Source organism: Taudactylus pleione, unplaced genomic scaffold (genome assembly GCF_031769625.1).
Source record: "Taudactylus pleione unplaced genomic scaffold, aTauple2 ptg000129l, whole genome shotgun sequence".
In the NCBI taxonomy this organism is placed as follows: Eukaryota; Metazoa; Chordata; class Amphibia; order Anura; family Myobatrachidae; genus Taudactylus; species Taudactylus pleione.
This window is the reverse complement of record NW_028284531.1, coordinates 16,472,332-16,740,000: the sequence shown is the minus strand read 5'-3', so window position 1 is coordinate 16,740,000 and position 267,669 is coordinate 16,472,332. Positions and strand designations below refer to the sequence as shown.

Genomic DNA, 267,669 nt, shown 5'->3' with positions numbered 1-267,669 from the left:
ACAGGCATGTTTGACCAACTGCATAACAAGAAGTGTAGAGCCGCCTTCCAAAATATCTGGCAAGTACAGATCAATTACCTAATTCAGTTGGCTCCTTGCAAAAACATGCAGCAATCTTGAGATAGCCAAGTGTCAGGTATGATATATCTGTAGATAATTATGCATCAGTGCACTATATTAATACAGGAGCTTTATTATAGACACTTTTCCTGTAGAAAAGGTATACTTACTACTACAGGAGCTGTACACAGACACATTGTATGATGCATATTTACATATGTATATAAACATATATCCATACATTAGAATACTGCAGCTTAGGGGCTCATATCCATGCTGCAATGTACTAAGTTTATACAGTTTATAATGACTCATGAGCTACAATGCTAACCACTGCGCCCACTGATCAGGCTATGTAGTAGCAGAGAAACAACGTTGACACTACCTTAGCAGCAGGCTTGAAAGTGAGGGACAAATCAGCATTTGCATGGAACTGCAGTGGCTCGCAAGAAGGAGCAGAAACCACCAATCCCCCAGGGCATACAGTGAGCTGTCTTCTAAAGAGCTCCCAAACAGGGAGCCGGCCGGCAAAAATGCGGGAGTTGGCGTGCCTCCGCAAGCCCCGCCGCCCGCATGGTAACCACTGAGCGGCGCCCATTGTAGTACAGTGAGGGCATGTACAGCCCCCCTTTCCCTGCTTTAACGGGAGGCACCGCTGCCACCGTGTAAAAGTGGCACTGAATAAGCGAAGCCCCGACTCAGTAGAGAGAGGGAATAGGCACATTAGGGGATGCAGTCAGGAAGCCGACAGTCGAAATGCCAACCGCCGGCTTCCCGACTGTCTAATCCTGGCAGGGTAATACTGGGCTTGGGATGCGCTTAGGGGTGGTGGTGGTGGTGTTGTGGGATATGGGGGGTTGCATGATGGAGGGGGGGAAGGTGTGAGGACAGAAAAAGGAGGGAGGGGGTGAGAGAGAGGTGGGTCCAGGTGTGGATGGTGTTGCACCGTACAGTAGGGGTACCTGATCCTACTATTGGATAGATATGGTAAGATTGGAGGGTACGTGCGCTCCTTGGTTGTGTGTGTGTGTGTGTGTGTATTGGTGGGGAGAGGGAGGAGGGAAAAAAATGGGGGGAGGTTGGGGGGTGCAGATGGCTGTGTGTTGTGGTGGATGTGTTGTGGTAGAACAGAAATACTGGAGGCTGGATGGATGGTGGAAGAAACAAATATGTTTATTTGTATCTGTGTGTGCACATAGAGGGTGGTAGTTGCTCAGTAGGAGGCACAGTGCTCCTGGAAGATAAATGTCTCTTAGATGGTTAGTGGCAGCACACACTGCCCAGTTGTTGGTGATTTGGGGTGATAGGGCGTATCCACAATGTGGGGAGTAGGGTCAACCCTTTCAGGGGGCTCCTTGACATGCGGTCCTGACTACTGCATGCTTCCCTGCTGGACCTATGGTCGACAGACTTCTGAACTAGGATGCCCTGTTGGAGGTGATCAGGGGTGCTCCCACTTTGCAGCGTCCCACACTGGTGAGGAGAATGGGTGCTGACCTACCTACTGGTAGGTGCCCAGGTCTGTTGGTGTGGGATCAGTTCTTCTCAAAGTCCAGTATGATGCTGCGGTGGGGGACGTGCACTGTTTCAGTGGCTCACGTCCGTGGATGCAGTGCAGGTGAAACCTGTGCTGCGTGCGGTGGTGTGATGAGCGCATGCAGCGCTGTCGTTTGGCAGAGACTGGGGCTGGTGTGAGTGGGGACCAACGTCCGGTTAAGCGCCGCTGCTGCTGTTCAGGTGCCCGGATTGGGGCGGATGTAGATGCAGGTGGGGTCAAGTGACTCAAGAGGCCAATGGTGTGTTTGAGAGGTAATGCAGTGCAGGTGTGTGCAGGGATTTGCTGAATGGTGATGCAGTGCAGGTGTGTGCAAGGACTAGCTGGAGTGATAAGTGTAATCAGATTAGGCCTGTGGTGTGTTTGAATGGTAATGCGGTGAAGGTGTGTGCAGGGACTTGCTGAATGGTGATGACGTGCAGGTGTGTGCAGGGGCTGGTTGGAGTAATGAGTGTAATCAGATTAAACCAATGGTGTGTTTGAACGGTAATGTGGTACAGGTGTGTGCAGGGACTTGCTGAATGGTGATGAGGTGCAGGGGTGTGCAGGGACTGGCTGGAGTGATGAGTGTTTTTTTTTTTTGCGGTGCAGGTGTGTGCAGGGATTTGTTGAATGGTGATGAGGTGCAGGTGTGTGCAGGGGCTGATTGCGTGGTGGTTACTAATGTACAGGTTGGGGTTGGGTGTGTCTTGTGTGTGTGTTTGGTATGGGTTATAGTTGTGTGTTGTGAAGTATGATGGTTTTTGGTGTATGGTATCATCCTATGGAGTTGCAGTGGAGCAATAATTCAGTCTTATATTGGGGTGGTGGTTGGTTCGGGTGTGCGTTATTTGGAGATGATTGACATTCTCATTGTGAGAAAGTGTCCAGAGTGAATATCCATTTTAATTCTTCTTTATTGAGTCTTTTGGTTATGTCACCCCCTCTCCAGTTGTGAGTGATGGTCTTGATACCTAGGAATTCAATGTCCTTGGGGTTACTTTGGTGTTTCTCCAGGAAATGTAGGGGAATGTTCTGGTTTTCTGATTTGGTTCTGATGATTCTGAGGTGCTCTGCTAATCTTGTTTTAAGTGGCCTCACAGTTCTGCCTACATACTGTAGGTTGCATGTGCATCTTAATAGGTAAACTGTTTTGGCGGAGGTGAAAGTGGTAGTAGGTTTTGTGCTTCTGTAATCTAGAGTGCGGCAATTGCTGCATGTGCCGCGATGATAGAAGCCATTGTGGACGGGCTGCTTGGTAAGGGTAATTTGTTTGAGGATAGGTGGTGGGATGTGGTTTGAGACTAATTTGCTTTTGATGTCTGGAGCTTTTCTGTATATTATCATGGGGCGTCGTGGGAGTGTGTCTGTGAGTGATTTGTCTTTTAGGAGCAGATTCCAGTGTTTCTGAATGATGTGTTTAATCAGTCCTGCACTTTCGTTGTATTGTGTGATGAATGGGATGGTATCTTCCATGTGTTTTTCTTTGTTCTTGTTGTAAGTGAGAAGTGGTCCTCTTTCTTCATTAGCTATCTTCTGTAATGTATGTTGTAGTGAGTCGGTGTTGTATTTTTTCTATGTGAATTGTTGTTTGAGTTTATCTCCTTGTTCATAGTAATCGGTGATGTTTGTACGGTTCCGTCTTATGCGTTTAAATTGGCCCACTGGGATGTTCAGGAGCCAATTGGGGTGGTGACCACTGTCCGACAGAATGTAGCTGTTTACGTCAACTTGTTTGTGATAGGTTTTGGTGTGGATCTTGTGTTCTTTGATGAAGATGTGTAAGTCGAGGAAATTGACGTCAGATTGGCTGTATTGGGATGTGAAGTGGAGATTCCTGTCGTTGTTGATGTGTGTAAGAAAATCTTTGAGGGTGTCTAGGGGTCCTTTCCAAATGCAGAATACGTCGTCTATGTACCTTGACCAGAGGACTAGATTTGCTCCCCAGTTATGCCCCGACCAGATGTTGGATTCCTCCCAACTGCTCATAAAAAGGTTGGCATAATTGGGCGCAAATCGAGTCGGCATGGCATTCCCTGTCTTCTGTCTGTGATAGTCGCCGTCAAACCAGAAATAGTTGTGTGTTAGTATATAGTTGATGATATCCAAGATGAAATGTGTCTGTCGGGGGTCTAGTGTTGGGTCTTTGTCTAGGAAATGACAGGTTTGCAGTCATGGAATTGATTCCAGAAATGATGGGTCTACCTGGGGGGTTTGTGATGTCTTTATGTATTTTTGGGAGGTAGTAGAAGACGGGGATGACGGGGTGTGGGTTGTGTATGAAATCGTGTTCATGTTTTGTGAGGATGCCGTCTTTGAGTCCTGTTCTGAGTATGTTCTTTAGTTCGTTGTGGAATGCCTGGGTTGGGTCTTTGTTTAATGTCTCATATGTATGTTTATCTTGTAGAAGTCTCTGTGATTCCCTGATGTAGTCTGTTTTGTTGAGTAGCACTATGCCTCCACCCTTGTCTGCTGGCTTGATTATAAGGTTGTGGTTTTGTTGTAGTCTTTTGAGGGCTTTCTGTTCATTTATGGTTAGGTTTTTCTTTGGTGTTGGTATTTTATTGGTATCGTCCATGACTAGTTTTTCGAATGTGTGTATAAGATGTCCTTTTAAGTGGCTGGGGTAGAACTTGGATGGTGGCTTCAATGTGGTGTGTTTGTAGTTGTCCGTTTCGGGTGGTGGTTTGGTGGCGGGGTGTGTCATGAAGTATTTTTTCAGTGTTAGGCGTCGTACGAATCTGTGAACATCTAGGTAAATTTCGAATTTGTTGAATGCCTTGTGTGGGGCAAATTTCAGTCCTTTGTTGAGTAGTGATGTTCCTCTTTGGAAAGTTGATGTTCGCTGAGGTTGAAAATCCCTGTAGTGGGTGTCATTTTGGGTGTTTGGGGCGTGTGGTGTAATTTTCCTCTTTGTCCTCCTCTACATCTTCGTCTAATTGGTTTAGTTTTCTTTTTTGGCTCATTGGTGTTTGTGTCGGGTGTTGTGTTGTTGGTGGGCAGGTACGACTTCCTGCCTCCGAGGATTGCAGCATCAACAGTGAGTGGAAACACACCAGTTACACAAACGTACCAATACAATTCCCCTGCCGACCCCCGCTGTGGAACGCTGGCCTCTGAAGTGACCGGAGGCTAAAGAAGCCTCCAATCGCTTCAGAGGCAAGAGTTCCCAGTGATGCACTGCGCGGGTGACGTCAGGAGCCTACCCGCGCACCTGCTGGATCTAGTTAGATCTAGTCAGTGCAAGGCAACGAGAGTGGGAGCAAGTAAAGGTAAATTCTGGGCTGGGACCGGGGCTGGGACTAGTCTGGGGGCACTGCCTAAGGGGCACTATTTAAGCCTGGGGGCACTGCATAAGGGACACTATTTAAACTTGGGGGCACCGCATAAGGGGCCAGCCTGGGGGCACTGCATAAGGGACACTATTTAAACCTGGGGGGCACTGCATAAGGGACACTCTTAAAACCTGGGGGCACTGCATAAGGGACCAGTCTGGGGGCACTACGTCAGCTTGGGGGCACTGCATAAGGGCAAAGCTAAACTATAGGGGGCATTGCATAAAGGGGAAAATTACAGGGGGCACTGTATAAAGGGCACAAATATACGTGGGGCACTGCATAATGGGCACTTTTGACTGAGAGCCAGTGGGGGAGCAGCCTGAGACCTGTCGGGCTGGATTGGTAAGGGAGATACCCCTTTTCCCGGCGCGCGCATAATTGTGAAGGCCCCCACCCGGCTACTTTTTGATGCCACCCAGCTGGAAAACATTTCTGGGGAGAACACTGGGCTGAGCTTAGCCCAAAGTGACCAGCTCCCTTCGGGCACAATTCTAAAACTGAGGTTTCTGGGGGATAGAAGGGGAGGAGTCACTCACACTTCTAAATTTAAAGTGCCAGCTCCTCTCATCCACCAATCTACACCCCAGTGTCTTGATCTCCAGTGTCCCTTGGTGGATGAAGGAGAAAATAAAATTACTTATCCCACTTCGCACCCACAGTACATAGTGAGCAAGTCGCCCTTATTACTCCATTCATGAACTGTTTGTGATGAAAAATTAAATCTTAACATTACCCTGGAAGTTCAGGTGTGAAATTTTAGGGATGATTTTCTTTTGCATGTAAACATTTGCTATGTATATATGCACCTGTACACTTTCCACATTGGTATTTGGAGTTACACACATTAAAAAGGTATCATATAGGAGTATAGCCAATTGCGAGTGGGATATTTTAAAATTATTTTTATTTCACTACTTTCCTAACGTTTATCGTTCGCAATATCGTGCAGTGGATATGCTCCCACTGGTCGTTGTCGGCATCTGTCATCGCCTAAACCTACTGTCCAACCTGACGATATCGTTAGGTTGTGCAGATTCGGGGATGAGGGAGGGTGCCGGCACAGACCGACATATCGTTCAGTGTGGGCACAATATCCACTGCACAGTATAATGAACGATAACGATGTCGTTCATTAATTGTGTAGTGCAGTGGTTCCCAAACTGTGTGCCGCAGCACCCTGGGGTGCCTCAGGACACTTGCAGGGGTGCCTCAGGTTGGTGGTCCAGCACCAAATCAAATTATTTATGGTCAATGTAATATAAATATGTGGATAAACAGAAGCGCAATCCTGTCCACCACCACATAACTGAGCCTAAGGATGACAGGTCAGCACAATTTGTCACTATATTTTTTTCAGAATTTCTCAATAACAAACTTTTGGCTTAGGGGTGCCATGAAAACATTGCTAATGCACTAGGGTGCCTTGCTTTATAAAAGTTTGGGAACCACTGGTGTAGTGGATATGCCCCTTTACTGTGATTCACAGCAGATGCTTGAAGTATGTTAGATACGATATCTCAGCTAATTACTGTTTAGGAACAGCTACATTGCTTAATTACTGGAAATATTATTAGTTTTCTGTTTCTCTTCAACAGTCTGATACCCAGCAGCAGTATGCTCTATAGCAGGATTGAGACGTTTGCTAATTATTATTGTTAAACTACATCAATGAGTACCTGCTGGTCTTCTCTTCAGCTATTGACCAGAGAAATGCAAACAACTTATTTAAAATACATACTCCTTTTCTTGAAAGTATAATAAGATTGAAAAACTTCTCTATAATCTACAATATATTCTTGAATGCATTATATGAAACTATCTGGGATACCCGGCCTTGCCTGGGTTGAAGAATGGACCTTGAAGTCCATCTGAAACCTTAATCTTTTACATTCCCCTCACCTATAACCCAATTTAATTGACCCTGAAAATGACCCCACTGTTTGCTAATATGGTTTTAGCCATGTAAAGGTCCTATCTAGCCATTTATATAGCGTTTTTAGACACTGTTACCTCAATACTGAGGAGGCAACTGCAATCTGCTTTTGGCTACAAACTTTGGCCAAGATTACATTTAGGAGGCACCTAGAAAAACAAGACCTCCAGTTTTCCACACACTAATACCCCTTTTACACCAGAGCAAAAACCTGGGTTTTTGCTGGGTCTACCCGGGTCGCAGCTCAGTGTAAAAGGGTCCCTGAAAAATAACCTGGGTCAAGTGACCCTGCAATCCAACCCAGGTAGCTACCAGGGTTGGACCCAGGATGGACCCAGGTAATGGTGCAGTGTAAACTGTGCAACCCGGGTTATCCGACCTTGGTCATGCCTAAAATGAGCTGATTGGTGGTTGTGGAGCATTCACCTCCCACTTTTTATGACCTCACAGGTTTAGCAGGGCAGACCTGAGTTCAGTGTGAACAGGGCTGACCTGGGAGTAACCCAGATCAAAGGTGCAGTGTAATACCTCTTTTCCACCAAAAACCCAGGTCCGACCTGGGTTTTTGGACATGGTTCCAACCCTTGTCAGACCCATTTACACTGCACCTTTGATCTGGGTTACTCCCAGGTCAGCCCTGTTCACACTGAACTCAGGTCTGCCCTGCTAAACCTGTGATGTCATAAAAAGTGGGAGGTGAATGCTCCACAACCACCAATCCTCTCATTTTAGGCATGATCCAGATCAGATAACCTGGGTTGCACCGTTTACACTGCACCATTACCTGGGTCCATCCTGGGTCCAACCCTGGTAGCTACCTGGGTTGGATTGCAGGGTCACTTGACCCAGGTTATTTTTCAGAGACCCTTTTACACTGAGCTGCGACCCGGGTAGACCCAGCAAAAACCCAGGTTTTTGCTCTGGTGTAAAAGGGGTATAAATGGGTCTGACCAGGGTTGGAACCATGTCCAAAAACCCAGGTCGGACCTGGGTTTTTGGTGGAAAAGAGGTATTAGTGACCAGACAATGCAAAGCCAGATGGTGCCAATGAACGATGTATAGGGTAGTCTGTACACACTGCATGATCAGGTGAATGACCGCCCGATAATAGAATTTTTTGGTCAACTTACTGTTGAATCCATGTCTCTTAAGCAGGCTGGGGAACACTGGACAATGGGATTGTAGGTTGGGGCTGGCACTTAATGAAACTGTAGCTTTAAATCCTAAGCTCCTCCCCCCTGCAATCCCCCAATTCAAGTACTTCTTTAAGAGAGTCCAGAAAGGTGTAGCAAGAACCCAGTGAAACTGTTTAGAACCACCGAACAAACCAGTAGGCAAAGGGCAGTCAAGAACCACAAACCTTGCACGACTGAGCATGAGTGAGGGATCACAGTGTTCCCAGCCTGTTTAAGAAAAAGGATTCAACAGTGTTGACCAAAAATCCTATTTTCTTTTGCAGCGAGGCTGGGGACCACTAGACAATGGGACATTCAAAAGTCACCCCCAGAGGAGGGAACGCTCAGGCTGCCTGGCTGTAGAACTGTACGCCCAAAAGTGGGTGCCGCAGGAGACAAAAACCCTGGAGCATAAAAATGAGCAAACGTGCGGACAGGGGACCAGATGACCACATGGTGGACCAGTGCTGCTGAAGTCCCGCGTTGTGCTGCCTATAAGATCGCCACCGCCATAGCGGAAGGCGCTGACACCTGGTCTGGTGGCGGTCACCCCGCACCAGAATATGCATGAGTAATGTCCGAGCAGATCCAACACCCAAGGGTCTGCTGAGTAGACGGCCAGCCATGTTCCTACCCGTCATAAAGAACCTGCAGAGAACAGTGCGGTGTACCAAAGAAGACATGTCCAAGGAAATCTGCGGAGCTCAGCCCAACTAGCAGAGCCAGATCATCCCAGTCCTGGGAATTCGTCAAAGGAGGAAGAACCGGATGGACAAAATCCAAAACCAGTGTCGGCTGGAATCGTAAAACCTGTACGAAAAACCGCACAATCTTCATGGAAGACTAGCAAACCCTAAATACAGAACTATGTAGAGGGAAGGCAATAACCATAAGCAAGACCAACTTCCAAGCAACTAACTGAAGATCTATTGAACGCAACAACTCCAATGGAGCTGGCGTATGAGCCGATAAGACCATATTAAGATTCCACTGCTCCAACTGCGGATGAAATGGTGGTTAAATACGCAGCACACCTTGTAAAAACAGCTTGGACCCTTCAAAGAAGAGCCAAGCACCGCTGGAAGAAAAAATGACAGGGCCAAAGCCTGTCACGTCACAAAACAAAGTCGACAACTGGCCTCCAAACCCTCCAGAAGGAAGGCCAAGAAATGTGAGAGGTACAGTTTCTAAACCCGGAGGTAAACGCGAGATGGAAACTGTTTCCGGGCTTGCAGCCTAGTACGGACCCTGATAGAGAAAGACCTGCAGCTTTCTCACTCTCAGGCACAGAAGGCCCGGCCTGAAAACCAACAAAGGAAGTGCCCTGGTAGAAATGAGCCTAGATGCAGCACGTCTGGACCAACTGGAAGACGCCACCCCGGGCCTACCAACCTCGGGAGAACATCCCCGTACCATGACCAGCGTAGCCAGCCTGGAGCCACTAGGATTACCCTCACTCGGGAAGCCTTAATGCCGCTGGAGACCTGAGGGAACAGTGAAAACACATGCCCTGGATAAAAAAATTCCACGGAACAGGCAAGGCAGCCACTTGTGGAAGCCAGCGGATACCCGGATCCCATACAAAACTGTGGTGCTTCGCAAACGTGCCGAAAGGCCATGAGATCCCCACGCGGAAAGCCTCACTTCCGAACGGCAGGAAGACCACTGCCCTGGGAGAAACTGCTGAGGAAGTCCATTGTCCAATGTCCCACTACCAGTATGGCCGCCACTGAGAGAGACGGAACAAAGGTCTCCACCCCGGAAAGACTTTGGCCTTGCCTCAGCGCACTTTTGCCTGCCGGAAGACATACCTATGCCATCACTGGGTCGTTGTCAGACTGGCCAGCGAGGGAGGACAGACCCCCCAATAGAGCCAGAATGATGGCTTGGAGTTCAAACCCATCGAACAGCCGAGCCATTGTGGACGGTGACCCAAGGCCCCAGAACCGAAATGATATTTTACGGCACCTCAGCCCAGGAGACTCACGGCTGTGACCGTAATGAGCCAATCCGGAAGGACCACGGAGTGAACCTGGAGAACGGAAATCCTTCTCCAATGGACAGTGACAGGTGCTGTCAGACAGAATGTGTACTGAGACGATTGAGATGTCGAGCAACCATGTCAAGTTTGGAGAGAGTTACCCCCTAAGACTCCTGTGAGTCCACTGAATGGTCTCTAAGTGGAGACCAACTTGCCAAACAACCAAATGTTCCACAAGGTCGATGGACGTGGCATCAACCAAACCTTTGACCAAGATTGGTAAGGTCCGTTCGCTGTCCTCCCCAAGAAAAACACAGCTGGAGAGAGGTGTCGGAGGACACCCCCAGAACTGAAGGCGCAGACAAGGGACCTTGCAAAAGTCGGGAAACAGCACTCATACAGAAGTAGTTGCAACAAGCGATGTAGGAAGGTCCGTAACGATGAAGCCGAGGTATCCTTTACAAGCAGAACTTCCAAAGAGGGCAGAATTGTGATATATTCTTTGCGCACTATGAGCGGCAGCACCGACCGTATTGTGTTGCTAACACACAGAGCCAGGGCTCCAGAGAATAGTAGGGCCTGGAATAGACAGGGGGCTGAGTCGATTACCAACTGAAGAGGTATAACAACCTGCCCAAAACAGAAGACATGCGTTCCAGACGTCTAGCGAGGAGGTGTTGGCCTCCGCGTTGTGGATACCTGATCAGAGGAAGTTCCTGGGAACTGAACTACCCACCCCCTGGTGCTGAAGGCACGTAGAAACAAGAGTGGCCAGAATGAGCAGTGCAGCCTTTGACCTAGGAAGGAGATAGAACCCCAGTTTCCTTACCTGCAGTGAAACTGGGGCAAGAACATGCCAGCTGAGAGGAGTGGCATGATAGCACGGCCCAATGTCACCGACCCTTCCTGGGGAAGAGTGATGTGAAAAATCAATAAACATTGACTAGGTGGTAGACCTCCTACTACTTGCAAGCGAACTGGGCAGAGAGAGAGACGCACAGTTAGGCCCTAGGCTGCCTTGGAGCCGTGTCCCCAGAGGGGGTTACTAAAAATTGCCACAGGAAATCGAACCCTTTTTGGAGAAGAATCGGCTTGTGTGAGAATGACCTTCTTAGGACACCCCACCGCAAAGGGGGAGCGAAAACATGGAAACGCTGAAGCCGCCGGCAGAGAAGTGCTTACCCAGCCAGTGGGGATTATCCAATTTTGGCTAAGAAAACGCTCTTACCAAACAGAAGATAGAGTAAGGAACACTCAGGTAATGAATGCGCATGAGAAGAGCAGAGCCAAAGGGCCCTTGAAGCCGAACCATCCGTAGCTGAAACCCGGAAGCTGCCCTCTGCCCCAGCTTGCATGGCCTCCCACCCAGAGCCTGCCTCGAATGTCCAGCCAATTCAGCAGGGAATCCCTGGGCGAATCACTGTGAAGCCCCTCAACTAACACATCAGCAGAAGTGACCATAGCTCGTGCCACCCATGTTGAGGTTCACCAATGCTGGATAACGACCCTAGAAGCCATCAAAACAGACTGGAGACAACCCTCCAAGGTCTAGCTAGCGGATCCCTATCGGACGTTGAGCGTGTGGTGATCTAAACCGTGGGAGGTGCTTCCACTTGGATACTTAGGGACAATTCAATTAGCCACGAAAAGCATATCTGCGAAAAGTGAGATGTTTTCGCCTCATTTGCGTGTTTTGGCAAAGTTTTCACCTGCTTACTCAATGCGCGCACCCGCTTTTCACCCTATTCAATTGTAAAACAGGCGAAAATGCATATGGGCGAATGCAGCGAATAGCGGAACCAGCGAAAGGTGTTTTTTTTGGGGGGGAAATCAGTCTGTACCCCCCAATAAAGCCTAACTCACCGCAGTAATCAATATAGAAGTGTATTATTAGCCATAATATAACTAGGGATCTTATTTTGAGTCAAAGGGCTGTTTTATACATATTTGCATAAGTGTGGAAAATTATATTAAGTAATGTCTTTTATGAAAATAATTGCTGTAGTTAAATTGGGGGTACATGTAAATGGATACTAGTATATTTTGGAGTTTGTAAAGTGCAGAATAAATAAATCTTAAAAATACACCTGCTGCAACCTCCTGCAATGCTAAAAACACCTGTCCCATCCTTACAGGACCCCAAAATATCTGTCCCAGTACTTGAGCCCCATTTTCCAACACTTTTTACATTTTTGCCCCAAAAATGACATGTCTTTTTGGGGTGAAATAAGTTAATTTTAATTTTTTTACCTAGTCATTCTGGGGGGGGTGTCCAAAGGGTTCTGAACCAAGTTTCCCCCCCCCCCCCCATTTTTACCCCAAAATATGGATTTTGTACTTTTCCTGCCTTTTGTTGGAGAAACTTTTCTGCCCGTTTTTGCCTATGGAGTATTCGCCTAGGCGAAAACGTCCTGGTATTGAATAGGGCGATACTTCAGAAACAGGCGAAAATCATGCATCGGCGAAAACTTGGGTTTGCAAGGGGGAGAAGTTTAGGATTTAAAACCTACAATCCCATTGTCCAGTGTACCCCCAGCCTTGCTGCAAGAGAAATATCGTTCACCGGCACCATTGACCTTGCTGCCGTCGGCAGCCGGGTCGCTCCATGGAACAACCCAGATGAACGACCCAAGGAAACACGCATAGTGGGTACACACTAGATGATATGCCCGATCCACGGGATCGGATGACATATCATCTGATTTGTACCCATCTTAGTTCTGGTTTATGCTACAGATGGATCTGCCACCACCCTGGATCATTTCCTGTAACAAATCTCTGAATCATTACAGCTTGTTTCATGTAACATGTCTTTACTAAGACTGGGGGAGTAGACATACTAAGCCTTGGAGAGAAAGTACCAACCAATCAGCTCCTAACTCATTTTTGAAGCACAGCCTGTAAAGTGACAGGAGCTGATTGGTTGGTACTTTCTCTCTCTCCAAGGTTTAGTACATCTCCCCCTGGAAGTGTTACTTCTGTCAGGAGTTGGAGGCACTAGCCAACCATCTGTTGAATTTTTTCTTTTAAGCAGGTGAGAGCTTGATTGAACATTGCATCAGTGTACTGTAACCAAAGCTCAGGATTGGCTCGTCTTGCTTCAGAATGAATGTCTTACCATTATATTTTCTCTAAAAAGTCAAGCCCGGGTTGACTAATGCTGGGTACATACTGGCCGATACATCTGCCGTTCGCTTGAATGGACAATATATCATAGGCGCGTCAGTGAGTGTGTACCAGTGATATATCTGAGAACATCGTCGTTCACAGGCATACCGCGTCAGCTGTGCAGCACAGCCGATGGCCAATATATATCGGCACATTGTGCTGTGTGTACGGCCGATCAGCCGACCGCCCGTACACTGGCTGCAGAGGCCGCCGGTGACTGACAACACAACCGCTGGCACATGTAAATGCCTGCCCAGTTGTGGTGTTAGGCACGACACATCAGGCCGGCAATTGGTAAGTGCATCCAAATGTCAGATAGGACGGCATATCGGCTGGATGGCCGATCCGTCGTCCTAGTGTGAGCTTTAGTAACTGTCGGTGCAGTGTGACAGATGATCCTCCGACTAACTGCTCTTCCGTTGGAGCTCTGCCTGTCCCCTACAGGTACATAGCCTGTTACTTCAGATTAGTGCAGTTTTAGGCACTGGAAGACATCCTGAGCGAACTTGCTTAAACCTAGAAACTACATGCAGCATTTTTAGTGCATATTTATTTCATACACATTTAGGTGTGAATAGACAATGGCGGTTTTTATAAGGATCAGTCATTCCTGCAACACGCCTGACTTATACAGGTGCTTCATAAGAATGGTATTGCTAGCAACAATGATGAAAGCAAACAGGCCAGTTACAATAAGGCAATCTTAGTGCTACAAGTTACTACAAATGGATAATGGCATGGAAATTGATCACTTTATGCTGTAGGCAGTTCAAACTCACAAAATACAATTAAATACACTATATGTGCAATTTATTTAATTTTTTTTAAGAAGTCATGTTGGCTCCATTTTCAATACATAGTAATGTAGAAAAGTCAGTTTAAAAGATATTGCTGAACAAGTAGAGGTCACCAATTCCTTTTATTTTGGCATTATTAAAATGTATCTTTCTTACTTCTGTTTGAACAACATTTGATTACACACAAGTCTTTTTTACATTTACTTTTGTTCAAAATATATTATGACAGCATACGAGTGAAAAAAAAACATCATCATGTCCCAGTGTCACTTACATATGTCCATTTGTTGAACCAAACTGAATGTGTTATAAACCATTATGATCTAAGGCAACCGTAGGTGCAGCTGCTGCTGTGGGACTACAAGTCTAAGCATGTCCTCCCAGGGAATGATGGGACTTTTATTTCCACAATAGCTAGATAGAAAGCCACATTGCCCACCTCTGTATAATGAACAGGCCCCTTGATTGATGGTTCTGACTGTTGCTCCAATTATCGCTGTAGGTCTCTTAAGGAAGATAATAAACCTGATGCTCAATTAGTAAGAGCGATGAGAGCTGCCACTACATTTCCCATATGTTCTCGCAAACTGCGTTCTGCTGCTGAGCGCGGGATTTCCATTTCATTCATCTGCATTGGAAAGAAAATAAAAATAAAAAAAACTCAGATAGGAGCACAAAACCTGTTGCTACCAGAAACCCACATCACCCAAACTATCATAGGACACATGATGCTTGATACTCACAGATCATTATATTATTAGGAGATAAATGTTATAACAGTTGTAAACGTAATTCTTTATATATATATATATATTTTTTTTTTAAAGTATGAAAATAAAAAGGCATTGACAGATTGGTTACAAGTAGCTATAGCTACTTGTAACCAAACAATAGCTAGTATTAGGGCAAAATAACTCCAAAAGAAACTAAGAATACCATGAAACACATAAGAAAATTAAATTAATAAAATATAAATGGGGTATTTTCAGACCTTAAAAATCATATGTTGCCTCCTAGTGCTACACTCATTGGGCGGAAGCTGTGTTGTGGGCCCCAATATAGCTGCCCGAATGCAGCATATGAGCTTGTTCTTTAGGCTCTCTCATTGACCTAGGGCCAGATTCAGAGATGGTTGGTAATGCAGCCGCACTTGCAGCAGTTTTCTCAATAGCTAATCTCAGCCTTCCCTGTCTGCTATACATGCAATGGAGTGTACAGGCATTTAGACACCCACTTTCAGGCTTCATGGTTTGTGCATTTGCGATAGAGATTGTAAACACTCTACATTTGCGGTAGCCTAGGGTCTACTCAAGTCCAACTAAACATGGATTAGTTATTGGGAATGCAGCAGCACTCCCAGACACACCCATGACACTGCCATAACACGCCCATGCAATGGACCATTTTCGCGATCACTTTAGGTTAACTCAAGTCTCCACCCGGGTACACCCAGGGATCGCAAACCCCTTCACAAGTGTCATCGATGTCGTAAGCAATTGCAAGCGCCATATTATTATAATTTATTTATATGGTGCCACAAGTGTTCCGCAGCGCCTTACAAAGTACATAAACAAATAGGTGACCAGTGACTTACAGTACAATACAATACACTGCAGGACAAGGACATGGCTAATATACATTGCTACATTAGCGGCCATAACACCCAGATAAGCAGCAGAGCATAAGCAACCAAGTGTTAGGTGCCCTAGTGGGGAGTAAGAAGTAGATGAAAGTAAAGGGAAGCACAAGAGGGTAGAGGGCCCTGCTCATGAGAGCTTACATTCTAAAGAGGAGGGGCAGACAAACAGGTGTGACACAGATGGGGCAGACAGGGAGGAAGGAGCACGTAGCAGCAAGTTAGTATGAGACTTGGCACTTGGGTTCGCTTTTGCACAGCAATGTATTCCTGGACTTTTCGCGAATGCGCAGTACCAAAATATCTCTCAACTATGTAAACATTGGCACTGAATCCATCTCTGAATCGAACCCTTAGTGTGTTTATCCAAATTCACTACTCCTTCAGGCAACATGCAAATAACACTAAAGGGTTGATTCAATTAGGGGCGATGCAGGCAATTTAGTGTTCTTCTCTGCGGTACATTCAGAAGCCCCTAAATTGGGTATTTGAGGGGCATATGTATCAAAGCTTGATGTGAGATAAAAATGTGAAATATGTATCACTAACCAATCAGCTCCAAACTATCATTTCTCAAACACAGCCTGCAAAATGTAAGTTAGAAGTCGATTGAGAGATACATCACCAACCAATTAATTTGATCTCACATCAAGCTATGATACATACGGGGATGCAAACGTAAATGCATAATTTAGGCCAAATTCAGCTCTATTTAGAGTGCTGTTGCTGGAGTTCCAAAGGAGTTGGAAGAATCCGCCGCTAACTGAACTGACCCCTAAGACAGCGAACATGGAAGGAAATAGGAGAAAATGAAAATAATCCTACAAATATTTACAGAGTAAAAAAACAACATTGTTTTGGGTGGTGTTTGCCAAAATATGATGACATTAAATAAAAATTAAATAAAAAGCCAGAAAAACATTGATTGCATGAATTGAGAACAGTGATCAAAAGCACCACGGTGCGTTTCACATAGACCTCGCACAGATAAGCGCAATTCTGTATTTAATAATAACTTACCAAACACCACCTAATTTTCATTTTCTATTTTCATGGTGAAATGTACTATTTCATTATATTGAAGAATTTAGATACATTTAGATTGTAAACTCTCACAAGCAGGGCCCTCTTCGCTCATGTGCTTTCCCTTCCCCCACTTATTCCATCATCTCCTCCCCACTGCCAACAACAGCATCAAACCTTTGGGTTTTGGCTGTCCCGCTGCTCACTTGGATATTATGGCTGCTGCAATGTGTATAAACCTTGTACGTGTCCTGCAATGTTCTGTATTGTAAGTCAATTTTTCTTGTTTTGTTCATATGGTTTCTGGTTTTGTACTCTGTAAGATGCTGCGGACCCCTGTGGGGGGTGTAGTCTGGAAGCCGACGGTCTAAATGTCGACCACCGGATTCCAGACTCTCTAATCCCGGCGTGGTACTAATGACAGGCGTCAAAAAACGGAGGGTAAGGTTTAGGGCTCTCGGGGGGACTTAGGGTTAGGCACCACCGAACCCCCCTTCCCCCCCTCCCGGGGGGTTAGGCTAGGAGAAGGGGGGGGGTTAGACACCCCTCCAGGGGACTTACGTTTAGGCAGGGGAAGGGGGGGGGGATTAGGTTTAGGCACTTGGGGGGAAGGTTAGGGTTAGGCACCCCTAAGGGAAGGTTAGGGGGTAGAATTAGGTTAGCGATACTTACCTTAGGGATCTTCACCCTTGCCGGGCTGCCGCTGCCGGGATTTGAACCGCCGGCCATTACTGCTTAAGATTTTTAAAATCCCATTAAATGATGCCAATTACTAAAAACAAATACACACTCACAATAAGCTCCACGTCTTCCTTCTTGATGGTAACTTTTGCAAGTTCCTTTTCTCTGAAATAGTAAGAATGTCACTTATTAAATATATTACATTAGGCTTTGGCAACCTGAGGCACTCTGGTGGGACTTGTAGTTATAGAGCGGAATCCACAGGTTGTCTGCCTCTTGAAAAGATATTTATATAAAACAGGTTATATTATATAGATTAATTTCTTATCTAATCTGTTTAAGGGGCCATCCCATGTGACGGAATGGGACAAATGGATAAATTTAAAATAAAGTCCCATTACATGAATAAGGGTGAAAAATGAATCTAGAACTTTCTTTCTTTTATCATAAATTATTTAAAGCTTAACGTTGATTCTAGTAAAATAAGAGTACAAAAAAGAAAAAGTTAGTGATAGTTGCAGAAAAGAATTATAATGTACTTATGACAAAATGGGACTCAGACAAAATGCTAAATCCTTCTGCGGTAACAGAACATTAAACGTCTGTGAAATTAAACCGGGGTGGGTGTGCAGGGTAAGCAGACCCAATGGTTTAATAATATATTAATTAAATATTTGTGCATTTGTTCTTTGTACAAAAACAATTGTTTTGGTGATGGAGTGGGACATCCAGTGTGACAGAAAGGGACAGGTGCATTTTCATTGTCTAATGTAGCATGTCAGAGAGATAGGACTTTATCTTCCTGAAACATCAGATTCTATATGTAGCCATAAAAATAATAAAGGCTTTTTGTTTGACTTGCAGCTGCCAGTGTTTATCATTCTTCATAGTTGTCAGCAGAATAAAACCAATTCAAAGTTACTTTGTATCAGTGTGCATTTGTATTTTTATTATGAATAATTAAAGCTTTGATGTTTAAAATCAAATATTGAACATAGACAGCAACTCATTGCTGCTATCCAACAACAATATCATTATGAAAAATTGTATACTTGTTTAGCATTACCAGCAAAAGGCAAATTTGCCAACACAACGGAGTCAGATTTTCTAAAATAACTGTGCCAAACATGGTGATTTCAAAAAGATAACTTCTAAGTGACCCAGAACCCTCAGATTTGATAAAGGATCTTTTTTTTCTATAAGAAGAAATGTAGGTGTCAAAATAAGTGATGAAACTCACCTTTCTTGTTTAGCTTTCTGTTCTCTTGACCGTCTGTCACCAATAACGGACATAGCCTAACGGGTGAAAAAAAAAACAGACCAAAAAAAGAAACAACTTAATTAGAGAGTGTGAGCTTATCAGTAATGTGTTGTACTTATGATAAAGCTATAAACCTAGAATCAATGATAAATTATTAACAGAATTGTGGTCCTGACACAGTATACTGTACTGCCACACCAGGTTGTCCATTTCGGACATCAATTCTGCTCCTAAAATCCTCCTCAATTGACAGCTGTGAGCCGGCGCTGAGTGTGGGGATCTGTTTGCAGGGACCCCTTATACATTCATATACATTATGAAATTGCAGGTACATGTGTGCGCCGTGGACGTTAGTTCTAACATGCACATAAACGTGATGGCATAATGAAAATCAGGGTCCAATATATATATATATATATATATATATATTTTTTTTTTTTTTTTTTTTTTTTTTTTATTACACACACACATATATTTAGTACATACATACACACATCATATTTAGACCGGCCCACAGGAAAGTCTACTCTCCTCTGAGGCCACCCTAGCCCTACATCTTACCTAGCACAGTGACCATGCTCCCTGGCACCAGCTGTTCATGATACCGGGACATATAGTGTCAGTCACCCATTACTCCCTCCAGCCACCCCCCCGGCTCATTCCCAGGCTCCTCTTACCGTCTCCAGGTTAGAGCTCTGGATCTCCTTCTCCTCCGCATAGTCCGTCACCCTCTCCAGATCCGCCGCCCCGCTGTCATGTTTCCGGGGCTTATCTGCCGGCCGCTCGCTGCAGTTCTCCTCCGTCTCCAGCTCCAGCTCCACATCCCCTTCCGCGGCCATGTTTCCTATCTGTACCGACTCTAGCTGCATGGATACTTACATCCGGCAGCCAGCGCTGCCTTGTGTCATCATGGGGAAGTAACACAGCGGCCATTTTGGAGTCTGGCAATATGGTGCTTCTTCTATGAGTTAAAAAATAAATACAAAATCTCTTAGAGATTGTATTTTACAGATGCCGAACACCATGTGATAAATGCCTCCTTCTGCTCAACATTTATTTTACATTTGCAGCCATCAGATCTGAATTATTAATTGATGCTAAAGGCATTTTAAAGAGCATTTAAAGGCAATACTTGACAAGTAAATATGGCTGCATATAACCATGACTCCCAACATGACCCATTCCAGGAGGGACGAAAGGGTCAAGGCGGAAACCAATAATCAACATTCTTGATCTTTTCCATAGGGATGGAGTGGGTGTATGGGAGCAAAAACCATTTGAAGATGGCGAATGTTCCCGCAGTCAAGCTTCGAAAACATTGTATTTTCGGAGCTTGATGAATTTCTGTCCCCATACTAGTGTATGGAGACAGCGGGAACATCGTAAGTGAAAGGTAAGCAGGAGATGTTCCCGATCCGATGGAAGTACTTTTTCCAGTTAATTGTGGTTATTTAATAGTTGCCAACCTTTGGATGCAGCTTTCTGATGCCTGGCTGCTCTTTTTCAGCTGTGGACACCTGGAAGTGACTCAGCTAGTGTGCGCATACGTGAAGCCCTCACTACTTTTATCAGGGGCAGATTGGCCCTAGACTTCACCGGGACATTCCCCGGTGGGCCGGACCATGTTGGGGCCACTGAAATCTTTATTTTTTCTGTTTTTTTTTTAGACTGTGTCCCGGCCAGCGCTGATTGGGAGGCGGGCAAGCTTCAGCTCATATTCACTGAGCTGGAGAGAGGCCTAGCCTCCAATCAGTTCAGCAGCCTCTGTTCAGATGGCTGCCTGGAGACTGATGGCTCGGCACAGAGCCGTAACTAGACTTTTTGGTGCCCTGTGCCAGAAAGAGCATTGGCGCCCCCCTCATTTTTCAAAGAGACATAATGCACCCAAAAAAGGTGAATGGCCTCATGGGGAAGGGCCAGGGAAGAGATAGGGGAGGACAGGAGATGCTGGGGATGAAATAATAGGAAGCTACAAGCAAGAATGATAATAAACAGAAATTTGACAAGCCCAAACAGCGCCCCCTGGCCTGTGGTGCCCTGTGCGATGGCACCGGCCGCACTACCCTAGCTACGTCCCTGGCCCGGCAGTCCCACCCCACAGGGCCGCCCCGCACTGCCACTCAACTGTCAATCCGGCTCCTGGACCTCAACTCCTGCCTCCCAGATCCCATCGGCAGCCGGAGCTGAGGTGCTGCTGTTGGCGGTTATGGACTCTATTCCAGGGAGTGTGCTTGGGCCAGCCTTGCTTGGTATGGAACATCAACAACCACAGGTAAGTGCTCCCATCCCTGTGTCTCCCCCCTTCTTCAGCCCAGTGTCCCTCAAACCCCCACCATTTCACTGACCTACTTACATTTTTCCCTGCCATAAACTTCTGTTACTATGTGTTATCTGGTTGAACCACTATTGCATGATGATGACGTTGGCTTTATTCCTAGGCAATCAGGCGACTTCAGGACCGTGTGATCTCCTGCATAGTGAATAGTGACTACCGACACTGCCTGTCCAGGAAGGATCAATTTCTTCAGAGGTTCCCCCATTGCAGAGAAACTACAATATAGGTAAAGTATAGTTTTATTTAGTACACACAAAAAATAGTATAGATTTTATTTTATCTTTTTCTTAGACATTTCCCCCCCCCGGGTCTAGGCCCGTCCCTGCAAGTAGTGACACACTTGCATAATAGGCAGCATACTGACGTCTGTCATAGCAAGCAGAGTGGCCCGCGGAGGATCTCTTCACATCGCAAGATGAGACCATTCTTGTCTTGTGAGACAGAGCTCCCCTTGCGGTGTGGAGGAGGTTGGGAAGCCCCCTCTCACCCACTGAATAGCTACTGTGCACAAGCGCAGGGTGTCTATTCACTGGAGAGAGAGAGAGACTGAGCGCTCCTAGAGCGCTGGGCATGCCCCAAGTGTGATGAAAACAAGGGGAGTGGCTTGCTGCCACTGTATTTCACATGACATGCCCCTTCTCATATGGACACGCCCCTTCTTTGGGGGGGCGCGCAACAATCCCAGGATTGCTCTCTCAGTTAGGCGATGTGGGCCACTTTCTCAAAAAATTTTCTGGATCACTTTGGTTTCCCAGTCCGCCCCTGACTTCTACATTATATTATGAATGGGAGGCTTGTGATGCGGTTGTAATCTGATTTAATTAATAATAATACATTAATTAATTATGAATTAAATCAAATCACGAGTGCCCCTTCCTTCAAGTAATACTGATTATTGGCTCCGGATTAGACTGGAGAACTAGTGCATTGAGGATGAGGAGGCACATATGAAAGGATCCCATCATTTTTCAATGAAATACTGGTCACCAATTTGATCTGAAGTTTCTAGCAAGTAAAGTCACTTCGGTCTTCCCTTTGGGTCCAAACTTAAAAAGATTCCTGTAACTATGGGTCTGATTCAGAGGTGGATGTAGTGTTATTGTTTGCACAGTTGAGCGATTATTTTCTACTGCGCATGTCAGTAGAGAAACCCCTTTGACGCATGCGTACCACCAACTGTACGCAGAGACCCCTGTCGCTTGCAATAGAGCTGGTGGCGGACAGCCATGGCATTTCCTGGGAGGTGGCTTGAAGTGAAAGCAAATAAAGCCCGTCTTGTGGGCGTGTTATGGGAGACGTGTTAGTGACCGCGGCTGAGTTCTCTAACGCAGAGCCGCAACCACAGAGGTCATGATTAGAGACAGTTCAGAAGGAGACACTGCTCCAGTAAGAGGGCATCATAAGTGTCGATGGTGCGCTGATGGTGGCGTGTCTGAGTAGATTTCCACTTTTCACAGGCATTTAAAGTGGGCATCTCAGAGCTTGCCTGGTCAAGCCAAACAGGTGCCCGATTCAATACACATTGTCCCTACTGTTAGCTTTAGTGCTTATGGGAAAAAGTCCCTCAGCACTGAAGTCTTAGCCCAGGAAAATTGAGGTTGTTAGGAAATAATTGTAAAAAACTACATGCCGCCAGACGCTATATGTCCCAGTGATGTTGGGTGACTTGCACTTTAATGGAGATGGATTTGTAGTTTGTCAGTGTTCTTACATCCAGTGATCCTTATGTCACTTCATGGCTGATGGCTGTATTCTTAGCCTGGCTAAATTAAGCCTTAATAAGCTTATCTACATCTCTAACACTGCTCTGTACACGCTCAGCACCTTTCAGTGCAGGAAATCAGTTTGAATCAATCAAATACACAGATTAACCATATTGGTATAATTTTTCTTTCATCTGCATCTTGGTTTTCCTGATGTTTATGACTGTAAACCAGGCAGGGTACTTACTTTAATGCATACTTGCCTACTTTTGAAAAAAAACATGGAAGATTGTGAAAGCACCACCTATGAGCATGGCGGTAAAGTGGGCCTGTACTGCTACATCTGAGGGGCGTGTCATAACAATACCTTACATCCAAAAGTAAATGAGCCCCAAAGCAGTTAGTAAAATCCATTTGTTCATGAAAACACACTGATACTTGTACTTGTACTGACAAGTAGCCATAGGGATCATTGGCCCTCATTCAGAGCCGTTCGCTATTTGCGTTCGTTCGTTCAAAAACAAGGGGTGGCTATGCAAATGATCCGTTCGCACATTGCAGTCTGTTCACACCTCTAAGTCTGAACGAGCGAGCAAAACATACGCTCTTTTATTTCTTAAAAACGCCCCCTGGCCGCTCGCACCATACGTCATGTCCGCTATTTATTAGATTAATCGAGTACATCGAACAGGATATGAACTGCTCGCTATTCTTGTGGTTGGTTTTTTCAACCGCTATTTTGCGAGCAGTTCTGAGTTAAAAAAAACCAAGTGACGTGGTCAATGACGCTGCTATATTAATTATGCACACCCTTAAAACGCCCGTTTTGACCTTTAAGCACGCCTGCGATCGGATCTCCACTCCCCGTTTTCAAGCACCTTCCCCTGTTACCACCCACATACGCTTCATTCTGTCACTCAAAATAGCAGGCACTCGCTATATTGCGTACAAATGATTTTCGGCCGCACTGACTGGTTCGCGCATGCGTACTAAAAACCGTACGCATGCGCAGATGTGCGAACATCGCTCGGAACGAGCGTACTGCCGATAGCGAGTGGCTCTGAATGAGGGCCTTTGTGCCTTATAACCACTGTAGGGAAATTATACTAATGATCCCATTTGAATGTATATATTTCTGGGTTTTTATATATATATATATATATATATATATATATATATATATACATATATATATATATATATATATATATATATAAAACAGCTTCATTATGGGGGTAAGGTGTAATCAGGGAGATTGCTAGACTCTTCAGGGAGACAGGGAGATTGCTGCTATTTCAGGGAGTCTCCCTGACAATGAGGGAGAGTTGGCAAGTATGCTTTAATTACTTTACTAATATATACAAATTAAGAATGTCATTGTTATACATATCATGAATAGATACTTGGGAACTACAAATAATACTAAAATATAAATAATAATTTATTAGTCCGTAGCACACAAACACACAAAGTAGTGCTACCCTAAAGACAAACAAGGAAACCCCCCTAAATGAGATGATCACTTATGTTTTGGGTTCAGACCAATAGGCTAAGAAGCTATCTCTGGCATCTAGAAGAATTTGCCTATCAAAACAAATGAATAAATTGCTTCTGTCAACTACCCATAAGCTGGCCTGGCAGTGACTAATTTACTATCTTTCTATGCTTTTGTATATTAACTATAACTTTGCTAGGATTGCATCTCATGCCGTCTCCATGTTGTTATTGACAGTGTACAGTCAAATGCTATATGTATCGTCTTATTGAAATGTAACTAACTGGCTTTGAACAAATCCTATTTAATGTACTGAGCCTTCCGTAGCCCTCCCCCTCCTGTGCAGATGGTAAGAAGGAGACTGTCAATCAGACGCTAATCTCAGTGTTTTATAGAAGTGCGTATAGGCTGATACATCTACAGCATGGCTTCTTAAAACTGTACAAATCTTTATGCAACTGAGACGCTGGCACGAATGTAAATGTTGGAGGAGATAGTGATGGCTACTTTGACTTTTGTCCTCATCTGTATAATTGACATTCTAGAAAATGGGTGGTCTTCGTAGCGGCATCTGCAGTAAGAACAAGCGACATGATGGAATAAGTAGGCCAGCAGGAGTCTACTTTCAGGACATCCTCAGTCATCACACTCTGTATGTAGGCTGAAGGCTGAAAATCACTGATGACCCATGAGATGACCCATGAGACTTGACTTTTCTTGTTGCACTATAGAGGTCATTAGAGACTGATAACAGCTCATTTTTGGGTTAGTGATGTTCTATCGCTACAACCAAAGTACTGATCAGTACCTGGAAGATGTTTTCACCTGATCTGTAGATCTTCGGATTGTCGAGTCCCAGCCATAGCTCATTGCCAGCTATGGGGCTAATGGATGATATGACTGTCCGGAAAGCCCTGAGGAGAAACAAGCTATGTAATGATATGCTAAAGTCTCTCTCTTACCAGGTGAGTGACCCCCTGGAGCCTAAAGGTGCGTACACACCAGACAATATTTTACACGATTCGCCGATTTCGATGCATCGGAACAGCGAATCGTGTAAAATATGTCCAAATCGTGAGTGTCCACTCACGATCACAATGCCGATGGCTTCGGGGTTGATGCATAGGTGAATGCAAGTTGGACGTAATTACACCAGCATTTTATGCACGGAGATAAATGCGGTTATTCGCCCATATGCCCAGTTGCTTTCATCTATGCGATCGCGCTGCCTCTGTCCATACTCAGTGCACGATTGCACCAGACCTATGTTTGGTGCAAGAGATCCACCTGTACCAGGCTGAATAACAATTTTTATTTGATTGTACAGTATATATAAAATACATAACTATTGTACTTTGGTCTGTTGTAATAATGTTTAAAGTTGAGCTGTAATTTAAAAAAACAGCTGGTACTCAATGGTACAGTTCCAGAAATGCTGAATCTCTTACCTTCTCAGCAAACATTTACTGCCTGTATTTTTATATGGCATTGGATTGTTACAGTTCATTTGGGATTCTAAAATACAAGGGAATATTTACTAATATAGTACTCATTGCAAAAATGTGTTGGGATTGATTGACCAACCAACCAATCAATCATAACTTAACTTCCAAACTAGAGCAAGTTAGGCAAATGAAAACACATTTCTGATTGGTTGTTACATATACTTATGCTATTTGTGTTGTATGATCGAATCGTTTATTATTTAAATAATTATTACTAATGTCATAGACAGTCTTTCCTGGTTTGAAGTTATAAGGGAAAAAATTAAGTTGGTTAAAAAAACAGGTTGGTTATCTTAATGAATATAAAGCCTTACATTGACTAGGCCTGAATTTTACTGCACTAATCTCATCCTTAGGTATATTGCTGCTGTGGTCCCTCCCCATGCTCCCTGTGCTGGTCATGTTGCCCCAGCATTAAGGTGTCCACTGGTACCAGGCTGCTCTACACCTTCTACCACATTCTGGCCTCCACTGTCTGCTGTCTGATGCTTTCCAGAAAGGTGTCTGAAATCGTCAAGGAACATGTAAGTAGCAGATTACGGAATGAGGACACTAAGTGGCATTTAAGGTGTGGACAGATTTTGGTGAAATCTCCACTATCAGAGGCTTTTTTATGGGTTTGCAGTGCCAGCAGAGACGTAAATAGCGACTCTAGTAATAGAAAGCCATCGGACTGCCATGAGGCCTAGCAGTACATGTGCAGTCTGGTTACATTCTGATTTATCTAGACAGCCAGTGAAGAATAGGGGAATGTAGATATAGGTTCGATACTTGTCTAAAGCTGAGTACACATTAGATGATTGTTTTGAACACCTTGACTGATTCCGACAGATCGGAATGACAAATCATTCAAAACATCAAGTGTGTGCGCTTCTGTGGTGTCGTCCATCGCATCTTCAGGTCATCTCTACATGCAGCTCAATCTAACAATTTCGTTAACGATATCCCGCAAATCATGCAGTGTGTACGCACTACTGGACAATCAGGCGGTATGTTAACATTATATAGTTAACGCTCTAGCCACCAAACGATGCAAGATATATTGTTCGATCGTTTGGAAGATTGCACAGTGTGTATGCACTATATCGTTTGTCAGGGAGTTCAAGGGAAATCTGGACGACCATCGCATGGTTTGCTGATCATCTAATGTGTACCCAGCTTACTTGTAAACTATTTCGTTGATGCAGAGTTGGTTGGAAAATAGTGTATTACCACCCATTTGCTGAGCCATTGGAAGCCTATGCTCCCTGTTTACGCCAGGCATATGTCCCACACACTTATGCCCATGTTTTAACCAATTGTTTTGATTGCAAAATGCGCATTCACTATTAGCCATCAATAAAACCTTTCTAATACATCTTAAACAACTCTCCATATGCATTAACAGTAGAGTACTTATATAAAAAAATGTTGTATTGAGACTTTATTCAGTGTGGGTTTGCACTTACTCCTTTATTTAGTATATATTTATGGATCTGTGAAAGAACCATACACATAGAAGCACAAGTAAGTTGTCTGCTTATACTTTAATGACCAGACTATTCTCTCCCCAGTCCCACCTCTATGGGTTCAAGTGCCACTCAAGTCTGCACAGGGGCAGATATATGCATCTGTTTCCTAGGCATGCGCAGAGCGATTTCACCAATATATACTATGCAAACCTACTCTGCATCACCAATATATACTATGCAAACCTACTCTGCATCACCGAGATATACTATGCAAGCCTACTCTGCATCACCAATATACTGTATACTATGCAAACCTACTCTGCATCACCAATATATACTATGCAAACCTACTCTGCATCACTGAGATATACTATGCAAACCTACTATGCATCACCGAGATATACTATGCAAGCCTACTCTGCATCACCAATATATACTATGCAACCTACTCTGCATCACTAGTATATGCTATGCAAACCTACTATGCATCTCTGATATATACTATGCAAGCCTACTCTGCATCACCAATATATACTATGCAAGCCTACTCTGCATCACCGATATATACTATGCAAGCATACTCTGCATCACCAATATATACTATGCAAGCCTACTCTGCATCACCGAGATATACTATGCAAGCCTACTCTGCATCACCGAGATATACTATGCAAACCTACTCTGCATCACCAATATATACTATGTCAAACTACTCTGAATCACCGAGATATACTATGCAAGCCTACTCTGCATCACTGAGATATACTTTGCAAACCTACTCTGCATCACCGAGATATACTATGCAAGCCTACTCTGCATCACCAATATATACTATGCAACCTACTCTGCATCACCGAGATATACTATGCAACCTACTCTGCATCACCGAGATATATTATGCAAACCTACTCTGCATCATACTATGCAAGCCTACTCTGCATCACCGAGATATACTATGCAAACCTACTCTGCATCACCAATATATACTATGCAAACCTACTCTGCATCACTGAGATATACTATGCAAACCTACTATGCATCACCGAGATATACTATGCAAGCCTACTCTGCATCACCAATATATACTATGCAACCTACTCTGCATCACTAGTATATACTATGCAAACCTACTATGCATCTCTGATATATACTATGCAAGCCTACTCTGCATCACCAATATATACTATGCAAGCCTACTCTGCATCACCGATATATACTATGCAAGCCTACTCTGCATCACCGAGATATACTATGCAAACCTACTCTGCATCACCAATATATAGTATATACTATGTCAAACTACTCTGAATCACCGAGATATACTATGCAAGCCTACTCTGCATCACTGAGATATACTTTGCAAACCTACTCTGCATCACCGAGATATACTATGCAAGCCTACTCTGCATCACCAATATATACTATGCAACCTACTCTGCATCACCGAGATATACTATGCAACCTACTCTGCATCACCGAGATATATTATGCAAACCTACTCTGCATCATACTATGCAAGCCTACTCTGCATCACCGAGATATACTATGCAAACCTACTCTGCATCACCAATATATACCATGCAAACCTACTCTGCATCACCAATATATACCATGCAAACCTACTCTGCATCACCAATATATACTATGCAAACCTACTCTACATCACCAAGATATACTATGCAAACCTACTGTGCATCACCAACATATACTATGCAAGCCTACTCTGCATCACCAAGATATACTATGCAAACCTACTCTGCATCACCGAGATATACTATGCAAGCCTACTCTCCATCACCAATATATACTATCCAAGCCTACTCTGCATCACCGAGATATACTATGCAAGCCAGGGGCAGAATTATGGGAGACAATGGAGGCGCCTGCCGCCGGGCTCCAGCTCTGAAGGGGCACCTCCTCCATTGTCCACAGCATATTCACCCCACTTAGGGCTGTAACTATGTACCCGGAGAGTACTGTCACGGCCGCCCAATACATGGCACCCCTTCCCGGCACCTGAGAAACCACCATACACTGGTGGAGAGCTCCATGTCAGACCATCAGCTGCTGCCTTCGTCTGTCTGTAGCCTGTCTGCATGCAAATTGCTACATTACAGTGTCAGCGATTGTGCCAGGTGGGGCACCAAATTATAACTTGCCTACGGGCGTCTGAGATGAACTTACGCCACTGATGCAAGCCTACTCTGCATCACGAATATATACTATGCAAACCTACTCTGCATCACGAATATATACTATGCAAACCTACTCTGCATCACCAATATATACTATGCAAACCTACTCTGCATCACCAATATATACTATGCAAGCCCTACTCTGCATCACCAAGATATACTATGCAAACCTACTCTGTATCAACAATATATACTATGCAAGCCTACTCTGCATCACCAAGATATACTATGCAAACCTACTCTGCATCACCAATATACACTATGCAAACCTACTCTGCATCACCAAGATATATTATGCAAACCTACTCTGCATCACCGAGATTTACTATGCAAGCCTACTCTGCATCACCAATATATACTATGCAAGCCTACTCTGCATCACCAAGATATACTATGCAAGCCTACTCTGCATCACCAATCTATACTATGCAAACCTACTCTGCATCACCAATATATACAATGCATACCTACTCTGCATCACCAATATATACTATGCAAGCCAACTCTGCATCACCAAGATATACTATGCAAACCTACTCTGCATCAACAATATATACTATGCAAGCCTACTCTTCATCACCGAGATATACTATGCAAACCTACTCTACATCACCAATATACACTATGCAAACCTACTCTGCATCACCAATATATACTATGCAAACCTACTCTGCATCACCGAGCTATACTATGCAAACCTACTCTGCATCACCGAGATATACTATGCAAACCTACTCTGCATCACCAATATATACTATGCAAACCTACTCTGCATCACCGAGTTATACTATGCAAACCTACTCTGCATCTCCGAGATATACTATGCAAACCTACTCTACATCACCAATATATATTATGCAAGCCTACTCTGCATCACCAATATATACTATGCAAGCCTACTCTGCATCACCAAGATATACTATGCAAGCCTACTCTGCACCACCAAGATATACTATGCAAACCTACTTTGCATCACCAATATATACTATGCAAGCCTACTCTGCATCACCAAGATATACTATGCAAACCTACTCTGCATCACCGAGATATACTATGCAAGCCTACTCTGCATCACCAATATATACTATCCAAGCCTACTCTGCATCACCGAGATATACTATGCAAGCCTACTCTGCATCACGAATATATACTATGCAAACCTACTCTGCATCACGAATATATACTATGCAAACCTACTCTGCATCACCAATATATACTATGCAAACCTACTCTGCATCACCAATATACACTATGCAAACCTACTCTGCATCACCAATATATATTATGCAAACCTACTCTGCATCACCGAGATATACTATGCAAGCCTACTCTGCATCACCAATATATACTATGCAAGCCTTGTCTGCATCACCGATATATACTATGCAAGCCTACTCTGCATCACCGAGATATACTATGCAAACCTACTCTGCATCACCAATATATACTATGCAACCCTACTCTGCATCACCGAGATATACTATGCAAGCCTACTCTGCATCACCGAGATATACTATGCAAGCCTACTCTACATCACCAATATATACTATGCAACCTACTCTGCACCAGTATATACTATGGAAACCTACTCTGCATCACCGAGATATACTATGCAAGCCTACTTTGCATCACCGAGATATACTATGCAAACCTACTCTGCATCACCAATATATAGTATGCAAACCTACTCTGCATCACCAATATATACTATGCTAACATACTCTGCATCACCAATATATACTATGCAAACCTACTCTACATCACCGAGATATACTATGCAAACCTACTGTGCATCACCAATATATACTATGCAAGCCTACTCTGCATCACCAAGATATACTATGCAAACCTACTCTGCATCACCAATATATACTATGCAAACCTACTCTGCATCACCAATATATACTATGCAAGCCTACTCTGCATCACCAAGATATACTGTGCAAACCTACTCTGCATCAACAATATATACTATGCAAACCTACTCTGCATCACCAATATATACTATGCAAACCTACTCTGCATCTCCGAGATATACTATGCAAACCTACTCTACATCACCAATATATACTATGCAAGCCTACTCTGCATCACAAATATATACTATACAAGCCTACTCTGCATCACCAAGATATACTATGCAAGCCTACTCTGCACCACCAAGATATACTATGCAAACCTACTTTGCATCACCAATATATACTATGCAAGCCTACTCTGCATCAATAATATATACTATGCAAACCTACTCTGCATCACCGAGATATACTATGCAAACCTACTCTACATCACCAATATATACTATGCAAGCCTACTCTGCATCACCAATATATACTATACAAGCCTACTTTGCATCACCAATATATACTATGCAAACTTATTCTGCATCACCAATATATACTATGCAATCTACTCTGCATCACTAGTATATACTATGCAAGCCTACTCTGCATCACCAATATATACTATGCAAACCTACTCTGCATCACCAATATATACTATGCAAGCCTACTCTGCATCACCAATATATACTATGCAAACCTACTCTGCATCACCAATATATACTATGCAAACCTACTCTGCATCACCGAGATATACTATGCAAACCTACTCTGCATCACCAATATATACTAAGCAAACCTACTCTGCATCACCGAGATATACTATGCAAGCCTACTCTGCATCACCGAGATATACTATGCAAGCCTACTCTGCATCACTGAGATATACTTTGCAAACCTACTCTGCATCACCAGTATATTCTATGCAAACCTACTCTGCATCACCAATATATACTATGCAAGCCTACTCTGCATCACCGAGATATACTATGCAAACCTACTCTGCATCACCAATATATACTATGCAAATCTACTCTGCATCACCAATATATACTTTGCAAACCTACTGTGCATCACCAATATATACTATGCAAGCCTACTCTGCATCACCAAGATATACAATGCAAACCTACTCTGCATCACCGAGATATACTATGCAAGCCTACTCTGCATCACCAATATATACTATGCAAGCCTACTCTGCAGCACCGAGATATACTATGCAAGCCTACTCTGCATCACCAATATATACTATGCAAGCCTACTCTGCATCACCGAGATATACTATGCAAGCCTACTCTGTATCACCAATATATACTATGCAAACCGACTCTGCATCACCAATATATACTATGCAAACCTACTCTGCATCACCAATATATACTTTGCAAGCCAACTCTGCATCAACAATATATACTATGCAAGCCTACTCTGCATCACCGAGATATACTATGCAAACCTATTCTGCATCACCAATATACACTATGCAAACCTACTCTGCATCACCAAGATATATAATGCAAACCTTCTCTGCATCACCGAGATATACTATGCAAGCCTACTCTGCATCACCAATATATACTATGCAAGCCTACTCTGCATCACCGAGATATACTATGCAAGCCTACTCTGCATCACCAATATATACTATGCAAACCTACTCTGCATCACCAATATATACTATGCAAACCTACTCTGCATCACCAATATATACTATGCAAGCCTACTCTGCATCACCAAGATATACTATGCAAACCTACTCTGCATCAACAATATATACTATGCAAGCCTACTCTTCATCACCGAGATATACTATGCAAACCTACTCTGCATCACCAATATACACTATGCAAACCTACTCTGCATCACCAATATATACTATGCAATCCTACTCTGCATCACTGAGATGTACTATGCAAACCTACTCTGAATCACCGAGATATACTATGCAAGCCTACTCTACATCACCAATATATACTATGCAACCTACTCTGCATCAGTAGTATATACTATGCAAACCTACTCTGCATCACTGATATATACTATGCAAGCCTACCCTGCATCACCAATATATACTATGCAACCCTTCTCTGCATCACCAATATATACTATTCAAACCTACTCTGCATCAACAATATATACTATGCAAGCCTACTCTGCGTCACCGAGATATACTATGCAAACCTATTCTGCATCACCAATATACACTATGCAAACCTACTCTGCATCACCAAGATATATTATGCAAACCTACTCTGCATCACCGAGATATACTATGCAAGCCTACTCTGCATCACCAATATATACTATGCAAGCCTCCTCTGCATCACCGAGATATACTATGCAAGCCTACTCTGCATCACCAATATATACTATGCAAGCCTCCTCTGCAACACCGAGATATACTATGCAAGCCTACTCTGCATCACCAATATATACTATGCAAAGCTACTCTGCATCACCAATATATACTATGCAAACCTACTCTGCATCACCAATATCTACTATGCAAGCCTACTCTGCATCACCAAGATATACTATGCAAACCTACTCTGCATCAACAATATATACTATGCAAGCCTACTCTTCATCACCGAGATATACTATGCAAACCTACTCTGCATCACCGAGATATACTATGCAAGCCTACTCTGCATCACCAAGATATTCTATGCAAACCTACTCTGCATCACCAAGATATACTATGAAAACGTACTCTACATCACCAAGATATACTATGCAAGCCTACTTTGAATCACCAATATATACTATGCAAGCCTACTCTGCATCACCTATATTTTCTATGCAAACCTACTTTGAATCACCAATATATACTATGCAAGTCTACTCTGCATCACCTATATATACTATGCAAGCCTACTCTGCATCACCAAGATATACTATGCAAACCTACTCTGCATCACCGATATATACTATGCAAGCCTACTCTGCATCACCAATATATACTATGCAAGCCTACTCTGCATCACCAATATATACTATGCAATTTACTCTGCATCACCAATATATACTATGCAAACCTACTCTGCATCACCAATATATACTATGCAAACCTACTGTACATCACCAATATATACTATGCAAGCCTACTCTGCATCACCAAGATATACTATGCAAACCTAATCTGCATCACTGAGATATGCTATGCAAGCCAACTCTGCATCACCAATATATACTATGAAAGCCTACTCTGCATCACCAATATATACTATGCAAACCTACTCTGCATCACCAATATATACTATGCAAGCCTTCTCTGCATCACCAAGATATACTATGCAAACCTACTCTGCATCAACAATTAAGTCAGGTGCATAAATATTGGGACATTGACAGAATTTTCATATTTTGGCCTCTATTCACCACCACAATGGCTTTGAAATGAAACAAACAAGATGTGGTTTAACTGCAGACTTTCAGACTTAATTTGAGGGTAATTACATCCAAATCAGGTGAACGGTGTAGGAATTACAACGGTTTCTATATGTGCCTCCCACTTTTTAAGGGGCCAAAAGTAATGGGACAAACTAAACAATCCTAAATCTATCTTTCACTTTTTAATACTTTGTTGCAAATCCTTTGCTGACAATTACAGCCTGAAGTCTGGAACGCATAGACATCACCAGATGTTGGGTTTCATCCCTGGTGATGCTCTGCCAGGCCTCTACTGCAAATGACTTCAGTTCCTGCTTGTTCTTGGGGCATTTCCCTTCAGTTTTGTCTTCATCAAGTGAAATGCATGCTCAATCGGATTCAGGTCAGGGGATTGACTTGGCCATTGCATAACATTCCACTTTTTAGCCTTAAAAAACTCTTTGGTTGCTTTTGCAGTTTGCTTCGGGTCATTGTCCATCTGCACTGTGAAGCGCCGTCCAATGAGTTCTGAAGCATTTGACTGAGTATGAGCATATAATATTGCCCGAAACACTTCAGAATTCATTCTGCTGCTTTTGTCAGCAGTCACATCATCAATAAATACAAGGGAACCAGTTCCATTGGTAGCCATATATGCCCACGCCATGACACTACCACCACCATGCTTCACTGATGAAGTGGTATGTTTTGGATCATGAGCAGCTCCTTTCCTTCTCCATACTCTTCTCTTCCCATCACTCTGGTACAAGTTGATCTTTGTCTCATCTGTCCATAGGATGTTGTTCCAGAACTGTAATGACTTTTTTAGATGTTGTTTGGCAAACTCTAATCTGGTCTTCCTGTTTTTGAGGCTCACCAATGGTTTACATCTTGTGGAGAACCCTCTATATTCACTCTTGTGAAGTCTTCTCTTGATTGTTGACTTTTACACATATACACCTACCTCCTGGAGAGTGTTCTTGATTTGGCCAACTGTTGTGAAGGGGTTTTTCTTCACCAGGGAAATAATTCTTCTGTCATCCACCACAGTTGTTTTCCGTGGTCTTCCGGGTCTTTTGGTGTTGCTGAGCTCTCCTGTGCGTTCCTTCTTTTTAAGAATGTTCCAACCAGTTGATTTGGCCACACCTAATGTTTTTGCTATCTCTCTGATGGGTTTGTTTTGATTTTTCAGCCTAATGATGGCTTGCTTCCCTGATAGTGACAGCTCTTTGGATCTCACATTGAGAGTCGACAGCAACTAATTCCAAATGAAAATGTCACACCTAGAATCAACTCCAGACCTTTTACCTGCTTAATTGAGAATGAAATAACAAGGGAATAGCCCACACCTGTCCCTGAAATAGCTTAAACTACCTATCGGCAGATAATGTGTGCAACCATAAACATGTTATAACAACTTAACTATAAAATAAAGAGACAGACAAAGTATATGCGATAAAAACATATGGTCAGCTTTATTTATTTTTACAACATAGTATGGTGGAATAAGAAAGAACGGCAAGTCATCTGACGCCCCACTTGACTTAAGCAAGGATGTGATGCACTCACTGAAAAGGGCCACTATCCCAATTCAAGTATCAGAGTGATATAACAACTTGCAAGGGCCGATATCCCTCTCTGGCAAGTTGGACGGTATCCAGCCCCCATCCCAATGCACTATTATTAGCCCACTCCGACGAGAGGTGCCGCTGACCCCAGTAGGGTAAAATCAGCCTAACCAGTGCATTGAAGGGGGGCGCACCGCCAATTACTGCAGCAAGGTGGACGCTTTATATAGACTGCCGTTCATTCCCGCCACACATGCTCCCAATGGAACATGTACGCCACCATACCACCTAACAAACTAAACCTCCTAACACTAAACCTATACCTTCAAGAAATAAAAATAGCCTCTCCTCCGTGAGGTGAACCCCATCCCTACGAAAAAGATGGGCATCGCGTACCCTAATTAGAGGGTGACGCACCACCAAACCTCCCATTTGCAAAACTCTCTCGGACACCCATCTATTCACTCTCTTTCTGGCTTTTTCCACTCCCACCAAACTGTACCTACACCTCCAGGAGAGCCTGGCAATAATTTCGGACCACACAATCACACAATCAGGCCACAGACTGAGGAACACACCCAAATCTCGTATAATAGCGTGCTGCAACTCGAGAGACGTCTGCTGGCACAAATCATTCCCGCCCAGGTGAATCACCAAGACTAAAGGAGAACCGAAATTCTCTGCTGCCGTCTGTAGACAGGGCAATAACGATCCCCAACGCATACCTCTGCGGCCTAACCACCTCACTCTATCCCAACGAGGGAAAACAGAAGCATCTGTTGCAAAGCGGGACTGCCCCGCCCAAAAGATATAGGAATGACCTACAAACCAAATGGGCTTACAATCCTGGATGCCACCTGCAATACACAGAAAAATACATGAGATACTGTGACTAACAATATTGCAGAGGGAGATGGTGGGTGGGGTGGGAAGAGGGGGAAGGAAGGCTTGACCCGAGGTAAAAACCTACAAAAAACCTGCTGGATCTTTTCATTTTATGACTATCATCTTCATCATTTTTATTATGTAGATAACCAATCATTGTCCAAAGCAGGGCAAAAAACAGGGCAAAATCCCCCGAGACCCCCACCTAAAAGGTGACGAGTTGGCCGAAGCACTCAAGCCTGAAACAAAGTACATCAAGACTCCACACGGACATATCTTCTGAAAGCGTCGGACTTCCACCGTCCCAGGGCCTGGATCTCCCGTGGAGAAGAACCTGAAGAAGCTGCAAAAGTCGCTGCGCCAATCCAAAAGGAATGAGTACCGAACTCCGATGTGGAAAGCCCGATGTGCCGTATGCAACGATAAAAAAACCGACCGAAACTGAAATTTAGTTAGAGGGGAACCATCTAAATGCATGAGCCAAGCCCCTTCAAGCGCGGGGCGGTGAATCATATATCGGGACGCCAGGTGTAACGGACAAATACCCTCCATCGGAGAGGATTGCAGGGACACCCATCGACCCCTACCCAGCTGATCAGTTTTAGACCGTCGAATACGGCAAAGCATGGAGCCACGAAGGACAACGTGAGATCGCAGCAGCGGGGGAGGGGCGGAACGAGACTGTGCAACCAACTCGCTAATGCGAAAAGCCCCGTGGAAGGCCATCGCAAAAGTGAGTTGGAAAAGCGACGCTTCAAAAGGGGATGAACATATGACTGGCAAACACTCAATTAATCGTAATAATAGGTCCGGACCAATGGGGCGCCGACGATCATCCTATGCCGGGCGTGCGCGCGACCAACCTCTAAGAGCCTTTTGTATCAAAAAACCCTTAGTGATCATCCCTCTTTCCTGCCAGTTGCAAGAAGAAGGAAATGCCGGCCAGCCTCTGGACTACATATGCCCGCGGCCTGCCTTCACCAAACAGACTCCACACAAATTCTATCATGAGTGCACGCTTGGAAATACCTGCTGATCTCCGACTCTGCAAGAAGCATTCCCATTGGTGCCACGAGGCCTGATACGCAGTCAAGGTCCGAGGGGCCACGGACCGACGTGCGAGATCTTCCATGCCGGCTTGATAATCTGCCAACAATGAGATGGACATGATTCACCTCTTAAAGCTGCTGTGGGAGCCAAAGCCCTGAACCTCACCCAATCTTGCCTAAACAGCGCATCAGCAATAGCGTTGTCAACCCCAGGGACGTGCCTAGCGGTAAAGCTAATATTCAGTTGCAACGCGCGCAGCACCATATAAGCTAGCAGTCGCAGCACAGGGAGGCACGAGGATCTTTGGTTGTTGATGGCCTGTACAACCCCCAAATTATCGCACCAGAACACCACTGACTGGTCGCGCAAGCGCCAACCCCAGAGTTCAAGTGATACAATGATGGGAAAGAGTTCCAGGAGAAGTAGGTTTGAGGTCAGTCCCAACCTTACCCACTCCTCTGGCCATGTGGCGAAGCACCAAGATCCATCCAAGAAGGCCCCAAAACCCGAGGAACCCGCAGCGTCTGTGAAGAGCTGCAGGCTACTGTTTGTTTGCAGAACCGACGGCCAAATACGCACCCCATTGAACCCTGACAGGAAAACGTCCCAAACTGCGAGATCAAGTTTGTGCTCTGCGGACAAACGCAGGAAATGATGAGGTAAACGCAAAGTTCCTAAAGCATGCTGTAGCTTGCGACAGAAGACCCTCCCCATAGGGATAACCTTGCAAGCAAAGTTCAACAAACCAAGCAAAGATTGACCCTGTCTGAGAGTGACCTTCCCTGATGCTAGCGCAAGCAGTATGGCGTCCTGCAAACGACAAATTTTGTCCTGAGGCAGGCGACAACACCCAGCAATCGTATCGATCTCAATACCTAAGAAGATTAAACAAGTGGAAGGACCTTCTGTCTTGTCATGTGCTATTGGGACTCCAAATTCCGTGAAGAGAGCTTGCAGCGAAAAAAGGAGGCGATCGCAACGATCAGAATTGGAAGGCCCCACACATAAAAAATCATCTAAGTAGTGAGCCAGGCCCACCTCACCAGAGCCCGTGGTTACGCACCAATGGAAGAAGGAACTAAACCGCTCAAAGAAAGCACATGACGCTGAGCAACCCATCGGGAGACATTTGTCCAAATAATACCCGTCCGCCAACCTAAAACCCATGAAACGGAAAGAATCCGGATGCAAGGGTAACAGCCTGAATGCGGATTCGATATCCACTTTGGCTAAAAGCGAGCCCGTGCCAGAGGCGCAAACCAGCCCGAAAGCCGCGTCAAACGATTGATAATGCACGGAACATTCGACATCGGCAATGGCATAGTTGACCGACGTTCCCGGGGGGTGGGACAGATGTTGTATAAGCCGATAACTACCTGGGGCTTTCTTGGGAACCACTCCCACAGGGGAAAGAATCAGGCCCGTGACCGGAGGTAAGTCAAAGGGCCCAATCATGCGGCCTAGACTGACCTCCTTCATCACCTTGGCTCTGACTATTTGTGGCAAATCGTAGGCAGAACGGAGATTCCTGGGACATCTTGAACTTACTGCTCCTGAAACTGGAAGGCGGAACCCCTCTGAAAACCCTGAACGCAAAAATTCTGCATCATCGCGTAATGGATACCAATTAAGCCACCTGGTCATGGCATCCAACCGAATCGGGGACATAGCTTTACTTAGAGGATCCCGAGGTAACCTGCTTAGGTGCGGGCACAGAGCCAGCTGCTGAGGGACCCCCGCCGCTTCTGGGGCAATCTTTGCTGGGGTGGCCTGCGTTGCAACGGATGCAGAGGTGTCGAAAACGACACCGACCCCCCATCGTGCAGTTGCCGTGGTTAAAGGCGAAACACTTTCCTTTCGCCTGATTATTACCAGTAGTCCTAGAGGGCAACGTGGTAGCGGATTGCACCTGACGACCCTGGGACGATTCAGGCGTACCCCCCGCAGACTGAGAAATCTCCATCCAAACTTCTACATCTTTACAACCCAGCTCGAGATTAACTACCCTGTCCTGTCTCCTGCGAAATTCCTCGTCATAGTGACGCCATGCCGCACCCCGAGACGACCGGAACAGACTGTGAATCAAGTGCAGGTATCGAATAACATTAAGGTATTCTGACGGTCTAGTTTTTAAATAGCATGCAGAAAAGACACAAAAGCCCGACAACTAGTTAGTATAGGACTTATAAGCCTCCACCCCTATGCCTCCTTTCTTTTTTGCTGCGGCGGACGCTTTTTTAGCTTTAGCCGTGAGGGTGAACATGTCCACATAGTGTCCCAGACGAATGCGCTTCCTAACACGCGTCCGCAAACCCCTTGTGACTTCTGTATTTGCGCAGTGTACTACGTCGGCTGGACCGGCCCCACCCTCTACGCTAGTGCTACTGCCTGATGATCTGTCACTGGAATGACGACGTCTCCGTGAACGATGGCGTCGTGATCGCTTGTAACGCCTGCGCCTAGCCCTGCGGGAACTATCATCTGAAGAAGACGTAGAACTGGAAGAGGAGCTAATATCAGATGAACTATCGCACTCACCAGCATGTACATCGACCACATTCCGGGAACCAGGATCCGCGATGACACCAACCCCGGGGGAACCCGAGGTGGCTGGGTTGAGTGTGCGCACCGTAGGTGCAGCCAAGGGAGCGTCCGCCCCGCTGTCAGCTGTAACAGAAGATACAGATGTGGAATCATCTGAAACATCACCCGCATCGGCTACTGGGGCAAATGAAACCGCGGAAACAGGTGATGCCGCGAGGGGGAGGCCGCACAAATTACCTAACTGCTGTATGATTGGACCTAACTGAGCCCGCACATTGTCCGACGCAGACCCTGAGGCCACAGACGTTCCTGCAGCCCCATGCTGCTGAGACAGCAGGGGCGTGAGAGCGCCCACCACTGCCGCCAGCAGCCCAGCAATGGCAGTGTTATCCATTGCTGCGCCTGCCTGACCAGCCTGGCTGGCTGGTCTTATGTCATTGTTGACCAAAGGGGGTACAGGGGCTGCCATGGGGGATCCCAAGGCAGCAAGCAGACCATGCTGTCCCTGATTCACACCCCCACTATAAGATGGCTGCTGACCCTGGCCTTGATGAGATGGTCGCTGGCTCCGCCCCCCCGCCGGTATGGAGTGAGCCGGAGCCCTGGCAGGCTCCCGACTCACTCCCTTATGTCTTAGTTTGGTCCCCCGGCTGGCAGGCGTCCCGGAGTGAGACGCCGCCGGGGTGACCATAACTTCACTAGCTAAGTGCGCGGGTCGCGCGCGCCCGCGAGGCCCGGCGTCCTCCGTCCCCCGGCTGATTGAATCCCCAGAGCGGGACTCAGCCGGGGTGGCCGGCGGTATCACGGAGTGGACGCCGCGCACGCCCGTGAGAGCGGCGCACGGGTCTGAGCGGCACCACCCGCACCTTCCCCGTTGGCACCTCCAGCTCTGCAGGAGGACCGGCGGGGGTAACTAATGACGGGGGCCGGCGATTGCATCAGCGGGATGAGCCCTAGCCGGCAGCATCAGCCAGCCGGGCGGGGACAGATCGGGCACGCTGGGGGCGAGACATATTAGATAAGACAGGGAAAGAAATAAATAGGAGGTTAGATAGGAAGAAGAAGGAAGAAGTATAGATGTGAGAATAGAGAGGGAAAGAATTAGAAGAATCAGTACACCAAAAGCTCTCAAACACAGAACCATACGACCTGCGACCGAACAGCACGCAGATCAAGTTCAAAAGAGGCAGATTAACTCTACAGACCTACCCATACTCCCAGTAACCACACCCCTTAAATCAGCACTCACCAATCCGTAAACAGAGACAACTTGTCAATCATTAAGCTAACCTTCCTACCTAATTTATTAACTACACGTATCCCTGCCTAGGTGTTTATATGCCCTCAGATCTATCCGAACTTCGGTTATTTTTTGAGTTGATAGTCCCATTACTTTTGGCCCCTTAAAAAGTGGGAGGCACATATAGAAACCATTGTAATTCCTACACCGTTCACCTGATTTGGATGTAGTTACCCTCAAATTAAATCTGAAAGTCTGCCGTTAAAGCACCTCTTGTTTGTTTCATTTCAAAGCCATTGTGGTGGTGAATAGAGGCCAAAATATGAAAATTCTGTCATTGTCCCAATATTTATGCACCTGACTGTATATACTATGCAAACCTACTCTGCATCACCAATATATACTATGCAATTTACTCTGCATCACCAATATATACTATGCAAACCTACTCTGCATCACCAATATATATTATGCAATTTACTCTGCATCACCAATATATACTATGCAAACCTACTCTGCATCACCAATATATACTATGCAAACCTACTCTGCATCACCGAGATATACTATGCAAACCTACTCTGCATCACCAAGATATACTATGTAAACCTACTCTACATCACCAAGATATACTATGCAAACCTACTCTACATCACCAAGATATACTATGCAAACCTACTCTACATCACCAAGATATACTATGCAAACGTACTCTACATCACCAATATATACTATGCAAGCCTACTTTGAATCACCAATATATACTATGCAAGCCTACTCTGCATCACCTATATATTCTATGCAAACCTACTTTGAATCACCAATATATACTATGCAAGCCTACTCTGCATCACCTATATATACTATGCAAACCTACTCTGCATCACCGATATATACTATGCAAACCTACTCTGCATCACCGATATATACTATGCAAGCCTACTCTGCATCACCAATATATACTATGCAAGCCTACTCTGCATCACCAATATATACTATGCAAACCTACTCTGCATCACCAATATATACTATGCAAGCCTACTCTGCATCACCAAGATTTACTATGCAAACCTACTCTGCATCACCAATATATACTATGCAAGCCTACTCTGCATCACCAATATATACTATGCAAACCTACTCTGCATCACCAATATATACTATGCAAACCTACTCTGCATCACCAATATATACTATGCATGCCTACTCTGCATCAGTAAGGAAACGGAGTGGAGGAAGGCTCTGCGCTCACCAGTTGGGTAAATCCCTTTGCAGCAGGTCTAGGTGTGAGACTAGCCTATTTCTTACTAGTTAAAATATAGAATGTGTGGATCTGTGCTCAAGGGGATAGTCAGGACCGGCTCTAGGGGTGTTCGACCAGTGCGGTCGCATAGGGGCGCTACCCGTAGATGGCGCACCCCCACCGACGAAGCTGTGCGGTGGCGCCGGACCCCCGGGGTGTTAATGGATGCAGCGTGCATGCGCGCGGCATCCATTCACTGACGGGAGAGGGCTGGGGGAAGCCCAGCCAGTGACGGAGGGCTGGGCTTTACCCCCAGCCTGACGTTATTTGGAGGTGTGCCATGCGGGCATGCCTCCAAATAACGTCACATAGGGGGCGTGACCTATGGTAATTAGGCCACACCCCCAATTTGGGTCGCGCTCGATTTAAGGGCACCTTGTTCTGGGCCGGCACAGGATGCTCCGACCCCTGGAGCCGCCCTGGGGATAGTATCTATAATCCTTTATTGAGTCACAGTGCTCAAAATGTTATATGTATCATAGGTCACATTAACATGTAAAGTGATAGTATAAAAATTCTCTATTTATATAGAAAGTATAAAGGAATCGTATCTAACAAATCAAGCATAATAAGTATAACATCAGGCAAAACCCTATCCACTCAGACCTTCGCGATCCCACAAGAATTAGAGAGCCAAACATTAAGCTAACATAACTCAACCTTGTTAGATTTCCCTGATCAGTTCACCTTTGCATCTAATACTCTCCCAATATTACTGAATATAAATGAATATCAATCAAAGGTTGTTCACACAACACCTTTAAAGACACATGACACTGACAGTTAATATTCAGCAATATTTCCTGTAACACTCACGTCAAATTTAATTATTTTACTGTGAGTCATATAAATACGACTACCGTATAATCTATCAATCATACAAATCACAACATATATAGACCTAGACTATCCCCTTGAGTGCAGATCCACACATTCTCTACTCTGCATCAGACCTTATGTCAGTGTTTATAGCTATTGTTTTGAATGGAGCAAATGTCGGTGGGGTGACAGACTTTAATTTACTACAGTACTTGAAGAACGGAACAGACCCATTCAACATTTTTCTTTGAACCCTGTCTTTTTGAATACCACTGGGTTCAAGTTGTTTTTGTTAAGTTCGGTCATTTAAACCAGTTTTCCGTACTTCCCAGAGGCTTTTACACAATGGAATGTTCATCTAACCTGCCCTATTATCAGTTGCAAGAAATGTATATATTTATATTCAGTGCTTTTTTTCTATACAAAAAAGGTAGAAATACTATGAGATAAGGTACTGGTACTCACCTAAACTCACCACCAGCTTAAAGAAGATGCTGTGGCCAGGAAAGTGTCTCCCCAGTCTATTAAGTAGCTGAAAGAAAGGAGTCTGGTGATACAAGTTCCAGACAGGAGTGTTAATATATACCAGTGATGGCAGTAGAAGAACTGAGGAGCTCATTCAGACCCTCTTGCAATGATCCGAACACTCGTAGCTGACCGATAGTTGCTATCTGCGCATGCATATGCATCGCGCATGCGCGAACCACAGCAAGAGATCGTGAAGAGTATTCTCGCCCAGCATAGACAGCCCAGCTGAATGAGTGAAAAGAGAGGCCGTTTGTGGGTGGTGACAGGGGCAGGCCACTAGAAACGGGGGAGTGGAGGTGCGAACGTAGGCGTGCCTGAGTGTCCCAACGCCGTTACAGAGGCGTGCATAAATTACAGGCAATATCATTGTACACGACACCTGGTCGAAATACTCACTGAAGTGATCGCAGTGCTAGCGGCAGGGTATGGTCAACCTTAAGCGCTGCGATCGCATCCGATGGTGCTTGATGTACCAATGGTTTCAAGCACTTCCAGGAGATGACATGCGCAAGTGGGCATCTTAAGAATGACTGGTGGGTGTCTGCATACACATAGTGATCGCATGCCAAGACATAGTGGGCGTGCTAATGCCTTGCCGTGTGATCGCCTGCCTTGCTGGACGTGCGCTGGATTTGCATACACATCGAGCGAGCGTTCGCATCTAGCGAGAGGGTCTGAATGAGCTCCTGAGTACCATCAGAAAAAAAACACTTGAAGTACATTGTGCAAAATAAATATTGGTAGTTGATAAGCAGGCATCATTTCCTTGATGCACCTAAATCTATTTGCGTCTCTTTTTATCACAGGTGCCTTGGTTTTCTCTCCTGTGCAGCCATCTGCCTGGCAGTACAGACTGTGACATTCTTGTGGGATATACAGCTGTATACAGGGTCTGTTTTGGCACTGCATCGTTCTACTTCATCCAGGCTGTATTCCTTGTCAATGTGAAGTCTACACAGGAGTTCAGGGCAACGGTCCACAATGGGTAAGGTGCAATGCTGTACTGTTTATTGCATTATTCTAGTACCACAGATTGTCTCTATATGTCTGGGAGCATTGGGTACGGGATCCCGGCGGTCGAGATGTGGGTGCTCAGAATCCCGACAGTCAGAATCCCGACAGAAGTATGTAAGTATACTAAACCTAGCCCCTAGTCGTCCCCCTAACCCAGCTTTCCCGCAGCCTAACCCTAACCCTCCACTCCCGCTGCCTAACCCCCCCCTCCGTGCCCTAACCCCCCCGCAGCCTAACCCTCCACTCCCGCAGCCTGATCCTAACCCTCCCCCCTCCACACCCTAACCCTCCCCTCCCGCAGCCTAGGCAGCCTAACCCTCTCCCTAGTGCCTAACTCTAACCCTAACCTTCTCCCTAACCTTAATAGTTGCCATCGGGATGCCGGCGATCTGGATTTTGGAGCTGGTATTCGGACTGCTGTCGGGATTCTGGCACCGGTATTCTGAGCAACATCCCGTCTGAGAGACCTGAACTAATTCCTAATGAAAGATGTTTAGTGTTATTATAATACACAAGTGATGTTAATACATTAATAAACAGCGCGTTAAACATTTACATACAGTACCTCCCAACCATCCCAGTTTTGGTAGGATAGTCTTGTAATTCGGGCACTGTCTCAACATATTATTGGAATAAATACAGTACAGCATGCCGGCGTTTGGGATGCTGGCGTTTGGGATCCCGGCGGTCAGAATCCTGACGTCGGCATCCCGACAAGGTTAGAATACTGACACTTTGTTGCCGGTATCGTAACCCTCTCCCTGTGTCTATCCCTAACCCTCCCTCCCCGGTGTTTGAACCTAACCTCCCCACCTAGTGCCCAAACCTAACCTCCCCCTCCCCACACCCTAAACCTAACCCCCCCTAGTGTCTAACCTAATCCCTAACCCTCCCCCTAACCCTAGTACTTATTTTCTGAATCCCGGCTGTCAGGATATTGATTGCATCCCATATTATTAGCAGGTCGCAGTGTCCAGCAAAGGGGAGGAGTGGCAGGAATGGGGTGAGGTTGGGAGGGTACTCTCTAACTGCTGTTTGATGGGAGCATGATGCCTGGCCACCTTTGTCCCTCCTCCCCCCTTCAAAATATTGGGAGTTATGCATTTAGAATTGTTGAGGTCTAATGTCATTGCTTCAGTGTTTGTTAGGGAATGTGATCATTGTTAGAAATAAATATCACTTTCCTGTACATTGTTATGAATATAAAAAGTCATGTTTGATTCCTGTGACCTTGGGCTTTGGCTTACAACTTTCACTACTGTGTTTAATTGCTTAAAAGACTATTGGGGAGATTTATCAAACCTGAAAAAGGACACACGGAGGTGTTAAACATAGCTACCAATCAGATTATAGCTATCATTTGTCTAGTACATTCTATAACATGATAGCTACAATCTGATTGGTTGCTATTGGTTGCTATGGACAACACCTCCAGTTGTCCTCTTTAGAAGGTTTGATAAATCTACCTCTAAATTGTGACATGCTTTGTATTACAGTGATATCTGAACAATGATTATTTATGTAATGTACATCGGTCTTGTGGCGCTGACCTATATGATGTAACTAATCCATCAGGGGCAAACAAGGTATTACGTATCACATGCTGAATTACAATCGTAATACAGGTTGAGTCTCCCATATGCAAAATGCTTGGGACCAGGGGTGTTTTGGATAATGGAATATTTTGTATTTTGGAATAATTGCATACCATAATGAAATATCTTGGGAGCGGGACCCCAATATACACACAGAATACATTTATGTGTTATATACAGCCTGCAGGTAATTTTATACAATATTTTCAATAATTTTGTGGGTCAAGCAAAGTGTGTGAACAGAAATTAAATTAATTTATGTTTCATATACACCTTATACACAAAGCCTGGAGGTAATTTTATACAATATTTTTTATAATTTGTGCCTTAGACAAAGTTTGTGTACATTGAACCATCAAAGTCAAATGTTTCATTAACTCAGTCATGCCAAAATTATTCCGTATTTCGGAATATTCCGTATTTCGGAATATTTGGATATGGGAGACTCAACCTATAGTAACTGTAGTGTGGATACTGATTTTGTTTGTATTATGGTTTGTAGGTTTTGGTGTCTGAAGCTCCTGATTTTATTTGGAATGTGTGTTGCAGCATTCTTTATCCCCAGTGAGTCTTTTATACGCGGTAAGAAAAGACAGAAATTATATTGTATATTGCATTATTTTTATTATTTATTTTCATGTATGTTTGTGACAAGAGGGTGCAGTTATATAGAACATAAATAAGGATGAATCATAATAGTGTATTAGAGTCTAGCTGTGTCTTTAGTAATTGAATGGACCACTAGAGGTTATTATTAGAGATGAGCAGTACGTATTCCTTGAAATTCGATCCTGCCGAACATTAGGAATCCGAGTCAATCCGAGAGACAGCTCAGGTCCTCCGTCTGACTTAGATTCCACTTCGAGGCAAAACATCATCCTTACGGCGTCAGATTCTCACTGTTTTGGATTGTATATAAGGCGCCGTGGACGGCTCTCGGCTGTCATTTCCTTGTCAGGCATGCTGCTCTTAACTCTGCTGTATAGGCTGTGCTGTGTCCATACTCACAAGTGGCTGTGTTGCTTAGTGAAGTATACTTCTGTATGCTGTGCTATACTCTGCTGTATAGGCTGTGTCCAGAATCACAAGTCACAAGTCGCTGCGTTTCTTAGTCAATGTGTATAGGGGTGCATGCTGCTGTATGCTGTGCTGTACTCTGCTGTATAGGTTGTGTCCAGAATCACAAGTCACAAGTAGATTTGCTTCTTAGTCAATGTGTATAGGGGTGCATGCTTCTGTATGCTGTGCTGTACTCTGCTGTATAGAATGTGTTCAGAATCACAAGTCACAAGTGGCTGTGCTTCTTAGTCAATGTGTATAGGGGGTGCACACAGCTGTATGCTGTGCTGTATTCTGCTGTATAGATTGTGTTCAGACTCACAAGTCACCAGTGGCTGTGCTGCTTAGTTGATGTGTATAGGGGGTGCATACTTCTGTATGCTGTGCTGTACTCTGCTGTGTAGGCTGTGTCCAGACTCACAAGTCGCAAGTGGCTGTACATCATAGTCAATGTGTATAGGGGGGTGCAAGCTGCTGTATGCTGTGCTGTATTCTGCTGTTTAGGGTCTGTCCAAATCCACAAGTCACAATTGACTGTGCAGCTTAGTCAATGTGTTTATCGGGTGCACGCTTCTATATGCTGTGCTATACTCAAATGTATAGGCTGTGTCCAGATCCACAAGTCACAAGTGGCTGTGCGGCTTAGTCAATGTGTATAGGGAGTGCAGGCTTCTGTATGCTGTGCTGTACTCTGCTGTATAGGCTGTGTCCAGACTCACAAGTCACAAGTGGCTATGCTTCTTTGTCAATGTGTATAAGGGGTGCACGCTGCTGTATGCTGTGCTATACTCTGCTGTATTGGTTGTGCTGTGTCCATCAGTAAGACATTTACGTGCATATATAAGCCCTGTGACTCCACACAGTTTGAATAGAGCTGCACCTGCGCCATCAAAAAAGAAATTAAATAATTGTATTGTTTGTACTGTTTGGTATGCTTTGTTCACATGCATATATAAGCCTATATTTGCATATATATGCATATATGTGGCTCCAGTCCACGCAGGAACAGAGCTGTGCCATCAAATAAATAAATAATTGTATTGTTTCTACTGTTGCGTGCGCTTTACCCTAGTGTTCATATGCATATATATGCCCTATGACTCCATGCAGTGACCTGCAAGTTGAAAAATGGATAACAATCAGTTTAGAGAAGAGCAACCAAATACTGTCTCCATCTCTCTCATGCCTCTTGATTAATGAAAACATTTGTTTCCTGATGTGCCATGTTGCAAGTTGAACTACCACGTGTTTGTGCCGCCCACTGCTGTCACTTAGCTTAGTCAGCAGTTAGCTCAGTGCAACATTTTGGCCTAAACTGGATGAAAACAATATTGTGAGCTGTGAGGTGGTCAAAATTGACTGGAAATGAGTGGAAATTAATGTTGAGGTTAATAGTACTCTTTGGACAAAAAAAAGATCAAATGATGTGATTTTAGACTTTTTTGGCCAGTTTCTGAAAAAAATCAAAACCAAAACCAGTCCATGGTGGTTCTGGCAAAACAGCCCGACGAATTAGAACCAAAACCAGCAAAAATGGTCTGGTGCACATCTCTAGTTATTATTAATGACCTGATTCACTATGGATCGCAACTGCGATCGCACCTGCGATTACGCACGCAGTCTGACTGCGATGATATGCTAATCCATTGAGATCGCTATGCCGTTGCAGCACTACATAAGGACGCCCACTTTACCTTACACACATCCGTATTGCTTAGCAAGACTGCGAAACCATCGGTAACATTGAGTACAATCGGAGCACACTTGCACAAGGTCAGCCCCTTCTCAGAAATTGCTAACTTCATTGCACGCACTGTGGGCCTGATTCAGAGGCCGCTCGCAAAAAATGAGCGCTCGTTCTGAATCAGGGCGGCCGCTTTTTTTTTTTTTTAACCGGCCTCCTGGCCGCTCGCATAGCTGTGGGTGACCACCCACAGCTTTTGCGAGCGACCAGGGTGATGGTCACGACCATCACGCTTGCGACAAGACCCTTGTGGTAGGGTCTCGTTCCCGCAAGCCCCAGTGAGCTTTCGGCTCTAATAGAGCTGGAAGCTCACCACTGACATCACTCGTGATATCAGTGGGGCCGCCCCCAAACGGCAGGCATTCCTTCAGGAACGCCTCCATTTGGCCAGTCAACCCCCCTGCCCGCCTCCAAAATGGGGCGAGCTGTCGATCAACATCAACAGCCGCCCCTTTTGGATGCGATATTTCTCGCTCGCTCCGGGGTTCGCGCATGAGCAGTGCACACGCCGCGCGTGCGAACTGCCTGGCCATTGACCCGCTTGCGAGCGCATAGCGCTTGCAAGCGGGTCTGAATCAGGCCCTCTGTACTCGTGCTGCCTATGGCATCGCAGTGGATAATTCATGCACGCTCCCGCAACGGCGTTCGAAACGCACTGGCATGTCTGCGTTTCGTCGACCACTCTCCATCACCACCCACAAATGACACTTCCTGTCAATCACTCTGCGATGGGTCTGCATAGTTTCTGCAATCGCAGTCCCAATTGCGTACGCACAATGCAATACATACGCATGCACAAAATGCAACAATCGGGCCGATTGCGTGCGTAATCACAGTTGCAATCCTTGCTGAATCAGGCCCAATATAAAACAAGTCGAACATTGGGGAAATAGAGAATAAATAATACAGGGACATAGAAGGTAGACAAATTACACAAGTAGGCAAACAGATGTGATGACAGCTTACAACCTGGGGAACTTATGAAGCAGTGATTTGTTAAATGCGATGGTTTTTGTATTTTTTCCAGCCTTATCAAAGTCAAAACCAAATTGCCAAATTGCCATCCTGATTTTTTACATGTCCAGAATACAAATCATCATATTTTTTTAAGCTGTGTCCAAGAACCAATCTGCCACAAAAAGTAGCAAAACAAAAGAGACAAGTGAGATGACTCACACCAAGTCATTGAGGGGCCTATTCATCATCGAAGGCCGTATGGCCTCCAATGATGAAGTATTGAATTTGCTGCAAGGGATACTTAAGTATCCAACTCGCAGTGGGGGAAACGTGACACTGGAGCAATTCATCATTGCTCCGGGGAGGGGACAACTGCTCCGAAAAGCAGTTGTCCCCATGGTTAGTATTATCGCAGCTACTTCTGTAGCTGCGTTACTTACCTGATCCCCGTTGGCCCAGCTATGCATGCGTGACCTCGGGGAAAATTGGGGGAGCACACACCGCTGCTCTGCAGGCAGAGTCTCCAGGGGGTAACCCAGCATTTCCAGGAGTGCTGAGCACGCCCCCAGAATGATGAAATAGGAGTGCACACAAGGCCACACCCTTTTGTGACAAGCCATGCCCCTCAACAGTAGGTCACCACTCCTTTTCGAGCGTGCACACCTTTGGCGGGCGAGTTTTTACTTTTCAGCATTATAGAATGTTGGGAGGTATGCTTTAGTCAGGGCCGGTTCTATAATTACGCATGGTACGCGGCCACGTAGGGCGCCACATAGTGAAGGGCGCCACGGGCGGGACCATGCTGCTTTATAACTTAATTAAATACAGCCAGCAGCTGAAGCAGACCGCGGGCAGACTGTGTCACTGTGACACAGCTGCACCGCGGTTGTAATGGGCGGCCGTCCAATTGCTTGTATTGGTGCGACGTTACGTGACGTCATCACGTCGAAGGAACGCAGGTAGATCGTGGTAACAGGGCTAGGGCGGGAGCCATGGCCCGCAGCCCACGTTTGGTTAGGCGAGTGTGTCAGAGAAGATGTGTGCGCAGCTGCCTGACGGCTGGTGCTGGGCGTGCGGAGGATATCCAGCTGAAGCTTGGACAAGCTGAGCACGCTATAATGGGGACTATACACCTCCCCGGTGAAGAGGCTGCTGCTGAGTCCACCTGAGGTAAGGGCGTTTTGTGAATGGGAGCGGGCGGCAGGGGCGGATTGGCAATTGTTAGCGGGCATATTCCCGGCTGGCCGACATACTGTAGGGCCGACTAGACTGTTGGCCAGTGGATTTTTTTTGGGCCCCGCCCCCAATGCATGACAGGCAGCTTGCCTGCACTTGGTAGAGCGGCCCGCAGAGGAGCTCTTAGCATATGGTGAGGCTTTCAGTGAGTCACCTGCTCCAGAGAGTGGAAGAGGCAAAGGAATGGATTGGCTGCTGACACTCTTCTCTGCACGCACGGAGCAGCGTTTGCAGGACAGCCCTCACACCCAGCTAGAACCAGATAACCGGTTTAGGGGTTCATGGGCACTGTACCCAGGGGTACTACTTCTACAAATGACAAGTCTCTCCACCCTTTCCTGTGCATGACATCCTTTGCCCCCACCCTCCACCTGTGTGTGAGAGCCTAGTCCTTCCCTTTCTGCAAGTGACAGCCTGCCCCCCGCTCTCGCGTTAGCCAGCCTCCGACTCCCCTTTTCATAATACAGTGATAGCCTGTCTCCCTCCCCTGCATGTGATGACCTGCTGCCTGTCTCCCTCTCAGTTGTAAGTAACAGCCTCCTCCTGGCCCCCTCCATTCCCTGTATACAGTACAGCAGCCTTTGCCTTCAATACTCACCCTGTGTAGCCTCTTACTTTTATACTCTTCCCTGCATTTGATATATTTTGTCTCCCTCCCCCCCCCCCGTGTGTGACACAGCCTGTCTCCCACCCCCCGAGTGTGACACAGCCTGTCTCCCACCCCCCCTGTGTGTGACACAGCCTGTCTCCCTCCCCCCCTGTGTGTGACACAGCCTCTCCCTCCCCCCCTGTGTGTGACACAGCCTGTCTCCCACCCCCCCTGTGTGTGACACAGCCTGTCTCTCACCCCCCCTGTGTGTGACACAGCCTGTCTCCCTCCCCCCCTGTGTGTGACACAGCCTGTCTCCCTCCCCCCCTGTGTGTGACACAGCCTGTCTCCCACCCCCCCTGTGTGTGACACAGCCTGTCTCCCACCCCCCCTGTGTGTGACACAGCCTGTCTCCCTCCCCCCCTGTGTGTGACACAGCCTGTCTCCCTCCCCCCCTGTGTGTGACACAGCCTGTCTCCCTCCCCCTCTGTGTGTGACACAGCCTGTCTCCCTCCCCCCCTGTGTGTGACACAGCCTGTCTCCCTCCCCCCTGTGTGTGACACAGCCTGTCTCCCTCCCCCCCCTGTGTGTGACACAGCCTGTCTCCTCTCCCTGTCACATTTTGTGTATGTAAGGGAAGGGGGTGCTGTCACATTTTGGGTATGTAAGGGAAGGGGGTGCTGTCACATTTTGTGTATAGGGGATGGGGGTATGCATTACTTGTATATGACGGGCTTTTTCAATCTTAATTTATGTAACTTTAAACAAAAATTGCACATTTCCAAATTGTTATGAGTGTCCATGACATGTTTTTTTTAAATATAAAACTGGTCTTTTGATCTAAAGATTCACCTTGTGTATTGTCACATTATTATCCAGAACCTGGGGCATAACTGGGACCTTTATCCACTACTCACATCATTTGTAGTTATGTGTTACAGAACTGGAGGTAGTGCCAGACCTACATCATTTATCCTCCCCTCTTTGCTTATTTACATGAAGTAAAATTTTCGCAGCTTTACCTGTCTGCCACCCATAATGGCTAATGGTGGGTACACACTGGGCGATATTACTGAGCGACTGCACGATTACGACATCGTAATCGTGCAGTCGCTCAGTAATCGTGCACAAATCGTGCACTGTTATGTCGGAAACGACCAGCGATGCGCACTCCCGCTGGTCGTTTCCGACATTGTCCATCGCCTGAACATGCAGCACAACCTGACGACCTCGTCAGGTTGCTGCATGTTGGGGAATGGGGGAGAGAGCCCAGCGCTGAACGATATCGTTAATGATATCGTTCAGCGGCTGTGCTCAATGTCATGAACGACATTGAGCACAGCCTGCCGGGGACACACTACACGATATCGCTTAGGGAGCATATCGTGTAGTGTGTACGCACCATTAGGCTACATCTGGCCTTATTGGGAATCTTCTAAAAATTAAACCCATAAATCTATTTCTATTCCATATAGAACTAGATTATCACAAACTATACAATTATTATCAAGTGTGCCTGGAGTCCGAGACCAATAATACATCTATATTTAAATCACACAATTATCATACATATAAGGGGCGCCAAAATCTATATTCGCTTACTAAAAAATTTAGGCTTGGGCCCGTCCTGGCTTTAGTATAGGGTTTATTAACAAATGGTGGGCTGGGGGCCGCTGACAGGTTAGCTAAAGATGTGCTGCAGGTGAAAGCAGTTAATGAGAGGTGTGCTGGGGGCACAGGAAAGTTAATGATAGGTGTGCTGGGGGGGTACATGAAGGTTAGTGAGTGGTGTGCTCGGGCAGAGGTAGGCTAGTGAGAGGTGAGCTGGGGACACTGGCAGGAAGGTTAGTGAGAGGTGTGCTGGGGACACTGGCAGGAAGGTTAATGAGAGGTGTGCTGGGGACACTGGCAGGAAGGTTAGTGAGAGATGTGCTGGCGGCTCAGGAAGTTTAGTGAGCAGTGTACTAGTGGCTCAAGAAGAGGGCACCAGCAGGTTAGTGAGAGTTGTGCTGGGGGCACAGGAAGATTAGTGTGCTAGGGCAGAGGTAGGCTAGTGAGAGGTGTGCTGGGGACACCGGCAGGATGGTTAGTGAGAGATGTGCTGGGGGCTGAGGATGATTACTGAGAGGTGTACTGGTGGCTCAAGTAGAGGACACCGGCACGTTAGCGAGAGTTGTGCTGGGAGCACAGAAAGGTTAGTGAGAGGTGTACTCATGGCTGAAGAAGAGGACACCGGCACGTTAGCGAGAGTTGTGCTGGGAGCACAGAAAGGTTAGTGAGAGGTGTGCTGGGGACACTGGCAGGATGGTTAGTGAGAGGAGTGCTGGGGCACAGGAAGGTTAGTGAGAGGTGTGCTGGTGGCTCAAGAAGAGGACACCGACAGGTTAGCTAGAGGCAGTGTCTGAGCTATTAGAGGTGAGGATGAGCTCTTATTGCCTCACCTCTGGTCTCTGCCTGTATTCCAGGGAGTTCTGCAATTTTGGTGAGTTTTGCCTATAAAAACGATCAGAATAATACAAAGAAGATATTTATAAGTTATAAATATGTTCTTTGTATTACTCTAATCATATTTAAAGTCAAAACTCTGCAATCCGACAGGGAGTATGACAGGGAAGCTCTCTGGCAATCAGCAGCACTACCTGCCCACTTCTGATTGGCAGCAATCTAAATATAAATATATATATATTGGCAAGATTAAGCTAGGTGGCGATAGAAAGCCATGGATTCTGTGCGGTGCTAGAGGGACCCACCCACACAGGGTATAAAATGGTAGTGTGACTACACCTAAGGGGTGCCTTGTGTACAGAGCCCAGGTGAGGCTAATAAGGCAAACCAGTCAGGCTGCATGTGGAGTCAGTCTGAGGACTGAGGCAGCTAAAGAGCCCAATGTGCCAAGCCAGTCCAGTGGGAGGCCAGGAGGCCATATCTAGACCTGCGAGGCAGGACCACAAATCTCTGACTATTTATGTGAAGTTGTGTCAGCTAAGCCAGGCCAGGAGGCCGGTGTGCAGACTTGCAAATGCGCAAGAAGGACCACAAGAGACTTTGTGGAACTTTGTGGCAGACCAGACAAGCCAGGCCAGGAGGTCGTATGAGAGACAGGACTAAAGCCTGAGACTGTATTATGTTTGCAGACTGCCCATTATAGAGGGGCCAAGAAGTGAGGCAGTGCCCACATGCTGACAGTAAAGCACCATTTATTTAATTTAACCTGAAATCTGCACGTGGACCCTTATTGTGCACCTAGATACTGCACCACTGACCCATCTACTGAGCTAAATGACCCAGTTTATCACAATATATATATATATATATATATATATATATATGTGTGTGTGTTTGTGTGTATGTTTATATATATATATATATATATATATATAGATATATGTAACACCCCAACAGATTGAGCAAATTGAGTGGTTCTCTTTCTTACTTCAGAGAGGTAAGGGGGGGGGGTACAGGCATCAATAGGCATTAGTTTAGTTTCATGCACATTTCGTAATTTATTGAACAGACAATATCACACAATGGGTAACAACTAGCATATTTCAATTTACAATATCCTTCTAATCCATACACTACAAAATCACGCCGTAACCAAACTGAAGATTTTATTTTGCTGGAACACTTTGACAGCAAGTGGAGAAACTGTGGAATTGTAGTGGGTAGTAAAACAAGCACATACTGTTAAATCAGTATCATAAAACAATATAAGAAAGAATAAAGATATTGCAACAATATATTTAAAAAAATCACAAAATAATTACCTTTTGAATACTCAAAACTCAGTTTTCCCTATCTAACTATATTTACAGTTTACAATAAGGTCTGAGCTCTTTTTCTTGAAGGTGGTGCATGTTAATGGATGGTCTTTTGGCTCATTTAAATCCCACTTTGTGAAGAATATTATATATTTGCTATGGGGAAATATATTGCTAGCTGTTGCCTGGGTTATTTTAGAGGAAGAAACTGTCCGTTCCATTATAGCACTTTTAGAGGCAATCTGAGGCACGGATTTAGTAGCTCATTCAGCCCCGCTCGCAAGTTGCGCCTGCTCGCTGGCAAAAAAGTGCCGGATATGTAAATGAAGTGCTCGCACTGCGTCGCGTAAGGACGCCCATTATGTTTTAGCGAGCTTCAGCTAAGCGCGCTCTCAAGTGTATAAAGACGCCCCCTTGCCACTCGCAACACACGTCATCTCCGGGAAATGTAGGATTAATCGGGACCATCGAGAGCTGCCCTTGAGGTTGCCTTAACCCGCCGCAAGCACAGCAATCAGTGCGGCCTGAAATACATGCAGGCAACGTGTACAATGACGCTACTTTGCTAATTATGCACGCCCTTTAAACAGCGTTTTGGCGGCCTGACACGCCTGCATACACAACTCCACTCCCCCGTTTACAAGCCCCCTGTAGTAAGCCCCAAGTAATGCCCCCTGTAGTAAGCCCAATGTAATGCCCCCTGTAGAAAGCCCCCAGTAATGCCCCCTGTAGTAAGCCCCCGTAATGCCCCCTGTAGTAAGCCCCCTGTAGAAAGCACCCTGTAATGCCCCCTGTAGTGCCCCCTGTAGTGAGCCCCAGTAATGCCCCCTGTAGTGAGCCCCCAGTAATGCCCCCTGTAGTGAGCCACCAATAATGCCCCCTGTAGTGAGCTCCCAGTAATGCCCCCTGTAGTGAGCCCCCCCCCGCGAGCGCACACACATACAAAAAAAAAAAAAAATACTTACCTGAAACCCCGCTCCAGTGTTGCCGCCTTCCGTCCCTGGCGCCTGCTCCTCGGAACTATGGGAGTGACGTCATGACATCACTCCCATAGTGCATTGCGGGACCCGGAAGCGGAGCTCAGGAGTGAGCTCCATTACTCCGGCTACCGCTGGAGGGAAATAAGGAGCCGGGTGACCGCACCCCCCGTATTGACGCCGCTGGAGGTGGAGCGTCAATCAGCGGCGCTCCATCTCTATAGCAGTGCCCGGAACGGCCCGGGGGACAATGGAGCCAGGTTCCCCCTTAAGGGCTGGAGCCCGGCGGCAAATGACTCCATTGTCTCCGGGAGTTCCGCCACTGAGTCTGTGACTGAACTATGCAGGCATACATGGAATAGCCCTGCGTAAAAGGGCTCTATAATGAGAATGACTGACTGAGGCAGGCATCGGGACTGCATGTATCCTGCTCCCTGTCACTTATATCTCTGCTATCTCCTGAGACTGTAACTGGACGTATATGTGGGGGGGACTGTGAGTGGTGCGTAGTGTACAGACCTCACTCTGGACTGCCTGTGGGGTCTATTTACTAAGCAGTGTTAGGAAAAGTGAAGAGTGAAAGGTGATAAGGTGCCAGCCAATCAGCTCCCAACTGTCATTTTTCAAACACAGCCTGTGAGATGGCAGTTAGGAGCTGATTGGCTGGCACCTTATCACCTTTCACTCTTCACTTTTCACTTCTCCTAACACTGCTTAGTAAATAGACCCCTGTATTCACTGAGGGGAATCCAGGGGGGATGATGCTGACATCTCCAGGGTCGCCTCCTTCTCCACCTTCCTCAGCTGCAGTCAGTCAGACTCTTGAGGGGCGGGGAATCTCACAGGAAAGCAGCTCCATTACTGCAGCTGGTTCCTCGGTACTGACAGCAGCCGATCAGCTCCTATTGGCGGTACATGCCTGCAGGACAGGTGTCCCGTTTGGGCTCTATTTACTACTGTAACCCTGGTTAGGGTTACGGAGATAATTCATATATACAATTGAAACAGGTATATATTTTCATTCATCTATCTACAGCAAAATGCCATTTATGAGGTAAATGTTAAATATACTGTAGGGATAGATGTGATGTGATGTAAATATAAGTAAATATGTGGAAATGTATGTACCCTGTGCATGTTAGATATCTATGATGTCAGTGGACTTTGGTGCTTCATGCTGCAGATATACATTTCACAGACATTGGTGATAGTTGCAGAAGGGGGCGGAGTAATATAGATGGGAGTGAATTGGTTCCTGTCAGGAAAAGAGGATCCGGTGAGAGAGAGGACATATAACAGCTGTTAGCAGCAGTTGAGGGGCAGTCTCCTGATCCATCCCTCCAGTGCCTGCCCTCCTGTGACCCGGGCAGCCAGTGAGCAGCTATGAGCTGCCGGGCGCAGGGGGGCAGAGCCGGAGAGGGAGCCCAGCCGGAGCTGGGGAAGAAGGTGAAACAGTGGCACCCACCCTGTCTTGCCGATGATGCCAGAGAGGTGGCGTCGCGGGTAGGTGGACCCGCACCGATCTGGGCGGTCCCCGGTGAGAGGAGGCGGCTGGCTCAGACAGCAGACCAATGGTCGCAGTGGGACTACCGGCGTCATGGAGCAGGCAAATCAGCCTGAATTCAGGCTGACTGCAGAGGCTGAAGCAAGCAGCAGCTCCCACTACAAAGGACAGCCCGGAGGCTGTATCTCTATACCACAGGGGTGTGAGTACAAATACAAGCACCACACTCACAATAATCACCAGCTGCCCTTCTTACATTACTCAAAGGCTTAATTTCTGCCTAATCATATAACAGACTTACTAGCAAGCTGAGGCAGCAAAGAGGAGGGACCAAAAGGGATAGATAACTCAATATCTATAGCAGACTGGGAAAAAAAAGCTATTCCCTCAGGGAATACAGGAAGAATTTGCAGCCTGAGGCAGATGTAAGTCAGGGGGAGTTGGTGTATGCATCTACTATCTAAAATAGTGCCAGTTACACTTATAATCCACAGCACACAGCACCAAACTCTGGTGTTTGCATTGGCAGGACTGCTGTATAAATATAATTATTTTGGAGTATGAATAGTTATGTTCATTGTGACTGTGATGGAATAACCCCACAGGACTATATTTGTTGATATTGCAAGGCTTATATACTTACCAAGGTACCAGCATAAGCACATTATATGGACTTACCTATATTGTGGAGGGGAGTCCAGTTATACTAATCTATGGCATGACAAAGTCTATAATACGACCAAGGAAAAGTGAAGGCTTGCTAGAGGAAAAGCCCCATAAGAATAATTAACAAAGACAATATCTACACTTCAGAAACTGAACCGGGACTATAAACTCTGGATTGGAACTAATTATACATATAGTCTCCTAACTAATGTTATAACATTGTTTAAGTTTAAGGGTTTTGTATATTAAGCAATGTATTGATGTAATACATGGAGTTGTTTATCCTCTGTATATTAACAGCAGTTTATATGCAAAGTACAAGGAAGATCCTTTACTTATATTCCTTATAAAAGTAACTTTAATGTTTTTTAACTACTGTGTGTTTACTTACCTGGAGTGATTACGGTGGGAGATCCATTACTGTGGAAGGAGAAGACATTGGTGGTAAATGTGAAGTGAAATGATACAGTATTGTATGTGATTACACATTATCTATACACCACACTATATATTCTATCACTGGGTTTTCCCAGGTGAGCCCTTTTGACATTCAAAATAATTAACCTGGGTGGAGGCACTGACAATGGGGACGTACACCACCAATACAGGGTAAGGGTGGGTACATTAGGAGTAACAAAGGTGGTAGCAACCTGGTGACCCTTTAGTGGTAAAAGGGGGGTTACACTCCAATCCGCATATTGAATGCGGATTGTAGTGTGATATTACCGAGTGAATTCGCATTGCGAATTCAGGCAATATCACAGGGATTTACTATAAATCCCTTGCAGGGACAGAGCTTGTGATAAAGCTCTGTCCCTGCGGATCCCATCCGCACTCTAGTCGCTGTATTTTTGGAAAACATACCGCGACTAAGAGCCCGCGCATGCGCCGACCCACCGTCGCTGCTACCCCCCACCGATGCTAAGCCCCGCCCCCCACGATCGCGGCCCCCCCTCTCCCCCCCCGCTACCCCCGCCTCCCTTCATTACACTTACCTGCATCCTCCTGGCCTCCGGTGATCTTCTCCGGGCTTCCCGATCAGGTGATCTCCCATACTGCACTGGGACCCGATCACCTGATGACCGGGCCGCAGTGCACTATGGGAGACCAGCTGACCGGAGAGGAGCCATCACCGGAGGCCCAATCACCGGTCCCTGGATTCAGGTAAGTAAAAAAAAAATGTTTCAATTTTTTTTTTCTTTTTTTTACAGCAATCAGCTTGCGGTCTGTTTAGACCACATAGCTGATTACTGGTACCGGCTCCCGCCTCTGCTCTCCCCGTTAGAGCAGAGTGGGAGCCCGGTAACCGGGGGAGACCCTGGATAACGCCACCTCCAGGTGGCGTTATTATCACAGGGCTTCCCCCGGTATTTTTTTACAATTTATTTTTAGTAACTCTGGTCGGATCACATTTCCCATTACAATTATGGGAAATGCGATCTGCTTTACTAAAAATAAGTGATACTAGGGGTTGGAGTAGAATTTTTCTAATTCTACTCCAATTGCCCTGTAATAACTACAGGTGAAACTAAAATAATGTGAAAAGGGTGTGAAAACACCCTTTTTCACTTTATTTTAGTAAAAATAATGTTAATAAATAGAGCCCTTAGCATGCTCCCTCAGGGCTCACTAACTGTCTGTTACCTCAGGAGAGGCCTCTCTGCTACTGTCATAACCGTCCCCCTCAGCCACCTGCAGATGGTTCTAGTATGAGTCATGTGACCTGCTGCTGACTCACCACATACTGGGCCTTATTCAGAGGCGGTCGGAGGATGCAAGCGGTCGCTCAGAAACTGGGCGGCCACTTGCATCCTGACCGCCCGCCTCTGTTGCGGTCGTTAGGCTGTGGGTTAACACCCACAGCTCTAACGACCGCTCGGGTGATGGTCGCGATGGTCAGAGACCATCGCGACCATCGGGGCTTACGACGAGACCCTAGGGTAGGGTCTCACTTGTCGTAAGCCTCGGAGAGCTTCTGGCTCTGTCAGAGCCAGAAGCTCTCCACTGACATCACTAGTGATGTCAGTGGGGCCTCCCCCAAACGGCAGGCGTTCCCATGGGAACGCCTCCGTTTGGGCTGCCACCCCCCCGGCCCGCCTTCCAAACGGGGCGAGCTGTCAATCAACATCGACAGCTCGCCCCCTTTGGAAAGAGACCCGCTACGACCGGCACTGTCGGTTGTAGCGGGTCTCACGCATGCGCACGAGGGACCCGGCTCCCTCGTGCGCATAAGCACTGGCAAAACATCGAGGTGGCCGTGCGGTCGTCGACCGTACGGCCGCCTCTGAATAAGGTCCCCTATCTGCACTAGTACACATATGTTTTTATAGGGGTTTCAAATACATTAGTGATACCCACCATAGGCTTAAACACAGTGTTTTGGTGGGGTATCACAAATATACACATACACACATATATATTGTGCTAGGAACTGCTTTCGGCCTAATACAGGATTGGAATGGAAAACCAGCCCGGGAAATTTTTGGAAGCAGCCCTGCAGGGGGCGGGTCTATTGGGGAGGTAGGGTTTGTTATGGGGGCAGGATCCCTCCTTATAAGGCAGTAGCGGACTTCCTTGCGTCTTTTGCAACAGTTGTGTCTATGACTTTATGCTAATGCCATTACAATGCCCTTCCCTGGTGTACATCCATGCATCCGATTGATGTGCCAGGACTGAGATGCCTTACAGGTGCTGCAATCTTGCTTTGTGTGTCTTTAGAAGCCACCATTGGCCACACCATTGAAACTTGCATAGTCCTATACTAGGTGCAGCAGAAAAAATATTAAAACAAGCCCCACTGCTGCGCACTCCCAAAACCATCAATGTGAAACATAAAAGAAATAATATACAAAGGATAGTCCAATGATACCACATCAGGGTCAGAGTCCTCAATATTGTAGAGATGTTTTCATCTTAATAGGTTCTATCCCAATTCTTCTGTCCAACGTTCTCAGAATCCACATGGACTATCTCTCCAGGGTTTTACAAAGCTATAAACGTCAGCTAGTTCTCCACGTAAAAAGTGAAAGCACCATTACATCTCTCTTGTTTTCAACCAAGTGTATAATATCGGCCACCTCTCTACCTGACTCCTGAGATTGTGCTCTTGTGGATGCAGCTTTACACGGTTGGTGCAGCAACTGAGGTAATGGCCGGAATTTCTGTACTACTGTCTGTGTTAGCAGCAGCAGCAGCAGACACTATTATATCAAGACAATAACACACATTGGTCCCCACAGGAAAAAAAAAACAAAGCACATTGGCCCAGGCAAGAAAAAAAAAAAAAAAAGCAAACCTATTGGCCCCCCGATAGGAATATTAGCCACACACATTGGCTGCCACAGGAAAAAATAGCACACACTGGCCTCCACACGTAAACAAAAACATATTGGCTCCCCCAGAAAGTAAAAAAAACTCTTTGGCCCTGACAGGAAAAAAATAAAACTTGCATTAATTGCCCCAGCCCCCCACAGAAGAAAACCTGAACTGTTGGTAGCAGAAGAGAGGAGCTCCCAGTCCCTTCCACAGCCACGGGTGACACTGCCACCAGCAGCCTCAGTGTCTGCAGGGACAGGTGTGGTGGGGGGCAGGGTGAGAGAGTCTGCAGGGACAGGTGTGGTGGGTATCGATTCCTACCTATCTATACACTCTAAAATGTCGCTATTTAGCATTGTAAGTCGCACAATAAATAATTACTCTTCAGACTTTGATTGTGTTTCCAAAGCACAAAAAGATATTATTCACCAAAAAGCAGATAGTTACACGCTGTGATCTAAATACAATTAGCGCAAACAAATTATACAATCACAAGGTACAGTCGATACATACGCAGGCGCTCTGGATTCAGATTTCTGGCATCAAAGGTGAAGCCTCCGTCAGAAGAAAGAACAAGCAGACTAACTACTGGAAATAGAGTATCCGTATATGTACCCTTACAGAGATAGGCAATACAATAGAACAAGTTGGCATAATCCCATTGGTTCTTCTGTTACAGTACAGTTCATAGGTCAGTTTGTAAGATCACAGTCCAGCCTCCAACAGCTCTTTGTGTCCATTTTTCCGCTGAATAACAAGTCTAAACTGGCTGCATTACAGAGTATATTTTAATGCCTATCTCTCTATGATCCATAATTTGCAGACGCATGTTGCGATTTCTTCACTGATGGAGCCGGAAGTCTGCAAATAAACAGTAGTTTAGAATAACACCAGACACGGCCTGCTAATCATGTACTAAACCTGAGATCTTAAAATACAGTCGCTTTATTACATACTTAGTAATGAATAAAACCTTGAATATAAACCTTAATGCTAGGGAACCTTTTTATGTAAGTGTGCAGTGTGTAAGTGTAAGGATATTAAGAAAAGCCGCTAGTTACCGTTGTGCGTCTACGTGTTTATGAAGTACCCCGTGGTACGTGTTTTACCAGGGTTTTTCATATTATATGTATTAGTAAATGTACAGTCAGGTGCATAAATATTGGGACATTGACAGAATTTGCATATTTTGGCCTCTATTCACCGCAATATGAGATCCAAAGAGCTGTCACTATCAGTGAAGGAAGCCATCATTAGGCTGAAAAATCAAAACAAACCCATCAGAGAGATAGCAAAAACATTAGGTGTAGCCAAATCAACTGTTTGGAACATTCTTAAAAAGAAAGAATGCACCAGAGAGCTCAGCAACACCAAAAGACCCGGAAGACCACAGAAAACAACTGTGGTGGATGACAGAAGAATTATTTCCCTGATGAAGAAAAACCCCTTCACAACAGTTGGCCAAATCAAGAACACTCTCCAGGAGGTAGGTGTATATGTGTCAAAGTCAACAATAAAGAGAAGACTTCACAAGAGTGAATATAGAGGGTTCACCACAAGATGTAAACCATTGGTGAGCCACAAAAACAGGAAGACCAGATTAGAGTTTGCCAATCAACATCTAAAAAAGCCATTACAGTTCTGGAACAACATCCTATGGACAGATGAGACAAAGATCAACTTGTACCAGAGTGATGGGAAGAGAAGAGTATGGAGAAGGAAAGGAACTGCTCATGATCCAAAACATACCACCTCATCAGTGAAGCAAGGTGGTGGTATTGTCATGGCGTGGGCATGTATATCTGCCAATGGAACTGGTTCCCTTGTATTTATTGATGATGTGACTGCTGTCAAAAGCAGCAGAATGAATTATGAAGTGTTTCGGTCAATATTATATGCTCATATTCAGTCAAATGCTTCAGAACTCATTGGACGGCGCTTCACAGTGCAGATGGACCATGACCCGAAGCATACTGCAAAAGCAACCAGAGTTTTTTAAGGCTAAAAAGTGGAATGTTATGCAATGGCCAAGTAAATCCCATGACCTGAATTGGATTGAGCATGCATTTCACTTGATGAAGAAAAAACTGAAGGGATAATGCCCCAAGAACAAGCAGGAACTGAAGACATTTGCAGTAGAGGCCTGGCAGAGCATCGCCAGGGATGAAACCCAGCGTCTGGTGATGTCTATGTGTTCCAGACTTCAGGCTGTTATTGCCTGAAAAGGATTTGCAACAAAGTATTAAAAAGTGAAAGTTAGATTTAGGATTGTTTAGTTTGTCCCATTACTTTTGGCCCCTTAAAAAGTGGGAGGCACATATAGAAACCGTTGTAATTCCTACACCGTTCACCTGATTTGGATGTAATTACCCTCAAATTAAATCTGAAAGTCTGCAGTTAAAGCACATCTTGTTTGTTTCATTTCAAAGCCATTGTGGTGGTGAATAGAGGCCAAAATATGAAAACTCTGTCAATGTCCCAATATTTATGCACCTGACTGTATGTATTTATATAATGAGGACTTTTAACATTGTTCTATTGCGTGGGAATCGCACAACCCTAAATAATAGCATCGCCGTATGTACTTATAATGTGTGAGATTTGCTAAAATGGCACTGATCGGCCATTCGCAAAATGGCGTCTTGCGGCCATTCGCAAAATGGCGTCATGCAGATTTTAATTTTAACAGATTCTGTCTCAACCAATTATCCGGCTTCGACATTGGTGAAAGGGTAAGAGAGTCTGCAGGGACAGGTGTGGTTTGTGACAGGGTAAGAGAGTCTGCAGGGACAGGTGTGGTTTGTGACAGGGTAAGAGAGTCTGCAGAGACAGGTGTGGTGGGTGACAGGGTAAATGTGCGTACACACTAGACATTTTCTTTAACGATATGCCCAATACCGATGGATCGGAACGACAAATCGTTAAAATTGTGCAGTGTGTACCCACTATGTCGTGCGATGCGCTCCCATTGGGCCGTCAGCTGCATCGTCAGGTCGGCCCTACATAGAGGCCAATCTGACTATGCAACTGACGAGCCCATGCAGTGGGATGCAGCAGGGACCAACATATCGAGCTGTTGGGCACCGTATCGTCTAGTGTGTACGGGCTTGTCCTACCACACCTACAGCAACTTTATTGTCCACCTCTCACAGCACTCCTACCCCTCTCCCACTTCAATGTCCACCCGTCACAGCACTCCTACCCCCCTCCCACTTCAATGTCCACCTGTCACAGCACTCCTACCCCCTCCCACTTCAATGCTTAGCACTCCCACCCCTTCAATACACATTCTCCCTCCACCCCTACCGGCAGCACCGTCAGCAATCATACCTTTTTCTTTGGTCTAACTCTGGTGCATTAATTCTTTCAATCTTGAGCCGGCTCCTGCTGTTGTGCTCAGCGCATGCGTACCTGCCGAGACTGGGAGGTAAACAGGGAGGCGGAGCTGTCGGCTGCTCTGATTGTGTTGTATAGCACACAGAGCAGCTGGCCCAGCAAACATCCACTTCTTGTCTCCTCCTGTCTGCCTCCCGCAGCTAGCCATGCACATGCGGCTGCGGACGGCCCTAGATCACCCACACCGCAGATTCCGGAAGCACGGTCGCCTGCCCAGGCTTGCAGGCAGTGGTAGCCGGCCCAGCGGGAACATTCCCGGTGGCCCAATCCGTCCCTGTCCTAATAAATTAACTTCCTGAAACTCTAAGGAAACAAAATGACACCTCACGCAACAGTTCCTCTGCGCCTATCTCGGAGTGGTCCACAGCGTAATTATCTTTTTAATTATATTTTTTACTGTCTTACATGTTACTATGCCACTCACTAACGCATTTGCTTTGCATATGTTTATCTTTGATGTAGGCTATACGTTTATAGTTATAATCGTTAATATTCACTCTACCGCAATTTATTGTATTTGCAATTGTGAAGCCTTATGCCTCATGCCTCTCCAAACCTCCTCTGACTGTGTTATGTTTTCTAGGCTTATATACTCTGTTACTCACTGGGATTTATTATAAATGGTTTATCAAGCTTATCTCTATTGGGTTTCTTAATAACTATAGCATACTATTGATGATAATATTATAACTTTGTTTAGCTTATAGTGAGGTTTCCTGTTATTGCGAATATCCCTCCAATTCCACTATTTTATTGAAAAGATTTTTCATTTCTAATATGTACCTCCCCCTATCACTTGGAGTGTCTATATGACACCTACTCTTTCCGTGATAGACCCGACCCCATTACAGGTAAGGGTCACCACTCTTAACTACCAACCCCATATCCCGTCATAATGTTTATATTTTCGATTACTCCTACCCTATTTTTTCTATCCATCAGTTGGTGCGTGTCTTATAATCTTGTCCCTGTTCTGACACATATTACCCACCATGGAACTGAAGATCCTTTCCCGTAATGTTAACTCCCTTACCAAACGTACCATGGCCATTCAATATTTTTTCAGACGCAACCAGGACATCATTATGCTGCAAGAGACTCATCTCAAAGACCCGCACCCTTCGCTAGCTTGCAAACAATATCCCCACGTCTATTACTCTTCTATGTCAGCTAAATGTCGGGGTACCGCCATTATGCTCCGCCGTGATCTTCCTGTCATTATTCAAGACTCCATTTCTGATGCCCAAGGTCGATTTCTTATTTTAACAGGAACATATAACCAAGTTCTAATTATACTAGCCTCCGTTTATGCCCCACATGTGCAACAGGGCTCCTATACTCCACCTTTTTTAATCTCCTTGCTCAACTCCCCGCTGTCTTTTTATTATTGGAGGTGACTTTAATGTCACTCTGAACCTCGCTTTAGATAGATCTCACACGAACTCATCTCTCCCTGCGCATGCTAAACTTTCCAAATCTCTCCTTTCCCAGCTCTCTCTTTGGGCTCTATTTATTAACATTATTTTTACTAAAATAAAGTGAAAAGGGGTGTTTTCACACTCTTTTCTCATTATTTAAGTATCACCTATATTTACTAAATTCGTAAAATTCTACTCCAACCCCTAATTATCACATATTTTTAGTAAGCAGGTCACATTTCCCATAATTGCTTTGGGAAATGTGATCTGTCCAAAGTTGCTAAAAATAAAATGTTAAAAAATACCAGGGGAAGCCCTATAATAATGCCACCTGGAGATGGCGTTATCCAGGGTCTCCCCCGGTTACCGGACTCCTGCTCCACTCTGACAGGCAGAGCAGAGCCGGGAGCCGGGCTCCAGTGATCAGCTGTGTGGTCTAAACAGACCACAAGCTGATCACTGCTAATAAGAAAAAAAAAACTTACCTGAGTCCGGAGTCAGTGATCGGGGCTCCGGTGATGTCCTCCTGGACTACGGTCAGCTGGTCTCCCATCCTGCACTGTGACCCAGTCAGCTGCTGCATTAAACAGCTGACCGGGTCACAATGCAGGATGGGAGACCAGCTGACCGGAGCCCAGAGGACATGACCGGAGGGCGTGGGGGGGCGGTTGCGGTCGCTGGGGGTGTCAGTGGCGGCTGGTCCGCGCATGCGCAGCAGCTTGTCACTGTATTTTTTCCAAAAAATACAGTGATAAGGCTGCGGAGGGGAACCGCAGGGACAGAGCTTTATCGCAAGCTCTGTCCCTGCAAGGGATTTTTAATAAATCACTGTGATATTGCCTGAATTCGCAATGTGAATTCTGTTGGTAATATCACACTACAACCACATTTTAAATGCGGATTGTAGTAAATAGAGCCCTTTATGATCTATACGATGCTTTGCGAATCACCTATCCCTCTGTCAGGGGGTTTAACCATTACTCTTCACCTCATGTTCTTTACACGCATATAGATTACTTATTTGTTGACAGAGCGACTACACAAAATCTCCTTGGGGCTCAGACCCTTCTTATTTCCTGGTCCGATCATTCCACTATAGAATTAGAGATCGCAGTCCCACGGACTCCGCTTTCGACCCGCAAATGGCAAGTAAATGGTTCTTTATTATTAAAACCGCCCAATGTTCAAGATCTCACCACAAAACTGTCAGATTTTTATTCAATTAATGCAACCTCTGAAGTTACCCCCTCCATCCTCCTGGAAACTCACAAAGCTACCATGCGAGGGCTACTCATTAGCTTATCAGCCACACAGAAAAAAGCTGACGCTACGCGCCTTTTAAATCTTGAATCCGCCCTTGCCTCTTTAACCCAGCTCCATCAACGCAATCCCAAACGACGTACCTACTTAAAAATACTAGCAATTAAAGGCCAATTGTCTCAGATATTGTCAAAAAAAGCTGCGAAAACACTGTTATGGACTCAGCAGAGATTTTATGAGAAATCGAATGAAGCAGATGCATTGTTCTCTCAAAAGTTACGAGCCAAACGTACTCGTAATTGCATACAAGCCCTGAAATGCTTAGACGGCTCCACTACTCACGATCCTCTCGAGATAGCCAAGCAGTTCCGTAGCTTTAATGCAGCTTTATATAATCTACCCTCTATAGCCTTAGATACACTTTCCTCATCGGCTGCTATGAGTGCCAAGTAACTGCTCTTAATTCCTCCATTACTGAAGAGGAAATCTTTAAGGCAATTAAACAGCTTCGGAAGTCCGCTGCCCCAGGACCCGATGGATTCACAGCCCTGTACTATAAAAAAATTTCCATCTCTCTCCTACCTATGCTTCGCTTACTGTTTAATTCCTTGTTTAAGGGTAACTCACTCGATGACTCCACCACCAGGGCTGACATAGTTGTTATCCCTATACCACACAGCAACACACTGTCTGTGGGTAACTATAGACCAATATCCCTTTTAAATGTTGATCTTAAATTATATGCTAAGATTCTTGCTAACCGATTGGCCCCATTGTTGCCATCCCAAATAGACAAGCTGCAGACAATAGAAGATGATTTATTAACCTTATTCATATTGCACAGCAATGGCCTTTGTCGACCTTGGTGGTGGCTGTCGATGCAGAAAAGGCCTTTGACAGGGTCGCCTGGCCTTTCATGCATCACACGCTTCAATATATGGGGTTCACGGGTCCATTCTATTAGGGTATCTAGTGTTCCCTCTAGCTCCGGCGGCAGGCAGGGCGCTGGAGCTAGAGAGGGCAATCTTGTGTGCGCGCCGAAGGCACGCGCGCCCCGAAAAGGGGGTGTGGTTGTGAAAAGGGGGCGTGTCTATAAGACGCGTCCCCTTTTCGTCATACTTGGGGGCGTGCCCGGCGCTTACGGACATGCCGAGCAGCCCCCAAGCGCTGCAGAAAGGGAGAATAGATGACGGGCGCATGCGCCCGGCGTCTATTCTCCGGCGGTGACCGGATCACCGCATGTTTGTCCACTCGCGGGACACTGCGTCCCGCGGGTGAGAACGGCTCCCGCAGGCTGTTAGGGCAGGGCGCTTTTTGCCCTCCTCCTTGAGGGCAGGGTGCTTTTTGCCCTCCAGAAGGAGGGCAGGGCGCCGCGCCCCGCTAAAACAGCCTAGCGGGAACACTAGGTATCACTGTCTTTATACCATAACCCTTTGGCATCTGTGCTTGTTAATGGTTTGTCTTCTGATCCCTTTACCATAGGAACTGGCACTCGCCAGGGTTGCCCTCTTTCCCCTCTCTTATTTGCCTTAGTGATGGAACCATTGGCTGCTAGAATTAGACTCAATCCTACTTTCTACTTCAGGGTCCATAGGGTATCCACAGGATACCTTGGGTATAGGTGTGACGTCAGTCGCAGGGCACCAAAGAGTTAAGCTTTCAGCCTCCCAGGATGCACTAGGTCCCCCTCCTATACCCCGCCCCCGGGCCAAGGCACCTCAGTTTAGTTTGGTGCCCGGCCGGAGTCGGGTGCACCTGTTGGAGTGGGGACTAGAAGAGCCCCTGAAGCTTATTCTTCATGCAGCTGTGGCTGCACATCTGGATGAACAGCATGGACAGTCAGTCCTGACGTCCATGCTGTCTTCCCTACACCCCGCCGGTACCAGAACGCCGGTACTGATCCGGGGATGCTGGTGGGCGTCTGGGGTCACAGCTAGCGGTGACCCCAGATGCTCCGGACCATGGCCGGATTCAAGGGGACAGAGGTAAGCAGCGGGGTCCCGCGGTGGGTCCCCGCTGATCACATGGTCCTAAGTCCCCAGGCAGGGGGCTCCCTGGGGACTGGCTGCAGCGTGGAGCCAGGCGACCAACCTGCGCTTCCACTACCCCCTGGGACAGCGGACCGCAGCAGAGCGGTAGCGCTGCGGCGTCCCAGGGGTTAAATGCATGCCAGGGGAGCGCGCCTTCCCTGTCTCACAGCCGGCGCCTCCCCCGCTGCACACAGCCCTCTCTGCATGCTGCCGACTGGTCCTGTGGCAGCGCTCCTCCCCCAGGCCAGCCTCCTCTCTGCTCCTCGGCGGCCATCTTCTCCAGAACGCATGGTGAACGCTGCTGGAAGCGCTGGACGGAAGCATCGTGGTCTGGGTCCCCCCGCATACCTCTCCTCCGCTGTGGTCAGGTCTGTGTATGCAGCGCTGTGTCCTACCAGGCCCTGTGTCTGTGTAGTTGAGTGATCAGCGCTGTTAGTGCAGGAATTGTTATTTTTCTGCATTGTATGTGACTGTGCTAGCGCTGCTGCCTGTAATCTTTTCTTCTCTAAACTGTCAGCTTTATTACTGTCCCTGTTCTTTCTGCTAAAGCCCTTGCGGTGCGGTGCTGCAGGGTGGTCTCTCGCCTATTTAATACTTAATTGGTGAGAGAGGTCACATACGTGGTGCCATCATGTCTGAAAGTGATTTTCCCCTCCGGCTACAGTGTACCACGTGCAAAGTACCGTTAGCGGAGGGGGAGGGTAGCGCGGAGGGCCTTTGCCGGCAGTGTTTGTCCATGGCGCGGCCTATTACGGTTACAGCACCGGTACAGGAGCCGCCCTGGGCTTGTTTCGCTCAGGCGTTAACAGCTTTAGTGGGCCAGTTAGCTCCGCAGCCCGCGTTTACTCCGATGGGTTTGTCCCAGCAGTCTGTGGTGTCGTCACCCATGCAGGGGTTCCCACGACAATTGGTGGTACCCCACAGTCTCCCTATTTCCCCGCTCCCGGGTTCTCAGGAGCCAGCGTGGGTTAACTCCCTGACAAGTTCTGTACAGCACTTGTCGGATGTGTTGCAAGGGGAGTCTGTGATGCGGTCTCATAAAAGGCCGGTGGCGTCTCTGTCCGCTCCTTATGAGGATGACGAAGGGACGTCTGATGATGGGGAGATTCTAGATCCTTACGATCAGGAACCTCTCCATACTAAGGACGCTGATGCTAAGTCCAAAGTATATATTCCTGGACTTATTCGGGCGGTCCGCACAGCCTTGGTGATTGAGGACGAAGTTCCCCCAGCGGCTAAATCTAAGTATGCCTTTTTCAAAGATGTGAAGGGCGATGCCACAGTCTTTCCTCTTTCGGGTCAGTTGGTGGACCATTTAGAGGAGGCGTGGAAACAACCTGGCAAAAGATACCAGCCGCAGAGACGCCTGGCGGTGGCTTATCCGTTCGCGGATAATTATTTTGCTAAGTGGGAATCCCCTCCACAGGTGGATTCTCACGTGACCCGTCTTGTCCGTAGTGCCACATTGCCGATGCCATCCATGTCCTCCCTTAAGGATGCTACGGACCGCAAGGTAGAAATCTGCCTGAAGTCCGCTTATTCCCTTGCAGGGGGGGCAGCACGGCCGGCTATGGCCATTTGCTGGGTTGCCAGAGCGATGGAGCGCTGGGCGGATTCATTAGAGGCTTCTTTTGAATCCGACTGTCCGGCCGATCAGGCGGAGTTGATTGGCAATCTCCGTGATTCGGCCACCTACATCAACGAGGTGGCTCTAGACATTAGTACTCTGGTGTCTAGAATTTCTTCAGCAGCGGTAGCTGCTCGTCGCACCTTGTGGCTGCGATCCTGGAAGGCGGACGCAGATTCCAAGAAAGGTCTGGAAGCGTTGCCGTTTACCGGAGAAGTTCTCTTCGGTCCGGATCTGGATAAGATTGTGGCCACGCTGGCGGCAGCCAAATCTGCCTGTCTCCCGTCGGCCGCTGCTCCTTCTGGTTCGGGACCATCGTCCTTTCGGTCATCTAGGGCCCAGGGCAGGCCCAAACCACAGTCGTTTCCTCGACAGGCTGGCCCTAAGAAATCGGTCAAGCCCCGGAAGCAGGCATGGAGTACCAGACGTCCGGCCCCCAAGCCAGATGACAAGCCTGCGGCCTGACGGTCCGGGCCTCCCTTTGGGGGATCCCAGGGTGGGAGGCCGCCTGCTACAGTTCGCCCAGTGTTGGTCGACCACTACGACAGACACTTGGGTTCTGGAGGTGGTTTCCCACGGATACGCCCTCTCCTTCCGGCACAGACCCCCGGCTCGCTTCTTCACCACGGGTCTCCCATCAGACCGGAACAAGGCTACGGAGCTGCGGAAGGTATTGCACACTATGCTCCAGGCTGGAGTTATAGTGGCGGTTCCATTCTCCCAGAGGGGCCAGGGTTTCTATTCAAATCTATTTTTGGTACAGAAACCCAATGGGTCATATCGTCCGATACTCAACCTCAAAGCACTCAACAAGTCTTTGCGGGTCCCGAAGTTTCGGATGGAGACCCTACGGTCCATCATTCTGGCGCTGGAACCTGGGGACTACTTGGTGTCATTGGACATACAGGACGCTTACCTGCATGTCCCTATTCTTTGGCGCCATCAACAGTTCCTCAGGTTTGCAATCAGCAGCGACCACTTCCAGTTTCGGGCGTTACCTTTTGGCCTGGCAACAGCACCACGTGTTTTCACCAAGGTGATGGCGGTCATGGCGGCTTCTCTGCGGCTGCAGGGAGTCCGCATGTTGCCGTATTTGGACGACCTGTTATTGGTGGCAGGATCTCCAGAGCTCCTGTTACGCCACTTGGACCTGACCATTGCACTGCTGCAACGGCACGGCTGGCTAATCAACTGGCAGAAGTCCACTCTAATCCCGTCTCGGAGGATTCTGCATCTTGGAGCCTTATTGGACTCGGGACAGCAAAGGATCTTCGTGATGGAGGACAAGATCTCTGCTTTACAGTCAAGGGTGCGCAGTTGTCTGCACAGCCGCCGGGTGTCCTTACACTCGGCGATGAGGTTACTGGGCTCCATGGTGTCGGTGTTCGACATGGTGGAATACGCCCAGTTTCACTCCAGACCTCTGCAGCACCTGATCCTGTCCAAGTGGAACGGGCTGACTCAGTCTCTGAAGTCCCAGACGATTGTGCTCACCCAGGAGGTTCGCCTGTCCCTTACGTGGTGGTTACAGACGACCCACCTCAACAAGGGACGTCCGTTCTGGGTTCCAAATTGGGTCCTGTTGACAACGGACGCCAGTCTTCGGGGCTGGGGAGCAGTTTCGGGTCCACACTTGTTCCAGGGCAGGTGGACGCCGACAGAAGCGGAGCTTCCAATAAATATCTTGGAACTCCGTGCGGTCTTCAATGCTCTCCAGCAGGCACAGCGGTTTCTCCAGGGTCGCCCGGTGCAGGTCCAGTCGGACAACGCTACCACCGTGGCCTACATAAACAGGCAAGGAGGAACTCGCAGTCGGGCGGCTCTCGTAGAGGTCTCTTGGATCCTGGTTTGGGCGGAGCGCAATCTTCCGGCCATATCAGCGGTCTTCATCCCGGGAGTGCTCAATTGGGAGGCGGACTTTCTAAGTCGCCAGGACGTTCATCCGGGGGAATGGTCCCTGCACCCGGACGTTTTTCAACTACTGGTGGACAGGTGGGGTCTTCCAGAAATCGACCTCATGGCGTCCCGGCACAACAACAAGTTGCCGGTGTACGGGTCTCGCACAAGAGACGAAGGGGCGTCTCTGGTGGATGCTCTGTCCGTCCGGTGGACGTTCCGGTTCGCATACCTATTCCCTCCGGTCTCCCTTCTTCCACGGGTAATCCGGAAATTCAAACAGGAAGGAGGGACGCTCCTGTTGATAGCTCCCGCGTGGCCCAGACGGCACTGGTTCTCAGACCTTCAGGGTCTGTCCGTGGACATTCCTCTGCGGTTGCCGCTACGACCGGACCTTCTGTCTCAGGGTCCTTGCCTTCACCCGGACCTGACTCGGCTGTCTTTGACGGCGTGGCTGTTGAGACGGCCATGCTGAGGTCCCGGGGGTTTTCCAGCTCTGTGGTGCGTACCATGTTACGAGCTCGGAAACCGTCTTCCGCGAGGATATACCATCGCGTGTGGCATACGTTCTTCCAGTGGTGTTGACCGAGAGGTTATGCACCGCGGGAGTTTCGTCTGTCTCGGATTCTCGCCTTCCTGCAAGCGGGACTAGATCATGGGCTTCGCCTTGCTTCTTTGAAGGTACAGGTTTCGGCCCTATCTGTCTGGTTTCACCGTAGGATTGCTACAATCCCGGATGTGCGCACCTTTATGCAGGGTGTTCTCCGCATTCAGCCGCCCTTTGTTCCACCTGTGGCGCCTTGGGATTTGGCTGTGGTCCTGAGGGCTCTCCAAGGACCGCCGTTTGAACCACTGGGCTCAGTGGATCTTAAATGGCTAACAGCTAAGACTGTTTTCCTTCTGGCCATTGCTTCGGCCAGACGTGTTTCTGAGTTAGGGGCTCTTTCTTGTAGACCCCCTTTCTTGGTTTTTTATGGGAACAGGGCAGTGCTCCGCACTCGGCCCGAGTTTCTTCCCAAAGTTATTTCCCAGTTTCATATTAACGAGGAAATAGTTGTTCCGGCCTTTAACTCACCGGGTCTTTCCGTGGGTGAGGCCTCTTTGGATGTTGTGCGGGCCTTAAGGACTTATGTTGACCGCACTTCTTCGTTTAGGAAGTCGGACGCTTTGTTTGTCCTCTTTGGCTTCCGTAAAAAGGGTTGGCCTGCTTCAAAGCAAACTTTGGCAGCCTGGATCCGTATGGCTATTTCTGAAGCTTATCTTCATGAAGGCCTACCGGTCCCTCCTTCTCTGAAGGCTCATTCCACTAGGTCTGTGGGTCCTTCGTGGGCAGCTCGACGTGGTGCCTCGGCAGTTCAGATCTGCAAGGCTGCTACGTGGTCTTCTGTCCATACCTTCGTGAGGTATTACAGGTTTGACACCTTCGCCTCTCAGGATGCTTCCTTCGGGCGGCGGATTCTCCTTTCTGCACAGGAGCGTCCCCACCCTTAAAGGATACTGCTTTGGGACATCCCCAAGGTATCCTGTGGATACCCTATGGACCCTGAAGTAGAAAATATGAGATATGGTAAGAACTTACCCTTGTTATCTCTATTTCTACGAAGTCCATAGGGTTCCACAGGACTCCCGCCCTGTCGCACCTGTGCTGCAGATGGGCTTTGCTCTGGTCACCGGTTTTCCGTCTCCCTCTGGTGAGAATGTGATTCTTGTATGTGTCCAGATCTTTGTTCTCTCTCTTCCTTCTCCTCCTCCGGCCTATGGCTTGGTAACTAACTGAGGTGCCTTGGCCCGGGGGCGGGGTATAGGAGGGGGACCTAGTGCATCCTGGGAGGCTGAAAGCTTAACTCTTTGGTGCCCTGCGACTGACGTCACACCTATACCCAAGGTATCCTGTGGAACCCTATGGACTTCGTAGAAATAGAGATAACAAGGGTAAGTTCTTACCATATCTCATATTATCTTGTGCATTACTGTCGGACGCACAGAACATAGAATAGCGCTATATGCAGATGACGTGATACTAACTTTGACTAATCCCCGACAATCTCATCCTAGTTTATTTGAAGAAATAGATGCATATAGTCGGCTTTCTAACTATAAAATCGACACTGATAACTCTGAAATACTAGACCTCAATGTCCCCTCCATAGACCTCACTTTCCTCCAAACATCTTACCCGTTCAAATGGCAACCTCACAAAATTAAATATCCGGGGGTTTATCTTACCAAATATTACACTGATCTCTATGCTGCTCATTTTTCGAAGCTTATAGCTTCTATAAGCTCCGATTTATCAACCTTTAATAGATTACTCATATCTTGGTTCGGTCGCATGGCTGCAGTAAAAATTAATGTTTTACCCTGCTTGCTTTACCTTTGCTTTGCTTTACACTTCCAGTACATATACCCACAAAAATACTAAAACACCTTCAAGGTAAATTATCTGATTTAATTTGGATGGGTAGGAAATCCAGAGTGAAGATGCACTTACTACAGAAACACCATACCTCCGAAGGTTTGGGAACGCCAGATCTCCTCAAGTACTATCGGGCAACACACCTTGCATCATGTATACATTGGCATTCCTCCCCGAAGCAAAGAATCTGGAGACATATAGAAGCCAACGTTTTATCATTTTACTCACCATCTAACCTTCTCTGGTGTTCTCCTGCTACCAGTCCTACCACCACTGTTCGTTTCACACTGACCATTTGGGATTTCTGCACCAGATTATATGACCTTCGGTCCTCCCATCCCTTACTAACTCCTCTCTGGAATAACCTTGCTTTCCCACCATGTATGGACCACAGGGTATTTTATTTTTGGACCCGCCAGAATATTCTTTTTCCCTTAGTCATCGCACTATCACGTTGGGTGGCGGTTTTCTGGAAGCTGAGGCCAGAGGCTGCGGGAGGAAACGGAGGCGAGGGGCCTGAATGTACGGCCTCCGCATCCACAGGTCTTGGTCGTTGGCGAGACCTAGTCAAAGGTGCGGAATCTAACCCACGAGATGGTGTTCGCCAGTGACCCCACCAATCGGGATATGGGCTTTGAACTGCACCTCGTAAGCAGGTCACGGTCCTTTGACTAGGTGACCAAAGCCTGCGGGAAAAAGGAGAAACGAACACTTGTGGCCCAAAGGGTCTGTGCCAGTAAGGGGCACGTAGGGACACTGTACTTGAGGTACAAGGAAGTGTGCACTGCAGACACACTCTACCGGGTTGCCGGTCAGAAAGAGTGCACCACGGTGCAATACTGTAACACCTAGGTAGAGACCACAGAGTCCAGTAACGAGGTGGGTAGTGGTACTGGAGCCAGCCAGAGATTATGACGCTGGAGAGGTGGGTACGTATAACTACACTCAGGCTGTGATGGTAAAGCACTGGTGAAATGGATAGTATACTGCACACAGGCGAGGTGATAACACACTGACAATATAGCTGCACACAGGCTGAGGTGGTAAAGCACTGGTGAGATGAATGATATAGCTGCACACAGGCTGAGGTGGTAAAGCACTGGTGAGATGAATGATATAGCTGCACACAGGCTGAGGTGGTAAAGCACTGGTGAGATGAATGATATAGCTGTACACAGGCTGAGATGGTAAAGCACTGATGAGATGAATGATACAGCTGCTCACAGGCTGAGATGGTAAAGCACTGATGAGATGAATGGTATAGCTGCACACAGGCTGAGATGGTAAAGCACTGATGAGATGAATGGAATAGCTGCACACAGGCTGAGATGGTAAAGCACTGATGAGATGAATGATATAGCTGCACACAGGCTGAGGTGGTAAAGCACTGGTGAGATGGATGATATAGCTGTACACAGGAATAGATCACTGGAAGCAAGGGAACCTGGAACGAGAGACCACTAGTAACAGTAGCAGCGACAATGGTTGTTCAGGCAACTACCTGATACACAGGAGCCGGAAATATACCCCTGGAAGCCCACTGATTGGTCCACAGCGTCAGCTGACCGGCCAGACTGTCAGGGGAGGAAAAGCAGTCAGAGCAGGAAGTGTCATGGCGGCGCCCATGACACAGCATCAGGGAGAATGCTCAGCACCTCCCACGTCGCCGCACGAGTCGCCCGACTGCCCGGGAAGTCAGATGAAGCCGGCGGGACGGTAAGGGACGGCCAATCCCCGGCTGAACTCTGACAGTACCCCCCCTTTTCAGGGTGGACACCGGACACCCACCAGGTTTACCAGGAAATCTATTATGGAAGGCTCGAACCATTTGAGGCGCGTGAACGTCTGTGGCCCTGATCCATGCCCTTTCTTCCGGACCGTACCCTTTCCAGTCAATGAGATATTGGAGTTTGTTAGATTGGGTAAATCGAGAGTCCAAAATCCTCCCTACCTCAAACTCTGTACCTTGAGAAGTTTGCACTTGAGGTAACTTGGGAGCAGAAGTTTGAAAACGATTCAGCACTAGAGGACGCAGTAAAGAAATATGAAAGGTATTGGATATTCTTAGTTGAGGAGGGAGTTCCAACTTATACGCGACTGGGTTGATGACCTTGCGAACACGGTAAGGACCAATGAAGCGCGGAGCTAGCTTCATACTAAGTACTCTCAAACTGATGTTCCTGGAGGATACCCAGACTTTATCTCCAACTCTCAGCAGTGGGACAGTGACACTTCGTCTATCCGCAAATTTTTTGTAGTTCTTAGACGAAGAATGAACCCTCTTCCAAATGGTCGCGAAGGACTCCACCAATTTAGAAACTGCAGGAACCTCTACAGTAGGCAAATTTTGAAAATCTGGGACTCGAGGATGTCTCCCAAACACCGTAAAAAAAGGAGTGGCTTTGGAGGAAGTGTGATATTTGAAGTTAAGCGAAAATTCTGCCCAAGGTAATAGATCCAGCCAGTTATCTTGTGAGGAGGAAACGAAGAGTCTTATGAAAGTCTCCAGCTCTTGGTTAACTCTTTCGGTTTGCCCATTAGTTTGTGGATGATAGGCTGAAGAAAATTTTAACTTGGTTCCACAAGTGCTACATAAGGCTCTCCAAAATTTAGCTACGAATTGAACTCCGCGGTCGGAAATGATCTCTTTAGGAAGTCCATGCAACCTAAATATTTCCTTAATAAAGACTCTTGCCAACTGTGGAGCAGAAGGGAGACCCATTAATGGAATAAAGTGTGCCTTCTTAGAAAAGCGATCCATGACTACCCATATGGTATTGTATCCTTGGGAGCATGGTAGTTCAGAGATGAAATCCATGGATATATGGGTCCAAGGCGTATTAGGAATGGGCAGGGGTCGCAGGAGACCTGCTGCCTTCTTGCGAGGAGTCTTATGCTGAGCGCATTTTACACATGAAAGAATAAATTCTCTAATATCCCCTTTCATTGTGGGCCACCAATAGGAACTGGACAAGAAAGACCGTGAGAGGGCGTCAGCTTTTCTGTTTAGACTGCCAGGACGAAATTTAAGTTTTAAATAAAATCTTGAAAAGAACAAGGACCGACGGGCCTGTCTAGCATTTAGACGGTGAGCCGCTTGGAGGTAGATTAAGTTTTTATGATCCGTTATCACGGTAACTGGAAAGTTGGCTCCTTCCAACAAATGCCGCCATTCGATTAAAGCTAACCGGTATAGCTAGTAGTTCCTGGTCATCAATTCCGTAGTTCTTTTCGGCATGGAAAACTTACGAGAAAAATACCCACAGGGATGGTACTTTCCATCACTTGAGATTTGAGACAGTACTGCCCCTACCCCTACTGAAGAAGCATCTACCTCAACTGTGAATGGTTTGTCCAATTGGGGTTGGCACAGGATAGGTGCAGTGGAGAAGGCTTCTTTTAATTTTTGGAAGGCTTGGATGGCAGTATCTGGCCAGCGAATGGGATTGGCCCCCTTCTTTGTGAGATTTGTGATAGGTGACACCAGTGTAGAGAAATTTGGTATAAACCGCCGGTAATAATTTGAAAAACCCAAAAAGCGTTGAGTAGCCTTCAAGGATTTGGGTAACGGCCAGTCAGAAATGGCTTTTAACTTCTCCTGATCCATCCGGAGGGTCTTTCCAGAAATTATGTGCCCTAGGAAGGGTACCGCGGTTTGTTCGAAAAGGCACTTTGATATTTTTCCATAAAGGTGATGCTTCCGGAGGCGGGACACGACTTCGCAGACATGCTGGCGATGATCCTGCAAAGTCTTGGAAAAAATTAGAATATCATCCAAATAGACTATAACAAAACTGTAGAGAACATCCCAGAAAATCTCGTTCACGTAACCTTGAAATATCGCTGGGGCGTTGCAGAGTCCGAAGGGCATTACGAGATATTCGAAGTGGCCGTCTCTGGTGTTAAAAGCGGTCTTCCACTCATCTCCAGCTTTAATACGAATTAAATTATACGCACCCCGCAGATCAAGTTTGGTGAACAAAGAGGCCCCGCAAACTTTATCAAAAAGCTCCGGAATCAGAGCAGAGGATATCGATTCTTTACAGTAATCTGGTTGAGACCACGGTAGGCAATACAAGGCCGAAGCCCACCGTCTTTCTTGCTAACAAAAAAACCCCCTGCCCCTGCTGGAGAAGTAGAGGGCCGGATAAACCCCTTAGCTAGATTTTCTTTTATATATGCCGCCATAGCGGCTGTTTCAGGAACTGATAATGGGTAGGTTCGACCCCGAGGAGGGTTCTTCCCTGGCAGGAGCTTAATACCACAGTCCCAAGAACGATGAGGTGGAAGTTTATCCACAGCCTGTTCGCAGAATACATCGGCAAAATCTTGATAAGCTGCTGGTAGACCGGGAACAGAAGAACACTTGGGCTTGTCAGACGGGGGGAAGCTTATATTTCCACTGGAGGACACCGTATTAGTGCGGACAGGGAGTACTTGGACGAGACATCCATGGAAACAACTTGGACCCCATGATAAAATCTGCATACTGGACCACTCAAACGTAGGGTTGTGCTTTTGTAGCCAGGGGAGGCCTAAAACTAGTTCATAGGCTGAGTCGGGAAGAACAAAAAATTAAATTGTCTCCTGGTGCAGACATCCAATCTGGAGGAACACTGGCAGGGTTAAGCACAATTTATTTGAAAACGCTGATTCCGTTCGGCGGTACTTAACCGGGATCTGTTAATTTGCATTGGCTCCTTACTGCTAAGGAAGGAAGGAGGGGCATTACCTCCCAAGGATGGGCGATCCCGAGGACGATCTCCACGCCCCCTATTTCCCCACCGCTCTCTATGGCGAAGGTCAATCTTTATACAGAGGGATATAACATCCGAGAAGGCGGGAGGTAAATCCCTAGATGCCAATTCATTTATTTATTTTATTTATTTATTAATTAACAGTTTTTTATATAGCGCAGCATATTCCGTTGCGCTTTACAATTGGAAACATTGATAGAACAAAACAGGGTAATAACAGACAGACATAGAGGTAAGAGGGCCCTGCTTGCAAGCTTACAATCTATAGGGAAATAGGCATTGCTACACAAGGATAGGTGCTATATATTGCAATTTGGTCCGGCCAGAATGCAGAGTTTCTTGGTGGGCTGCATGATCCAGTCACACAGGAATGTCGGCAAAATGTCAGGAGTATGTGAAAGAAAGACAATATGTGAGGTTATGTGTGGACTGTGAGAGGGGATGTAATAAGACATGGAAGCTATGAAGGTTATGTGGTCGGTTCTGGAATCTGATAAGCTTGTCTGAAGAAGTGAGTTTTCAGGGAACGCTTGAAGGATTGAAGAGCAGAGGTAAGTCTTATTGTGTGTGGTAAGGCATTCCATAGAGTGGGTGCAGCCCGAAGAAAGTCCTGTAACCGTAAATGGGAGCAAGTAATGCGCGGGGATGAGAGACGCAGATCTTGTGCTGAGCGGAGAGGTCGGGTTGGGAGATATATTGAGATGAGTGAAGAGATGTATGTTGGTGTAATTCGGTTAATGGCCTTATGTGTAAGTAACAGTATTTTGTATTGAATACGGTAGAAAACCGGCAACCAATGGAGGGACTGACAGAGCGGGGCAGCAGACGATGAACGTTTGGCAAGGAAGATAAGCCTTGCAGCTGCATTCATAATGGATTGTAATGGCGATAGCCTGTTTTTGGGAAGACCAGTAAAGAGACTATTGCAATAGTCAAGGCGGGAAATAATGAGTGCATGAATTAGAGTTTTTGCAGTGTCTTGTGTGAGATATGGTCGAATTTTGTATGTTTTTAAGATGTATGTAACATGATTTTGAGACAGATTGAATGTGGGGAACAAAGGACAGTTCAGAATCAAGGATGACACCAAGGCAGCGAGCTTGTGGGGTGGGGTGGATTGTTGAGTTATCAACAGTGATAAAGAGTTCAGATTGGTAACTGTTATTGGCCGGTAGAAATATAATTAATTCTGTTTTAGAAATATTAAGTTTCAGGTAGCGAGATGACATCCAAGATGAAATGGCAGAAATACATTCAGTGACACGGACCAATACAGATGGTGATAAATCTGGAGAGGATAGGTAGATTTGAGTATCATCCGCATACATATGGTACTGAAATCCAAAAGAGCGGATTAGTTTGCCAAGAGAGGTGGTATAGATTGAGAATAGCAAAGGACCTAAGACAGAGCCTTGCGGTACTCCAACTGATAGAGGTAGCGAAGAGGAGGCAGAATCAGAAAAACGAACAGAAAAAGAGCGATCAGATAGGTAGGAAGAGAACCAAGAAAGGGCTGTGTCCTTAAGACCTAGGGATTGTAATGTTTGTACGAGAAGAGAGTGGTCAACAGTGTCAAAAGCAGCAGAGAGATCTAGAAGAATTAGAAGTGAGTAATGGCCTTTAGCCTTGGCAGTGACCAAATCATTTACTACCTTAGTCAGTGCTGTCTCTGTGGAGTGCTGGGAACGGAAGCCAGACTGAAGTGGGTCCAATAAGTTGTGGGTGTTAAGAAAGTGTGTGAGGCGGGTGTAGACAAGTCTCTCCAGTAGCTTGGAGGGGCATGGGAGCTGGGAAATAGGACGGTAATTAGAGAGAGTGTTAGGGTCAGAATTTTGTTTTTTCAGAATGGGAGTAATCACTGCATGCTTGAACAGTGATGGAAAGATGCCAGTAGAAAGAGAGAGATTACAGATTTTAGTTAGGGTTGGGATGAGCACAGGAGACAGAGTTTTACTAATTTGTGAGGGTATAGGATCTAGAGGAGAGGTAATAGAGTAGGAGGATGAGAAGAGTGTAGATACTTCATCTTCATTTGTGGGGTCAAATGAACAGAATGTGCCAGAGGGTTCAGGTAGGGAATTGAGTAGGTCACTAGCTGAGGAAGAGAATAACATTTCATTTCGGATATTATCAATCTTCTCCTTGAAATAGGAAGCAAGATCTTGTGCACAGATAGTAGCAGGAGGCTTGGGTGAGGGAGGGGTAAGAAGCAGTTTAAATGTATTAAAAAGTCGCTTGGGGTTAGAGGCTTGAGCAGAGATAAGAGATTGGAAATATATTTGCTTGGCAGTGTCCAGAGCAGTACGATAAGAGTTGTAGATAGACTTATATGTGAGGAAGTCACTTGGAGTGCGAGACTTTCGCCACTGACGTTCCACTTTACGTGAGAGTTTTTGTAGATGCCTTGTTAAGTTAGAATGCCACGGTTGACGTCTGAGTCTACGCGGAGTGTGATGGGTAGCTGGAGCTACTTCATCGAGGGCTTTTACTAGAATCTGGTTTAGGTGTGATGCAGCAGTCTCAGGAGAAGTGAGTGCAGAAATTGGTGAGAGTAGTTGTTGTAGAGAGGTAGATAGTTGTTGAAAGTTAATCACATTAATATTTCTGCGGGTTTTAGGAGGTTTGGTTGATTTCACTGACATTGAGCTTGATGTAATGGAGGAAAGTGTGCAAGTGATAAGATTGTGATCTGAGAGAGGGAAAGGAGCATTAGTGAAATCAGAAACTGAGCATAGTCTGGTAAATACAAGATCGAGGCAGTGGCCCTCCTTATGAGTAGAGGAGTCAGTCCATTGGGAGAGGCCAAGAGAGGAGGTTAGAGAGAGTAGTTTGGAGGCATGAGGAGATTGTGGACTGTCAATGGGGATATTGAAATCACCCATAATGATGGTGGAGATGTCTGAGGACAGGAAGTGAGGGAGCCAGGCTGAAAAATGTTCCAGAAATTGTTGCGGTGGCCCAGGTGGGCGATAGATAGCAGCAACTCACAGAGAGAAAGGGGTGAAAGTCCTGATAGAATGTACTTCAAATGATGTAAATGTGAGTGAAGGTACCTGTGGGAGAACTGTGAATGTGAAAGATTGGGAGAGTAATATTCCTACCCCACCTCATTTACAATTGCTAGGCCTGGATGTGTGTGAGAAGTGTAGGTTACCATGTGAAAGTGCAGCAGGGGAGACAGTGTCTGATTGTGTGAGCCATGTTTCTGTTATCCTTCATCCTCTCAGATAAGTCATGTAGGAAGGCTGCCTTCAGTGCTTCCTCGTTCCATTTTAGTTCGGACGCCAGGGTTTGAAATTGTACCACATATTGCCCGACGGACCGGGTACCCTGACGAACGAGGAGCAAATCTGAAGAAGCAGAGACGGATCTCCCGGGTTCATCGAAGATCCTTTTGAAAGCTGCCACGAACTCTTCATATCTAGATACGAGTGGATCTGTTCGTTCCCACAAGGGGGAGACCCAATCCAGAGCTACCCCGGTTAATAACGAAATTACATAGGCCATCTTAGACCGGGAGGTAGGGAAATTCTGGGGTATGCATTCAAACGGGATCTCACACTGGTTTATGAAACCACGACATCGTTGAGGCGTACCATCGAACCTCTCGGGAGAAGCCAAGTGCAAACAGGATTTTTGAGGAACGACCCCCGAAGGTAATACCGGAGAAACCGTAGGAGCGACAGAAGGTGGAGCATGAGACATAGTAGCCAGAGTGTTCTGAATAGACAGGAGCTGACCAGATAATTCCTGTAGGTACTGGGCCACATGTTGCTGTGCCGCCTCTTGGTTATCCATGCGAGCTGTTAGCTCCTGGAGATTCCCAGTACCTGGGGAGCCCGTAGCTTCCATTGGGCCTGAACAAACTGTCACGCTGGGAGGCGGTTTCCTGGAAGCTGAGGCCAGAGGCTGCAGGAGGAAATGGAGGCGAGGGGCCTGAATGTACGACCTCCGCATCCGCGGGTCTTGGTCGTCGGCGAGACCTAGTCAAAGGTGCGGAATCTAACCCACGAGATGGTATTCGCCAGTGACCCCACCAATCGGGATATGGGTTGAGCTGCACCTCGTAAGCAGGTCGCGGTCCTTTGACTAGGTGACCAAAGCCTGCGGGAAAAAGGAGAAACGAACACTCGTGGCCCAAAGGGTCTGTGCCAGTAAGGGGCACGTAGGGACACTGTACTTGAGGTACAAGGAAGTGTGCACTGCAGACACACTCTACCGGGTTGCCGGTCAGAAAGAGTGCACCACGGTGCAATACTGTAACACCTAGGTAGAGACCACAGAGTCCAGTAACGAGGTGGGTAGTGGTACTGGAGCCAGCCAGAGATTATGACGCTGGAGAGGTGGGTACGTATAACTACTCTCAGGCTGTGATGGTAAAGCACTGGTGAAATGGATAGTATACTGCACACAGGCGAGGTGATAACGCACTGACAATATAGCTGCACACAGGCTGAGGTGGTAAAGCACTGGTGAGATGAATGATATAGCTGCGCACAGGCTGAGATGGTAAAGCACTGATGAGATGAATGGTATAGCTGCACACAGGCTGAGATGGTAAAGCACTGATGAGATGAATGGAATAGCTGCACACAGGCTGAGATGGTAAAGCACTGATGAGATGAATGATATAGCTGCACACAGGCTGAGGTGGTAAAGCACTGGTGAGATGGATGATATAGCTGTACACAGGAATAGATCACTGGAAGCAAGGGAACCTGGAACAAGAGACCACTAGTAACAGTAGCAGCGACAATGGTTGTTCAGGCAACTACCTGATACACAGGAGCCGGAAATATACTCCTGGAAGCCCACTGATTGGTCCACAGCGTCAGCTGACCGGCCAGACTGTCAGGGGAGGAAAAGCAGTCAGAGCAGGAAGTGTCATGGCGGCGCCCATGACAGGGACTCCCATCCCCGTGCACCAGGCTGCCCGGGACACAGCATCAGGGAGAATGCTCAGCACCTCCCACGTCGCCGCACGAGCCGCCCGACTGCCCGGGAAGTCAGAGGAAGCCGGCGGGACGGTAAGGGACGGCCGATCCCCGGCTGAACTCTGACACGCGCCTTTACGATCCTTTCCTGATTTTGCTAGTTTACAAACTCGTTATTCTCTCCCACATAAAGTTTTCTATCAACATCTACAAATACGACACTTTTATCAAACACTCCCACGGGGCCCTCTTCCCACCTCTAGTTGCCCCATAGAATCTTTATGAAGAAATTCTCAAAATACTAAAGGGCTTATCTCTACCATATAGCAATTGCTACTCTGCCACAATCAGCCCCAAAAAGAGGCACATGAATTGGCGTGGGAGGGCGACGTGGGTGAGGCTCTGACCCCCGAGGAGTGATCCGAAATCAGACTGGCAGTTGCCAAAAGCTCCATTTCCATTCGCATGAAAGAAAATTCCAATAAAGTCTATTTCCACTGGTATTTAGTACCTACCCGTCTCCGCGCAATGTATCCTACTGCTTCCAACCTCTGCTGGCGACAATGCGGACAGCAGGGAACCCTGTTGCACATCTGGTGGACATGCCCCTACATCCAATCTTGGAAAGAGGTCCATGATTTAATTAAATATATAACTGTGCTGCAAACGCCAGATACCCCTCTCTATTCTTTATTATCTAGACCCATACCATCTTTCCCACGCCAAACACAGAAGTTGATCAAACATATATTAAGTGCAGCCAAATGTCATATTGCGTTGCAATGGAAATCGACCAAATCTTCTATTTCAGCCACAATTAAAGCTGTTTGGTCCTTCTATAGACTGGAAAGAATCACATCGTTCCTACATGATAGCCCTGCTACTTTTTTTAAAATCTGGACCCCTCGGACAAATCATTTTGAGGCCGAACCTCCTCTATCTACAATTTAGTTTTGCTCACTTCTTATGTTTCTGGTTGACACCCGCTGACTGCTTCTCTCCCATGTCTTCCTCTTTTTCTATCTCTCTCCTTTTATCCTCTCCCCAATACTCCTAGTTTTTTAATTTCAATTTTATTTTATTTTGTTTGTTTGTTTGTTTAAAATGCATTTTATTTGTTGCTCTTTTGTCTCTGTCTGCCGACATATTTACATATTTTTGTGCTGTCAAATCTGTATCTTATTTTTATTTTATTTCTATTATCCTATATTGTTAATTCTATTTTGGACTGTTTATCTGTATATTGCATATAATTGAAAAATTCAATAAATAGATTAAATAAAAACAAAAAAATGATCCTCGTGTTCAACCTTGTGGTACGGTACTAGTGTCTAGGATTGCATAAGCCATCTCTATGTTATCCATATGCCATTTTGGGGTCTATGTATAGTCATCTAAAAGGAATCACAGTCGCCTGGGACAAATAGTACTAGATTATATGATTTTTTTTTTAATAATTTTTTTTTTTACCCATGTGTTTTCCTACGTGCATTAAAAGTGCTAATACATCCAACTCTAAATGCGTCCCATAGAATATAACAGAAACAAAACTTGTACTAAATATATATTCCATAGATCCAGCCAGTTCTTTCCACAGAAATGAGGGCCTTTATTATACGGGCTCTATTTATTAACATTATTTTGACTAAACTAAAGTGAAAAAGGGTGTTTTCACACCCTTTTCACATTAATTTAGTATCACCTATAGTTATTACAGGGCAATTGGAGTAGAATTCGTAAAATTCTACTCCAACACCTAAGTATCACTTATTTTTAGTAAAGCAGATCGCATTTCCCATAATTGTAATGGGAAATGTGATCTTACCAGAGGGCCTGATTCAGAGCCGGACGCTATTTGCGCTCGCTCGTTCATGAAAAAGGGGCCGGATATTTAAATTGATCGCTCGCTATTTGCGGTCTGTTGACGCCTCTATGTCTGAGCGAGCGAACGAAACATGCGCTCGCTATTTTGTAAAGACGCCCCCTGGCCGCTCGCATCCTACGTCATCTCCGCTATTTATTTGATTAATCGAGTACATCGACAGGCGTCTGAACTGCTCGCAGTGCTTGTGGTAGGATTTTCCTACCGCAATCATGCGAACAGTTCAGGCTAAGAAACAACCAAGTGACGTGGTCGATGACGCTGCTTTGTTAATTATGCACACCCTTGGCACGCCTGCTTTCGGATCACCACTCCCCGTTTTCAAGCACCTTCCCCTGTTACCACCCACAAACGCCTCATCCTGTCACTCAAATTAGCAGGCACTCGCCATTTTGCGAGCGCTCGATTTCCGACCGCAATGACTGGTTGGCGCATGCGCATTACGACCCATACGCATGCGCAGATGTGCGAACATCGCTCGGAGCGAACGAGCGGCCGCTTACGAGCGGCTCTGAATCAGGCCCAGAGTTACTAAAAATACAATGTGAAAAAATATCGGGGAAAGCCCTGTGATAATAACGCCACCTGGAGGTGGCGTTATCCAGGGTCTCCCCCGGTTACCGGACGCCTGCTCCGCTCTAACGGGGAGAGCAGAGCCGGGAGTCGGTCCCAGTAATCAGCTATGTGGTCTATACAGACCGCAAGCTGATTAGTGTAAAAAAAACAGAAAAAAAAAAATAGTAAAAAAAAAAATTGACTTACCTGACTCCAGGGACCGGTGATCAGGCCTCCAGTGATGACTCCCCTCCGGTTAGCTGGTCTCCCATAGTGCACTGCTGCCCGGTCATCAGGTGATCGGGTCCCAGTGCAGTATGGGAGATCACCTGACCTGAGGCATGGAGAACATCACCGGAGGCCCGGATCATGCAGGCAAGTGTAATTAAGGGAGAGGGGGGTCACGGGGGGGTGAGGGGGTCGCAGGGCCGGGGCTTAGCGCCAGGGGGGTAGCAGCGGCGAAAGGTCGGTGCATGCGCGGGCACTTAGTCATGGTGATAAGGCTCCGAAGGGGATTCGCAGGGACAGAGCTTTATCGCAAGCTCTGTCCCTGCAAGGGATTTGTAGTAAATCCCTGTGATATTGCCTGGTTAATATCACACTACAATCTGCATTCAATATGCAGATTGTAGTAAATAGAGCCCTATGTATTCTTTAAAGTGTGCACATTTAACCCTAGGATGTTGATGATACTAGATCATTATTAAATAGTAACTAAAGATATAATAAGAAATATATTCACATAGGTCCACAATCTCAGACCTAAGGTAAAAACAATGTATGTGTTAGGCTAATGTTGCACTTTAATAGCCTTTGCCATTTGTTTTCTCAGTGTGGCACTATGTCGGTGTGTGTGGCGGATTCTCATTTGTCCTCATCCAGCTGATTCTGATAACAGCATTTGCTCACACCTGGAACAAGAACTGGTGAGATTTCCTTCTGCTTAAAGAATATGACTTTACTTATTCTGGATGATGACTTATTTCAGACCTGTCTGAAAAATGGCAAAAACAATGGGAATAATTAGTTCCATGTATACCCCTACTGTCACCACACGGGGGCAGTACAGACAATGTGCCAGCAATGAAATAACTTTCCTTCTATGCCATCATTAATGTCTTAGTAGAGAACCTCTAGACATATTTGAATGCTACTCCTTTTTGGAGAATAGTATGCAAATCTGCATTTTCACTGCAGTAGCTGTCACTTCACATAATGGCAATTATGTGTATGGTCCAGTCCTGACATCAAACTCAGGTCCTGATTTATAATTCAGCGCTAATGCATTCGTAACTGCGATCTCTTATGGATCACATTTGCTAAACTATGCTAATGTCTTCCAAATCTTAACCGAGCATAGGGACACCCACTGCTGCCTTTTCAGGGGCGTTTTAAGAGAGGAAGGGGCCCGTGTGCATACTCAATGCGGGCCCCCTCCTTTCTGGTGCGTTGCCACGGCAGGTGGTGCAGCAGTAGATTTTGGCTTAGTGCCAGAATCTACTGCAAATGCGCGGTTCTCCGGGAAAATGGCAACCGCTCTATTTTCTCGGGGACAGCAGAACTGCGCATGCACAGAGGGCCTGATTCAGAGCCGGACGCTATGACCAGAGCGCTCGCTCTGAATCAGGGCCCTCCTACCTAAACGTGGAGCGGCCTCCTGGCCGCTCGCATAGCTGTGGGTGACTACCCACAGCATATACAAGCGGCCAAAAAGACCATCGCGACCATCGGGCTTGCGACGAGACCCTGCGGTAGGGTCTCGGTGACCGCAAGCCCTGGAGTGATTTTGGCTCTATCAGAGCTAAAATCACTCCCACTGACATCACTAGTGATGTCAGTGGGGCCGGACCCAGGCGGTAGGCGTTCCCATGGGAACGCCTCCGCCTGGCAGCCACGTGGCAGCCGTCTGGCAGCCACGCCCCCGGCACGCCCACCAAAGGGGGTGTGCTGTCAATCACCATCGACAGCACGCCCCCTTTGGTGCGAGACCCGGAGCGACGGCTTCCCCGTCGCTAGCCGGGTCTCGCGCATGCGCACGACAGAGCAGCCTCCGTCATGCGCATGCGCACTAGGGCACCATCGACCCGCTGAATCAGGCCCAGAGTCCGGAAAATGTCCGACACCATTATCCCAGTGATTTTTGCTGCTCTGCAGCGCTGGACGGCTGGTGACTACAAGGTAAATACGGGTAAGTATTAAACTATATGGCTGCAGGGTGTGCGTTGTGGGCCTCCCTGGACCCAGGGGCCCATATGCACCGCACACCCTGTACCCATTATAGACACTCCCCTGTGCCTCCTTATAACCATCTGATGACATACAACAGCATAAACATCAGTAACATCGACACACATCGGCTAGTCACGCAGCATGTAAGTCATGCCTGACCAGACGCAAACACTGCAGCTCTCCTGACACGCAGAGAGCTCTCATTCTGTACAGCAGATCGCAATGGCTAATTTATGCATGCCCATGAAACAGCGTCTTCTAACTGCCCCCCCGTAACCACCCCCAAACGTTGACTACTCACTTTGCAAGTGATTCCTATGTACAAGAGTAATAGCAATAGCAAACAATCGATCGTTCTGCGGTAAGAAATCGGCATTGTGTAGGACTCTGAATGAGGCCCCCAGGGTACATACAGCTATCTCACTGTGTGGTGGCTCATCACTGAAATATGTTTAAACAGCATTCTCAGTTACCACAGCTCCTGTTATGAAGATGCAGAGATGCTAAACTCGTAAACACCTATGAATGACTGTAATAGGGCTTAACATATATTTCTCCAGAATCAGATACTACATTGTTATTAATGGGAAATTAAGCATAAGGCTATGTGCCAGAGGATGATCTGGGACACTAAACTTACATGCAATAGATAAATATTTTATTGTACAATACACTCACTGCAATGTATACACTGTATTGTTTGTACATGGTCATAAAACACCTGTCTCTCCTCTGTCTCCCAGGCTGACGGGTGCACTGAAAGATAAGCGCTGGTATATTGCTGTTCTCATGACTACATTGCTGTTCTATTTTATTGCCTCCCTGGCCTTCTATTTCCTATACACATACTTCACCCACCCAGCTGGCTGCCTGCTGAACAAAGGACTCATAAGCATTAACATCAGCTTGTGTATAATCATGTCCTTCATTTCCATCACCCCTTGTGTACAGCTCAGTAAGTACGGTATATGTTTGGCTTTCCGGTACTTTATAGATGCTCGCCAGTAAATCACGGAAGGGTGAAAAGCTGTCTTACACAGGGAGAGATTCACTGTAACATGGATTGATAATAATTACAGAGGCTAGCACTGGCCACACATTATTTAACTGGTTATATCCAACAATGGGGTACTATATAACAGATGGCGCCAAACATATATAAAAATGGGAAAAAATAATTTGACTAATAGGGTAAGAGATATGGAATGATACATATACTTATAAATCACTTCCAAACAATCGTACGCCAAACATGTAGAGCAGAATCTTCCTCCTTTCTATTTCTCTGGAATATATGCCTCAGATGAAATGACCGGAAAAACAAAAGATCATATGGAAATTCAAAGTGTAGTATTTCTATAACCAGAATTCTTATAAACCCCGATATTTGGGTTCCTTTGTTTATCACTGAGAAAGAGCGTACCCCAACTCACAATAATGAATAATATGCAGTACATATAAAGGTATCTTTATCTTATCTTCCACACTCTAAGTTAGAAGCCCTCCAGATCTTGAATATAAACGTACCCCACTTACAGGGCTCAATTCCTGTCGAATCCTATAACGGTTTCTTTATAGATCCTGTCTCACCGTTCTCTCCCCTTCACACCAAACTGGGGGAACCTTGGCCACAAAAGGAGATAAAAAGGTCTTGGTACCTCTTTACTTATCCAAATAATTTTTATTGTTAACAACATATAAACAAATAATGTTAAAAACATACGATGAGTCCCATACAGTGGTAAAAAAATACCTGACCTGGATCAAAAAGATGTTAAAATAAGTCCGGACTTCAGGTCGGTAAATGACTCACCACCGTTAAAACTCCAAAACCACCAGGTGGGGGGAGGACCATTTGTGGTTTTGGAGTTTTAACTGTGGCGAGTCATTTACTGACCTTAAGTCCGGACTTATTTTAACATCTTTTTGATCCAGGTCAGGTATTTTTTTACAGTGATGTGTTGAAGGAGTGGTGTACCTTTAGGATACTAGTATAGAGGGCTACCAATTAGCGCACTGGTCGTTTCCAAATTATCTATTCTATTTAACTGGTTAGTTTGCAGCCATTTCTTGAATTTGAAATTGAAAAAAGTGAGCTATGTTTGAGATAGTCAAAAAGGATTCATCCACTTTCCAGCTCATTCTGATACATGATCACTGATTTTAATGGTCAAATCCTGAATGGTGAGATTGGAGCTAAGGGCCTGTTTCAGACGCGTTCGCTAGATGCGGCCGCTCGCTCCCTGCGTATGTAAATTTATCTAAGTGACGTCAAGGCAGGCGCTCGCACAGCAAGACATAAGCATGCCCACTATGTCTTGGCGAGCGATCACTTTGTGTTTCCAGATGCCCACCAGCCTGTCTTTAGCCGCCCACTAGCGTACGTCGTCTCCAGGAAGTATATATAACCATCGGTACATTGGGAACCATCGAATCAGACCGCAGCGCATGCAGTTGACTGTACCCTACCGCAAGCACTGCGAGCAGTTCAGTGTAAAATTCAACCAGGTGACGTGTACTATGACACTGCCTGTTAATTATGCACGCCTCTGAAACGGCGTTGAAACACTCTGGCACGCCTGCGTCTGCAACTCCAATCCCCCGTTACTACTGCCCTGCCCCTGTTACCACCCACAAAAGGCCTTTCCTGTCACTCATTCCACTGGGTTGTCTTGACAGGGTGAGCGAGCACATTGAAATCGCTCTTACTAGTTTGCGCAAGCACACTGCGAACTACAGGCATGCGCACATTAGCGAACATTGTCTGCAATGAGCGGCCGCTTGCTAGCGAGCAGATCTGAATCAGGCCCTAAGAGCGTTGCAGTGTTCAAATTAGAAAAGAAAATTTAAAATATTTTTGTATTATTTCAAAATATTGAAATGGAGTTTAAAAAGGGAAATATATAAAATTGTATTCAATTTGATGCAAACGCCGAATGCGCCTGTGAATGTAAACTGCAAATTTCAAATAGCAAATTTTGAGTCAGGTCCATTAACATTTCTCACAGCAAATGAATGATGAGAGCGAGGAAATATTACATCTGCCTTCCATACGGGGAGCAATTGTGCGTATCTGAAACTTTATATTACATTGCATAGACAAATACTTCCCAAACTCGGTCCTCATGGCACCCTAACAGTCCAGGTTTTCAGGAAATCCATACTTAAGCACAGGTGACTCAATTAGTACCTCAATCAGATAGATTGATTATACCATCTATGCACAAGCATGGATATCCTTAAAACCTGGACTGTTGGTTGCATAGAGTGTGTTTGAAGATGCATTTCTCAACTGATGTGCAATATGGAAGTATGAAAATAGGTTCCATTGAAAGTATGGATTGAGCCCAGACTGCCAGCTCTGAGTTGGTGTAAGAGTTAAACTCTTTTTGAAAGTGAACTAGCTATGTCTCACTCCACATGGTAAGGAACGTCACCCCTTTACTCTATTACAATGACCTTGCTCCACACAATGAGCTCTCATTTCAGCACTTCTTTATAAAACAAGGTGCATCAGGCTCCTACTCCATACTCCTCCAACGTCTTCACTCAACCCAACTCCACCCCTATGTCTCCGCAACCCGCTGCCCCTCCACAAAAGCTGCCCTTTTGCTCCATCACCCCTTGGGATGAAATTGAGTACTGTGATCCACCATGGGTCCAAAGCTGACCTTCACATTTTGCAAATGGCCTTCATTCTAATTAATAATGTTTTGTAAGATTACAATTATATACTGTATGTAAAAGATTCCATACATTGACAGAATGTACAGTACTGGATTTAAATTACTGCCACAGGTGCAGGGATCCATATCACCCAATCAGCAGCTTTGGTTGGTCTAGTAGTACAAAGGTAGACTAGAGTAAGCTGCGGTGGGTTCCTGCACTGTTCACGTTTAAACATTTCTAAGCAAATAACTTTCATTGTTTAATGTGGTTTATACTCCTAGCTATGCGGTTGTGTTACTTTTCTTCAAATCCCTCTGCATTCTTTATATAGAAAATAGGAAAAATGTTCTTGTTATATAAAAACATAAACATATTACACATTGTTTGTCTTCTACTTTGGCACTTTAATTTTAGCTGCTATGCCCCACTGTTTGGGTCTATCTCGGTGTAACTGATTGCCTCCGGACCATCAGAGAAATAAACAACCTACCAGATTTATGTTTAATCTATTCTTCTAAATCACATAAGAGCCTGTAGTACTCCAGCTACCCCTCTAGTAATTCCATTGGCACATATTCATAGAGTGAGGCCATGTGAGGACATGACATTGGCTACTTAGCATGTGAATGCTATTCTCGTATCTTGACATTTGTGCCCATAGAGCCTTTGAGTATCCTCCTGCTTTGATGTTTGTACCCCCAGCAGTTATGAGGCCACCAAAAAATTGGCAGAACCAGAAGCTGTAACATCATCTACTGATCTATAGATTCATAGCTCCGGCCATATCCTTGCCTTTTAGCATGCTGTTAATTGTAATTTACTTTATCTTAATATTTGTAAAATCTTCATTTTCTGTTTTCTAGAGCAGCCTCGTTCTGGATTGCTTCAGTCCTCCATCATCAGCTGCTATGTCACATACCTTACGTTTTCAGCCCTGTCAAGCAGGCCTCCAGAAAGAAGTCAGTGAAAAACGTATATCTATGACTAATAATAGATGTTACTGCCTAGAACAAAACATTTCTGTCACTGTTATTGTGGTTTTATATACTGGCTGTGCCCTTGGTTGAACCATTGTATTCTGGAGTTGTCAGCATTGCTTTATGTGCCAGTGTGAGATCACAATCCAGTTCACACTTTCCTATTGTGTGTAATAACAGAGATTGTGTTCACCATGGGGGATTTATATCAATGTTTTCCAGACAGATCAAACAGGAATTGTCAGCACGTCACAGTGGAGCACAGCTATTCTCTTACATGACCAGCACACAATCAACAAAACAGTTTTTGTCCCTTCCTCTTAGATGTCATAGCTTTTATTTTTTTATTTTTTTTACTATTATTTTACCTTCATTTTTGTTTTGTATTGAAGTATGTGTATGTCTAACATCTAGGGGTATATATACTAAAGTGCAGGTTCTTAAAAGTGTAGATGCTTCCCATAGCAAGTGCAACCAATCAGATTTTAGCTATTATCTTCTAGAGCATACTTGCCTACTTTTGAAAAAGCATTTCAAGGAGATTGTGAAAGCAGCACCTATGAGTGCGGCGGTAAAGTGGGCGTATACTGCTACATCTGAGAGGCGTGTCATAAAATTGATTTACAATGTAAAGGAGACCCAAAACAGTTAAGGTGCCCACAGACATAGCGATGTGCTCACGATCCGACATCGTGTACGATTTCCCCTGTACTCTCCCCGGGAGCTAATTTTATTCACAATCTCACGATCTATCGTGCATCGTGTCTGAAGTCCAAATCGTGAGATCGTGCAAGATAAATCGTGAGCTTACAAAACAACACACGACGATCTTCACGTTTGGTGGAAAATTTAAATAATGGGCGGGGCTAGCTAGGGGGTATTTATTTATTTATTAACAGTTTCTTATATAGCGCAGCATATTCCGTTGCGCTTTACAATTGGAACATTAATAGAACAAAACTGGGTAATAACAGACAGATATATAGGTAGGAAGGCCCTGCTCACAAGCTTACAATCTATAAGGAAATAGGCATTGATACACAAGGATAGGAATAAAATGCAGGCGTCATTTTAACCCTGTGCACATTCTGCTCTGCTACTAGGCTAGGTGTATATCTGCTGAACCCTGTATTGGCTTACCTCTTACACAAAGTGTGTTCTACCTGCAAGTGTGTGCTACCTGCATTCTATCCTGTTCCTGAATTCTGTGCTGATGCATCCCTATTGGTATAGAGTGTTGGTCGCCCAAGCTGGGGTCAAGGTGATCCAGGAGAGGGCCCAGCGAAGGAAGGGGAGAGCATGCTGGAGACCAAGGAGTGGCTGCAGTAAAGGGATACTCGCTCTCATATGTCCCTGCTGATCGAGATCAAGGAGAACAACCCGGACGACTACCGCAACTACCTGCGCATGGATGACGCCACCTTCCAGGAGTTGCTGCATCTGGTGACCCCCCACACCCGGAGGCAAGACACAAGGTGGCGGAGGGCAATCCCTGCTGAAGAGAGGCTGGTGGCTACCCTAAGGTACCTGACCATACACATTTGTTTCTTGTCAAAGAAAAAAAAGTTTTTGTTTTTTTTCTTTGTTTTTTTTTTTTTTTCATGTTACTCTTTATAATAACTGTGACAGCCAATAAGGCAGCATTAACAAGACTGTGGATTGGTGCCGAAGAAGATGATGGTCCTTGTAGAATGGGTGTTGGCACTGTGGTAAAATTACCCACCTCGCTGTCCCCGAGCAAACTTAGGTCCGGCGTGGAGGACATATCAGGCTCTTCGGTGGAAGTCTATATAGAAAAAAAAAGAAAAACAATATTATAGTTTTAACCCATTTTTTACTATTTTTCCAGTTTCCTAACACCGTGGATGAGTGGAAGAGCATCCCAGAAGAGTTTGAACAACGTTGGAATTTCCCTAACTGCAGAGGAGCCATCGATGAAAAACACATCAACACACATGCCAACACTGGATCATATTACTACAAGTACAAAGCATCATTCTCATGGCAGTGGTGAATGCCAACTACGAATGTTTGCTTGTGGATGTCTGCAAGAATGGCTGTGCTTCAGATGGTGGGTCCTTCAAACAGACGGCTTTCTACCAGAGACTCACCAACAAAACCCTCAACTTGCCGTCACTGGATGAGACAAAGCACGGCCTAAATTACGTTTTCGTTGCAGACGAGACTTTTGCATTACATGAACATGTGATGAAGCCATTTGCACAGAGGGGCCTGACCAGAGAGAAGAGGATCTACAAATATCGTCTATCCCAGGCACAGTGCATTGTGGAAAATGCGTTTGGAATACTCAGCAACCGGTTCCGCATTTTCCACACCACCATAAACCTACGTGTGGAGAAGATAGACTGGGTCGTGATGGCGTGCTGTGTGCTGCATAACTTTCTGCAAAGGAAAACTACACAACGAGGACCAGTCCCAGCTACACCAGAAGATGTAGGACCTCCGGACGAGATTGCCCAGTTTACATCAGTGTCTGCACCACCAATTTCTACAACATCGACAGCATGTGCCAAAGAAGTGAGGGAGGAGTATATGGCCTATTTCAACGGACTAGGTGCGGTGCCATGGCAGCAGGACTGTCTGTGAGATAAATGACTATAGTGGACAATTGGTATTCAGCTACAGAAACAATAAAAGGTTTTGGTTTATGAACTGTGTCTACTCACCAAAATTTCCTCAGATGGTCCTCCCATTTCTGCCGCTTCTTCTCCCTCTTGCTCGATCATCAGGACGACAGACTGGCATTGTGGCTCCTGTTCGCTGATGAAGCTTATCAGGTGATAGTACCACAGTGTTGGCTGGTACACGTCGTTGGTGTCTGCTACGGAGCATTTTGAATCGTCCACTCCTTTCTTCTCCTTTATGTAGACGGTACGCAGGTTCTGGATTTTGTAGCGTACTGTTTTAAGGTCAGCATCCGCAATTAACATTTTGGTGTAGTCCAACAACACCCCCAAAGCTGCCAATTTCTGAGGCTTGTTGTGGTATTGTCTACTGGATATCCACCATAGACATTCCTTTGACTGTAAGATCTCAGGAAGGAATCCAGTCACAAACTCGCGTTCACTATCCATAGAAATTGCTAGGAAGAAAAAAAGGAATTTTTTTAAAGCTATAATTGTCAATTGTTTTGTAAATTTTTAATGTTGTTTATTTCTACAGTGTTCAAGATTTTTTTAAATGTTTTTTTTTTTCAGGTATTTAATATGTTTTTGTTTGTATTTTTTTATAATTTTTTTACAGGAATGTAATGTATTTTTAATAGTATTGTAATATGTTTTTTTACAGGAATGTAATGTATTTTTATTGTATTGTAATAATTTTTTTTACAGGAATGTAATGTGTTTTTAATAGTATTGTAATATGTTTTTTTTTCAGGATTTTAATGTATTTTTATTGTATTGTAATATGTCTTTTTACAGGAATGTAATGTGATTTTAATAGTATTGTAATATGTTTTTTTCAGGATTTTAATGTATTTTTATTGTATTGTAATATGTTTTTTTACAGGAATGTAATGTGTTTTTAATAGTATTGTAATATTTTTTGTTATTGTTGCAATGTATTTGTTTCTGTTGTTGACATACAATTGTTTATGGTGGTATATTCAAACATCATAAACAAATGTATCACAAGAACAAAAACAAATTTAATATATGTGTTGATGTTGTTGTAATGTTTTCTTTTTTATTGATGAAATAAATTTATTTATGGCATTTTAATATATTTTGAGTGTTTTATGATTTTTAAGGCATTTATTAGGTGGCCCGTAACATTGGTGGCCAGTGAGTGGGTAGGTGGGTGGCACACATTGGTGGGTAGGTAGGTGGCACACATTGGTGGGCAGTGGGAGGTTAATGCATGACCCAGCCACCACCCACCTCATTCTGGCGGGCGGTGGCTGGGTCATGCATTTATAAGTGGGTGGCACACATTGGTGGGTAGGTGGGTGGCACACATTGGTGGGCAGTGGCAGGTTAATGCATGACCCAGCCACCGCGTGCATCATTCCAGCGGGCGGTGGCTGGGTCATGCATTTATAAGTGGGTGGCACACATTGGTGGGTAGGTGGGTGGCACACATTGGTGGGTGGCACACAGTGGTGGGCAGTGGGAGGTTAATACATGACCCAGCCACAGCCCGCCTCATTCTGGCCAGCGGTGGCTGAGTCATGCCTTTATAAGTGGGTGGCACACATTGGTGGGTAGGTGGGTGGCACACATTGGTGGGCAGTGGGAGGTTAATGCATGACCCAGCCACCGCTCGCCTCATTCTGGTGGGCGGTGGCTGGGTCATGCATTTATAAGTGGGTGGCACACATTGGTGGGTAGGTGGGTGGCACACATTGGTGGGCAGTGGCAGGTTAATGCATGACCCAGCCACCGCGTACCTCATTCCAGCGGGCGGTGGCTGGGTCATGCATTTATAAGTGGGTGGCACACATTGGTGGGTAGTTGGGTGGCACACATTGCTGGGCAGTGGGAGGTTAAAGCATGACGCAGCCACCACCCGCCTCATTCCGGGAGGCGGTGGATCGGTCATGCATTTATAGGTGGGTGGCACACATTGGTGGGTATGTGGGTGGCACACATTGGTGGGCAGTGGGGTTGCATTAAATACAGTACCAATACTCACCAAAGTGCTGCAATCCAGACTTCAGTGTGCAGGGTCCCAATCGCGCTTCCTTCTCCCTCTATTCACGATGCTGCACAAGATGGTGGATGAGCGTGTACAGGGCCCTGTCTGTCAAATTCTGCAACGTACGATGAATCGTGAGATACATCGTGAGTAAAAATCTACTCATGATAGGCACTTACTCGTTTCCCAGATTGGCAAATCTGCCTTACAGCACAGCAGATTTGAAGATGCGATGTACGACTAGCGGGGACGTGCATCGTCATCGTGATTGTGAGTGGAAACTCACGATTTGGTCATATTTTGCACGATTTGTCAGCACGATTCATCAAAATTTTCCAAATCGGATAAAATATCGCTATGTTTGTGGGCAGCTTAAGTAAAATCTATTTGTTGATGAAAACACACTAATACATTTCAGAAAATGCATGTATCCATAGGGATCACTGTGCCTTATAACCAATACAGGGAAATTATACTAATGATCCTATTTGAATGTATATATCTCTGTTTTTTTTTTAAATATAACAGCTTCATAATGGGGTAAGGTGGAATCAGGGAGATTGCTGGACTCTACAGGGAGACAGGGAGATTGCTGCTATTTCAGGGAGTGTCCCTGACAATGAGGAGGAGTTGGCAAGTATGTTCTAGAGTGCTAGATAAATGTTAAGTAGAATCTAGTTGGTTGCTATGGACAACATCTCCACTTCTAAATACCTGCACTTTAATAAATATACACCTAGTATCTGTTTGTATCACTTACTCTCAGTGTGTATGTAAAACAGTTTCACTTTTTCTTTGTAAAATTTATCACTACGCAACATTCTCTCTTACCTATCGTAAAATCTTTTTTATATTATTACTATATTCCAGGCTAAGGCAAATTGTGACTCTTAAGTTGAAATCCCAGGATGCCCTGTATTACTTTTACTGGCAGGGTGTGCTGGAACTTAGGGGTCTACTCATAAACCCAAAATCTTTGTGCAATTCATGGAACAAGGTTATTCCTTCTCCAGCGGCACCCCTGCTCCATGCCTGCATCGCATCACCATACTAATGTCGTCCTCTCCTGCGTACAGATTCGGCATCTGAGGATACGTTATCTGTGCCGCAAGAGAAACAGAGCAGGGAAGTTGCATACTTTCCTACTCTCTGTCCGGCTCCGGCTCTGCCTCCTTTTCCCAGCGTCCTTTGCAGTGGGTCTGATGTGACCTGCTGATCTCAGATGCCGGCATATGCTCATTGAGGAGAAGGTATATCGGGCTCCTGATATATCTATATTCTCACTGCGTACAGGGATCGCGGAGGGGCCGGACAGCGCCCGAAGACGGCAGAGAGGTAAGTATACATGAATGGCTACTAAACATCAATATATATCACATCGATGTGATGTGATATATAGTGATATTTATCGTGAGCCACTTCATGTTCTTTATGAATAGACCCCTTTTAGTTCCGGGACACCTAGAAAGTCACAGGTTGAAAAGATCTGTTATAATCTTATGATTTATATTTATTACTTTTATTACTTTATATTTATTACCCTACTTCTCAATCACTTTTATCGATAATGTTAAGATTTATTTAGCATTTTCCTTATTACTTTGTATCTAGGGCCTGATTCAGACCTGTTCGCTAAGATGCGTTTGCACGCAGCCATCAGCAGCCAAAGTATGCAAATCCTGTGATCGCTAGCAAGACATTAGCATGCCCACTATGTCTTTCCGCGCAATCGCGGTATGTATTTAGACGCCCACCAGCCTGACACAAGACGCCCACTTTCCCTTAGTAACACACGTCATCTCCAGAAAGTGTATTAAACAATCGGTAACATTGAGTAACATCGGACTAATACGCAGCACTTGTGGCTGCCCATACCCTACCGCAAGCACTGCGAGTGCTGCTGTGTGTAATTCAGCCATGTAACGTGTATGCTGACGATGTGTGTAAATTATGTACGCCTCTGAAACGGCGTTCAGACGCAGAGACGCGCCTGCGTTCGCACCACCACACCCCCGTTATCATCGACCACCCCCTGTCACCATCCACACACGGCACGTCTTGTCACTCATGCTTGCAGTGCGTCTGTGTACAGGGTACGATTACTTCGAGATCGCATGGACTGGTTTGCGCACGCGCACTACGTCTTGTACGCATGCGCAGATTGCAAACATCGGCAGGCTACGTTTGAGTGTAGCCTACCGAATGGGTCTGAATCAGGCCCCTAGTTCTAAAGCTAATTTTTTTTTTAAATCATGTGGCCTATTTATCAATAATCGCATTAATGGAATATTAGCGCCCATGATAGCATTGCAGTATGCGATCATACCGTCTGGATGTATTAAAGAGCACCCGCAGGAACATGGGCTACTTGGGAGTGAAGTGACCGCTTCAGTGGTCTTTTCCCTTCTGTGCAGGGGATTCTGTGCATGCGCGGTCTACAGACCACACGTGCGTGGCGGATATTTCCGGGGGACGGTTCCTAGGGAACCCTCTCCCAACTAGTATTGAGATGTGCAGGCTAAAGGCTACAGCGGCTTATGTCATCTTCACATGGTGCAAGCTGCAGGGACCAAGTTCTGACAGCATCACGTCCCCCATAGAAAACTACCAGGGTTGCGGCTGGAAATGGAGGGACCACAGCATATATTGGAGAGATCTGCTGCGATCCCTCCATAATACATTCAGGGGATACTAAATATTTGCGGGTATCCCCCAAAAACGGGTGTTTTCGGGGGAAAAGCTGCAAATATTTAATGATAAATGGGAATATATATCATTACCTCTTCTTTATTACTGTGTATCATTTCATGTTATAGTTTGTGCACTTTGGGCCTGATCCAGCATGGATAGCAATTGCGACCCCAGCTGAGTAATAGCACGCAGTTCTGCTGTGAAATATGCTAATGTTTGTAACCGCTCAGCCAGCATAGAGACGCCCACTACCGCTTTCTCACATACATAATATCTTGCAGTCCTGCGTATACATCGGTAACATCGAGTAACATCATAGTTGCCTACCTTTAATACTCTCTTCCCGGGAGAAGCCCGGGTAAGAGAAGCAGCAGGGGGCCAACGGGGGCGGGGCTTGGCGATCCGCGTCATTAAGCCCCGCCCCCTCGTGGTAAAATTGCCGCTATTGGGTACAATTTACATAGGGGGCGGGGCCAAATGCTGTGATTCATGCAGAATCGCGGCTTAAGCCCCGCCCCCTTCACGGAGACCCGCGATCACCGCAGGTATTCTCCTCATTCTGCCCACTTCACTAGGAAGTGGGCAGAATGCGGGAGAAATGTCTACCCTTCCGGGGGTGCGTGGGGTTACCCGAAAAATCGTGATCCTCCCGCGAAAACCGGGAGGGTAAGCATGTATGAGTAACATCGGCCCCACACGCACAATTACAGCAGGTCTGACCTTACTCAGAAATTGCTAACCTCGTCGCATGCAGTGAGTACACAAGCTGTGTACGCTGTGCTGTGGCTAATTTATGCACATCCAAGAAACGGCGTTCAAACGGACAGACACACCTGCGTTTCTCCGACCACTCCCCCGTCACCACCCCCAAACGCTGATGTCCCGTCACTCACTCTGCATTCGTGATCGTAGTGCGATCGCAATGCTATCCTGCGCATGCACACTGCGGTGCATATGCATGCGCAGTACACACCTTTGGATGATTTGCGTAAGCGGTTGCAAATGAGATCCATGCTGAATCAGGCCCTTTGTCTTCACCATTTAAACTATGCTAATTGTCTCTCTTATTTGGTGGATGTGTTCCTTGCAGTTCAGTACAGGGGGCAGAACATCACAGTGTGTTTCCCCAGCATCAGCAGAGATGGGTTGCAGACAGAAGATACGACTATCGCTATAATCGGAGCAGCCATCATGTATGTGTGTGTCTTGTTTGCATGGTAGGTGCACATGGATTCATCACACTTAAATGGTAAAGAAGATTTATCAAATACATTACATTATTGCACTAGTTACAATTTACAAATACTTTCATGATAACAGAATTTGTTCTTACAAACTAATATATCTTGGCCAAGGTTATGGGCCTATTGGTTGCTATGGGCAACATCTCCACTTCTAAAAAGCCGCACTTTAGTAAATATACCCCTAAGACTATTTGCTAAGAGGTTGTATGCAATGTCATTTTTCCAAATATGTCAAATCATTATTTAGTAGAGATATGGTATGATCTTTACTTACTAATGATTTGTATTTCTCTTGTGGTGGTGCACTATGTTTATAATGAGCACCTCGGTTAACTCTGCAGGAACTTGATTTCCCGTCACCTTATCAATCACTGTATCTGCTAGTTAAGGGGCATAGGACATCCTAACCCCAGGACACCCATGGGTTGACCTATTATTTAGTATTTTACCTGCACAACAATTGACACATTGAAGCCATTACTATACACTTGGACCTTATTTAATAAATTAGTTAGGGTCTAAAATGTTCCAAACATTAGCAGTTGTAACCAGGTTGGGTATGAAATCCCGGCAGCTTAATAGCCGCCGGGTGAAATACCGACAGTGGAAGCCTGACAGCAGGAGAATCCTGACGGCACAGGTAAGTCACATAACCCTCCCCTTCCCCCTCCTAACCCTCCCTTGGGGGTGCCTAACCCTAAATCTCCCGGGGTGCTACCTAACCCTAAGTCCCCACGGGGGCGCCTAAACCTAACCCTCCCTCCCTGCACCCTAAACCTAACCCTCCCTCCCTGCACCCTAAACCTAACCCTCCCTCCCTGCACCCTAAACCTAACCCTCCCAGGGCAGTGCCTAGCCCTAACCCCCCCCCAGTGGCACCTAACCCTAACCCCCCCTTCCCCTAGCCTAACCCTCCCCGGGGGGTGCCTAACCCTAAGTCCCGCAAGGGGTGCCTAAGCCTAACCCCCCCCCCCCGACGGCGGCTAACTGCTTAGGATGCCCGGGCATACCTCATTCGGTCATGGGGCGTCCTTCGGCATTCAGGCATCGGGATTAAGATAGGCATCGAAATACCGATGCCTATCTTGAGTCCCATGTTGGGCTTCCACAGTCGGAATATAGACCAGTGGCATTTAGTCCACCGGTCTATTGACTACAACCCGTTGTAACCTAGTATTCATTAGGGTACATGTGCAGGGAATGAGAGTGGGGCAGCATGTAAAGTGATGCCCATGATTGGTGAAAACTTGAAAATATTTACAGTTATCTTAATATGTATGAATTATGGCAGCTGTTATAAATAATGGGGCTTACTGTACTTAATGAAGCTCTGAGTGGAAATGCAGAAAGGTCATGAACAGAGCAACAAGAGGTCCTTGGGGAGCTGTTGGTTCTCCAGGCATGCAAAATATGTTTTCTAATGAAGCCAATGATATTAGATGTTCAATACACAGGTGCTAGAAGCAGCTGCCCCTGGATATCTGTCCTCCAACGCACGCCTGCTTGTGGACATCTGATAACTTGCTGGTGCTGTGAACATTTCTAATTAAGTTGTACTGTTATGCAGCCAAAACTTTTACTACTCTGCTTAGCAAGTGGGAAGTCAGCAATAAAAAAATGATTGTTCCCTATAAAATAAATGCGAGAAATATCTATCTTCTCTTCCTGTAAATTACAATACAGGTGTGGTCCAGCAAGCAGCAATCCATGGCTAGTCTGTGACACATACATATAGAGCATTGTCTCTGCTGGTACATTGCTGTGTGTACATTAGTCTTTGCATATTTATTTATTTGTTTGTTACCAGTTATTTATATAGTGCACACATATTCTGCAGCACTTTACAGAGAATATTTGGCCATTCACATCAGTCCCTACCCCAGTTGAGCTTACAATCTATATTCCCTACAACATGTACACAGAAACTAACACACTAGGGTTAATTTTTCAATTTTTGTTGGGTGCCAATTAACCTACCAGCATATTTTTGGAGTGTGCAAGCATAGGGAGAATATACAAACTCCACACAGTTAGGGCCGTAGTGAAAATCAAATCCACGACCTCAGTGCTGTGAGGCAGTAATGCTGACCATTACACCGTCTGTGCATGTTGATATTATGATTTCTACTTCAGGGTCCATAGGGGGTCCACAGGGTTGACCTTGGGGTATAGGTTGGGAACCAAATCCGGGCACCACGCAGTTAAAGCTTTTAGCTCCCAGGATGCACTGGGTCCACTCTCCCTATAACCCCACCCCCAAGCCAGAGGCACCTCAGTTTAAGTTGGTGCCCGGCCGGAGTCGGGTCACCGTTAGCGCAGGGGGAGCTGATTAGCAGCCCCTAAGCTTATTTTATTTTTTTAGGGGACAAAGTTTTTTCCATGGACTTTGGACTCTTCAGAGCGGCAGCGTCGGACTGTCCATAGGACGTCTAAGCTGCCGCTCCGTCACCCCGCTGGCGCTGAGACGCCAGTACAGATCTGGGGATCTCAGCGGGACCCCAGAGTCTGTACTAGCCGGACTCTGTGGGCGCCCAGGACTGCTGCCGGATCCACGGGGAGCAGGTAAGGTCGCGGATCACCACTTGCGGTGATCCGCGCATTTCAAATGCAGTCCTGTGCCTCCGGTCTCAGGGGACAGACCGGAGGCGCCGGCAGTGGCGGCGGGCCCCCCATACCCCGTGTGTCCACTAGACCACCAGGGACTTAACGATCGGTGCAGGGAGCCGGCGTCCCGGGGGTTAATAGCCGGCCAGGGGAGGCAGCCTTCCCTGTTACAGCGGCTCCTCCCCTCAGCTCAGCGCGCCTTTCAGTATCCATAGTCTGGCGTCGCTGAGCTGCTTCCTCCGCGGGCCACGCTTCTGAGGTCTCCAGCGGCCATTTTCTCTGTGGTGCAGCAGAAATCTCTGGAGATGGCAGTGAGTCCAGTCCCCCTGCGTACCTCACCATCAGGTCAGTGTACACAGCGCTGTAGCCTTCCCAGACACTGAATCTGGGCAGTTGAATGCAGTGTAATAGTGCAGTATATTATATGACATGTTTATGTATATATGTATATATCTGCATTGTATGTGACTTATGCTAGTGCTGACTGTACTTTATTCTCTCACCTGTCAGTGTATATCTATCCCTTTTCTTTATCTGCCCTAATACAGCTGTACTTAGGGTGGTTCTGAGACCTCACATTTATATACTTGTTAATATTTGTGTGGTTTGTCACATACTGTTGCGTGCTGCACGTTGCCATATTTTAGATGGAACTGTGTGTTGCATACGCTGAAAATGGGTCCCTGCAGCTAATTTTTGGCATCAGTCAGGACCAGTATAGTGCTGCTTAATATTTCCGCCAAGATTGGTCAGATATGTCTGACCAGGAGATAGAGCGTTATACTGCACCCATTTTTACTATCCTGCAAGTCATGTGCTGCAGGTGTTAGTGCGGAGGATTTGACTCATAAAGGGTTCTGTATGTGGCGTCATCTGGTGCTGGCCTCTTTCACGACCCCCTTGGGCGGTTTGTTTTCTCGAGATCCTCTCAATTGCGGATCGCCGGGCGGGCCCCATTGTTGTACCTCACTTGGGGTTACTTCACCATACTGCCCTTTTCATCTCAGGGTATCTCGCAGCTTCTTGCACTCTTCCCCTGTGACACAGACTACCGCTCCCTGCAGGGGTTTTTTCGCAGTATATGAATTCCCCCTGGTGCCACAATAGTCTGTCATTCCCCTTGCAGGGATTACCACAACAGCCACCCTGGGTGGATGTCGTTTTCTACGAAACGCTAATTGGCGTGGTTGACGCCCTGTGGTTACTTCCCAGTTGGCTCTGCCGTGACCTGGGTACTGTTCGGGGCTCTTTCCCTCTTACACGGGGGGAAGCCTATTTCAGGTATTATTATCCCTGCTTTAGGGCTGGTAGCAGGTCCATTCTGGTTAGAGTGAATGTTGACCTGCACCTGTATCATACACCCTCAGTATTGCGTGCCTTCGGGTTCCCTGTTGCTGACTAGCGGGTGGATCGCATAGCGGGACTCTGGCTGTTGCCAGATAGGAGGTGTTACAACAGTGTTTGGCCTCCTGTCCCAAATTCCCTGAGGGTCATCACGAGCCCCTCCTGGGGGGGATGGGCGTGTTACTCGTCTGATTACAGACGTTACTACGCCTCCCATTCCTGCGTGGTCGGATTCTTCGGATCCGTAGGTGGTAACTCTGCCTGAAATCAGTATACTTGCTTTCAGGAGTTGTTACCCATCCTACCATGGCTATAGCATGGTTGGTTAATACTATTGCATATTGGGTTGATGCATTTGTAACGTTTTTTCCCCTCCAACACGTCGGGGGTTCAAATGTATTTGGTCGCTCACGTAATATATGCTGTTGTCACAGGTGGAAATGCCTATATTGGATACCAGTCTCCTAACTTTCAGAGTTCCGGCTGCGACTGTATCCTCCGTAATACCCTATGGCTGCGCTCTGGGAATGCAGAGGTGCAGATACCATCTTTAGGGTTGATATTGTTTGGTCCTGACCTTGACAAGATTGTAGTAACATTGGCAGTATTACTAACGACAAGTTTACCGCTTTCAGCTATGCCCACTACAAGGCCTCAGACTAAGTCTGTTAAGTCTTTTTTGTCCTCTGGGTCAGCCTAAAGGTCTGTTTCTTCGTAGACTGTCGGCATCTACAAGGGCCGACATATCCAGTACCGAGCAGGCCTGGACTGCCAGCCGATCCTGCTTCTGAACCTACGGATATCTCTTCAGCCTGACGGGACAGGCCTACAACTGGGAGATACCGATTTTCTCAGTTCGCCCGGTATTAGTGTCAAGTTGCCGCGGCTACGTGGGTAGGAGGGTACGCCCTCTTTACAAGGGCCTTACAGATCCAGAAAGCTATGCAGTTGTTGCGGTAAGCGGAGCTAATTAGGCCATCCCCACTATCTCAGTGAGGGACTGGTTGTTCTGTTTTCTTTCTGGTGCGGTGGCTGAATGGTCCTCTTTGGCCTATTCTCTGTCTCAATTCCCTGAACCAGTTCCTAAAGCTACCTGGGCTCAGGAGGAAATCACTATGCTCCATCATACGATGTTTGGAACCTGGGGACTTTATGGTATCACTGGATATACAGGACACGTGCCTACGGGTACTTACAGAGACCTTTCCTCAGCATGGGCTGAGGTTTGCTGTATCATAGCAACACTTACAATTTTTCGGGCTCTGCCTGTTGGGACTGTCCTCAGCCCCACAGGGGTTTACCAGCGTTTTGGATTTTCTGACAGTTCTTCTGTTCAGTATATCCCAATGCTCCTGTACCTGGACGGCCTCCTGCTCTTAGCGGGATCACCGGGGTACTTTACGGCCAGGTCAGGATGACTGTGGCTTCTTCAGGGTGCAGACATTTAATCAACGGGGAAAAAGTCCTCCCTGCATCCCTCTCTGGGTATTCTTCATCTAGGATCCCTGCTGGATTCTCAGAATCTGAGAATTCTTCTGGCGTAAGACGGAATCTCCTCTCTTCCATTAGGAGTACATGGTTGTCTGCGCAGTCGACAGATGTCTTTACACTCTGGGATGCATGGTGGAATGGGCTCAGTTCCATTCCAGGCCTTTCCATAATTGGCTCATCTCCAGATGGAACGAGTTTTTTCTGTCGGATAACTGTTCAAACGATGATGCTCTCTCCGGAGGCAAGTCGGTCCCTGTCCGGGTGGCTATGGCCATCTCGTCCAGGGTTTTCTTTGCTATGGACAGTGTCTGGATCGAATCCTTTTCAGTGCAGTTGGACGTCTGTCGATTCCACCCTGTCAATTAACTTACTCTGGCATAACTCTTGTTTCCCGGTGAACCTGAAAAGGTTCAGTCCGACAGGGTCAGGACAGTGGCTTCCTTTTTAGCAACACTGTTCGTTGGGTGGCAATGACAGGTATGTCACATATTCGGACATAGTCCGAGGGTCTCCTCCCGACCATCTCGGCAGCGTTCATTTCAGGAGCTCTCCATTGGGAAGCGGGAGTCCGTCACGACGTGCATCCCGGGGACTAGTCTCTTCCCCAAGAGAGGTTTCATCTCCTGGTGAGCAGGGGGGGCCCCCCTGAGGTGACCCTCATGGCCTTCTGACTTTATCACACTATGGTGTTACAGTCCAGCTCTGGGGATTCTGAAGCAACCTTCAGCGACTCTTTGTCGGTGAAGTGGTCCTTCCACTTTGTGTACCTGTGTTCTCCGGTCTCCCTTCTTCCTCGAGGTCTTTGGAAGTGTTTTCAATCGAGACGGAGATGCTTTCCTGCTGGTGGCTCCTGATTGCCCCAGATGTCAGGGGTACTTGGATCTTTGGAGTCTCTACATCGATACTCCATCCCTGATGCTTCACTGCCCGGACCTGTTGTCTCAGGGTCCTTGGTTTTGCCTTGGACCTGGGTCATTTGTCTTTGACTGTGTCCTTACAGTGGTCTTACGGCTTCCCTGGCTTTGTCATCGTTGGAATGATTAGAGCACATGGATCAGCTTTTGCTGGGACCTACCACAAACTGTGGCAGCCATAAATCTTATGGTATTGTACCTGTCGATACAATCCTCCGGTGTCCAGGATTTCCAGATATTCTGGCATTCCTTCCGGCTGGCTTGGGTTTCACACTTGGCCTGGTCTTCCTGACAGTGCGGATCTCTACACTGTCAGTATGGTTAAGATATGGAATTGCTCCACTCTGGTATCCAGTTCATCCTTTGGAGTGTTTTCTTGATTATGCCTCCATTTGTCCTCCCTAGGGACTCCTTGGGAGTAAGTAGTGGTTCTTCGTTACCTCCGGGGACAGTCAATGGAACCGCTGGTTGTGATAGACATTACATGGTCTATTGCTTAGGCTCTCTCTTTCTCTCAGGGTGTTTATATCAACCAGGAGAGTGTCTGAATTGGGAGCGTTCTCATGTGGCTCCCTCTTCTGGAGGGCATCATGTCAGGGTGGGAGTTGCTCTCGCCCTGTGTTTCTTCTTAGTGGTTTTCAGGTTCCATATTATTCTGGAACTTAGGGTACGGCCATTCTGTCCCCAGTCCTCTCGGCTGGTGTGGCCTCATTGACTGTGGTCTGGCCTCTTTGGATTTATGTGATCCGTTCTGGTTCCTTACGGAAATCGGACTCCTTATTGGTGGTCTGAGATTTCTGGTTTTCACAGGAAAGGATGGCCGGCCTATAACCAAATGTTGGCTGGATGGCCTCGTAGGTCTTCCTCAGGGGCCTACCCATGGGTAGGCCTTCCTGTTGTTGATGCTTGTTTTTTCTCGGGCCATGTGACCCTCGTGTGCGGCTCGCTGTGGCGCCTCGGCTGTTTTGCCTTACTAGGTGGCCACGTGGTCTTCTGTCCACACCTTTTTAAGGTTCTAGGCATTGGTTTCCTTTGCCTCTCAGGATGCTTCCTTTTTGGCGACGGATTCTCCTCTCAGCACAGGAGCGTCCCCACCCTTGGTTGAACTGCTTTAGGACATCCCCAAGGTCAACCCTGTGGACCCCCTATGGACCCTGAAGTAGAAAACAAGAGATATGGTAAGAACTTACCTTTGTTATCTCTGTTTCTACGAAGTCCATAGGGTCCACAGGGCGCCCGCCCTGACGCACCTGGCTTCATATGGGCTGTGTGGCTGGTCACCGGTTTTCCGTCTCCCATTTCGGTGAGTATGGTTATTGACTCATTGAGTGTTCCAGTTTTCTCTCTCTTTTTCTCTCCTCCTCCGGCCTTTGGCTACTTACAAACTGAGGTGCCTCTGGCTTGGGGGTGGGGTTATAGGGAGAGTGGACCCAGTGCATCCTGGGAGCTAAAAGCTTTAACTGCGTGGTGCCCGGATTTGGTTCCCAACCTATACCCCAAGGTCAACCCTGTGGACCCTATGGACTTCGTAGAAACAGAGATAACAAAGGTAAGTTCTTACCATATCTCTTGTTATTGAAGCTGTCCACACATGCACCAGTATTGGCAAATCAGCCTGGTATTTGCACGTGTGACCCCATAACAATATGATCATTATTTTGCATGCCGGAAAACACTGTTAGGGCTGCCATCTGTCGTGCTGCATCTGCAGTCGTCTGTTGACTGCCCTCATGGTATTCATATGCTTTCACCACTTGGCCCAGCCTGTTCCCTCCAGGATATATTTAAAATGTTACCTTTCTGGCTATCTACTAAGCCCTCTATGGTGCTGCGCATACATACATACATACATACATACTAGGGGTGAGCGGGTTCGGATTTCTGAAATCCGAACCCCCCCGAGCCCCCCCGATCCGAGTCCAATCCGAGTCAGGCTCGACTTTTCCCGCCTGACTCGGATCTGAAATCGAGGCAAAACGTCATCATCCCGCCTTCCGAGTCTCGCGGGTTTTGGATCCTATATAAGGTACCCGCGTCGGCGCCATTTTCTCACTCGGCTGTGGACAGTGAAGAGGGAGGGTGGGAGTTAGGGCTGTGTAGTGTAGTGTAGTGTAGTGCTGCTGTTGTCCACTACTTCAAAGTCCATAGGGGCTGGCTGTGTTGTGCTGTGCTGCTGTTGTTAATAGGGGCTGTGTCCACTACTTCAAAGTCCATAGGGGCTGGCTGGACTGTGTTGTGCAGTCAGTTCTCCATAGGGGCTGTGTCCACTCCAAAGTCCTGTGCAGTGTCCCAGTCCTAAAGGGATGCTGTAGTGTTGTCCAGGGGGTGCTCTGTCCATCAGGGGTGCTCCCCCCAAGTGCTAAAAAAATAATATATTTTCTGTGTTTGTGAATTGTGTGCGCAGTAGCCGCACGTGCATCAACAAAGTAGTGCCAAGCGTGCGCCTGTGTCATAAGTAAAGGGCCGGCTGGCTTGACCGTTAAAGGGTGCTGTAACCCCCAAAGTACACTCCAGTCCAAACCAAAAAAAAAATTATTTTCTGTGTTTGTGAATTGTGTGCGCAGTAGCCGCACGTGCATCAACAAAGTAGTGCCAAGCGTGCGCCTGTGTCATAAGTAAAGGGCCGGCTGGCTTGACTGTTAAAGGGTGCTGTAACCCCCGAAAGTACACTCCAGTCCAAACCAAAAAAAAATTATTTTCTGTGTTTGTGAATTGTGTGCGCAGTAGCCGCAAGTGCATCAACAAAGTAGTGCCAAGCGTGCGCCTGTGTCATAAGTAAAGGGCCGGCTGGCTTGACCGTTAAAGGGTGCTGTAACCCCCAAAGTACACTCCAGTCCAAACCAAAAAAAAAATTATTTTCTGTGTTTGTGAATTGTGTGCGCAGTAGCCGCACGTGCATCAACAAAGTAGTGCCAAGCGTGCGCCTGTGTCATAAGTAAAGGGCCGGCTGGCTTGACCGTTAAAGGGTGCTGTAACCCCCGAAAGTACACTCCAATCCAAACCAAAAAATAATTATTTTCTGGGTTTGTGAATTGTGGGCCTGATTCAGACCCACTCGCGAGCGGCTGTCCGCTCGCAAGTGGGTCGATGTTATGCACTGAGCATGCGCACGACGGAGGGAGCTCCGTCGTGCGCATGCGCCAGACGCGACGAGCGAAGGAAAGTCCTTCGCTCGTTGTGTCCGATCAAAGGGGGCGTGCTGTCAATGTTGATTGACAGCACGCCCCCTTTGGTGGGCGTGCCGGGGGCGTGCCTCCCTGACGGGGGCGTTCCCACGGGAACGCCTCCCGTCAGAAGCCGGCCCACTGACATCACTAGTGATGTCAGTGGGAGTGATTTTGGCTCTGATAGAGCCAAAATCACTCCGGAGCTTGCGGTTGAAACCCTCAACCGCAGGCTCCGGCTCGCAATTTCGATGGTCGCGATGGTCTCGACCATCGCGGCCATCAAAAAGCACGCTAGTATAGCCTGTGGGTGGTGACCCACAGCTATACGAGCGTCCAGGAGGACGCTCCATGAATATGGAGCCCGGCCCTCATTCAGAGCGTGCGCTCTGCTCAGAGCGTACGGCTCTGAATGAGGGCCTGTGTGCGCAGTAGCCGCACGTGCATCAACAAAGTAGTGCCAAGCGTGCGCCTGTGTCATAAGTAAAGGGCCGGCTGGCTTGACCGTTAAGGGTGCTGTAACCCCCGAAAGTACACTCCAGTCCAAACCAAAAAAAAAATTATTTTCTGTGTTTGTGAATTGTGTGCGCAGTAGCCGCACGTGCATCAACAAAGTAGTGCCAAGCGTGCGCCTGTGTCATAAGTAAAGGGCTGGCTGGCTTGACCGTTAAAGGGTGCTGTAACCCCCGAAAGTACACTCCAGTCCAAACCAAAAAAAAATTATTTTCTGTGTTTGTGAATTGTGTGCGCAGTAGCCGCACGTGCATCAACAAAGTAGTGCCAAGCGTGCGCCTGTGTCATAAGTAAAGGGCCAGCTGTCTTGACCGTTAAAGGATGCTGTAACCCCCGAAAGTACACTCCAGTCCAAACCAAAAAAAAAATATTTTCTGTGTTTGTGAATTGTGTGCGCAGTAGCCGCACGTGCATCAACAAAGTAGTGCCAAGCGTGCGCCTGTGTCATAAGTAAAGGGCCGGCTGGCTTGACCGTTAAAGGGTGCTGTAACCCCCAAAGTACACTCCAGTCCAAACCAAAAAAAAATTATTTTCTGTGTTTGTGAATTGTGTGCGCAGTAGCCGCACGTGCATCAACAAAGTAGTGCCAAGCGTGCGCCTGTGTCATAAGTAAAGGGCCGGCTGGCTTGACCGTTAAGGGTGCTGTAACCCCCGAAAGTACACTCCAGTCCAAACCAAAAAAAAATTATTTTCTGTGTTTGTGAATTGTGTGCGCAGTAGCCGCACGTGCATCAACAAAGTAGTGCCAAGCGTGCGCCTGTGTCATAAGTAAAGGGCCGGCTGGCTTGACCGTTAAGGGTGCTGTAACCCCCGAAAGTACACTCCAGTCCAAACCAAAAAAAAAATTATTTTCTGTGTTTAGCCGCACGTATATATCAAATCGATATAACATAAATGGAGGACCAAACTTTCTCCGATAAAAATAAAATAGAGAAAGATCAAGAACCACTTCCTCCTAGTGCTGAAGCTGCTGCCACTAGTCATGACATAGACGATAACATGCCATCAACGTCGTCTGCCAAGGCCGATGCCCAATGTCATAGTAGAGGGCACATACAATCCCAAATGGCAAAGTTCAGGAAAATGACCTTGAAAAAGACATTTAAATCAGCTGAAGAGAAACGTAAACTTGCCAATATGCCATTTACGACACGGAGTGGCAAGGAACGGCTAAGGTCGATCCCTAGTATGTTCATGACTAGTGGTTCAGCTTCACATGACGATGGAAGCCCTCCTCCCACTAAAAAAATCAAAAGAGTTAAGCTGGCAAAAGCACAGCGAAGAACTGTGCTTTCTAAGAAGATATCACAAATCCCCAAGGAGAGTCCAAGTGTGGTGGTGGTTGCGATGCCTGACCTTCCCTGCACTGGACGGGAAGAGGTGGCTCTTTCCACCATTTGCACGCCCCCTGCAAGTGCTGAAAGGAGCACCCACAGTCCACTTGCTGATATGCAAATTGAAGATGTCACTGTTGAAGTACAACAGGATGAGGATACTGGTGTAGCTGGCGCTGAGGAGGAAGTTGGCGAGGAGGATTCTGATGGTGATGTGGTTTGTTTAAATCAGGCTCCGGGGGAGACAGTTGTTGTCCGTGGGATGAAAAAGCCCATCACGGTCATGCCTGGGCAGAAGACCAAACATTCCACCTCTTTGGTCTGGCAATATTTCTATCCAAATCCGGACAACAACTGTCTTGCCATATGTACCATATGTAAAGGTGAAATAAGTAGGGGTAGGGACGTCAACCACCTAGGAACATCCTCCCTTATACGGCACCTGCAGCGCGTTCATAAAAAGTTACTGTCAAGTTCAGAAACTTTGGCTAAGACCGTAAGCAGTCCAGGGACACCTAAATCCCGTTGTCCTGTTGTATCCAAGCGCCTGCAAACCACACCGTCAACTCCCTCCTCGTCAATTTCCTCCTTAGTCAGGATCGGAAGTAGTCCTGCAGGCCATGTCACTGGCATGACTGACTCTCCTATCCGGGATTCCTCTGGAGGATCCTGCATTGCTATGCCTACTGCTGCCGCTGCTGCTGTTGCTGCTGCTGGGAGTCGTTCATCATCCCAGAGAGGAAGTAGGAACACCACTACTTTTACTAAACAATTGACCCTCCAACAGTCCTTAGCGAGGAGGATGAAGTACGACAGCAGTCATCCTGAAGCAAAACGTATAACTGAGGCCTTGACTGCTATGTTGGTGTTAGACGTGCGTCCGGTATCCGCCATTAGTGCAGTGGGATTTAGACAATTGATGGAGGTAGTGTGTCCCCGGTTCCAAATCCCGTCTAGATTCCACTTCACTAGGCAGGCGATACCGAGACTGTACAGAAACGTCAGAAAAAGTGTCCTCAGTGTCCTGAAAAATGCCGTTGTACACAATGTCCACTTAACCACGGACATGTGGACACGTGGAACAGGGCAGACTAAGGACTATATGACTGTGACAGCCCACTGGGTAGATGTATCACCTTACGCAGCAACAGCAGCAGCGTCACCAGTAGCAGCATCTCAGAAACGCCAGCTCGTTACAAGGCAGGCTACGCTGTGTATCACCGGTTTCAGTAAGAGGCACACCACTGACAACCTCTTAGAGAAACTGAGGGAAATCATCGCCCAGTGGCTTACCCCACTTAGACTCTCCTGGGGATTTGTGATATCTGACAACGCCACCAATATTGTGCGGGCATTACATCTGGGCAAATTCCAGCACGTCCCATGTTTTGCTCACACAATAAACTTGGTGGTGCAGAATTTTCTGAAAAGCGACAGGGGCGTGCAGGAGACGCTTTGGGTGGCCCGAAAAATTTCTGGCCACTTTCGCCATTCAGCGACTGCGTGCCGAAGACTGGAGCGCCAGCAAACACTCTTGAACCTGCCCCGCCATCACCTGAAGCAAGAGGTTGTGACGCGGTGGAACTCAACCCTCTATATGCTTCAGAGGATGGAGGAGCAGCAAAAGGCCATACAAGCCTATACATCCACCTATGACATAGGCAAAGGAGGGGGTATGCACCTGACTCAAGCGCAGTGGAGAATGATTTCCGTGTTGTGCAAGGTTCTCCAGCCCTTCAAACTTGCCACACGTGAAGTCAGTTCAGACACAGCCAGCTTGAGTCAGGTCATTCCCCTCATCAGGCTTTTGCAGAAGCAGCTGGAGAAAGTGAAGGAGGAGCTAAGACGGAGCGATTCCGCTCGGCATGTGGGACTTGTGGATGAAGCCCTTCATTCGCTTTGCCAGGATTCCAGGGTGGTCAATCTGTTGAAATCAGACCACTACATTTTGGCCACCGTGCTTGATCCTAGGTTTAAAGCCTATGTGGTGTCTCTCTTTCCGGCCGACACAAGCCTGCAGAGGTGCAAAGACCTGCTGGTGAACACACTGTCAGCTGAAGCGGAACGTGACACGTCAACGGCTCCTTCTTCATTTTCTCCCGCAACTGGGGCTGCCAGGAAAAAACTTAGGTATCCTAAGCAACCCGCTGGCGGTGATGCAGGGCAGGCAGGACCAAGTTTGGACATCTGGTCCGGACTGAAGGACCTGGCAACAATTTCTGACATGTCTACTGTCACTGCATATGATACTGTCACCATTGACAGAATGGTGGAGGATTACATCGGTGACAGCATCCAAGTAGGCATGTCAGACAGTCCATACCTGTACTGGCAGGAAAAAGAGGCAATTTGGAGGCCCCTGTACAAGTTGGCTCTATTTTACCTGAGTTGCCCCCCCTCCAGTGTGTACTCCGAAAGAGTGTTTAGTGCAGCCGGGAACCTTGTCAGCGAAAGGCGTAGGAGGTTGCTTCCACAGAATGTGGAGAAGATGATGTTCATCAAAATGAATTATCAGCTCTTCCAGGGAGACCAGCCTCCAGAAGGTACAGAGGGACCTGTGGTGGTGGATTCAAGTGGGGACGAGTTAATACTTTGTGAGGATGAGGATGTACACACTGAAGAGGGTGAGGAATCGGTGGATGAGGAGGATGAGGATGACATCTTGCCTCCGTAGAGCCAGTTTGTGCAGGGACACATTAATTGCCAGCTTGTTTTGTGGGGGCCCAAACGAACCAATCATTTCAGCCACAGTTGTGTGGCAGACCCTGGCGCTGAAATGATTGATTTGTTAAAGTGTGCATGTCCTGTTTATACAACATAAGGGTGGGTGGGAGGGCCCAAGGACAATTCCATCTTGCACTTCTTTTTTTTCTTTGCATTATGTACAGTTTGGGGCCTAGTTTTTCTAACTGCCATCCTGTCTGCCACTGCAGTGTCACTCCTAGATGGGTCACGTGTTTGTGCCGCCCACTCGTGTCGCTTAGCATAGTCATCCAGCTACCTCGGTGCAACCTTTTGGACATAAAAACACTATTGTGAGGTGTGAGGTGTTCAGAATAGACTGGAAATGAGTGGAAATTAAGGTTATTGAGGTTAATAATAGCATAGGAGCAGAGAAACCAACAAATTCTGTGATTTTAGCTGTTTTTATGCTTTTTTTAAAAAAAATACAGATCCAAAACACAAAACCCAGAACCCAAAACACGGAAGCGTGGTTTTGGCAAAACCAATCCAGATCCAAAACACGAAGAAAGATCCAGATCCAAAACCAAAACACAAAACACGAAAAGTGGCCGGTGCACACCCCTAATACATACATCTGTTGTCTAGATACCACCACAATTATTATCATCATAGTATCACCAGCTTATGCTTCTGCCCCCTGTCCACACTCTTGCTGCACTTTTACACTCCAGAGGGAACTGCCACTCGGGCGTTCACTGGCTTCTAACAAACAGACATTCCCTGAAAACACACCAGGGAAGTATGGTGGTCAGCAAACTTATTATAACAATTATGTATGTATGTATGTATGTATGTATGTACAGTGCTTGAAGTGTGCCGGTATACAACGGTATGGTATACAGACTTCAAGCACTGAGCCGCCCGGCGGAAGATCTGGTGCCGGCACCTGGAAAGGCGCTGCCGCTGCCTTCTCCATATACCGAGCGCCTGCTGAGAGTTTCTTACCATATGTATGTGTTTTACTGATCTGCATTGTAAAACATGCCCTCCTGCCTTGTATCCATTCCCTACAAATCCTTTACATTGTACATCCTAGCAAGCAAAGCCATATTATTTTTAGGGAGATTTATTAAAACTTCTAAAAAGAACAACTGGAGGTGGCACCCTTAGCAACCAATCAGCTTCTAGCTATCATCATAATCTACTGCATTCTGTAAATTGATAGCTGATTGTTTCCTGTGGGCAACACTTCCACTGGTCCTCTTTTACTGCATGTTCTCCCCCAATGTCTTTTACTGCATGTTCTCCCCCAATGTCTTTTACTGCATGTTCTCCCCCAATGTCTTTTACTACATGTTCTCCCCCAATGTCTTTTATTGCATGTTCTCCCCCAATGTCTTTCACTACATGTTCTCCCCAATGTCTTTTACTGCATGTTCTCCCCCAATGTCTTTTACAACATGTTCTCCCCAATATCTTTTACTGCATGTTCTCCCCCAATGTCTTTTACTGCATGTTCCCCCCCAATGTCTTTTACTACATGTTCTCCCCCAATGTCTTTTACTACATGTTCTCCCCCAATGTCTTTTACTACATGTTCTCCCCCAATGTCTTTTACTACATGTTCTCCCCCAATGTCTTTTACTACATGTTCTCCCCCAATGTCTTTTACTACATGTTCTCCCCCAATGTCTTTTACTGCATGTTCTCCCCCAATGTCTTTTACTACATGTTCTCCCCAATGTCTTTTACTGCATGTTCTCCCCCAATGTCTTTTACAACATGTTCTCCCCAATATCTTTTACTGCATGTTCTCCCCCAATGTCTTTTACTGCATGTTCCCCCCCAATGTCTTTTACTACATGTTCTCCCCCAATGTCTTTTACTACATGTTCTCCAATGTCTTTTACTACATGTTCTCCCCCAATGTCTTTTACTACATGTTCTCCCCCAATGTCTTTTACTGCATGTTCTCCCCCAATGTCTTTTACTACATGTTCTCCCCAATGTCTTTTACTGCATGTTCTCCCCCAAAGTCTTTTACTGCAGGTTCTCCCCCAATGTCTTTTACTGCATGTTCTCCCCCAATGTCTTTTACTACATGTTCTCCCCAATGTCTTTTACTACATGTTCTCCCCCCAATGTCTTTTACTACATGTTCTCCCCAATGTCTTTTACTGCAGGTTCTCCCCCAATGTCTTTTACTGCAGGTTCTCCCCCAATGTCTTTTACTACATGTTCTCCCCAATGTCTTTTACTACATGTTCTCCCCCAATGTCTTTTACTACATGTTCTCCCCCAATGTCTTTTACTACATGTTCTCCCCCAATGTCTTTTACTGCAGGTTCTCCCCCAATGTCTTTTACTACATGTTCTCCCCAATGTCTTTTACTGCATGTTCTCCCCCAAAGTCTTTTACTGCAGGTTCTCCCCCAATGTCTTTTACTACATGTTCTCCCCAATGTCTTTTACTGCATGTTCTCCCCCAATGTCTTTTACTACATGTTCTCCCCAATGTCTTTTACTACATGTTCTCCCCAATGTCTTTTACTGCATGTTCTCCCCCAAAGTCTTTTACTGCAGGTTCTCCCCCAATGTCTATTACTACATGTTCTCCCCAATGTCTTTTACTGCATGTTCTCCCCCAATGTCTTTTACTACATGTTCTCCCCATTGTCTTTTACTGCAGGTTCTCCCCCAATGTCTTTTACTGCAGGTTCTCCCCAATGTCTTTTACTGCAGGTTCTCCCCAATGTCTTTTAATGCAGGTTCTCCCCAATGTCTTTTACTGCAGGTTCTCCCCCAATGTCTTTTACTACATGTTCTCCCCAATGTCTTTTACTACATGTTCTCCCCCAATGTCTTTTACTACATGTTCTCCCCCAATGTCTTTTACTGCATGTTCTCCCCCAATGTCTTTTACTGCATGTTCTCCCCCAATGTCTTTTACTGAATGTTCTCCCCCAATGTCTTTTACTGCATGTTCTCCCCAAAGTCTTTTACTGCAGGTTCTCCCCCAATGTCTTTTACTACATGTTCTCCCCCAATGTCTTTTACTGCATGTTCTCCCCCAATGTCTTTTACTGCATGTTCTCCCCCAATGTCTTTTACTGCATGTTCTCCCCCAATGTCTTTTGCTACATGTTCTCCCCCAATGTCTTTTACTACATGTTCTCCCCCAATGTCTTTTACTACATGTTCTCCCCCAATGTCTTTTACTGCAGGACAGGTTCTCCCATAATGTCTTTTACTACATGTTCTCCCCCAATGTCTTTTACTACATGTTCTCCCCCAATGTCTTTTACTACATGTTCTCCCCCAATGTCTTTTACTGCAGGTTCTCCCCAATGTCTTTTATTACATGTTCTCCCCAATGTCTTTTACTGCAGGTTCTCCCCCAATGTCTTTTACTGCAGGTTCTCCCCCAATGTCTTTTACTACATGTTCTCCCCAATGTCTTTTACTGCATGTTCTCCCCCAATGTCTTTTACTACATGTTCTCCCCCAATGTCTTTTACTACATGTTCTCCCCCAATGTCTTTTACTGCAGGTTCTCCCCCAATGTCTTTTACTGCATGTTCTCCCCCAATGTCTTTTACTACATGTTCTCCCCCAATGTCTTTTACTGCAGGTTCTCCCCAATGTCTTTTACTACATGTTCTCCCCCAATGTCTTTTACATTACTTTACATTTTTATTTTATTTTTATATTTTATTTTTATTATTTTACATTTTTAAATTATGTCTGATTCTTCTGTTTTCATACCAATTACTTCATGAAGGTGCCACTATGTGTTTTTTTGTGTTTTTGCCTGTACTGTGCAATCTGGCTTTTAATGACATTAGGGTCCTGATTTAGATCTAGACATAAATCCAACTTTCAGGTCTGTTAATAAATATAAATTAGAATGAGTGGCTGCGTACTAAACACAATGTGCCAAGAGTGGTCTGCCACAGCTGTCATTGGTGTTGGGTGTGGTATGTTAGGTCTGTTGAAATATGAAGTGTGCTACTGTATAGTCTCCATGATGCTCCTTTAGCATTTGGTCTTCTGCCCATGCACTGTGCCACCTTATCACTGTGTTAGAGTGCCACAGTGGGACACGAGCAGAGTGGATTAAGAGATGAGGGGGTCCGTATGCCCGTAGCACAGTAGACTCTGGTTTTGTGCACAGATCTCCGGGAATATGGCACCTGTGCTATTTTCCTGGAGAGTTCTCTTCTTCGGGAAACAGTCGGGAAGCCGATGGATGGAATGCCGACCGCCGGATTCCTGACTTGATAATCCCGGCAAGGGTTAAATGATAGGCGTCGAGATCCCGGTGCCTGTCATTTTCCCTATGCCGGGAGCCCGACATCCGGCTTACCGATCGAAGGTAAGCCGGACGACGGGCGCGGACAGCCAGGGGGCGTTTGGGGGGGAAGCAATCGGGAAGCCAACTGCCCGTATACCAGCAGCCGGCTTCCCGACTGTCTTATCCCGGCAAGGGTGAAATGCCGGGCGTCTAGATGTAGACGCCCTGCATCACGATCGTAGTATTGCCGGGCGCCGTGAGCGGACAGCCGTGGGGGGGAGGGTTAGGTTTAGGGCTCCTGGGGGGGACTTAGGGTTAGGCACCCCCCCGGGAGGGTTAGGGTTAGGCTAGGGGGAGGGAGGGTTAGGGTTAGGCACCCCCGGGGGGGACTTAGGGTTAGGTACCCCCCCGGGGGACTTAGGTTTAGGCAGCGGGGAAGGGGGTGGTTAGGGTTAGGCACTTAGAGGGGGGATTAGGGTTAGGCACTTGGGGGGGAAGTTAGAGTTAGGCACCCCTAAGGAGAGTTAGGGGGTTAGGGGGCTCCTGTCGGGCTGCCGCTGACGGGAATCGAACCGCTGGCCATGTGGCCGGCGGTATATCATACCCATTCCATTTGGGGTGTAGGGTTAGATTTAGGTTTCCCGGGAGGGACTTAGGGTTAGGCACCCCCCCGGAAGTTAGGTTTAGGCTAGGGACAGGGGAGGTTAGGATTAGGCACCCCCGGGGGGGAGGTTAGGGTTGGCACCCCCCAGGGGACTTAGGTATAGGCGGCGGGGAATGGGGGGGTTAGGTTTAGGCACTTAGAGGGGGGTTAGGGTTAGGCACTTTGGGGGGGAGGTTAGGGTTAGGCACCCCTAAGGGAGGGTTAGGGTTTGGGGGGAGAATTAGGTTAGTGAATACTTACCTTGGGACGATCTGAATTTTCATCTTTGTGCAGGGTGTGTGGTGTGGGCCCCCTGGACCCGGGGTACCATGTGCACCGCACCCATTATAGATACACCAATGCTCCACTTAGACCCTGCAATATATCCACAGTATACCTGCTATCACCACTTGTGTATGCACTGCTACCCACATACATCACCGTCTGGTGTTCTCTATGTTCTGCTAAAGCTCCACTCCATACAGATACTGAGTGTATGTAATAATGAGTATGGCTGTATAAACTACCACTCAATAAACACCACTACTGGTTAAGTCCTGGGCTTTTTGGTGACTTTGAGGAACTGCTGGTGTATACTATTACTCTGCTTATACCATCTCCAAATAGTACGTACATATTCAACATGGTTTACAGTTCTCATGTCAAAATGCATTAGGTTGACATGAGAATGTCAACATGTTGACAGTGACCATGTCAATACTCATCATGTCTACACGGATGACATGTCAACATGATAGAATGTTGACCTAACATCCCTTTTTGCGCCTCCAGTATCGTCTTCTGGGTCCCAGCAATCATGTGACTGTGAGTTCCGATGGAGTGATCCCATGTGCTGACCTGCCCTATCCCTAACCACAATCTCTAACCCTAACCCTCATTCTAGTGCCTAACCCTAACCCCCCTCTACCCTGCAACCTAACCCTAACCTCCCCTAGCAGCCTAACCCTACTCCCCTACCAGCCTAAACCTAACCTCCCTCAGCAGCCAAACCTAACCCTCCCGGCGGCGCCTAACCCTGACCAGCAGCAGACTGTGAATATCGAAATTCACATGGTGACACTTCAGACGTCAACATTTTTACAATTCTGAAGATGTCGACCTGCTGGATGTGGACATGTTGTGAACATTGTGATGATTCTGTTAGTGTCTACTCTCTATACAGTATAAGCTATACCTCTACTTTTATGTAATGCTCAGAGTATGTAAGGCTTCAGGTTGTAGCTAATTCCAAACCTCATTGTGGCGATCACTGGTGACCACCACCAGTACATTAGACTTTGCACCACAGTTGTTGGTAGAGGTAATCTTAGCTGTTGGAACTAATCCTTATATTTGTCTTGAAATCATGACAGGCGGGGCAGAGTCCTCAAGTTGGAACATTCCTGCTGAAGTTAGAGCAGTTGGGAGGCATGACCTCCTATACTTTTGATCACACAAGTTTAGTTTTCTGTACAAAGGTCACTGTGTAATCAAAATAAATAATTAAAAATGGAAAGCACGCCCACCTGACCAAATCCCCACCTGCCCCAGTGCTAGGTTCCCCTGCTATCGTGAAATAAGTCTCAGGTTGATCAGCAAGGGGCTCAGTGGCAGAACTAGAGAGGGTGCATAGGGTGTGGCCACAAGAGGACCTGGAGGTGTGTGTGGAGGTGCCAGTTATCCCCCAGGCCCCCCCCTCCCCTCCTGCTCCCCCAGAGGACTCCACTCTTTTCTCAAGAGATTCTCTCTTTGATGCATCTGCCAGTTCGGAACGCTAATTCTCAGAAGAGACAGCTGTGCCTTTGAAAGCAGAGTTGGGGATCAAGGGCTATAGCGGCAAGGCTGTATTTCTACCCAAATGTTACAGGACCAGGCGATGCTGCTATCTATAAGGTATGTAGGGCTGTAAAAATAAAAAAACAGCATGCCTCGCTCTTATAGGCTACCAGCCTCAAGCTGAAAATGGGTGATTATGTTAGGTGAAGAGTTCTCATTTTGAAATGCATTAGGTCAACATGAGAATGTTGACAAGCTTAGCATGTGTACATGCATTATGTCTGCATGGATGACATATTGACATGATAGGATGTCGACCTAATGTCCCTGGTGGCTCAGCGGTCCCAGTGGTCATGTGACCAGCACTTCCAGCAGAGATGTCTGATGGAGCGGCGTACTGGTGAGTATTTTACCCCTATCCCTAATCATGAACCGTAACCTTCCCCCTATTGCCTTACCCTAAACCCCGTCCCCCACCGCAGCCTAACCCAAACCTCCTACTGCAGCCTAGCCTTAACTCTCCCAGCGGCGCCTAACCCTAATCATTGACATTCTCAGAATGGCGACATTTCATAGGGCAACATTTCAGATGTGAACATGGTAAACATGACAACATTCTAAGGATGTCGACATGGTGTACATCACATGTTGAACCATGTCGACATTGTGGTGTCGACATTATGAAAATCGACATGTTACTGTTGACCATGTGACTGGATCCCCTGAAAATTACTGGGGCTCTTCCTGCACCACTAGCTCTGGGGACAGGTAAATTAATTAGATTGAGACCTCTGGCGTGGAACTCCGCTGCCTACATACTGGCTAAATGTCATCCCATAAGAACTGTGGTGGTTAAATTGCCCTAGGACTGCCCTCTTAGCGAAGTCATGTTACCTTTATTCACATAAACTGCTGCATGTTAACGCCTCATTGTTGAAATAAAGAGGGTAAGGGGAAATCAAGCCTGTAATGTTTTTAATTTGGCTGATGTGCATATAATTGTGTTTGCCCTTATAAAAAGCACTTGAATGTTTTTGGCTTTTTTGTATATGAAGCTTTTCAATCCATTGCTGAGGTTGCGCCTTAGTGAGGTGTACAAATTAAGTAATTTTGTTCACCCAAAAAGATTCTGCAGGCTCCTGGTAAATCAGGAATGACTTACCAGGATATCCAATATCTTGTGCAGATGAATTATTAATTAATTTGCCCATTAATTGGATGTTAATTTTAATTAGTTATTTATTAATAATTATTTTATTTGGCCACAGAACGCTGCAATCAGCTTAGGCCCAGCAGAAGACCTTTCCCTGGCTGCCCAGTCAGTTTGCATATTACTTTACACTGAGCTGAGCATCACTCAAAGTTCTTAAAAACATTGGGAGACCTAGAAATGGAAATCAGGCACTTTGCGGGAGGGAGTTTATATCTAATAAATACAAATTTGGCTGGACTTCTTGTTTGCCTATTGTATAATTACACCATGTAAGGAAGTCAGCTCAATTTTGTAAAATGTGGTATTAGATATAATAGTGTGGAGGCATTCACAAGGCCACTGTGTATCATAAACATTTTATATGTCCTAAAAAGAAATGGTCTTAGAATTACTGCACAAGAGCCGCTGCCTTTGAGATGATGACTGAGACTCTCAGTCGGCTTGACTATCTCTGTGACTTGAGGTGAGCTAAGGATACACCTCTCTGTGCTTCATGACATGCAAGTTCCTGTTCATATCAAAATGCCCAGAGCTTAGCTTCCATGAGCCAAACACACTGAACACACACCTCTGCCTTCAGCAAAACTATTCTGACGTGACTTAAGCTGGGTGCTTCTATTTATTGACTCTTTACAAACCCTTCCTCTTGTAGGCCTGCTCAGTAACGCAACATAGGACACTTAATGGGTTATTCATCTACTTCCATTGTCACCATGTGTATATTCAGTCTCCTGCATTTCATCAGACATTGGTTTTATAAGCTAATCTCTGTCACCCTCTGGTGCATCCTTTCCAGATCTTCTACTGGATCTACTGGACATGTCAATAGTCTACTCCTCCTATGAGATACAGTATTTTAGTATGAAAGTAGAGTACAGGAATTGGGTAGCCGAGTGAGCAGGTCCTATGATCCTCAGCTACAACAGCAATCTAGCCATGGAGAAGTGGTATAATAGGAGCGGGCAGGAGTGAGTAGCTGTGGGGAAGAGAAGGAACAGCCACTACAGTAGGTCAGTAACAGGCAACAGGTGGTCCTTGGGGGGGGGGGGGGGGGGGTATGCTGTCCGTCTAGCCTTCACTTGCAGCCCCCAGGGGCTCTTTCATGCTGTGTTGTTATATTTATTTGTTATACCTTATAAGGCCTGCTTATATATAATTACATATAGGTGTCTCTTTCATTGATCAAATGTATTAATTTAACTTACTACTGAGATTAAGGGTAATGTGTGACCCTTTTGAAGGTTAGAGGGCAGAAATACCCCTATACCCCTTTCAGACAGACACCCCGGCTTTAACCTGACTCAGACCCGGGACACAGAACTCGGGTTGAAGCCGGGGTTTCAGTACTTACCCCCTTTCATGCTGGCGGATGGATCTGGGTTACTCCCGGGTCATTGACGTTCACACATGATATGTGACTTCCAGAGACCAGGGTCTTCCGTCTCTCAGTACCCTCCAATCAGCTCCTTTTAGGCATGACCGGGTTATCGTGACCCAGGTTATGCCTTTCACACAGGAGGCTACACGGATCGACACCAGGAATATCCCTGGTAGCAACCAGGGTCAAAGTCCCGGGAATTTTGACCCGGGTTGACACTGTCTCTGCCTGAAAGGTTAATTAGTAATGAAAACACTTAGACATCAGCTAGGAGATCTGGAAAACATGACCTGTTAGGGATCCTGAGGACCGAGTTTACGAAACACTGATGTACTTAATAAGTGCTAGTCAGAAACTGATTGGTTGCTAGAGGCAACTGCTCCATTTGTCCACTTCTGCACTCTGTGGGAGGCTTGATACATCTTGTCCCTAAGGGTCTAATGCAAAGTTGAATGGATTCCTGTTGGCTTAGCGAATCTGGCACTGCGGTAATGGCCACATGCAAATACAGGAGATGCAGAGGTATACACATTACCTCTGAAGAGGTGTAAATGGGTGTATGTTTTGCACCTATTTTATGGCGGGTGCAGGTGCGGGTGCAGGTGATAATTAGCACATATAGATGGTCGCATCTTGATATGTGTACAACTCTGCATATTTGCGAATATATATATTGTATTTGGAGCAACATAAGCCCAACTTAATTCCAATTCTCTCCGTCAGCCCCTATTTGTTAAACATGAGCATGTGCTACTTATTTCACATATTATTCTGACAGGATCTGTACAACAAGCACTGACATGGAACCCGGGGGCTATGGAACTATTCATTGTGTTGCGGAAAATCTACAGGATATTTACTCTGGTTGATGTATTGTCTCCTAACTTTGTATGTACATTTGTTTTATTTACAGCAATGAGGCCTCTTACCTAGCAGAGATGTTTGGCCCAATGTGGATGATTAAAGTCTACACATATGAGTTCCAAGTTAGTACACTATTATTCTCTATTTTGCACAGTCACAATGATTTCCATAACCTGTCATTATTTCTGGTAGCAGAGTGATTTTTCTCACATTTCCCCCTGATGGGTCAGCATTACATCCATCTGCTCAGTGCACAGTATTCTAAGAGGTTCATTGCTAGTTCAGATGAGCTTATTCGATGAAACAATTACCACGGTAAATTGAGCAGCAAGAGAAGAGTGACAAATTGTGCACTGTGATGTAGTCAGATCGGAGGTGGTTACACAGCCTGTACTGTAGTGATGTTACATTTTATCATGTTTTCCATCTCTCCTGATTATATTTTTAATTTTTAAAAAGATTAACTTTTGGGTTTTTTTGTGTTCACTTTTTCTGTAGAAAGCATCGTGCTGCTTCTGCTGTCCGGAGGAGGATGAGGAAGGAGGTGATACATTGTTCTGCAGATTTCCACGCCTATATATTAATCTTTACTAGACTAGTTTTGATCTTTAAACTATATAATAAGTGAGAAAGTGTGTGTGTCTGTCTGTCCTAGTGTTTGTCCTTTATGCACGGTCAGCGTTTTGGACCTAGCTCCACCTAATTTGGCATGGTGGTGTAGTTTGACCAGGATTAGGTTCTTGCCTAAGGCCCTGATTCAGAGCCGGATGCTCTGACAGAGCGCTCGCTCTGAAGCAGGGCTGGTCTTTTTTTTTTTAGAACGGCCTCCTGGCCGCTCGCATAGCTGTGGGTGACTACCCACAGCTATAGCGAGCGGCCAGGAAGATGGTCGCGATGGTCTTGCGATGAGACCCTTGTGGTAGGGTCTCATTGCCGCAAGCCCCAGAGAGCTTTCGGCTCAAACAGAGCTGAAAGCTCTCCCCCTGACATCACTTGTGATGTCAGTGGGGCCGGCCCCAGACGGTAGGCGTTCTCATGGGAACGCCTCCGTCTGGGCAGCCATCCCCCTTGGCCCGCCCACCAAAGGGGGCGTGCTGTCACGCAACATCGACAGCACGACCCCTTTGGTACTAGACCCGGAGCGACGGCTTGCCTGTCGCTATCCGGGTCTCGCGCATGTGCACGACGGAGCCGGCTCCATCATGCGCTCTGGGCCACCATCGACCCGGTTGCGAGTGCTCAGCGCTTGCAACCGGGTCTGAATCAGGCCCTAAGTTTGAACTTTGTCAGGACCACTTACTGTCACACAATCCCTGAAAATGGTTACACTCTTAAATTACACAGGTTCCAGGGATGGTTCCAGTGGAAATTGGCAGTCTGACAAAAACTGTGAGAAAGCTAAAATAAAGTATCCTTTTAACCTCAGTCTGAGCAAACTTGATGGCTCACACAAGTTCATATTAAATCCAGAGCCTCTGTGTTTGCGTGCAAGGGCGTAATCTAGAACTTTGTGAGCCACATAGCAAGATCTTAAAAGGGCCCCAGAGGTATAAAAAACACATACATTTGCCCCTACACAGAGCCCATTATGCCACACAATAATGCCTCTTACATTACACAGTAATGCCCTTTACAGATTATACCACATAGAGTAGCAGTGGCATTATTCCACACAGTAGTAGTGCGCCTTACACATTATGCCCCCCCAGCAACTCACCTCCCCGTGTCCCTCCAGCAGGCTTTTGCCTTTCCCTGTGTGCCATCAGCAGCCAGCACATGTGGATTTGGGACCAGGCCACCAGCTCATTATAGCTGACACCCCAGCAGGCAGCGGCAGACATGGACAGACATCGCCGGCGCAATTTGAATCTGGTGCTGGTTGCAAGCCAATCGGAGCTTGCAGACCTGTAGCCAAGCAGGAGCCACCACTACTGATTGGCTGTTGGTCCGTGAGCTCTGATTGCCTCGCGACTGGCGGCGCTGTTGTTCCATAAATGCCTGCCAGTGCTTCAGGTGTAACCATCTGACGGGCCGGCACCAAATCAACATCGCTGAAGCCCAGGCCCCCCTCGATGGCCTGCCACAGAGACAGCTCAGGCACCATAGCAGCCGCACCCCTTGCACCCACGGTAGTTACGCCACTATTTGCATGCATGTTAGCAAACAGTGGGGTCCTTTTCAGGATCAATGGAGTGGAGTTATGGGCGAGGACAATGTAAACAAATAAAGGCCGCAGGTGTACTTCAGGGTCCAGTCTTCAACCCGGGCAACGCCAGGTATCCCAGATAGTATAAAATTTAGCTACAGGAAAGTGCTCCCAAACAGTAAGCTACTGTTTGTCATTGGTAAATAATATCAGGATTCTCTCCTACCGCCATGTTTATATTGTGCACATTTGGTGTATTTAGATTACTTTTAGCCTCAGCTGAAGTAATTTTTTAAGTAGGGGCTGATCGTGACTGAAGACATTATTAATTGTAAACCAGAGAGATAGTAGATGTCATTTGTGGGCTGAACCAATGTTTGTGAGAAATCTGTTACTGGTGCATATTGAGCTGCAGTAACTAAGTGCCCCGGTGATGTTACTGTGTATCTGCAGCTGGTGTAATATAATGGGATACTAAACTGCACAATGGATTTCTCTAAAAACTATGAATTCTTTGTAGCTATTATTGGCAAGTAAATGTTACCAAGTACTCCTCCCATGTCTCCTAGTGTGTAGATGGTGAGTGCGCTTAATAAATCTGTAAGTACATCCATCCAGTGATATCTGACTAGGGGTCTGATTCAGATTTGTATGCAAATTTTATGGTTTACGTACAAATCTGTAGAAATCCGATGGTGGGGAGTGAGGGGGCGGTGACTAATGCAGAATTCCTAACAGCGTGAAACCCTGAGGGCTACTCAGATGGCCGATGTTCACGCAAGTGATCCAATGGCTGTGTCCTCGGCAGGGGTGTGTCTATAATGGGTGCAGGGTGTGCTGTGCACACAGACCCGCACTGCACACCCTGCACCCATATTATTTAAGACTTACGTCTCCGAGGTCCCGTGCCGGGTGTCAGCGCTTTACAAAAAGACGGAAAAATGGTACTGGTATGGTATCACATAGTACTGGTTATCATCACATTGGAACAAACCTCTCATTCAGTTTACCATTCCAATTTTTCTACTAAAATACTACTCACTCCAGTCTTTCTTTACTTAAAATATCTGGAGAAAGGAAGGGAGCATTGGGGCTTTCTTTATTTTATGTATGTCTTAAATAATATGAGTATTGGCTTGTATTGGTTGCACCTAACTATGCAGATTCTATTTTATGTATTCCTTGATGTGTATTTTTTTCTGGTCAAAGCTCACGCACCCGCTGCACTGTAACATCACAGACACATGGTGGATCTTGGGTTGTGCTTTTCCTTCCTTCCCTTTCTTACTGTACACCATCGTCTCATCCCCATTGCCAACAGCGTCATTAAACCTTTGGGTTCAGCCGGCGCTGCTTATTTGTGTATTATGTTTAATGTTTATAAACCTTGTCCATGTTCTGCAATGTTCTGTCCTTATTTTTCTTGTTTTGTTCACATTGTTTTCGTTCATGTACTTTAAAGCTGCATACACACGTAAAGATTTTCTGTCCAACCATCCAACTAGTTGATTGGTTAGAATGAAAATCTGGTAAGGTATGAAAGCAAATGACAATCAGCAATTTGCTCCCAAATGCCGGAAAATGGTCAAAAACTGTTATTTGAACAAATTGCTTAGATCAAACATTTAACAAACTTTTCTGAACGACCATTTTCATCTGTTTTCTGGCATTTAGGAGCAAATTGCTGATCATCAGTTACTCCCATACCTTAACAGATTTTCATTCCAACCAATCAACTAGTTGGATGGTTGGACAGAAAATCTTTACATGTGTATGCACCTTTAGGGCTGATTCAGAGCTGGATGTTAATGATGCAGCTGCTTCGCAAATCCAAACGATTGCGTACAAAGATTCAGCATCGGACTTAGATCAATCAGTTATCGAAGATCTGAGTAACCTTAAGGTCTTTCTGGGTGGACGCCGGAGCCATGTTATCTGTGTTGTACAGGATCGTAATCACAGTCTGCGACCCGCCACAACCACAGCTGTCCCTGACTGTCAATCACACTGTGACTAAGTCCTCGATGCGACCGCTGATGGTAATGAAACTTGGGGCATGCGCAGTGTGACTTCGATACATGCGCAGACCACCCATAATCGCTTACTGCGTAAACATCGGCATTGCATCCATCTCTGAATCAGTTCCTTTGTAAGCCTTGTGGTGCCAAATAATTAAAGGATAATAATAAATCTTGGTTGTGGATCTTGGGTGGAAATCTTAGTTTAACCTGTAGCAGTAAGAAATGTCCACCCTATGTATATGCCTGCAAAACAATTGTACACATTCTGTAGCAGCTTCCACCTTTATGTGCAGTCCCTTATATTAGCGAGTACAGCCTGGTGTAGCTCAGTGATGTCCCTTGGGTCCTATACGCTGCGAGTCAGCCTAGTAAATGCCACCTGCGCCTGCACGGCTGTTGGTGAACAATAACTCTGATCATATGTTGCCAGCTGCTGCAGTTGCAGAGTCATTTCATAATCTGGTCTATATTTATTTGGCCTGGAACATAACAGTCTTTTGATTTTGTTGGCGCTAGATATACATTATTTATTTATTTATTTATTTATTTATCTATCAACTTTGTTTTTACAGCTTTATCTGCAAGTTTAAAAATGATTTTACCAAAAACCCAGAAATATGTCAGACATGACCCATGTGTGCGGAATGCTATTATTATTATTCATTTTTATGTAGTGACAACACATTATGCAGCTTTACAGAGAGTCATTCACACCAATCCCTGCCCTAGTGGACCTTACAGTCTATAGATATGCTATACCTATATATATGCTATACCTATATATATGCTATACCTATATATGCTATACCTATATATATGCTATACCTATATATGCTATACCTATATATATGCTATACCTATATATGCTATACCTATATATATGCTATACCTATATATATGCTATACCTATATATGCTATACCTATATATATGCTATACCTATATATGCTATACCTATATATATGCTATACCTATATATATGCTATACCTATATATGCTATACCTATATATATGCTATACCTATAGATATGCTATACCTATATATATGCTACACCTATATATACTATACCTATATATATGCTATACCTATATATATGCTATACCTAACTAGTTATGTGACAGAGGTCTCTGGGGGTAATTCAGAGGTGGATGAAAAGCAGGAGCTGCGCCACTACTGTGAAATGATGCTTATGCTGCAGGCGATGGGCAGTCTATTGAGATGCTCACCAGCTGCAGCTCGAATCCTTTGTGGTGCACACAGTGGCGCTTCATTGAGCAGACATCGGCCGCACCATCAGACTTCTGTGGCTGCCGGGGTTAGAGTAACTGCGTCTTCCTGCGCAGTCCCTGATACCGGCTTGTTAGCAGCACCGATCTGCGTCCGCTGGCGGTGATCATCGGAACACATGTGCTGTGCCTTGGACGTATGTGCATAAGTAACACATTGGGCGCTTGCGGCTGTGTCTGAATCAGGCCCTCTGTTTCCTTCAGCATGAATTGTATGCAGTCTCATTTCTTGTTTGCAGATTTGTTTTGAAATAATTGGGGATCCATGTGCACCGCACACCCTGCAGCCATTATACATACACCAGTGGGGAGGGTGCATTTATCTCTCTGCGTAACACTTATTTTTTACATGTCCTTGGAGTTGGTGAAAACTAGACCTTGGGTTATAGCACACCCAGAGTAACTTTCATGGAAGTCTTACAGGGTTTGATAACAGAGAACCAGTTTACAAATATGCTTACGAGCAGTGGCGGCTCCAGAGGTGGGACTACAGCACGGTCCAAAATTCAAATAGGGGAGCCACACCAACTGCCAGTGATATTTGGCAGCATTTGGGGTGACAGTTGACATGTGACTCCCCTGTTTGAATTTTGGGCCGCGCTGTAGCCCCATCTCTGGAGCCGCCACTGCTTACGAGACAACTTAATACGGTTTTATAGGTAATTACTGGTGCAACAGCCAAGCATAATTCTTAGAAACTCACCCTAGATTATACTTTTAGCCGGATGATTTGTACAAATTCCTAACACTCTTTATATGTAAACATAGGCAAACAGAGGGGAGTTTCCGGTTGCCTGGAAACCCCCCTCCCCAGCCCACACCATGGCCACAATAGAAATAGTAATATAATAGAATTTTAGAGTTGCATGTTCTTCTCAATATCCCTAATTAAATAATAGGCACCACCACTTGTGGATCTTTTAACATGTGTCAGCCAGTGATAAATACACCTGTGCAACAACTAGGAAATCTGGAAAACATGCACTGTTAGGGTTGAACTGCTACAGACCATTTACAGGGTTAATTATTAATACTGTTATCTAGTGCATAAGGAGACCAATATGTACATATATGTCAGGGCAGTGCTAGGTTCTTCTGCTGCTCTCCCAGACTCCCGGATTTGCTCCAATGCTCTGGAATGTTGCCCACATCTGAAATAAAAAAACATTCAGCTCAGGCAGGATGGCCCTACCGCCATATCTAATTGCTTACTGTGATCGCTGGTCCTGTATATGCTGGAATTATGACATATACTGCACTTTGTATGACGCAAATTAAAGCTGCATAAGTGATAATTATGTCCTCTTCATGGTCACATCACTTTAAAATCAAGCATTTGTAAACCCCCTCTAGAAATTCTGCGTTTGCCACTGGTAAAGGTGCTTTCCTAGCAATGTAATAAAATATTCTAATGTACAATAGTAACACGTACATTTAATAAACACAGTCCTGATATCATTCTAATGATTCATTTAAGACATAACAGACTACAGTTAGGGTAAACATTATTTTAGGAGAAAAATTGAGACGGGGGTTGATTCTATAGGGTTAGGTGTCTGCATTCATAATGTCAACATGAGACACTGAGGAATATCATATCATCCCTGGTGGCCCAGCAATCACTTACCTGGTCCCGGCTGAAACGATCTGACCAGTGGTGGCTTCTAAGTCCTAGCGGTTATGTGACCATTAACCCTGGTTGATTCATCTGATGCGCCAGCGTTCTGGTAAATACAGTCCTCCTATTGATTACCCCTCCCATAGTGCCTAACCCTAACCTCTCCTTAGTGACTAACCCTATCCCTCTCATCCCACAACCTAACTCTAATGTTGACATTCTGACAATGTTGAAATTGCTCATGTCTGCATTCTGAGAATGTCGACATGTCGCCTGTCAACATTTTAACAATTTCAACATTATAACTGTCAACATTGTGGTGTCGACATGATGATTGCCGACATTTTTATTGTTGGTCTAATACTACGTCCAGATTCTATAGCGGTATTCCGTTGGACTTTGTAATGATTTTTATACACACTCCAGTAAGAGTAATATAATCTGGACCCACTGCTTTGCCAAAGTAAACAAAGGACAGTTCCATAGATGGGCATGTTATGCTGAAGGCTAATGGTAGCATTCAGTGGGGTTACTGGCAGGAAGATTGCTGTGTGTAGGAGGACATTTCTATTCATAAAGTAATCTCAAATATCTGCAGCTTCTGAATTGTTTACTTAGATATGTGTGAATATTGTAGCTCATTAAAATAGGTTGGCTTGTAGGTTAGCTTTGGCTGTCTTTTAGACTGTACCGGTCACCTACATACAGTAGAAGACAACATTTTGTGTGTTGAAATAATGTTTATGGAAAAAAAAACAATTTGCTGGGTGCCAGGACTCATGAAACACATTGTGCCTGAGTGAGGTCCCTAGTACCTGGTCAACTTGTAGGATGAAGCGTGTAGACAACAGGTATACTAAGGTCTTGCTTTTGCAAGGTGCGTATCTTTTCCATAGTGCTCTATAATCTTTATCTCTTGTCTAGTAGGAGAACGGAGTTGTCAGGAAGATGTGGATGCCAGCGGTGGACAGACAGTTATACACGATGAGCGTGAGCGTGTGATCTACAGCTATTCCTTCTTCCACTTTGTGTTTGTGCTGGCCTCCCTCTATGTGATGATGACGCTTACCAACTGGTTCAGGTGAGCATTCCGCACATTCCCAGGTGCTTAGTCCTCCAGCTGGGCTGCACAAGAGGCCTGCTGAGAAATAACTCACTGTGATTTACTGTGTACATAGATATTAGCCAGGAGAGCCCTTATACTTTCATTCATCCTGTCTATTGACATTCCCTTGTTATATGCTGATTGAACAAGTGCAGTAACTTATCTTATAATACGTCTCTTAATGCCATGTATTGCTTTGTGGTGATGACTTGGCAGCCATTCAGGAATGTCAATGGTGAAGTACCAGGAGCCATTACAGCCAGACTTACAGCACCCATCCTCCTCCACTATTCTGGCTGGCAGGAGTTATCATACAACCATTTTAATTGTATTAATTTTTTAAGCCATCACTACCTTTGGCACATACTTTTGACAGTGTTCCTTCCTAAATATTTCATCTGCCAAAAATAATATAGATTGGGATCGTGCATGAGGTGTGGGATAATTATGGCATATGTAAAAACCACAAACCGCTTAAATCAAGTCTGTTCCTGATCTGCTAATACAGGATGAGAGCTGCGCAACGCCGCAATAGTAGAGTATAAATACACCTTGATAACACAATGCTAAGAGGAAGATGAGGATAAGGCCATGAGGCTCCAATCAGCAGCTAATTGTAGCGTTTGAATTATTACAAGACAATTTTTTTTTAAAAGAATACATGACTACATACATAAACTAGAAAATACAGGAGCTGTTTACATTTTGAGCTACTCACATTATTTTTGGGTGTATATAAGCACCAGTTTGCTGTAAACTATATACATATTGTGAGTGTGGTCATTTCTTTACTACACATCAGATTTCATACATAAATCTGGGGACTGCTCCACTCCCCTGTATCACAGTGATTCTGACTCTGTTTGCTTGCCCATACATTGGGTAGAGGGTCACAGAGTACCAAATTGAGGGCCTGATTCAGACCCGCTCGCGAGCGCCGAGCGCTCGCAAGTGGGTCGATGTTGCCCAAGTGCGCATGCGCACAAAGGAGCCGGCTCCGTCGTGCGCATGCGCGAGACCCGAATAATGACGTAGTTATGGGTCTCGCACCAAAGGGGACGTGCTGTTGATGGTGATTGACAGCACGCCCCCTTTGGTGGGCATGCCGGGGGCGTGGCTGCCCAGACAGAGGCGTTCCCATGGGAACACCTACCATCTGGGGCCGGCCCCACTGACATCACTAGTGATGTCAGTGGGAGTGCTTTTGGCTCTGATAGAGCCAAAAGCAGTCCAGGGCTTGCGGCAGCGAGACCCTACCGCAGGGTCTCGTCGCAAGCCCGATGGTCTTGACCATCGTGACCATCATTTGGGCCGCTCGCTATAGCTGTGAGTGGTCACCCACAGCTATGCGAGCGGCCAGGAGGCCGCTCCAAAAAGGAGTAGGGACGGCCCTGATTCAGAGCGAGCGCTCTGTCAGAGCGTCCGGCTCTGAATCAGGGCCTGAATCCCTCCCGCGAGTTGGCACTATATGCCCCTGCCAGCTTCAGTATATTGCCATACCATGAGCAACACGTATATACTGTATTACCAGTGCAAGGTGTGCAGCATGGATCCCCCTGGAGCTCCGCACATCCTTTGCCCATGTCTAATACTTACCTTAACAGCGTTGGCACAGCAGAAATGACTGATAAAATGACGTGGCTGCCTGCGCATGCACAGTAGAGAAATCACCGGGAACATGGCGTGGGCACCATATTCCCAGAGACCTACGCATGCACAGTAGAGAAATCACCGGGAACATGGCGTGGGCACCATATTCCCGGAGACCTATGCATGCACAGTAGAGAAATCCCTGGGAGCATGGCGTGGGGAGCATATTCCCGGAGACCTATGCATGCACAGTAGAGAAATCACCGGGAACATGGCGTGAGCACCATATTCCCGGAGACCTATGCATGCGCAGTAGAGAAATCACCGGGAACATGGCGTGGGCACCATATTCCCGGAGACCTATGCATGCACAGTAGAGAAATCCCTGGGAGCATGGCGTGGGCACCATATTCCCGGAGACCTATGCATGCACAGTAGAGAAATCACCGGGAACATGGCGTGGGCACCATATTCCCGGACACCTACGCATGCACAGTAGAGAAATCACCGAGAACATGGCGTGGGCACCATATTCCCGGAGACCTACGCATGCACAGTAGAGAAATCACCGAGAACATGGCGAGGGCACCATATTCCCGGAGACCTATGCATGCACAGTAGAGAAATCACCGGGAACATGGCGTGGGCACCATATTCCCGGAGACCTACGTATGCACAGTAGAGAAATCACCGGGAACATGGCGTGAGCACCATATTCCCGGAGACCTACGCATGCGCAGTAGAGAAATCACCAGGAGCATGGCGTGGGCACCATATTCCCGGAGACCTATGCATGCACAGTAGAGAAATCACTGGGAACATGGCGTGGGCACCATATTCCCGGAGACCTATGTATGCACAGCAGACTCAGGCACAGTGCCAGGGCTTACTCAGCAACTGTACCAGTGAGAGGGGGTCTGCACGGAGACTCTCTCTCACTGCTCCTGTGCCCTACTCATGCCCATTGTTTGTTCCACCCAGTCTCTATAAATTGCAGCTAAAAAATAAAGCTGTCTAGTATTGCTGAGCAAACATGCAAAGACAGCCATTACATGTCCTGCAAGCAAACAAATAACAATGTATTTGCATCCCTTGCATTGCACCATGGTTTGTCCAGGTGCAAATTTGCAAATTTCTCTTTGCTTCCAACTCTGAATCAGCAACCATGTATATACATTGCCATCCATAGTGGCCATGTCTCTAATACACTATAGAATGTCTGTTTCATGTTGGAACCTCAAATATCATTATCCTCCTCCTGACCACATTTACTATTATTGTTTCATTATAAAAGGTGAGAACCGGTTTCTCAGATATCACATAATCCTCACTACTCAAGCAGTGTTCACAAATTCATCCAGGGGCGTATCTATAATGGGTGCAGGCAGGGTGTGTGGGGCACACAGGCTCCTGGGTCCAGGGGGGCCCCGCACTGCACACCCATAGTATTACTTACCTCTCCGGAGTCCCACGTCGGCGCGGGAGTCCGACGCTGTAAAAGAGACTGGAAAATGGCCACCGCGGCCATTTTCCCAGTGACCAGCGCATACTCTATAGACTCTGGGCTCACTCTAGTGCCCAGAGTCTATAGCTCCGACGCTGGGCGCGCACAGCTCAGTGCGCTGCCGGCCGCCGGACAGAGAGGAGGGGGCCTGTGTCGGAGACTGCACCCGGGCCCCCTCCTCTCTAGAAACGCCCCTGAATTCATCATCTGTTTTCCATGCCTTTCCTTGTCTGCTTAACAGCATTACCTGTCCTACTTCTATCCATACTAATGTGTTCTAAACCCTTAATGCCTTGAGTGTGTGCACGATTACGCATGCATGAACAGACAGAGAGAATATAAAGCAGTCACTTCACACAAATGGCCGGTATCTCCGCAGCAGTTAGAGCACTGGCCTTGGGGACTTTTCCCGGGGCGAAATTTATAAAATAGGAAATGTCCCTGGGAAACATGATGTCTAGTAGTAATAAAATACTCAGGTGATAAAGATGGCCACCTATAATAATATTGATATGCATGGCGGTATGTCTGGGCAGTACCTTTGAACATTTTTCTAAGGAGTTTTTAGCATTACTCACCAGGCTTTAATATAAAATACTTATTATTTTACCACTAGACACAAAGGGGCTGATTCTGAGTCAGAAGCAAAGTGGCTGTATTTGTGGGCAGCCGTGGAAGCCTGATTTACTATCTTACACTAAGGCAGTGGTTCCCAAACTGTGCACCGTGGCACCCTGGGGTGCCTTGGTACACATGCAGGGGTGCCTCAGGTTGGGGGTCCAGTACAAAATCAAGTTACTTATGGTCAATATAATGTAAATATGTGGACAAACAAAAGCTCAAACCTGTCCAACACCACATAACTAAACCGAAGGATGATCGGTAAGCACAATTTACTTCACTTTACTACATTTTGTTCTGAATTTCTCAATAACAAAGTTTGGCTTAGGGGTGCCATGAAAACAGTGCTGATATTCTAGGACGCCATGATTCAAAAAAGTTTGGGAACCTCTGCACTAAGGCAAGATTCCGTACAGCCAAAGTAAAATTCCATACAGCTAACGCGAGATTCCGTACAACTAATGCGAAATTCCGTACAGCTAATGCCAGATTCCGTACAGATAACGCGAGATTCCGTACAGATAACGCGAGATTCCGTACAGCCAATGCAAGATTCCATACAACCATTACGAGATTCCATACAGCTAACGTGAGATTCCATACAACCAACGCCAGATTCCGCACAGCTAATGCAAGAAACCTTGCTGCTCTGACCAATGTTTTTACACCAGTTGCCGTCACAGTCATCATTAGTATCTGCACATGCGCAAGCCCCCTTATAGGTGTAAGAGGTCAGGCAGAAACAGGCTTCCATTTTCTGTGCACGTCTCACAGGACCCCCCACAAGACAGAACAGACCTGCGCATGCGCAGTAGAGTCTGGCACAAAGCCAGAGTCTTTTGCGCTGCCGGAGAGAAGGGGGCCTGCACTGCGGCTGCACACAGACCCCCTTCTCTCTTAAAACGCCCCTGCTGCTCAGTTCAAGCCCTGAAAACGCAGAGTTGTTAGTGTCATACGAGAACACTACATTATTAGATACACCTTGAAGTTGTGTTCCTGCAGCTAAGTTTTATACCTGAACCTGTGCATAATTATATTTTTTTTAACTATACTTCTGTTATTTGCATCTTTTTATTAAATGTACAGATAAATGCAGAAAAAGGGAGCACTTCAGCTTATATCCAGGACTTTTGCATAGGACTACATCCTCTTTTACATGGAGAATTTTCCTCATGATAAATTGTGCCCCTCAGTAAATGGGCACACGCCTTGAGTGTATACAGAAATATTCTATAGGCTGCTTGTAGTCACATACAGTATGATGTCCTACCCACCACCTTCTAGAAACAGAAACTCATGGAGTTGGCCACATCCCAGTGTCACTATTTATCTGGAGGGTGGAAAGATCTTTTACTTGTATCCTGATACTCCAGCTAGTAACAGAACATCTGTAGTAACCAACCCCATGGTAGCCAAAGGGTGTTAAACTATTTATTTACAAGTGCTACACAGACTTGTTAATAAGGTCACACACAATGCTGACGGCTGTGTTACTACATCATTGCTCCGAGACAAAACCCATGAGTAATGTTTAAGTATCGCTGTGACTAATGCTTATAGATCAGTGTGTTCTCATGCAGTGTTCTGCCTCTTATAGCTATGAAAATTCTTCCCTGGAGACCATCTTCGCCCATGGCAGCTGGCCCACGTTTTGGATCAAGGTGGCATCCTGTTGGACTTGTGTTCTCCTCTATTTGTGGATACTTTTGGCACCAACATGCTTTTCTGGAAATGACCAAACCCACAAAACCAACCCATCACAACATATACTGAGACGCAGACAACTCCGCAGAGTCACTGTTTCTAAATAATGTGTCCCATTGTCCTTATCTGATGCAAAGACAGAGTGATAGGACTTGCTGTGGGCATATGAGATACATGCATTTACAAGAACTAAGCGATTATAACACAGAGGAAGATGGCTCCTGTGTGAATATCATTTGTTACCCAATTAAAAATAAAATTAATTGGAGCATGGATAAAGGAAACAGCCTGTCTACGGACATGGTAGGGGGCTTAGACTGGAGCTAATGTATCATTCTTAGATATCATTCTGTGACAAATTGCTGGGAGTTCTAGTTCTATGAATTGTACTACTTCCTTTTTGATATGACATTTTTATGTTTGTCATATCTGGCAAGCATAAGGATTATTAATGAAAAGCATATTACTATATTAGCCTTAGATTTTTACTAGCCACAATGGATCCATGTAGGAGCTTGGAATTGTCCCCATACCGAGTACTAATGGTACAGCTTCACTCTCTAGCTGGGTGAAGGTCTAATGTGTTTTTATAACTTTTCCTCCATGGTTTCAAAGAAAGATCTGGTGCCATGTTCATATTTTACAAATACATGAAGGACAGTCATGACCTAACACCCTCTTCAAGCCCATCACCAGCTAGTGGTTATTGGACAGTATTGCAGACTATGGGAGGAATATGTCACAATACGGTGCTGGTAGGACCAGTCTATGAGCAGTGCATTCTGGGTCCCCTGAAAGCTCAATAGGTTAAGCATCAAGTGGAAAATCTCTAATGAACTGACATTCCTGCACTGACCCTTGCAAAAGCCACTGAATGCTGTAGAAGTGAATGACACTTGCTTACAAAGGTTGTTTTTGTAGGACTGTCCTATGTGCTTGTTGTGAGTTTGATTTCTGTGAATGGCTGCGAGCAATTATCTACTGTTGAATTGTTTCCAAAGCTTTATTTTTTTTTTTCTGGACAAAATACCAAACAAGTTTTACAGAGAACATATCCTGAAACCAAGCTATGTCGAGCGGACGCCTACAGGCAACACAATAGGACTTGCGTACAAGCTGTGCAGTCTGCATACCTCTGCTCTCATCTATACATAATGGGATTACTGCATCGAAGCTACCTGAAGTGTCCCATAGAATCATCCACGCTCAAACTCTGGGAGGGATTTACCTTGACTAACAAGGTCAGGCTGGAGCTGCTCAGAGATAGCATTAAAGCAGTTTTGCTTTGTATAGCTGAGGGATCAATGCCCATTTTGTATAGAATGTGTGCCCTGGATGAGTTTTTTTTTTTTTTTTTTCTAAATGATCAGTAAAATTTGGGCATGCTGGACTAAGGTGAACTGAAACACCCTATACAATTAATAAAATACAGCAATAGCCTTTTTAAAACAAAATTAATGCCATGTCTCTTCTATAATGCCCACAAATGAGGGATGTGAACCTTATATGAGGAACTGAGGCCTAATGGAACCTTTTGATTTGGAGTTTCCTCCCACATTTCCTTAAATAATGATGGTTGCGATCTTCCCAGATGGTGATCAGAGGTGACTGCTCCACTTCTATGCTCTGAGTGAATGTTACTAGCTAAGGTGCGAGACCTACTGTACCACTGGAGCAAGACTCCTATAACAGCACACTTTTAAAAGAATGATCATTATTAGCTGGGTTAAGGAATTGTATGTGATAAATGTAGGGACAATCACCGGGAATCAGTTTGTATAACGGTACTACAATGTGAATTTTTCCTAAAATGAGATAACTGTATATATTATTCTCTTTTGTTGTTCTATACATTTCCTTATAATTGTATAATAAATACTTATGTTTTAACAGTGATTACTTTTACTAAAAAAACACAATAATGACCTATTAATTATCGTTGAGTTACATGGGGGACCATAGAGCCTTTATCTTCTGAAATAACTTTTTTTTTGTAAGTAAATTCTTGATACCAAGTTTCCATCTCTAGTTGCAATTCTGAACCATATCTATCCACTTTTACTTGGTAAGTAGGTCAGGGGCAGAACTATGGGAGACAATGGAGGCACCTGCCGCTGGGCTCAATCTCTGAAGGGGCACCTCCTCCATTGTCCACAATATATTTACCCCTCTTAGGGTTGTAACTATGTACCCGGAGTGTACCGTCATGGCACCCCTTCCTGGCACCTTAGAAGCCACCATACACTAATGGAGAGCTCCATGTCAGACCATCAGCTGCTGCCTTTGTCTATCTACAGCTTGTCTGCATGCGAATTGCTGACGGGGGGGGGCACCAAATTATAACTTGCCTCCGGGCATCTGGGGTGAACTTACGCCACTGAAGTAGGTGAACACTATTTAGAGGTAATTCACATGGGCCAGACTTTAATGTTACCTTATTGCAGTGTACTAGTCTGAAAAGAAACCCGTTCTGTCCCATAGGAGATAGGATCATGTTAACAACTTGGTGGGTTCTATTACTTCTGGCCCTAGTAGGATTGTCCTTGTAGAGCTGTGGTGAGACCTGAAGTGTACAATTGCCTACTGTTGAACAAGTATTTCAGGGAAATTGTGTAAGAGGTATGCAGTGTGTTTGTCCTCAATGATATTTCATAGCAGTACAGCTGACATGATAATTTACCAGCCTGGTTATTTTTACCTTAGAACTAATTGCGCTTTAAAACTAAATGGCTATATAACCAAAATTGCACCAGTGCCTGCAAATTGCATTTTATTACATTTTGGGCCTTTATCTAGCTTTACCTCAAGATATGGGGGCCAATTAGTTATGTATAAATATCATCCTGTTGGCTTTTATATTATTCTGTTGGGTACTATATGAATGAATCCCTAATTGTATGGTTTTGCAGGATAATGTTATTTTATAGTAAAGCTTAAAATAATGTTTACATGGTGTCATGGCATGAATTCATCTATATTATAGTGGGCCTCCGGCCTTTTTCTAATTGTTTTGTAGTATGCGCTTCTATTAGTATTAGGGATGAACGAGCATACTATGTGAGGTTAAAAACTACTCTCCTCTTTTTGTGCATCATCAGTACAGTATATTAATATGTACTGTTCAATTAAAAAAAAATAAAAAAACACTTTATAACAGTGAAAGTCTACTTAAAGGTTCTATCCCCTCTAAAAAATAGATGTTTCTTTAAGTAAACTTATATGTTATTACTTATTTTTCATGAATACTGTCTTAATGGGTTACAGTTTGCCAAGTGTTATGTGATTACAATGGCAGCAATGGTTGCGTGACTTAATGAACAGAGAGGCTTCATAGCATAACCCTGCCCAACATCAACGTGACCACATAGGAACTTGTGACTGACTGGCTTAGACTGAAATATCAGATTATAAACTACCAGGACAAGCAAAAATTAAATATTTCTAGGAAAGAGCCATACAGATATCTTCCAAGCATATTTTTGCAAAGAGAACACTATGGCAGCGACGGGACCCGGCATCGGCAAGTGCATACACACTTGCCGATGCGGGCAGCGAGGCAGCACCTGTGGACCAATGCTGCATTCGCAGCATGGCCCTCGCTAACTACATCCCCCATCGGCCCTGCATGTGTGGCTGATGGAGGATGACGCTGATGCTCAGCAGGAGTACGCATAGTCACCGACAGTGGGTACACACTAGACTATGCCCAATATATGTAAAATATGACAATACTACTCCCTTACCGCAACCAATAAAGCAGCCTTGGGTGGAAACACGTGGGTACCTTACGCCCCTTTAACAAATAACCATGTAACAGAAATATGTGTAACCAGAGCCGTAACTAGACTTTTTGGATCCCTGTGCCAGAAAGAGCATTGGCGCCCCCCTCATTTTTCAAAGGGACATAATGCACCCAAAAAAGGGGAATGGCTTCATGGGGAAGGGCCGGGGAAGAGATAGGAGAGGCCAGGAGATGCTGGGGATGAAATAAGAGGAGGCTGCAAGCAAGAATGATAATAAATAGAAATTTGACAGGTCCAAACAGCACCCCCTGACCTGTGGTGCCCTGTGCGATGGCACCGGCCGCACTACCCTAGCTACGGCCCTGTGTGTAACCTCCCTGTGGCGCTAAGAGCCATATTCAATTAGAGCGGATCTGCGATACTTATCAGCCTCCCAGACTTTTCGCCTTCATCGCGTCTTTTGTAGGCGGAAAAGTATCGCGCCCGTGCCCGCTTTACCCTATATTCAATATGGAAGTACGCGAAAACGGGACCCGGCAAAACTTGAACAGGCGGAAAGTACTGTCAGATTTGGGGAAATCAGCCTGACACCCCCCAAAAGATGCGCTGACATGGGGGTTAGGTATGGTACCCCCCGATTTGGCTTGCTGAAGGTATTTGGTGTTTTTAAACGGACTCAATAGCTGCTAAATAGCGTTTTTCTATACGTGGTGCAGAACAGTATTCAGGAGTATTTTTTCCAGAAAATAAGTTATCCCAGCAAATTTGGGGTACTTGAAAATGGGGGACAGCATATTTAAAAGTTGCTAAAGTTAAGTTGGAAAAATCGTGAAAAATCCACCTGCCGCAAACACCTGCAATGAAAAAAACACCTGGGGCATACTTAGGGACCCCCCCAGAGTAAAGTTCGCTAGTTTTTAACTTTGTCCCCCAACATTTTTTTTACGCCCCCAAATTCAAAGTCATTTGGGGTGTCCTTAAGTGTTTTTTACATTTTTTTGGACACAGATTACCTTTGAGGGACTGTCTGAAGGCTGCACAGGGGTTACCGCAATGTTGCACCCCAAAACCCCAATTCTGCACTTTTTTCCGCCTCCCATTCATAAGCGAAACTTTTTCGCTTATTACATTGTGACATTAATGCCGATACTCTAGGCTAGGGCGTCGTGATTCAAGAAAGTTTAAGAATCACTACCATAGATAGTACTTTAATTTTTTTTAAGGGCCACAAATCATAAAAAGCATTTTGTAACATTGAGATACAAAACAGGCAGTGTAGAGGCAAAGATCTATTCACTGGAAATAATGTCACCGACCTTTGATGTTGAGTGCATGAAGATTACTTTATCCGATTAGTGCGAAGGTATTTATGAGACGGTTGTGATTTCTATGTGTGGAATGTAAATTTATACTGAAGAACTACATATAGTGTTTGGGCTAAGTTATTATAAACTTCCAAACAGCTGAGAAGAGAATACAAGAGCAGTATTTCTGTTATTTCACTTTGTGTTACCCTGATCACAATGCCCAACAATCTAACTGAAATCTATTTGATAATTTTCAGGTGTATACAAAATTCTCGTTGTCTTATGGCCACTAAAATACGGGCATGGTCATTTGCCAATTGCAGTAATATGTTCCGGGATGTGGTCAGAACACTGACAGAGGGGATTTCGGCGCCGGAATCCCGACACCTATCAGAATCCCGGCCCCGGCATCCCGACCATTGGAATCCCGAAGTACCGGGGGTTAGGAGTTAAGGTTAGGCACTAGGGGGAGGTTAAATTTAGGCACTAGGGGAGAGGAGGTTAGGGTTAGGGTTAGACACCGGAGAGGGTTAGGGTTATGGTAGGGAGAGGGTTAGCATAACAACCAACAAAGAGTTGGTATTCGAACGCTGTTGGCATCGGGATTCCGACTGCCAGGATCCCAAATGCCGGCATCCCGTACCCATCCCTGTGTTCCATGCGATCTGTGTTTTCAGCTTGAGCATCCAGAGAGTCCATTTTGGTAACGTATTGTATGTCGTGGCCAAATAGAATATATGATCATTTCCTTGCTTTAATCTTCTCAAGTGCTGGCTATCTATTTAGCACACTGCAGTTTACACAGGCACTTTATATAGTAATGAAGTAATCCAGTGGGATAGTATAAGACATCTGCCATACTGATAGAACATTTTCCTCTTAGTAAGACAGGTAAACAGTAAGTGAAATTTTTCTCTTCCATATATTATTTATGATTCACTATTCTTGATTGACTGATTCTGGTTATATGTAAAGAGCATTAAAAGAAAAAAAAAGTTGCAGGAGTGATCCTGGACTGTACAAATGACACTGGTCCAAGATAAGGGACCACAGATACTAGTAATCCCCTCCTAAAGTGCAAAATCCCTTTATTAAACCAACAAGAAATCAACTAACTTTTAACCAATGTACCCCAGACATGGTCTTTTTTTTATGGATTAAAAAAATAGGACAGATATTTTCTGGTTTTGTTTAGTCATCTTTTTTTTAATAAATGCATTGTAAAACATATTTCATACATACAATCTCACTCATACCAAAACTCGCACACGCCTTTTGTACATATCACCGTATAAATATAGGAATACTTGCACACCCGTGAAAGTTCATTTTCCAAAGCATGTGAAAATAAATTATGCATACCACATATGCATCTCTGTGTTTTGTTCTATAAATATAAAGCTGAATATACATTTTAATACAACTGGTAAAAAAAGGACGTCAAGAATTTGCATTTTAGTTTAAAATGAAATACAACAAAAAATATTTGGCAAGTTTCGTGCACCATACACCATCTTTGGTGCCTTTGGACCGATGTTGTGAATTGGGAAGACCAAAAAAAAAAGGTCTAAGAACTTACAGAGGGAAGAGGCACCACCCTAAAATGGGGAAAAGTAAGCTGTGCATGTAATACAAGACAAAAATACATAGAGACAATATCCATATACAAATATATATATATGTATACAGATATTAAGTGAATTTGTGCTAACATCCCCTTCTGTGTTTTCCCGGAGATCATGCCCTTTAAGGCTTTCACTTCTTAGGCACATTAGCAACAGCTGGTTCCTTTGCAATGCAGTCATTCCTTCTAGCATGTAGCACCAGTTACTAAGTATTACGTCCACATTAGCAAACTGTCCAATAACATTTTAAATACGTATGTTGTGCGCGCACAGTACATGCAATGAATTTGCAGTGCTATATTATCGCTTATTAGAAGGATCAGGGATTCTGATTTGTGTCTATTTGGTGTCCATGCTTGGTACATTCTCGATCAAGATCTCGAAGCATCTGGTCCTCTTTTGGTCTGTAAGGGCGTACAAAGCTGTCAGTCTCCAGCAATATTCTGTTCAGAGTCCTCTCATAGTTGACGTGCCTCCTTGCCATCAGAATATATTCCCTGTTCTCCAGTAGGCTGGGACAGTCACACGTGTTTGGGACCCACATGTATTCACGCCTCAGGATAGGGAAATTATTCTTGTAGGTCATTACAACCTGGACATCATACCGCGTTTCCTTGCCTATGATCTTTTTACTGACAATTCTCCCTCTGAAAACTGCAACAAATAAAAGTGAGAAAAAAAAGTTTGTTCCTTGTGACGGAGGCAGCCAGACATCATCAGCTCTTCTGTTGGCAGAGACATAAAGAGAAATCACGGTGACTTACCAAAGTCCTTCCGACAATATTGCTTGATTTTGTTTTGCCGACCCTTTACCCTCCGGCACTTTCCACATTTATCTGCAATTAGAAAAGTAATCCAGTCATTTCTAAAGAGCTGAACTCAAGGTACCTGCACTGACGTCACCAGTTTATCAGACTGCCCTTCTCTGCTTTCTCTTTTAGGTCCTTCACTAGGCATTCATGTTGCTATAGAAGCAGAGACCACTGTGTGGTTAATCCAAAACATATGTCTCAGCCTAGTCATCTTTTCCAGAAATGCTTGTGTTTTAGTTATTCCACATTATCTGGTACAGTGATGTCTTTTATGGAAACCCCTCCTTAGTGTCAGTGGCAGGCAAGCAAATGAGGGTAAACTTCATTAAAAATCTAAAAGAAACAAACAAAAAACATTTTGTTTTTCAAGTCTGCTGAAATAATGGTGGCACTGAGTATTCCACACTCACTTCGGGAACTGGAATCTCTGCAGGCTAAGAACAATCCTTTAATAAAAGACACCCTACTCCTTACTTGGCAAGTGCTGTGGCCATTAAAAAAAAGAGCTGGCTGTCGTTTCTACCAGTTACAGATCAAATGTCCCCTATTATCACCTATAGCCTCTTCCAGGTCTCAAAGTGAACAAAAAGTTGCTTTCTCCTCTCAACCCACAACAGTAAAATATTCAAATGCAGATCTATGTGGAAAAGAATCCCCATTGCAATATATATATATATATATATATATATATATATATATATATATATATATATTAGGGATGTGCAGGCTCGGATAGGTTCGAGTTTGCACGTTGAGTTCGGATTTTTCCCTCCAAAAAAACGGAACTCAGAAAGAGGCAAAACGTCATCTTACATGGATGAACATCATCATTCCTGGACTTTCCGAGCCTGCACATCCCATATATATATATATATACACACACACATACACATTAATCTGTTATGTAGAGCAGTGTTTCCCAACTGCAGTCCTCAGCGCCCTCTGACATGTTTTAAGGATCTCCTCAGTTTCACAAGTAAAGGATTAGCACCACCTGTAGATCTTTTAAAATGTGTCAGCCAGTTATGCCTACACCTGTGCACCACCTAGCAGATCAGGAAAACTTGCACTGTTAGAGGCCACTGAGGGCTGGTGTACACTGAAATAGTGTTAAGAGACATCAGTGTTCCGGTGTATGAATGTAGCACACATTCTCCCAGCAAAGTACACAGATGAGATACAGGGAGATCGGAGTCCACGTTCCTGCAGCCAGGGAATGTGACACAGATATACCTCATCTATTTCCAGGTTTAGCACATATCAGTCTGCTACACTACCGTCTGAAAAAACAACAAGGTCCCGAACGCGCACACGCCCCATTCCTTTCCACACCACTGGGAGTTCACCGTACAACCGAGCTCGGGAAATGTGCACCTGGCACCGTGCCAGGGTGTTTTTGCCAAATAGCTGACATCCTGACATTTTTTTTCCAGATAATTTTCTGCATCTTCGCTTTGCCACTCCTGAAATGATATCCTGCTAACAGATCAAAGGTAACATCTACAGGCAGCCAAGCAGAAACTATGAGGTATAAAGGAGTACACAGCACTAAATCAGGGATATAAAAAGTACAAACATATTTATACACTAACATCTCCCCATGGCTGATGCTGTTACTGTACAGGTGGAAGTTGGCGTGATGTTTCAAGGGACATAATGCAATTTTTTGCAAAAAACATACTTTCCCTATACAATGGAATTTACCATCATTATTTTTCAATAGACCATTAATTTAAAACATGAAAATAATGTCAGGGCCGAAACTAGGATATCTGTCACCCGGTGCAAGGCAGCAATTTTGCGCCCCCTCCCTTCTTGTACCTGGATTTTGTCCTTGCTCCTCCAGTAAGGACCTCTAGCATCTGTGTCCTCCTTGGCGGCGGCCATTTTTGGATGGCCGTTTTCTGAATCTGCAGCCCCCAAGCCACCGTGAGTCAGCCCTTTTTCACCCCCTGCATTCCGGCACTCGGTGAATGTGCACCTCTAGCCCCCCCCTAGTTGCGGCCCTGATAATGTTATGCAATATAGCTAGTTATAGTATCACAAATGTATATGTACATTTTTAGAAACCTAATTTCTTCCTTGGGAAGGAATTTTCCTTTGTACACCAGGCTCTCAATAGGCCCATTAAATAGCACTACATCAAAACTCCAGCAAGATAAAATGACTGATTAGCTCATTGCAAGATGTAGTGATCTTTTGCACACTTATACATATGTACAGTAGTGAATGACCATGAGGAAGTCTCACAAATGATGGATGTGTGGCTCTGCATACACTGACTGAAGTGGACCTCTGCCAGCTCTCCCTGAAAGTCCAGTGCTTCGCCCAGAAATTGCCAAATGAGTCCTGAACACTCAATTAGGAAGTAGTTTTGGGGTTGGGTTTTAAAATATCAAGAGACTGCAAAGCAGTTATTTGATCCCACAATATTTAATAAAAGGTTCCCCTTGAGATGTGGGCAGGACGAGGAAGACCGTATGCAAACCAGACGGAACCAGAATGCAAACGATATGCAACTGCTACAGGATCAAGTCTCATTTTGGGCGAATTGCCTTTAGAGACAAGACTGAAAACAAACAAGCATTTCTGGAAGCAAGAAACTTACGATATACAGTATATTGTAGCTTTGAATTGTATAATATATATAATTTTTTAACATAGAATAAGCTTTCTATAACTGTATTCTGGCTGACACTGCCCAATGCTTTCTCATTGATAATGATGGCTTAGGTTGGAGACCGCTTTCACTAAGTCTAGGTGATCAACATCCACATCTAGCCCTTGGCACAACTTATTAAGGCTTTACACAGATGGAGGGTACATTATCACCTGAAACAGTTGTCAGCTATGGGGAAGAGAAATTTTGTGGCTTTCACCCAGAAGATAGGCCTTTCTTATTGTACAGAACTAGATGGTGGCGCCATCATCACTATGCTATCTTGAGTACCCACATGCTCTAGAAAGTCACAAAACTACCTAATCCCAAATGTTCACCCTCCACCCTTTCTGTTACAGTTTCTTAAAGTCCATGAAACTCTAGAAGACCTGGCTCATTAAAAGAAAATGAACTGGGGATGCTAATATAATAGTGAATCTTTGATCAGTTTTCAATGCATATCTGCAGTGAAGGGAAACTAATTTTCAGGAGGATGGACTGGTGTATAAATATGGTCTCCCAGGCAGGGCCGTAACTAGGGTAGTGCGACCAGTGCATTGGCATAGGGCACCGCAGGGCAGGGGGCGCTGTTCAGGCCTGTCAATTTTCCTGTTTATTTTCATTCTCACTTGTAGCTTCCTCTTTTATCCCCAGCATCTCCTGGCCTCCCCTATCTCTTCCCTGGCCCTTCCCCATGAGGCCATGCCCCTTTTTCAGGTGCACTATCTTATGTCCCCATTTAAAAAAATCCGTGGGGGGCGCCAATGCTCTCCCTGGCACAGGGCACCAAGAAGTCTAGTTACGGCTCTGCTCCCAGGTGTGCATCACAAGAAGTGACATACTGTACTAGGACAACAAACTATTTTCCACTTTCCGCAATTTACAGTTTCATCGGATTGACATGGTGTAACATGTAACAGATTTGTAAAGGTTTCTTCTCATCAAGGTAGGTTTATAAAAATTAAAAAAAAAAAATAAAGTCTTAATCTTATTCACACCCACAAGTATATGCGCAGAGGTATATACTGCAGTCATGAAGCACATCTCATGGAGAGGCAAGTTGAGGGTTGTGAGGTCCCATAAGGAGAACAAAGTGGCATTTTACACCCACATAATCAATGCAGAACTCCACCATGAAATTAATCATATATAGTGAGTCATGGATACCAGTTTTTTTTTTTTTTATTATTACAACGTGAATCATACAGTAATTCATAATTCAATTCTAAATCTCATTTTACCCTTTGTTGTGTAAAGATCACAAAAGCTACTGTACTATATAAGAGGACTAAGGAGTTACTTACATGAAAAGGCAATTAACAAATACTTTCTATTCATAATCTTTTGTAACTAGGTACTAGTAAATCTTAACATATTTCAGAGAGCAAAGGAATGTGATTTTTATTACATTTAGTATTAATATTTACCTGGCACATTACACAAATATTTGATATTTAAACACTTTTCTGGCTAAAGCCAATTCAGGACACAAACTTCGAACAAGTTTATAAAAGGCAACAGGGCCTTTGAACCTTGGACCAGGTATGACATTAAATGTATACCTTATATAGCCCCTACTGTGATTCTTTCCAGAATATGCAGACCTTCAAATTTTTGATCTTCCAAGAACTTGCTCCTTTAAGGTCCTACAAATTTGACATTTCTACGCTTTCAGCCCACTGCGGAAAGTGCGGACACAGTCTTCCACTTTGGAATCCCTTTGTGGTACTATGTCAGACACTAAGGGCCTCATATCCACTATTTACATCATCTTTATGAAGCACAATCAAGCTGTGAGGAAGATCATTATGAGATGAGATGGGAGGAGGACCTGGCTCAAAATCAGTGAGAAAATCTCCAAGAGCACGAAACAAGTGTTTCCTTTTATTCTGATGCATAACTTCTCTATGGCATTTATCCCCACTTAACTCGTAGGGCGGGATGCAGCAAGGGGACCGCATTTCTCATATGCACCAAGGATACGGTGGGTAACACTATCTTCTGATCTTGTGATTTACTGTACCAGGTTCTTTTATAGTTTCTTGTAAGGAGTGTGGAGCAGCAGACACCAAGGCACACATATTGGTGGCATTGCCCTTAGACTGCTTTCTATGGAGGACACTTACTGTCCTGTCAGACACGTTACAGGTGCAACACTCCACCTGCCTTTCTTACTCTACCGTAACCTCCCAGAGACCCCTTAGCTCCTAGTGTTTCTAATTGGACATCTTAACTGCTGCAAAATTTTCCATAGTATACAATTTCAAGAAGACTGAACCCCACTCCATCACAGCTGTCATCAATAGAATTTGGCAAGTGTATCACAAAGAAAATATATTTCTCTATATGTACGTTCCCAGACTTTGTGGCTTGAAGTGTCCGATTTCCCTGTCCTCCTTCTTCCATTAACATCTCTAGTTCCCCTTATCCACAATTCCCAAGTTTGATATTCTCATTTCACTTGACATCGGTTTACCCATTATTATTTTACACTTCCCTTTTCTCATGCAAACAATGGCTGTTTGATATCCGTAAACACTAAGTCAAAAATTCCCAGTTGTGACTGCCACCATGTGCATTGTCCCCTCTCCCTACCTTAATTTTTTTTTGTACCTCCAGTCTATCCAACTTACATGGTTATCAATTTTAAAACCTTTAAAGAAGACAAATATATATATACTCCAAACTCCACAGGGCCACCTGGTTTAACCCAGGAGACTGAGTGGTTCCCTGAGGAAGGTGTTACGAAACGGCTGTTGGAGCTCACTGGGTTCAGAGCGTGGCTCCCCAGACTATGCTTGACCCACTGAATATGTGCTGAGTATAATTTTATATACTATTGCAAATGGCTTGTTTATTACCCTGTCGGTACTATTTAAAAAATCTTTTCTGACTATAAATGGTGTGCTGGATTTTTTGTCCTTGGTTGGACTCAACTCTATATATATATATATATATAAAAAAAAAATATATATATATATATATATATATATAAATATATATATATATATTATATATATATATATATATATTTATTCCAAACTCCACAGGGCCACCTGGTTTAACCCAGGAGACTGAATTTCTGCACTTTTGCAACAGTTATGCAATCACAATGCTGACAGTCAGTATTCTCCTGGGCACGGTTCCTGACTGCATATTAAAAAATAACTTTTTATAGTGGGCGCCACTTTAAGAATATCAAGCCCAGTTTTCAAAAGATTATGCAGAAACAGTAGTTTCTGCATAATGTTATGTATTCCCGCTATGTACGAACAGCCCAATTCAGGAGATTTCACAGAAATCTCTTGCAAAAGGCTCATTAGCACTGCAGATCCCAGTCCCCATTATTATCAACTAGCTGGTATACCCGGCGTTGCCTGGGTTGAAGACTGGACCCTGAAGTACACCTGCAGCCTTTATTTATTCATATTGTCCTCGTTTATATCCACATTCCATTGACCCTGAAAAGGACCCCACTGTTTGCCAAAATGCATGCAAAAAGTGGCATAATACTGTGGGTGCAAGGGGTGCCGCTGATATGTTGCCCGAGCTGCCTCTGTGGCCCGCCACTCCCTCTGCACCCAGTCACGCACACAAGGTCCAGTTAGGGCCCCCGAGGGTGGCCCGGATTTCAGCTGTGTTGATTTGGTGCCAGCTGATTACAGCTGGCACATCAGCAGGTAGACATGGAGAGACAGTGCCACCGGTCACGAGGCAATTAGAGCTCATGGACCGGCAGCCAATCAGCCATGGCGGCTCCCAATTGGCTACCGGTCCGCGAGCTCAGATTGGCTTGTGACCGGCTCCAAATTCAAATTGCACCGTTGCTGTCTGTCCATGTCTGCTGCTGCCTGGCGGTGTGCCAGCTGTAGTTAGCTGGCAGCCCGGCACCTGCTGGCGGCACACAGAGAGGTGAGAGGCTGCTGTAGGGACATGAGGAGAGGAGTTGCTGGGGGTGGTATAATGTGTAAGGGGTATTACTGTGTGGCATAATGTTATAAGGGGCATTATTGTGTAGTGTAATGTGTAAGGGGTACTACTATTGTGGGGAATAATGTGTTATATGGGGCACTACTACTATGTGGCATAATTTGTAATGGGCATAACTGTGTGGTTTAATGTGTAAGGGGCATTACTGTTTGGCATAATGTATAAACAGGATTTAATATGAGCTTGCATTAGTCAAAGTTTGCTCAGCCTGTAAAATTAAAAGGATACATTGTAGCTTTCACACGTTTTTGGCAATCTGCCAATTTCCACTGGAACTAGCACCGGAACCTGTGTGATGTAAGAGTGTCCCAATTTTTAGGGATTGTGTGACAGTGTGTGGCCCTGACCTAGGCCCTCATTCAGAGCCGTTCGCTATTTGCGGTCGTTCGTTTAAAAACAAGGGGTGGCTATTCAAATGATCCGTACGCACATTGCAGTCTGTTCACACCTCTAAGTCTGAACGAGCGAGCAAAACATACGCTCGTTTATTTGTTAAAAACGCCCCCTGGCCGCTCGCACCATACGTCATGTCCGCTATTTATTAGATTAATCGAGTACATCGACCAGCGTATGAACTGCTCGCTATTCTTGTGGTTGGTGTTTGCTACCACAAATTTGCGAGCAGTTCTGGCTATAAAATAACCCAGTGACGTGGACAATGACGCTGCTGTTTTAAATATACACACCCATAAAACGCCCGTTTTGACCTTTAAGCACGCCTGCGTTCGGATCTCCACTCCCCATTTTCAAGCACCTTCCCCTGTTACCACCCACATACGCCTCATTCTGTCACTCAAAATAGCAGGCACTCGCAATATAGCGTACAAACGATTTTCGGCCGCACTGACTGGTTCGCGCATGCGTACTAAAAACCGTACGCATGCGCAGATGTGCAAACATCGCTCGGAACGAGCGTACTGCCGCTAACGAGCGGCTCTGAATGAGGGCCCTAGTTCAAACCTTAGCAAAAACCTAGTCCTGGTCAAATTACACCCACCATGCCAAATTTGGTGGAGATAGGTCCAAAACTCTGACCGTGCATAAAGGATGAACAGGCAGGCAGACGCTATGGTCTAACCACTAAGTACCAAAATCCGAAAAGCTAAGCTTTTTTGGAGATTGGTCTTGTTGGTTTACGCCATCCTCAGATGGTGTAGACTGCTTTATGCCTACATAGGCACTCTTGTAGGAGAGGGATCTTATAATTCCACACCCCCAGCATCCGGCCGGCTCCCGAAGTAACATGATTATTACTATTATTAACACATAAGTCCCTTACTGCTGAAAATATCAAAGTGAAATGGCTTCTGCAGTTCTATTGTGATTGACTTCCCAAAGAAACAACGCTACATGTGTATGGATCACGAGCCCTCTATACCGACATCCAGAGAAAGAAGTTTTGTGGGAAGTCGCTGATACCCCCATGGAAAATTATAGTTATAGTACTTAATTAAGGTGACGTACGTATAGTGCTTCTGAAGGATTATTTAACACGTCACTACTTTTGTCCTATGACATAATTATCCTACATTTATAAAGTGCCAGTATATTATACATCTGTACTTTAAGGAGATCATGACACAAAAAAATTATGTACATGACATAATACTCATGGTAAAAATTAGTCAGCATTAATTATTTTATAATCTATAATCAATACTATCAAATAAATGCCAAATGTGCATAATGAATGTAAGGTATACATACTCTAGTGTATTATGCAATCTAGTTTGTACTATAATTGTAAAATATATTAAGTACGGGAGAGATCTGTCTGCAGGTAAATCTCCTCTACATATGCCAATGACCGCTGGTCATTTATTAGTGCCAACACCCAGCGTGCCATGACAGTGAATTGGATAACTCCCAATAGCTGGACACAAATAATATAAAATCACTTTATTAAAGGAATACAATTATAGAGGATTAACATTGTATTTTTTCTGTTTAAATACAAGGCTACATTTGTACTGATATTGTTTATGGGGCACTTCAGAGTTGCACAAAAGTGAGCTGCAATTGCTCTTGCAGCACACGCACAGAACTGAATGCGGATATTTGCGTGTATGAAGAGCTACATGCACCTTTGCTTGGCTTCATATCAGTCACAATTACCAGCGCACACGTATACCTATCCTTTGTGCAAGTGATTCGTCTGAAACCACAACTCAGAATTCCACCCTCAACATGCCCGCACTAAACTTAGCCTACATGCAAATGCCCTATTACCAACCAGTAACGGACCTTCAGCTCCTGGTGGAGATGTGACAGATTTGTGTATAACGGAAAATACGGGTGCAAACAGGCATTGCGGTTCCTACATGTGGTATGCAGTCAGGAAGCCGGCGGACCTAATCCCGACAGGGTTAGGTTTAGGGTTCCCGGGGGAGACTTAGGGTTAGGCACTCCCCCGGGAGGTTAGGTGTATTCTAGGGGTAGGGGGGGATTAACATTAGGCAACCCCCCGGGAGATTTAGGATTAGGCAACCCCCGGGGGATTTAGGAAGGCGGCGGGGGAAGTGGGGGGTTAGGTTTACGCACTGGGGGGGGGGGTTAGGGTTAGACACTGGGGAGGGGGGAAGGTTAGGGTTAGGCACCCCTAAGGGAGGGTTAGATTTAGGGGGTAGAAATAGGTTAGTATATACTTACCTTTGACGAACGGGATTTCCTCCTCTGCCGGGATGCCGCTGTTGTGATTCCAACTGCCGGGCATGGGTCCGGCGGTAAATCATACTGATTCCCTACATGTGTACCATACAGGCTAAAAAATAAGACTCAATGCTTACCATCTCTTTTAGATTCAATTATTCTGTTCAGTTCGGTGTTCTCTCTTTCAAGCCGAGGCTGGTGTGGACGGTTCTTTGGCGTTAGCCATGGTGCTGCAAAGGCAATACATTCAAAATGTAAAAGTATTTCCCTAGTGTGATCAAGACCATTACATTCTTTTTATACACTGCAGACATAATCTACAGCTCCGTATCAAAGAGAGCGACATGGAAATGTATACAAAATGAATGAGAGAAAATCCTGATCCTGCACTCTCATAGCTCATTTTCAGAGCACTCTGCTATAATATCATGGCAATCGAGGACCGGATTCCGAGTTGCGCACATGATTCTTGGCAACCTGCATTACAACTTAGAGAAATCACATGCGATACAGAGACGGGATCTCGCTCGTACCTCCACTGTGGCAGAGTGGGTGTTACTGGGCCTGTAGGATAGGTTTGCCATGGGAGCGCTGATGGAATTGCAGGCTGGTCGGAGTATAGTAAGCAGGGTTCTGTCAGACTTCAGACTGATCTATTGAAATACGCGATGATGGCAGCTACTGTTATAAGCAGGTGGCTAGGGACGGTTACAGTCACATAGATTCAGCTGACTCTTAATACAAGCAGAAATCCACATTTATTTCTATAAGTGCTATTGCAGACACTATGTGTAACTCTGAATCAGTCTGCAACTATAATCACAGCAGCCCATTCAAGTGCTATAGGGGCTGATATCATCTAGGTCCCAGCTCTTTTGTGCTATCAGGCACCTCCAGGGTACATTTCCCATCATACTAAAGCAGTAAGCAGTCGACCCAAAGTAACATGACATCTACAGCTCTATGGAACATTCAGCAAATCAGAGAAAGCTTCCAGGGGGTAAAAAGTGGGACTACTCCGTAAAAACCATTACCTCTGCCTGGTCTCTTATTTATTCAGACAGTGACTGGACTAGGAAAAAAGTGATAAAAAGTAATGTATATATAAGATTCAGACACTGGTGTCCGATTTACAAAAAAATAATTAGTGCACTGCAATGGAGAACAGTGATTTGGAGACAAAGCAGAACTAGGTGTGTGGGGGGGGGGAGTGACAGTTTAGCTGGACAGATGCTTAGAGGGGTCAGAGACCTTCAAATGTTGCTGTGTAGCCCTGTAATTTCTATTTATACCTCTGATGGAAACATAGGCATGTATCCATTAAAAATGCGGTAATTATTTCTTACTATGAAGTGATAACAAAAACAATTGTATACTGCACTCTAATACTTATGTTGGGACATTAGTATATCACAAGTCAAATTATATGCATAAAAATGTATTCAATAATAAATAATTAAAGGTGCATACACTGTCAGATTTTTCTTCAGATCTGAACGATAATGATTTTAAATATCGTTCATATCTGAAAGAAAAATCTGACATGTGGGCAACGATGAACAATGCACGTTCCCTTACAGGCCGAAATCGTTCAATCGTTTGCAAATCGTTCATCTGACATATTGGACCGTGTGTATGCACCTTTAGACAAAGCCATAAATTAAATAAACAAACGATTTGTACATAAATCTAGTATCACATATATAAAAAAAAAAAAATCTATAGAGAGATTCACAATATGAGTATATTATATTCCCATGACAAAGAAAAATGGTATCCAACAATGAAAAAAAAGAGTTGATCAGATTCTCTGTATATATTGTTAAATGGGAGTAATAAGTCCAATACATTGCAGCTATAGCTTAGCAATCTAAAAGTCAAATGTTACTGTTGCTAGTAACCAATTGTGGTTTAATTGTATCCACATAACTGATACTGTTGCAATTTAGTATTTCAGTGATGATTCCCTGGAGAATCTCTCTGACAACAATGTAAAGTTTGCGGCTTAAAACCAGCTCTACTTTAGTTGTTTTTGATGGAGAAAAATAGCCCGTCACGATAATATGAGTATAATGGGGTATAAAAATGTTGCCCTCTAAATGGCCCAAAGTGCAGTTTATGTCCCCTCAGCTTATCAGCTGTTAATAGTCCCGTATATGTGCACACCAATGAATGGGGTCTTGTCAGTATCGATCACTGGCAGCCCGTACCTTGCACTGTACCTGTGAGGCGGGCAGGACACGGCAGAGGAAGACTGCCTGATGTGATGAACCACCGCGGTTTGCGAGAGACTCCAGTCTCTTTGTTGTTATGGCGGCGTAGACGATATAACGGGTGGTAGAAAGCAGTCAGTTACCACGTATACCAGAACTGTGGTCAGGGTCAACTCCCATCTCTATAGCAGCCTGACGGTGTGGAGCCTGTAGCAGGTATGAAGCTTGTAGCGGATACTTGCCAATTGCCGTGTATTAATCCAGCTTGAAAAAGGCTACGGTGGTAGCTGAAACGCATTGCTGCTCTCCTACAGGAACACCAGAGATTCAATCTGTGTCCAGTTGCCCGCCACTGATTAATACACGGCAACTGGCAAGTGTCCGCTACAAGCTTCATAACCGCCTTTCAATGTTTTTTTTTTTTTTTTTACCCAAAATTTGCGCATTCGTTTTTCGCCAAAGTGTACAACTTACAAATTTTTGGGGCGTCATTTATCATTAGGAGGGGTATCCAAAGGGTTCTGAAAGAAAGCCTCACATTTTTAGGCAAAAATAGGGAATTTTGCATTTTTTTTTCGCCTGGTCTGGAATGGAGAAAACTTTTCTCCAGTTTTTTTCGCCAATTGTGTTTTCGCCTGTTTTTTTGCGAAAATCGTCAGTTTTCACCTATGGCAAAAAAACTTCAATTTTCGCTGCCAATTGAATACGGCCCTTAGATTGCTAAAATATACTGTAGCTGCTTCGTATTGGAATTATTACTCCCATTTAACAACATATACAGAGAGTCTGATCAACTTTTTTCATTGTTGGATACCATTTTTCTATGTGATGGGAATATAATATACTCATATTGTGAATCTGACTGTAGATTTTTTTTTATATGTGATACTATTAGATTTATGTATAAATCGTTTTAATTTATTTAATTTATGGCTTTATCTTAATTATTGAATACATGACTTGTGGTATACTAATGTCCCAACATAAGTATTAGAGCAGACAACAATTGTTTTGTTTTTACATGTGAGGCTGGCAATCACCTCTTCCCATTACTGCTGCACTAATACTTCATCCTCCTGCTTGTCTAGCACTGGGTGTCTCTCTTTCTTCTTACTATGAAGTGATGCTCACTGTTATTAAAGTATCCCAAAAAGGAAGGACTACAATGACACCAATCAGGTTTACCTGATTGCGCTCAGTATCCTGACGATGGCATCCCGACAGAGTTAGGATACAGACACCTGCTGCTAAGCATCCTAACCCTACTTCTAAACCTAACCCTCCCTACCCGCTGCATAAACCCAACACTCCCCCCTGCAGCCTAAACCTAACCTCCACCCCCCCCTTGCAGCCTAAACCTAACCTCCACCCCCCCCTGCAGCCTGAACCTAGCCTCCAACCCCTCCCCTGCAGCCTAAACCTAACCTCCACCCCCTCCCCTGCAGCCTAAACCTAACCTCCACCCCCTCCCCTGCAGCCTAAACCTAACCTCCACCCCCTCCCCTGCAGCCTAAACCTAACCTCCACCCCCTCCCCTGCAGCCTAAACCTAACCTCCACCCCCTCCCCTGCAGCCTAAACCTAACCTCCACCCCCTCCCCTGCAGCCTAAACCTAACCTCCACCCCCTCCCCTGCAGCCTAAACCTAACCTCCACCCCCTCTCCTGCAGCCTAAACCTAACCTCCACCCCCTCCCCTGCAGCCTAAACCTAACCTCCACCCCCTCCCCTGCAGCCTAAACCTAACCTCCACCCCCTCCCCTGCAGCCTAAACCTAACCTCCACCCCCTCCCCTGCAGCCTAAACCTAACCTCCACCCCCTCCCCTGCAGCCTAAACCTAACCTCCACCCCCTCCTCTGCAGCCTAAACCTAACCTCCACCCCCTCCCCTGCAGCCTAAACCTAACCTCCACCCCCTCCCCTGCAGCCTAAACCTAACCTCCACCCCCTCTCCTGCAGCCTAAACCTAACCTCCACCCCCTCTCCTGCAGCCTAAACCTAACCTCCACCCCCTCTCCTGCAGCCTAAACCTAACCTCCACCCCCTCTCCTGCAGCCTAAACCTAACCTCCACCCCCTCCCCTGCAGCCTAAACCTAACCTCCACCCCCTCCCCTGCAGCCTAAACATTAACCTCCACCCCTCCACTGCAGCCTAAACCTTAACCTCCACCCCTCCACTGCAGCCTAAACCTAACCTCCACACCCCCCCTGCAGCCTAAACCTAACCTCCACCCCCCCTGCAGTTTAAACCTAACCTCCAACCCCCCCCCCCAGCAGCTTAAACCTAACCTCCACCCCCTCCCCTGCAGCCTAAATCTAACCTCCACCCCCCCTGCATGCAGCCTAAACCTAACCTCCACCCCCTCCCCTGCAGCCTAAACCTAACCTCCACCCCCTCCCCTGCAGCCTAAACATTAACCTCCACCCCTCCACTGCAGCCTAAACCTAACCTCCACACCCCCCCTGCAGCCTAAACCTAACCTCCACCCCCCCTGCAGTTTAAACCTAACCTCCACCCCCCCCAGCAGCTTAAACCTAACCTCCACCCCCTCCCCTGCAGCCTAAATCTAACCTCCACCCCCCCTGCAGCCTAAACCTAGCCTCCCCCCCTAGTGCATACCCCTAAGCCCACTACTTACCGTCAGGATGCAGGCACTGGGATTCTGGCATTGGCATTCTGAGCGTCGCCATCCTGACAGCCAGGATTTAAACTACTCCCCAGGTGTACATGGCTCTGCTAATTATAGCTAATATATATATATATATATATATATAGAGTTGTACCAGCAACGTGTGCGCCAGCAAACTCTTTTCATTCCATTTACTGACAGGCGTACTGAAACATTTACACTATGTATAAACATACAGAAAAGCAGATAGGATGGTGGGAACACTTCAAAGCCAATTTAATCAGGCTTATCAGACAGCAATTGGAAGGAAAATATGTGTAATGACACAGTCTGTGATTCTGATTGTATATGTGGCTGCTTACATAAAGTACATGGTGTGTCTGGGAGTCACTGATGGAACCGACATGTACTGCTGTTACTACAGACCAATTAGTTACTTCCAGACACTCCACTTCTAATGGTCTCTTACAGTATAATATTCCACACTCTACACAGAGCTAATCATAGCTTCTACAGTTAGTCACAGCTTCATAAACAGTTATCGTTAGACTTTGCATGGCATTCTCTGGTGCATACCCTTCATTTATATAATAAACAGTTATTCTTAACCTCAATGTCAACAGCACTGGGAGCACACAGGATGTTCACACTTAAATCCTTCTGCACAGAACACAAAGGATAAGAGCCTCCCTGATTAGGATGTGATTGTGTGATGGTCTACTCACCCCCCTGCCTCGTTGTTGGTGGAGGTGGTGTGGTAGCAGGTATAGTAGGTGATATGACTGTCTCCACAGTTTCTTGCAAAGAGCTGCGGTCTCTCTGGTGGTGTACATAGTAATCCTTAGGGAGCCAGTACTCATATTCTATGCCTGAGTTCTGCTCTGTGAAAAGGACCTAGAATATAAATAAAAATATTGGTTCATTGAAATAATTTGTATTGAGTATAAGACTTATTTCCTCACTGGTTTACAAACTACTCCAGGTTCCCCATGTATCTCAGGCATATACAGTATACCAGCTGGGTGGTCAGCTGCATGGACATTTTCACTCAGAATTGTGAGGTCCACGCAGCTTGGTGCTCTGCTGACAGGTAAGACAGTGTACAGATGTGTCCTACTATATCTATTCTCAATATGCCACGTAGCGAGTCATGCCAGGCATCAGTGAGCAACCAGGACCCGTTCAAGTCTGCTAGTGATGGGCATCTTTTTTTGCCATAAATGAGTCTTAGTCGCAATGTGACTAGGACACAACAGGAGACTGTGCTGATTAATTTGATATACAAGTGTCACATATCAGTCAAATTATTACTATTCATTTAAAATTTCCTTGCAAATAACCCATTTGGTATGACCTCCATAGACTATTTCCTTAATCTGCTACATAGAAGCAGGAAAAAGAAACATGGACTCCTCGTTTCCTTTCATATCTTGAGAACCTTCCCAAGATGTCCTACAGAACATAAACCGAGAACACGGGTGGCAATATTCAGCTGCCATGGAGTATTTCAAGGAAATTAAATTAACATTAATAATCTCTATTTCTTTTTTAATTCCACGGTAGCTAAAACAAATGAGACATAGCTGAGCAATGTATGAAACCAGAGGGTGGGGTTAAGTATAATCAACATTACAAGTACAAATAATTGCAGCAAAAAAACTAATGAATAACTGAAGGATATGAACTCAAAACAAGAATAGTGTGTACCAGCAGGCCCGCCAAGAGCTGCGGTAGGCCGGGTAACAGGGGGCGTGACCTAAACACGCCCCCTTCCTGTAAAAACAAAACAAAAACACTTTTGCAGTGCCACGAAGCGGCGCTGTGCGCTGGGGAGGGGGGCCCTCTGAGCCCCCTCAGCCCGGCACAAAGCCATGGGGGCACGATCAGGCTGATCGCTTCCCCCCACAGGCATAGGAGACTGCGGTGGATGCTGCTTAGCAGCCACGAGCAGTCTCCCACTGCAGCTCAGCACACGCCAAGTGTGCCTTTCTCAAATGGCCCAATCTGGTAACACATCCACGATTAATGAAGTATCCAAGTGAAGTGACAGAGAAAAGGGAGCGTTTACTGGATGTTTGGTCATATCACTCTGAAATAGGGATTTTTAGCAAGAAGTCTTTTCCTACAGACTATTGGTACTATTGAAGCATGTACTTTCTGACCGTTTGGTCCTGAGAATACACCCCGACTAGGGGATTGCAAAAACCCATTTGTTTATATAACTGAAGGATGTGGTTTCCAAAATGGAGTTTTAGCACATATCCAGAAGAGAATATGTGGCCCAATTCTCTTTACTGCTTACAAAAAAAAAAAAGTTGAATAATTAGTCCAAGCAATGTCAATCTGGTGTGCAGAGAAACACTGAGTGCAGACACCTGAAGTATCAAACTCTGTTCTCAAGGGACCCCAACAGTCCAGGTTGTAAGGATATCCATGGTTGAGCACAGATGGTTAAACTAAGGTACTGATTAAATCACCTGTGCACAAAGAAAATCGATCTCAGACTGCACATTCTGGACATATATATATATGTCCAGAATGTGCAGTCTGAGATCTATTTTCTTTGTAAACTAATTAGTGCATTGATTTGCACACCTGGGAAGCCTGGGCCACTTCCCACTCAAACTAGCACTTCTACTACATTGGTTACAGCATGGAGTCTGGCAATGTAATATGCACACCAGTCAGAGGCACAATAATAGGCAAGTCCTGCTAATATTTAGACTGTGTAGTCCAGCTTTGGTTCATTTTTGGGGTGTGGGTCCCCCTAGATTGCTTTGCTGATCTGCTTCAGGGCACCACAGTATAACACATTTTCCTTTAACACATTTTAATACTTCACTGTCTGTTTCCTTTATATATATATGTATTTCACTTTTTTATTTTTATGCTTTATATGCGGCCAGCGGCTGCTCTTAACACTTCACTTTTCTTATTAGAGCGGTGCTTTGGGGTGGATTGGCTGGGCTAGTTTGGGGGTGTCCTGCTCTCTGGATTTGAGCCTTAGTATGTTAGGGACCTGCCCGACAAGAGATTACCCGGATATGGTGGGCAGGCCCATAAGCTTGGCCAAGATATGCCAAATACCTCTATTGTATTTACTGCAAAATTTATTTATTTATATATAATCAGTTAATTTGGAGTTGTGCACCTGTATTTCTTCTTTGTGTATAAATCACCTGTGCCCAAGCATGGTTATACTTAAAACCTGGACTGCTAGGGTGCCTTGTGGGACAGAGTTTGGGAACCTCTGCACTAGACAATATAGAGTGAACAACGACATGTCATCCCAACCATCTTTTAGTGTGTATACCCCAATTCATCTTTCAAAGACTTCAACAGATATACAGTATTGCATTGGCTGTGCTGCACATCCGATGCAATATATTTGAAAGATGTGTTGTTAATAATATGTAGTGTATGGATGATCTGACAGTGCATACAGAGACACGATTGGTAGCTCTCGATGTTCTGAACAGACATATCATTCAGATAGGAACAATGATTGTTTAGGGTGTATGTACAATATTGTGTGTTCTCAATCGTTAGTTACATCAGTCAAGTGTGCACCTCAGATTTAAAGGGGCTGATTCAGAGATGTATGTTAATTCGACGTTAACGCACATCTCCACACTGCGCATGGGCAGATCTGAGACTGCGATGTCGCTCACACTGCCCCAAAAGCTGCAGCATGACTGACATGCTGTTGGCGTTTGGAGGCGGCAAAGGCCAACGTTCTAAAAAACATGGACATGGCCTATTCCAGTGTTTCCCAAACGCATTCCTCAGGGAGCACGAACACTGCATGTTTCCAGGTCTCCTCACAGAACCACAAGGGAAATAATTAGCTCCACCTATGGATCTTTTAAAATGTGTCAGCCAGTAATGAATACACCTGTGCACCAACTAGGAAATATGGAAACCATGCATTGTTAGTGCTCCCTGAGGAATGAGTATGGGGAACACTGGAATAGACTGCACTAGACTATGCTCCCGCTTCCTTTGGAGTAACAAGAAGCCATTAATAGCCAGGGTTAAATAGACTCTTAACAGACAAAACAGTGGTATTGGATTCCCAGAGAAAATGCTGTTACACGTGCTGCTCTGTTTAGGTATATATCAGACTGGCTTTTACAACAGGAGCATTTTACAAACCACAGCATTAACTTTGAAGTCTTTTCCCCCGAAGCATTATTACACCTACCAAGATCACTTATTCCTACACAGAATATACTTTTCAGAGACACTTACAAGGTCTGGATCTCTATCAACAAAAAATATGGTGGAAACTACTGCTACTGTATACCTGATTTAAACCAATATGAGGTAATCCAGAGATTACCCCAAGTCTAGATAATGTGCTTTTCTTTCAATGCTAAACAAAGGCATACAGCAATGTATTCGACTTGGGAGGCACATTATACATTTTCCAACAGCTGCAAAGATCTGACTTGCCTAACACTCAGTTCTACATGTATTTACAACTACGTCATTACAGACTGTCAGTAATGCTAGTAACACTGCCGGCACTGATGCTCTGGGAATCGCTGCTTGGTTTTCTAAGATCTAATACATACAGAATATGTTACTTATATGCTGATATTATTCATACAGATTCAGGCTCAGTTTGGACAAACATGCTGGAAGCGTCATTTCTGGCCTGCAGGGAACAGAACCTTTATCACATCACTTTCAGTCTATAATGAAATCTTTGAGTACTGTTAGGTTGCAGGAGATCCATGTAAAATAAATTAATGGGGCCTACATAGCCCAATCCTAGTGTAGGCACATGGAGGAGGGAGAGTCAGAGATGTGCAAACCATAACAGGCGACTATTTTATAACTTTTGCATATGCACAAAAACCAAGTACAATTTGGAATAAACGTTATAAACTATTAACAGCAGCTTTCATTGGAAGGGTAAAGTACTTATGCTGAGTACACACTGGCAGATATATTGTGCAATCAATTGATCGGCCAGTATATCGTGTGTGCGTTGGCCAGTGTGTACCAACGATATGTCTGAACGATGCGATTCACAGGCATATAGCGTTGGCTGTGGTGCAGAGCAGATGCCCAATACATCTGCACATCCTGTGTGTACGGGCGCTCAGCCAACCACCTGTACACTTGCTGCAGAGGCTGCGGGGAGGAAGGTGTGACACAACCCCCGGCCAGCGGGATCTGTGGTCAGGCGACAGATGATGGTTGTTCAGGGTGTATGAACAACCAACATCTGCATATACTGTATATCTTTTGGGTGTGTACCCAGCTTCAGAATCTTTTCTTTTCGCTGAATTTAAACACTGGAAATTAGATTTGATCCTAGCAGCCTTTTTCCTGTCCTTTCAGTAATTGTCACGATTGCAAAACAAATGATTTTGTGGCACTGGACATGTCCACCCCCTCCCCTAATAGGCAAAATGAAACCTGACATTCTAGATACACTTTTTTTTATTGACAGAGGAGCCACCCTCCCCGAGACCGAATAAGGATTTTAGAAGTTTTTTAAAAGATGTGGCTTATACATAGAACACACGAAAGCTGATATTATGGGAAGCTACTGAGTGGTACTTACTCAGGCAACTATAAAAGAAACAGAAACATGCCTGTTATATACTGTAGTCATGGTCCCTGGCATTTTGCATTCTTCTTTTAAACCCCCCCTCCCTACTTCATCATATTATCTCGCACAGTTTATTCTTCTTCTAGGTAAGCTCTAACTTATTAATTCATAGCATTGCAAAATCTAGAGTACAGCACCTCCAACAAGTGGAGTGAATTCTGGGTATGAGAATGGGTGACACCTGTGAGATATGCACTTTTAAATTGTATGTTTCATTTGTTATGTGTTTTGTCTTTTTGTTTGTATTTATTAGATCTTATTCTTAGTGTATGCAATATACAATTGAACTTGCTGCTTGTTTAATGTGTGAAACTTTTCAGGATAGTGTTCTGTTTTGTCAAATTATATGCTCCCATTGGGAAAAGATCTGAACACATAACTAAACATTATCGATGTATGATTTTATGCAAGTTCATTGTACAGAGCTGTATACTTTTTAGGCCTGATTCAGATTTGGGAATACAGTAAGAAACAGCAAGTAACTGTGCGTCTTGGTAAAACCATGTTGCACTGTACGTGGGGCAGCTGTAAAATGTACAGAGAGAGAGTTAGATTTGGGAGGGATGTGTCCAAACTGATATCTAAATTGCAGTGTAAAAATAAAGCTGTCCAGCATTTGTGGGCTACATGCAGAGGCAGCCAGTATTTACCCTGCATGCAAAAAAAAAAGAAAAAAGAAAAAAGGAAAGTCTATTTGTACCCCTTGCATAGCAACATGGTTTGTCCAGGTACACAGTTACTTGCTATATATTACACTATTCACAAATCTGAATCAGGCCGTTTGTTGTTTTGCATTTATTTATTTATACAAAGCTACAAACCATAATATGCAAATCCTCATCTGTTGGTCCTGGTGCTTCAAGAGTCTCCTTATTGTCAGCGGAGCGCTTGTACTGGATCTTGGTGCCTGCCACGCTGAAGACTCCGGGGTGGTTAATGGCCCAGTTTCCATTGATTACATAATGATAATTTCTGTTTCTCAGGGCTATAAGAAAGGAAGATTGTGTAAGGCGAGTGCACAGGCCTATAAAAGGACATTGCAAAGCATGCATTCCACACTTAACGTGTTGATAAATGAGGCCCTATCATTCACGAGTGATAAAACTTGTTGTGTATGATAAATGGTGCTCTAGCCAATCAGCTTCCAACTGTCATCTGTTTGTAAACTGTCAGTAGGGAGCCGATTGGCTGGAGCACCATTTATCATACACAAGTTTTATCACAGATTGTGAATGATAAAACTCGTTGATAAATGAGGCCCTTACGGAGAATACATAACGCTATATCTGGCTCCACAGAGTGCCCAGCTCAGCAGCCTTACCGCTTTGTCTTAGTCACTAATGTACAGCTGCAAGTACTAAGGAACATAAATTCATCGTAATTTTATTACCAACAATTAAATAATACATTTAAAAATCATAAAGCAAGACAATTAAAAAATGTTAAAGTCTAAACAAGTTTTTTAGATTCTACATATGTGCTGGGAGGAGATTTGATAATAAATATGCTGGTTTACTGTGTACTCTGGAGAAGGCTTCCAACCAGCTATCTTAAGCAGATTTATTTTTATATCTTAAGGTTGCCAAGAAATTGTTGCACAGAAACCTTTGGTCGGAGGATGTGTAATCACTTGTTTATTAAGGTAGTGGATGTGTATAAATGCACATAGAGTGTTCCTACTATTACTCTACCGGGCCAACCATATCTATAATAAGAAAAATAAAAAACAAAGCTACGTTTCCTGCCCCTGGACAGATAGAATTTGGAAACAGCAAATTTTATTTCTGTCATCTACATCATTTATACAACAAGCATAATCCCTCTCTCAGCAAATGTCTTAAGATGCGTTTTTATGGTTCTGAAAAGGAGGAAACCGTTTGTTACCATAGAAAACAAATATCTAAAAATAATAACAAACACAACAAAATAACAATTTTTTAGTTTTGTAATTGATACACAATACAATGAAATGTACAAGTATTTGTCTCTACACCTAAAACAAACTTATATAAAAAAAGAGCTAATGTCACAATATGGGGCCTATGTATTAAAAATATTTGACTGTAAATCCCTCGAAAACAGATGTTTTTAGAGGATTCCTGTAAAAACTAAAGTACCCACAATATGTATGAAAGGGTGCCTGCTGCAGATACGTTTGAGAGGTAAAATGTGGGATATCTATATAATAAGCGAGATAGCATGTCTGCCTGTCTGTCTGTTTGTCCTTTAGGTACGGCCAGAGTTTTGGACCTTGCTCTACCAAATTTGGCAGGGTGGTATAGGTTGACCAGGATTAGGTTTTTGCCTAAGTTTGAATTTAGGAACTCATTCAGACCCCTTCGCTGCCTTAAGGAACAAAAATATGCAAATGATGCAATCGCACACTAAGGTATAAGGACGCCTCCTATGCCTGAACGTGCGATCGCCTGGTGAAGTTAGACGCCCACCAGCCAGGAGTACAGAAACCCAAAGACCTGCCCCAGTCACCGACCAACAGACGTCCCGTTCTGTCACTCATACTAGCGTTCTGACAATATGCAGAGAGTGATCGTCTCCAGATCACAGTGACTGTGCATGCATATAAGTCGCAGTGCGCGAACCAGTCTGCAACAATCGTCTGGCTGCGAGTGATCGCAGCCTAGCGAATGGGTCTGAATTGGGCCCTTAGTCAGGGCAACACACTGTCACACAATTGCTAAAAATGGGGACACTTAAATTACACAAGTTCCAGGGCTTGCTGCAGTGGAAATTGGCAGTCTGACAAAAAGCTTCAAAAGTATCCCCTTAACCTCAGTCTGAGCAAACTTGATGACATGTAAAATTCAAATTAAATCCAGAGCCTCTGTGTTTGCATTCTAGGGCGTAACTAGAACTTTGTGGGCCACATAGCAAGATCTTAAAAGAACCCCCCCAGAGGTAAAAGAAAAACAAACTCATATATTTTCCCCCACACAGAGCCTATTCATGTTATGCCACAAAGACCCCATTCAGATTATGCCACACAGGGCCCATTCAGGTTATGCCACACAGAAGTATCCCTTATACACATTATTCCATGCAGTAGTAGTTCCACTTATACATTATGCCACACAGTAATGCCCCTTACACATTATACCACACAGTAATGGCCTTTACAGATTATGCCACATATAACACACAATAGTAGTGCCCTTTACACATTATGCCACCCCCAGCAACTGACCTCCTCATGTCCCTCCAGCAACCTCTCGCCTCCCCGTGTGCCATCAGCAGCCAGCAGGTGTGGATTTGGGGCCAGGCCGCCAGCTAAGTACAGCTGGTGCACTGGCAGGCAGCACAGACAGGGCCACGCAATTTGAATCTGGTGCCAGTCAAGAGCCAATCGGAGCTTGCAAACCAGAAGCCAATCAGGAGCTGCCACTGCTGATTGGCTGCCAGTCCACGAGCTCTGATGGTATTGCAACCGGTAGTGCCGTCTCTCCCTGACTGCCTGAAAGTGCACCAGCTGTAATCATATGGCGGCCCGGCACCAAATCAAAATTGCTGACACCCGGTCCCCCCTCGGCAGCCCAGACTGGACCAGCCCACCTGTGCGTGACTGGGTACAGGGGGAGCGGCGGGCCACAGACGCAGTTCAGGCACCATAGTAGCTGCACCCCCTGCACCAACGGTAGTTACGCCACTATTTGCATGCATGTTAGCAAACAGCGGGGTCCTTTTCAGGATAAATGGAATGGGGTTATAAGCGATGACAATGTAAACAAATAAAGGCTGCAGGTGTACTTCAGGGTCCAGTCTTCAACCCGGGCATCCCAACTAGTAATATGTAAAAGTTTTAGGAGCTCATAAGAACTAAATATATTGAGCATGTTCCTAACATAGTACACTTCCGCCAGTAACCCCACTGGTGAACACTGCAGTCAACCTCTTTGAGCACCTATTGCAGAAATGAGCTGATAACAGAATTTTGGTAGGTAATGGAATACAAAGTAAATACACTGCAGCGTAAGTAAAATGCCAAACATCCATCAGGGTATTACATACATATTAGAGAAATGCAGCTTTCCATAATATGTAGCTTGAATATTACATTTAAACAGTCCTGTAAGAGGAGTGCCACACTGGAGCTAGGAGGGCTGTCTCTCACTCCATCACTTTGTATTGATGGCTTTTTGTTTATGTTGTTCCATGAGTGTGGGTGTACGATTGTACAGCGAACATTCTTTCATTTGTTATTAATACTATTACAAGACTATAGTTTGAAATTATTTTGTCTTGGTACAGCTTGTGTGTATGTAAGTATGTATATGTGTGCTTGCTAGTATGACAAATTCATTAAATCCATTCACTACTCTGAGTCAGTATTTGCAAAGATTAAGGGACCCATATAAGCACTGTAATTTGCAGGTAAGCCATTTTGGACCCAATTGGTGGCAAATCAGAGTTTAAATTTCCACAATAAATAAAATAATAATTCTGATGGATTGCCAAGTACGGAGGACAGAGGCAAATGGATGACGATTGCATAAGGCATATTAACTGTGCTAATAAACCTTCATCAGAGCTGGAAACAACTGTATATTTAAATTTTTGCTCATACTCCTCCATGTACGTGTATGTTCACATCTGTATTCAAATTACATACCAGATAATTATACAAATATACGTGGAGTTTGTATGTTCTCCCCATGCTCCAATTGAGAACATAAAATGCACACTTTGTTCCATCATGTGGTTGAAAAACAGTATTTAAGCTCATCAACCCTGCTACACTGAGGACCAAATGTAGTAGCTTCAGATTTGCCCAAAGTGTTGCATTTTCTGCGATTCCCTGCTGAAATTAAAACCTACTTGGTTTTGCCCTTAAAAATAAATAAAAATCACGGCTTTAAATCAGAAAAAAGTGCAGTAGAAAAATATAATGTGCACTTTTTCACAACATGGGAAGCCATTACATTTGCCCCTAAGCATTAATTTGCAGAAGGCTAAAACATTGTTGCACAAATGGAAAAAAAAACAAAAGGAACACATGGCTACATACCACGTTCTAATGTAGTGAATAGGGGAGAAGGATTCCAGGCTACAATTTATTTCAAAACTTTACTTTTCTAGGTTCCAAAATGAGCTTTATAGAAAATAAAACAAAAAAACATGCAGCATAATATTCTCACATATCCCTCTTTTTAAATTATTTGTCTACTGCTTCACATGCCACAATGGTGGTGAATGGGACAACTCCAGTACAGTATGGAACCAGTGACGGAGCATTGACAGATGTTCAGCTAATGAATGACAGTCTTATTCATCATTATGGGGGACTCCAGGTTCCATACATAGCATTCAACACATATGAATGCAGAAAACCAGATCTCATTCCCAAGAAGTAAGGAGCAGCATGAGAGGCACATGCGACTGTCTCCATTTAGCTGATTCCTGGGCAAGATGTTACCTGTCTGCCTTGTGAGTCCAATGCACAGATAAGAATATGTTTCACTAAAAGCCAGAGGGCTTTGAAATATCTCATAATGGGATATTTCAGCTCGGATTATACACAAGCTCTCGATGATTATTTTTGGAAAGCATGTAATTCATTTTCCATGACATATCCAAAATAAAAATGCATGCGTTCAACTCCGCATTTCTCCCATGGGAAAAATAATGATGTACTTGAACCCATACAGTAAAAGAACCAGTTACCCTTATCTTACACAGACATGTTATGACAATTTAAAGCCTTAGGATTTACAGCGGTGTCAAGATATTCCCTTCCATCTACATACCATCACACCATTCACTTAAATTTTATTATTGCCAGCGGGTGGATGAAATAAATAAAACTAAATGCCCATGTGTTGTTTACAAAATTATAACACATCTCTGTTTCACCCCCCCCTCCCCCATCATCTAGTGATAGTTACTTAAACCAGCAGGTTGTTTAAAGAAATACTATCGGCACTGTAACTCATCAAGTCTCTGGGAACATGGCCGTCAGGAGACATTTTAGGCCTCGGTACAATAATGGGGGAGCGGCCACATCACATTGGGGCGTGGCTGCACTTCTTTGGAGGGTATCCCTAGACTATCCTATCACCTACAAATAAAGCCCCATATTGTTGTTTGCATTTCCATACACTTCTGCTAAGTGTGCAGAGTATTGGCGAGTGGGACATATCTCCTGACAGTCACACACTGGTACCCAGTAGGTACTTTCTATATGCACCACTTCTTTTCGGCACCCCTGCATGGAAAGCCTCATACGCAAGTGAATTAGTTCCAAGTAAACAGACAGGCTGAATGTTCATTAAGCTCACCAAATGCTGTATCCACCTTGAAACAAACAACTGCTGAACAGAAGTCAGAGCGGAAATAATTAGCCATTTCACTACACTATTACAAACAAACCACTTGTTCTACGTAACTCCACAGTCATAACATATTTGACTATCTTCACACTGTAAAAATCCATATGGTCAGACCGTAGGGGACAGCTGTGGCAAGCAACAACTTTCATAGAGGTTTTTTTCTATCAATCAACTAAGAATCATGGGATTTGTAGTCTGACAACATCTGATAAGAAATCCGCAACAGATCCACCACAAAGCAACAAACCATATAAAAACTAAATGAAAGGCTTTAGGAATGTTTTTCACAGACTCCCAAGGGACCCACAGTTCAGAAGTATTGGGGAAATCCAAAATAAGTATTCCGTCATTTCTATTATGATCTACACACGGGTCACTGCTAATTGATGTTAATGGAGGATATTCAACCACACACGAAAACCATTTCACTGTGATTAAAAGAGACGAAGCAGAAAAAAAAAAAAGAAATAATATAGTAAAATATAATATTAGTTTTGACTGACTGAGATAATGGCTGTGAGTGAATCCACGAGTCTGTTAACCAGGAGACTGCAAGGATATAGCATTCCGCCAAGATTTCTACACTGGCCCAGATTGGTGAAAGAAAAAAGAGGAGACCTACAGAAGTGATGTATAACTGTAGGCCCAAAGCCTGAATGCTGGCTCTGGGCCTTCAAGCTCTTTCCTGCTAGAGGAGTACTTAGCCCTTTTCTCAGATTAACAGCCCAATGATCCAGCTCATATTCCCTGCATTATGCCCTGTCGAGCTAAGTCCATGGCCCCAGCATGTATTCAAAGATGGGGCAGCTGGTGAAGCTCTATGAGTACAAAGTGAACTGTAAAACGTAACCTTTATGAGCACTAAATATTTTTTCATGAGGTATTAGATCGTAACAGTTTATGACCCACATTATCAGTGCTATTAGAAACACATGCATTTTACTAGTGTCAGGATAACAACTAGAGAGCACAGAACGTAAACCTGAATGATTTTCATGACATAGGCAGGTGCACCTGCCTTAGACCCTGTACATTTCCACACCTGGAAAGTTCTTCAGCAGCCTCCACTTACCCAAATAATTATTGCTCTTGTCAGTCACCCTGATATTAGTGGCACCTGCAGGGATCATGGTCACTTCATTGTATCCAAAGAGCCCTAAAATGACAGCAATGAGGAAAGGTGAGTTCTGCCAGAACATTAGAAGCACTGGAACAAAATAAAGCATTGTGTTTGTCCCCCAGGCAAGTCCCTGACTGAAGACACCACAAGGATTTCTATAGGCTGACACTGCTCAGGCACAGGGGTTAATAACATAAAGAACCTGTGTGCGAGGGAAATGTGCTCAAGCTGTTATACTACTACATGAATGTAAAGAATTTCATTTACTAGAATTAGGAATGAACCGGATTGTTCTCAGCTGTTTTCAATATACTATAAACCAGCCAAGTTTCTTAACCTGCTTATCTGCATTGGACTTTATCTCTCAAGATTGAACAGTGAATACACTATGCAGGTCTTGAGCAAGACACAGCTAAGGGTTTCAAACTTCAAATGGGCAAGTCAAATAAAGACTAAAAATAATTTTACAATCTGTAACTAAGAGTAAAAGCAAACATTGTACAAAATAATAAAAAAAGAACATACAAATTTCTATCCAGACAGAAATTGATCTGCCTTTACTATTTGCCTGATATTAGAGCACATGAATACCCTTTCTAAATGATTACTGTTATCAGAACTGAACTGTCAGATGCAGGCTTTATATTTGGGAATTACTAGTCATTACGCTAATAAAATTAATTGAAAAGCCCCAAAAATTACTTTCAGCAGCTACAAAAAATCTGCCAAATTTTTTTTTAAAAAAGGATGTCGCAAAGGAGTGTGAAGTGTATTTTATGCCTGAGTTCTGGAAAAGCATTCAATAAGTCTTCATACACATTGTCATTTTTCTGTGAATGTCTGCCCTACATCCAAAGTCAATGACTTGAATCAATGAATTCCTGTGCATATCCCTGAAACACTAAACAATTTGCAATACTGATACCCCTTTCAGACATAAAGCAAAAACCTGGGTTTTTGGTCGTGAACGTGCATCAACCTGGGTTTTTACTGTGTGTGAACAGAAACGATCCTGGTCGAAGTCCCGGGTCCATGACCCTGCTTTATACCAGGGTTTTTTCCCGGGTGCAACCCAGGTAGTCTCTAGTGTGAATGCATCCAACCCAGGTTTTTAGAAAACCTTCTCATTGGCTGTTCCATGCACCTGCTGATGACATCAACTGCAGTCAACCAGACCATATGACTGGGGAGCAAACAAATTTAAGTGTGTATTATATTTTTTGCTTAACTTTTTTATGTGAAAATTTTGTCTTTGTATAGACCGCAACTTACTAGAGGCTATATTCATAATTTTCTTATATTGTAATGTAAACATTTATTGGTTTTCAATAAAAAAAAAAAAACATTGGAAATAAACACACGTTGTGGTATTTACTCTAAAAATGCTAATTTTTATATTATGTCATTACTGTGAACAAAAGAAAAAAAAAATGATGTATCCCCTTTAAATCCACACCAAATTCCAGGGCAGACCCAGGTTTAGTGTGAACTTATTCGACCCTGGAATTTTTCCGGGTCTCCGATGTAGTGTGATAGGGGGTCTCAAGCAAATACCCGGGTTTTTGCTGAGGTGAAAAACCCAGGTCTGAGCAGGAAAATTCCTGGGTCGTATGTCTGAAAGTGGTATAACACAATTTGCTAAGTAGTCTAATTATATTTGATATAAATAAGAAAAATGATAGTGCATAAAACATATATTTTTGTTAACTGCACTGTAAGAAGAATGTTTACGAGTGTAACTTATCTACCATGGATGCCAGCAGGCTGTATATATTGGAATCGGTATGATTAGCCGGTGGCTGAATAGCCGCCGGCTGAAATCCCAACAGCAGAAGGCCGGGTGGATCAGAATGCCAGCATCGGTGGGCAAATAGGCTAACCTACCCCTAACCCTCCCTTGGTGGTGCCTAACCCTAACCTCCATATGTGGTGCCTAACCCTAACCCCCCCTTCCCCTAGCCTAACCCTAACCCTCCCCCCTCCCAGTGGTGCCTAAACCTATCCCCCCACCCCCTTCCCCGGGGACTTTGCCGTTTCTTACCAGTTCGGACGATCAGGATTCTGCTGCTTCGTGATGCCGGAGTCGGTATCCTGTTTACTGTCGGGATATCGGTATATTGCCAGGCATCGGGATTCGGTCGTCGGGATATCGACGGCCGACTTTCCGTCCGCTGGGAAACCATATACCGTACACTGCATACCGTATATACCGTATATATCATATAGGCCTAATTGCTGCTGCAGCTTAATTATATTGAACAGTCATACAAACATGGAATATTAAAATATATTCAAAATGCATAGTCATTAAAACAGGTAAAAGTGGTTTTCCCACCTTCCGTGACTTGATGTATGGTCCTGTATACACACTCCTACAATTTTTCTTATCTAGTTGTAAGCATTGCCTCATTAAGGAGGGTGGTGTGGAATGAGGTGGGTGCGTATGTGAGGGCGTGGGGGGGTACTCTATATACATACACACACATTTAGGAGACTTTCTGCCTGATATAGGAGAACATTAGCTTGTGCTAAGCCACATGTTCTCAAACTCGGTCCTCCGGATCCCAAACAGGTCTTGTTTTCCAGGCCTCCAAACAAAATCACAAGTGAAATACTTAGCTCCACTTGTGGATCTTAAAATGTGTCAGTGAGTAATGACCACACCTGTGTACCTGCTGGGTGACCTGGCAAAAGTGCGGGGTCCTGAGGACAGAGGGTCTCATTCAGACCCGCTCGCGAGCGCAGGACGCTCGCAAGCGGGTCGACGTTACCCCAATGCGCATGCGCACGACGGAGGGAGCTCCGTCGTGCGCATGCGCAAGACCCGGACAGCGACAGCCAAGCTGTCGCTCCGGGTCTCGCACCAAAGGGGGCGTGCTGTCGATGGTGACTGACAGCACGCCCCCTTTGGTGGGTGTGCAGGGGGCGTGGCTGCCAGACGGAGGCGTTCCCATGGGAATGCCTACCGTCTGGGTCCGGCCCCACTGACATCACTAGTGATGTCAGTGGGAGTGATTTTGGCTCTGACAGAGCCAAAATCACTCCAGGGCTTGCAGCCACGAGACCCCACCACAGGGTCTCGTCGCAAGCCCGATGGTCGCGATGGTCTTGACCATCGCGACCATCATCATGGACGCTCGCATAAGCTGTGGGCGGTAACCCACAGCTATGCGAGCGTCCAAAAGGCCGCTCCACATTTAAATAGGACGGCCCTGATTCAGAGCTAGCACTCTGGTCAGAGCGTCCAGCTCTGAATCAGGGCCAGAGTTTGAGAACCACTGTGCTAAGCCATATAGTAAAAGTGTATTTTGATAATAGACCAACATTTATCTAGTTACAATAAAAAGGCAACAACTAATTCAGAAAATAATTACACTGTGAAATGTGTCCCATGATAAATGTAAAACCATTTCAACAATACACATCTACACATGAGGCTCATAAACCAGCAAGATGAGTTACGTTATCTAACCATTAATTCAGAGAAGAGCATATAGGACGTTGTGCTCAGATGTAAAATCAATAAATTAGAGTGGATTTTTTAACTATGGACCTGACTATAAATACAGCCATAACTAGAAGCCTGCGATATGCATGTGGGGCCTGATAACTGACTGCCATACCTAGACATGCAGTAGGGTTTATTATTATATGTCATTCCCATTCCTTAGACTCGCTTCACACGAAGATACATTAGATCATACCGTCTAACATGTTGACACTAAACTATTACAGACATACTAAGCCCCAACTTTACTGGAGTCAGGGAGTGGTTCTCACAATGACTGCAGAGGGAATGTGAATGAAGCCATGATCAAGACACAGACAGGCACTACAATACTGATAAACCCTTATGTCAAGTCAGGTTATTAGACTGACAGCTAATGGAGTGACTGATAGGACAAAGTAGTACTATACAAGTTGATCCATTATGAAAATACCTGGGTGTGCGGCTAGATCAGACTGCTCTATTTCATCAAAGAAAATGGATCTCAGACTGCACACTCTGGACATATATGTATATAATTGGAGGTGCCACCTGTGGAGACCACTGATATATGCACAAAGAAGAAATACAGGTGCACAACTCCAAATTAACTGATTATATATAAATAAATACATTTTGCAGTAAATACAGTAGAGATTTGCACACCTGGGAAGCCTGAGCCACTTCCCACTCAGACTAGCACCTCTACTACATTGGTTACAGCATGGAGTCTGGCAATGTAATATGCACACCAGTCAGAGGCACAATAATAGGCAAGTCCTGCTAATATTTAGACTGTGTAGTCCAGCTTTGGTTCATTTTTGGGGTGTGGGTCCCCCTAGATTGCTTTGCTGGTCTGCTTCAGGGCACCGCAGTATAACACATTTTCCTTTAACACATTTTAATACCTCACTGTCTGTGTCTTTTATATATATATGTATTTCACTTTTTAATTTTTATTCTTTATATGCAGTCAACGGCTGCTCTTAACACTTCACTTTTCTTATTAGAGCGGTGCCTTGGGGTGGTTTAGCTGGGCTAGTTTGGGGGTGTCCTGCGCTCTGGATTTGAGCCTTAGCATGTTAGGGACCTGCCCGATAAGAGGTTACCCGGATATGGTGGGCAGGCCCATAAACTTGGCCAAGATTATGCCAAAAACCTCTACTGTATTTACTGCAAAATGTATTTATTTATATATAATCAGTTAATTTGGAGTTGTGCACCTGTATTTCTTCTTTGTGCTCTATTTCATCAGACTGCTCTATTTCATGAGTTACCCGGTGTAGAAACAAATAGATTAATCAGCTACTGTAATCAGCATATCTCTTTTCTAGCCCTGGTGCCTAGGCCGGCAATGACCTGTACTCCCACTGATCTAAGTGCAGGATGACAGTTACCAGAAGCCGGGTACTTTGTAGTGTAGACATTGTGATGGTGTCGGCAGGATACATTTCTCCCTCCACAAACTCCACAGATATCAGTCTTCTCATCCGACCCCAGGGTGAAGTCACAACCAACTTGCTAGGAAAACAAGGATGTGAAAAAAAGTTTATTTTTCTTACGTAGTACATGCAAGAGGGTAATAGAGGAGGATCAAAAAATGCAGCAACGGTTATTGGCGATAATGACGCAGAGAATTGTTAATTTATTCATGAGAAGAATAGACATCCATGTTCTACAATGTATTTCTTTATTACACAGTTTATTATATAAACTATCATTTTGAGAAATATATTGTTTCTGATTCAGAGAAGCACACAAAGTGGCCTCATCTGCGCGTTCTCACACCGTGAGAAGGCGCAGATAGGCATCTCTGTGCCGGATACCGTTGTGGCTATACAGTATAGGTGTAACTGGGCTACAAAGGGGAATTCACACCTAGGACAAGTTAGCCGTGGGTGTGACGACACTGTGGGCTATTCATAAGGGAGCAAATGCAGAGATTCCGTGATTTTAGATGGATCTATTACGGCACACTCGCGTATATATAGGGGCAGTGCAGCCGCACAGGTGAATCCAAATCTGAATACACAGCGAAGATCCACATCTGTTTTCAGGCACAAAAAACAGGCAACTCTAAATCAGACCCACAGCACATAAGGCAAATAAATGCCCAATATAGATCTTGGAAATAATACTATGTAAATAGTTATTTGTAGAAAAAAGTTTTGTGAACGCTATATACCTAGATTTCCTGTAAGAAAAGTAATATCTTTAGAATACTACAAATCTATTAACACTGCAATTGGTGCAGAGGACTGCATGCTTCTGATAATGCTGCTGCTTCCACATTGTACAAGTACAGTACTAAAGATCTTCAATATGTTAATTATATTTTTTTACAAATCTGGTCAGAAAGCAGAGAATGCAGGCATCAGTTACTGTACCCCTGCCCTTCTATGTGCATCAATCAACCAATGGTACTCAGGGCATTTATGGCTAGCAAGTCTGCAAACAGATCTGCTGCTTTAGAGAAGCTTGGCCCTAACACTATGGCAGCCTGATGTGGGGGAGTGATGAGAGAGAACGGTGGACGTATTGGAACTGATACAGAGGTAAATGTACACCTTCACAGTGCATCTTGCATTCATTCGTTCTGCATATGCACAAAAAACAAGCACACACAAACGTGGCTATGCAGAGTCCTACGCAATTTGGGCACATTGTTCCTTGTGATGGAAGAGGCGGAACTGGGGTGGTAAGAGGCGTTCTCGGGTACACAGAGTTCATTGAGTGTGTGCATACATTCGCAAATACGTCTTTTTGGAGGTCTATCTTTAGCACCTGCTATAGTTAGGAGAAAAGCACACGCTGATGAGGATGACGCCTGTGCTGCCTTTGTGAGTCTGTGTGTGGAAGTACACTTATTACGCGAGACTGAATCTCTTTAGTAACTTACTCCCACTTTACTTCCAAGTCTGCACCCATCCCATTAAAGCTTAAATGAGTCTTTAATTTTGTACAAAGAGTTAGCACTTGTCCATGCTCACCAGGCATTGGCCATTGATGCAGACACCATCATACTCCGTTCGGCATGACGTTCCATCCAACACTCTGCCAAAGTTGTAATAGAAATTCTGCCCCTGTGCCAAGCAGCTCAGCTCACAGTCTCCTTGTCCTTATTGAGAAACAGAATTGCACAGAACATTTAATTCAGAAACCTCGTGTGTGGAGAAACTGCAACACCAGACACCAGTTTGTACATATTGGGGACATATACAATTTAAGAGTGGAAATCAATGGGACTGCTGGCTCTTCTAAGCATCCGTAGTTGTTGCGTCATCGCTCCTAAATTGCTGCCTCTACACGATGATTTATTTCTGTGTCAATTTAAATTGTACAGCTACTGAGCTAATAATCACCATCGAGACACAGCCGGGCTACATTTTTACACCTAAAATTCATGTCCTATAACATAACTCCGTGATTACCACCAATTTGGGGAAAGGGGTGGGGATTGTGACTACAATTATTTTTTTTTCTGAATGTTAAAATATTTAAATAAAACCATTATTATATATATATATATATAACACAAAACACAAATAACATATATAACACAAAATCATTAAATTGTACAATTACGATATATGTTATTTACCTGTTTATATATCATCTCAAATTAATAAATGCAACTTATATTTCATAAGTTGCATTTATTCAGTTGAGATGATATATAAACAGGTAAATAACATATATCGTAATTGTACAATTTAATGATTATTTTGTTTTATTTACTTGATACTGACACGGAAATATGGGCAGATACACTATAGATATAACTCAATCACTTAGAATTTTAAAGGCCCTTTAAGGATCAACTTTAATGTATTTATTTGAATGTTTTGCAAAATGCTATAGAAGGATTTGTTTCAGTAAAAAAAGGCATCTGTTACCTATGGCAATGAATCAGGTGAGTGGTAAACAATAAATATAAAAATAATAAAAACAGTATTTGGTTTACCTGACTGGAAAGGTGTCCATCTGTAGTATGTTCCCATTAGAGGCTTGTTGTTGTAAGCATTGCATTGGAAATGCCTGAAGTCAGTCACTCCAGATGGACAGTCCTGTATAGGAAAAGTGTTATCTATTACATTCTAATTCATTTCACAGAGTCAATATGATTCTATAGCCATCTACAGGGAATATAAGCATGACCCCACCTTCATGTTACACACTTGGTACTGTCTCGTGTCTCCTGGGCAGTCTGGTCCTGATGAATCTCTATTAAGAAACAGCATAGATCAATACTGAGGACTGGAATCCTCAGCAGCCAGCAGTAAGGGTTAACTTTGTAACGAGACACCCACACATTATCTTGTTACAGAAATACATCTTTTAAGATTTTAGAATAGACACATGAATTCTTCTACTGACAACTCAACAGGAGAGGACATGTTTTGAACACATAAATAAAAGGCGTCATAGTTACCTAAATAATTTGTTTAAATGTCTTACAAAAGAGCACATAGTTTTGGCGTGAAAGAGGGAAGCAATTTCTTATATGTCACAATGAAAAGCAATGAACCATCTCTAGGGTAGCAGCATGAATCTAAAACTATAAACAGTAAGGGGTAAATGGAATAGCCTGCGAATTGCATGCATCGGAGACTTCCCGGCGAGTCTGGCCAATGGTTTAAAGTAGGAATCATTTAAAAGGCAAAACCAGCCTGCCAGGAGAGCTGAGCTGGGAACATGCTAGACAATGGGCAACCTGCTGGCACTCCAGTTTATTATTCCCCAGAAATGTGCATTTTTGGACTAGTTATATAGTTCTAATTTTAGGTGGAAATGCACCCAATCACAAAATAATAAAAAGCCCCACACTTTATGCACCAATTCAGTCATTTTTATTGTAATTAACTTTTTAAACATTATATTCCATACATTCTACTTCGCTGCATGTTTAGTAAATGCTATTATTAGCGGTGCCAAGATGGATATTACTTGCTAGATATCTTTACAGTCTATATATACACATACAAAATTCCTAAGTGCGCTATGTGCAATCAAATGAAGACAGTTTGAGTTAACAGGTTGTTTGAATGTGAAAGTCCATCCTCTAAATGTTTAAACAAGATATTCTCCTTTTGAACTGTGTGCCATTAGACCAGGGATGGGGAACCTGAGGCCCGGGGGCAGTATAAAGTTCCTGGGATCATTTGGTCTGGCCCACTGAGCTTTTTTCTGCTAGCCTCATCTGGCTAGCATGGTGCCTAGAATGGCACCCTGCAGCCAGTATCTATGCAGCAGTGCCGTCTGGAGCGTCCTTAGGATGATTCAGACGGTCACACCGCTGACCTTACAGCTACTTTTTCAACATTTAGTGAGTCAGCGGTACCTGTCCAAAGCTCCTCAAAAACAATCAAAATCCGCAAAGGACCTGGGTAATCCATTCTGTGAGAGCAAACAGATGGGCACCAGTCTCAAGCTTCCAGGGCCTTTTTGGCCTTCTGTTGGGTGATTTTCTGGTGGAGGGTATATCCACAGGATCCCTCATGGTCTAATGTCACACAGTTCAAAAGGAGAATATCTTATTTAAATATTTAGAGGATGGACTTTCACATTCAAGCAAACTGCTAACTCAAACTGTCTTAATTTGATTGCACATAGCGCACTTAGGAATTTATTGTGTATTTATGTTGTATTGGTTCCTCCTAACAGAGGTTCCTCCTGTAGTGCTGCTTATCTTCTAAGCGGGAAATATAGGATTTTTTTTGGATTAGAGACACACACACACACAGACACACACACGTAGTTTTCAGAAACTTTTCAGAAGAAATACACTATTTGAGCCTACAATGGTCATAGAGAACTCCTGTTTCTGAGTCAGTGGATGACCATACCTTATGATACATTGCCGGGTGCGCACTGCAGCTCCCCCTCCACATGTCCGAGAACATGGAGACCAGCTCTGCCATGGACCCCACTCATTGCTGGATCTCAGTGGTGGACTGTGCTCGGGGCCAAACCAGTTGGCAACTCCTCTCTGAAAGGGCATCCTCTGCACCTAGTAAAAGCAAACACTGACCTAAGGCACTGTCAGCTGATTAAAAAGATGCACTTTAAATCCGTAATTGTAAAACATGAAAAGTTTTAAAAACGGAGACTACCGTTGTTATGTAATGGAAGCTTTGCCTGTCTGCAACAACAGGAAATCCACACATGATCTCCATCTCAGTCCATGACAGTGCTATGGAGTGTCAATCCCTCAGGGCATGCAGCAGTGCCCCTATAGGATTAGCCCAAGTATGTTTACATTGACAGTATTGTAAAAAGAAGCTTGGGATGCCTGTCCCATAACACATTCTTACCAGATACAGACAGCCCGATCTATCACAAACACTTGTCTTTTATTTCCAAAGCTTGTAAAACATGGATTGGCTGAACAAAAAGCAAACAATATGCTAGAACAGGAAAATAATCATAACAAGTTGGCAAGATCCGCTTAATGGGCTGTTGACAGGAGCTTCAATCTGCTCTCACAGCCAATACATGCAAATGAAGGAATTTGAAGAAAACAGTATTTTCGTCTTATTTTGTCTTTTTCCTCCGTATTCCATAGAGCAACATTATAAAACACCCGTGTCCGTGACTTTCTGCAAGGCAGTAATACAATGGTAGTAATTGCAGCAGTTCTGTGGGCTGGACAAATATTCAGCCTATCAATTAACATCACAGAGGAATGAGGCATTGTAAGGCTTCACATTCAGGTATTGATCTAACCCACAAAATTGCCCCCTTAACTTTGCTTGCAATGTGCAACATCTCCACTTCTAAAAACTCTCACTTTAGTAAATGTACCCCTAAGCGTTGTCTTATGGTCTAAACTTCAGCTTACTCCATAAAATAAGACAACAAAACTTGTATGACATTGTACTAAACATCTGTCCAGATAATTTCATCTAGTTCACAATATTTTTGGAATAATTATCTAGAACACAAACTGTAATGAATACCAATGCCCATTTGTTGGACCTGTTCCATGATCCCTAGTGTGTTTGATAGAAAATTACAAAATAAAATGTACGATCTCTCTATCTGGGTAATTTGGTCTTCAAAATAAGGGGAGATCTTACATTAGATTACATAATAAGGAATCTTTTGAAAAGCCTGGATAATTATTTATTGGGTGGGGGATATAAAATACAAAACCTTATCACATGTACATTAAAGTGGATTTGAAAAGAAACATCATAATAAATGTGGGTGCAGTTTTTAACTAAAATAATGTTGCTCCCATCTCTGAGGGTACATGGAGTTACCAGGATGAAGCATGTAGAGAATAGTTAACTTTTAAAGGATTCTAATAACTCTGAACTTTGTACTCACCTGTAATTATTATAGGAAGCATGTATGTATTCTTTGCAAGTAGTTGAAAGTGACATATTTGACTTTTGCATTGTTTGCAGAAATCCAATAATTCTGGTATTGTTAGAGGCAATACCTCAAAGCCCCCACACATGGTACGACTGCTTAAACGATATGGCCATTTCCGACCGATTGGAACGACATATAGTTTAAAAATGTGCCATGTGTGGGGTCGACAATGATGCGATGCGTGCTCCCACGGGTTGTTGGTCAAGTTTGCTGATCTCTTCTATATGCAGAATGATCAGTGACCTGTCACTCACGACATAACACACATCGTTCCGTGTGTATGCAAGGAGAACGATGTGATATCCGACACAGATACGCACATGGAACAGGGAGATCCGTGATTAATATATCTGTGCGTAAAAAAATTACACAGATCCACGGACGGATCAGTGAGATCCATCTGTGCTTCGGTGTTTAAAAAAAATTAAAACCTGTGTACAAAAAAAAATAAAAAAATGCTGTGCCCCCCCAAAGAACAACCAGCACCGGGCTTTGGACACCCAATGGTGAGAACCGCTAAGGTAACTTAAGAGGATGCAAAATGGCTTCAGGGATACTTAGGTGCGTATGTGAGACAGTGAGTGCGCATGTATGTTTTAATAAACTTTTACTCAGTGCTTACAGTGGTCCTAGAGAAGTGGCGGAACTCACCCCCCCCCCCCAGCACTAATTGAATAAAAAAGGGACAGCGAGCGCTCAATAGAAAGGGACATGGTCACAATAGTATTCACAATTCAAATTGATTCACCCGATTCATGTTACACCACATAGTAGAGTCCCTTATTCGTGTATGACACACAGCAGTGCCCCTTTTACACAATGCCCACATTTGTGTCCCTTTAACACTATTCCTACATTTGTGTCCTTTATACACAATGTCCACAGTAGTAGTGCTCCTTATACAATGCACACAGCAGAAGTGCCCCTTATGGAAATGCAATGCCCACAGCAGAAGTGCCCATTATGCAAATGCAATGCCCACTGTAGTGGTGCCCCTGATGCAGTATCCAGTAGTGCTGCCCCTTATTCAGTGCCCCCAGTAGTGGTGCCCTTTATGCAGAGCCCACAGTAGTGGTAGTGCCCCTTATTCAGTGCCTCCAGTAGTAGTGCCCTTTATGCAGAGCCCACAGTAGTGGTAGTGCCCCTTTTGCAGTGCTTCAGGAGTGGTGCCCCTTGTAGTAATGCCCCCAGTAGTAACGCCCCCTATAGTGCCACTTACACCAAAAAAACAATACTTACTTTAAGCCCCGCTCCTGCGTGCCTCCGGTCCGCCTGGCTGCTCCGAGTCCTCTGGCACTGCGGGGAGGGAGCCGGGCGCCCACTTGTTACAAAACCTCAGCGGGCACCCGGCAAAATGGAGCCTCCCTGCGGCGCCAGGCTAAGGAGAGAGTCGGAGGAGGCGGAACTGGTTCCATCTCCAAATAGAAGTGACTGAATGCAGTTCCTCAGCATGTGGGGGAAGGCTTGCTGAGACTTGTAGTTCCACAGCAAAAGACAATATTTTTCACCTTTTTCAAATGCACCACACTTTACACAATCAACCCGGCACCCACCGCTCCAGGGGTGACGGGGATAGCCCCCGGCTATCAGCCTAAGTCTGGGGTAGCCTGGAGAGGGGGACCCCTTCATTGGGGGGCTCCCCGGCCTGGGCTGACTAGCAGTCAGGGGTAATGCTTTGCCCGGGGGGATCTGGTGAAAGGATTCCCCTGGCTGTGGCATTAAAACCCCCCCCAGCTACACAAAGTTTGGTGTTTGTTATGGAAATTACAGGGGTCCCCTACACTTTTTGTCCCCCGTATTTCTATAACCAGGACTGGCTCAGAGGCCAGTGCTGGTTGCGCTGAATACGGGGGACCTTTACATCCTCTGCATTTTAGCAACCAGGGCTGGTTCTGAATAGCCCGGTGCTGGTTGTGCTTAACACAGGGGACCCCTACATCGTTTGTCCCCTGTATTTAGCACAACCAGTACTGCGTGTCCAAAGCCTGGTGCTGGTTGTTCTTTTGGGGGAAGTGGGGTGAACACTGGGGTTTTTAACAATGACGCACATCTCCCTGATCCGTGCACGCATCTGTCTGCTATCGCACACGATCTAATGAACATGCAAGTCTACTGTTGAACATTGTGCACTGGAGCGGCCGGGGAGAGTTCAAGGGAGATAGTTAACGAGATTGGATCGTTAACAACATCACACCATGTGTAGGCACCTATACACAAATGCTGGGTACACACTGACAGATATTGGCCACTCAATTGATCGGCCCCTGGCCGCCGGGACCCACAGCCAGACACAGATGATGGCTGTTCAGTGTGTATGAACGACCATCATCTGCAGATATACTGTATATGTATAGTGTGTATCCACCTTAAGGCTGGTATCCAATTAGCAGTGGTAAATTACCACTTCTAATGGATCTCCCAGGAGCTATCCAATTAGCCCGGAAGTCCAGCCTTACATCTGCACTTATTGGGGACCTGTAATGTCCCAAAAAATAATCCCATAAAGTGCTGCAGGTTCGTGAACTTATCACGGAAACGGGTTGGGTACAGGATGCCGGCACTCGGGATCCCGGCGGTCAGAATCCCGATGCCGGCATCCCGACAGGGTTAGGACACCGACACCTGTCAGTAAGTATCCTAACCCTCCCCTCCAAGTACCTAAACCTTAAGAGTTGTGGTAATGACACCTGATTGGATGGTACTACACTCCCTTTGTCGCTCAGTGCTTGCATTATTGTTTAAAGACTCTGAAAATGTGAACAAAATGTCATGGCACATCCAGTTTAATATAATGTTGGTTGCCCCATGTTAATAGAAAAAAGGTAATTATAGAAATGGCTCAAACATTAGTTTAAAAAGTTAGGTTGACTCAAAATGCCCCCCTTTACATGAAACCCTGATGATGCTCCTACAATGTCATCATACAATACAATGTCACCTGACCGTTTTGTGATGTTGACAAAACCACCCTTGATAAATATCACTGATAGTGTTTAAAGTATGAAGTGCTTAGTAATGTGTACACTGCCCTGAGAAAAGTCATTATATTATCACACGGTTTCAATGGACCACAGAATGAGGATATTGTAAAACCTAAACTGACATCTGAATAGCACGTAACTAAGTTTTAAAGGCAATTTCTCTTGTGAATGCTAGGCTGGACAAAAACAAATAAAAAAAAATTCAGAGAAAGCATGAGAAAGCTTTTAATAACATAATCTCATTATGACGAGTAGTAGAGAAAGAATTCATGCGAAGTTAATCAAACTGACTCCTATTTACTGTACCTGGCAGAAAGATGGTATGATAGGGAGGACCAAAACCACATACAGAGTAGTCAAACATCGACATACCAACCTGAAAGGGGAAACGGAACATAGCAAGTAAGTACAGGCTCAATTTAAGTGGAAATAAAAATTTAAGGTAGTGGAATACCCACTTCCAGGTCTGTTGAAGGATCGGTAAGTTAATATATAACAATGTATTACTGAAAAAGTAACTTAAACACTCACAAGTAATATGCATATCTCAGTTCAAATAACATGAGAAAACAAAAAGAATATGAACTAAAAACGTAAATGTGCTTTTCAGGCAAATGAATACAAGTTCTGTTCCTTTGCTGGCTGTATGTATGTATGTATGTATGTATGTATGTATGTATGTATGTATGTATGTATGTATGTATGTGAGATATATATATATATATATAAAATAGTTTGTTTGTTGGCAAATATCATCCACAGCTCTCAAGGTAAAGTGGTCCTTCGAGCCTTCACTTGCAGCTTCTAGATCCCTCCTGCTTTTTTTGTCAGATTTGTAATGCTGTTTAATGATGTGTCCATATACATCAATCCTCCGTGCGCTACAAGTCGCATTACACAACGCGTGAGTGCCGTGTGACCCGGTTGTGCAGAGCGTCTTTTTGCGCAATGTTTTACCTTTCGATGAGTCTGATTCACACAGCGGTAAAAATAGAATGTACAAGCAGCTTCTGCTGATTAAAATTATATGCGGCATGCCCATATTCTGTGTGAGACTGCGAGTGTATCTGCATGTGAAAAGGTTACGTTACAGTGCCAGCGGCTGTGACAGTAACGTAACGTTTTGCATGCAGATACACCCGCAGTTGCACACAGAACATAGGCATGCTGCATATAATTTTAGTCAGCAGAAGCTGCTTGTGCCTTGTATTCAAATCCATCTGAAGGTCAAAAGACGCTCGATGCTACAGAGTCACTCCACGGCATGGCACGACTAGAAGGGCTGTTTAACGTGCAAGGAGACTAGATGTATGTGAACACATCTGTAGATTACAGATAGGATTCTATTTTATAGATTAAAGGATTTCATGTAGTTTATTACTGAGATTATGGATAATGTGTTCCCCTTTTGAAGGTTAGAGAACTGCCCAATGCAGCCCTTGAAGAGTATCAGGTTGCCTATCACTGGAATAAAAACATAATTTGACCTCAGTTCCTGTAACACACAGACAAAACAGCCTGTAAGATTCAAATCAACATGAAAGAAACGTTCCTTATGTGGGAGATTACTCACTAAATGAATTGCACTAAAACGTTGCATACTTTGTAGTTTCCCCTTGTCAATCACTCATGCAACAACAAAGTCAGGAAGGCACTGTGGACAGGGACAATTCCAAACGTTAAATACCACCAACAAGATTGCTGGGGGGAAAAAAAAGAAAAGAGAAGAAAAACAGAAAGTATACAAATACACCAAGTGACCAGTGCACCAAAACAATGACTGGGGACCAGTCCCATTGACCACTAGATACAACTCTACCATGCTCTAAATTGCAGTATACGGTTTGCTTCCAAACAAATTATTACTTTGATTCTGTATAATATACACTACCGTTCAAAAGTTTGGGGGTCACCCAGATAATTTAGTGTTTTACATGAAAACTGACTTTTATTTATCAAATGAGTTGCAAAATGACTAGAACATAGTCAAGACATTGGCAAGGTTAGAAATAATGATTTTTATTTGAAATAATAATTTTGTCCTTCAAACTGCTTTCGTCAAAGAATGCTCCTTTTGCAGCAATTACAGAATTGCAGACCTTTGGCATTCTAGCTGTTAATTTGTTGAGGTAATCTGAAGAAATTTCACCCCACGCTTCCTGAAGCACCTCCCACAAGTTGGATTGGCTTGATGGGCACCATACGGTCAAGCTGCTCCCACAACAGCTCAATGGGGTTGAGATCTGGTGACTGCGCTGGTCACTCCATTACAGACAGAATACCAGCTGCCTGCTTCTTTCCTAAACAATTCTTGCATAATTTGGAGGTGTGCTTTGGGTCATTGTCCTGTTGGAGGAGGAAATTGGCTCCAATCAAGCGCTGTCCACAGGGTAGGGCATGGCGTTGCAAAATGGAGTGATAGCCTTCCTTATTCAAAATCCCTTTTACCTTGTACAAATCTCCCACTTTACCAGAACCAAAGCAGCCCCAGACCATCACATTACCGCCACCATGCTTGACAGATGGCGTCAGGCACTCTTCCAGCATCTTTTCACTTGTTCTGCGTCTCACAAATGTTCTTGTGTGTGATCCAAACACCTCAAACTTCGATTTGTCTGTCCATAACACTTTTTTCCAATCTTCCTCTGTCCAATGTCTGTGTTCTTTTGCCCAGATTAATCTTTTCCTTTTATTGGCCAGTCTCAGATATGGCTTTTTCTTTGCCAATCTGCCTAGAAGACCAGCATCTCAGAGTCACTGTAGACGTTGACACTGGCGTTTTGCGGGTATCATTTAATGAAGCTGCCAGTTGAGGACTTGTAAGGCATCTATTTCTCAAACTAGAGACTCTAATGTACTTGTTTTCTTGCACAGTTGTGCACCGGGGTCTCCCACTTCTCTTTCTACTCTGGTTAGAGCCTGTTTGTGCTGTTCTCTGAAGGGAGTAGTACACACTGTTGTAGGAAATGTTCAGTTTCTTGGCAATTTCTCGCACGGATTTAGCCTTAATTTCTAAGAACAAGAATACACTTTCGAGTTTCACATGAAAGTTCTCTTTTTCTTGCCGTTTGGAGAGTATAATCGAACCCACAAATGTGATGCTCCAGATACTCCACTAGCTCAAAGGAAGGCCAATTTTATAGCTTCTCTAACGAACAAACCCATTTTCAGCTGTGCTAACATAATTACACAAGGGTTTTCTAATCATCAATTAGTCTTCTAACGTGCTTAGCAAACACAATGTACCATTAGAACACAGGAGTGTTGGTTGCTGGAAATGGGCCTCTATACACCTTATGTAGATATTCCTTTAAAAGCCAGACGTGTGCAGCTAGTATAGTGATTTACCACATTAACAATGTATAGAGTCTATTTCTGATTAATTTAATGTTATCTTCATTGAAAAAAAAACAAAAAACAGAAATTTCCTTATTTTTTAAAGAAAAGCACTAAGTGACCCTAAACTTTTGAACGGTAGTGTACACATTTTCATTTTTTTTTTTTTACATCTTTCACTCAGCCACCAGCCCCAGCATGCATGCAGCCAGGGCTGGCCCTAGCCCAAATTTTTTGGTAAGCGAGTAAATATTTTGGCGCCCACCTATGCAGTGCCTCTTTTACAGTGCCCCCGGTAGTGGTGCCCCCTGTGCAGTGCCCTTGTGCCCCCAGTAGTACTCCCCCTATGCAGTGCCCCCAGTAGTGGTACCCCCTTTGCAGTGCCCCTTATATAGTGCCCCCAGTAGTAGTCCCCCCCATGCAGTGCCCCCAATAGTGGTACCCCTTATGCAGTGCCCTTTAAACAGTGGCCCCAGTTGTAGTTCCCCCCTCTATGCAGTACCCCCAATATTGCCCTTTATATAGTGCCCTCAGTAGTGGTCCCTCGATGCAGTGCCCCCAGTGGTAGTCCCCCCCCCCATGCAGTGCCCCAGCAGTAGCCACCCCCTTGTAGAAGTCCGACAGACTCTCATTGGCTGCTAATCAAAACAAACACACAGCTGCCGGCGCCTGCGTTTTTGTCACTATGTAGTGCTGTCCGAACTCCGTCCGGTCAGTGCTACACGCGCGGTGCAGTTGTGTCATAGAGACACAGCATGGTCACGGGTGAGTGAGGCGCTCTCCACTATGTGGCGTCCTACTCAGCTGCGTACCATGCGTAATGGTAGAACTGTCCCTGCATGCAGCAGTAGTAGCCCAGTCAGTGTTTGTACGCTCTTCTTAAGTTGTGATTGATTATAAAACAAGGAGAGCGCCAGCTGGCAGCCCAAAGCAGTGACAGCACCACAGTGCGTCACCAAAAAAAACAAAAAACAGATTGGAAAAACATCGGGGGAGAAATCTAGCGATGGTAATGAAACATTCTGGCTTTTTCAATGTTTTTTATGTGGATCTGGGTTTTGTAAATGTATTTTACAGTTTGTGGACCTGGCTTTTTCAAAGTTATTTATTTGGGTCTGACTTTTTCAATATGAATATTAATATGGATCTTGCTTTTATTCTATATGTATTGTTGTGGCTTGATGTGACTTTCCCTATATATTTAGTATGTGTCTAATTTTCCATGGGTGTTTGTGTTAATTTACAGCAGTTTTCTTTCCTATATTTCTGTATTTGTAGTTATATATGCTTAAAAGATTGACATATTATAATAACACCCACCCCCACAGCCCAAACTTTGAAAAATTTTTCCCCTGAACCTATTTTTCTACAAAAATAGCATTGAATACACAAATTGTATAAATAGTTGTAGGCTGAACATGTAAATCAGAATCACATTTGACATGTGTCCCTGAGTTTTCCTAACGCCATCAGGTAAATGGCCTATTAGTGGCTGTACACAAATATGAGAACATGCTATAATGCTCCCACTGCGTATACAAGTAAAGAGTCAACATCAAAGTTACTATTTAAATCTTAAGTATGAGGTTTTCTGTTTGCACAGCTATTACATCTGACAAGGTATTTTTCTTTAGACATATCAATCATCCTTTTCACCCCTATGGGAACGTTTCTTCACCTACTGAGATTACGCAAACAAAAAGCTGAATATTTTGAGATGTCTACATTCCAGCAAGGCGATAGGCAGTCAGATAGCAAATATAACCCTGTTATTCCTTATACCTCAAATAACAGAAAAAGCACAGATTTGTGTGTCTGTATTTACATGCATATGGTATGTACACTGTGCTTATACAATGAATGTGGTGTCCAGATTTAGGTTTGACAGGAGAGGAAATTTGTCATATGAAAATAGTTTTAACGATCGATAGATCGATCGACACACATACAATGTATTAAACGTCTAAAAACATTCCAAAGCTATTAGTAAAAGGGTAATATCACATCCCCCTTAAACAAAAATATATATATATATCATACTTTGAAGACTGCAGCCATAGATAAAGACCTTGATGTTCCAAAGATACAGTATTTAGATATAATCACTGTGCCTACTTTTGAGAAGTTAGTTTGTTTTAGGTGATATAGCTCATTCACACCAGCAGACAAGCCTTGAAAAGTTCACCTAAAATCTAGTTGTACCATTGATCTCTATGGCAACAGTTCCTGTTCATTCACAACTGAATACACAGAGAATGTTGCAAGAATCCCATTTATAGCTGCATTCTTTATACAATTTTGAATGTGCAGCAGCAGGACACTAATATATAAATGTAGTTATTAATAGTGGTCAAAAAATAAATTAACATATTCTAATTGGTTCTCAATATCAGCTGCTGCATTTATATGTAAAAAATAACTTACTTAGAAGCTGCATTTGACAAGGAGTTTGAGCACCCTTTGCTATTAATCCTTATGTCTACATTGATTATGGGCCGGATTCATCACGGATCGCTATTGCGATCGCAGCTGAGATTACGCACGCAGATCTGCTGCAAAAATATGCTAATGAATGTAGTCACAAAGCCGTCGCACAGCCAGCATAGAGACGCCCGCTATCTCACATCCGTAATACTTTGCAGTCCTGCATTTATATCGGTAACATCGGGTAACATTGAACCATCGCCCAATTACAACGGGTCAAACCTTACTCAGAAATTGCTAACCTCGTCGCACACATTGAGTACTCAAGCTGCATATGCCATCGCTGTGGCTAATTAATGCACGTCCAAGTAACGGGGTTCAAACGGACAGACACGACTGTGTTTCTCCAACCACTTCCCTGTTACCACCCCCAAACGCTGACCTGATGTCACTCCCTTTGCGATGGCTTTGTATCTCCGTGAGTGATTGCAGAGCAATCGCAATGCTAACTCACGCATGCGTACTGCTGTGCAGTAGGCAACAGTCGGCCGTCTGCGTACATTATCACAATAGCGATCCATGCTGAATCAGGCCCTATTTTAATGAGGTCAGAGCTGCAGGTTACAGGGAAGTGTCTCACCCTGGGGCAGGTGAGAGGCCACAAGAAGAGATTAATCATGAAAGGAACAGGATAGTCCATAGAACAGTGCTGTGATGCAAGGCTCTTTAAGAAACCGATTTTCACAAGAATAAAGATCTCTGTATTAGAGTTCACACATCTAACATCCCTAGTTTTGTATGGTCTGTTAGCCATCAAATTTATTATTTTTTCTTTCTTTTTTGAATAGCTTGTTGCCTATTTCCATTGTTGATCACAGATATACCAGTGTATATTGCCATGTCATTAATAAAAGTCAGATTAGTAAGTGTCATACAGACCTATAGCATCTGGATTATCTGCAGATTTAATGATATGTAGATATTTTAATGTCATACCAGAAGTTTCTTCATTCCATTTTTTTTTCTACAAATGCATTGACTAGAGCTAGTCTTGGAAACTTTCACCAAAATAGATTCACATATAAAGAAGTTTGATATGCTAATAACATGGGCCAAAAAAGTGTTATTCACATTGTAAAAAGTTACATTAAAAGGTGCCCAACCACTAGACTATTTAATTGAGCGATTGAAGTTCATAAATAGTTTGAAAATCATTGGCAAATCGTTCAGAAAAAGGTCTAAAACGACCAGCGATGTGTGCGCCCGCTGGTCGTTTAGACATCTATCATCGGGCAAACATGCTGGACAACCTGACGGTAACGTCAGGTTCAGCATGTTTGCAGATGATTGATGTGCCTACCCTGAACAACTGCTCATTCAGTGTAGGCACAGCACAGACGGAGAAACGACAGCACGATTACAATGTCGTAATCATGCTCTAGTTTCTCCGTCTGCTAGTGGCTGGGCACCTTAAGACTTTGTTCGCTTTTATAGTTTATGTATATAGTGCCAATGACGTAGCACTGTACAGAGAATAGGATAATATTCCAGTTAGCTACTGCACCTTTGGAGCTTACAATCTAAAATACTACCGCAACCACACATGTGCATTTTATCAGCAACCAGTTAACTTACCAATATGACTTTTGCAGTGTGGAATAAAACCCACACAAACACTGTGGGGATATACAAACTCTACACAGACAGGGTCGAGAGACTCAAACACGAAACCCAGCACTGTGTTTGGTACCATTTGGAAGGGATAGTCATCAACGGCTAGCAACCACCAATGGTTTGAAACCGATGGCGGAGTTCAGATGGCTCGCTATTATCAATGGCAGGGAGCGTGGCAATGTTTATTTTCCACTCAGTGCAGATGGCACAAAGCATAGCTACGACGTGCTGCTTAGCCACCGCCCCGTTCCATAATTGGCCTGCCGCCAGCCTGGCCCCCACACAGTACTGTAGCCCAGCGAGTAGGAGAGGAGAGTGTCCCAGACCAAAGGAGGAGCCGGAGGTCAAGTGTACTGGCTTGAGCTTCCCATTGGAAGCTCTTAATGCTGATCTCACGCAGAACTAGCAGTCCTGGGGGTGACAACCCCAAGGATTACCAGTCCAGAGTGTGATTAGCAGTAAGACCTTCCAGGGGAAGCCTGCACTGTGGTATTCGCCAGCGTTGCATTGCTTCTAGTGGCTGCAGACTATGCAGCCCATAGACGTTGCTTCAGTGCATGCGCGAAAATAGGCCGTGCATTCTGGGGCCGGCCATCAGACGTTGGCGTGAATGATGGTCAGGCAGCAATCCTTAACATAAGACCACCAAGTAATGCTCACTCAGTGTCACTGTCAATCAACATCATAAAGTAAAACTCCATGAAATGTCAGCACTGAGGTCGTTGGTTCGATACCCACTACGGCCCTAACTGTGTGGAGTTTGTATATTCTCCCTGTGCTTGCGTGAGTTTCGTCCGGGTGCTCCGGTTTCCTCCCACACTCCAAAAATATACTGGTAGGTTAATTGGCTCCTAACAAAATTACCCCTAGTGTGTGTGCATGTGGTAGGGAATATAGATTGTAAGCTCCACTGGGGCAGGGACGGATGTGAATGGGCGAATATTCTCTGTAAAAAGTGCTGCGGAATATGTGTGCGCTATATAAATAACTGATAATAAATAAATAAAATAGATAAATAATGTCAATTGTAGTGTTATAAGCTCATTATTTTTTTTTATATAATCATAGAGGGTTAGAGTTTTAAAAAGATTTTCGTTATTAATGTTATAGGTTTAATTTTCTACCAGTCAGCAGGTTTATGTTTTGAACACTATAAAGCAGTTAATTATAATTAAGCCTTTTAGGGAGCAATTCAAAAGTTTAAGTCGGCGAATGTGAGTGCCAGACTCCCAATGGATCAATTCAATTGTTGCTCTGTTGTAATTGAAAAGCAAAATGGCTATGCCCCTCCTTAGGAAGACAGAGCAAAAACGTGTTAAAATTCTGTGGTTTGGGCGCCCTTACCTAGATGAGTTTAGCAGTTTTACTTGGCTAAACGCCCACAAACAATTCAATTGTAACATTGGGCACCCATTAATTACCGCGACTTAAAAAAAAATGAATCGCTACTTTATAGTGTTCACGTTGCAGACAGGTGGAAAATTAATCCTATAATATTAGTAACAAAACACTTTAACACTAACCCACTATGATTATATAGGTATTTGAAAAAATGTATTAAATTTTAACACTACAGCTGATATTGCAGTCCCCACTGAAGTCTAAAGGTAGGAGCAGCCACTGGTGATAACCACAGTGCCATGCAGACCTCGGCACGAATAGTTTGTTAAGTAACAGTTCATAAATAACATTACCAGCAGCATTTTTTTTTATAGATGTCCCTTTTGTATTATGTCACGTGTACTTAAACTCAAAAGAGTTATTAACAAAATGGTGCAAATTTTCACATTAGCAAGTCATGTTTTGCATGCAGGGACAATATACCTACCTTGCATGCAGCATACTTAGCTATGCAATGATGTGCCTGCTTCCAACTTTTTCTAATACATGCAGTGGCTGGACAGAGTTGCTGGTCTATGCAGTCATTAATGGTTTCTCTAGGTCAGGGGTGGCCAACCCACGGCTCTCAAGCCGCATGCGGCTCTTTCTTTGTAGTGCTGCTGCTCGCAACAACCACCGCAGTCCCCACAGTGGCTTGTGGGTGCTGGGGCCGCTACTACGCCACTGCAACTGTGAACGCTGGCCTCTGTAGCTATCAGAAGTTAAAAAAGCCTCTGATCGCTTCAGAGGCCAACGTTCCCAGTAATGCAATGCGCAGGTGATGTGGAGAGCATGCGTGCCTGCTGGATCAAGTTAGATCCAGCAGTCAGCGGGAGCAGTGCCCAGCGTGAAGTCAGATAAGTACTGGGGGTACTGCATAAGGGGCACTACTACTCCTGCAAATGTCATATCCTGCAAATGTCATACCAAAGGCGTGCGCACAATAATGGTGCATGGCCTTGTAGCAGCTAGGCAACGCCCCATTTTTGCGCGCACGTGGCTCTTTAACTTGACTACATATATTTTTTGTCTCTTTTCCTCTGACTAGTTGGCCACCCTCGCTCTAGGCTCTGTACAGGGCCAGTTCTAGACATTGTGCTAGGGGTGAAAGTTTCCATTTGCACCCCCCCACCAAACAAAAAAGTTATTATAGTTTTTAGAAAGGGGGCGTGTCCTTGTGGAACATCCCAATTCATCACACTTTGAGGTGTGCCCAGCACTTACGAAGGTGTAAGGTGCTACAGGTGTATATGGATGTTGCTGAGTCTGCCTCCATTACTAATACCAGCAGCAGTTACACCCCCCTTACACAAGTAGCAACACTCCCTCCTCTTACACCAGCAGCAGTTACACACTCCCCCTGCCTTACCAACACCCCACTCCCTTACCAACACCCCTGGAGCACACTCCCCCACCTGCACTAACACCCCTGGAGCACACTCCCCCACCTGTACTAACACCCCAGGAGCACACTGCCCCACATGCACTAACACCCCAGGAGCACACTGCCCCACCTGTACTAACACCCCAGGAGCACACTGCCCCACCTGTACTAACACCCCAGGAGCACACTGCCCCACCTGTACTAACACCCCAGGAGCACACTCCCCCACCTGTACTAACACCCCAGCAGCACACTCCCCCACCTGTACTAACACCCCAGGAGCACACTCCCCCACCTGTACTATCACCCCAGGAGCACACTCCCCCACATGTACTAAGAGAGGATTAGACTGCAGGAAAAAAAGTGTGTTAGCTGGAGGGTTAGGACACTTCCCTACGCGTGTAAGGATTCTGACTGTCGAGATACCACTATCAGTATTCTGATCGCCGGCATCCAGTACCCAACCCATGTAGTATTAACAGGTAATATACAGTATTAGTAATGCACCAGGCTGAGGACACAGCATGGTCACACTGTAAATAGGGGGTCTATTACTAAGCAGTGTTAGGAGAAGTGAAAAGTGAAGAGTGAAAAGTGATAAGGTGCCAGCAGGGCCGTTTCTAGGGGCAGGCGACCCGTGCAATCGCACGGGGTGCGCCGCCCAGCAGAAACAGCCTGTTAACTGCCGGCCGCCCGCTGAGATTCAGTTACCAGCGGGCGCCCGGCAGAGCAGAGCAGCCGGAGAGACGGAGCCTCCGGCTTCCAGCTCCCGGCTCCCCCAGTGTGCACTATGGGAGGACGTCATGACGTCTTTCCCATAGTGCAAAGGAGCAGCCGAGCGGAGCGGACGCTGGAGCGGGGCTGAAGGTAAGTATTAGTGGTTTTTTTTTTATGTGCAGGCAGCCTGGACAATACTCTGGGGGCACTTCTGCTAGGGGAGACACCACTACTGGGGGCACCAGGGCACTACTACTGGGGACATTACTCGGGGGGCACTTCTACTGGGGGCATTGCTTAGGAGGTGCCACTACTGGGGGCATTACTCAGGGGCACTACTACTGGGGGCACTACTACTTGGGGCTTTACTACTTTGGGCACTACTACAAAGGGAGCATTACTATTGGGGGCACTAATACAGGGGGCATTAATATTTCGGGCAATACAACTGGGGACACTACTACTGGGGAACTACAGCAGGAACCATTACTATTGGGGGCATTACTGATGGGGGCATGACTACAGGGGGCACTACTAATGGTGGCATGGCATAGGGGGCACCACTCCTGGGGGCACTACTACTGGGTGCACTGCATAAAGAGCACCACTACTGTGGGCTCTGCATAAGTTACACAACCACTGTGGGCACTGCATAAGGGGCATAAATACAGGGGACACTGCATATGGGGACAACTACAGGGGGCACTGCATGATGGGCACTTTTGCCTGAGAGCCAGTGGGGGGGAAGCCTAAGACCTGTCGGGATGGAATGGCAAGGGAGGGGGTTGGACTGAAGTGTGTATTATGTGAATCTTGTTTTTTCAATGTGTTTTATGTGGTTCTGGATTTAATAATGTATTTGAGGTGGATGTGGTTTTAAAACGTAGTTTATGTGCCTCTGGCTTTTCCAATATATTTTATGTGGAAGTGGTTTGTTGCAGTGTATTTTATGTGGATCTGGCTTTTATTTTCAATGTGCTGGATTCGCTCCCAACGCACTAAAAACGAGTGTGATGCAAGGTCATACTTCTGCAAATGTCACACCAAAGGCATGCACACAGAACTTTGGCGTGGGCTTGTGACAGCTAGGCCACACCCCATTTTTTGAGCGCGCGCCGAAGGCGCCCGCATGCTGTCTGCCTTTTGTTTAGCTACATATATTTTTCAGCGCTTTGCCTCTGACATGTTAGCCACCCCTGTACTCAGTAGTCACAGTGGCTGACATTCTGTGGTCTTTCGAGATCACACTCCCTTACTGTGATACCACACCCCCTCACGATGAGGCCACGCCCACTCCACAATATTACTGCTTCGAGGGGGGGGGGGTGCATTTTGACTGCTCGCACTGGGAGCCTCAAACCCTAGAAACTGCCCTGGGTGCCAGCCAATCAGCTCCCAACTGCCATCTCACAGGCTGTGTTTGAAAAATGACAGTGGGGAGCTGATTGGCTGGCACCTTATCACTTTTCACTCTTCCGAACACTGCTTAGTAAATAGACCCCTGAGTCTCTAAGAGCAGAGATAAAGTGAGGTTCATCCAGATATGGAAATAATCAATATTTTCCTCGCAGTGATAAGTTTAAAGGGTATTTTGTGCGATACTTTGTGAGTCAAAGCATGGAGAAAAGTAAACAAATCACCTTTATTTTTCCAGTCTATAAAAGCCTATACTATCTAAGCAAACTGTAGTTAAGCATAATTATACATAATTGAATTAGACCACAGGACACAAAAATACAAAAGAAAGACTAGTCCGTGCCTTAGCTCATTACATTTGCTAATTAGCATTGTATTTTTTACATCTTATGCACCATTTGTCACTGACATTAGACATCATTAGCCTTTAAGTGATTGTGCCTTTACAATGGAGGCATAATGCATTTGGATAGGAATAAAAGCATTCAATTAGCCTCAGGCGCAATGACCTTACAGCCCAGGACAATTAAGATAACTCTGCGGAAGAACAGAATTTTTGTTTTGCCAGTAAAATTAAATCAAAATTGAAAAAGAATGTTTATAAAACAAATAGCTAATTTCCTTTCACAGAAAAGACATCTTTAGTATACAACATAAACATTGGATACACAGGAACATAGAACATGCACTAAATAACTAAAGGTCTGAAAAGATCCACCATAATCACTAGATGATGGACGGAACAAGTTCTTGACACCAGTGATGAAATCAGGTGTTGAGGAGATCAGTCATTTCATGGACTTTGCTACATTAGTCCTAGTGTTTTACACACCTACAATACATTTAATCCTCTTTCACACACACTAGACTGTGTACACAATTTTAGCATTGGTCAGCGATGGGTGGTCAGGACGCATATTTGTTTCTGGAAGTTTACACACTTGACCATACAATCGCATTGCATATGCACATGTGAGATTACTTACATGGGAGCTCACCGTTGACAAACCCGGCGTGGAAACAGCTTGTAGTTTCAAATTTACCACTACATGTCAGGCGTGCCTAGCCACTGAGCACAAGTGGCAGCTCATTATTTAAGATCAATAAACATAAACCCTCTTTTTTTCTAAGAAGCCTTCGGGCAACAGGATTACCTAGGTCGATTCTTGTAAACTTTTATCGTTGCATAATTGAAAGTCTCCTAACTTACTCCATAACTGTGTGGTATGAAAATTCTAAATGTTCTGACCGTAGATCCTTAGAGTGGTTAAAGCGGCTGAGAGTATTAATCGGGCAATCTCTGCCAAAGCAGGAGGATATTTTTGGCACAAGGTGTTTATCAAAAGCAAATAGAATTATCACTGATCCTGGCCATCCATGTCACACTCTCTTCTCCTTCTTGCCAGCAAAGAAACATTATAGAGGTCTTGGGTGCCGTACTGGCAAATTACAAACTATTTTTTTTTTCCCAATCTGTGATTGTAACCTTACATTTTTAAATCTGTTTCAGTAATTTATTGGGTGGTGAGTTTGCATTGTAATTTTGCAAATACATTTTTTGCAATGTGGAAGTGATAACAAATAAAGAAATTAATTGAAGTGCCACAATTCTACAAACAAAGGTTGGGTAAACACTAGACGATATGTTGTCTGATCCGGCAGATCAAAATAACATAAGCGCCCTCCCACGGGTCGTCAGCGGCATACTCCGTTGGTCCTACATGCAGAGCCGACGGGGGATGTCGTTAGCGAGGTGCGTATGCACTTGCCGATGATGGCTCCCCGGCCGGGTCCCGTCGCTGCCGATGTTGGGATGGGTACACATCATTTAGTGTGTACCCAGCAAAAGAATCTTTGAAAGGCAGAGGTTCCCAAACTCAGTTGTAAAGGTACCCTAAAGCTGGCCACACATCTAAAGATTATCTGTCCAACCAGCCAACTAGTTGATTGATTGGAATGAAAATCTGGTAACGTATGGGAGTAAATGATCAGAAATTTGCTCCTAAATGCCAGATGAAAATGGTCGTTCGGACAAGTTTGTTAAATGTTTGATCTAAACAATTTGTTCAAACAACAGTTTTTGTCCATTTTCCGGCGTTTGGGAGCAAATTGCTGATCGTCATTTGCTTTCATACCTTACCAGATTTTCATTCCAACCAATCAACTAGTTGGCTGGTTGGACAGATAATCTTTAGATGTGTGGCCAGCTTAACAGTCCAGGTTTTAAGGATATCCATGCTTGACTACAGGTAATTTGATTAGTACCTCAGTCAATTTGATTTAACCACATGTGCTCAATCATGGATATCTCTGCAACCTGAACTGTTACGGTGCTTTGAGGACAGTGTTTGGGAACCTCTGTTTTAAGAAATTTCATTTAAAAAAACAAAACAAAAAAATATTTGTAAAAAAATTAATGACCTGAAATCCAGTGTTCATGAAATCAGGTGCATGTCCCTGACATCTTGCACACACATGACGCAGTCCAGGTTGCTCCTACTGCCAGTGTATTATCTACGACACACAGTCTGAGAAAATAATGGGTCGCCTTAAGGTACCCATACATTTGCGACGGATTGCTGTGATCCTGCAACCAGACATCGCAGGATCGCAGAAATCCAAGATTTTCCCAATATGACGATCGCAATCAAAAAATGATTGTGAGTGTCTAATCGGGGACATTAAACATGTAAATTTTCAGTGATCCTGCGACGGATCCCTGAACATCGATGGTTGGCGGTTGGCGTTTCCACCCGGCAGATCGGCATTGCCGATCGCATTGCTACATCGCACCAGTCCATCACAGATGTATGGGCACCTTTACTCCTGTTTATTTTCACAGAATGTAAGTGCCTGATGAGCCTAAATTACCAGGGAAAGACTAACAACCTTTTTTGACACCTTAAGGTGCCTATCCATTAGGCGACCTGAAAGTCTGAACGTCTAGCGTTCAGACCTTCAGGTCACTGAGGTGCGGTGCCCGCACTGAACGGCATTCACTGAACATCATTCAGTGCAGGAGCCCGACCTCCTATCTCTGAACATGCCAAACCTGACGAGCATCGTCACGTTGACGAGCATGTTCAATAGACATTCGGGCACAGCAAGGACCCAGCATGCACGCACATCGCTGGTCCTTGCTGGCTATCCATTACCCGACTTTGTGAACAATGCGACCAAAACCTCCTGGTTTTGGTCAGATTGTTCACAAAGTCGGGCAATGGATAGGCCCCTTAACATAGGCCCATATCCAATTAAGGGCCGTATTCAATTAGTTTCACACCCGCGATACTTTTTTGAATGCCGGACTTTTCGCCTACATCGCTTGTTTTGCATGCGGAAAAGTCTCGGGCGCGCTCTCGCTATTCGCCGTATTCAATTAGAAAGGACGCAAGAATGGCACCCGGCGAAACTGAAACAGGTGAAAAGTCCTGTAAAAAATGGGGAACTCGATTAGCCCTAATGAAGGTATTTGGGGTACTTAAGTTGTGACAATTGGTGCCAATTAGCACATTAACACAAGTGGTGAAGATAGCATTAAGCAGTATTTTATGTTGATAATAAGTACTCCCAGCAAATTTGGGGTACTTGAAAATGGGTGCTAGCATATTTTTAAGTTGCTAAAGTGAAGTTTTAAATCACGTTAAAAATCCACCTGCCGCAAGCACCTGCAATCAAAAAAACACCTGCTCCATACTTGGTGACCGCCCAGAAGTCTATTTCGCTAGATTTTTAGTTTGTCTCCCAACTTTGAACTTTTTCGTCCCCAAAATGAAAGTACTTTTTTTGGGTGTTCTAAAGTATCCGGAATTGAATACAGAGGAAACTTTTCGCACGGCGAAATTACGTCACTTGCGAAACTATCGCCGAAAATGGCTTTTCGCTTCTAATTGAATACGGCCATATATGCGAAAAGCCACAATTTCACAATAAGTTTTCACATGTGTACTTTGACACAAAATGCGTATCACGCTATCCAATTGCCGTACTTTTCGCACCTGCGAAATTTCCATAGACAAAAACTGGCAAACTGTTTTCACCATCTCAGAGCAGGTGAATACTTTTGCAAAATCCCTATTTTTGGCTAAAAATGTGGGGACTTGGTGCAGAACTCTTTCCCATATAACACATTAATAATTGTAATAGGATTGTGCGAAAACCAGCACACACAATGGGATCCGGTCTAAAGATCTACAGTAAAAAAGTAAACAATGTCCAGATAGACACCAGATGTTAGACAGTCAATAGGTCGACATGTAAGAAGGTCAACGTGTACAAATGGATGACAGGGTCAAAAGGTTAACACTAAAATGGACGACACATGATTTTTGTATTGTTTTTTAGGGTTAGGTTTAGGCACTTACCGGAGGGTTGGGGTTAGGCACTAGAAAGGACGGTTAGGGTCAGCTACCTACCCTGATGGTTAGGGTTAGGCACCAAGGAGAGGGTTAGGGTGTAGATTAGGGTTATAAAAAACCAGAACCACATGTGGACCATTTTTGTGTCAACTTTTGACCATGACAACCATTTGTACCTGTCAACCTTCTTACATGTAGGCCTTTCGTGTGTCGACCTTTTGTCCCTGTCGACCTATTGACTGTCTAACATCTGGTGTCTATCTAGACATTGTCTATCGTTTGAAGATTGGACACTGCAAACACTACATCGTGTGCAGAGCGGCCGAGGAGAGTTTTCAAGGGAAATCGTGCACGATGTTGGATCGTGAGCACATCGCTGTGTGTTGGCACCTTTATTGATAGGTAGCATCAGTGCAAAGAGATGAGAGCCAGCTATAAGTAGGAAGATGGAACAGATTTATCAGATACTCCCTCCTGTGCAATCTCCAAGCATTGCAGTCCTGCAAGACAACAAAGTTACATACCGTAGCTCCATACCTATACTTATTGGCTAACATGCAAGTACCGAATAGATATGACAGAGGGAGGCTGGCCCATTTAAAGGACTCTAACTGACCATACTGACTCACAGACCACAGTCCCTTTTGCTCTTTGCTCTAATAAGCAAGATATAGGACTACTGACCTCTCAAAGCTATAAAACAATACCATGTACTATTTGTACTCTCTGCCCCTGCCCAACCTCTCTTGATTTGGTATCCGCACCTTCATTTTGCGTGTTTACATATAGTGATATCTTACACTTTTTTTTTTTCTTTTCATAACTCAGTAACTTAAAGAATCTTACATGTTTGCTTTTACATGCACTCCTGCAACTTTGGCTAAATATATGACTACCTTGCTGTCTAATCTACCTTCTGTGTATTTCAGACATGTGTTTATATCAACAGGTTAAATTGCTTATTGCTGATGCAGTTGGGTATGACAGAGATTTGTTGCATTCTCTGCATTGGATACAACTGTATGTCATATGTGAAAGTAAGTTATATAAACAGCTCTGACTGTTGGTGTAAATACATGACAGGAAACTGACAGAAAGCTAAAGATGTGATTTGTAACAGCTGCAGGAGGTTAAGAGTGGGCAACAAAATAAATTAAAGAGGGATAAACCTTGACATGCCCCCAAACTGGATTAAAACCTTTGATTTCCTGAGCATGCAGAGTTGTTGATAGATTGTACTTCCTGTCCATACCCAGTTAATGTGCCCCAGGAATGACAGCTCTTGAATAATGATAGAAGATTCAGTACTGTTTGTTGATATGCACCAGAATAACTAATGTTCATAGTGACTTATTGCTCAGTGCTTTTGGCAGGGAGCCCTACTAGAAATGATACCCTATACCCAGGTAATCTCTGCAAATCTCCAAATAATGCACATGACATGCAGCACATAGAATAGAGCAGCTGTCACTTGACTCATTCATTCCCGATTTTCCTTGTCCAACCTTGGTGAATGTGAGCCACCACCACGAGCTCCAATACAACTGCTAGTTAACCCTTTCCCTGCCTATGATCTCCTTGTAGAAATGGAAAAAAAATAGAAGCTATTTCGGATTCAAAGGACGATTTAGATTGCAAGCTCACCAGGCTACAGGCAGGCTGCAAGTTCTAAATTATAGGGGAAATATAAAAACAATACAGGACCTGCCACTGATTTTTTGGAAAGAGTAAAAAAAAAAAAAAAGCCTGCAGGAAAATGTCATTTCACCACCATAATATGTACAGTACATGCTGATATGCTCTCACACGCACCTCTGGAGATAATTTTATGTAAATTAGATTCTCCAGGTGCATGCCTCTGGGGTAAATGAGCTGTGAATTAATTAGCAACAACTTTTATTGGCCGAGCAATTATTTACAGTCAATTTTACATGTTCCCAACATACTATTAAACATATTAAAAAGGCTGAAACACATATCCTGTGTAAGTGGACAATAAAGTGCAATTAATAAACAGGATGGGATATCATCCCAGCTCTTACCTGCAGCTAGGAAGCATCCTCCTGCGATAAAGGAATGAGGCAGCCGGGAAGAACATGCAGGCTGGTGGGAGAGTTGTGGTTCCAAAATAGAATGTGAAAGTTCTACGATCCACAAGTGATCAGAGCACAGGGAGTGCGCCCGGTAGGTCCATGCGGGAGTGATGGCACAGCCATGGTCATGCAGTGGACCGGACTGGTTTGGGGCCAAGCAGTACCTCTCCTCTAGCCCATGGCTCAGTGGGTACCCCACGCCCGACTCTCCAGATAGGGCTTCTGCTGAACTGCAGCGATGTACCGTTCAGGTTGGCCAGACCACACTGACTGGGCTGAGGGCGGAGTATAAGTATATGGCTGCTGCAATAGGACTGAGAGACGAGTATAATATATATATGTATGTGCGTGCTGCAGGAGGGCTGAGAGAGACCAGAACAAGCTCTGCCCTCCCGCCCTTAGCCTGCCTGCTCTCACACACCCTCTCCCTGTGCTGTCTGCCTACTTCCAGTCCACGCACTTGTTGCTGGAGGTGTCTTAACTCAAGTTCCAGTAAGGAGGAGGCTGACTCATGCTTCAGGACACCGACGGTGTGTGATTGCTGGGACTAGTGCCCATGTGCAGCATGTTTCCTGCCTGGTGTCTTCAGCACACAGGGAATGTCCTCCTCACCTGTCCGGGGCCAACCCTCCTACAATTCGCTACAGAATACAAATACATATGCTGCAGGGAAACCTAGGGACTTTCCAGGGTAGGTTAGTGGTGCAACTATCATTGCTCTTGTAGTTGCAATATATTGCACATTAGAATATATAAACTGCATATGGGGGTAGTTTCATGTAAAACCTGAAGTGGCTAACGAAAAAATATCACTATATATTGCATCACATCGAAGCGATATAGATGTTTAGTAGCAGGGGCATTTCTAGAGAGGAGGGGGCCCGTGTGCAGTCTCCGACACGGGCCACCTCCTCTCTGTCCGATGGTCGGCAGCGCACTGAGCTGTGTGCGGCCAGCGCCGGAGTTATAGATTCTGGGCACTAGAGTGTGCCGAGAGTCTATAGAGTATGCACAGGTAACTGGGAAAATGGCCGTGGCGGCCATTTTACAGTCATTTTTAGAATGTCGGACCCCTGCTCCGACGTGGGACTCCAGAGAGATAAGTATGCTATGGGTGCAGGGTGTGCAGTGCGGGGCCTGTGTGCCCCGCACACCCTGCACCCATTATAGATACGCCCCTGTTTAGTAGCCATTCAGGTTACCTGTCCGCCGTCTTCTCACGGTATCTGGCCCCTCCGTGATCCCTGGAAGCAGTGAAAAGACAGACATATTGGGAGCCCTAGTGACGTGCGGTGAGGTAAATGACTGGGGAGGCACTGGCTAGAATCAGAGCCAGACATACAGATACATATATGAACCTGAGAGTTCATGTGGGCATTATACAAAGGTACAGCAGTATATAGTGCTGGAAATTTGGTGAGTTTTGATCATACTTGCCTACTTTTGAAAAAGCATTTCAGGAAGATTGGGAAAGCAACACCTATGAGCGTGGCGGTAAAGTGGGTGTGTATAGGCTACATCCAAATATAAATAAAGCAGTTAGTAAGATCTACTTATTGATGAAAACGGGTTGGGTATGGGATCCCGGCAGTTGGGACACCATAGGTCAGAATCTTGACACCAGATAAGTACTCTAACCCTTACCCCTAACCGTCCCTCCCTGGTGTCTAAACCTAACCCTCCCCTAAACCCTGATACCTTGGGGATGCCGGCTGTCGGGATACTGTAGCCGGGATCCCGATGCTGTCGGGACTCTGGTGTGGTATTTTGACTGTCGGCATGCCGGGATGCTGACTAGCTCCCGATGGAAACACACTGATACTTTTCAGAAAATACATGTAGGGACATTATACTAATGATTCTATTTCAATGTATATAATTGTTTTTTTTTATATAAACCAGCTTCATAATAGGGTAAGGTGCAATCAGGGAGATTGGTAGACTCTTTAGGGAGACAGGGAGATTGCTACTATTTCAGGGAGTCTCCTTGACAATCAGGGAGAGTTAACAAGTATTGTTTTGATCAGGTATGTGTGGAAAAGATAGACAGGGGAGGCAGTGCCTCACCTGTCTTACACTTTTTACTACAAACTGTTGACTATATTAATAATTAGAATAATACAAAGAAGTTATTTATAATATTTTTAAATATTTCTTATAATTTTTATAGTCAAAACTCTGGAGTATACTGAAGTATGACAGTAAAGGCTCTGCCTCACCTGACCGCACATCACTGGGGAGCCCGATATGTTTGCTTTTCACTGCACATGCGCCGGCATCTCAGAGCAGCAGGTCAAGTCATACCTGCTGCAAAAGACGTTGGGCAAAAGGGGACGGAGACAGTGCCAGGTAGAGAGCTCATTTGTTTCGTATGTACAGATTACGCCATCCTGACACTGCAGAGGAACAGAAAGCTGAGCTTTCCGTTCTTCTATGAATTGCACTCACCATACAAAAGTATGGTGATGCGATTCATACACGAAGCGGGGGTGCCGCTGGAGAAGTAATAACCTTCTCCACAGTAACCCCTGTATGAATTAACAAATGCAGTGAAAAACACTTTTCCCTGCTCTATGAATAGACCCCATAGTGCATTATCAGGTCCAGATTAAGAGCACATTAGGTATGGCCATAGACTAACGGCATAGGTGCAGGCATCTGGGGCCCAGCCCTCTCCCTGCATTGATTTACACTGCCATCTCCCCAGCTATGACTTTTCTATTCTCACAAGAGTACTACTGCAGTGCATCAATTGTCACTGGTCCAGCCAGCACCTACTCTGTCCCTCCTCACTAACTATTTGTGAATCATTGGTTTCTTATATACCACGTTATGGGGCCTATTCATCAACACTAAAATAACGTTTTTAAGGACATTTTCCTTAAATAACGTTATTTTGGTATTCATGTAGCCACTTAGCCACTTAGCTAAGTTCCCCTGCGTTAATTTCCACACTCCCCATACATTAGTATGGGGATATGGAAATTGTGGTATTCATCAAATTCCGAAAATTATCAATTGATGCAGTTACTATTCGCCAATGTGAGGTGGCGAATAGCAGGTGAAACTTACCTGTATCTGCGTGTGCTGGTCCCCCGACGAGTCCCTCCGGCGCTCTGCTCCGTCCTCAGGCTCCGGAGGCTGGTCGGACATGTGTGCTCCCCAGCAGAGCACAAGAAAGTTTAGACAAAAAAAAAAAAAAGTTTTTTTTTATTTCTAATCTGTCATGTGGTCTGCTGGGAAACCACATGACAGACCAGCAGGACAGAGCCGGAGGCTGCTGCGCGGACAGGTAAGTCGGGGGGGGAGGTGAGCGGTGGGAGGGGGTCTGGGGGGGTACACAAACTTAACGCATCTGTAGGCAGTGCTGCGCATGCGCTGGTTTTACAGATGTAACAATGCATGCGCAGCACTGTTTCCAGATGCGATAAGGTAGAGTAGGCAGAGAAAAGTATCTATTTCCCGAAAAGCTGTCATCGCAAAAATGACAGCTTTTCGGAATAGATACTTATGGAGAGGTGGAATGATGAATTCCACCTATAATTAGCTAGAACTCCATGAGAGTTTTAAAGCTAATTATCTCCAGAGAATTTTTAGGTTTAATGAATAGGCCCCTATATCTTAAACAATTAGGATTGGGGAGACTACATAATTTGTAAACATATTTTTTAGTTTATAATACTATATGCTAATCACTATTACTTTAATCCTGCATGTCAGCTAAGTAGGCAGTGCAAATATGAGCTAATTTACTATCAAAATGGATAAACTGCTAAATAATTTGCACAGGGGAATCCCTGTGGAAAATTTGCCATAGGTCTTGCTATGTCCCTGCTCACAGTGATGAACATGGAGAATAATTGATAACACCAAGGTGATCGTACATGAATATAAAAAAAATACTGGAGATAATGAGCAATAAAATTATTGCTAAACTTACTTTTTGTGCTAATCAATTGGCAAATTCTTCTGTTGTATAGTGTATATATAAAGTGTTTACACACCCTTTTGACATCGTAGGTTTTTGTTATTTAAAGCCTGAATTCAAGATAAATTGTAATTTTAAATCATGTAGATTTTTATTAGAAAATTTTCTACATATTGTTTAACAAAACAAAAAACAGATAAACAAGTAAATAAGTGTTGCCAATAAAAAAGGAAAGTACAGTGGTACAATTAAATACCAAAATATACAATCAAAGAAGAATCAGCAGTAAACTGAACCTGAGATCACAAATATGACATATAAACAGCTCGCGCATGGAAGTAAAATAAAATTATCGAACAATAAGGAAGCAAACAAAACAAAGAAAACAAAGAACGGGGCAAAAACAAAAAAGGGAAAGAAAAAGGATAATAGAAGAGGCTAGATTACACAGAAGGATCCCCAATTGGCCTACGAAGGCCCAAGAAAGAAAGAGCCCATCTATCCCATAATTTGTGAAATTTAGAAAGGGCTTTACGACTAGTATAGACATACCTTTTATGATCAATGGTATCATTAACAAGTGCCCTCCATTTGTGTATATCAGGAGGATCTGGAGCACACCAAGAACGGGCAATAATTACTTTTGCTAAAGTGGATAAGCCTAAAACATAACGATAAATATTTGAATTAAACAATTCCTCAATATCCAATGCAAATAAACTAAGTTTTGCCTCTAAGGGAGGTAATGAGGGGAAAGTAAACTGTATATCAGACCATAACAAGGTCCAAACATCATTAACTCTAGGGCAATCCCATAACAAATGCCAAAAATCGCAACCAAGAGCATGACATTTGGGGCAATTAGCTGGAGCATTAATATCAATACGTGCAATAGAAACGGGACCGGTAAGACCTGTGCAAAATAAAATAATGGATTTGTTGGAAATGAACACAAGGGGAAGTGTATCTTATAGAGCCCAACAACTGAGACCATTGTTCATCCTGAAGAGAACCCAAATCTAGTTCTCATTTATTCCTAAGGGGGAGAAGGGCATCTGGCAAATTACGAGAGGTAAGATCACTATAAAGACAGTCTTACGAACAGGTAATTTGATAAGTGCAAGTTTAATAAGGGAAGGTGATAATAAAACAGGGTCAGATCCAAACTGGGAGTGCAGGGCATGACAAAGTTGAAGGTATCTATAAAATGCCGTAAGGGGAAGGCCAAACTCCATGCACAATTGATCAAAGGAGTGAAGCACCCCATTATGAAACAAATGGCCAAGGGATTTGATACCATATGAAATCCAGAAGGACTCCGATCCCAGCACTCCCAGCTCAGAAAAACCACCATTATACCACAGGGGGATCTCTGGATCCACACCCTCATCCCCAAATAATCCCTGAGCAAAATGCCAAACCAGTCGAGCCTGTCGAAGTAAGGGGGAAGATCTACCCGGCAATTTTACAGATAACAAAATTTGTAGAGGAGCTAAAGGGGAGCCTGTTTGCACACTTAAGAAATCCAGCCAAAGCGGTATCAGTACCAGCAGATAACCTGGGCACCAATTGTGACAGCTGTGAAGCCATATAATAAATACGTAAATTAGAAAAGGCCAGTCCACCTGAAGATTTAGATCTACAAAGTGTACGGAGAGCAATCCGTGGTCTCTTATCCCCCCACACAAAAGAAGACAAAATAGAATCAATATGAGAAAAAACTTTTTGGGGAATATATATAGGGGAATGCTGCAAAACATACAAGTATTTAGGTTGAATGGACATCTTAAATAAGTTAATACGACCTGTCACTGTAAGCGGAAGTTTCTTCCACACATGAATCTTTTGTTTAAAAGCTGAGGTAATGGGCATCACATTTAATTCTACAAAGTCAGCAGGGATAGGTGAAATGGAGACACCCAAATACCGAAAGGAGAGAGTCCATTGTAAAGGGCAGGAGAGAGAGGGGGATAGAGGCAGGGAACCATTCAAAGGAAAAATATTAGATTTGGACCAATTAATCAGAAACCCAAAATCCTTAATAACGTCCATCAAACGATCCAAAGCTGGGCCCGCGTCTGCCAGAAACAGGAGCATATCGTCCGTATAAAGAGCTATTTTGTCAATTACATGGCCCACTCGCACGCCCGGAATATCGGAATCTGACCAAATGAGACATGCCAGGGGCTCGATAGCCAGTGCCAACAATGCAGGGGATAAAGGGCACCCCTGGCGCGTGCCACGCCCAAGTTGAAAAGAAGAGGAGACACAACCATTCACCGACACTCTGGCTGCCGGGGAAGAGTACAGAAGACGGACCCAGCCAATAAAACGAGGACCAAAACCAAATTTAGACAAGACCTCCCTTAAATACTCCCATTCCACAGAATCGAAGGCCTTGGCTGCATCTAAGGAGACCACTACCGCGTCAGAGGTATCCCCATGGGACATTTGCATATGGTAAAATAATCGCCTAATATTTTGAGTAGTAGATTTACCAGGCATGAAGCCGGTCTGGTCAGGATGTATAATAGAAGTAATAACAGAATTAAGACAAATAGCCAGTAGTTTAGCCAATATTTTAATGTCAGTGGTAAGAAGGGAAATAGGTCTATAAGAGTCTGGATAGAGGGGTCCTTCCCAGGTTTTGGGAGCACTACAACCAAGGCCTCCAACATGGATGGCGGGAGACAACCAGCATTCAAAAAAGCATCAAAAGTCTCAATGAGACGCGGAATAAAGAAGTTTTTAAATTTCTGATACACCTCTATCGGGACACCATCAACTCCGGGAGCTTTACAGTGTGGAAAGGAGGAGATAGCAACCTCCAATTCCTCCTCTGTAAAAGGAGCATCTAATAAATTCACTACCTCAATCTCAAGACGGGGCAGACGGACTGCCTCTAAATAAGCACAAAGCTGGGAGGGAGAATATGATACCCTAGTAGCATAAAGAGAGGAGTAATATTGCAAAAATACATCTGTTATAGAAGGAACAGAGGTATGCAACGTTCCAGAAGAATCAAGGATACCAGAGACCGTTCTGGAAGCACCATCTTTTGCCAAAAAGGCTAAATAACTCCCCCCAACATCTGCCTGGGAATATTGCTTATGACGCGAAAACAACAGTTTGCGCTTGGATTTATCAAACAGGTGATCCGACCACTCCCGCTGGGCACGAAGCATAGTCTCCCTATCTGAGGTCACTCTGGACAAGAGGTACAGAGCCTCAGCATCCCTATAAGCAGTTTCCAGAATAGTTTCCCGCTGCCTATGATATAGTTTAATGTTAGCAATACGCTTAATAAAGGTGCCCCTTAAAAAAGCCTTAAAGGAATCCCAAAGGAGAGAAACCTCAGTCCCTGCATTATCTTCAAAATAGGACACCCAAGCAGCCTCTAACTCAGAGCCAGCACCCATTAGGTCCAGCCAGAATGGGTTAAGCTTCCAAAAACGGGCACCCTCCGAAAGGGATGAACCAATAGTAATACACAACGGAGAGTGGTCGGAGACACCCCTCGACAAATAATCAACTGCAGAAACTCTGGGAACCAAAATAGGTGAGAGAAAAACCATATCAATACGGGAAAAAGTACGATAAGTAGAGGACTGACAGGAGAAAGCAGAGACAGCAGGATAACTGACACACCAGACATCCAACCAGCCCATTCAGCAATCAATTTAAAAAAGGGAGACGGGGAAGGAGGTAGGGAAGAAATGGACTCTCGCCAATGGTCCAGGGATGGATCCATTACGTTGTTAAAATCACCCAAGCAAATAACAGGGGTAGAGGGAGAAAGTGCAATAAAGGCAGCAGCCTTACCCAAAACATCATTAGAATATGGTGGGGGGATATAGGCCCTGATTCAGAGCCGGACGCTCTGAACAGAGCGCTCGCTCTGAATCAGGGCCCACCTCCATTAATATGGAGCGTCCTCCTGGACGCTCGTATAGCTGTGGGTCACCACCCACAGCATATACGAGCGTGCAAAATGATGGTCGCTATGGTCTTGACCATCGCGACCATCGGAACTGCGAGTAAAAGCCTGCGGTTGGGTTTCTCAACCGCAAGGCCAGGAGTGATTTTGGCTCTATCAGAGCCAAAATCACTCCCACTGACATCAATAGTGATGTCAGTGGGACCGGCTTCAGACGGTAGGCGTTCCCTTGGGAACGCCTCCGTCTGGCAGGCACGCCCCCGGCACGCCCACCAAAGGGGGCGTGCTGTCAGTCACCATCGACAGCACGCCCCCTTTGATGAGACACTCCGAGCGAAGGAAAGTCCTTCGCTCGTCGGGTCTCACGCATGCGCACGACGGAGCTCCCTCCGTCGTGCGCATGCGCAGTGGGGACCATCGACCCACTTGCGAGCTGACTGCCACTCGCGAGTGGGTCTGAATGACCCCCATAGACCGCAAGTATATGCACAAACAGAGAATTAACAAATGCTCTCAGGAAAACATATCTATCCATGGGATCAAGACTAAAATGAAGACGCTTGTGAATCAAAACAGAAACGTCTCTAGAATTATGAGAGAAAGTGGAATGGTGCATCCATCCCACCCAGGGCTTTTTCAAAGCCATTATACGGCTACCAAAGAGATGAGTCTCCTGAAGACAAACAATATCCACATTTAATTTTTTAACCTGTGACAGAACTAGGGCTCTTTTAACCTTATCGCTAAGGCCCCGAACATTCCAGATGAGCAAATGAATGCCCCCAGAATTATCCCCAGCAGCCTTAATAATAATAAATCACATAAGAGACCAAAAAGGATATAAAAAAAACCAGACAGAAAGACAATAAAGACACCCCCATGCGCAAGCAATATACAGGTCTGCTCATATACCATCATATCAGAGTAGCAAAAAAAACGGCAACACATCTAAAAATAATTCAAATAAAAACAACATAATAAAAATAACAAACTAACCCACATCCAAAACCCACCCTGCATACCCTGCCAAACTTAAGGTATACCTAATCCCGAAAAAAAAAAAAAAATAGAAAAATTCCCTAGTCTAAATTAACAAACATAGACTAAATAAGCAAACAGTAACTTACATATCTAGGGCTGGTAGACAAAGCTATTGCTAGCAAGGCCCTCCAAATAGTTATAGAGGAGCGGTAACCCCTCAGAACAAACTAGAGTCCCAAACTGTCCCAACTTCCCCCATTACCAGAGAATAAATGAAAAAATCACGACAAAACAGCAGATGGACCACAATATACAATAAAATACATTAAATGATCAAACAAAATAGGGGAAGCACTTAAAACAGTGGAAACCAGTAACGGACTCACAAAACCCCCAGATCAGGAAACAGCAAGGAGTCCAAGGCAAAAAAGTCAACGTGGATGCCGCGGACGTCCAGCCAGCCAGGCCTCAGCATCCGCAGGTGTATTGAAAAAATGAGTGGTTCCATCAGCCACCACACGCAGACGAGAAGGAAAAAGCATGGAATATTGGAGTTGGAGCTCCCGTAGCTTGCGTTTAACAGGCATAAACTGAGAACGGCTTTTTTGTACTTCAACAGCAAAATCAGGAAACACTCAAATAGAGTGATTATCCAACTTGAGAGGACCATGGAGACGGACCAGCTGCAAGACTGCGTCACGGTTTTTGTAATGAAGCATGCGGGCAATAAATGTCCTCGGCGGGGCTCCCGGAGGCGGCGGCCTAGCAGGCACGCAGTGGGCCCGTTCAACGGGAAGCTGCGAAGAGAAGGCATCTTTACCAAAGAGTTTCACCAACCACTCCTCCAGGAACTTCTCAGGAGCAGAACCTTCAGCCCGCTCCGGCAGGCCTACAAAGCGCAGGTTGTTTCTTTGGAGGCGTCCCTCCAAATCGGATAGCTTGGAACGACAGGCAGCCACTTCAGTGGAGAGGGCCGCAATCTGCCCAGGTATTGGCACCGTAAGATCCTCCACAGCAGAGATACGATGTTCAGCCTCCCCAACTCGTTCCCTTATTTTCTGAAGATCATGACGGATCAGGGAGATATCAATCTGTACTTCGCCTATCTTGTTAGTGACCCTCTTTTCTGACTCCGCAATAGCGTGTAAGATATGTGAAAGATGAGTCACTTGCAGATTCAGACGAAGTAGTAGGAGGAGGAGGTGGCGGAATGACAGGAGGAGGTTCAACCGGTGGCGTAGGGGTACAGGCAAAACACTCCAATTTAGCGGCAGCCCCAGAGGAATGGCCAGTTTTCCCCATTATATAGCAAAGGGATCACCAGAGGATACTTGAAAGTAGAATTTTAATGCAGACAGAAACTCCAGGAATTGTAGAATAATCAAACTGCAGCCCAGCAATAAATCAGGAGATACAGACCACACACCAGGAATCCAGAAGGGTGAACTACAGGTCCCAGCCAGTCACCCACAGAAATTAATTAAGATCCAGCAAGTCTACACCACTAGAAGGTAGACACCTCTGCAGGTAGATCAGGCAGCAAGAGAGAACCGTGTCCCCAGAGGATCAGAGAGCCAGGAGGAGATACTGCAGTTAGCAGCTGCCAGGGAGAGACAGCGGGAGCCACGACCGCCCACGTGACCAGCCGAGGAGGAACACACTGCCAGTCAGCAGCACCAGCGTGCATCCACAAGCCAGTGCCGGGGAGAAGAGGAGAAACGCTCCAGCGCCGATCCAGGGGCAGCAGCAGACACTCACCCACAAAGCAGGTAAGTGAAAAGCCCGGGGCACCGCTCCTGTAGGATTAATGAAGGATAGATAGTAGGAGAGCACGCAGGTATGCTCCTACTACATGCTGCTCCAAGCCACGCCCCTCAAGATAAATCGTAATTTTAGAAACACTAACAGACATTTAAGAAAAACAAGTGAATTACACAAACCTACAATACACTGGTTGCATAAGTGCTCATAAGTTATTTATAGTTTTTGTTTTCATTTCCTTCCTAAAAAAATTATGTGATTGTTACTTGAATGTTGTTGATTGCAAGATCACATTAATGGGGAAAAGACCTGTCATGATGTATTTAATTTTCAGGCTGTAGTGCTTGATTCAGAGTTGTGTGCAAACTCGATGGTTTTACACTGTTGACCTCTCTCTTCTAATACAAAAGCTACAATCCCTAGGTCTTCAGGACACTGGGGGTCATTCAGACCCGCTCGCGAGCGGCAGTACGCTCGCAAGCGGGTCGATGTTCCCCACTGCGCATGCGCACGACGGAGGGAGCTCCGTCGTGCACATGCGCGAGACCCGGACTGCGACAGCCAAGCTGTCGCTCCGGGTCTCGCACCAAAGGGGGCGTGCTGTCAATGTTGATTGACAGCACGCACCCTTTGGTGGGCGTGCCAGGGGCGTGCCTGCCAGACGGAGGCGTTCCCATGAGAACGCCTACCATCTGAAGCTGGCCCCACTGACATCACTAGTGATGTCAGTGGGAGTGATTTTGGCTCTGATAGAGCCAAAATCACTCCAGGGCTTGCGGCAGCGAGACCCTACCGCAGGGTCTCCGTCGCAAGCCTGATGGTCGCGATGGTCAAGACCATCACGACCATCATCATGGACGCTCGCTATAGCTGTGGGTGGTAACCCACAGCTATGCGAGCGTCCATGAGGATGCTCCAAAAAAAGGTAGGAGGGCCCTGATACAGAGCGAGCGCTCTGGTCAGAGCGTTCAGCTCTGAATCAGGCCCTCTGTCTGATACTGATTCTCATCCCACTTATCAAATCGCTCTTTCAGAGTTTGCTTCACTTGTTCCACAAGCTCTCTGCTTCCTCTATCATTTGGAGTACCACAGGGCTCAGTCTTAGGTACTCTGCTTTTTTTTCTATCTATTCCACCTCTCTTGGGAAACTAATGAGCTCTTTCAGAATCCAGAATTATCTACATGTGGCTTATCTTAATTTTCCCTACTGCAATCCATTTGTGTACCAGGCCCAGCTTGATCATCATTCTTTGTACCTACACCAGCCCAAATCCCCATACAGGGTTTACTAGTGAGCAAGGGAGCACCAGCCTTTACAAACATTTATTGATGTTATATAAATGTGTCAGGTAGGGTCCAGAGCTGATCTAAGATACAGCCATCTCTAGCTGCTGCCTGCATGCATTGTGATGTCACAATGCAGGTCACAGCCCTATATAAAGGATGCTCAGCTACTGGCAGCCATTTTGTGGTGACATTTTGTTCTACATTGATACTCTCTGAGCAGTTCCTGTTTTATTTAAGCAACTTTGGATAACGACTACTGATAAGGACTTTGGATTACATCTTCCGATAAGGTCCTCTACAGCAACATCTTCAGAAAAAGAATCTGAATAACATCTTCAAGTAAGGTCTATATAACAAATTTTGGCCTGTCACCCTTACCCCTTCAGACACCTTCCTCCATTTTATCTGCAGTTTCTAATTTAGAAACAATAGATTAAGCAAATTATTCATCTAATATGACACTTCATGACTTAAGATGGGTACACACTTGTCCAATCCTCCAGAGATCCAACTCCAGACCAGACTGTTGACACAAAGCTGGAGACCTAGATGCAGATTCAACACCCAATATACATGCCTACACAGTTGTCTACTTTTGCAGCAGATCTCAGATCTGCATCTGCTGAAAAGATTGTGTCACTGTACACACTCTTCCAATCAGCAGCCACTCACAGACAAGGGCGTACAGATGTGTCCTTTCTCGTCTAGCCTTGATACGCCATGTATCGTGATATGCCTGGGGTGAATGAGCCGCAAGGTCCCATGCAAATCTGCTATCATTGGGCGTCTTTTAGACTGTGCTAATTAATTTGATATGTGACACTTGTATATCTGTGTGCAACTGAGACTGAAAACAGAACTCTGGCACCCATTTACGAAAGAAGGCAAATACCAGCAGAATTTTTTGATTAGTATCACTGTGATACTAATGAAAAATTCACTGGTATTTACCAATACTTACCCCTCCGGCGTGGTCCTGTGAAGAGGTCCTCCGCTGGGCTGCTGGGATCCTCACGCTGCCAGCGACGGGGCTCCGGTGTTATGCGCATGCATGACGGTCCGTCTGTTTGTTAAATGCAGAAACTAGAACATAACCCCTTTAGCAAGCGCTAAAGGGGTTATGCTTCGTTGGTAAATGAGGGCCTTAGAGTGGAAAAAAGCTGCGGCTGTTGCATCATAGCGCTTAGTATGCTTATTGAGAGACTCAGTGGCACACAGATATACTAGTGTCACATATCCTATCCACCCAACGCTAGCAGAGTATCACAGGACCAGGCGCACCATGAGGGCCTTTTTGTTGTGACTGCAGCATACAAGTGAGGACACATCTGTAGCTACAGTAGGTGCAGGGTTGTGCAGCTGTTACAGGGCCCGGGCCTACTCTGGGGCCCAGACCTCGCCCTGCACCAAGTTACATTGCCTTCTCCTGTGCGCGGCTTTTCTATTCTTACCAGAGTGCTGCTGCAGGGCATCTACTGTCACTGACCTGGCCGCTCTGCCTCCGTCTCTCCTCTCTGACTGATTTGTTAGAAAATCACAGCCATCTTATATAACATGTTATATCATAAAAAAAATTAGGATTATAGAAACTATGGGGCCTATTCATCAACACTAAAATAAAGTTTTTAAGGACATTTTCCTTAATTACCATTATTTTAGTATTCATAATGACACTTAACACAGGAGATATCACTGATATTTCCCGGTTAAGTCCCCATGCGGTAATTTCCACACTCCCCATACAATAGTATGGGGATATGGAAATTATGCTATTCATCAAATTCCGAAAATTATTTATTTTCGGAATTTGATGGAGTTACTATCCGCCACTGTGAGGTGCGTATAGCAGGTCCCCCGGCGTCTCCCTCCGGCACTCTGGTCTCTCCGATGGCTGCTCTGACACGTGTTCTCCCAACAGAACACAATAAAGTTTAGAAGAAAAAAACTTTTTTTTTTTCTAAACTGTACTGTATTCTGGCTGGAGAACACGTGTCTGAACAGCCACCGGAGCCAGAGGCAGCTGCAGCAGCCAGGTAAGTGCGGGACAGGGGGAGGTGAGTGGAGGGGGGAGGGGGAATTGGGGGGGGCACACAGAATCACAGCAGTTGTAGGTAGTGCTGCACATGCGCTGGTTTTACGGGTGTAACAGCGCATGCGCTGGTTTCACGGGTGTAACAGCGCATGCGCTGGTTTTACGGGTGTAACAGAGCATGCGCAGCACTGATTCCAGTTGCGGTAAGGTAGAGTAGAGAGGGAAATCTATCTATTTCCCGAAAAGCAGTAATCGCAAAAATTACAGTTTTTCAAAATAGATAGTTATGGGGAGGGGGAATAATGAATTCCTTCGGTAATTAGGTAGAACTCCATGCAAGGTCTAAACCTAATTACTTCAAGAGAAATTTAAGTTATGATGAATAGGCCTCTATATCATTTTAAAAAAATATACAGTACTGTGCAAAAGTTTTAGGCAGGTGTGGAAAAAATGCTGCAAAGTAAGAATGCTTCCAAAAATAGAAATGTTAATAGCTTATTTTTATCAAGTAACAAAATGCAAAGTAAATGAACAGAAGAGAAATCTAAATCAAATCAATATTTGGTGTGACCATGCTTTGCCTTCAAAACAGCATCAATTCTTCTAGGTACACTTGCACACAGTTTTTGAAGGAACTCAGCAGGGAGGTTGTTCCAAACATCTTTTAGAACTAACCAGAGATCTTCTGTGGAAATAGGCTTGCTCAAATCCTTCTGTCTCTTCATGTAATCCCAGACAGACTTGATGATGTTGCGATCAGGGCTCTGTGGGGGCCATATCATCACTTTCAGGGCTCCTTGTTCTTCTTTACGCTGAAGATGGTTCTTAATGACATTGGCTGTATGTTTGGGATTGTTGTCCTGCTGCAGAATTAATGTGGAGACAATCAGACACCTCCCTGATGGTAATGCATGATGGATAAGTACCTGCCTGTATTTCTCAGCATTGAGGACACCATTAATCCTGATCAAATCCCCAACTCTATTTGCTGAAATGCAGCCCCAAACTTGCAAGGAACCTCCACCATGCTTCACTGTTGCCTGCAGACACTCATTATTGTACCGCTCTCCAGCCCTTCAGCAAACAAACTGCCTTCTGTTACAGCCAAATATTTAACATTTTGACACATCAGTCCAGAGCACCTGCTGCCATTTTTCTGCACCTCAGTTCCTATGTTTTCGTACATAGTTGAGTCGTTTGGCCTTGTTTCCACGTCAAAGGTATGGCTTTTTGGCCGCAATTTTTCCATGAAGACCGCTTCTGGCCAGACTTCTCCGAACAGTAGGGGTTTCTGCCAGTTCTGAGCTAATGGCACTGCTGGACATCTTACGATTTCAAAGGGAAGTAAGCATGATGTGTCTTTCATCTGATGCACTAAGTGTCCTTGGCCGACCACTGCATCTATGGTCCTCAACGTTGCCCGTTTCTTTGTGCTTCTTCAAAAGAGCTTGAACAGCACATCTTGGAACCCCAGTCTGCTTTGAAATCTTTGCCTGGGATAGACCTTGCTGATGCAGTATAATTACCTTGTGTCTTGTTGCTGTGCTCTTTCTTGCCATGGTGTATGACCTTTGACATGAAACTGTCTTCCACAACCTCACCTTTGTAGCAGAGTTTGGCTGTTCCTCACCCAGTTTTAAGCATCCTACACAGCTGTTTCTGTTTCAGTTAATGACTGTGTTTCAACCTACATATTAAAATGATGATCATTATAACCTGTTTGGTATGATTGGTTAATCATACACCTGACTATAATCCTACAGAATCCTTGACTTTTTGCAAGTGTACCTAGAAGAATTGATGCTGTTTTGAAGGCAAAGGGTGGTTACACCAAATATTAGACTTCTCTTCTGTTCATTCAGTTTGCATTTTGTTAATTGATAAAAAATAAACTATTAACACTTCTATTTTTGAAAGCATTCTTACTATGCAGCAATTTTTCCACACCTGCCTAAAACCTTTGCACAGTATTGTATATTTTTAATTTATAACACTATATGCTAATCATCATTCATTTAATCCTGCATGTCAGCTAAGTAGGCAGATAGTGCAAATATTAGATAATTTACAATCAAAATGGATAATCTACAAAATAATTTGCACAGGGGTGGCCCTGTGGAAATGTTGCTATGGGGCCCACATAGGTCTTGTTACACCCCTACCATAGACCATCAATGGATAGAAACCACTGTAGGTCATTCATCGACGGCTGATGCTTTACCATTGATAGCAGAGACACAGATTATTTCAAGCAGTCAATAGTAGTCATGGGCCCACTGCCCGATGGTTTTTTTTTTTACACTTGCACTGAAGCGCAGAGCTACAATGCTGTCAGTAACAGCCCTGCACCACGGCACCAACACCAGCTCCGAGTCCGGCAGCGCAGCTTACAGTACAGTTCAATTCATCAACTCACTGTCGGGATCTGTGGGCTGGCCTGCCGCCTTGCTCACCCTCTTCTAGCTGTTGTCTTGACAGGCTGAGCTGGGCTCAGCAACCTCACCCCACCCTCTCTATCTTCATAGGTGGATATGGCGGCTACTTGCATTGCCTTGATTGTGTGGTCATGTGTTCTCCTACAGTCTCACTGATTCAGCTGCTGTGTACTGATTCAGCTGCTGCTGTGTGGCTGCACGATGGTAGGAACCATCGATGGTGCAACATTGCATAGTTTGATACCATCAATGGTTCTTTTCATTGATTTCTATCAATGGCATACATTGATAAAAAGCATACTGATGGCCATCCCTAGGCCACATGGGCCACGGGCTGAAAATTTCAAGGACCTGTGAGAAGCAGTTGAGATATGACCAATGCTGTGTGGGTGTGACCTGTGTTGAATCGTCAGTATTAACCTTTTAATACATTCCTGCCTATAAACCTCTAAGATTCACCTGCCTAGAACCTCTAAGACAAACCTGCCTATAAACCTCTAAGATAAAACCTGCCTATACCTTCTAAAACCACAAGATGTCGCTAATTAGCGCTATGTTTGATTATACCATTAATAAAATACTGAGACAGTTGAATAGCGGTCCAACGCGCTAAAGATTATTATTCAGGTAAAAGTACAGATGTTACAATGCTATGATCTAATAATGAGCGCAAATAAATTGTACAAACATTAGGTCATAAGGTACAGTTAATATACATGAAACGGTTATTAAAGATGAAAATACAATGAGCAATATGAGACAGAGAGACAGAGAGAGAGAAAGAGAGACACATCAAAATACAATGAGAGAGATATCAATGTCTGCTGAGAGCACATGTTCAAGATGGCTGGTGATGGTGTGTGTGTGTGTTAGGGGGGGGGTTGGGAATGCTTCCTGCCCTATTGTCCAAACCGCATGGTCTACAAACAAACTCCATTATGAAGCTACCTCATTGAAATCTCCCATAATGAGATAGTTAATTAAATATGCAAGCTGGATATCATATGCCAACACATCAGGCAAACACTGCACCATTTAATATTCCAACATGTACAACACAAGCTGATTCCAATATACAACAATACCATCCTACAACAGACCTCATCCAGAACCCATTAGACCGTGGGGAGGGGGAAGGGCTGAAGCACATGCTCTTCCTTTGTTTGCAAGCCTCTAGGCAAACTCCAATTTGAAAACTCACATTAAGTTGTAACTCTGTAAATCATACATCCATCAATGATCACAATTATAATAAAGACAATATACCTATCTGACCCATACAACACCATAACTGGGTAGAATTATAATTTCCTTTGTTCACCCCACATGGAAGTAGCCATCTCTAATAAACTGCAGACAATATACCTATCTGACCCACATGGCAATTATGACCATTCAAAGCTGTTATTAATTCAACTTCCATAATATATAACTGATACCACCCTATGATTACATTCATGAGTACACAACACATACCAAGCCTATCTCTCCCAAGCAGAGATATTGTTCAAGCACATGGGAAGGCCCTAACACCGAGCAAATGGGAAGGCCCTAACACCGAGCACATGGGAAGGCCCTAACACAGAGCACATGGGAAGGCCCTAACACAGAGCACATGGGAAGGCCCTAACAGAGCACATGGGAAGGCCCTAACACAGAGCACATGGGAAGGCCCTAACACAGAGCACATGGGAAGGCCCTAACACAGAGCACATGGGAAGGCCCTAACACAGCTCACCAGAGGATCTCAATAAACCAGCATCAATCATTTACAAATATTACAAAAACTCCATAATCAATCCCTTTCCTGCATGCTGATAGACTATTGTACCCTACAATGTAGATGAAAAGTACAGATTAGATAACATATCATCCACTGTATGCTAACACAGACTCATGAATATCATTAGAAAGCTACAAACCACACACCATGCTAAGATAATAACAGATTAACACCAAAAATAGCTACAGACACCCAAATAGGCTAAATATTGCACAATTTATACTTAGCTATAACCCAGAGGAACTGAGACCCATTTTCCGTTGTCTTGTGAGGGAGGCAACCTCTCTCTTCCAAAGATCTGCAAGTGTGTCTGCTGGCTTGTGTGTTCTCAGAATGTGCATGCTATGTTCCCGCCCCCTTTTACCTGTGAGGTCATCAGAAAGGGAGTATCCTTTTGGTTTCTTGAAACTACTTTTAATTAGGTTCTAGTCCCAGTTAGCTATCTCTATTGATTAGACTGGAATAACCAGTCCTTTGGACAAAAATGTAAACAAGCCTACACCATGTCATTGTCTTTTGGTAAGGGTTAGAAATCTGTTACAGGGCATTTATTGGACAATTTCAAATGGATACAATAGGTCTCCAACCTCCCTTTGCATCCCCCACATGCAAATCTAAGCTGCTTATGGCTTACAACATTTCAAATAGTTATTCTCTCTAACATTCATATTTCATAGCCGCATGTTCTGATCTTCATATTGATGTCACCGGTACGCTGTGGAAACAGAGTAGATCAGTACTTTTCCAAACACAGTCCAATTGTCATTTACTAAGCCATAGTTACAGAAAACATTCATTTCTTTATATACTGACATTGCGTTTAAACCAAGTAATAATTATCCTTTTTGCGTTACGGGACCATTGCTTTTAAATGTATGTATGCGGGGAAAACACCACTGCTTTGCTGTTGCTCAAATATAAGTCTGTGGTGATGTTGGAAAGTTATTTTATGTATTCTGAACACTGTCGGTATGTGTTTGGGGAAGATTGTTAAAAAGCTGTTCGTGCTACTTTTAGCAACTTTGCACTGTGGTTTGTGTACTATGTATTTTTGACAAAATGGCGCTTGTGTAAGCTTTCTTTTCTAAAATGGAGTCTTGCTGCCATTCACAAGATGGCGTTGTGCAGGTTTTCCTGATTGCAAACAGATTCTGTCTTACCCAATTATCCGGTTTCGACAGTCCACCCTTTGATAGCCAATCATGCGCTATCACAACCTATTCTGAATCTGTTTAGCCATGCATGAGAATATACCATTCAATGTTATTATGGTATGACACAGTGTGGTCATTTGAACCATTCAGATAATGCATCTCCGGGAGGGACATAAAACTGCCCTTATACGCACACCGCGGATCCTTAAGGGATCATGGGAAAGATGTGGGGATGCACCTATCCTATAAGGGGAGCCTTGGAAGGGGTTGGGACTGCATTACCTAAGATGATTTAAAACAACATAAACATTATATTTATGCATGACCACTCAAATTCAGGTTACCTTAGCATAGGGTATGTTCTTAATCAGGGTTATAATCCAATTAATTATTACTGTACTATGATTAGTCAGACACTCCCCTGATTGGCATATCTCTCCTCCTTTCGACTCCTCTGCATCCATGCCGACATCAGCTCCCATTGTCTGTATCAGTCCCCCATCACCGAAACCAGGAATCCCCGAGCAACTCAGGATGGTGAAAACTCTGAAAAAGAGTACAAAAATTAACACAGCGGACTGGTCCATGGCTGCAACACTGATCTGCAATTTCTTTAGCTCAGATAGCTCACAGTCACCTTTTAATCTTCCCGGCACAAGCTCGCGATCGACAGGTCCACGCTATCGGCCTCGTCTCCGCCTTGTATCTCCCCCGGTAGATTAATCCTCCCTGTATTTGGTGGAATGGACTCTGGTATCTTAGTCGGCCACCCTTTGAGGATGTAGAATTTTGTTAACAAGTTGGATACGGTTCTATCCTCCGATCAATCAGGCAATCTGAGCACAAGAAATTATTAGATCAAATGAATTTTTCTCCAGGTTTAACATCATTACAGTTTGCTTCAGGCATGTTAGTAAATAACACTTCAATTCCTGTTGTTCTTACACATTGTCATGAGAACCTGCACAGTAACCTCATAATATTTTCACATGAGGCTACCTGGCAAACAGTATCTCAACGGGAGACAGACAGGTGGTCTGGGATGATCTTGATACTAGTACCTATCACCTTACACATGTTGTAAAAGATATTACTTGTGAGTATCCCTTCCATCACTAATTCTAAGGATACTGTATTGATACAAAAATTCCTGCAATAAAAAAATTCTGTTATAAATGTCTACGGTTCTATTGTTTCCTTGGCCCCTGGGTAGGGCAGTACTTCAAGTATTTAACCTTAGCCGGGTATGGCTGTCGTATGTCTTTGGCAGCCTTGCGTCCTGTATGTGAAAGATAAAGCACAACAGTTTAATATCATTTAAACATACGGGCTGAAAAGATTTTAAACAGTTCTATAAAGCTTTGATAAACAATACTGGGTTAGTCCCTGGGACCCTGAGGCTTTCGTGTCTATGTGCAGTGTACCTCTCCCTTATATGGAAGCAAGAGGGCACTGGTAGTTGGGGTATGGGAGGGAGAAAATAAACAATAGTTAAGCTACCTCACTCTGGATCTCTCTTTTTTTTTTTTAGCTTAAGAGAGGGTATAAGTGGTTAGTTACATTTTTATGGGTTTTCACATTGACTGTACCTACACCCCCATCCGCATATGACGGTGGTGGTGCGCGTGAACCATCTGTACTACCTTCCACAACACTACCGTGCCGCATGTGCGTGCTATTTTGCAGCTCGCACGCATTGCTATTCAACACTGTGGGTTTATTCTCTGGTAATGTGCTCACAACGCTAGTTTGCGTCGTTTGCACATTGTTAAGCCACGCATCCCCTTCATGCTGCCACAGTTTTAAACAAAATACTTAATCTTTTTCTCTCGGGATCGCACCATACTGATGTGATCCTGGACATTGTCTAACACATTTTTATCAAAACCACCAATTCTGGGAAACGGTCTAACACTCATTCTCGTCATATTAAACCATATATCACAATACCTTATTGCATAAGTACCGTACTTAGTATGCATGATACGACGGGCCGATCTGATCGGCGCCTCCATTAGCAGCACATCATTGCCTAACATTTCTACTGTTTCCTTGTTTCCCATTCTGAGACAACTCCTATGCTTTTCAATAAAAATTTAAACCGGTGAAAGACAATCAAGATACTTTCACTTACCTGTGAATGATTTAAGTCGGCGGCGCCCACACACCTGGATAAGATTTAGTAAGGCAACTTCCACACCTAGATAAGATTTGAAACAGGCAACTTCCACACCCGAATAAGCTTTAGTAAGGTAACTTCCAGACCTATGAGAGTTTATATGTCGGCCACTCTCACGCACCTCTATACAACAAAGACAACATGTACACCTGCTACTGTGTTTAGAACGGTAAAGCTGCTTACCGAGCGACTAGGCTAACCCTTGCACCTAGCCCTTAAGGATCATACGATACCCTTAACTTTAGGGAATAAATTACCCCTACCAACAATACACTCACTGTTACACACTTTTTCTCTGCGCAGAAAATAAACGTTTAACCCAGATATTGGTAGATAGAAAAAAAATGTAAACCTCAATGGCTTTGTTCAAACATGTGGCAGCAGAACCGGAAGTGCGTATACGCTATTGTGCGACCGGCCGCATACACAATTATGCGACTACCACACAAGCGTATAATGACTTTTTAACTGCGTACACAAAAATGCGTCTCAGCCGCATACTCAATACTGCGGCACCCCTCTAAACGTAAGGTTCTATCAACAGAGAAAAAAAAACTTTTTTCCTCTCTTGTCCCTGGATTCTGATCAGCGCTTCCTCTACACAATAACCGGCAGTATGCTCTCAGCAACACTGTGGTAATGAAAGACTAATGCATCTCTCAAAAGGCGCCTCCACCCTTTTGCTGAGAGAGAACTGACCGAGTGTTACCGTGTATCAGATAACGTGATAATCGGATGAGCCCCCATTGTTGAATTTTTAAATAAACCTTTTAATACATTCCTGCCTATAAACCTCTAAGATTCACCTGCCTAGAACCTCTAAGACAAAACCTGCCTATAAACCTCTAAGATAAAACCTGCCTATACCTTCTAAAACCACAAGATGTCGCTAATTAGCGCTATGTTTGATTATACCATTAATGAAATACTGAGACAGTTGAATAGCGGTCCAACGCGCTAAAGATTATTATTCAGGTAAAAGTACAGATGTTACAATGCTATGATCTAATAATGAGCGCAAATAAATTGTACAAACATTAGGTCATAGGGTACAGTTAATATACATGAAACGGTTATTAAAGATCAAAATACAATGAGCAATATGAGACAGAGAGACAGAGAGAGAGAGAGAGAGAGAAAGAGAGACACATCAAAATACAATGAGAGAGATATCAATGTCTGCTGAGAGCACATGTTCAAGATGGCTGGTGATGGTGTGTGTGTGTGTTAGGGGGGGTTGGGAATGCTTCCTGCCCTATTGTCCAAACCGCATGGTCTACAAACAAACTCCATTACGAAGCTACCTCATTGAAATCTCCCATAATGCCATAGTTAATTAAATATGCAAGCTGGATATCATATGCCAACACATCAGGCAAACACTGCACCATTTAATATTCCAACATGTACAACACAAGCTGATTCCAATATACAACAATACCATCCTACAACAGACCTCATCCAGAACCCACTAGACCGTGGGGAAGGGGAAGGGCTGAAGCACATGCTCTTCCTTTGTTTGCAAGCCTCATGATCCCTAGGCAAACTCCAATTTGAAAACTCACATTAAGTTGTAACTCTGTAAATCATACATCCATCAATGATCACAATTATAATAAAGACAATATACCTATCTGACCCATACAACACCATAACTGGGTAGAATTATAATTTCCTTTGTTCACCCCACATGGAAGTAGCCATCTCTAATAAACTGCAGACAATATACCTATCTGACCCACATGGCAATTACTTATGACCATTCAAAGCTGTTATTAATTCAACTTCCATAATATATAACTGATACCACCCTATGATTACATTCATGAGTACACAACACATACGAAGCCTATCTCTCCCAAGCAGAGATATTGTTCAAGCACATGGGAAGGCCCTAACACTGAGCACATGGGAAGGCCCTAACACTGAGCACATGGGAAGGCCCTAACACAGAGCACATGGGAAGGCCCTAACACAGAGCACATGGCAAGGCCCTAACACAGCTCACCAGAGGATCACAATCAACCAGCATCAATCATTTACAAATATTACAAAAACTCCATAATCAATCCCTTTCTTGCATGCTGATAGACTATTGTACCCTACAGTGTAGATGAAAAGTACAGATTAGATAACATATCATCCACTGTATGCTAACACAGACTCATGAATATCCTTAGAAAGCTATAAACCACACACCATGCTAAGCTAATAACAGATTAACACCAAAAATAGCTACAGACACCCAAATAGGCTAAATATTGCACAATTTATATTTAGCTATAACCCAGAGGAACTGAGACCCATTTTCCGTTGTCTTGTGAGGGAGGGAACCTCTCTCTTCCAAAGATCTGCAAGTGTGTCTGCTGGCTTGTGTGTTCTCAGAATGTGCATGCTATGTTCCCGCCCCCTTTTACCTGTGAGGTCATCAGAAAGGGAGTATCCTTTTGGTTTCTTGAAACTACTGTTAATTAGGTTCTAGTCCCAGTTAGCTATATCTATTGATTAGACTGGAATAACCAGTCCTTTGGACAAAAATGTAAACAAGCCTACACCATGTCATTGTCTTTTGGTAAGGGTTAGAAATCTGTTACAGGGCATTTATTGGACAATTTCAAATGGATACAAAAGGTCTCCAACCTCCCTTTGCATCCCCCACATGCAAATCTAAGCTGCTTATGGCTTACAACATTTCAAATAGTTATTCTCTCTAACATTCATATTTCATAGCCGCATGTTCTGATCTTCATATTGATGTCACCGGAACGCTATGGAAACAGAGTAGATCAGTACTTTTCCAAACACAGTCCAATTGTCATTTACTAAGCCATAGTTACAGAAAACATTCATTTCTTACATTGCGTTTAAACCAAGTAATAATTATCCTTTTTGCGTTACGGGACCATTGCTTTTAAAAGTATGTATGCGGGAAAAACACCACTGCTTTGCTGTTGCTCAAATATAAGTCTGTGGTGATTTTAATGTGTTGGAAAGTTATTTTATGTATTCTGAACACTGTCGGTATGTGTTTGGGGAAGATTGTTAAAAAGCTGTTCGTGCTACTTTTAGCAACTTTGCACTGTGGTTTGTGTACTATGTATTTTTGACAAAATGGCGCTTGTGTAAGCTTTCTTTTCTAAAATGGAGTCTTGCTGCCATTCACAAGATGGCGTCGTGCAGGTTTTCCTGATTGCAAACAGATTCTGTCTTACCCAATTATCCGGTTTCGATACCTGTGCCATGTGGGCATGAGGTCAGAATCCCGACATGGCATCCCGACAGGGTTAGCATACCGACACTTGTCGGTCGGTATGCCAACCCTCCCCTAACCCCCCCTCTTTGGTGCCTAACCCTAACCTCCCCCTAGTGCATGAACTTAACCTCCCCCTTCCCGCACTCTAAACCTAACCCTTCCCCCTTAGTGCCTGACCCTCTCCCCAACCCCGCTACTTACCTTCGGTATCCCGGCGGTCAGGATTTTGGCATCGGGATTCCAACGCCGGTAATGTAAGCATCGGCATCCCGATCGCCGAGATGCCAAATGTATCCCATACATACGATATGTCTGTGAACAATGTTATCCACAGACATATCGCGTCAGATATATCTGCTCATTTTGCTGTGTGTACTGGCAATCAGCCGACCACCGTTACACTTGCTGCAGAGGCTGGCGGGGAGGAGGTCGCTATGTGACCCCCGGCCAGCGGGACAGCAGATGATGGTTGTTCAGTGTGTATGAACAACCATAATCTGCAGATATATCTGTCAGGTGTGTACCCAGTGTGATCCGTGTATGTTTCTGCCTTTTATGGGTTCAATAAATGGTTAGTTTTAAAAAAATTATGACGTTGGCTCCCCCCTCCCTCCCAAGGCATAACCAGCCCCGGGCTCCTGAGCCAGTCCTGATTTTAAAAATATGGGGGAAAAAACGTGTAGGGGTCCCCTGTGTTTTAGGAACCAGCACTGGGCTCCCAGAGCCAGTCATGATTTAAAAAATAGGGGAAAAAATGCAGGGTGTAATGCCACAGCCAAGGGACCCTTTCACCGGGTCTCCCCAGCCAAAGCATTAACACCCCAAGTTAGTCATCCCAAATAAAGGGGTCCCCCCTCTCCTGAGTACCCCAGGCTTACGCTGAAGCCCAGGGTTCTTCCTTGCACCCCTGGCCAATGAGTGCAGGGGTAATAGTTTGAAAAATAGAATGATACTATTGTTTTTTACAGTAGAACTACAGGTGCCAGCGTGCCTGTACTTTGGCACTTGTGGAGCTACAAGTGCCAGCAGGCGACCGGCACCTGTACCCCGCTGTAAAAAAAATATTAAAAAAACAGTACACACACACCGTAAAATTTTAAATTTTATTACATATGTCCTAATGAAAATGCTTTACTGATTGTGTGTTATTTTTTAGCTCGGAGTGCCGCACCTTGGAGGATTTATGCTACTTTATTATGTGGGGCAACCAGCAGTAAACTTGTTTTAAGGAGTGCCAGACCCTGTTACATATTATATACATATATATGTGTCAGAAAGTTCATCTGTATGTTCATAACAACTTCAGTCGTAATAATTATAGTCATGAAATTCAGCTGTCAACTTCCTCCCAGGAAAAGAGAAAGTCTATTAAAAAATAATAAAATTAAACTATATTAATGCGAATGAGGCAGAATTGTTTTTTTTTTTTTAAACAAAATTCTGCAATTTTTGGCTAGAAAATGGTGGGAGTATGCATAAATTGCCCTATTGTTCTTCCACCTGATTATAATCCACTGGAATATTGGCAGAGAAGGTTGGATCAGTGTCCAGGATTATAGGATATTTGCAGTTGAAACTCTTTCCTGCCCATGTTCCAGTGTGTTGTCTGAAACTGTGGGCCTGATTCAGACCCGTTCGCTAGCAAGCGAGCGATGTGTTGCGATGTGCGCATGCATCGCAATGCACGTGTGCGAACTAGGCCAAGCAATCGGGAAGCATTCGCTTGCCCAGCAGAGACAGCCCAGCTGAATGAGTGACCGGTCAAGCCATTTGTGGGTGGTAACAGGGGCAGGCCACTGGAAACGGGGGAGTGGAGGTGCGAACGCAGGCGTGCCTGAGCATCTTAACACCGTTTCAGAGGCGTGCATAATTAACAGGCAGCGTTATAGTACACGTCACATGGTTGAATTATACACTGAAGTGCTCGCAGTGCTTGTGGTAGGGTATAGTCAACCTCAAGCGCTGCGTTCTCTTCCGTTGGTACCCGATGTACCGATGGTTGCATACACTTCCTGCAGATAACGTGCGCTAGTGGGCGTCTAAAGACAGGCTGGTGAGCGTCTGCTTACATTCCGCCATCGCACGCCAAGACATAGTGGGCGTGCTTATGCCTTGCTGTGCGATCGTCTGCCTTGCTGTTGCTTAGCCGAATTTGCAATACACTGGGAGCGAGCATACGCATCTAGCGAACGGGTCTGAATCAGGCCCTGTGTTCAGTGCTGCCATTAAAATTCTACCTGAGACTTGCCGTCAGTCATCCACCAAAATGTTGAAATAAATCACCTTAGATAACCCCTAAATCAGAGGTTCCCAAATGCGGCTCTCAAGGCACCCCAACAGTTAAGGTTTTCGAGATATCCATGCTTGAGCACAGGTGGTAAAATCAAATTGACTGAGGTACTAATAAGTCACCAGTGGTAAAGCATGGATAGCCTTAAAACCTGGACTGTTGGGGTGCCTCGAGGACCGCATTTGGGAACCATAAATGACATGCAATTTTAAAAAGAACAGTAAACGTCCTTGTTGTGCTTAGCTTTCTACCAAAGAGCATGGTTTTTGGGGCAAAATGGTGGCATCTGCAACAGCCAGTGTAAGGAGTTGTGTAAAGTACATCCTTTAAGTATTAGATCCAGATGAGTTCTTCATAGCCCCCTCCCATGCCAGATCTTGTTTGTTTACTTTAACATCAGCTCAGGTGCTAAAGTATAAGAAAAATATGATACAGATTATAAGTTTAGGTAGGTAGATTTATTTATTACCAGTTACATAGCGCACACATGTTCTGCAGTACTGTACAGAGAATATATGGCAGTCCCTGTCCCAGTGTAGCTCACAATCTATGGGCCAGATTTAGATGTGGCCGCATTGCTGATATTTGCCCAGATTAAGTGATTGTTATTGTTACTTGTTAGCCATTACGCATGTGTGTAAGCCACACTGCGCATGTGCAGCGATTGAGTTGCGATTACACTCACACAGAGGATTCACTCAAAAGTGAGTGACGGTAGTCAGTGTTTGGGGGAAGTAACTGGGGGGCTGGTTAGAAAAACTTAGCTATGTCGGACCGTTTAAACACTGTTTTTTGGGTGTCAATCATTTAGCCACTGCGTTTTTACTCGTAGCAAGAGAGCCCTCTGTGTCTGGAGACCCGTTGTGTCTGAGACAGCTTAGACTCACTCAGAAGGCTGATGGCCGCCTGATCTGTGTTTGATATTTCCGGTCTTGTGCCTAAAATGTGGATGTGAGATGCTTCCAGTGGGCGTCTCTAAGCACTGGGCAGTGAGTCATTTGCATATTTTAGCAATTGCAATCGATGAGATTGCAGCTGTAATGGCATTTGCATCCACACCTGAATCTGGCCCTATGTTCCCTACCACATGTACACACACAAACGGCAATTTTTGTGTGTGTCAGGAGCCAATTAACCTACCAGCATATTTTGTAGCCACACTGCCCAAACCCCCGTTGTTATCACTTGGGGGGAGGGGCATGTCGAAGTTGCGGACTGCCCTGTGTGCAGTGCCAGCTCCCTCACTGTGACAGGAGCCGAGTGCTTCACTTAATGCTACAGTGCAGCACCCGGCTCCTGTCACTGAGACGCCACTGTGACTACCATCAGATAAATACTGATTTAAGATATTTTATTTAAATGCAAGGATTATATATATATATATATATATATATATATATATATATATAAATAATGAGGTTTTGGGTCAATTCCCACCATGGCCCTAACGGTGTTTGTATATTCTATCTGTGGTTGCGTGGGTTTCCTCCGGGTGCTCCTGTTTCCTCCCACACTCCAAAACTATACTAGTAGGTTAATTGGTTCCTGACAAAAATTAACCCTGTGTATGTATAGATAGGAAGGGAATATAGATTGTAAACTCCACTGAGGCAGGGATTACTGTGAATGGGCAAATATTCTCTGTAAATTGCTGTGGAATATGTGTGCGCTGTATAAATAACTGTTGTCTACTGTATAAATAAACAATGTCTACCTGAACAGGAGCACTTCAGGAAAGTGGCCATGAGAGAGTTTGCTAATGTTGACAATAATGCTATTGAAGTGCCCTATGCAAAATTTAGAAGGACCTATTAGTTACATACAACACAGCTGCACTCTAAATGGCTTAGTTGCTGACATTTTGGCTGCCCACTCCCGGAGGAATCAGTCAAGCCGGCACAGCAGGGGGTGTGGCGGTCATCGTGGCCCAGCCCCCCGCTTTACAATTTCGGGATTAATGCAATTGTAAAGCAGGGGGAATGGCAACAAGATACGACCCAGTGCAAATAGCACCATTGGCTGCCTGGACCGTACACTTTACACGGAAAGTGGGCGGTTCCAGGCAGACGTGGCAGGGGGCACTGCTACCTCTGGGATTCTTGAATGCTCTTCCGGGCGGCCAGGAGCAGCACCGAGATTATTGAGCCTCCAAGAACAAATGGATTCCTGAACAGACAGTATGTAAGAAAATATATTTATTCTATTCAGATTTTCTGTTACTTTTTCTTACACAGATTAACTCTTGTAAATCTGTAACTGATGGATCTTCTGCTCTCCTATCTTCACCCATACTTAATGCTATGAGGGGGATGGGTACTGGATGCCGGCAGTCGGGATCTTGACAGTCAAAATCCCAATGCTGGCATCCCGACAGGGTTAGGATACCGACACCTGAGCCAGTATCCTAACTCTCCCTAACCCTCCCTCCACGCTGCCTAAACCTAACCTCCCAATGCTTAAACCTAAGCTACCTCCCCCCCACAACCTAAACCTAACCCTCCCCCCTTAGTGCCTAACCCTAACCCTCCCCATAGTGCCTAACCCCTAACCCTCCCCATAACCACAGTACTTACCGATGCCGGTGGTCAGGATGCTGGAGCTGGGACTCTGACAGGTGTCGGGATTCTGGTGCCGGCATGCTAAGCGCCAGCATCCTGACTGTCAGTATTTTGACCGCATCCCCTATGAGGTCCCACTCAGGTCTTGTTTCTGGTAATTGTCTCCACATCACACCCTTCCCAACCTCCCTCCTAGTGGCCTGTCTTTGGAAGATTAACAGCACAGAATACCTGGTATTTGTTAAGTGAGATTTCTCTTTATTTTGTTCCTTGTTATCTGACTGTAAAACATTTTTCTCTCTTGGCAGCCAACACATCTGGCTCAGTTCTCTTTCTGCTTATACTGTGTCATTCCTCTCTTGGGTTGTGTGATATCTCACTCTGGTGCGGCTATGAGGGATTCTTCCCTGAATCACTCCCATCTACTGAGCCGCATAACAAGTCTGAGCCCTGTCAGAGGGTATATCACCCAATTCTCCATAGTTTGATTGATTGAGAGACTAGAAATGAAGCTGAGTATTAGTTGCTAAGTTTTGATAAACGAAATGACTTTATAGGAGTGGAGAGGGTTAAACTTCCTAGGCTGGGGGCAGACCAGTGTGAGGAATCATGTGATAATTAGGGCCAATGGGTTTTTAGGGTTGTAGGTTATAGCAGGGATATTAGAGATTGTTGGAGGCGGAGTCAGCCTCTTTTGTTCCTGTCTTCCCACCCTCCCTCCCTAAAGTTTATTTTTATGGGCTCTTTTTGATTTGGGTTTGGTGATTGTTTCGTCGGCTATTTTAGGCGGGAAAGAACGGCAGGTTACCTATTAGCACTGTGAATATTTGTTTACTCATTGTTTTGCTCACCTTCGTTGACTCATAAAGTCTGCTGGACCACCCTGCCGGGGGCAGCATCATCACCTTACCGGGTGGGTAGTCAAGATAGAAGGCTTGAGCGTATTGTGTTGTGGTTGGAGTGTTTATAGTGTTAGGCTTGGGCTGTTGTTAGCCGTTCTTTCTTTGCCACCATATTTAAATTAATTTAATTAATATAGTAACTAATTCATTATATGTTTTTAAATAAATAGCTAACAAATTCTGCCAAATACAAGTCTCCGTGTCTTTATTTCAATTAAGTATGTTATTGTCACTGATTCACACGCAGGTCAATCCTCAGACGATGGGAAGTTTAACAGAACTGACCCATTGTTGTAAATGATACTTAGGAGTATATTTACCACTCAGCGGTTTGGTAAAGACACCACTCTCTGGAAGTTCTGGCAGTGGTATTTATAAAGGCAGTAATATTAAATACAAAACACACCTAATTTTGGCTTTTAATATTATTGCCCTTTTAAATCCAGCAAATGTAAACATTGCTTAGTAAATATATCCCTAGATCCTTTAGAGTGGACCAACGTTGATCAGATATTCAGATATGGTGGTAAACAGCGGTGCAGCAATAAGTGCAGCAGGGATAAGAAACATAACAAACTTCTGGGGATCCTTCCTGCATCCCCTGTGTGTTGTGGAATCCAGATGTTTTTTTTTTTTCCTTACATAGAGGTAGAGCAACTTTCTCAGTATTAAACACAGTTATGGGGTTTAGTGGTATCAGTGCACGTTATGTGCGCTGATACCACTTCTCCCCCATGTACTAAAGTGGAGATGTGTTTGAAATGACCATGGCGCTATGCACCCTCGTCATTATCGGCACTGCTATCTTCAAGATAATGCGCCGATGTGCAGGCAAATGTATGAACGGTCAGTGGCACCCAACTGATGCTATCGATTTCGACAGCTGCATCTGTCATTGCCGCACCACAGCACTGTCCCTGGCTGCTGGAATTGTAGCCGAGGACTGTGCTTACAAAAACAAAAAAAATTAACAATTTTTTTTAATTTGGTGTGGGTGCCGCAGGGGATTTCTGAACGGCACATGCGCTTCACTGCAAGCGCCGGTCAGAAGCCGAAAAAGGGCGAGTGCACTTAGGCAAACAGGTAATTTTATTTAATACCGTCCCTCTTTGGCAAACTAGATATTAATACATTCTGCCATTGCAGGGACCTGCTTCGTTGAGCTAAATGGGCGAAGCAGGTCCTGCCAAATAACGGGAAACACAGGGCTAATGATACATCTCCCCTATACTTTCCTATTTTACTGGAATGTCCCAGAGACTACTGAATTAGACCAACCTCCACTTCATGGTTAAGCTCTTCACCCTGCCTCATCATGCCACAATTCACGGCATTGCATACTAGCGGCATGGCTTAATTTTACAGGAACCTTCACCATTTCTCCCCGACCATCCCACTTGGACATCCAGTCCTGGGATCTCAAGGAGAGAGGTTAACAATGTCAGAGAGTATGCTGTGGAAGTCCCATCTCATTAATAAACAACATATTTTCGCAGCACTCGTATACTGTACCACTGGTGGGAAACTAGGTGGGAAACATTGCCACTTGGTCTTTTGACAGCAAATGCAAAGTATTTCTTTATTATTGTTTATTTATATTGTGCCAACATATTATGCAGCACTGTACAGAGAATAATTATTTAACTGTTACTTGTTGTGTGCTTCAGCAACCAGATCCAATCGCTTAACAATTGAGCTGAAACAAATATTGTGCCATGTATTCAACTTTGCATTGTGAAGCATCATGCCAATTAAATCTGACTACAGATAGAGGGCCTGATTCAGATTTCATCGCAAGTGCGATCGTGGCTGCGATTACGCACGCAGTCTCACTGCGATGATATGCTAATCCATTGCGATTGCTTTGCTGTCGCAGCACAACATAAGGACGCCCACCTTACCTTACACACATCCATAATAGATGTGACTGTGACTTTAGCAAGACTGCAAAACCATCAGTAACATCGAGTACCATCGCAGCCTCATGCACACTTGCATAAGGTCAGACCTTACTCAGAAATTGCTAACCTCATCACACGCAATGAGAGCTCAGGCTGCGTATGGCATCGCAATGGCTAATATATGCACGCCCCTGCAACAGCAATCAAATGCCCTGGCACACCTGCGTTTCGCCGCCCCCGTCCGTCCGTCACGACCACCAAACGGTACTTCCTGTCAATCAATAAAGCGGGCGCGCGACCGGTACTTTATCCCAGGAAAATCTCCGATGTGGAGCGAAAAGTCCAGCACGGACTTTTCGCTGCCATATTGAATACCCCTGTTAATCTTTAGATGTGTGGCCACCTTAAGTGTGCCTTGAAGACCGAGGTTGGGAATCACTGAGGTAGGTTCTTACTCTGACTTCATATTAACAGGTTTCAATGGTGATTCCCTGGTTAGAGGATTAAAAAAGAAAAAAGATTAAAAGCAAAGCAGCACTAGAGCCTCACTTAACACTCAGTACACACTAGGCTTGTGATTAGCCAGGTCAGAGGCGGCTCTTTCCTTTTCCAATATCCCTCTTACTATGATACTTCAAATGTATTATTCAGACGTATTCACTTTCCCAGATTTCATTGTACATCATATAGCAGCTTTAGAAGCTGAGCCAGTTATCTAACTACTAGATTCTCTTCTGCCAAACTAAGACTGTAATAATAATAATTTATTTGTCCAGCGCCTTTCAAGTCAGTGCTTTGCTTTGGTACTTAAGAGGCATTCATGCATAGGGTGCTGGCAGTACATTTGGCACAGTGTTGAGTGTAACTATCTTTAAGCTGGGAACTGCAGATAGGAAAAAAAAGTTGGTATAGTCAAATCTAGGGGTGAGCGGGTTCGGATTTCTGAAATCCGAACCCCCCCGAGCCCACCCGATCCGAGTCCGATCCGAGTCAGGCTCGACTTTTCCCGCCTGACTCGGATCTGAAATCGAGGCAAAACGTCATCATCCCGCCTTCCGAGTCTCGCGGGTTTTGGATCCTATATAAGGTACCCGCGTCGGCGCCATTTTCTCACTCGGCTGTGGACAGTGAAGAGGGAGGGTGGGAGTTAGGGCTGTGTAGTGTAGTGTAGTGTAGTGCTGCTGTTGTCCACTACTTCAAAGTCCATAGGGGCTGGCTGTGTTGTGCTGTGCTGCTGTTGTTAATAGGGGCTGTGTCCACTACTTCAAAGTCCATAGGGGCTGGCTGGACTGTGTTGTGCAGTCAGTTCTCCATAGGGGCTGTGTCCACTCCAAAGTCCTGTGCAGTGTCCCAGTCCTAAAGGAGTGCTGTAGTGTTGTCCAGGGGGTGCTCTGTCCATCAGGGGTGCTCCCCCCAAGTGCTAAAAAAATAATATATTTTCTGTGTTTGTGAATTGTGTGCGCAGTAGCCGCACGTGCATCAACAAAGTAGTGCCAAGCGTGCGCCTGTGTCATAAGTAAAGGGCCGGCTGGCTTGACCGTTAAAGGGTGCTGTAACCCCCGAAAGTACACTCCAGTCCAAACCAAAAAAAAATTATTTTCTGTGTTTGTGAATTGTGTGCGCAGTAGCCGCACGTGCATCAACAAAGTAGTGCCAAGCGTGCGCCTGTGTCATAAGTAAAGGGCCGGCTGGCTTGACCGTTAAGGGTGCTGTAACCCCCGAAAGTACACTCCAGTCCAAACCAAAAAAAAATTATTTTCTGTGTTTGTGAATTGTGTGCGCAGTAGCCGCACGTGCATCAACAAAGTAGTGCCAAGCGTGCGCCTGTGTCATAAGTAAAGGGCCGGCTGGCTTGACCGTTAAGGGTGCTGTAACCCCCGAAAGTACACTCCAGTCCAAACCAAAAAAAAAATTATTTTCTGTGTTTGTGAATTGTGTGCGCAGTAGCCGCACGTGCATCAACAAAGTAGTGCCAAGCGTGCACCTGTGTCATAAGTAAAGGGCCGGCTGGCTTGACCGTTAAGGGTGCTGTAACCCCCGAAAGTACACTCCAGTCCAAACCAAAAAAAAATTATTTTCTGTGTTTGTGAATTGTGTGCGCAGTAGCCGCACGTGCATCAACAAAGTAGTGCCAAGCGTGCGCCTGTGTCATAAGTAAAGGGCCGGCTGGCTTGACCGTTAAAGGGTGCTGTAACCCCCAAAGTACACTCCAGTCCAAACCAAAAAAAAAATTATTTTCTGTGTTTGTGAATTGTGTGCGCAGTAGCCGCACGTGCATCAACAAAGTAGTGCCAAGCGTGCGCCTGTGTCATAAGTAAAGGGCCGGCTGGCTTGACCGTTAAAGGGTGCTGTAACCCCCGAAAGTACACTCCAGTCCAAACCAAAAAAAAATTATTTTCTGTGTTTGTGAATTGTGTGCGCAGTAGCCGCACGTGCATCAACAAAGTAGTGCCAAGCGTGCGCCTGTGTCATAAGTAAAGGGCCGGCTGGCTTGACCGTTAAAGGGTGCTGTAACCCCCAAAGTACACTCCAGTCCAAACCAAAAAAAAAATTATTTTCTGTGTTTGTGAATTGTGTGCGCAGTAGCCGCACGTGCATCAACAAAGTAGTGCCAAGCGTGCGCCTGTGTCATAAGTAAAGGGCCGGCTGGCTTGACCGTTAAAGGGTGCTGTAACCCCCAAAGTACACTCCAGTCCAAACCAAAAAAATAATAATTTTCTGTGTTTGTGAATTGTGTGCGCAGTAGCCGCACGTGCATCAACAAAGTAGTGCCAAGCGTGCGCCTGTGTCATAAGTAAAGGGCCGGCTGGCTTGACCGTTAAAGGGTGCTGTAACCCCCAAAGTACACTCCAGTCCAAACCAAAAAAAAAAATATTTTCTGTGTTTGTGAATTGTGTGCGCAGTAGCCGCACGTGCATCAACAAAGGAGCAGCGCCAAGCGTGCGCCTGTGTCCCATAAGTAAAGAGCCGGCTGGCTCATTTCTTAAAGGCTGGTGTAACCCACAAAGTGCACTACTCTCCAGCAAAAATAAAAAAATATTTTTTGTGTTTAGCCGCACGTATATATCAAATCGATATAACATAAATGGAGGACCAAACTTTCTCCGATAAAAATAAAATAGAGAAAGATCAAGAACCACTTCCTCCTAGTGCTGAAGCTGCTGCCACTAGTCATGACATAGACGATAACATGCCATCAACGTCGTCTGCCAAGGCCGATGCCCAATGTCATAATAGAGGGCACATACAATCCCAAATGACAAAGTTCAGGAAAATGACCTTGAAAAAAACATTTAAATCAGCTGAAGAGAAACGTAAACTTGCCAATATGCCATTTACGACACGGAGAGGCAAGGAACGGCTAAGGTCGATCCCTAGTATGTTCATGACTAGTGGTTCAGCTTCACATGACGATGGAAGCCCTCCTCCCACTAAAAAAATCAAAAGAGTTAAGCTGGCAAAAGCACAGCGAAGAACTGTGCTTTCTAAGAAGATATCACAAATCCCCAAGGAGAGTCCAAGTGTGGTGGTGGTTGCGATGCCTGACCTTCCCAGCACTGGACGGGAAGAGGTGGCTCTTTCCACCATTTGCACGCCCCCTGCAAGTGCTGAAAGGAGCACCCACAGTCCACTTGCTGATATGCAAATTGAAGATGTCACTGTTGAAGTACAACAGGATGAGGATACTGGTGTAGCTGGCGCTGAGGAGGAAGTTGGCGAGGAGGATTCTGATGGTGATGTGGTTTGTTTAAATCAGGCTCCGGGGGAGACAGTTGTTGTCCGTGGGATGAAAAAGCCCATCACGGTCATGCCTGGGCAGAAGACCAAACATTCCACCTCTTTGGTCTGGCAATATTTCAATCCAAATCCGGACAACAACTGTCTTGCCATATGTACCATATGTAAAGGTGAAATAAGTAGGGGTAGGGACGTCAACCACCTAGGAACATGCTCCCTTATACGGCACCTGCAGCGCGTTCATAAAAAGTTACTGTCAAGTTCAGAAACTTTGGCTAAGACCGTAAGCAGTCCAGGGACACCTAAATCCCGTTGTCCTGTTGTATCCAAGCGCCTGCAAACCACACCGTCAACTCCCTCCTCGTCAATTTCCTCCTTAGTCAGGATCGGAAGTAGTCCTGCAGGCCATGTCACTGGCATGACTGACTCTCCTATCCGGGATTCCTCTGGAGGATCCTGCATTGCTACGCCTACTGCTGCCGCTGCTGCTGTTGCTGCTGCTGGGAGTCGTTCATCATCCCAGAGAGGAAGTAGGAACACCACTACTTTTACTAAACAATTGACCCTCCAACAGTCCTTAGCGAGGAGGATGAAGTACGACAGCAGTCATCCTGAAGCAAAACGTATAACTGAGGCCTTGACTGCTATGTTGGTGTTAGACGTGCGTCCGGTATCCGCCATTAGTGCAGTGGGATTTAGACAATTGATGGAGGTAGTGTGTCCCCGGTTCCAAATCCCGTCTAGATTCCACTTCACTAGGCAGGTGATACCGAGACTGTACAGAAACGTCAGAAAAAGTGTCCTCAGTGTCCTGAAAAATGCCGTTGTACACAATGTCCACTTAACCACGGACATGTGGACAAGTGGAACAGGGCAGACTAAGGACTATATGACTGTGACAGCCCACTGGGTAGATGTATCACCTTACGCAGCAACAGCAGCAGCGTCACCAGTAGCAGCATCTCAGAAACGCCAGCTCGTTACAAGGCAGGCTACGCTGTGTATCACCGGTTTCAGTAAGAGGCACACCGCCGACAACCTCTTAGAGAAACTGAGGGAAATCATCGCCCAGTGGCTTACCCCACTTAGACTCTCCTGGGGATTTGTGATATCTGACAACGCCACCAATATTGTGCGGGCATTACATCTGGGCAAATTCCAGCACGTCCCATGTTTTGCTCACACAATAAACTTGGTGGTGCAGAATTTTCTGAAAAGCGACAGGGGCGTGCAGGAGACGCTTTGGGTGGCCCGAAAAATTTCTGGCCACTTTCGCCATTCAGCGACTGCGTGCCGAAGACTGGAGCGCCAGCAAACACTCTTGAACCTGCCCCGCCATCACCTGAAGCAAGAGGTTGTGACGCGGTGGAACTCAACCCTCTATATGCTTCAGAGGATGGAGGAGCAGCAAAAGGCCATACAAGCCTATACATCCACCTATGACATAGGCAAAGGAGGGGGTATGCACCTGACTCAAGCGCAGTGGAGAATGATTTCCGTGTTGTGCAAGGTTCTCCAGCCCTTCGAACTTGCCACACGTGAAGTCAGTTCAGACACAGCCAGCTTGAGTCAGGTCATTCCCCTCATCAGGCTTTTGCAGAAGCAGCTGGAGAAAGTGAAGGAGGAGCTAAGACGGAGCGATTCCGCTCGGCATGTGGGACTTGTGGATGAAGCCCTTCATTCGCTTTGCCAGGATTCCAGGGTGGTCAATCTGTTGAAATCAGACCACTACATTTTGGCCACCGTGCTTGATCCTAGGTTTAAAGCCTATGTGGTGTCTCTCTTTCCGGCCGACACAAGCCTGCAGAGGTGCAAAGACCTGCTGGTGAACACACTGTCAGCTGAAGCGGAACGTGACACGTCAACGGCTCCTTCTTCATTTTCTCCCGCAACTGGGGCTGCCAGGAAAAAACTTAGGTATCCTAAGCAACCCGCTGGCGGTGATGCAGGGCAGGCAGGACCAAGTTTGGACATCTGGTCCGGACTGAAGGACCTGGCAACAATTTCTGACATGTCTACTGTCACTGCATATGATACTGTCACCATTGACAGAATGGTGGAGGATTACATCGGTGACAGCATCCAAGTAGGCATGTCAGACAGTCCATACCTGTACTGGCAGGAAAAAGAGGCAATTTGGAGGCCCCTGTACAAGCTGGCTCTATTTTACCTGAGTTGCCCCCCCTCCAGTGTGTACTCCGAAAGAGTGTTTAGTGCAGCCGGGAACCTTGTCAGCGAAAGGCGTAGGAGGTTGCTTCCACAGAATGTGGAGAAGATGATGTTCATCAAAATGAATTATCAGCTCTTCCAGGGAGACCAGCCTCCAGAAGGTACAGAGGGACCTGTGGTGGTGGATTCAAGTGGGGACGAGTTAATACTTTGTGAGGATGAGGATGTACACACTGAAGAGGGTGAGGAATCGGTGGATGAGGAGGATGAGGATGACATCTTGCCTCCGTAGAGCCAGTTTGTGCAGGGACACATTAATTGCCAGCTTGTTTTGTGGGGGCCCAAACGAACCAATCATTTCAGCCACAGTTGTGTGGCAGACCCTGGCGCTGAAATGATTGATTTGTTAAAGTGTGCATGTCCTGTTTATACAACATAAGGGTGGGTGGGAGGGCCCAAGGACAATTCCATCTTGCACTTCTTTTTTTTCTTTGCATTATGTACAGTTTGGGGCCTAGTTTTTCTAACTGCCATCCTGTCTGCCACTGCAGTGTCACTCCTAGATGGGTCACGTGTTTGTGCCGCCCACTCGTGTCGCTTAGCATAGTCATCCAGCTACCTCGGTGCAACCTTTTGGACATGAAAACACTATTGTGAGGTGTGAGGTGTTCAGAATAGACTGGAAATGAGTGGAAATTAAGGTTATTGAGGTTAATAATAGCATAGGAGCAGAGAAACCAACAAATTCTGTGATTTTAGCTGTTTTTATGCTTTTTAAAAAAAAAATACAGATCCAAAACACAAAACCCAGAACCCAAAACACGGAAGGGTGGTTTTGGCAAAACCAATCCAGATCCAAAACACGAAGAAAGATCCAGATCCAAAACCAAAACACAAAACACGAAAAGTGGCCGGTGCACACCCCTAGTCAAATCACATGCTGACAGTACGCCACATAAAATGTATAATCTAGTATTGAGTGAAGTTTGCCATTTAAAGCTCAAAACACCTGTTCAACAAAACTGTGATATGCAGTTTGCTATAGTTGGTGGTCCCTTATGCTTACAGCAATGGCGGTGGTGCACTTCTGTACTCTAGCCCTACTCTCCTGTCATCTGATTCAGTCTAGCACAGATCTTGTCGTTGCACCTCCATATGGTAGTTGAAGTTCCCAATTCATGCAGCTGACACTTGTCCTATGGGAGGGGCATTAACAACAGTTCTGCTTGTATCAGTCTAGAAAGCAGAACTATTGTGCAGAAAATCAGCGTGTGGACATTTGCTTCCTGAATTCAGTCCTCAAAGCAACCTAACAGTCCAGACTTTAAGGATATTCATGCTTGAGCATAGATGGTTAAATCAAAATGCCTTAAGTACTAATTTAGTAAACAGTGCTCAATTATGTATAGCCTCAAAACCTGGTATGTTAGGGTGACTTAAGGGCGATTTTGGGAAACACTACTGTAGACGAATGGAGGCTTTACAAATCAAACAGATTCTACAAACGACACATCATAAGTAAGTATAAGCCCATGGAGCAGTTCTGAGTTGGATGCAGCAGTGATATTGGACGCAGTGGAGCAATGCTTTTTGTCTTCGTATGCGTCTGAGTAGCGCCATGCATGCATCCCATTTTGTATGTTCAGAGCAGTGGTGACACCTGGTGCGGATAGGATTGTAGTGCTGCCAAAAAGGGAGTGTGGCCACGCGTATAGGGGGCGTGGCCTTGTGGGCCGAACCCCCATTTTAGTCACTCCGGGGGACCCAGAAATGCAGACTGCCCCCAGGTACCAGTCTGTGTGCAGTGCTGGCTCCCTCACTGTGTCAGGACTTTGGAGCAGTGTTGCACGTAATACTACAGTGCAGCACCTGGCTCCTGTCACTGAGGAGGAGTCGGCACTTTGGTGACACACCTGGGCGGGTGACATCCTGGTGTGGCCCACACCCCCATCCAAATCAAAATCAGCCCCTATGTATGAATACATGGCACAAGGGTCTGAACCTGATTGCTATTAGGGGTGTGCACCGGCCACTTTTCGTGTTTTGTGATTTGGTTTTGGATCTGGATCTTTCTTCGTGTTTTGGATCTGGATTGGTTTTGCCAAAACCACCCTTCAGTGTTTTGGGTTCTGGGTTTTGTGTTTTGGATCTGTATTTTTTTGAAAAAAAGCATAAAAACAGCTAAAATCACAGAATTTGTAGGTTTTTCTGCTCTTATGCTATTATTAACCTCAATAACCTTAATTTCCACTCATTTCCAGTCTATTCTGAACACCTCACACCTCACAATAGTGTTTTTATGTCCAAAAGGTTGCACCGAGGTAGCTGGATGACTATGCTAAGCGACACGAGTGGGCGGCACAAACACGTGACCCATCTAGGCGTGATACTGCAGTGGCAGACAGGATGGCAGTTAGAAAAACTAGGCCCCAAACATAATGCAAATAAAAAAAAGAGGTGCAAGATGGAATTGTCCTTGGGCCCTCCCACCCACCCTTATGTTGTATAAACAGGACATGCACACTTTAACAAACCAAACATTTCAGCGCCAGGGTCTGCCACACAACTGTGGCTGAAATGATTGGTTCGTTTGGGCCCCCACAAAACAAGCTGGCAATTAATGTGTCCCTGCACAAACTGGCTCTACGGAGGCAAGATGTCATCCTCATCCTCCTCATCCACCGATTCCTCACCCTCTTCAGTGTGTACATCCTCATCCTCACAAAGTATTAACTCTTCCCCACTTGAATCCACCACCACAGGTCCCTCTGTACGTTCTGGAGGCTGGTCTCCCTGGAAGAGCTGATAATTCATTTTGATGAACATCATCTTCTCCACATTCTGTGGAAGCAACCTCCTACGCCTTTCGCTGACAAGGTTCCCGGCTGCACTAAACACTCTTTCGGAGTACACACTGGAGGGGGGGCAACTCAGGTAAAATAGAGCCAGTTTGTACAGGGGCCTCCAAATTGCCTCTTTTTCCTGCCAGTACAGGTATGGACTGTCTGACATGCCTACTTGGATGCTGTCACCGATGTAATCCTCCACCATTCTGTCAATGGTGACAGTATCATATGCAGTGACAGTAGACATGTCAGAAATTGTTGCCAGGTCCTTCAGTCCGGACCAGATGTCCAAACTTGGTCCTGCCTGCCCTGCATCACCGCCAGCGGGTTGCTTAGGATACCTAAGTTTTTTCCTGGCAGCCCCAGTTGCGGGAGAAAATGAAGAAGGAGCTGTTGACGTGTCACGTTCCGCTTCAGCTGACAGTGTGTTCACCAGCAGGTCTTTGCACCTCTGCAGGCTTGTGTAGGCTGGAAAGAGAGACACCACATAGGCTTTAAACCTAGGATCGAGCACGGTGGCCAAAATGTAGTGGTCTGATTTCAACAGATTGACCACCCTGGAATCCTGTCAAAGCGAATGAAGGGCTTCATCCACAAGTCCCACATGCCGAGCGGAATCGCTCCGTCTTAGCTCCTCCTTCACTTTCTCCAGCTGCTTCTGCAAAAGCCTGATGAGGGGAATGACCTGACTCAAGCTGGCAGTGTCTGAACTGACTTCACGTGTGGCAAGTTCGAAGGGCTGGAGAACCTTGCACAACACGGAAATCATTCTCCACTGCGCTTGAGTCAGGTGCATACCCCCTTCTTTGCCTATGTCATAGGTGGATGTATAGGCTTGAATGGCCTTTTGCTGCTCCTCCATCCTCTGAAGCATATAGAGGGTTGAGTTCCACCGCGTCACAACCTCTTGCTTCAGGTGATGGCGGGGCAGGTTCAAGAGTGTTTGCTGGCACTCCAGTCTTTGGCACGCAGTCGCTGAATGGCGAAAGTGGCCAGAAATTTTTCGGGCCACCCAAAGCGTCTCCTGCACGCCCCTGTCGCTTTTCAGAAAATTCTGCACCACCAAGTTTATTGTGTGAGCAAAACATGGGACGTGCTGGAATTTGCCCAGATGTAATGCCCGCACAATATTGGTGGCGTTGTCAGATATCACAAATCCCCAGGAGAGTCTAAGTGGGGTAAGCCACTGGGCGATGATTTCCCTCAGTTTCTCTAAGAGGTTGTCGGCGGTGTGCCTCTTACTAAAACCGGTGATACACAGCGTAGCCTGCCTTGGAACGAGCTGGCGTTTCTGAGATGCTGCGACTGGTGACGCTGCTGCTGTTGCTGCGTAAGGTGATACATCTACCCAGTGGGCTGTCACAGTCATATAGTCCTTAGTCTGCCCTGTTCCACTTGTCCACATGTCCGTGGTTAAGTGGACATTGGGTACAACGGCATTTTTCAGGACACAGAGGACACTTTTTCTGACGTTTCTGTACAGTCTCGGTATCACCTGCCTAGTGAAGTGGAATCTAAATGGGATTTGGAACCGGGGACACACTACCTCCAGCAATTGTCTAAATCCCACTGCACTAATGGCGGATACCGGACGCACGTCTAACACCAACATAGCAGTCAAGGCCTCAGTTATACGTTTTGCTTCAGGATGACTGCTGTCGTACTTCATCCTCCTCGCTAAGGACTGTTGGAGGGTCAATTGTTTAGTAAAAGTAGTGGTGTTCCTACTTCCTCTCTGGGATGATGAACGACTCCCAGCAGCAGCAACAGCAGCAGCGGCAGCAGGAGGCGTAGCAATGCAGGATCCTCCGGAGGAATCCGGGATAGGAGAGTCAGTCATGCCAGTGACATGGCCTGCAGGACTACTTCCGATCCTGACTAAGGAGGAAATTGACGAGGAGGGAGTTGACGGTGTGGTTTGCAGGCGCTTGGATACAACAGGACAACGGGATTTAGGTGTCCCTGGACTGCTTACGGTCTTTGCCAAAGTTTCTGAACTTGACAGTAACTTATTATGAACGCGCTGCAGGTGCCGTATAAGGGAGGATGTTCCTAGGTGGTTAACGTCGCTACCCCTACTTATTCCACCTTTACATAAGGTACATATGGCAAGACAGTTGTTGTCCGGATTTGGATAGAAATATTGCCAGACCAAAGAGGTGGAATGTTTGGTCTTCTGCCCAGGCATGACCGTGTTGGGCTTTTTCATCCCACGGACAACAACTGTCTCCCCCGGAGCCTGATATAATAAAAAACCACATCACCATCAGAATCCTCCTCGCCAACTTCCTCCTCAGCGCCAGCTACACCAGTATCCTCATCCTGTTGTACTTCAACAGTGACATCTTCAATTTGCATATCAGCAAGTGGACTGTGGGTGCTCCTTTCAGCACTTGCAGGGGGCGTGCAAATGGTGGAAAGAGCCACCTCTTCCCGTCCAGTGCTGGGAAGGTCAGGCATCGCAACCACCACCACACTTGGACTCTCCTTGGGGATTTGTGATATCTTCTTAGAAAGCACAGTTCTTCGCTGTGCTTTTGCCAGCTTAACTCTTTTGATTTTTTTAGTGGGAGGAGGGCTTCCATCGTCATGTGAAGCTGAACCACTAGTCATGAACATACTAGGGATCGACCTTAGCCGTTCCTTGCCACTCCATGTCGTAAATGGCATATTGGCAAGTTTACGTTTCTCTTCAGCTGATTTAAATGTTTTTTTCAAGGTCATTTTCCTGAACTTTGTCATTTGGGATTGTATGTGCCCTCTATTATGACATTGGGCATCGGCCTTGGCAGACGACGTTGATGGCATGTTATCGTCTATGTCATGACTAGTGGCAGCAGCTTCAGCACTAGGAGGAAGTGGTTCTTGATCTTTCTCTATTTTATTTTTATCGGAGAAAGTTTGGTCCTCCATTTATGTTATATCGATTTGATATATACGTGCGGCTAAACACAGAAAATATTTTTTTATTTTTGCTGGAGAGTAGTGCACTTTGTGGGTTACACCAGCCTTTAAGAAATGAGCCAGCCGGCTCTTTACTTATGGGACACAGGCGCACGCTTGGCGCTGCTCCTTTGTTGATGCACGTGCGGCTACTGCGCACACAATTCACAAACACAGAAAATATTTTTTTTTTTGGTTTGGACTGGAGTGTACTTTGGGGGTTACAGCACCCTTTAACGGTCAAGCCAGCCGGCCCTTTACTTATGACACAGGCGCACGCTTGGCACTACTTTGTTGATGCACGTGCGGCTACTGCGCACACAATTCACAAACACAGAAAATTATTATTTTTTTGGTTTGGACTGGAGTGTACTTTGGGGGTTACAGCACCCTTTAACGGTCAAGCCAGCCGGCCCTTTACTTATGACACAGGCGCACGCTTGGCACTACTTTGTTGATGCACGTGCGGCTACTGCGCACACAATTCACAAACACAGAAAATAATTTTTTTTTTGGTTTGGACTGGAGTGTACTTTGGGGGTTACAGCACCCTTTAACGGTCAAGCCAGCCGGCCCTTTACTTATGACACAGGCGCACGCTTGGCACTACTTTGTTGATGCACGTGCGGCTACTGTGCACACAATTCACAAACACACAAAAAATATTATTTTTTTAGCACTTGGGGGGAGCACCCCTGATGGGCAGAGCACCCCCTGGACAACCCTATAGCACCCCTTTAGGACTGGGACACTGCACAGGACTTTGGAGTGGACACAGCCCCTATGGAGAACTGACTGCACAACACAGTCCAGCCAGCCCCTATGGACTTTGAAGTAGTGGACACAGCCCCTATTAACAACAGCAGCACAGCACAGCACAACACAGCCAGCCCCTATGGACTTTGAAGTAGTGGACAACAGCAGCACAGCGCAGCACAGCACAGTACAACACTACTCTGCACTACACTACACTACACAGCCCAGCCAGCCCTAACTCCCACCCTCCCTCTTCACTGTCCACAGCCGAGTGAGAAAATGGCGCCGACGCGGGTACCTTATATAGGATCCAAAACCCGCGAGACCCGGAAGGCGGGATGATGACGTTTTGCCTCGATTTCAGATCCGAGTCAGGCGGGAAAAGTCGAGCCTGACTCGGATCGGACTCGGATCGGGGGGGCTCGGGGGAGTTCGGATTTCAGAAATCCGAACCCGCTCACCCCTAATTGCTATACTACTCATTTTTTGATGGGATGGGCTACTATAGGAACTTATGTGTTGGCAAAATGATTTTGCTTAATTGCCGTGAAAATCCACCTGTTTACGCAGCAACCATAACAAATGAAAGTTTTTGCAGCAAGATGGCATTCAGTCACAATAGATCCCTAAAACATATTTGATTCATGGGGAAGAGTCAGTCACAAACTGAAAAGGCAAGAGCCATGTGAGCATTCTAGTCTGAACACTGACTTTTAATGTTTGCGATTACCCGTTCTGTTTGGAGGGTATTGCACATACATATCCTCTATATAAAGGGTGAACATGCTATTACTACTGAAATGATCTGTTTCACTTTATCTTGGTTGTTAGAATAGTTTACTCAAATAGTTTCTTAATGATACAATGGCTTTCTTGCATGTCGTCCTATATTTAACAAATCTTTCTTTCAAGCTCAAACCACTGTCCTCAATCTCAATTGCACTTATAAATTGCCCTGTTAACAGCTTCATTAGACACAATTCAGAACTTTGGTTCAAGTCACAGTGAAACACTGGGAGGAGGGGAGGGGGGTGTATATACTGGCCAAGCAGCATGGGATTGAGGAAGGATAGAGTGATTAATGATGTGGTGAACAGGATGTGTAATGACCTTGGAGAACCATGGAAGAAATTTAGTGGTGAAACATGATGACGTTGATGTAGGGGACCCTGATGGTTAATGATATCGGAGGACAGGAGGAGGTTAGATCAGGAAATGGGATTGACGAAAACATTGGTGATGGTTAGTAAAATGGTTTATGAAATAATGACATAGAAGGATGGAATGAGGAATGACTTGACAGGGCAGGATTGTCAGTGAGGTATAGCAAATGTCTATGGTTTGGGAAGAAAGGATGGATTTTTGGCATGGGGAAAAGGACGATCAAACTTATAGTTGTGGTAGATGTAGGTCCCCTATTTAAACAGCACCACATAGGCATGTACATTATTATGCCACCGGTTCAATCTCAAGACATTTTCTCACTTCTGTTGATTTATGTACTTTTCTGTAAAGAATCAGCCTTCATGCATAGTGATCTTTCCCTCATTCCCTCATTGTATGACCTAGACACAATTCAGTGGCAGTTTAGCATGTAACATATCATTATACACAATAGTTACTAGTCCTTGCTGGCTATACCCTGCAGTCACCACTTGTTCCATTCTTTCCATGTTGTTGCTGCTTGGCCGTGTGTTGTGTTTATATGAAAGTACACAAAGGCATTTAGATGGATTACAGCATCATAGCTAAATGTCAGTGTTGAAATTCAGTGAGTCACTTAAGTGTCAAGTATCCTTTCTGTGTACGAAGACATGATATTCTGCCACAGCTTGTCAGTGTCCGTTTAAGCAATCTGCAATTCCTGACATTTTTAATATACCCCAGTTGTGTTATAGGTTCAAAATTAGATTTAAAGTGAGAATAACCACTCAAAATATGCTAAACTTTAAAGTCAGTTTCTATTTTGATATAATATCTGCCGTAAAGTTAATGTGTATATGTTTTTGTTGTATTATTGTAACCCTGGATTTAACTTTTGTAGACTTTTTAATGAATAGCAGTAGCAGTTTTCTGATTGTGCACATTTGGAAAGTACAGTGTTAGATGGAGAGGGACAGCCTGCGCTGACATATAGGGGTGGAGTGGGAATTTATAGTGGCCCTCAGTGATTAAACCCTGTGGAGGCCCCTAGGCAGTCGAAATCTCGGGGCCTCCCTCGCAAATAATCTCCTAATACATTTTTATTTTACCAACCAACAATTTTAATAAGCCGCACGTAGGCTGCACCAAAGTTTTTTTTACAAACTGGCAGCTGACAGAAGATGAGCTTTTAAGAGACAAACTGTAATGTCAATCTGATGTCTATGGTTTATGTTCTGTAAGTTGTTAATGGGTACATTACATTAATACAGTATTTTCTCTATAGAGTCTTTAATGTAAAGTATTCGTTTCTTTGACTTGATAATTTTTTTCTATCTTTTGGAAACAATTTAAGAAAGCTTGATTGTCATTTTCTTTCAAGATCAAATCAATATTATTTTGATCTGTTGTCGCCGGGCCCCTAAAAGGCGCGGGACCCATTGGCCGGTGCCTATTCTGCCCATTTTGATAATCTGGCACTGGTGGCCCTAGATAAAATAGTGAAAGTGCCTTCATGTTGTAGGTGGGAAATATGGCAAATGCATGTGCTGCCTGAGTGAGTATGGCCAGTGCAAGGGGCATGACTATCACTTTAGAATTTGGTAGACTGCCCACCTAGGCACCTACCCCTTCACTTCCAACACATCAGCAATACTGAGCTTGCCACCATGGGTGGATTAGTTGTAACGTTGTAAGCCTTACCAGGACACTTAGGCCAGTGTCCACAATTATGTTATTATTTCTACAAAACAGTAAAAAAAAAAACAGATTTATCTACTTTTAGTGGAAAAGCGGAATGTGGGGGCAGCCCACAGCGAACCAGCTGAAATACTCTATCCGTCCCCTTGTAAGGGCCGGGCAGCCTGTAGCTACAGTGCACAGCCCCTGCCTCCTGCACTGCATGTCATTTGGATACCTTAGCTTACTACTCCTTCATATCTTCTTATTCACTCCAGTCATTTCTGTGGGACAAGTCACCAAGGATGGTCAGAGACCAACTGGCAGCAGTTCTAATTGTGAGTCACGTGTGAACTATTGCAAAGTGTCCTTAAAAAGGGTGCAGAGCACTAAAAGTATAGCAGGGGCACTAATTTCCAATGGCATATTAGCCATGGACAGGCCCGGTGACAGGAAGGCCCTGAGATTCTTGGGGGCCCACAGATGAACCTATCTCTAACACTGCAGGGATCAGCTTTATTGCACCAGCGGTGGCCAATGCAATAAAGTTTATTTTGTATATTGCGGCTCAGAGCATGTCATGATGTCATGCAGCACTGCACTGCTGAAAGTGAGGAGCTGGGGTGGGCAGTCATAACTTCAGAAGACATAAAAATGAGGTAAGTGTGGGGAATGGATATACACTGGGGGCTGTAGAGACACTGTGGGGAACTTGAGATACACTAAGGACTGAGGAGACACTTTGGGGACTGGAGATACACTCTAGGCTGAGGAGACACTGTGGGGACTGGAGAGAAACTGTGGGGGCTAGAGAAACAGAATGGGTCTGTAGATGGAAAGACAGAAGTGGGCTAGGGCTGGAGAGACAGAAGGGGTCTGGAGATGGAGAAGCAAAACGGGTCTGAGGATTGAGAGACAGAAGGCCTCTGGGGATGGAAAGACAGAAGGGGCTAGGGCTGGAGAGACAGAAGGGAGCTGGATATACACTGGAGGGTGGAGGGACACTGTGGGGAATGGATATACACTGGGGGCTGGAGGGACACTGTGGAGACTGGAGATATACTTGGGGCTGAAGGGACACTGGGGATTGAATTTACACGGGGTCTGGAAGGACACTGTATGGAGTGGGGATATACTGGGGGCTGGAGGGACACTGTAGGAGCTAGAAGGAAACTAGATGCTGGATGGAGTGGGGATATACTGGGGGCTGGAGGGACACTGTAGGAGTTAGAAGGAAACTAGATGCTGGAGAAACACTGGGGTATTGAGAGACACTGTGTGGACTGGAGGGACACTGGGGACTGGCGAGAGAACAAGGCTAGGACTGGAGAAACAGAAGGGAGTTGGAGAGACACAGGGAAATGAGGCTAGAGAGATATAAGGGGGGCGAGACTGGGGACTGGAGATACACTCTAGGCTGAGGAGACACTGTGGGGACTGGAGAGAAACTGTGGGGGCTAGAGAAACAGAATGGGTCTGTAGATGGAAAGACAGAAGTGGGCTAAGACTGGAGAGACAGAAGGGGTCTGGAGATGGAGAAGCAAAACGGGTCTGAGGATTGAGAGACAGAAGGCCTCTGGGGATGGAAAGACAGAAGGGGCTAGGGCTGGAGAGACAGAAGGGAGCTGATGAGAAGGGGGAATGAGGCCTGGGAGATGCAGGTGTGGGGACTAGAGAAACACAAGTGTTGGAACGGGAGATACAGAGGGCTGAAGTGACACTGTGGGACTGGATATACACTGGAGGGTGGAGGGACACTGTGGGGAATGGATATACACTGGGGGCTGGAGGGACACTGTGGAGACTGGAGATATACTTGGGGCTAAAATGGACACTGGGGATTGAATTTACACAGGGTCTGGAAGGACACTGTATGGAGTGGGGATATACTGGGGGCTGGAGGGACACTGTAGGAGCTAGAAGGAAACTAGATGCTGGAGAAACACTGGGGTATTGAGAGACAATGTGTGGACTGGAGGGACACTGGGGACTGGTGAGAGAACAAGGCTAGGACTGGAGAAACAGAAGGGAGTTGGAGAGACACAGGGAAATGAGGCTATAGAGATATAAGGGGGGCGAGACTGGGGACTGGAGATACACTCTAGGCTGAGGAGACACTGTGGGGACTGGAGAGAAACTGTGGGGGCTAGAGAAACAGAATGGGTCTGTAGATGGAAAGACAGAAGTGGGCTAAGACTGGAGAGACAGAAGGGGTCTGGAGATGGAGAAACAACAGGTCTGAGGATTGAGAGACAGAAGGGCTCTGGGGATGGAAAGACAGAAGGGGCTAGGGCTGGAGAGACAGAAGGGAGCTGATGAGTAGGGGGAATGAGGCCTGGGAGATGCAGGTGTGGGGACTGGAAAAACACAAGTGTTGGGACTGGAGATACTGAGGGCTGAAGTGACACTGTGGGACTGGATATACACTGGAGGGTGGAGGGACACTGTGGGGAATGGATATACACTGGGGGCTGGAGGGACACTGTGGAGACTGGAGATATACTTGGGGCTGAAGGGACACTGGGGATTGAATTTACACGGGGTCTGGAGGGACACTGTATGGAGTGGGGATATACTGGGGGCTGGAGGGACACTGTGGGAGCTAGAAGGAAACTAGATGCTGAGAAACACTGGGGTAATGAGAGACACTGTGTGGACTGGAGGGACACTGGGGACTGGTGAGAGAACAAGGCTAGGTCTGGAGAAACAGAAGGGAGTTGGAGAGACACAGATAAATGAGGCTGGAGAGATATAAGGGGGGCGAGGCTGAAGAGAACTGGGGGTGGAAGTGGCTGGACATTCTCTGTAAAGTGCTGCAGAATATGTGTGCACTATATAAATAACTTAATAAATAATAAATGTGGGCATGCAGGTGCAAACTGCGACATAAATGGACAATGAAAAGTCACAAACTTTGGCATCTGGTGGGGTCTGGGTTGTGGATTCTATAACCCTGGTTTAAGTGGCACACTGCTGATGATGTTGACCTCATCTGATTGGTCGTAATTGTTAAATAAGCACCTATTTATGCAAAAGCACTGAAACTGCTGCAATTAAGTCACTTTACACAATATACGTATTACACAAATAAATAATGCTTCAATGTTAGTTAGGGAACGGGAAGCCTGTGCATAACATTTTTAAGTGTGTTGTGAAAAAAATTATATTTGCGTCAGCTTCGCTTCACATTTAAGATGCTACAAGAGATTTGGGTACTTATTATCTGCATTAACCAGCCATTAACTTTAATGTGTTTGAATTGTGTTGTGTGATTTTTAGCATTTTGAGAACTTACACTGAAACCATGCCTTCATTCATATTCCAGTGGCATCTGACACAGGTACGTGAACCAAAGGGATCCACAGTTACAATGTTGAGTATGTGACCATCACTGAATAGGACTTTTTTTTGCAGTTACATTTTGCGATTCTGTTAGCTTGCAACTATGGGCCCAATATCAGCACCCACATGCTGCTGTTGTATATTCATGGGCATTGCTCATTTTCACTGGACACCCACCCCTGCTGGTATACGTACAGAAGCAACAGTACAGTAGCAACAGTTTGTAACATGCCATTGGATGATACCTGGTGGTAAATTTACTAAAGCGAGAGTTTTTAGAAGAGAGTTTTAGAAGAGATGTTGCCCATAGCAACCAATCAGATTCTACTTAACATTTAACTAGCACCTTCTAGAAGATAATAGCTAGAATCTGATTGGTTGCTATGGGCAACATCTCTTCTAAAGCTCACTTCTAATAACTCTCACTTTAGTAAATTTACCCCCTGAATTGGGAGAAGTGGCTATACTGCAGTTATTAATCAATGTATGACATCAGTTTTAAATGTGTAGTGAACACATCATGAGAAAGAAGTCATCAAACACACAATAATTTTTGTATCTGTGTGAATGGTTTTTGTTTGTTTTATTTGCTTATTTTGTTTTGCAGTCACTATGATGCTTTTTGTATTATATAGCAATCACTAGGATGCCCGGTGTATTGCATGGCATTCATAAGAATGCTTTCTGTTCTATTGTTTGGCCGGAAATTTGGAGCTCTCCGTATTGTGTGGTGGTCACTAGGATGCTTTTTCTTTTATATGAAAATCACAATAATGCTCTCTCTATTGTATATCAGTCTCTGGTATGCTCTCTCTATTGTATGAGGGATGGTCTCTGTAATGCTCTCTGGGCCTGATTCAGAGCCGGACGCTCTGACAGAGCGCTCACTCTGAATCAGGGCCGGCCTTCTGTTTTTTTTTAGAGCGGCCTCCTGGCCGCTCGCATGGCTGTGGGTAATCCACACACAGCTATAGCGAGCGGCCAGGAAGACCATCGGGCTTGCGATGAGACCCTTGTGGGGTCACAAGCCCTAGAGTGCTTTCGGCTCTAACAGAGCCGAAAGCACTCCCACTGACATCACTTGTGATGTCAGTGGGGCCGGCCCCAGACGGTAGGCGTTCCCATGGGAACACCTCCATCTGGGCAGCCACGCCCCAGGCCCGCCCACCAAAGGGGGCGTGCTGTCATTCAACATCGACAGCACGCCCCCTTTGGTACGAGACCCGGAGCGATGGTTTGCCCGTTGCTATCCGGGTCTGGCGCATGCACACGTCGGAGCCGGCTCCATTGCGCGCATGCGCACTGGGCCACCATCGACCCGCTCGCGAGTGCATAGCGCTCGCGAGCGGGTCTGAATCAGGCCCTCTGTCTTATATTTTGGTTTCTGGATGCACTGTATATTAAATATTAGTATTTAAAATGCGCTCTGTATTGTATATTAGTCTCTGCGATACTCCCTGTACTGTATATACTGTACGTCCCTAAAATACCTGCCTTTGTTGTGACTCAGTACACCATGACAATGATGTGCTAACCCGGCCTAGTTTTGTGTTTACTCATGCCTATGTGAGACCACTTTCAGAATTTTTTCTAGACCCAAGTTCCCAATTCATTCTTACTCATGACTGTTCAGTGCATATGGTTCTCCATTCACCAACAGAACAGTGCATCAGCAGGACATATTTGTACCTGCTGTCAGGAAAAAGTCCTCAGTAAGCAGAATCGTCACCAAAAGTTGTAACAGTTGACAAAGAGTGCTACTCTCCTATCTGTACTTGCAACTTACATTACCTTCTGCTGGTACATTAAGTTCAGGTTCTGCTATTCTGGATCCTTAAATGTCTCAACCGTGTTAGGATCCTTAATCCAGATTCTTAAATGTCTCAACCGTGTTAGGAAAAGAGACTGGTTCTATTTACTTTCTGGAAACCCATTCAATAAGCCGCTCTCCAGGACTGATGCTAAGTTTGCAAGCACTCTAGGCAAAGCTTCACTTTGCCACCCCTGCTCTCCCCAGTTTTCTATCCACTTGTTCACTCTCCTCAGGCCATCCCATCGTCTCATGCTCTGCTCCTCCATTCCTTGTCTGTGTCTGCTCTAGTGCTCTCCTCTGACTTAACAATCTACAGTGCTGTGTTTCGGCAGCCAGCTCTTCCAATCCAGACTTGTAGTGGCAGAGTTGCAACGTCATTGCATCACGTCCGCGATGCTGCTGGGAACAGGTACTGCCGGCAAATGGAGGCTTGGGGTCCGTGCATTGCACCATCCTGGTGACAATCCCTTTGTGAGGGGGACCCTGGCGACTGCCCTACCAGTAATCCATCCCTGCCAGCGCTATGTAAAAGAAGAATGTTTCTGAGAGACATCCTTCTTTTTTTTTTGCTAAGTGGACTCTCTGGCGCCCCCAGAGGCCGGTGGCCCTAGTCAGCTGCCTAATGGTAGCGCCAGCTCTGCCTCTCTCCCTCCAACTAACCCCATTGTTAAATCAATAGCACTCACATTTAATAATGATCCCACTTTCTTAACTAACCCTGACATTAATTTAATAGGATTTACATTTGATAAGAATATTTTCCAGCTCTGACCTTAAATTGCATCCACATAATAATATTATTTAACATAATAACATCTTATTTGTCCCTCACATTAAACAACATTAAATTAATAGTATTCATATTAGATAAATAGATCTTCAACAAAGCAAGACCCAACATTATATTATTTCTCCTAATGAGCTGTGACATGATATTATTAGTCCCCACCCGTAACGGAATCAGTATGAAATATCGTCGGTTCGATTCCCGGCAGTTCCTTGCCGGCAACAGCAGAGTTCCCGGCAGCGAAAGCCCGACGGTGCTGGAAATCCCGATCGTGGAAAGGTAAGTATTCTCTAACCTAACCCCCTAACCCTAACCCTCCTTAGGGGTGCCTAACCCTAACCTCCCCCCCAAGTGCCTAACCCTAATCCCCCCTGTAAGTGCCTAACCCTAACCCACCCCTTCCCCGCTGCCTAAACCTAAGTCCCCCGGGGGGGTGCCTAACCCTAAGTCCCCCCCCGGGGGTGCCTAACCCTAACCCTCCCTCCCCCTAGCCTAACCCTAACCCTCCCGGGGGGGTGCCTAACCCTAAGTTCCCCCCAGATGCCCTAAACCTAACCCTCCCCCCCCCCCTCGGCTGTCCGCTCGCGGCGCCCGGGATCCCAATCGAAGGGATGCCGGGCGCCTGTCTCCTGGCGTCGGGGAAATGTCAGACGTCTACATCTAGACGCCCGGCATTTCATCCCTTGCCGGGTTATGACAGTCGGGAAGCCGGCTGCCGGTATTAAGGCAGCCGGCTTCCCGATTGTATACCCCCGTAACAGAGGCCCCACAAACCCTATGTTAAGATTTACATTTTCCACCTCAGATATTTAGAGTTAGAGAAACACATTTTGTTATTTTTTCCCTATACAATGGGGTATCACACATGTGCGCTTTATTCTCTGAACACTGACAGAGCCCAGAAACAATCTGGTGCATTATTATCTAATTGAGCTTTTGGTGGAGGACAAAGGTCAACATGGGCACTTTGAGCGGTACACAGCCCCATACGCAGCAAGCAGCGATGCACTGTGTTCCGACATCTTTCTATCATAGCCAGCATTAACTGTTTTAGCAATTTGTGCTACATCAGCTCTTCTGTGGAATGGGACCAGATGGGCTAGCCTTCGCTCCCCATGCTCACCAATGAGCCTTGAGCTCCCATGATCCTGTTGCTGGTTCACCAGTTATCCTTCCATGGGCCACTTTTGGAAGGTACTAACAACTGCATACTGTAAAGACCAGGGCCGTAGAGAAGGGGGCGTGACCTAATTATGGGAAACGTGGCTACACCCCCTTTAAAAAACCTTTATGCAATGCCGTGAAGCGGCGCTGTGCGCCAGGGAGGGTGGTGCTGTGAGCCCCTCAGCCCGGGAGAAAATCCAAGGGGGACACGATTAGTGTGATTGCTACCCCCAGTGGCGTAACTTCATCCCAGGTGCCCGGAGGCAAGATAAATGTTGGTGCCCCCACCCCCAAAAAAAAATTTAAATTAACCACCCCCCCAGCATCTATGCCAGCCCCAGCTGCCGTCGCCCCCCTATGCAGTTCCCCCAGTAGTGGTCCCCATGTGCAGGTCCCTCTGTAGAGGTCCAGCTATGTAGTGCCCCCCAGCAATGGTCCCCCTATGCAGTACCTCCAGTAGTTGTGCCCCTATGCAGTGCCCCTGGTAGTAATGCTCCCTGCAGTGCCCCAGTAGTAATGCCCACTGAAGTGCCCCCAGTAGTAAGGGCCCTTATAGTACCTCCAGTTGTATTGCTCCCAATAGTGCCCCCAGTAGTAAGGCCCCTGTAGTGCCCCCAGTAGTAAGCCCCCTGTAATGCCCCCAGTAGTAAGCCCCCTGTAGTGCCCCAAGTAGTAATGCTCCCAGTAATGCCAGTAATGCCCCCTGTAGGGCCAGTAATGCCCCCCAGTAGTGCCCCTTGCAGTAATGCCCCCCTGTATTAAGCCCCAGTAATGCCCCCTGTAGTAAGCCCCAGTAGTGCCCCCTGTAGTAAGCCCCAGTAGTGCCCCCAGTAATGCCCCCTGTAGTAAGCCCCAGTAGTGCCCCCAGTAATGCCCCCTGTAGTAAGCCCCAGCAGTGCCCCCTGTAGTAAGCCCCAGTAGTGCCCCCTGTAGTAAGCCCAAGTAGTGCCCCCTGTAGTAAGCCCCAGTAATGCCCCCTGTAGTAAGCCCCAGTAATGCCCCCTGTAGTAAGCCCCAGTAGTGCCCCCTGTAGTCAGCCCCAGTAATGCCTCTTGTAGTGAGCACCCCCCCCCCCGTACGTGCACACACACAAAAAAAACCAATACTTACCTTGAACCCCGCTCCAGTGCTGCTGCCGTCCGTCCCCGGCGCCCGTTCCTCGGAACTATGGGAGTGACGTCATGACGACACTCCCATAGTGCATTGTGGGACCCGGCAGCCAGAGCTCAAGAGTGAGCTGCCGCTGGTGCCGGGGGGGGAGAGAAGGAGCCGGGCGCCCGCTGGTAACACACTCAGCGGGCGTCCGACATATGGACATGGAGTGCCGATCAGCGGCACTCCTTCTCCATGCAGTGCCCGGAACGGCTGGGGGACAATGGAGCCAGGTGCCCCCTTCAGGGCTGGCGCCCGGCGGCAAATGACTCCATTGTCTCCGGGAGTTCCGCCACTGGCTAAGCCCCCACAGGCAAAGGGGACTGCAGTGCACACAGCAGCGTGTGCTGGGCTGCTGACAGGCTGGAGGGAAGGGGCGGGGGCGGTGTCGGACCCGGGCTCTTCCAGCTAACCCAACCCTGGATAAATAGTACTCGCCCCCCCTCTCGACGACCCTGGTAAAGACCCCACAAATCCTGTCGTTTCAGAGATGGTCTGATCCAGTTGTTTAGCCATCACAATTTGGCCATTGACAAAGTCGCTCAGATCCTTACGCCTGGCCATTTTTCCTGTTTATATCCCAACCCGTGACAGGTGCCATTGTGAAGAGATGATCAATGTTATTCACTTTACCTGCCAGTGGTTATAATATTATGGCTGATCGGTGGATATTCTGTCTTGTAGCAACTGTTTTAAGCTGTGTCTCTTGTAATGGGAGGCAGATAAGATATTCATTGTTTTGTCAAAATCAAACTGCATAGTACTATACTTGCCTATTAACTAGTAATTTAATGAAACAATCTGTGTTAGGTCTTTATATAGGTATGTAATTTTAAAGTGATATGTCTTATTAAATGAAGAATGTTGAACTTGGAATTTCATAAAATGATGTGAATTAAGAGTAGAAAATCTCTTTTTTTTTCTGTTCAAAGCTATATATTGCATTACCCCCAGGATCAAATGCAAGTTGAATAGCTGAGATTCCTTTGGACAAACAATTATTTACTATAATTAGGAGTTCATAGGGGGGAATGGTATGTGCTAACAGCATCCTATCCGGAACTTAAGTCGTAGAATGCAGTTTACTGCGACTGAACCCCTGGCATAAGGTGCCGTAAACTGCATCTCCTGACTTAAGTGCCAGATGAATAGCTCTGGGCAATCATTACCGGTGCTATTCAACATCAGATTTAATGCCATAGGGGCATATTCAATAGGCTGCGTGAAAAGCAAAAAACCCGCACCTGCAAGGTTTTTCCTGCAGGTGCGGGTTTTTTGCTATTCTATTAGGTGCGTGTTTTGTTTTAAAACACGCGCCGGGAGGTATTTTTTTGCGCACCTCCTGAGCAAGCGTGATTTTTCCTGAAATCGATGATTTCAGGAGAAATCACCGAGACTTGCTCTGGCACCCCCGCGGCGCCCCCCCCTGAGGACTAATTAAGCAATTGGAAGTAACCATTTAGCTTAATTAGTCCTTAATTACTTACCTTCTGCAGGGCTGTCTTCTCATCTTCTTCTTCATCCTGCATCGGGAGCCGGCTCTTCTGCAGCAACGGTGAGTATGTCAGTGTGTGTGCTGTATGTAAGTGTGTTTGAGAGTGTGTGTGTGTTTGAGTGTGTGTGTGTGTGTGTGTGCCCCCGCAGTGCTTGTGTGGCCCCCCGGAATTGGCGCTGGGAGAACTACATCTCCCAGCAGCCCTTGCTCCTCCCATCAGCCCCCGCGACTCCCAGCAGCCCCCTCTCCAGTAAGAAGAGAGAGAGGAGGCCGCCGGGAGCTGCGGGGACCCGGGCAGGTAAGTGACTTTTCTTTTTTTTTTTTCTTATTTACGCGGCGCGGGGTTTTCATTGATGAAAACCCCGCGTCCACTGCCTTTTAATTGAATCCTGCGGGTATCGGGAGCGCGCATACCCGCGGATTCCGAAATTGGCCGCGAGGGGCGCAAGGTTTTTTCCTCGCAAACCCTCGCGCCCAATTGAATATAGTAATATCATGCATGATTTAATTATTTATTTTAACATCAAATAACAATGTGGCAGACTGTATGAAAAAGTTGGTTATAAATTTTTTTCCTTTGTTCAGTCTCATTTAATGATTTATAGTTCCGCACAGTGGACCTGATAC

General features: G+C 45.1%; 3 protein-coding genes across 5 annotated transcripts; 1 reads left to right on the top strand and 2 right to left on the bottom strand.

Annotated features, from left to right (window-relative positions):
• Window positions 1-14,089: 14,089 nt before the first annotated feature.
• Window positions 14,090-19,485, bottom strand: HYPK (huntingtin interacting protein K). The gene is made up of 4 exons (XM_088473010.1): window positions 19,265-19,485; window positions 18,567-18,622; window positions 17,440-17,491; window positions 14,090-14,614 (listed from the first exon to the last, which is right to left on the bottom strand). Exons 1-4 carry the CDS (start codon window positions 19,454-19,456, stop codon window positions 14,519-14,521), a joined length of 396 nt encoding a protein of 131 aa, XP_088329136.1. The 5' UTR covers window positions 19,457-19,485; the 3' UTR covers window positions 14,090-14,518.
• Window positions 19,486-24,998: 5,513 nt separating this feature from the next.
• SERINC4 (serine incorporator 4) lies at window positions 24,999-144,102 on the top strand. 2 transcript variants are annotated; one of them, XM_088473009.1, is made up of 12 exons: window positions 24,999-25,085; window positions 25,982-26,149; window positions 45,231-45,409; window positions 47,536-47,615; window positions 89,845-89,938; window positions 91,985-92,196; window positions 95,774-95,869; window positions 104,328-104,454; window positions 128,748-128,820; window positions 129,197-129,242; window positions 136,697-136,850; window positions 142,187-144,102. In XM_088473009.1, the coding sequence occupies exons 1-12, from the start codon at window positions 24,999-25,001 to the stop codon at window positions 142,398-142,400; spliced, it is 1,530 nt and encodes a 509-aa protein (XP_088329135.1). In that variant the 3' UTR covers window positions 142,401-144,102. The 2 variants fall into 2 exon arrangements, with proteins under 2 accessions (XP_088329135.1, XP_088329134.1); XM_088473008.1 differs by having other exon boundaries at window positions 136,694-136,850.
• A 4,426-nt stretch (window positions 144,103-148,528) lies between these two features.
• On the bottom strand, window positions 148,529-210,196 carry LOC148523669 (ADAMTS-like protein 5). 2 transcript variants are annotated; one of them, XM_088472895.1, is made up of 13 exons: window positions 209,586-210,196; window positions 191,161-191,230; window positions 186,340-186,503; window positions 184,657-184,717; window positions 184,458-184,560; window positions 183,484-183,611; window positions 181,891-182,014; window positions 176,959-177,042; window positions 170,367-170,530; window positions 164,645-164,813; window positions 159,216-159,308; window positions 149,733-149,804; window positions 148,529-149,622 (listed from the first exon to the last, which is right to left on the bottom strand). In XM_088472895.1, exons 1-13 carry the CDS (start codon window positions 209,639-209,641, stop codon window positions 149,288-149,290), a joined length of 1,623 nt encoding a protein of 540 aa, XP_088329021.1. In that variant the 5' UTR covers window positions 209,642-210,196; the 3' UTR covers window positions 148,529-149,287. The 2 variants fall into 2 exon arrangements, with proteins under 2 accessions (XP_088329021.1, XP_088329022.1); XM_088472896.1 differs by having other exon boundaries at window positions 186,340-186,497.
• Between the last annotated feature and the right edge of the window lie 57,473 nt (window positions 210,197-267,669).

Bases quoted from the DNA above. Each gene is read 5' to 3' on its own strand.
- HYPK (XM_088473010.1), bottom strand. From the start codon at position 19,456: ATGCAGCTAGAGTCGGTACAGATAGGAAACATGGCCGCGGAAGGGGAT. The intron at 18,623-19,264 runs GTAAGAGGAGCC...TTCACCCGTTAG, and splicing joins AGAGCTCTAACCTGGAGACG to GCTATGTCCGTTATTGGTGA. The intron at 14,615-17,439 runs GTGAGTGTGTAT...TTTCCAATGCAG, and splicing joins AGGAAGACGTGGAGCTTATT to ATGAATGAAATGGAAATCCC.
- SERINC4 (XM_088473008.1), top strand. From the start codon at position 24,999: ATGGGGCTAATGGATGATATGACTGTCCGGAAAGCCCTGAGGAGAAAC. The intron at 26,150-45,230 runs GTAAGTAGCAGA...TTTTTATCACAG, and splicing joins CTGAAATCGTCAAGGAACAT to GTGCCTTGGTTTTCTCTCCT. The intron at 104,455-128,747 runs GTAGGTGCACAT...TTTTATTTACAG, and splicing joins GTGTGTGTCTTGTTTGCATG to CAATGAGGCCTCTTACCTAG.
- LOC148523669 (XM_088472895.1), bottom strand. From the start codon at position 209,641: ATGTTCTTCCCGGCTGCCTCATTCCTTTATCGCAGGAGGATGCTTCCT. The intron at 183,612-184,457 runs GTAAACCAAATA...TTTCTCAATAAG, and splicing joins ATGGACACCTTTCCAGTCAG to GACAAGGAGACTGTGAGCTG. The intron at 149,623-149,732 runs GTAAGTCACCGT...TATTTGTTGCAG, and splicing joins ATATTGTCGGAAGGACTTTG to TTTTCAGAGGGAGAATTGTC.